Genomic DNA, 279,631 nt, shown 5'->3' with positions numbered 1-279,631 from the left:
CTCAAGTGATGCACAGACACACATGTGCAGGTCAGACACCCATGCACATAAGATTTGAAAATAAAAACAAACAAACTGCTTCCTCGGGCCCCCTCTGGTGTTGGAAGTATGTCCTCTTCTCCTGTTGCTCTGTTGCTGATATTATATCTGTGTTTGGCCTAGGAAGCCAATAACTGACACAGAGACTGACGTAATTCAAAGCTGCAAGCACTACCTCTGTTGCCTGTATCCTCTTTCCAAAGGACCAGGCAACTCCTCCCTGCTGACGTGTCTTCCTTGGCTCCATAGCCTCAACACAAAAGGAACTGTGCTGAGTTAAGCATGCTGTCTCAGGCATCGTGCTGACTGGCTTCTGTCCCTCCAGACAGACCGAGGCTCACTTTGAAGCTTGTTCATATGAACGAGCCCAGGGCTGAGTTGGCAGCCACCAGTCCTGAGTGTGGCTCTGGTCCTGCACTGTGATGGCATGCCATAACCAAGACGTTTTTTGTTTGTTTTTCAATTCTAAGACAAGGTTTCTGGAACTCACTTTATAGACCAGGCTGGCCTCAAACTCCCAAGTGCTGGGATTAAAGGCGTGCACCACCCCCCTGGACCAAGGCATCTTTTAAATGAAGCATTGATTGGGGGGTCGCATATAGTTTCGGAGGGTGTTAGTCTGTGACCATCATGGTGGGGAGTGTAGCCCCCAGGCAGGCATGGCGCTGGAGTAATAGCTGAGAGTTCACGTCTTACCAAAAGCTGCAGGCAGAAAGAGACCCAAAGCCCATCTCCAGTGACTCGCCTCCAATAAGGCCACGCCTCCTAATCGTACCCAAAGAGTTTCACAAATGGGACCAAGCATTCAACAATATGAACCTGTAGTTGTTCTCATTCAAATAACCACACAGGCAGTTTTCTATAGTGTATTGACTCCTTTCTCATCCATATTTGCAGTGGAAAATTCCCTGTGTTACTAACTCTATTTTAATTTTGAGGCAAGGTCTCTCTACATAGCCTTAGCTGTCCTGGAACTTACTATGTAGCCCAGGCTGGCCTCAAAACCCACAGAAATCCACCTGCTTCTATCCCGAGTGCTGGGTTCAGTGGTCTGTGCTACCCCTGGCCATATTGATAACTCTTAGGAAGAAACCTTTTCCTATTTCATAAATAATACTAAAATCCACAGCCCCAGCTGCAATGCCCAGTGCTGGCTGGTGGGAGGATTTCCATGGCTTTTATTGTGGAAGTCTGTAGCTGGTGTTGCAGCCATCTCATTTCACACCACAAAACTAAGGCCCAGTGTGGTGGACTGGAAATGCATGTGTCACCAGGCTTTGGGTGGAGACAAGTGTCCCGCTCTGTTCTACTGATCACTCCGTGAGGGACAGTATTTCAGTGCTGTGTTCCAGGATGCTTTAGCCTGACCTAGAGGAAGAAGGGAGCCCTGTGATCTGCTGGGAGAAGCTTCCAGCCAGTGAGTCTCCGTTCACGATTTGATCACTCAGTCCTTAGCTCGGGGTTCTAGGCCACAGTCCAGAAGCAGCTCTGCCATGAGCCTGTGGGGCCCGGCTAAGGCCTGCTTGTGAGGCAGAGGCACTGCCCTTGGCTGGGGCTACTGTTGGGGGTCCTTTCTCTAGTTGCTTTACTTGCTCCATGTTTGTTTGTTTGTTTGTTTGTTTGTTTTGAGACGGGTTCTCTATAGCCCTGGTGTCCTGGGCTCACTTTGTAGACCAAGCTGGCTTTGAACTCACAGAGATCTGCCTGCCTCTGCCTCTCTACTGCTGGAATTAAAGGCATGCGCCACCACGCCTGGCTGGTTTTGCTTTTTAAACTTAATTGTGTTGTGAGTCCACACATGCCACAAGGATTCAGTGGGTTTTAATATGTTCACAGAGTTTAGAAGTTTTTTGTTTTTTGTGTTTTGTTTTTTAATTTTTTTTTTTTTTCTGAGACAGGGTTTCTCTGTGTATCCTTGGCTGTCCTGGACTTTGTAGATCAGGCTGGCCTCAAACTCAGAGTGATCCACCTGCCTCTGCCTCCCCGAGTGCTGGGATTAAAGGTGTGCGCCACCACCGCCCGGCTTGTTTTTTGTTTTTGAAGCAGGGTCTAAGTGTGTATGTAGACCGGGTTAACCTTGAACTCACAGAGATCCACCTGCCTGGAATTACTGGTTTGCATATTGTTTGAGACAGGACCTCACTGATGAGGTTAGCACCCTTCTGCCTCTGCCTCCTGCTTGATTGAAGGGAGAGGTGTGCACTACCGTCCCTAGCCCCTGACCATTCTTTCAGTAACTGCTTAGTGAGAATACATTGAAATATCTTCTGTTTCCCTGAGATACCAAGAAGGTTCTGGAGACTGGGTAGGCTAGATTTTGTCCTCTACAGCTTCTGAGGACAGCCTAGGGACAGGAAAAAACAGGAGCTGAGAGTGTTTAGAGGGTGTGGCCCACAAGTCCCAGAGTACTGCTCTGCTAGCAGGGTGCAGGGTGAGGGCCAGGGGTTCCAGGACAATAGGTCTTCATGAAGAGATGGGTATCTGTTCCTTCTGAGGCTGCTATTGAGGCGGGGGTGAAGGGGTGTGTGTGTGGGGGCCCACAGTGAGAATGGAACCAGATCTGGGGGGGAGGGTAGCTGCTGGCCTGAGGAAGGGAAGGATGAACTAAGTGGTCTTCACTCATCATCACTCTTGTTCCATCTTTGTGGGGCTTAAGCCAGATGTTTTTCGTCAAACAATTACACAATGAAACTTTACCCAAAACTTGGAGGTATGTCCTCAGAAGACTGGATGACAGAGGCTACAGAGATACATGACAGCACTGTTGAGAGTGCTTACAATGTAGAAACTGCTCTTGAATTGCCAACTGGTGAGTGGACAAGTACAGTGTGGCCAACTCACCCCTAGGAGAAGTATGCAACCCGAAGAGGAATGGAATTGAGGCTGAGCTTGCAGAGCATGCTCAGAGAAAAGAACTGGGTCTGAGAAGACAGATGCTACATGATCCACTGCAGGCACTCCACAGCTGGGGAGAGCACATGAGTCAAGGACCTCATGCCAGCCAGAAGCTGTGTGGCCTGTGTGGTTTTAGTGGCAATGAGTGCCCTAGATCCCATCAGTCTATTCCAGCTCGGGCTGACCAGCTCACCTCCTGATGTCTGAGGGCCTGACCACTTTTGCCTCCTTTCCTCAGCTGAACTTTGACCTGGACCGAGGTGTGTTTCCAGTAGTCATCCAGGCTGTGGTGGACGAAGGAGATGGTGAGCATTGTTGGTCTTTCCTCATCTTCCTTTGCAAATGGGTAAGATCCATGGAGAGGAAGTGCGTCCTTCTTCCTGAGTCATCAGAGCGCCTCTTCTGGAACAGAGGGTGTCTGTCATAGCCCCCCACAGGCTCGTGGCAGTGGCAAGAGGAGGGTGAGATGAGGGCAGTGACAGGAGCGGACTCTGGAATCTACCACTGCTTGTGGCATCTAGAGATCATGCCCACAGGGTAAGGACAAGATTCCCAGCCATGACCTCACTTTGGTCTCTCCTCTCTTGTCTTTCACTGCTTCAGTTGTGGAAGTGACTGGCCATGCTCATGTGCTCTTGGCTGCCTTTGAGAAGGTAAGTGCCATCCTGGCTGTGACCCTGTAACCTGAGAGCTGGATCGGGGTGTGCCCTGAGTATGGGGGTCAGGCCTTGGTACAGGGCCTAAATGACAGAGTCTTAGTTCCCAAGATACTGGTCCTGAGGCTGAGCATCCTCTTGTTGGTGGCGGTGGTGGTGGTGTTTAAAGAGTATTTAGAGTGGTAAGGCAAAATGTTCTAGACTAAGGCCAGCCCCGTAGAACAGTCGAGACCCTGCCATTCCAGGCAAGATGCCACATGGAGACCCCAGCCACAGCCACCACCCTTTCCTCAGGTCACCAGGCACGGGTCACAGCCTTACCTCACTTATGATCTGCTCTTCCCTCTCCCTCCTGCTGGCTGCAGCTTGAAGTCCAGATAGGGCTAAATAGGCTTCCGTCCCCATGGGAGGCCTTTCTTGACCCCTCTGAACAATTGTTTCCCATTATTACTTGTTATTATCTTATCTCAGAGCTGGCTTGACCCCTAGTTTGTTATATAGATACTCGGTAAGTAGTATAACCCCAGGCCTATATGTAATTTTTACATATATATATATCCCCTCGTTTGTCAGAGGTTTGGCTATTATATGCCTGCTTGATAATGCCTTCAGAGACCCCACCCTCCCTCAGACCTGCACCATTCCTCCTCAGCACTGCAGCTAAAGCATAGCACTGGGCTGGAGCCCAGGTGACAAGGACCTCAACAAGAATGGCTGTGATTACTTGGGGTATCCCCACATCTCATTTTCTGTTGAATCATCTTAAGTCATTATGATTTGGGGTTCTTCACCAAGGTATACAGAACCTGTTCCTACTGTGACCTGTGTCTCCAGACCCCTCTGGTGTCTGCACAGCTTTGCCATGCTGCTCTGTAGTAAGCCTAGGCGTGCTCTTTTGGGCCAGGAGTGCAGGTGCCAAGAGTGTGCTAGACAGAGGCCAGCCACCTCTTGAGCACCCTGTGTTTGGGCCTTGTTGGGAGAAGTGCTGGGCAGGATCTGCTGAGGCGAGTGGGCTGTCCCTGGTGGGCTCTCATTCAGTGTGTGCAGTTTATAGCTCAGTAAAAAAACTTTTGTAGCCAGGCACGGTGGCACACACCTGTAATCCCAGCATTTGGAGGCAGAGGCAGGAAGATGTCTGTGAGGCCAGCCTGGTCTACAAAGCGAGTCCAAGACAGCCAAGGCTACACAGAGAAACCCTGTTTAAAAAAAAAAAAAAAAATGTTTTTATGGTACCACACTTTAGGAGTTTCCGTAAGTGCCCACAGACTTTACTAGACAATCTCGAGTGCTGGTCTTGGTTGACTCAGTATAATTGGTGCTATTACAGAAGTCTGAGCTCTAGTACCTTAACCCTTCCCCACTCAGAGCAGCCTGGGCCCCTGGGTATCATTAAAGGCGTTTGCTTTATTCCCTTTTGCTTGTACAGTTTTAGCTCTCTGAGTTTGTGCTTGTGTCATCTTCCTGACTAAGCTATGCCCAAGGACTTTTGTGTGTCCACCTGCAGGTGGTTTGCCAGCATCAGGCTGTGGCTGCGTGGCTTCCATTCATGTGTGCCGGGGGCCCTCAGGGTAGCTGGGTTTGAGAGGAAATGTCTGCAGAAGGCGCTCCAGGTGCTGTAGAAGGGAGGCGTGGGGCCACAGACGGAGACGTCTTCAGCTATGGGTGTAGGTTGGCCTCCGCCTGGCTGGGAGGGGCCAGCTTGGAATTAATGTGTGTCTCTCCTACCTACAGCATGTGGACGGCAGCTTCTCCGTGAAGCCACTAAAGCAGAAACAAATTGTAAGTGCCAGACATCATTGGCCCTTGGGTTGTAAGACGCATGTAATGCAGGTGTAAACACCCACCAGACTCCATGGGGTGTTCTTTCTGGTCCTGAAGGAGGTGCTTGCCTGATTGTGCCCAGTTGTGCCCGGGGATATTGGGGTCTGTGTTCTGTGTGCGTGGGATACACAGCTACTCAGTGCTATAGCAGCCTGTGTAAGTCCCTGAGTCCTCCCCAGTTTGAACCATGATACATGGATTGCAGTTAGTTCTTGCTGAGTATTGGCTAAATGAGTGGGTGGAGAAGGTGAGGAAAGATGTGAAATGGAAATATGTCAGCTGCCTCTTGAGTACAAATTACTGGAAATAAAGCATCACTGCTCAAAGTCTCCTGAACGGGGAGGAGTCCCAGGGCACCAGGGAGACTGGGTCAGCTTTTCTTGGGAATCACACATTTTGTGATTCTACATAGGGCAGTGACTCCTGGTGGCCTACTTGAGCACCCTAAGCATTTAGTAGGCTATCTGACTGGAGCCATTGGAGGCCTTGATTGTGAGATGAGAATGCTTAAGAGGCAGAAGCCTGTATTCCAAGGCTGTGGTGAGCTGTGGTGAGCTGTGGCAGCTACCCAGGTGCTAGAGACCTGCTTAGAATTACACTGTTGGGCAGTTTGTTAGCCTTTAAAAGAAAGGAGCATGAACAGAAGACCCCATTCTTGGGGCTCTTGTCTCCTGAAAGCCAACTAGCAGGGTCCCAGCTCTCTGTGGGGTGCTGTTGTCTGTGGAACTTTGGAACCAGTAATTGAGGGCACTTGGGGAAAGGTCTAAGACCAGACATGGGTTTCATGTCCTGTGGTAACAAGAGTTGTATGGCTTGCTGTCTGCTGCCTATAGACAACAGCTCTGGCCCTCTTATGGGTGACAGAATGGGTCCAAAGTGTTTACTGTCTAGTAATGGGGATGACTGTGGATCGCCTAGAGCCAGGCCTTCTGGGATAGATGGATGGATGGGACCACTGGCCCCATTTCCTACACCTGTGTTGTTGGCTGTACTTGGCACAGGACAGAGTTTCTTGCCTCTTGTTCCTGGCATCTGCCTTTCTTCAGGAGAAGAGCTTCAACAAGTCCCATGGACTTGCAGCCACAGTTTGTTGGGGGCCTGCAGTTCTGGAGGTGGGCTAGGTACAGAGGACCCCACTAGTGGAGACTGGCCAAGCCCCAGCTCATCTTTCTGTTCTCTAGGTGGACCGGGTCAGCTACCTGCTGCAGGAGATCTACGGCATCGAGAACAAGAACAACCAGGAGACTAAGGTGTGTCCTTGTGGGCAGCTGCCTGGCTCCAGGCTGGCCACGTGCCCCAGGTTTCCGGCTGCCTTTTAGGAGCCCACTCCCTGGGTGACTTGCTGAGGTTTTTCAGGCCCAGGACCCACAAGGCCTGATGGGAAGAGGCCTTTCCATGGATGTTCAGGACCCCAGACTCCATCATTTCTCCTTAATTCCTTTTTAGCAGTTAAACCAATGAGACTTTTGTGTCTGTGACTGACTACCTGAAAAATAGCGACTGAAATGGGGACAGTTTATTTCAGATCACAGTTTTACAAGTGTCAGTCAACCATGGCAGGGAAAGTGAGATGGAGCAAAGTAGCTCACATCATGGTAGCCAGGAAACACAAGAGCCAGGAAGGGCTAGACAAAAGCTACCTGGCCCCCCAACACCTGCCTTTAGTGACCTACTTCCTCTAGGTAAGACCCCCTTCCTAGAGTTCCCAAAACCTCCTAACAGATGGGCCTTAGATCCTCCATAAGCCTTTTAGAGGGATACCTCGCACTCCCCCAACCACAACAGAAGACAGCAGTTGGGCATGTTTTAGAGTGTCCTTTCCTCAGCATGTTGTTTAAATCACTAGGTTGTCCTGGCAGCCTGGGTCCAGGGTCTGTCCGTCTCTCTGGTCTGGACAGGGCTGCTTTTGGGCCTTTTCCTCAGTGGTTCAATCCCTGTCTTCTGGTTCCCACCTCTGCACAGGCACTGAGCTCTCTAGAGCAGCAGACAGACATTCCAGACAGTTCTAGCTAATGGAGACATTTAGCACAGGGCCATGGAAGTGCACAGAACATGACATGGGAACCTGTTTGCTGCTTGTGTTATCTTTAAAGATATGCTATTAGTCAATGTGTTGACTGTTTTGTGTGAGAGCTAGGAGTTTTTTTCACATTGCATGTGTGTCAATTTATGGTAGACAGTTCTCTCTTCCACATTGTGAGTCCTGGTGGACTGAGCTCAGGTCATCAGATTGAGTAACAAGCATGTTTACTTTTTGAGCTGTCTTGGTAGTCCAGCTAAAGTATCTGCTTTTAAAGCCTTGGAAAGTCACCTTGGCATGGTAGCACAAGCCTGTAATCTCAGCGCTCAGAAGGCAAAGGCTGGAGGAAAGAATGCTGCAAGTTTGAGGCCAATCTGTTGTACATGGTGAATTCCAGGTCAGCCAGGGCTAATGAGCAAACCAGCCTTGGTGTGGCATCAGGGCAGCTGGAACTGGCCAGGAGCTGGAAGGCAGGGCAGCTTGGCAGGGGCAGCCCACATTGCTCACTTGCATTGACACCGGGCCCAGGTAGCATTTTTGCTTTATGAACCATCTGTGGGTGATTTGTTTGTTTTTCAATATAGGGTGTCAGTATATAGCTCTGGCTCTCCTGGAACTCACTACATAGACCAGGCTGGCCTCAAGCCTCTGCCTCCTGAGTGCTGGCATTAAAGGCGCCCACTGCTATACCAAGTTAACCATCTGGTTTCTATGGCAGCTACTTGGTGCTGCAGCCATAGCTCAGAAGTAGCTCCAGACAGTACAAAGATGGGTAAGTGTGGCAGCGGTCCAATAAACCAGCAGGTTCAGGTACCCAGTTCATGTTTAAAATATCTGCTTACTCCGCCCAGGTCCTAGTGTGGTGTCTAGGAGCTGATACAAGTGAACACATTTCCAAGTTAGATCTGCTCAATGATTCAGGCTGGATAGACAGTCCCATCTGTTGTAAAGACACGTGGTTCAGTGCTGCCCTTCCCCTCTCTGCTTCTTTATAGCATGTCTGGGGTTGAGGAGGCAAGGGTTCTCCCCTCCATGTGAGCCTGGTCCCCCATGGTGCTTGAGGAGCTCTGCTGTGTCCCTGACACCTAGTCCCTCTTCCACATAGTCTCTGGGGATGGTGGCACACATAAACACAGGAGGGCCTGCTCAAGGCAGCACCAGGTCCCCCCTCAGGCCCTTGTGAAGGCACTGATACACAGGCTCTTGTCTCCACAGCCTTCTGATGACGAGAACAGTGACAACAGCAGTGAGTGTGTGGTGTGCCTGTCAGACCTGCGGGACACGCTGATCCTGCCCTGCCGCCACCTGTGCCTCTGCACTTCCTGTGCTGACACCCTGCGGTACCAGGCCAACAACTGCCCCATCTGCCGGCTGCGTGAGCATACCCAGGGCTCTGTGGGAGGGAGGCTGCGTGAGCATACCCAGGGCTCTGTGGGAGGGAGGCTGCGTGAGCATACCCAGGGCTCTGTGGGAGGGAGGCTGCGTGAGCATACCCAGGGCTCTGTGGGAGGGAGGCTGCGTGAGCATACCCAGGGCTCTGTCTGTGGGAGGCTGCGTGAGCATACCCAGGGCTCTGTGGGAGGGAGGCTGCGTGAGCATACCCAGGGCTCTGTGGGAGGGAGGCTGCGTGAGCATACCCAGGGCTCTGTGGGAGGGAGGCTGCGTGAGCATACCCAGGGCTCTGTGGGAGGGAGGCAGCGTGAGCATACCCAGGGCTCTGTCTGTGGGAGGCTGCGTGAGCATACCCAGGGCTCTGTCTGTGGGAGGCAGCGTGAGCATACCCAGGGCTCTGTGGGAGGGAGGCAGCGTGAGCATACCCAGGGCTCTGTGGGAGGGAGGCAGCGTGAGCGTACCCAGGGCTCTGTCTGTGGAGATGCACATGTCCCTGCTCCTGCCCTGCCCTCTGGAGAGCACTGTGGTCTCTACTGTTTCAGCCTACTGCTGACTTGATAGAGGGGTCCGTGGTCTCTTAGCTGCCTACTCTTAGAAGCAGGCCAGTTTGCCGGGCAGCAGTGGCACAATCCTTTAATCCCAGCACTTGGGAGGCTTCTAGAGGGAGGTGGATCTCTGAGTTTGAGGCCAGCGTGGTCTACACAGTGAGTTCCAGAACCGCCAAAGGCTATACAGAGAAACCTTGTCTCAAAAAAACAAAAAATAATAAAGAAAGAAAAGAAAATAAAAAGAAAAAAAAGAAAAAAGAAAGAAACTGGCCAATTCTCCATCCGCTAAGGATCCCCTCTGCTCTGCTTTGGAAACTTGTTCCTGGGCACCGTGAGTGGCATTGTGTCACCAGTGTCCACAGTCTAGAGTGTCTTTCCACGCCTCTAATGATATGTCCTTGTTCATATGTCCCTCTTTCTGTCACAGCATTTCGAGCTCTCCTGCAAATTCGGGCTGTGCGGAAGAAGCCAGGGGCCCTGTCTCCCATCTCCTTCAGCCCCGTCTTGGCCCAAAGTGTGGACCATGACGAGCACTCTGTAAGTGCCTTTCCTCTCCCTTCTCTCCTGTCTCCTGCACAGGCACGGTCCCCACAGCAGCCTGTGAGGTACTACTGAGGGACCAGGCTGTGCTATGCTGACAGGGCGCCTGCTGGGCAAGGGTAGACCCCAGCGTTTGCTACCATCTCCACTGTTGTTTTAGGTAACGCTCTCTGAGGGACAGCTGTGTGTTACTGCCTGTGGGCTACCTTCAGCCTCAGCCTGGAGGCTTCCTGTACAGACTATCTAGGTAGAATTTGCTTCAGGCAGACCAGGAGGTCTTGTCAGTTAAAGGACCTAAAGAGTGAGACATAAATGAAGAGATGAAACTCATATAGACATGCTCCTCTGAGGGAGAGAGGGCCATAAAAACGGGTGAGAGTCCTCAGAAGAAGCTGAGGCAGTTGGGGAGAGGGAGAGCTCAGTCTGGGACAAGGCCTTGTCTTAGGCTGCCATGTACATCTGCCACATTAGGCTGGTGGCTTTTGAAGGGCTTGCGTCCACTTTAACAGGAAAGAGCAATAAGTCCTGTGGTCAGGACATTCTGAAAACCGAGCCAACATTTATGTTTATTTATTTATTTATACAATAGTCTGCCTGCATGTGTACCTGCCCACCACAAGAAGGCACCAGATGGTCATGAGCCACCATGTGGTTGCTGGGAATTGAATACAGAAGAACCTTTGGAAGATCGAATGGTGCTCTTAGCCTCTGAGCCATCTCTCCAGCCACAGGCCAACATTTTTGCTTTGTTTTTTTGAGACAAGGTTTCTCTGTGTAGTCCTGGCTGTCCTGGAACTTATTTGTATGTCAGGTTGGCCTCAAACTCAGAGATCCACCTGCCTCTGCCTCCCTAGTACTGGGATTGAAGGTGTGCACCACTGCACCTGGTCTGTGCCAACATTTAAATGCCTAGAAGTGTCCCATGAAATGCAGGTTTTTGGCCTCTCTTTCAAAAACTGAGGCTTTGTTCAGGCTCCAGGACTAGCAGTGTAGCACATCCCTGCTGCATGTACAAGGCCTGCAACACCTCTTCCCTCTAGCAGACTGTGTGGGCGTTTGTTGAATAACCATAGTCACCACCCATGTGTTTGTTGGTTGCCAGAAAAATGGCTCCAAGGTGGGGCTTCCCCATGAAGGAGAGGTCCTAGTGTTCAGAGGGATCCACAGGTGCTTACTTAGCAGTGATGGGCTTGTGGGTTGGTTTGCTCTGGTGGTTGAGGGTTAGGTGGGTCCCTTCTTCTTTTTATCCTCTTGTCATGAGTGAGCCAGTTGTGTGTGTGTTGGTGGGGGGGGGGGCGTCCCTTGGTTTGTAATTAGCCAGAAGCTCTAATCTGCGCCGGGAACCACCTGCTTTTTGCAGGGTCCCGAGTACCTAAATGGGTGCTTGTTCTCTGCCACCTGCCCTGTGAGAACATTTCTGTGAAGTGCCCAAATGAGGCCTCTGAGAGTCATGAAGGAAATGACGAGGCTGACTGCTCAGACCCTCTCATGTCACCTTGGCTGGGACCTCTTGCTTTGGGGAGACCCAGCCCATGAGTAGGTTAGACTGAGGACATGAAGATGGGTCCATACCTTCCTTTGTGAGTGAGGCCCACTGCTGGGCTCCCAGGAACTGGTTATATGTGCAGGCAGCCTGCGCAGAGCACTGATGCAGAATTTTTATTGAGTGTGGTCTTAAGGACAACCATAGTTTTTGAATTCCTGGGAGTGCAAGGAGGGCAGTAAACCAGAGGCCTGCCTCGCCCCTCCAGACCCCATGCCATGTGGAGGTAGAAGTTGTAAAACATGTGATTTTTATTTTGACAGTGTCCCTTTAAAAAATCAAAGTCGCACCCTGCCTCCCTGGCCAGCAAGAAACCTAAAAGGGAAACAGTAAGTGTGTTTGGTCATATAGCTCCGTTTTTTTTTTTTTTTTTTTTTTTTTTTTGTTTTTTTTTTTGCCCCGCCCCTTATTTTTAAACCAACAAATGTAGGAGGTCGTTTTAACCCCAGGCTAATACGTTTAACACACTTTGTCAAATCCGCTCTCCCTAGTCCCGGCATCCCAAACCAGGAAGGGAGTTTTGTGGAACAAGCAAAGCAGAAGGTCTGTTGGCGCAGAGCCAGTTGTTTGTTGTTGGTGCCAGGTGGTAGCCAGCCCCAGGCACAGCCCTTCGCCAGCTTGGCCCGCTGTAGCTCCCGCGTGTCCTGTTTCCCTTTTTTTTCTTGCTGGCAGAGGAATGGATGTGGAAGGTTGGACTGATAGCCCTGCTCCTTTTTGCACATGGCGTTCCCTGCATGCTCACTCGTCTTGCATCCTGGCTGGCTGTCCTTGACGTTTGGCTCTTTGGGCCGAGGACTCTGGTTTTCTGATGTTTTCCCTGCACCCCAGGGATCAGACAGGAAGAGCAAAAGTCAGGTAGTAGCCAGGCCAGGCCTCTTCCTGGAGTCTCACTGACCTGGCCAGAGCCAGTTGAAAGTTGCTAGTTTAACTGAGGGGAGAAGCTTGGGATGCAGTGAGTCTGTCTTTTGTGGAGGGTGTGGGGCAGGAGGCAGTTCTTCACCTTTAAGTTAAAGTCAGGTGAGCAGAGGTTCGAGTCAGCCGGAAGACCAGCACCAGCCTGGTGCATACCGCATTCCCCAGGGGTGCTGCCCCATCCTGTTATTCACAGGGTCTGGCGTGGGCAGGTCAGAGTTTCCTGTAGGGGACACACTTATGAGCACTGCCCCTCTGCTTGGTTGGTGCAAGCCTGTGGGAGCAGTGCAGCATTCCATGGCCTGACTGCTTTCCCCTGGAAGCTGGGCACGTTCCTTCTCCTTCAACCCTGCCAAATCCATCTACTCCTGATGAGTGGCTGCAGGAGCTAGCACCCACCCACACTCCCGCTGCCACCCTGCTTGGGGTCCCCAGTCAGGGCAGCACTCGCACTGGTTCTCCTGCCTCTGGCACGGCTCTGCTCTGCCTGCTCCTGAGTTCTCTTGCTGTCACTAACCCCTCACACTCTCTACCCTGCAGTGGAGCAGCCATGTAGGGGCGGGGCAATGATGGGGGCAGTGGCTTTGCAGACCTGGATGATCATTCTGGACATCTGGGGGCTGGGGTGTGTGCTGGAGCTGGTGGCCAAGGGAAAGTGAGCAGGATGGCTCCCACTCGGCAGACTTAAGTCCTTGGAAGGTGGCATGCTCAAGACACAGTCAGCAAAGCAGCTCTGTGGCTTCATGGCTGTGGGCAAGGAGCCTGTCTGGTCCCTCCTCACTTGGCTTTGTCCCCACAGAGTTCTGACAGTGTCCCACCTGGCTATGAGCCCATCTCTTTGCTCGAGGCACTGAATGGTCTACGGGCTGTCTCCCCGGCTATCCCATCAGCCCCACTCTATGAGGAAATCACCTACTCAGGCATCTCGGACAGTCTTTCCCAGGCCAGCTGTCCTCTCGCTGGACTCGATCGAATCATAGAAAGTGGCCTACAGAAGGGCAAGCCACAGAGCAAGTCTCCGGACAGGTGAGGCCAGTGTCTAGTCTTCCTCGGTGAGGTGTGTCCACATGGGGAGTGAAAGAGGGCTCAGGTGAGCGGAAGGTGAGCGTGTACATGTGAGACTTGAACGTTTCTGTAGGGTTTTATGAACTTGATGATGCATTTGTTCCTTGATTCTGGGGCTCAGAAGGCCCAGCAGCAGGTTAAAGCCTGCCACAGGAGGTCACAGCCAGCAGCACCGAGCAGAGCAGTACATCAGGGAAGGTGCTGGGCTGCGACTCCCAGTGTTCACAGGCCCCAAGCCACACCAACTTTTTGCTGTCAGTAACTGTACATGCCTGTACTATGTCCCTGCCCAGGGAGATGACTTGAATCTTGGAATTTTTGGCAGCTGGTCACATAAGCATATCTCACCAAAGAGCCATCAGTGACAGCTGGGACTGGGACGCTGAGGCCTGAAGCAGGTATAGCTTGTGTCTTAGTCAGGGTTTCTATTGCTGTGATAAAGCACCATGACCAGAAGTAAGCTGGGGAGGAAAGGGTTCCATATCACGGTTAATCATTGAAAGAAGTCAGGACAGGAATTCAAACAGGCAGGAACCTGGAGGCAGGAGCGGATGCAGAGGCCGAGGAGGGATGCTGCTTACTGGCTTACTCCTTATGGCTTCCTCAGCCTGTTTTTTTTATAGAACCCAGGACCACCAGCCCAGGGATGGCACATCTGTAATGCGCTGGCCCCTCCACATCAATCATTAATTAAGAAAATGCCTTACAGGCTTGCCTACAACCCAATCTTTGTAGTTTTTTGAGACAGGGCATCTCTTTGTAGCCTTGGCTGTCCTGGACTCACTTTGTAGACCATGCTGGCCTCGAACTCATAGCAATCCGCCTGCCTCTGCCTCCCAAGTGCTAGGATTAAAGGCGTGCGCCACCACGCCCGGCGCCTACAGCCCTATCTTAGGGAGGCTTTTTTTTTTTTTTTTTTTGAGACATGGTTTCTTGGGTAGCCCTGGCTCTTCCTGAATTCACTGTGGTAGACCAGGCTGACCTCGAACTTACAGAGAGCCACCTGCCTCTGCCTCTGCTTCTGAGTGCTGGGATTACAGGCGTGTGCTACCATGCCCGGATTTGGTTGGTTGGTTTTTCTTTTCTTTTTTCAGTTTTCTTGAGACAGGGGTTTCTCTGTGTAGCCTTGGCTGTCCTAGACTTGCTTTATAGACTAAGCTGGCCTTGAACTCAGAGATCTGCCTGCCTCTGCCTCTGGAGTGTTGGGATTAAAGGTGTGCGCCACTACCTGGCACTCTTATTCTTTCTGATTCTTCTGAGATGCTCACATACAACCCAGGCTGGCTGACCTAGTTCCCCTGATTCTCCTGCCTTTTCCAAGTGCTGGGATTATAGGCATGTGCCACCACTGACGCTGCATTTCTTGTGTAAACAGCCTTGAATTCATTTAGTGATTGGATGAGTTAGTGTCTAGAACTTTTTGAGGTTCTGTGTGCCCTAGATATTAACCTTCTGTCTGGAATGGGTTTTGTGTGTCTGTGTTTCTGGAGGCCACGTGCATGCTAGGCCAGTGCTCTACCACAGAGCTTCACAGCTTTATCTTCAGCACCACAAGAGGCCTCTCCGGCCCACAGTCCCCAGGATGGCCAGTCTTGCTATGCTGAATTCCTCAAGGAGAAAAATAAGAAAGGTACATCTTCTGCAAGCTGCCCAGGCCCCTGAGCACATGGCAGAAGAACTTGAGACCCACAGTCCCATCTGCTGTTTGCCTGGGGCTCCATGTGTCTCTTCTAGTGTCGGGCTGTCAGGCCTGTGCTCCTGTCCTTTAGGGGCAGGAGGGTGTTGGGCAGGCCCCCCTTTCTGGTTGTTTGGATCTGTGCTATAAAGCACACTTCTCCCAGGGAGTCTCCATTGAGTAGTTTCCCTTGGGAATCTTTGCAGAGGCTGCTCTCGTGTCTCCAGGTGTACATGGGAAGGTTGCTGGCCCCTGTGGCTTTCTGTAGGACTGCGTTCCTTTTCCAGCCATTCTACAACCCTGCTTCCCTCCTCTCCGCAGCACCCTGCGGTCTCCATCTTCCCCCATCCATGAGGAGGATGAGGAGAAGCTCTCGGAAGACTCAGATGCTCCTCTCCCACCAAGCGGTGTGGAGCTGGCACTGCGGGAGAGCAGCTCCCCTGAGGTGAGGTTTGCCTCTGGTGAGGCCCTGGCCAGCCTTCTCAGGGCCTCCCTCACCACTCCGGACCTCTCCCTAGCCCTCTAGGCACTTCTACACTGATGCCACAGCCAGACAAGTCAGTGTCCTTGACTATGGGCTGGAGTGCCCTGTGGTCGAGCCACTTTGAGGGCTCATAAGCAAGGCCACTCACAAAGACAGCCTTCTGGTGACAGCCTGTGTCCTGGGTGGCATCTGCTGCCTAATGCCTTCAACCTAGGCTTAGGAATTTGTCCCTTTGCCTGAGGGTGTTTATACCAGAGGCCTTTTCTCTTTGTCTCCTAGAGTTTCGGGACAGAGGAGGTGGATGAGCCGGCCCTAAAGCAAGGTGAGCTCCTTTTCCCATCAAGGCCTTTGGCATGCTTTGGGTCCTGGCTAGGGACACTCCCTCCTCCATCCCCATCTTGCCTTCAGAAACCTGTTCAGGGGTAGTAAGGGTGGAAGGTGCTGGCCATCGCCCCATGTTTGTTCAGGAAGGGCTACCCATGTGTGATAGTTGTGCTGATGTCTTCTGGAGTTGCCTGGCTGTCTCTCTCCTGATGAATTGAGGAGACCAGCTGATAGCTCTTTACCTCCTTACACTGGAGGGCTTAGTGGGTAGCCTAGGAAGCTTGGGCTCCCCCACCCCTTTCACTGGCCATGTTGGGTCATAAGCAGCCCCTTAAGCCTGCCTCTGCTTAGTCCTTGGCATGTTACTGCTGGACAGAAAAGTAAAGCAAGGTTCAGGGCTGACATCTAAGGGACCCCCCGTGGCCACTTGACCAGCAGTGAGGCCCATAGAATAGTGATGTGCGTCCTGTCCCCCTCCCATGTAATTGCAGCTCTTCTCTTGTGCCCTACACCCTGCTGAGAGGTCCCCCCCATGCGAGGCTGGGGCCCTTGGTGTGAGTGGGGTGGCACCCTCTAGGAGCAGTGTGCTGTCACTCCAGCCTCCCTAGTCTGTCCTGTCTTAGGCAGGGCCTCAGCTTCCCACCTGGGGAGGATTTGTGTGAGAGGGAACTAGCCTTGAGTCTCAGGGCTGCTCCGGAAGGTTTCCCTGCAGTTCACCACTACGCAGGGAAATGGGGCCACTCCTGACCACCCACTCCTGACCACCCAGCAAAAGGAAGAGCAAAGGACAGCTCCCACCTGGCACCACCAGTCTGGCTTTGAAACAAAACAAACAACTTCCACCTCATGCATGTGCCCACCCTAGAGTTCATGGGGTCAGAGCGGAGGGACCACAAGGACCTGTCCCTACCTGTGTGTCCTAACTTTGCTCCTCCCTGCTGCAGGGAGCCGAGCGCCCTCTGTTGATGATGTCCTGCAGGATGGCAGCCCGCAGCACCATGGTTGCAGCCAGCCAGTCCCTCCTGCTGACATCTACTTACCAGGTAATGGCACCAGGTGCTGTGTAGACATTGGTGTAGAGCCTGCCTCTGTCCCCGAGGTGCAGGGGTGAGCCAGGCCTCTTGGTCTGCCTGCTGGCTTCCTGCAGGCCCTAGGCTCTTTACCTCCCTACCTCCCTCGGTGAACCTCGCCTGAGGAAAGCAGGACAAGCTGCTTGTGAAAGGACAAAGTCCCGCCCCTGCTGCTACCTGCTGAGGCGGAGGGAAGCCAGTCTGGCTGTGCTGAGGCTCCAGTCTTCTTTCTCTGTGGCCCGTGCTAGAGAGACATGGGCCTGGGCCTGACCTACGCAGCCTTCCCGGCATACAGCAGCACGTTCTCAATCCGGCCAGAGGGCTGGCTAAGTGTGGGGTGCACCAGTCGGGCCACTAGCAGGGGGCCAGGGGCATGCTATCACTTAGTGCCTCTTCACACGTGGGGCTCAGGCTTACAACATCTCTGGTCTTTGGGAATTCAGATAAATAGTTACTACACCTTCTAAGACTGCTTCTTAGAAGCAGCGCGTTAAGGAGCTGGGCTGCTCCCACATGGCGAGGAAGCTCCTTTGCTCCCACTTGCCACTGAGGCCAGTGTTGCTTACTTTTCCAGGGCTGCTTGCTATTGGGGGATTGTGACATCCTTTGGTGAAGGGCTTCCATCTGCCCCTGGATGTGAAGTGACCCATATAGGCTGATGAGGCACGGGGTCATGAGGGTTAGGAGAGCAGCTGTGGGCTGTCTTACTAGGTCACCATGGCCTATCCAAGACAAACCCACAGATGAAGCTTAGAACCAGCACATCCTAAAAGGACACGACTCTTCTTCATTCTTGGAAGCATCTCAAATGTCCAACCTTATTGTTAATTTGGCTATGTAGGGGTCCAGAGAGGTCCCTGGGCCTCCTGAGTCACCAGTTTGAGCTTTGCTCCCACAGGTATCCCTGGGGACCTGCAACACATCAGGACTAGCCACAGAGACAAGGCAAGGATCTCGGGCTTGTTTAGGTCCACCAAGTGGGTGGGAGACAGTCACCTGTAGAAACTTTGCAGGGGGCACAGTTGAAGAATCAGCCTCGGCCAGCTCTGCCCAGAGATCCTGTCTTCACTCTGAGAACCATACGTCGTACAGGCTTGCTCCATGACAGCATCCCAGATGGCTATCTCTGTACATCCTGTGGGAGTTTCCATTGATGTGCCAGCACTAGAGAGCAGGGGAGGGGTTGTGTGGCAGTGTATACACCTGCATGTGTTTCTCACACGATGGCACTGTCTCTCTTGCTGGTTTTAGTCTAAGAAGGCTGCGTATCTTTTATCTTTGTGAGCGACATACATGCAGCAGCTGGTGTTTTTATGTTCTGACAACTGTACCATTATCCTCTGGATGCAGCTGAAGTCATTAAATCCAGGCCCCCTGGAGATGAAAAAAACAAGGCTGGGGAAAGTCCATGAAACAGTGAAAAAGGAGGTGCCTCTGCCAGGTCCTCTCCATGGACCAATAGCCTGGCTTCCAATAGCCTGTTTCCTTCACACATATACATGTCTCTTCGCCCCCCCCCCCTCTCTTCGAGACAGGGTTTCTCTGTAGCCTTGGCTGTCCTGAACTCACTCTGTAGACCAGGTTGGCCTTGAACGCAGAGATCCCCCTGCCTCTGCCTCCTGAGAGATGTGATTACAGGCATACACCACTGCACCGGGCTACATGTCTCTCTCTTAGAAAGTTGCCCAGGATCTATCCTGGTGGTTCTCCCTTCTTGGTTGCAGCAAGTGATGCATGGGCAGTCTGTTTCTAGATAGTTCCGACCCAACCATAAAGTCCATGTCTTTCTGCTAACTGGCTCCATCTGTCTTTCCCTCCTCTCTGCACAGCCCTGGGTCCTGAGTCGTGCTCTGTTGGTAGAGAGGAATAAGCTGGTACGTGACCTTCCCTCCACACTTCTGGTGGCTTGGTTGGGTATATCTGCAGAGAAGAGCCCAGTCCCCTGGGGGAGTTTTTCTGGATTCAAAGTCCTGAGCCACTGATGGTTGCTGAACCTCCTGGGGTTCCTGGCTTTGGAGCCAGAGGGTCTCCATGTGGACAGGAGCCCATTCAGGCCCTTGTAAAGTGATAATGTAGGGTCCCTTGAACAATGGTGACTCATCCCAGGCTTCTGGAATTACTGTCCCTGGTAGGAGAAAGGAGTTAGAGGACCAGAGAGCCCTAGGAACATGTGCAACAACATCCTGGGGGCTCACACAGTAGACTGACTGTAGCTTTTAAAAACAAAATTCAGTACTGAGGATTGGACCTAGGTAGGCACTCAACTATTGAACTATATCCCCAGACCTCTTTACTTTTTGAGGCAGGGTCTTACTTAGTTCCCCAAGCTGGCCTTGAACTTGTTCTATAGCCCAAACAGGTTTTTAAAATACATTCCTTCTTCATTAGCTGGGGTTGTTGCTTTAAGCATTAGGCCAAATTTGCACCAGCCATGGAAGGCCCTAGATCCACCTATCCCATCAGTGTTCCAGTCTATGGAACATGTATGTCCTCCCAGGTCTGTTGTGTCATATGGGGCTGGAGAGATGGTCAAGTAGTTAAGAGCACTGGCTGCTTTTCCAGAAGACCTTGGTTTGATCCCCAGTACCCACATGGCAGCTGACAACTATCTGTAACTCCAGTTCCAAGGGATTGGACACCCTCTTCTGGCCTTTGTGGGCACCAGACATAAAACTGCTGCACAGAGACAGATGCAGGCAAAACACTCATACATAAAATGAAAATAAAACTAAACATTAAAAAAATATAATGTCAGGCATGATGGCACACACCTTCAATCTTAGCACTGGGGAGGCAGAAGCAGACAGATCTGCTTCTGGTCTATAGAGGGAGTTGCAGGACAGCCAGAGCTACACAGAGAAGCCCTGTATCTGTTTTAAAACAACAAAGCATACCCTCTGGATTCCTGTGCAGGCATTCTCTGTGCTCCCTTTCTCATCACCGTGGCCTGTCTCCTTAACTGACATATGACTTTCCTGCGACTGCTAAGCTTCTCTGTCTTGAGACCATCATTGCCACTGGGAACCTGTCCATTCTGTCTCTGAAATCACACACACACACACACACACACACACACACACACACACACAGTAATAGGGACTAATGGGATGGGTGCCCTGTTGGTGGCCCAGACTGCTGGTTACAGAAGCATCTCTGAAAACTAGGCAGACAAGCAGGGACTCCTTTCTTTGTAATGTTCTTACAAGAGGTCTAATAGCCTTTCATGTCAGGATTCCCTAGAAGGATGGCGCCATGGCAGCCAGCTTCACAAAGCCTTGCAGAAAAGTGCCCAGTTGGTGTCTAGCCCTCTGGGCAGCAGCCCTCACCCACGAGCCAGGGAGCCAGGCCTAGTGCTGCTTCTTTGATTCTGTTGGGTTCATGGTTTCTCAGAACTTGCTTGTCCCCCTTGAGCTGTACTCCTGAAACAACTACACTGTTATTTATAGCTTCTGTAGGAGGAAGGGCAGCTTTGGGGTTTAGATCGGAACTTGGGTCACAGCTAGGAGCTGCACCATAGATTGCCTTTCCTGAAAGCCACAGTTTACCTAAAGAAAAGGGTAGAACTGGGTTGTCTGTGTCACTGATGCTCCTGAAAACAGCCTTTGCCCTGGGATAACACTGCACAGCACCATAGAGCTGGCATCTGGGACCAAGCAGACCGGGCCTCTGTGGAAGACAGACAAGCTCTGGGTCTGCCTCTGCTCCAGTGTAATTGCTTGCTTAGGCTGCCCAGGACCAGCTTTATTCCTGTCTGTTCCTAGCCCTGTGCTAGAGCTGGCTGAACTCCAGCTAACCTAGTTGTAAAGCTCTTAGCTGGACTGTGTTCCTGAGGTCCAGGCAAGGGCAGGAGACCTACAGGCTAGCAGCCCACAGCTACCCTGTGCCTGCTGCTCTACTGCCTAGTGCCAAGGGGTGGTCTGTCCCAGGTAAGGGGACAAATGTAACTTGTTCCTCATGACTGAAGGGTCCTTGGCTTTCTATGAGGTCACATCTACTATTCCTGCCAAATGGCATGTACCTGGGTTAGTGGATGAAGGGTGCTAGGTGAGGCTCTGGGTTGGTTGAACAGATGTATGACCACCAACCCATCACGACCCCTCCTCCCTCTGCTCCCACCTACAGGATGGTCCACCTCCATGGAGACGCCACACAGCCTTGGCACCACCAGCTCCCCCTGGCCTCTGCTGAGTGGCTGTAGTCCCGAGCCTGGAGCCACTGATCTTACCCCACTCTGAGAGCCTGGACTCCAGCAAGACCCTGGCCTCTCCTGTCTGCACGCCTCATGTGGCCACTGGGCTTCGAGGGCCCACAGTGAACCTTGATCAAATTGCACAGTGGGTTGTTCCTCCACTCCTTTTCTATGGTCGATATATTTGTAAATGGTACAAGATGAAGGACAGCGGGCTTCTCCGTGGGCCACAGGCCGTAGAGGGGCTCTCCCCAACTGTCAAGGTTGATACTTTGAGCACTTAGCAAACCAGCAGAAGAGAATCAACCCGTGGAGTGATGTGTCATCTTCACAAACATTCTGGAAGGTGGGCAACCCAGGTTACGGTTGATGAAGGAAACAGTGCCTGTCTGCCTGTCCCATGTGTGTCTCCCAAGGCAGCCACACTGTCACTGCTGCTTTCACCTTATGTTTGTCCTGACCGTAGGTGACCTTTGTTGGCGCCTCCAGGTCCCTTCCTGCTCTGCTCTCTCCTAGTGGCCTCTGGCAGCTGGGGCAGCTGGAGGCAAGGCCTAGGTAGTCAGACTGTGTTAACCACCAGTCATTTGCAGTCGGTATCCAGTACCCCTCACAGGTCCTGCCTCCCCCACTTCCTCACATGCCTCCAAGACAGAGATGTTCCTGCTTGCAGGTCAGTGCCGCCCACCTCCTGCCAGGGAAGAGCCTGAGCAGCCTCCTTAGCAGATCCATTGCCAGTCTTTTTGTGTTTCTTTTGTCAGAGCCCGCCTAGGAGCAGGTTCCTAGTGATACTTTGTTTCTCAGGCAAAGAGGGCCATGGGTGGCCCCAGCACAGAGGTGCCCCCAGACAGTGCAGCTCCCCCTGGGGGTTGAGCTGCCCTGCTGCTCACCCAGGTGACATCCTGTAGCAGTGCATGGAGTGCCCTTTAGGCTCAGGGTTGCTTGAGGCTCTGGCTCTGCCCTTGCTCCTTCCTGGCAGTGGCTGGCCTGGCCTCTGGTAAGCCTGTGAGCAGAGCTCTGTCAGCTGAATGCACACATGTGCACACGTCAGCATGTGCATGCCCGCCCGCCCCTCTTCTCACCTGCGGACACCCTGGCCTCTGGACGTGGTACTGGTGCCAGTACTTTGAAAGATGGGATGCAGACTGTACACTCACCTGTCTCAGATTCACATGCGCTATCATTTGATGTACTCTGATTGGCTAGTTTTTGGTTCATTTTTACTGTATATTTATAGTAATAAAATCATGCAGCAATATTCTGTGTGTGCCTTTGTTCTGGCACAACATTGATGTAGTGACAGGAAACGGAGTGGTTTCTGATAGCTCCCGATAGATTTTGGTGTTACCGTCATTTGCTTGTGTGAGAAGGGCAGTGAGTGCCCCCTCCAAACATAGGCAAAAGGTTATTGCTGTTGGTTGTTGCTTGCTTTGTCTGTAGTGAGGACAGACTTGGAATTTGGCTCACCTCTGCCGTGCAGTTGATGGATTTCAGTCAGCCTGCAGGTGGGCGGGTTGTCCTACTTCTTAACCCACGCCAGCTCTTCTAGCCCTGAGCCAGAGGAGGGCAAGGCTGATAAGGTTTAGGTCCCCAGCACTTGGGTTGGAGTCATTTAGACACTTAAATCTTTAAAGGCGTGGCTTCACAGGGATGAGGTGGATGGCGAGACTTCCTGTTGTCTTTTAAGCGACGTGCAGGACTTGGCACGTCTTGATGCTCAGTGTACCTCCCCCGTGACAACCTGGCCTCCGCGCGATGCGTCTTGGGAGTTGTAGTTTTCTGGTGGAGAGGTCTCCTGTGCTCCTGGGAGGGTGAACTTCATTCCACCCCCTAGCCCCGCCAGAGGCTCCAGTATTCCCCGGGTTTAACCCAGACTCTCAGGACTGGTGGGGGCGGGCCTATGCACGTGGACGCACGTGGATTGGGCCTGTGTGTCGTGGGCGGGGTCGCGCATGCTCACTTGGGCAGTGGGCCTGGAGCACATCAAGATGTCCACCATGACGGTTCCGGAGCTGAAGCAGATCAGCCGGGAGGAAGCAATGCGCTTGGGGCCCGGCTGGAGCCACTCTTGCCACGCTATGCTGTATGCCGCCAACCCCGGGCAGCTCTTCGGCCGTATCCCTATGCGCTTCTCGGTGCTGGTGAGGAGCTGGGCGGGCTAGCAGGGCGGATACAGGTTTGGGGCGCCTTGTGGACCCCACGACCTGATCCAGCTTACCTTGCAGATGCAGATGCGCTTCGATGGGCTGCTGGGCTTCCCAGGGGGGTTCGTGGACCGGCGCTTCTGGTCGCTGGAGGATGGCTTAAACCGGGTGCTGGGCCTGGGCCTGGGCGGCCTGCGCCTTACCGAAGCTGACTACCTGAGCTCACACCTGACTGAAGGTCCACAGCGGGTGGTGGCACACCTGTACGCACGGCAGCTGACACTGGAGCAGCTGCACGCTGTGGAGATCAGCGCCGTGCACTCTCGGGACCACGGCCTGGAGGTGGGACCACTGCCGGGGGCCAACCCCCATTCCTAGTCCTGAGGTTTGGCCCTGGCACCACAGAAGGCACCCATGGCTAACAAGTACACCTCTGGGTCCTGGCTGTTTACATTTGCCTTGCTGCCTGCCATTGTCAATCCTGGGAGTGGGGCATGGGATCACTGGAAAGAAGGGATGATCAGGGCCTGCTTTGGAAATTGAGAACAGACCAAAGAGACAGGGTTGTAGCCTTCGGGACTGCCTCCTGAGAGGTAAAGTGAAAGCTTTTGGGATGTGGATTCCCTGGCCTAAGGAGCTTGGTGAGGGACCAGAGATCATGTGGTGCTGGCAGAAAGTGGCATGAGCATTCTGCTGGCGGAAAAGGTGGGGCGTGCGTAGGATTGGCTTTGAAACTTGCTTGGGGAGAAGGAGCTTTACTGCTAGGAGACCCTGGGTTTCCCTATGTCTTTGGCGAACTGGTGGCCGGCAGGCTTCTCTGCTAGGGTCCTGCCTCTACAAGGAGAGCCCCACCCTGTGTCGTCTGTCCCACAGGTGCTGGGCCTTGTACGTGTGCCGCTGTATACCCAGAAGGATCGAGTAGGAGGCTTTCCTAACTTCCTGAGCAACGCCTTCGTCAGCACCGCCAAGTACCAGCTCCTGTTTGCCCTTAAGGTCCTCAACATGATGCCCTCGGAAAAGCTGGCTGAGGCCTTGGCCTCAGCCACAGAGAAGCAGAAGAAAGCCCTAGAAAAGCTGCTCCCAGCCTCATCCTGAGGAGGTTCCTCTACGGGTTCTTGGCCTCCTTTGCCTGTCCTTGCCCCACAGGCTCCGGAATTCCCGAGAAGCGTGCCTTCTAGTGTTTGGTTTTGCACCCCTTCTGACTGCAAGGGACAAGCAGGCAGCTGTTCATCTTTCCTGTCCCAAGCAGTCCATGGGGCCTAGCTACCCTCTCAGGTTGGTCAATGGTGTGGCCTGGGCCTGGCTTTTCAAGCTGAAGATGCTCTCGCCCATCCCAAGGCTCAAACTGTCCTGTGTGAGTCTGTTCATGACTGGTGGAGTCCCAGCTAGAGCTCACTCTTCCAAGGCAACCAGTTGGTTGGTACATAGCTCCTGGACTGGCCAGGGGTTTGTTAATGGAGGTGACCTGTAATGTTCCATCACTCCTTCCCTTAGCCCAGAACCTGATCCAGCTTGGGGTAGGATGGTCATTTGGGCAGTTGGCTTTCTCTGTTAAGTTTTTCTTTCTTAGTGTGTGAACTGTGGGTTGGTTTCAGAATGGCTGTGCCCCACGTGGCTTTGCTTTCCCATGTGGGCTTTGGCTCAGCTCTTGTGAAAGTGAGGAAGAAAAATAAAGCCATTCCTCTGATGCTCTTTGCTTCTGGGTGGCGTGGCCACATCTTCCTGAGGGTGGGCCCAGGAAATTACCACCACAAGAGTTCAACTCCGGATTGGTCAAGTTGGAAGCACAGACTTCGTGTGCAGAGGGACAACAGGAGTGTCACCATGGGATAGGAACACACCAGCCCTGTAGCCTGGTGCTGGACAATTCCCACAGGTCAAGACTGCCCGGGTAAGAAAGCTGTCTCTGCCAGCTCCTCCACAGCTAGGGGTGGAGATCAGAAGTGACTATAGATGGGCTACTGGTTGGTGTCAGCCAGGAATACTTCATATGATCAGAAATGAGCCCCCGCCAACTTGCATGTAATTTTATTTTCCAACAAACAGCACATTTTCTAGGCACCCCAGACCTCACCTGTAAGATCAAACCTTAGTGGCACCTGCATGTGCGGGACACACACTCGCCACACAGCCCTGCATGGTCTGGGCCAAAGCTGTCTACCAGCACGGGGCCTTTCCACCAGGATCTGGGTGCTAGGCCCTTCATCCTCCCTCAGGGCTGGCCCAAGTTGCCCTAGTGGGGCCCGAAGTCCTGTCCTTCTGTCCACAAGCTGCTTCCTGGGCTGGTCTTGCTGTCCCTGGGCTGCCGCAGCCATCTCCTCACTGCCCTGTCTTGCATGGCACATAACTTCAGGGTGGATCCATCACCCAACGTCAGAATCTGAATAAATTTGTTTTTTAAAAAAAGAAAGAAAGCCTGCTAAGAAGGGGACAGAAAGGGTAAGTGGTCCAGGGCACCCAGGGGCATGTGGTGGATACTCTCACCGTCCCTCCTGGCTACGGTTCCCGCCATTTCTTCCCATTCAGCATCTGTAGTTTCTCCAGGCTCTGTGTTACAGAGCATAATGCCTGCCCTAAGGACAGGGCCAATCAGTGAGTGTTCTGTGGCCAAGTCTCAGGAGCAGGGTAGAAGGGAAACTCGGGGCACCAGGAGGAACAGGTGACCCAGGAGTCTGAGCTGACTAGGTATGGCCAGGTCTGGGGTCAGGTCTCAGCCTCAGTCCTTGGAAGACTTACCCATCTCATGGACACGGTCTTCCAGGGCCCCTGACAACTCAGGGAGGCTCAAGGCCTGCAGGGGAATAGGCCAGCCCTTGGAATCTGTGGTACAGAGGGAGGGTCCTCGCTCACTGCTGATGCATAAGTGAGCACATCAGGGATGCCTCTCATGCTTATGCCTAACTATCACTTAAGGCTCAGCCTAAGTAGAGCTGAGCCCTGGGAGCTGCAGCCACCCAACTCCACTAGTGGTCTTACAGACAAGATAGTAAGCCATGAGACAAAGGTCCTTACACACTTGCCTCCTACCCCCTAAGTGTAATAGTGTATCTCTTGTCACAGTGGGCTTATTCTGGGGACAGGGTTGCCACTGTGACAGACATGCAGAGCCCACTGGTTGGAATTGAGCTTAGAGCTTCTAGCCCACCCTTGCCCTAGTCCAGAGCCAGCCTATTGCTCTTCTTACCTGCTGGGAGAAAGGGTGAGCTTTGGGTAGCTTCACTGGGGGACTGGTCCTGCCTTACTCGAGCTGACAGCTCAGTTTGACAGGCCCTGCAAGTCATATGACCAACTGTTAGTGTGGAAGAGGCCCTGCTGCCAGTCTAAACCATCAGAGTAAGGAAAACCACCTCAGCCCTGTAGCCGCCCAAGAAGCCCCACACTAGCCAGCTGGAAAGATAAACAGATCTACAGCCTGCATTTAGTCAAGCCTAGGTCTGCACTCGGGGACACAACACAGTCCCAATGACTGGTTTCCCCTACTTCCCACCTGCTTAGACGATTAGAAAGAGACAGTGACAAGTATGTGTGGGTATGTAAGCCCACTTACCGCAGCTGGTCCAGGACAAGGGCAGCATCCTGGGCCAGGGTTTGGGCCTCCTGCAGCTGGGCGTGGATGTCCTTTCGGGCACTATCATGCTCCAGGAGGCAGCTCTCTACTACAGCCCGAAGTTCCTGCTCCTGGGACACTTGGCCACGCAGGGCGTCTGCCTCCTCGCAGCACTGCAAACAAATACCAGGCTAGAGGGCCTAAGCCAGGAGGCCAAGGCCCATACTTGCATGGAGTCTGTTAGGCTGCCTGTCTTCCTCTCCCCAGCCTTTTGTAGGAATGACTCCTTTGGCTCTATCCTACAGCTTGCAGGTTCTGTGGAGGGCTCTTCCCACCTATATTCATATGACTTTTGACTGTTCGATGTACCCCTTTAAGTCTCCTGTCTCCTGATGAAACCACCTCCTCTGCTATAAAGGTGTGATTCTAATTTTACTGCCGCCAGGGCCCACAGCCCACCTAGACCTCCCCACTTACTTTGTGCAGCTGGATGGCGAGCTCCTGCATCTCAGCCTCCAGCCGGTCAGCATAGGCCAGCTCCAGGGCATCACTAGGTGGGCGGGCACTGCTGTGCCAGCGGGCAATGGCAGAGGTCATCTTTCTTTTGGGCCCAAACAACCTGAAGGTGAATCAGAGGGTGCATGTTAGCTTCTATGATGTGCATGGCACCTCCACTAAGGCCAGTCTCTAGGGAACACCTAACTGAAGGAAGAGGTACAGAAGATCCTGGGGCAGAGGACAGAAATAAAGAGTGTCCAAAGAGCCTCCACCATCACTGGCTCCAAGCTTGGACAACTGGGTCTATGCTCTCAAGGGAGATCTCCAGAATCTCTCCCCTCCAGACAAGTGCACTGAGAGTCCACCTTGCAGCTTGGAAGTCACTGCAGGCTTTGATAGTAGTGCAGCCAGCTTAGGCTAAGCTCAGCACCACAGAGCAACAGCTACCCAGACCCAACATGCAGGGAGCAGGGTAGGCAAGGCAGACCCTGTCCTGCCAGTACCAAGCACAGAGGTTCTGGTTATTGAGGGCCACTGCTCTAAGTCACTCATTCACTCTCTCCTGAAGAGATGGGGCTAGGAGGATGACCATGGGTCTAAGGGGCAGGACCTCTTCTTTCTTCATTCTCCCCATGTAGGGAGCCAACAATAAAGACTAGTACACTGAAAAGTACCTGCATGCTCAAAGCACTGGTGCACATGGAAAGTGGGCATGAGAGTTCAGGATCATCCTGGACTACATCAATGTGGCTTGTCTCAAAGCAACTACAGATGGGAACAAGTTAGAGTCACTGCATGTGCCTAGGGAAAGGGGCAGGCTCTGTGGAGACCTCCAGGTTCCAGCCTCCAGCTATTCCTCTGCACAGAAGCAGCCAACAGGCTTAAAGTCCAAAAACAGACTGCAGATCCCAGGAAAGGGGGAGATCCTGACTTTGATTGTTACTACTTAATGAGACTTAAATGTCCATTTTCAGCAACAAAACTAAAAGACAAGAAGTAGAGTATAGCTCATTTATGGAAAACCAATCACAGAAGTTCCAAGAAAGCCCTGCATCACACCTGCTAGACAGCCCCCTTAAAGATAATCAGAGAACTAAAAAATGATGTCAAAACACTCAATACAAAATGGAAATACAATGGAGAAAAATGTAAAAACATAAGCAAAGAAGTATGCTAACTGAAGTAAAACCTCCCAAAGCAGGTAGATGCAGCCCTGGGCAGGCAAAACAGGAAACCAGCAAACTGGAACACAATGGAAACTCAGTCTGAGGAAAATAAAAGATTGAAAGTCGCAAGGAGGGGCTGGAGAGATGGGTCAGTGGTTAAGAGCACTGGCAATTCTTCTACAAGACCCAGGTTCAATTCCCAGCACCCATGTGGCAGCTCACAACTGTCTGTAGCTCCAGTTCCAGGGGATCTGACACCCCGGCACAGACACACATGCAGACAAAACACCAGCACACATGAGATAAAATCAAAAGAAAACCACAAGGAGAGCTCAGGGTCACATGGGGCCCAATTCCCTCCCGTGAGTACCTCAGGAAGACAGTAAGGGCAGATGGACAGGGAGAGCTAGCAGCTAGAAATGTCCACACTTGATGAAAGACATGACCATCCATGAAGCCCATGAACTCCACAGATGATGAATGCCAGGACACAAAGCCCAACTAAAGACATACAGAATCCTGGAACAACAGAAGAAAAGCAGCTTGTTCCTGGCAGGGATCTTCAGTCAAAGTACCTGTATATTCTCATTCAAAACTCTGGAAGGCTGAGGCAGCCAAAGTGCCAAAGCAAACAGCTGTCACCGAGAACCCTTTACCTGGCAAAACTGTCCTTCCAAAGTGCAGGAGAGAGTCAGACATTCCCAGATAGGCAAACACTGAGGGAGCCCTGCAGAAAGCAGGACACCTGCCGCACCAGAGCCACCTAGGGGAGAGCACTTCAAGGTGAGAGCCACCCATGAGGAGTTACAGCAAAGGCACAAACTGCAACTTTGTATATGGAATGTTTTAAGACAAAGGCATATTACATAGTTTGGATTTTATGTTAAAAGATTTTGTATCCAAGCTTTTGGGAAATAAGAAATAAGAAACCTGTGCTCTAAAACTGTAACAGTTATCATGAAAAAATAATTAAAAACCACAACAAGTGAACTGACAAAAACAAAGCCCAAAGGTCCAGCATACTGCAGAGCAAAGCCATCTTGGGAGCCATGTGGGCACAAAGGTCAACTTGAAAGAAACCGTCTGTCTAGACAGGCTGCTCATCTGCCCTGCTGGAGTACAAGCTGGAAGGATGGCTGAAATAATGGGGGGAGGGGCAACTAGGGGACTCACGTGATGCCAATTTCCTTCAGGTCACTTTCAGTGAGGGTCAGGAAGATGCGCAGGTCTACATCTTGCTCCTCAAATACTTGCAGGTACTTCAGACACCCAATCTGTTCCAGCAGCGTGGCAAGGTCCTGGGGGGAGGGGGAAGACAACTGGGAGCCCTAGGGGCCAGGAATGGAGAACTGGTGGTCTCCCTATCCTGACCCCAAGCTTGACTACATCACCTATACTTCCCTTTCAGCCCTAGTGTCCCCAGCAGGGAGAATGAGTGCTGATATAGCTACAGACTTGAATTCAGGAGGGCAGCTGGGTAGTGGTGGCGCACGCCTGTAATCCCAGCCCTCAGGAGGCAGAGGCAGGCAGATCTCTGTGAGCCCAAGGCCAGCCTGGTCTACAAAGCAAGTCCAGGACAGCCAAGGCTACACAAAGAAACCTTGTCTAAGGGGTGAGAGGGAGTGGGGAAGAGGGAAGAATTGAGGAGGGGGCTCAGAGCAAGTCCATGTCTGGGGACATTGGTTCCCGCTCAGAAAGGCTCTGCCTATCTCAATATCCTGCTGACCTTGGTACCACTGTCTGTTGCATGGCCATCCTTGGGCTTATCCTGACTCCACCTGATCTCAGTACTATTCCTTCCAAAACACCACTTGAGGGGGTGCCTGGTGATGGCAAACGCCGTGCAGACTAGATGGCTATTGATAGCCCAGGCTGCCTACTGGGCCTGCCAAGTCATCTACTGCTGAGCTCAACTGTTCAACTTTTCAATACTAGAATTTCCAGTTTTCATTTCTGCCCATGCTTGGTGGCGCACGCCTTTAATCCCAGCACTCAGGAGACAAAGGCAGGCGGGTCGCTGTGAGTTTGAGGCCAGCCTAGCCTACAAAGCAAGTCCAGGACACCCAAGGCTAACACAGAGAGACACCCTGTCTTGAAAAACAAAAACAAACAAAAAAAGATGGAGAAAAAAATGTTCTAAGGTTGCTCCTCTACTACTTTCCTCAAGAAACAGCTCTGAGCTGGGCGTGGTGGTGCACGCCTTTAATCCCAGCACTCGGGAGGCAGAGGCAGGCAGATGAGGCAGGCAGGTGAGTTCAAGGCCAGCCTAGTCTACAAAGCTAGCCCAGGACAGCCAAGGCTAACACAGAGAGACTCTGTCTCGGGGTGGGGGGCGGGGAGGCGGGGCGGGGGGAGAAACAGCTCTGAGATCCCAGTACAACTAGTAACCTGCTTGGAGAACTGAGAGGCGCACCTGTGTTCCAGGGCTAGGACCCTGGAAAAGGCTTCAGGCAGTGCCAGCCCAGTTTACAGGCTGTTAGGGAGCAGCAGGGCTGGGACTTCGGCATGTGTGCATCAAACCCTCAGCTGCTGACCTATCACCACCAGAGATGATGCCTCACCAGCATGGCCCACAGTGAGGGTGCGGCTGCATTTTTGCTAAGTGCATACCACATGCCATTACTTTGTCCCCAGCTCATGAGCATCCAGTTACTACCTCCCTAAGCTTGGGAAGGCCCAGAGAGCCAGACAGCAAGGGAACAGATGGCCCCTGACCATGGAAAGAAAAAGATACCAACCCTACAGCTGGCCTGCTTGCTGTTTATCAGGAGTCAATTCCCAGGCCTTGTGAGAGAACCCAGTACCCTTTCTCCTCTCAAAAGTGCCTGGCCTGTATATACAATATGTATATATTGTATATACAATAAATGACCCCAGCACCCCCATCCCAAAGTCACAGAAGTGCCATCTCCGTAAGCATGCAGCCATCAGGTTCTCAAATGGGCTTACCTGGGGTCCTGAGTAGGCGGGCTTCTCAGCTTGGGATTCAGACCCTGGAGTGCAAGCAGACCCTGTGCTAGAAGGCCAGTGACTATCACTGTTGCTGTAACGACACTTATTCTTCAGATAACTCTTGGTTTGTTTGCGAACCGAGCTTTTGCGAGCATGATCAGAATCCTGCAGTGAAAGGGGTGTGTTGGGAGCAGCCCCTGCCTAGCCCTAACCCTCTGGCTCCTTCACCCATGGCAAGGGTGAGACCACATGTGAAATCTACATGACTTACCTGTAGCTTAGGCCCCCCCACTCAAGGTTCTGAGTCCTCCAGGCATGGTGTAGACACACATTAAACATTCACCCTACAGCACCAAAGGAGGAAGGAGGGAGAGGAACTTTTACCTCATTGCTTTCTATGGAGGCTTCACTGCTGAGTCCCTGGGCTCTTAGTAGGCCATCACTGCTGCTGCTCCTCCACACAGGCCCAAGACTGGCACAGAAAGTGGGTTCCTCTGGTAACGGAAAACACCTGATGACAGGTCTCACCAGTTAGGCTGCCTGTGTTGTACTGGCTCATTCTCACTGCCTCTTGCACATCTCGGCACTGCTTGTCTGGCCTGGCTCCATCTCAACCCCACACTGTAGGGTGGGCAGAACGTGTGTGTGAACCATTTCCAGGTCACAGCACATGCCTCTTGCTGGGAAGATTGCCTGGAAACCCTTGGACTGACACTGAGTATGGAATGCCTCCTCAGCCTGTGGGAACCCCGGACTGGGATGCTTGCCCTCACCTGCCCATGGCCAACTCTGGCTTACCTCACAAGAACTGGGGCTTTTTCTACCTCTCCTCTATGGGAACGCAACAGGACAGAGGTGCATACCCCGGCTGCTGCTGCTGCTGCTCTCCACATCCCGCTCATTGATGGGGGAGGTGACATCTCGGTAGCAAAGGCCCTCGCCTTCCAAGATGTTCTCATCACTGCTGGTGAAGGTCACATAGCCCCGAGGAGGAACTTGCTCTGTGTGCAGAATGGGCACGTGAGCCCTCAAAAGTGAATGAAGAAAGCACCACCCCTCTTAGGGCTTTTGGGGTGAGGGAGCCCCACAGCTACCACTTCATCTCCTTGCATAGTAAGTAACTTGACCATGCTCCAAGAAAGATTAGTTTGCATATCACAGAAAATGAGCTTACATGAGCCCAGGACAAGGTCAGTCCCCTTAGCACCTATTTTCTTAGGAACAGAGTGGGCAGTAGCAGGCTGGACCTATAGACCTCAACTGAAAGGTTATCTGGGCACATTTAGTATAAACCCCCAAATTGACATGCATACCCCCATCCACCAGATGTCTATGTAACTATGGAGGATTTTTTGTTTTTTGTTTTGGATGGTGTTAGGGATGGAATCTGAGGCTTTATGTGCTAGGAAAGTACTGTACCAGAGCTCCAACCCCAGCCAAAGAAAAATCTGCCTGAACAGAGAGGGAAACATTTTGACCTAGAAATAGACAGTGCCGTAAAAATTCCTGTAATCCCTGAATGTGTTTGCCCATAGAGAGCAAAGAGCTGGGGTGTGGCTGTGGTGCAGTGCTCCCCTAGTATTCACAGAGCCTTGGGCTCCCATCCAGCACTGTGAACAACAAACTCCAAATCCTCCATGCACCATGGCATACACCTGTAATTCCAGAATTCAGGAGGTAGAAGCAGGAGAACTTTCAAGTCCAGATCAGCCCAGGCTATGGAGTGAAACCCGGAAAGGAAAAGGAAGGAAAGGAAGTAGAAGAATGTGACCCATATTTGCAATCCCAGCTACTCAGAGTCAGACTGTGGGCAGAGCCAGGACAGCAGGACTAAAGTCACAATGTTATGACATCTATCCAGTGAAAAGGAAAATGCAGAGAATGAAACCAATTGTCTTGAGTCAGCAGTGACTCCTGGAGCCGGTCACTAGGGCGATTCTAAGCCTCACTCCTATAGGACCCAATCCTATTGTAGTCTGAGGCCGGAGACCCATGCCCAGGGCAGCCCTGCACCCATCCAGTCAGTCTTGGGAGGGGATACCAAAGAGCTCTGGGAACTGTGCCTCTCACCACAGCTGGTCTGTGTCTTGCCTCCAAGTCCAATAGCTGTGATCCTGGCCAGGGCACGAGGTCCCTCATGGATGCTGAGGCCCTTCTTTCGACAGGGCCTCTGGCGCTGAGGAACAGGCCAGGACTCATCTGAAGAACTCAGATCTTCATATTTTTCTATAAGTCAGACATGAAAATTAATACAGTTGTTCAATGACCGTACTTGCCCACCCTGAACTCTCAGGCGATGTGTCTGTGTGTGCTTCTTGAGACAATGAGACACGATGCAGGCTCTCAGGCTGGCCTCGAGCTTTTAGCAGTCCTCGTGCCTCTACCTCTGTAATGTTGGGGTTATGTGTATATGCCACAATACACAGTTTAATATGCTCTTAAGATTTTATCTTTAGTTGTGTGTGTGTGTGTACGTGGTTAATTTTGTGTGAACGTGTGCACAGGCATGATGGGATCCACAGAGGCCAGGAGGCACTGGGGTCCTCTGGAGTTAAAGAGGTTTCTGAGCCCTGGATTTGCGTGCTGGGAACCAAGTTCCAGTCTTCTATACCTGGGTATATCTCTCTAATGCCTAGGGGTCAATTTGAGTCTCCCAGAAACTACAGCAAATGCAAGGAAAACAGAAATACAATCAACAGATGACAGAACATAATTCATATTCACACAAGTAGAATATTTAAAATCACTGACTAGTAGGTGACAAAGATGGCATCATAAGATGGGAAGATGAAGAATTCTCTGGGCAGATAAGTTAGAATAAACTGATAAAATTAGAATTCAACCAATTTAAAAAGGACTTTTAGCTGGGCACAGTGGCGTTTAGATGCTGATGTAGTGCTCTGGAGGAACAATGCACCAGGGAAAAGGACGAGTAGGGTTCAGGATATACTAAACATTTGCTCAAGAGAATCAAAGAAGGAAAAAAAAAAAAAAAAAAAAAAAGCCAGGAACAGAGTACAGTCAAAAGTGTATCTGTAGGGGTAACAAATGAATGATCACACCTTGAAAAATAAACAAATAAAAGGAATATCAGAATCAATGGAAACTTAGTTTTCAGGGTTTTTTTGTTTGTTTGTTTTTGTTTTTTCTTTTTTTCTAATAGAGGGTTTCTCTATGTAGCCCTGGTTGTCCTGGAACTTGCTCTGTAGACCAGGCTGGCCTCGACCTGACATTTACCTGCCTCTGCCTCCCAGAATGCTGGGATTTAAGGCACGTGCCACCATGCCTCCTGGCTTAACTTTCTTAATATGGTGAAAGGTATAGACACCTTCCCCCAGCCAACCTCAGGCTAGGTTAAGGTCCAAAAGGATGTGCACTAGCTAGAATGTTTAGCACTGTTCTAGAGGCATTGGCAACTGAATAACTCAAGCACGAGAGCTGACAGGCAGAGAGTCTAGACAGGCTGGCAGCATGGTAGCACACCTGGAAACCCCTGAAGAAGCAATAATGAAACTTAGCCAGACAAAATCAGTTGTGGAAATACCAAGAAGATGAAGGAAAATAACTGTAGTGAACCCATCTACAAGAGCAGTGAAGATGATAAATACCTCAAAATAAATTAGCTACAGGGCACTGGGGCAGGGGCCGAGCTTCCGTGTGATGCGGCCCTGTGACCCTGGATGTGCTCTACTTCCTGCTTCCTCATTTGCAAAATGAACAGGTGCAAGAAATATTTTCAGCCAGAATGTATTCAACTAAAACCAGAGCCTTGCTTTAAATGGGGTGTGGGTAAATGGAGGGGTGCAAAGATACTATTAAATCATCCCTTATGTGATTTGCAAAAATAAATAAAAAAATAAATAATTTAGTTACAGACAAAATACATGAGGGAAACTGTAAGCCTTCCTGAAGCCCCAAACAGTACCCTGAAAACACACACATACCCTATGTTCTTAGATGGGACAAGCTGACACCATAAACAGAACATTTATACAGTCCCTGTAGTCCCCTTGACATGTGCTCAGTGGTTTTGAGACTGGGTCTATGTTCCCAACTGGTTTTGAGCTTGCATCCTTATCCTTTGTCTCTCAACCTAAAATTCAGAGATGGCAGCTATACACCATCACATATGCCTTTTCTATCATCCTAATTTAAATATTAACTTTTTAAGGAGCAGGACAGATTGACACTCAAGTTCATATAGAATAGTAAGAAGCAATTACTGAGGAAACACTGACAAGTCCTAATCAACAATAAAACACATTATAGGCTGGGTGTGGTGGCACACGCCTTTAGTCCCAGCACGTGGGAGGCAGATGCAGGCGAGTCTCTGAGTTTCGAGTCCGGCCTGGTCTACAAAGTGAGTCCAGGACAGGCAAGGCTAACGCAGAGAGTCCCTGTCTCAAACAAACAAACAAACAAAAAAACACTATAAAAGCCTCTGCTCACAGGGTGCCTTTAATCCCAACACTCTGAGGGCAGAGGCAGAGAAATCTGTAGGTCCAAGGCCAGCTTGGTCAACAGAATGTATTCCAAGACAGCCAGGCCTACACAATGAAACAACTCCCTGGTCACACTGTGGTTTGGGTATATGGACACACAGACCACCAGAACCTAACTCTAGGAAGAGACCCGAGAAAGATGGAAATTCAGGGGGTGATAAAGCTGCTGCATCTAGCCCCCATGTCAATCAACCTGCATGAAGCTGGCACAGCTGTATGAGCATTTGGAAAAGAGAATCAGCTCCAGGCTTCACACCACACTAAGAGAAACAACGTCATTGGATCAGACATATAAGTGTAAAAAATGAAAACATGCAAATGCTACAAGGGATATGACCACCAGGACTCCGGGAAGAACTGGTTATGACGCAACATCTAGAGCAACAGAGGACAGCTGATTATATAAAGGTAAAAGATAACTAGCACAAGATTGTCAAAGCCAAGAACAAAGGAGTGTGTCTCCTCCCCTCTTCCTTAGGCTCCACAGCCTGTGCTGTGCATGCTATCAGCTGGCAGACACTGCTCTCTGTGGTAAGCTCTGCTTGTCTCTGGCCCTAGCCCTTGGACCCGAGTCTCAGCTCCACAGTGGACCTAGTAAGAAGAGAAGGCCTCCAGGCAAGACTAGTAGAAGCCAACTTGAGCAAAGCAAGGGGGTTTAGGGAGAGCTTTCTTTGTCACCTGGCATCCTTACTGCTGAGGGTTGCCCTGACTCCATCACGACACAGAGTAGATAGGTACCTGGGCTTCGGTAGAGGCTCTTGGGCAATGCAGGCGAGTGACTGTCCATTAAGGCCACAATCTTCATGTGACCATACTGCCTGGCCAACATGCGGGCCGTGGCTCCATTGTGGTCTCTTGTGTCCATTTTGACTCCCTAAAAAGGTTCACAAAAGAAGCGTCAGAAATTGCCCCAGCTCAGTGGACTGCTGGCCCAGAGGGATGAGAAAACAAAGTAGGTTTATGTCGCCTCCCCTGGTTTGAGGTACCAGTGGGGTGAGGTACGGGTGAGGGGGCTAGTGACTTTTTCTGTCTCCTTCACAGCAGGAAAGAGGGCCAGAAAACCCATCACCAAGAACAGCCACCAGCCCATGCAGCTGCAGTCACTCTCCCCTTTTGAGCACTGCCTGTCAGATGGAAGGAGACAGAAAGCAGCTGGGACCTGCAGGCAGAGGTCCACCTTCACCCTCCACACCCACTATGTTTATCTTCTGAAAGGGAACCAGTCATTCAGCCCATCCTCAGAAAGAAGGCTCTATCCTCCAAAGTGAAGGTGACATCTCTTGTCCCCTGATTTTGTGAAGCAGGATGTGGTCAAGAACCTCTTGCCTCTCCCTCCAACTCTTGGTGTTACAGGTGTGTACCACCACAGCTGATTGTTGAAACAGGTTCAGCTGTGTATCCAGGCAGGCCTTGGACTCACAATCTTCCAAGTGCTAGGATAACCTAGCTGAGATTACAATTTAGGTTCGCTGAGGTGGGAAGACCCATACTAAATATGGGAAGCAATACAGTACGGGGTGGAGGCCCAGGCACTAGTGTTCATCTCTCTCTGGGACTCTTGTTCATTTGTGTGTGTGCTCGTTTGTTTGGAAACAAGGTTTCTCTGTGTAGCCCTGGCTACCTAGAACTGCTCTGTAGACCAGGCTGGCTGGCTTGAAACTCACAAAGATCTGCCCGTCTGCATCCTGAGTGCTGGGATCAAAGGCATGCACCACAACCCAACTCTCTTTAGGCTTCTTGACTTTGGACAAAATGTGACCAACTACTTCCAGTTCTTTTTGTTTGGTTGGTTCCCCACTCCCACCCCCCCCTCACCCCCCCCCCCCCCCCCCCCGAGCCAGGGTTTCTCTGTGTAGCCTTGGCTGTCCTGGACTCACTTTGTAGACCAGGCTGGCCTCGAACTCACAGCGATATGCCTGCCTCTGCCTCTCGAGTGCTGGGCTTAAAGGTGTGCACCACCATGCCCGGCACAGAGCCACCTTTTATTTTCTAAATTCCTTCTGATTTGCCCTCTAGAGCCTTGGTGGCCAGCTTCTGCCATGCTATTAGACTGTGTGGCTAAGACTTTAAAAGGAGCAAATTTATTGGGCTTTTATAGTTTCAGAATAAGGTTCCAGTAGAATTAAGAAACTACCCACAGGATGATAGTAGCACATGTCTTTAATCCCAGCACTTGGGAGGCAGAGGCAGGCAGGTTTCTGTGAATTTGAGGCTAGCAAGGTTTATAGAGGAATTCCTCTAGGACAGCCAGGGCTACATCAGATGCTAACTCCACAAACCAAACATCAAGAATAAATGACAATGTGTACTGTTTCCCTTTGGGGCTCTAAGGAAGACTCCTGCTGTGGACACTGTGTACAAGTTCTATGTGGACACAGATTCTCAGTTCTCTTGAATAGACCCTGGGAGGAGAAGTGCTGAATGCTATGGTAATTCTAGATGTACCTATTGGAGGAATTACCAGACTGTGTCCACTTCAAAGTCCATAGAGGTTCACGCTTGACACTGTCACTAACCCTAACCCTCCCTTCCTCCCACCCTGGTCATGCTGCCTGGTGGCACAGCCTGTAACCAGCTACTCAGGAAGCTGAAGCAGGAGGATCAAGGGCCACAGTCCTCCTGGGCTACACAGCAAGTTGGAAGCCAGTTTGGACTACTTAGAAAGAGCCTTTCTCAAAATAAGACATCTTGAAAAGGCTGAGACTGTAACTCAGGGACAGACAGACAGCTTGCACATCACATGCAAGGACTGGAGCTTAATCTCCGGCACTGGAAATAAAAAGTTTCCTATCATTTTAAAGCCTCATGATAGCATGCTCAGGAAGCCAAAGTAGGCAGATCTCTGTGAGTTTGAGGCCAGCCTGGTCTACAAAGTGAGTCTAGGACAGCCAAGGCTACACAGAGAAACCCTGTCTAGAAGAAAAAAAAAAGTTTCCTACAACTTTTAAAGTCATTATAAATAAATAAATGTGGGTCTTTATTTTTACTCATCACTGTACACTCTTCAATGAAAATGGACTACTGCCTACACAGGGTAGCAAGATAGCTCAGTGGGTAAAGGCACCTGCAATTAAAGCCTATGATCTGAGTTCAATTCCTGGAATCTACTTCACGGAAGAAGAAAACAGACTCCCAAAGACCTCTATTCCACACATATACAGGTGCGTACATACAGTGCGCTGACTATATAGGTTCCTATGTAAAAGAAACCCTGGTGAGAGTTTATAGTTTCATCAGTGACTCCCATTTGCTGTGACCAAACTATAAGGCAGTAAATAGCTACTTACATGATTCAAAAAATATTGTACAATTATCTCATGGCCAGAGGCAGCTGCTTCCATCAAAGGAGTGAATCCATATTCAGGCTCCCTGCAAGAGGACATGAGATAGACACTTAGCAGAGAGGAGTTAGACAATAAACAAAAACAAGCCAAGACTCCTACATGCAGAGCAGGGTAAGGCCTGGGCTCTCATGCATATAGAGCTGCTGAGGTACTGGGACCAGGGAGGCAGCTCAGTGAGTAAGGTGCTTGCTGCACAAGCACAAGCACCAGGACCTGAGTTTGACCCCAGCAACAAGTAGAAAGGCAGCTGTGGTTGTGTGTACTTGTGACCACAGGGCTAGAAGGAAGAACAGGTAGGTCCCAGGCCAGTCAACTAGCCCAATGTGTGAACCTAAATCCTAGCAAGAGACCCTGCCTCAATAAAAAATAAAAAGGTGGGTGAGTCTCAAGAAATACCCCCACTTCTAGCTTCTGCACACACATCTACCCATCCGACATTCGCCTCAATTGCACTCAAGGAAACTAATGTGGTGAGATGGGAACAGTCAACAGGGCTGCATGAGCTTTACTAACGCCTCTGGTTCATTACGGTCCCGTAGACCAAGCTCTCTCACCTTCCGTCCCTCAAGGCCATTCCCACCTCATTCTAAATCCCCACTTGAATCATGCTCAAAAAGCAGCTCCTGCTGGCCATGGTGGAGCACGTCCTTCATCGCAGCACCAGAAGGCAAAGGTGATCTCTGTGAGGATAGCCTGGTGTACATGAGTTCCAGGACAGTCAATGCTACCTGAAGAGACCCTGCCTCAAAACACATACTAACTGAGCAAACCAGCACTAAAAGCAGCTGCCTGCTCACAGATGCCGGCGTCCCTTCCCACCTACCACGCAGCCCCAGAACTGTTTCTGATAAGCCCATCTGTGTCACTCTAACACCGCTCTCTAACACCCTTCACTGTTCCTCATTCCCTGCTGGACCAGAAGCCAGGAGCCACACAAATCTGCCTCTCAACCACTCTAAGACACATACTCTTCATATTTTAATGTCTCTCAAGTTAGAATGTATCTTAAAGTCATCAGACAAGCTGAATTTTAATTAGCATTTTTTTCTCCCTTAGAGTCATCCAGAATTACATTATGTCTTCCATTGGGTACCATGAGCCAGAGTTGTCATGCCAACATCAGCTGGGGGCTCAGCTGGTATGTGCTGTCAAGGGGATTCTTATATAACATGCATCTGATCACAGTAACTCCATCTTATGAAAGTCATGATGGAGACTGGGGAGATGGCTTAGTGGGCAGAAGCACCTGCTGTGCAAGCCTAGCATGAAACAGGAAGTGGAAGGGTAGAAATTGAATCTCCAGAAGCTCACAGGCCAGCTAGCCTGGCATTCCCAGCAACTGAAAAACCATGACCCCAAGAAGGTGGGAAGGCAAAGGACTAACACCTGAAAACTGTCTGATCTCCAAGCATGTGCTTCAGCACATATGCATCTGCACCCTGCCACATGACACATGAAAGGTATGCACTCTGTCACACATGATAAAGGCAAGTAAATGGGCTGGTTGGTCATGATGAAACTGGGGTGTGACTCGGTTGACAGGATGCTTGCTTAGCATAAATGAGGCCCAGGGTTTTGTTGCCATTAAACACACACACACACACACACACACACACACACACACACACACACACAGTTTTCAAAGCCTCATCTCCACGATGAAGACCAAAAAAATAAGATAAGAAAGAAAAGGGAATTAGCATTGTTGTATATCACCCAAATACCATTTTTCAATGTCCTGACATGGGCCTTGAGACCTCAGTTTTCAGATAAGTGCTCTGATGCCTGACAGAGATGCACAAAGTCCTATGCACAGGATGATCCTGCCTCCTTGCTTAGTGCTGGAAGAACGGCCCACTCCTGTGACCACTTAGCTGCAACAATCACCTCACGTTGGCATTGGCTCCGCTGTCCAGAAGAAACTTGACCATCTGCTGGTGGCCCGCACTGGTGCAGTGGAAGAGTGCAGTCCAGCCCTGGATGTCCTTCATCTCAAGCTCTGCACCTTGCTTCAAGAGAACAGTGAGGGTTATGCCCCAGGGAAGGGTGCATGGGAAGCACCCACTGGGCCTTCAGCCAAAAGATTCTTAAGTGATTACAGGAGCACATGTGTACACTGTGGCCCACAGCACCTCACATCCTGTCAGAACAACCAGGAGTATCTGGCTTTCTGGGCCTACACCCTTCCCCCGCATAGCTCACCTGGAGCAGAAAATAGGCAATGCTCTCGTTGCCGCAGCTGGAGGCCAGCATCAGCGGTGTCTGCCCTTCTGGGGTCGGCACATTCACACTCACCCCTGCCTCAAGCAGCAGGTGAACGATGGTATCGTGTCCAATGTAGGAGGCGTACATCAGCGGGGTCCAGCCACCACCATTCTTTTTATTCAAATCTAACTCTCTGCTAAAGAAACACAGGCTGTGATGGATATGCCCAGCATCTCACACGTGGGCTTCATCAGAGCCAGGTGCCTGGCTGACCTTCCAGAAAGCGTTAGTCACTTGCCCCAGGAGTCCCCAGGTGCAGAGAAAGCAGGCAGGAGCATTCCCATCCTCTGCCTTAGCCTCTTGTGATGGTTACTCATGGCTGTCAATTTGACAGGATCTGAAACCAACTAAGAGATCTGCATGGGTCTAAGGAATCTTCTAGATTAGGTTAATTGATGTGGGAAGAGCTAACCTAAAAATAAGCACCACCATCCCATGGCTGTGGTTACAGACTAAATAAAAAAAGAGAGCAAAGCACAAACACTCATCTGTCCCTGCTTCCTAATGCAATGTGACCAGCTGCCTCACTCTCATGTCACCAAGCGTCCCCTGCCACAACAGACCATTCTCCTCAACCAAGTTAAAATAAGCTCTACTTTCCTTAAGCTGATTTTGTCAGTATTTGTCATAGCAACAAAAAAAGTGGCTAATGTGGCATGGACTACACACTTTTACTCACAGCACTTAGGCGGCAGAGACAGGTATGTCTCTGTGAGTTCAAGGCCAGCCTGGTCTTCAGAGGAGTTCCAAGCCAGACAGGACTATATAATAAGACTCCCATCTAAAAACAAAACAAGAGGGCTGGAGAGATGGCTCAGAGGTTAAGAGCACTGCTTGCTCTTCCAAAGATCCTGAGTTCAATTCCCAACAACCACATGGTGGCTCACAACCATCTATCATGAGATCTGGTACCCTCTTCGGGTGTATATAATAAATAAATAAATCTTTTAAAAAAATAAAAACAAAACAAGAGGAAAAAAGGGAAAGTGACTAATACAACCATCTCTACTTTAACACTGTCATCTGTCTTACCATCTCCTAGACAAGGCCAACAATTCTTTTTTGTACCTACAGCAATACCCACCATGCTCAAGCAGGGGAGTTAAGCAAGGTCTGGTCATTTCTCCCCAGTTACAACATCCAGGAAGGAGTTAGCTGTTGGCACACAGTAGACTAGGGATAGGTAGCTGGTCAAATACCTTACAGCACAAAGGACCCACCACAGAAAAGACTAACTGGCCTAGTTTATCAGTAGAAGTGAGGCCGAGACACCCTAAGCAGCCAACAAATCAATAACCAATCTGTCTTCAGAACTGTGCAGAGGGGCTAAGGGAAGAGAAAGGAGCTGAGAACAAGAAACATCACTGCCACCAGCTTTTCCTGTCACCTCATCATACAGAAAAACCTGTCACCAGAGTACTCTATTTTCCTAATTATAATTCTGGGAATGTTCTTTCAGTCAGGAAAGCAGAGGGGAGGGGCTCTCAGACGTTAAAGCTCAGGGATGGCTGCCTACTCCAAAGAAGGTACAACTAATGCCCAGGCCTTCCCCTTCACAGTTCTTGCCTCCAGTGATGACTGGCAACAACTGATTCCTCCTGTGGGGTCCACATACCACCAAGAGCTCCTGCCAACTCTGGAATCTGGAATGGCCTAAAGCCCTGCCTGCAGCTACCTCCAGGGTCACTGGAATGACTTGGCAACCAGCACTGCCTCCCTTCTTGAGTGGCAATTCCACAAAGGGAGCAGTGGCAAGTGCCTCCGCAAAGCTAACAACTACCTTCCAGGCCCTGTTCTCTGAGACCAGGCCCAGCCTGGGCCTCCATGAGTAAGTCTGCTTCTCAATTGGGCCCATACTCCAGTGAGAGCACAAAGCTGCCCCTCTTCTCTTTGGGCTGCTCTGGGGCCATGTTTTTAATAGGACACTCAACATGAAAGAACGTGAGAGATGCCCGAGAATTACAGCAGGAGTCTTGGCGACCCTGTGAAGACATGCTGACTATAGACCTAGCCGCCATCCCAGAGGCCAGCAGGTAAAGGAGCCCTACAATCTGCTCTAGATTGAAGAGCTCTCATACTCTACTGGCCAAAGACAACGGATGGCCCTGGTGCTTCATGAGGCTTTGCTCTGGCTCATCAGGAATTGAGAGGGTCCAGGGAGGTCTGCGTCATCATCTCACCAAGCTCCCAAATGAACCCTAGCAAACTTAGGTATAAAGTGTGGCGGAGACCCTTCGGCAACAGAACCTTCAGACCACACGGACTAGGAGATAGGCTGTGCTATTAATACTCATAGGCACATTGTAACGCTGGCAGGTGGGCAGTGAGGACAGGAGGCCAGCCTCTCACCTCTGTGCCAGAGGGGAAAAGAAAGCTGAAGAACCACAATGAAACTACAGTCGAGGGCCGAAGTGCTGGCTTTCTATCCTTAGCATTGTTTTTTCTGGGTTTTTCTAGTCAGAAGAAACCCCCAAATGACTCTGGTTCAAGTAAACTACAAATTAGTTTAGAAACATAGACCACAATGTAAGTTTTAAGCATCTTTCTTCTCAGAATCAAAAGTGCCTTTTTTCTAAGAGTCTAACATGAGCCATCAACAACACCTGAGCCAAACAGGGGAGCCTACTTGATATGTATTAAAGACCTTGAACACCAGCCTGTAGGAACTGAAGCCACTGAGATGCTAATTAGCACGTGAGATGAAGGGATGCTCTCCCAAGGCCTCTTACCGCTGCACACACTCCTTCACCACCTCATACTGGCCAATAGAGGCAGCTGTGTGAAGATCCAAGGGGACATCCAGCTCTTCTCGGCTGACCTGTGCACCAAGCCCATGCCACATGGACAAGCTGCGGTTCAGAAGCTCCGGCTCGCTGGCTTCATCACTGAGCTCAGACATGGCTGCAGAGGGAGGCCCAGGGGTTAGTTCTTCCTCCCTGGCTATTCCAATGATGAAATACTCCTACTGATGGCAAGCCATCATCTCATTCCTAACTGAAGCCACTCAGATGTCTTAGCCTTCTTCAAATAGCAGTGCCATCACACAGCCACTGGTAAGCTTTCGGCCACAGAGAACACGGATCATCTGTGGAACCAGTAACTGATGTACCCGCTGCACGGCACGCCACAGGTTATACCTCAGATTCTCCAGGAGCCTGATGGTCTCTCCACTGCCAATAAACAGTGTCAGTCGGGTTACTTAGCACTACTTGCTGAACTTGGGTGTGCAGCAACTTGTAGCTGTGCCTAGCTTCCCCAGTCCCTAGCACCTCACTAGCAGACATGCAAGACTAAAGGGCTGAGGCTACAAACACATGGAAGCTGGGTGTGCTGGCATGCCTCTGTAATCCCAGCACTGGGAAGGTGGAACAAAGGCAGGAGGATCATGAATTTAAGGGCAGCCTGCAATACATAACAAATTTAGGCCAGCCTAGCTACACAGAGAGATCCGCTCTTAATAAAAGGGAGGGACCCTGAAAGATGGCCCAGGGGTTAAGAACTTGTATAATTGCTCTTAGAGAAGACCCAAGTTCAGCTCCTTGTGCCTATGCTCTTCCAACATCCTGTAACTACAGCTCCAAAGCCACACTCCTTTCTGGCTTTTTTTTTTTTTTTTTTTTTGGAGACAGGGTTTCTCTGTGTAGCCTTAACTGTCCTGGACTCGCATTGTAGACCAGGCTGGCCTCGAACTTACAGTGATCCATCTGCCTTTGCCTCCTGAGTGCTGGGATCAAAGGTGTGCGCCACCACGTCCTTTCTGGCTTCTTGAGGATCTGCATTCATACATGCATACACATAATTTTAAGTCTTTTAAAACAAGCCATGGCAGGAGAGATGGCTTAGCAGTTAACAGTGTGTACTGCAGCCGGGTGTGGTGGTGCATGTCTTTAATCCCAGCAGTGGGGAGGAAGAGGCAGGTGGATTTTTATGAGTACTGGGCCAGCCTGGTCTACAAAGAGAGTCCAGGACAGCCAAGGCTACACAGAAAAACCCTGTCTTGAAAAAAAAAAAAAAAAAAAAAAAGAGTGTGCACTGCTCTTACAGAGAAGCTGAGTTCAATTCCCAGCATCCACAAGGCAGCCCACAACTACCTGTAACTCTAGCTCCAGGGGATCCAACAGACTCACATGCACATGTCCACACACACACAAATACACATATACATAATTTAAAACAAAATTAAAAATTTTAAAGTTTGAAGGGAAAAAAAAACATAAAAGCTAGGAATAGCGTGGCTGAGCACTTGTATATCCACAAACCACACAGGTGGCTACGTGTGGTGATGACTGACTTAATTATGGCACTTAGGGGTGGAAACAGGATTGTGAGTTTAAGATCAACCTGGGAATGTGGGTCAGTGCAGGCCTTTGATCCCAAGGACTCAGGAGGCAGAGGCAGTAGGATCTCTGTGAGTTCAAGGCCAACCTGGTCTACAGAATGACAAAGTGAGTTCCAAGACAGCCATGGCTACACAGTAAAGCCCTATCTCACACACACAAAAATAAAAATAAAAAAATAAATATAAAAATAAAACCAGCCTGGGATACATAGCAAGAACTTGTCTCAAAAAAGAAAAAAGAGGGAGAAAAGGGAAAGGGGAAAAGGAAAAGTAGGACAAGGGGGAAAGAAAACCCTTAGCAGACTACAGAAGCAATCCATGATGTCAAGCCATGTTACCTGAGCAGCAATCCACCTGTGCAGCCTCTAAGTAGGAAAGATGAACGCCACAAGGATGACAAGCGTATGATTGAGACCTTTATTGTGGGCAATCCTACTCAAACCAAAGCCTCGCCATTAACTTCCTAGTAGATTCTGAAGTCTAGGAGCAAGGGAAGCTAGCACAGAACAGGGAGGGTTCTGGGACACAGGTCCGGTGCTAGAGCACTCGCCCCACTGCATAAGGTCTTGAGTCCCATCCCTAGCATGGCAACAAAATGAGGGGTGGTGATGGAGAAGAGATAACGGCAGTTTACAGTCCTCAGTTTTGTGTTCTGCTCTCACCTGTGTAAATGGCCACTGTTTTGTTTTGAGACAAGTTCCCAATGTGAAGCCCTGGGTGGCTTAGAACTCGGTTTGTAGACCAGCCTGGACTTGACCTCAAAGATACATCTGCCTTTGCTGTCATTATGTGCCACAACGGCTAGAGAAATGGCCACTGGCACTGCGCACCTCAAGTGGCAGAACCTCTCCAGGATTGTATCACAGTACCCTGGCCAAATTATTACTCTGAGGCTGGAACTGGTCCCAATCTGACCCAACAGAGCCAAGAGCAGTACAACAGCTGGGTGAAAAGACCTATGCTTTGGCATTGAGCCCACCTGGGATACAGAGTACCAACAACCATACTCAAGAGCTCTGGCAAACCCAGATGGTACTAACTTCCTGCCTCGTAAGCACCCTAGCATTCTTCTGTGTGGTGACTGCCAAAACAGACAAAGTTGGGCCTGGCAGCATAACTTTCAGATGGAGGCAAGAGGGTCAAACCACAAGCCAGCCTGGGCAACTTAGTGAGATCAAAGTTCTTAAAAAGTAGAAAGGTGGTGGGCCGGGCTCAAGAGGCGCACACCTGTAATCCCAGCACTCGGGAGGCAGAGGCAGGTGGATCTCTGTGAGTTTGAGGCCAGCCTTATCCACAAAGGACAGCCAGGACTATTACACAGAGAAACCGTCTCGAAAAACAAACAAAAAAGTAGAAGGATGGTTGAGGATATAGCGCAGTGATAAGCATCATATATAGCTTGCAAGGACGAAAGTTTTATTTTTAAAAGATTAAAAAAAAAAAAAAAAAAATAGGACAACCCCCAAACTACTAATAGGTGGGACAGTCTGCCCTGTAATGAGTGGTATGTGTGCGCTGGTGAGGTGAAAACCAAGGCCTGCGTTCTGGAAGCACCAGCTTCTCACGCTGCAAAGCCTGAGTTCAAGTAGTGTCTGACCTCACAGATGACACCCTATCTCAATCAACAGGGTGGACACATGCTTCCCCCTATGGGGACACATCAGCAGATTAGCAGAACACCGGAAGAATACACACCTGTAATCCCAGCTCTTGTGGGTGGGGGAACAACACAGAGACGGGAGGACTCTGAATTCAAGACCAACCTGGGATACAATAGATGCTTTACTCAAAAAGATACAACCCGCCTGCGTAGTGGCACAAGCCTTTAATCCCAGCTCTTGGGAGGCAGACGTCCGTGAGTTCGAGTCCAGCCTGGTCTACACAGTAAGACCTCCTCATCTCAACTCCTACCAGCCCCCCCCAAAAAAAAACTATTCGAGTAAAATGTTTCTATGTCTTCTGCACCTCGCTTCCAGAATTTCTGTAGCAGCACTGATATGTCATTCTTTTTTATAAAGCTTTTTAAATCTTCTAGAAAAAAAAAAAGTCCATCCTGGTGACAATTGTCACTCCTTCAAGAGCTCCGTCAAGGCCTCGAGGGAGGCCCTGTAACCCAAAAGTGCGACGCGGCTCGGGCCTCAGTGGGTCCCGGCGAGCGTGCACGACCGCAGGCTCCCGTGCGGCTGGACACTGGCAGGGGACACTTCGCCTGACTCCTCAATTTAGCACCAAGGAGCCGGGCCTGCGTCCCCAAACCCTGCGACAGGCAAGCGCCAGGGCTGGCCGCCGGAGCGGACGCAGGACGCCTCAGGCGCCGCCACTCAGAGGGCCCCGCCGCGGCCCGGCCTACCTGCAAGGAAGGCCTCAGGTTCCCGCGCCACCCTCCGGCAGCAGCCTCACGCTCCCACACCGGCCAGCAGCCCCGCGCCCGGCCCACCCCGGAAGTAATTGTAGGACGCGCGGAGCACCCCGGGAAGAGGACGGACGTCCAGGCATTGACCCGCCACAGCAGCCAATGAGATGGCAGATACCCGCCCACTGCTCAGGAACCAATCCTGAGGCAGAGAGGTGGCTGCTCTGCCTAGGTCGCTATGAATGGCCTCCCTTAGCCCCGGGACAGCGCAAGTGGACGAGTGGAGCGGCCCGAGGCGAGCGGGAGACCACGGGAACCCCATGCGACGAGGGCTTGATCCCGGCTGCGGGTGGCAGGCAGTGCGACCCTCCTCTCTGTTTTAGCTCGGGCAGGCGTGTCCCGGCGCCTTCCAGTCCCCATGACAACGACGCCTGGCGCGGGGCGGGACGGGGCGGAGCGAGGCGGGGTCAACGGGCTTCGGGGAGAAACCGAGCCCCTCTGTGCCAGCCGGTGCTCTTTTCCTCTGCAGGTCAAGCCTTCCCTCATCCCTACCGCCTTGCGCACCTAAGGACGTTAACTAAGTCCTGGGTTCCCCCCTCCACTCCCGTCATTTTGTCCCCAACTGCCAAAGCCCCTGTTATGAAACATCCGCTGGTGCGTATACCAAAAGCGTCCCCACCTGCGACTCCCAATTCAGAACCGACAAGTACATGTACTTCTAAAGATTTATTTTATTTTGAAGTGTGTGTGTGTGTGTGTGTGTGTGTACTCGAGTTCAGAAACTAGTGGATACTAGAGACATAGGATCAACCTAAAGTTGAAGTTACAAGTAGTTGTGGGTTTGGGACCCGAATTCCCGTGCTCTACAGGAGCAGTAGAGGACGCTGGTAACTGCTGTGCCATCTCATTCCTTTTCTCAGTGCCGGAGATTAGACTATTGCTCATATATATGCTAGACAAATGCTCTACCAAAGGGGTTCGTCCCTGCCCTTCCCTTAACTTTTTTTTGGGGGGTTTTAGAGACAAAGTTTCTCCGAATAACTTAGCTGTGCTGGACTGTCTTTGCAGACCAGGCTGACCTCGAACTCACAGAGCTCCTCCTGCCTCTGCATCGTGTGTGCTGGGATTAAAGGTGTGAGCCACCATGCCTGGTCCTTCCCTTAACTTTGATTCAACCTCTTTTTTTTTTTTTTTTTTTTTTTTTTTTTTGCTAGTCACCAACGTCTCTAAGCATATAAAATGGAGACAATAGGGTTTATGTTATATAAGATATATAAATAATATCTTCATGTTCTATGTATTGTATGTTGTACATATGTCATTTGTAGCACTATATCCACTTCTACTTTCATGTATATGCGTTATTGAGCACATTGCATATAGATATATGCAGACACCGTGTTCTTGTGCATTCATTATTGCGCACACCCACACGTTTAGTCCTGCTGCCAAGAAGCATAAGCTTGCAGAACCAGAAGGAAATGGGCGGAAAATGGTATTCTGCAGGTGTGTTTCCGCCTTCAGCTGACCAAGGCTTTGGAAGAACTGCCAGTGCTAGCTTGTCCTTGGACACCCAGACACTGCCACCTCACCCTGTGTACTCCACAGGGCTCCTCTGATGATGACAAACAAAGAGAGCATCCTTTGAATCCCGGTCCCCATGGCATCCAAAGACAAAGCTGTGGTGTCCTTGCCAGTTTCTCCCTGGGATGCCATTCTTAAGGCTGCCAAAGACCAACTGCCGTCCTTGGACTCAGACTCCTCCCTGGTGAGCAAGAGCTTTCTCCTGGGTGTTAACTGTCCAGCCTGGACAAGGACAGCTTGGGCACTCCTCTCTTCAGACCCCACTTTGATCTATGGGCTTTGTTTTCACTCATCAGTCCCTGGGATTCTGAGTATCCGCTTCGTCCAGGCTTCTTTCTGGGTTCGCCAGAACTCTTGAGAATGGACATTGGTGCTCTGTATCCTCAAGGCCACCCCTGCAGTGGTCCTGATCCCCAGAGGGGCTCAACGCCCAAACCCTGGGTCTTCCCACTCTGCTTTTGGGTCAGGTCAGGGCCAGCACCAACCTCTGACAGTAATAACCTTGCCAGGGCCACATAATACAGTTTTGGAGGGATTTCGAGGGGGCGGGGTCACTTACGGTACCAGTGGCCATTTACATGGGTGAAAGGGATATGTAATAATGCACTGGTCAGAGGTTCAGCACACGGCTTAGCAGAGGGCATTGAGGAACAGAGGTTTAGAAGCAAGATAGCTGGTTTGTGCGCTACCTGGGCATTTGCAAAACTGAGCACAATGGACCTCAGACTCAGGCATCATCCAGTACACAGTGAGGCAAAAGAGCTAGCCGATGACAGTGCTGCAGTGCCCTGGTGCTGTCATTGCCTTCTGAAGTCCCTGTAAGGTGGCAGGCCAGTGTCAATATCAGCCACTTTCCATTAGACACAGCTAACTAAAGTCCCTGTGTTAAGTGCCAAGTCAGTATGAAAGTGAGCTGGCCTCCACTCTCAGAGACCCCTCCACTACTGTTACTCAGCACTGGCACTAATGCAGTATCTGCTGTGTACAGGCTTGCACATGGCCTGTGAAAAAGGAAGCCCACATCTCACCAACCTGAGGTGCTGCTGAGCCCGTTTTGAATCGGCTGTAGAAAGTAGCACAGGACAAGGCCCTTTTAGAGAACTGACCTTCCCAGATACCCCTGGACAGGGTGGGCAAAGCTTGACTGCCTTTTCCTCTAAAGTGCCCGGTCTGTCTGCAGTCTGACTGTGAGGAAGAAGAGCCCTTCATCTTCCAGCGAAACCAGCCTTTCCTGATTCCAGACCTGGCTGAGGACCTGGATGAAGACCCTGTTGGTGTTGATGAGTTTGGAACCTGGGTTTCTGTAGAGAGGAGTTCTTCATCTGAGGTCTGTGGGACACAGGCTTTGGGGACCTACTAAACCAGGGCCCCCTGGAGGGGAGGTGTCGGTGGTGGTGGCACAAGGATTCTACCAGCAGTATAGGTTCTAAGTGGTTAAAATCACGGTCTTGTCTCTCCCTCCCAGCAGATCAGATGCCCCTCTTTTAGCCTCTATGGGCTCTAGCACACACATGGTGTGTACACACACACACACACACACACACACACACACATACACACACACACACACACTATGGGGAGGTGGTGGTGCACACCTTTAATCCCAGTACTCAGGCAGGAGAGAGGCAGGTGCATCTCTGAGCCAAGGTCAGCGTGGTCTACAAAGTGAGTCCAGGACAGCCAAGGCTACACAGAGAAACATTGTCTCAAAAAGTCAATAAAAAATAAATAAATAGAACCAAACCTCCAAAACATCAGTGGCCTGATGATGAGAATGAATCCTGCCTTAGTAGGATCCCATCTGCAGCTTTTACCCTTGGCAACCCCAGCCTGTCAGACCTGTTAACTCTTGTTGATGTGGCTGTGGTTAAACATACTTTCCAATGAAAACACGGTAGAGGCCAAAACCCATTTTAAAGGCCAGGTTGGGCTTTAGGAGCTGCTCAGCTTTGTGTAACGTTCCTCTGCCCAGTTGTCCCTAGCACCATTGAGGCAAACTAGGTGTGCAAGGGCTGAAGAGGGTCATCTCCACCACATACAGTGCCTGAAGCCCACACCTCAGAGAAACAAGTGGAAAATGGCAGCCCTTGCACTCCCCAGGAGAGTCTGAAAAGCAGCTAGGACTCTGGTCAGTTTAGGTGACTTTCTGTTTGTTTGTTTGTTTGTTTGATTGATTGATTTTTGTTATATGGGGTTTCTCTGTGTACTCCTGTCTGTTCTGCTTGCTCTGTAGACCAGGCTGGCCTTGAACTCAGAGATCCGTCTGCCTCTGTCTCCCCAGTGCTGGGATTAAAGGTGCGAGTCACTATCACCCAGCAACATGATTTTCATGAGCTGTTTTCTTCTTTTCTTTAAGGACTACCAACTCCTCTGGGAGAGGGGCGATGGGGAACAGTTTTGAAAATAGTGGCAATGGCTGTGTGACTGACAAATTGTTGAACTCAAAAGGGTCAAAATGAGACCTAACAGTGGTGGCGCACGCCTTTAATCCCAGCACTTGGGAGACAAAGGAAGGCAGATCTCTGTGAGATAGAGGCCAGCCTGGCCTACAGAGATAGTTCCAGGACAGTTAGATCTATATAGTAAGACCCTGTCGTGAAAAAAAGAAAAAAGGGGTGGGGTCAAAACTGGGTCCATGAGATGACTTGGTGGGAAAAGGCTGCGCAGCCTGAAGCCTTAGCTCCGTACCTGGGACCCACACAGTAGGAGAGAACTGATTCTCAAAGTTATCCTCTGACCTCCACTTAATTGTGTGTGTACACACATACTCTCTCCCTAAAATATGTCTTTGCAGTTTACTCACAGAGTATGCCTTTTTTTCTCTAGCCACTTCTGCTTCCTGGGAGACTAGCCATAGAACCCAGAAGTGAAGAGAGAGTAAAACAGAAGGACTTGGCTCCTCAGGAAAGAAGAGGCCCTGGCTGGTCTTGCCAGAGCTGTGTTGAGAGTAGCCCTATTCTCGTGGATGCTGAGGAGGTACCCCCGAGGCTGGAAGGCAACCTTAGAAGCCCGTCTAACCCCAGCAGATCCCAGAGCCCTCCATGGCACTCCCAGGGAGAAGAAGCCACCTTTCCTCTGGAAGGAGAGCTGAAGATGGAGCCCCCAGACACTGATGTTAGAGACTCTGAGAAGCGCAGAGCCCTCCGCAGGGAGAGGAGGAAGATGATAGAGAGAGAGATCCTTCAGAAAGTGACCCGGGCTACCCAGAGCCCAGCCTGTGGGGACCAACACCAGGCTGCAGAGTCAGGACCCTGGCCAGAAGCAGCCTCAAAGCAGTGTCAGGAAAGATGGCCAGTGCTCTCACTCCAAGTAGGTGTCTCCACAGCCCAGCCTGCCCTCAGGCCAGTCCCCTGCAGCTTGGCCACATTCTTGCTGCTCTTGCTACTGGGACCAGCTCCTCCTCTAGAACCCAAGGCCCAGATCCCAGGTCCAGCAACCAGCAAGAAGCTGCTCCTGTCGCAGTGTGTGGGGAGACTGGCATAGAACTCAGGGAGAATTGGTGACAATAGGAAGAGAAGCCAGCTCCAGCCTTCTTTAGAGAGAACACAGGAATGCCCCCAAGCATGAGTGCTGAGTATCAGGCATGCTAAGACAAGCAGTACTGCAGAAGTGAGGTCCTCGGTGGGCAGGTGTCACATGCCAGGAACAGCTTTCCAGTCACTAAGTATGTTAGTGAGAGCTGGCAGGGAGACAGGCTGGGCTTAGGAGAGGCAAGCCTGGGAGAGGAGTGTGAGGGTGACTGGGAAGCAGATCCCTAAACCACAGCAGTGGCTCAGTGTGCCTCCATGGGGGAGCTGTTGCCCACTATGGTGGGTAGGCAGCCCTTAGGAAGCACACTGCTCAGTGAAGCTGCCCTGCCCACTGGTCAGGAAAGAAGCCTATCCTACTATCCCAGTTTTCAAAGGCTGAGAAGAGTACCCTGGCCAGCTGTGCAGGTAGACATAATGGAAGATGCTCCAGCCTGGCCTGGAAAGCCATGCACCCCTGCATCACATTTCTTTGACATCTTATAGAATATTGCTGGGCGTGGTGGCGCACGCCTGTAATCTCAGCACTCAGGAGGCAGAGGCAGGCAGATCTCTGTGAGTTCAAGGCCAGCCTGGTCTATAAAGTGAGTCCAGAACAGCCAGGACCATTACACACAGAAACCCTGTCTCAAAAAAAAAAACAACAACAACAACAACAACAAAATCTTAGAGAATGTGAGCACACACACACACACACAGAATTCTTGGTTGCTGTTTACATATATCACCAGTTTTGTTCTGTTCACCCTCACAACTTTCGTTTTTCCTCACCTGTGGAGCTGCAGGGATTTGAAAGGCTTCACAGAAGCGTTTGTTGTAGGTTCCTTGCTCCCTCCCTTCATCATACTCAGCCTGTGAAGCTGTCTGCGCCAAGCTCGCCAGCTTAAGTGCCTGCTTGATCCAACAGATTCTTTTTTTTTTTTAAAGATTTATTATTTATTACTATGTACACAATGTTCTGCTTGCATGTACACCTGCATGTCAGAAGAGGGCATCAGATCACAGTATAGATGGTTGTGAGCCACCATGTGGTTGCTGGGAATTGAACTCAGGACCTCTGGAAGAGCAGTCAGTGCCCTTAACCTCTGAGCCATCTCATCTCCCCAGCCCCCGATCCACCAGATTCTTAAAGTTGCAAAACTTTTAAATATCCTAAATTGGTATGAACCTAGAAAGTTTAAAAATTACATAGTGAGCTGGGCTTCGTGGCTCATGCCTCTAATCCCAGTACTCCGGAAGGCAGAGGCAGGCAGATCTCTGAGTTCGAGGCCAGCCTGGCCTACAAAGCGAGTCCAGGACAGCCAAGACTGTTACACAGAGAAACCCTGTCTCAAAAAACCAAAAATAAAATAAAAAAATCACATAGTGATCTGGCTGTAGTCATGCAGTGGTGGTGCACACCTTTAATCCCAGCACTCAGGAGACAGAGGCAGGTGAATCTCTGAGTTCCAGGCCAGCCTAATCTACAGAGTTCCAGGACATCCAGGCCTACACAGAGAAACCCTGTCTCAGAAAACAAAACAAAGAAATTACATGATGGAGAAGGCCAGAGAGCCTTGGTGGTAGAATGCTTACCTTGCATGTATTAAATGGGTGTGGAGGTGTATGCCTGCAATTCTAGAGCTTAAGAGGTAGGAGTATCAGACATTCAAGGTCAGGGCCAGCCTAGGCTATAATGAGATGTGCAAAGGTATCTTTTGAAGCAAGATGACAACAGATTAAAGAGCCATGTACTGTCAAGATTGACAGGGCTTCATTTTATGGCGTCTAAAGGAAGAGAAGGCTAGCTACTACGGGGCGTAATTTGGTTTGTTCTCGATTTTAATTGATTAGGTCATATATTCATTCTTTCAACTGCACATGTTCCTTTCCCATAATTTTTTTATTTTTTTATTTTTTGAGACAGGGTTTCTCTGTATAGCCTTGGCTGTCCTAGACTCGCTTTGTAGACCAGGCAGGCCTGTAACTCACAGCAATCCGCCTGCCTCTACCTCCCGAGTGCTGGAATTAAAGGCCTGTGCCACCACACCTGGCCCTTTCACATAATTTTATTTTATTTTTTGAGACAGGGTTTCTCTGTGTAGCCTTGGCTGTCCTGAACTCACTTTGTAGACCAGGCTGGCCTTGAACTCACAGACATCTGCCTGTCTCTGCCTCCCAAGTGATGGGTTTAAAGGCATTCACCACCAGGCCTGGCCTTTCCCATAATTTTAATTCAGGATTTTAATCACCTGACTGTCTAGTTATGCACAGGCACAGTGTTACAGTGAATAGGAGGTTCTCCCTAAAGATTACTAGAGACGCAGTGTTTCCTTACTGTCTTTACACCCAAAACAAGTTCAGGCAAGATAGTCACTTCTCATCTTCATAAGTGAGTAGACTGGGAATATACTTGAATAGAAACTGTCTAAAGTTGACTGTTGAGGAGTTGAGGGAGAAGATTATATCATAGTCCAGAAAGATGGGCATACATGTAGTTTGATGCAGGTCTGGTGTCAAGGCAATTCTGAGGTCGCTAGGTGTAGTGTTTGAAGAGGGTTTGTCTGTGAAGCAGATGCAGATGAAGGAACCACACTGCCAGATGCATTATTGTAATGACGGTGTAGACAACCCAAAACCTAATGGGGGTGTGTGTGTCCCAAGCTAAACTATTTCCTGCTTGCCTGCATCACTACAGTGGATGGCTTATAACACCCTCCACTTGCTGCGGCTGCAGTCTCAGTGGGGGCTCCTACTGCAGGCCCTTCCTGCAGCCTTGTAATCACCACTTTTATCATTTCAGCATCTTGAAGGCTGGGATTTGGATTACATCCTTCAGAGTCTGCCAGGGCAACAAGACAGCCGGGGTGACAGTGCGTGTAGAACTGCATGGTGGTTAGCTGACCGCTGGCAAAACCAAGGTCTGACCTTCTACCCAGAAGCCCAAGCGAATCCCCACAAGCACCTCCTTCCAAGCCTCTCAGTGGCAAGGCTATGGCACGGGCAGGGCCTGTCAGTCCCTTACTGCCCTCAGCACACACGTTCATCATATATGTGGCTGCCTGCTCTGCCAGGCGGGTTCAGGCCTTCAAAATTGACCTGCCCTGTGACCTACCCTTCTCCTACTCCAGCTTCCTTCCTTTTCCCTTTCCTCCTCTGGGGAAAGCAGAGCCTGCCTTTCCCTCCTTCAGGCAGCTTTCATACTCCTTCATCCCTCATCCCATTTGAAAAGGAAGGCAGAGGATGCCACGCTCTCCCATGCTTGTGGCCTTGCTTGAGCAGTTCTGTAAAGGGAAACGCTCCCCATGTTCTCCCTACCTGCGCAGGCCCCCCAAGAGTAGGTGGGGAGCAAGGACAGGAGCCTGGTATTGGTGTCCATTTCCAGAACAAAGACGCCACTACATTGAGCCTCTGGGCTGTTTGAAGCAAGGCCTTTTTATTAGGTTTATTTTTATTTTTATTTTTATTTTTTGTATCCAGGTATGTATATGCAACATATACATGTCTGAGCACGCACCAGAAGAGGGCAGCAGATCCCCTGGAACTGGAGTTATAGTCAGTTGTGAGCTACTGTGTGGGTGATGGAAATTGAACCCAAGTATTCTGTAAGAGCAGCAAGTGTCCTTAATCACCAAACCATCTCGCCAGCCCTAGCTCTGTTCTGTGTTTGAGACAGGGTCTCGCTGTGTAGCCCTGGCTGATCTGGAACTCAGAGACCTGCCTGCCTCTGCCTCCTGAGTGCTGAGATTAAAGGTGTGCACCGCCACCACAGCTTTTGTTTTTGAGGCAGGATCTCACACTGTAGCCCAGGCTGGAAATTCTTGGCAAAATTCTTTTTGCTTCTGCCTCCCAAGTGGTGAGATTGCCACTTCCACCAGCCAAGCTATTCCATTTGGAAAATCTCTTGTAAACATATATCCCAGGATGTTCACAGCTGTGCTCTGTAAAACTCTGAAAACTTGGAAACTTCCCATATTCAATAGGGGCATCTAGCTAAATCAAGTCCATCAGAAAGTACCCTCAGTTCAATAAACTGTATTCATAGAAGGATGTAGTGTAAGCTGGGCCAGGTAGTACACACCTTTAATCCCAGCAAGCCAAGGCTACACAGAGAAACCTTGTCTCAAACAACCAAAAAGAAAGATGTATTATCTAAGAAGCTGGAGTTGTAACCCAATGGCAGAATGCTTGGTAGCATGCCCAGGCCCTAGGTTCAGTCCCAGCCAAATAACTCCACTCCCAGACACACACACACACACACACACACACACACACACACACACACACACACACACACTCCTATGTAATAAGTCTGTTTGCTACTTTTTGAAAGGTACAAACATCTGTTCACTGTGGTCACCTGTGACCCTATGTGACAAGACTCAAGTGTAGCATCCCCTGTTGAAGATATGAGTACCCCTGACTTTGCCAAGTGGAGCTGGAAGCCTTGGAGCTGGGGTGGGACACATGAGCCTGAATCTCAACAGCCCCTCTCCTGGCAATCCCCAGGGCTCACCACTGGACTTTCCCAGGACACATTGCTGGAGCAGCTGTCCCTCCTGGGTGCCACTCAGTCCAGAGTCTGCAACCCTACCTGGAAGATATCTGCTGACAAGCTCCAATACACAGACGGGCAAGAGGCCAGAAGCAGGTGAGACTGCCCACCAGCCACAGCCACAGCACAGCCATTTCCTTAGAGCCAGCCTGCTCAGGGCAGTGCTAATTGGGCCTATGGGTGGGGCACTTGGCATGGACTTTCTCTTTGACTGAGAAGTCTAACTAGGCAAATGCTGCATTATCTCTGTTTTTCCTGATGGGGGAAACTGAGGTTCAGATTGCCATGCCTCTCCCAGGCCATCAGTGGCAGAGCTGTGTATTGAGCCTCAAAGCCGTATCTCATTCTCTGACGCAAATAATACTTTCTCTTCACTATCCACATGACCAGTGGGAACAGAATGGCCTTGGAGGATGCAAGGACTGGACATGGAGGAAAGCAAGCATGGACAGAGTGAAGCTAGGGGTGGCCGAGGTGGAGATGGAGTCCCCCAAGGCCCCACTGTCCTGCCTTTGCCACATGGCTTCTGATGTTCTCAGGAGTCTGGGGACCTTTTCTCCTTAGTAGTTGTGGGCTCTGCCTGGAGAGCATGAACAGCAGGTATGGCTAGGCCTGTGCTTTCCAGTATGGAATCCAGCAGCTCCACATGGCTAGTAAGCACTGGACGTGGGGCTGACGGGATAAGAACTATTTAATTTTATGGATCTACTTGAAATGAGTAGCTTGAATGTACAGACAGCCACCTGGGCTAAGTAGTTCCCAACTGAATGGAACAGAGTGAAGCTTTACTTACTATTTTTGGTTGTTGGGTTGTTTTTTGTTTTGTTTTGCTGATTTTTCTTTCAAGACAAGGTTTCACTGTGTAGTCTTGGCTATCCTGGACTCACTTTGTAAACGAGGCTGTCTTCAAACTCACAGAGATCCACTTGCCTCTGCCTCCCCTGAGTGCTGGGATTAAAGGTGTGCACCACCATGCCCAGCTGACTGAAGCTTCATTTATGATGTGAGGACTGAACCCAGAGCCTCACACATGCTGGGCACATGCTCCACCACTGCACTGCATCTCAAGTCTTCTTTTTCCTGTTTTTGTTTTTGATTGTTGGGGGGGTGGGGGTGGGGTAAGGGAATGGGCATTCAAAACAGGATTTCTCTGTGTAGCCTTAGCTGTCCTGGAACTCTCTGTAGACCAGGCTGGCCTGGAACTAACAGAGATTCACCTGCCTCTGCCTCCCGAATGTTGGGATTAAAAATGTGTACCACCCCCACCCCTGCCTTCTTTTTACCCAGGGGCTAAGGGCACTGATTGTTCTTCCACAGGACACAGGTTTGATTCCCAGCACCCACATATTGACTGACAACTGTCTGCAACTCCAGTTCCAGGGGATCTGATGCTCTCTCTGGCCTCCATGAGCACCAGGCAGACAAATAGTGCATAAACACACATGCAGACAAAGCACTTACACACACACACACACAATTTTTTTTAAATACATGTATAAACCAGGCAGTGGTGGCACACGCCTTTAATCCCAGCACTCTGAAGGCAGAGGCAGGTGGATTTCTGTGAATTTGAGGTCAGCCTGGTCTTCAGAGTGAGTTCCAAGACAGCCAGGGATGCACAGAGAAACCTTGTCTCAAAAAACAAACAGGGGCTGGAGAGATAGCTCAAAGGTTAAGAGCACTGGCTGTTGTTCCAGAGGTTCTGAGTTCAATTCCCAGCAACCACATGGTAGCTCATAACCATCTATAATGAGATCTGGTGCCTTCTTCTGGCCTGCAGGCATATGAGCAGGCAGAGCACTGTATACATAATAAATAAATCTTTAAAAAAAAAAAAACCAAACAGATACACATGTAAAGTCTTGCTGAGTTGCCTAGGCTGGCCCTGGACTTTCCATCCTCCTCCCTCAGGCTTCAAGGCACTTACAATGACAGGCCTGCCTACTCTCCTACCTGATAGGCAGCGTGTCAGACTTGCCTGTTTCTGTGGGGTAGTGCCAGCCTGTCCTGAAGGTGGCCAGGGGAACACACGGCTTCCAAGTGCCCACCAGCACACAACAGGCACACTGTCAACAGCTGCCCTGAGCACTGTGATTGGAGCAGCCTATCAGGTGGCAGGAATCACACAGAAGGGCCACCCCACCCCCCACCCCATTGCAGAAGTGCTTCAGCAAAGCCCGGCTTCCAAACTGAGCCAGTCCTGAAGCCGAAGACAGAGCCTCCCACCATCTTCATTGACCTGCGCCAGACAGAGCCATCAGAACCACAAGCACGGCAGTCCCAGGAGAGGTACAAAGCAGTGCTAGGCCTTGTGTCTGCAGGTGGGAAGGAGGGACAGCATGCACAGCTTATCTGGCTGGAGCACATTGTACTGTCCCTTTCACACATGACAGGAAGCCCAGTGGCCCCTTAGCTTTGGTTGGCTACCACCCCTCTTGGATTCCCAGAAAGACCCCTGGGTGAGAGGCAGCCCTTGGCTGTCCTGGACTTGCTTTGTAGTCCAGGCTGGCCTTGAACTCACAGAGATCCTGGAGCCTCTGCCTTCCTGAGTACTGGGATTACAGGCATGCCTCACCATGCCCAGCCTGAAAATCCATTTCTTTTACTCCCAGCTCTGAACATAGCTCTTCTGACAGTGAGGAGGAGGAGGAAGAAGAGGAAGAGGAGACAGCAGGCTCAGTGGCATCTTCCAGGGAAAGAAGGTAACCTTAGAGTCTCCTCCTTTGCCTTGAGAAGCTCCCTCCTTGTGTCCTTGGGCCCAGACGACATGAGAATCAGCATCTGGTGCGATGGAATGGGTATCATTGTGTTTTGTAGCCTGCCATAAAGGACACCTGTGTGGCCAGGCCTGTCCTACCCAGGCATCATGAGTGACACAAAGGTACCTTCCCCATAGCAGCATAGCCCAGCCTCTGAAAACAGCTCTCTAACTTGGTATTCCCCCTGCTGTTGGTCTCAGCAGAAGTAAAGAGAATGTGTAGGGCCAGCTGTTAGCCACATGTGAAAAGAGCTGGCAAGTTAGAACACCGTCCAATAAGGAGCATGCCTGAGGCCCAGACTGTGGTGAGTGAGGAATATGGGCCATAGCCTGCAACACTGGGAACAAGCCCAGGCTATAGAGGGGGTGCAGAGCTTCTGTGTAGAATGTGGACATCCCAGGAGAACAGGGTGGGAAGTGCCAGAGCCTGTGCTATAGCAATCAGCCCCGCAGAGCTGCAGCTAAACAGAGTTTGACTTTTCCTTTGAATTCCAATCCAGCCTGGTCTGCAGAGAGAACCCTATCTTGAAAAAACAAAAACAAGGGTGCTGGAGAGATGGCTCAGTGGTTAAGCGCACTGTCTGCTCTTCCAGAGGTCCTGAGTTCAATTCCTAGCAACTACATGGTGACTCACAACCATCTATAATGTGATCTAATGCCCTCCTCTGGCCCACAGGCATACATGCAGACAGAGCATTGTATACATAATAAGTCTCTTAAAAAAAAGAAAGAAAAGAAAACAAAAACAAAAAGCCAGGACAGGAACTCAAGCAGGAGCTGATGCAGAGGCCATGGAGGGGTGCTGCTTACTGGCTTGCTCCTCATGGCTTCTTCAGCCTGCTTGCTTATGAACCCCAGGACCACCAGCCCAGGCATGGCACCACCCACAGCAGGCTGGGCCCTCTGCACCAATCACTAAGACAATGCCTTACAGCTGGATTTTATGGAGGAATTTTTTTCAACTGAGAGTCCCCTCCTTTCAGATAACTCTAACTTGCCTCAAATTGACATAAAACTAGCCAGGACAATGCCCATGACAAAGGGAAAAGGCCACAAGGGTTGTCATCTCACATCCTCCCCACCCGAATCGCAGTGGCTGTCAGACACTGCTAGAAGCATGCCCTTGCTTTGGAATGGGAGCTGAGTCTACATATGAAGCTCCTGTTTCAGTGTTGGAGTTCTGGCCTTCAGATGACAGAGGTTAGGTTGGTTTTCCTGTGCCATAGGGACTGTACTGGGAAGAGCCAGCTTCTCCAGCAGCTGAGGGCATTTCGGAAGGCGACTGTTCCATCCCAGCTGTCTGCCAGTGACAGTCCTGGTGACCAGAAGGCTCCGGCTGCAGGAGATACAGCTGAATCACAAACTGGGAGGAAGAAACCCATAAAACTCTGGGCTGAGGAGCAGAATGCCCTGGATCTAAGGGACCCTCTCAGGACATAGCCAGAGAGAGAGGTGGTGCTACCTGCTGTGGGCCAGCTATAGGCAACTCAGGTAAAGGACCTGAAAAGCAGGTCGGGTGGCAGACTTTCTATCCAGGCAGCCCTGGCGGTCCCTCTACAATCCACCTATTTCTAAAAGCATGGGCGTCCGGGGGCTGGGACCCTCACTCTAGACCCCACCCAGCTAGTTTAAACTCTTTGTTATTGTTGTTGCGGAGTTGGGAACTGCATCCAGAGCCTCGTTGCTCTAGCGCTGAGTTTACATCTCAGTTCCCATATTTAAACATATTTATAGTTTTCTGTAAAAACTCTCCCCATGTTCCTGGATTCCTGGTATTTCATGTATCTAAGTTGACACACATGTCCACACCCATGCAGATCTGATGTACTTTTTGGAAAGGGGGGCAACAACTGAAATTTCCTTTCTCTCTTTAACCAATACACACACAAAAAGCACATTTAAGTGACACTGACCTTTGCTAGTCTGGGTGGAATACCACCACGTTTCCTTGGAGTTCCAACACTCTCCCTCCTTGGTACCCAAATGAAAGCTCTGTGACCAGCCAAGGCCAGGTCCCCAAAGGGGACATCTGAGCTTCCTCCACTTGTTTGCTTTGTAACAACGCCCCCCCAGTAGACTCCATCTTTAGGGTCTTTTGGTGCCTGCTTTCTCAGCCCCTTTGATCTCCTGCTACCTCATCTCCCAGAGTCTGCCCCTGACTGCTCTGTGGAAGAGCAGAGAAACCACTGCTGAGACAGGGCTCAGGTGGCCTGGCAGGGTACTTGGTATCTGACAAATGTTTTAGCGTTCAGTGAGGGGGGGGGGGTTGGAGGGAGGAATTCCCTGGGGAGGGGCAGTGTCACTGCCCTGAGCCACACAAAGGGCAAGTTCTACGTCAGGATCAAAACAACAGCCAGCTTCAAGCCCACAGGATCCTGATCCACAAACCCTGTTTGATATGACCACAGGGGATACCACCATCAGTCCTAACCCCAAGACTTGTCCTTTAGAAGCCATGTGCAAGCCAGGCCTCTACCAAGGCCAAAGGCAGCCTCCCTGTAAGTGGGGGTCCCACTGCCCTGCCCATGCGCAGAGGTCCCTTGCTTGAACTCCAGGGCAGCATGGCTCCACCCTCTGCCCAGCAGCCTCCACTTCAAGTACTTAGCCATCAAGAGCAAAGGTGCCCATCGTTCCTAAACCCACTTTCTCCCAGCTCCACTCCACTCCATGTTAGAAAGCCTGTGGATAATGACTCATAGAGATAGAAAATAAACTCTGCTGCAATTTCAACCGTGCCTGTGAGTCACTGGCTTTCCAGGATAGCTGGAGGGTGGTGGTGGGCAACCAGATGCCTTTAAAGCCAGTTCTACCACCAGGGTAATGTCCATCATGCCTCAGAAGATCAGGCAGGAGGTCAAAGGTGCTGAGAAAGCAAGTACAGAAGGGTTCTAAAGGGAGGTTTGGGGGTTGGTTATAAAACTGAAGGTCCCCTCATAGGACCAAGTGCAGTGCCATCATGGTACACATCTAGCACCCCAAACCCTCAGGTTTCCTCATCAGGAATGAGGTAAAGACCGGATCCCAAACAGGAAGGAAGGGCCCCACTGGGTGTAGGGGGTGAGAAAGAGCTCCACATGAGAAACCCAAGAAATGGCACATGCTCCCTGTGGCACCAGCAGAGACATGAACCTCGGGCTGAGCTGATGTGCTCTGCTGGTTCCTGGCAGAGGGCTTGGGTGCCCCTGTTGTTCCCATGTGCACCCCAACAGCTTTTGTGGCTAGTCCTGGAAGTAAAAGCCATACCAAATGTGGTCAGGACAAGGAATGAAATTTATTATGGGAGTGAAGAGAAAAACCAAATAGCAAGCGGGGTTCTGAGTGATGGAGAAAGAGCAAAGTGGGTAACAGCAGAATGAAACATCAAAACTGACGCCCTAGAAGCCCAGTGGTGGTGATGCATGCCTTTAATCCCAGCACTTGGGAGAGGCAGGCAGAATTCGAAGCCAGCTTGGTCTATCGAGGGAGCTCCAGGACAGCCAGGGCTACAAAAAGAAGCCCTGTCTTGAAAAACAAAAACAGAACAAAACAAAAACCAACAAAATACATTCGGGGGTAGGAGAGAAGGCTCAACAGATTAGCACTAGTTGCTAAGTCTGGTAATCTGTGTTTGTTGCCTGACACCCATAGGGGAATGGAAACAACCAACAAGCCACCCCTAGCCTCCACATATATAGCTAGATGGTGGCACACACCTCCTGCACATATATACACATGACAAATGTTTTTGGTTTTGTTTTTTAAGATTTATTTATTATGTATACAATGTTTTGCCTAAAGAAGGCACCAGATCTCATTATAGATAGTTGTGTATCACTGTGTGGTCTCTGGGACTTGAACTCAGGACCAATGGAAGAACAGCCAGTGCTCTTAACCTCTGAGTCATCTCTCCAGCCCCATGACAAATGTTTTAAACATGTATTCAGTCATGAGGAACAGATGGAACATCCTAGAACTCCACAACTTCAAAAGCTCTCATGATTTGAGTAACTACTACCAAGGTGTCGGCCTCAACGCTTAGCCACTCACCTGATCACAGTTCACCTTACAAGCCAACAAGGCTTGGGGGAGAGGCTAAGGGGCACGGCAACCCTCACTTCCTACCCCAGGGACAGGTGCTCAACCCCCAGGCTTCCTCAGGAGGATGAGATTGTGAGACAGTGTTATTCCCATCTGGCATGCCCCCTTTCTACAGAGCTGCTCTGAATCTGCAATGGGGACCCCAAACTCACCCAAATCTCCCCTGATGCCTGAACAAGCTCCACATTTCCCTTTTATGCCCGGAAGGAGAGGTTCTGACTGGAGAGTGCTGGTCAGATAGCAATCATGGACACAAGCCCCATAGTATAAATACTCACAGCTCTTATATTTGCCATAGAGTGCACTACAGAAGATCCCTCAAACTTCAGAACACAGCTCCCCCACCCCCAGACAGGGTTTCTCTGTGTTACAGCTCTGGCTGTCCTGGATTTGATTTGTAGACCAGGCTGGCCTTGAATTTACAGCGATCTGCCTGCCTCTGCCTCCCGAGTGCTGGGATTAAAGATGTGCACATCATGCCCAGCTTTTAAAGTCAATTCTTAATAAACTCTAACTTTGTTTCATAATGGCTCATTGCTAAAGTGCTGGCATGAAAGCATGAAAACCTGAGTTTGGCTCCCAGATCCATATTAAAAAAGAAAAAGCCAGCCGGGCGTGGTGGCGCACACCTTTAATCCCAGCACTCAGGAGGCAGAGGTAGGCAGATCGCTGTGAGTTCGAGGCCAGCCTGGGCTACAAAGTGAATCCAGGACAGGCAAAGCTACACAGAGAGCCTATATTTGCAATCCCAGCACTAGGCTGACAGAGACAGTTGCATGTCTGGAGCTCTATACCCCGTGTTTCTAGCCTGCTTGACAAGTCCCAGGCCAAAGCATAAAAACAAAAATTCATTCACCTAACTTAGTAAAATCGTGGATCTCTCTCAGATGAAGAACAGCTACAACTCCTGAGTTTTAGGCACTGAAGTTGGGAGGGGCGTATAAGAAATCCAGTGACGGAATGGGAACCTAAACCTTTACTTCCTACACCTTGGCCCCAAGGTTAGTTCTCAGTGTGAAGCCAGGCATTCTAAGACCTGGTTCTATGTCCTTCACTCTGCCTCTGAGGCTCAGCAGTGCCAGCACTCAGTACCCAGGATTCCTGGGACTTGACCTCAGGCAACAGAAGATCTACCCAGGCTCTGTCCCTCCTCCTTCTGTTCCCAGCAGTTTTTAGCTGAAATCTTCCAAACCTGGTTTAAACTGAGCCGGACTAACACACACACACGCACGCACAGGCACACACACACACACACACACACACACACACACACGCGCGCGCGCTGCTGACTGCTGGAGGAAGCTCCTGGAGCTCCTTGCCTTGGGTGGCACTTCTTTGAGCCTTTTCTAAGAAAGAGGTTCTTTCTCCTTTTCGGCTGCTGTGTCCCTGTGGGCCTTTGAGCTTTCAGAGCCTTAATATCCATATTGATGAACCAGGATGTTCACTCTGAAGCCTGTAACTCACAGTCGTCCATTGACCTGTTTAAAAACTTCGTGGTGGTGGACTGGAGAGATGACTCAGAGGTTAAGAGCACTGACTGCTCTTCCAAAGGTCCTGAGTTCAATTCCCAGCAGCCACATGATGGCTCACAACCATCTATAATGAGATCTGGTACCTTCTTCTGGTACACATGCAGGGAAAACACTGTCTATATATATATATGATAAATAAATAAATCTTATAAAAAAATAAAAACTGTGTGGTGGCCGAGTGGTGCTGGTGCAGGCCTTTAATCTCAGCATTCTAAAGGCAGAGGAAGGCAGATCTCTGGATCTACAGAGCCAGTTTTAAGACAGACAGCCAGGTCTACACAGAGTGACCCTGTCTAAAAACAAAAACAAAAAAAAATCCAAAAAAATTGCATACTGGCCAAGCTGAGAGCCTCACACTGGTGATTTGTGTCAGGTTTTCTGCAATTTCAAATCCACCCTGGGTTACATTGTGAGGTTATGTCTCAAAATCCAAAACAACACAAATAAAAGCTGCAGGCTGAGTCCCCCTTCTCCCATGTCCAGCTGAAACCTTAGTTTTGGCCCAGCGACTCCTGAGTTACTTTGCTGACAAACCTCCTCCAGTTGGTGAGAATTTGTCAGAGCAGCCATGGGTTATTAATCTGCATGGCATGGCTGTCCTTGGGCAGACAGGCTGTTTCCCACCCTTATTATGCCCTTTATTATAGTGGGTAATCTTGGGGGATACTCTTAAGGCAATGTCTTAATTAATTTTCAGTTGTCACAATAGGGACTTTAGTGACTTCCAGCAGGTGCCCAACGGGGATGGTGGTAACCGTCCTACAAAAGTACAGGAAAGCTCTCTCCTACCACCAGGACTGACGAGCAGCGCTGGTGCTGTGACCGTTATGTGTAGTACCCATTCCTAGAAATGCAATCGCTGAGCCAAAGGACGGATGCTTTTGACATACTGTGGGGCTTTGCCAAGTTTCCTGAAGCTTATCTGAAGCTTCAGAACCTACTGTTTCGTGAGCCATTGTCTCATCCTGTGTAGCAATATGCCATCTCTGAGATGGTGGTGAGCCATGGGGGTAGGAGTTCCCTCAGCCTGGAGTCAGCCAAGGGAATGGGTAGAGAGGCAGGTGTGTGAATGCACTAAGCAAACAGCTGGGGAAACAGCAGCCCTGCGTCCACTGTTTGCTGAGCACCAGCTGATACAGGAATGAAGCTGAGAGTGTCCGGCCTCCCACAGCTCCCAGGTCCAAGAGACTGTTGGCAAAACAGATCCCAGGCCACCCACAGAGCAAGGAGGGATCCTGGGAATGCACTTCAGCTGGCTGAGTGCTTGCCAAGCGTGCACAAAGCCTTGGGTTTGGTCACCAGGCTTTGTGGTGGGGATCTGGGTGTGGTGGCACATGTTTGTGATTCTAGCATGTGGGAGCGGAGTCAGGAAAATCATAAAGTTCAAGGTCAGCCCAGCATGGTGGCACATGCCTTTAAGCCCAGCACTTGGGAGGCAGAGGCAGGTGGATTGTTGTGAGTTCGAGGCCAGCCTGGTCTACAAAGTGAGTCCAGGATGGCCAAGGCTACACAGAGAAACCCTGTCTCGAAAAACCAAAAAAACAAAACAAAAGAAAACCAAAAAACACAACGTTTGAGGTCATCTTTGGCTACACAGCAAGTTTGAGGTAGCCTGGACTACATGAGACCCTGTCTCAACTTTTTTCTTCTAAAGTTAAGGAGAATTTCCTATCAGGGTTTCTGTTGTGATGATACCCCATGGCCAAAAGCAATTTGAGGAGCAAAGGAAAGGGTTTATTTGGCTTACCTATCCTGAATCACAGTCCACTGAGGCAAGTCAAGGCAGAAACTCAAATAGGACGGGAGCCTGGAGGCAGGAGCTGATGCAGAGGTCATGGAGGGGTGCTGCTTTCTGGCTTGCTCTCTTTGGCTTGCTCAGCCTCTTCTTTATAGCACCCAGGACCATGAACACAGGAATGACTCCACTGTAGACTCCATTTTCTTACCCAATATATTTTATTACAACTTTTTAACCGAGCGTACGTCACCTATAACCCGACTAACCAAAACACTAGGAAAGAGGATTAAGGAATAACAAAAACCGTAAGGATATCAGTTCCGAGGAATGATTCTCCTGGTGTAATCAGCAGGATTTCTTCTGCTGGAACCTGGAGTAATCAGAACCCGGAACCTCAGCAGGAGCCAGAGCCCCGAAGCCTTCCCTCGAGCTGTTCTCTCTAGGAGCGTCTCGAAGTGCAGCGATGAACAGCCAAAACTATCCAAATCTCCAAAAGCCCCACCTCCAGTTCTGGGCTCATTTATATATCGCCTCCTGAGTCTGTTCAACAGGATCGTTTCAGCTGGCAGCAATCAAGCTCCTGCATAAAGTGGTTGCTCTTCTAGTGGATTAACCTCACCTGTTCTCTCACAAGACCATTCCGATCCCACACTTGGGATCATAAAAAACAGGTTTATCTCTCCTTCACCCCACCCACAATGGGCTGTGCCCTCCTCAAACAATTACCAACTAAGAAAATGCCTTAAAGGGTGACAGGTGTGGTGGCAAAGGCAAGCGGATCGCTGTAGTTCGAGGCCAGCCTGGTCTACAAAGCTAGTACAGGACAGCCAAGGCTACACTGAGAAACCCTGTCTCGAAAAACCAAAACAAAAAACAAAAAAAGGAGGGGGCGCTGGAGAGATGGCTCAGTGGTTAAGAGCGCCGCCTGCTCTTCCAGAGGTCCTGAGTTCAATTCCCAGCAACCACATGGTGGCTCACAACCATCTATAATGTAATCTGATACCCTCTTCTGCAGATAAAGCACTCATATGCAATAAATAAATCTTAAAAAAAAAAAAAAAAAAAAAAAAAGAAAGAAAATGCCTTAAGCCAAGCATGGTGTTGCATTGCCTTTAATCCCAGCACTCAGGAGGCAGAGGCAGGCAGATCGCTGTGAGTTCGAGGGCCAGCCTGGTCTACAAATCGAGTCCAGACAGCCACCAGGACTACACAGAGAAACCCTGTCTCAAAACATTTTTTTTAATTTTAAAAAATTAAAAAGAAAATGCCCTCCAAACCTGCCCGCCTACAGCCCAATCTTACAGAGGCATTTTCTAAGTTGATGTTTTCTTCAAGTGGACGTAAAACTGGTCAGCACAGAGGGCTTCATGTAAGCTATTACTTCTTTTATTTTGAGACAAGGTTTCTCTGGGTAGCCTGGCTATCATAGAACTCCCTCTGTAGACCAGACTGCCGCTGAACTCACAGAGATCCACCTGCCTCTGCCTCTTGAGTGCTGGGACCAAAGGTGTGAGCCTGGGGTGGAAGGTATTACTTTTTAAAAGATTTGTTTTTATTTTTTGGATATGGATGTTTTGCTTGCATGTATGTGTGTGCACATATGTACAGGGCTTTCAGAAGCCAGAAGTGGGAGTCAGATCCTCTGAAACTGGAGTTACACACAGTTGTTAGCCACTATGTGGGTGCTGGGAATCAAACCTGGGTCTTCTGTTGGGGGTTGGTCTGATGCTATGTATTCTAATGCTAATTACTGCCCACCCCCCCCCCCCCGCCAGATCTGGTTATGGGCCAGATGAGCACAACCCCATGCTCATATCTGTCCTTGTTGTGTAGACTTTGCTCTACCTTGATTTATTTAGGGTTTTTTTTTTTTTTCAAGACAGGGTTTCTCTATGTAGTCTTGGCTGTCCTGGACTCACTTTGTAGATCAGGCTGGCCTCGAACTCACAGAGATCTGCCTGCCTCTGCCTCCTGAGTTCTGGGATTAAAGGCATGCATCACCATTCCTGGTACTGCTCTACCTAATTTAAAGTTGATTGGCTAATAAAAATAATGCTGGCCTGGCGGGCTTGGGGTTGGGAGACCACGAGGCAGGGGGAGGACGTGGAGGAGCAGAAGGAGATGGAGAAAGAGGACGTGGCCTGATGGAGCAGATCCAGCTCAGAGAGGACCACTTATTGGCAAGAGATCTGGGTTGTGTAGCGGAGAGATAGCTAAATAGCTTAGAGGGTTGATACTGCCCAGTTTCGGTGATTTAAGCTTGTAAATTAAATCATGGTCTTTCTGTGTCAATTATTTTGGAAATTGCTTTATTAGTATTTTATATTCCTTTACAATAATAACAAGTGCTCTTATCAGCTGAACCACCATCTCTCCAACTTGGGAGGTATAGCTTTTGTAGCTGGGATAACACTACTGCTCAGCATGGCCACTGAGCGTCCTCTGACTCCTTGGTGTCCAATGTCATGCCCCACCATGTGGGGTCTGTGTATCTCAGCGTGTTTCTTTGTCTGTGTCTCTATCTTGCTTTTGGCTTTTTATGTGCCTGGGTCTACATGTGTGTGTGTGTGTGTGTGTGTGTGTGTGTGCACGTGTGCACGCACATACACATGGAGGTCAGATGTTGATGTCAGGTGTTTAAGACAGGGTCTCTCACTGATTGGGCTAGAATGGCTGCCAGCGAGCTCTGGGGAGGAAGCTTGGTCTTTGCACCGCTCCCCCAGTGCTGGGGTAGCAGATGCTTTTAAGTGGATGTGGGCAATCCAAACTCAAATCCACCTGACCTCCTGAGGCCTCTCCCCAGCCCAGCCCACCTATTTCTGAGAGTTCCAGAGAGTTCTGTGAGAGTGTCACTCATAGGCTCTGCCACAGGCCCTCAGCCCCAACACCGCATCCTGCTGTGTTGCTCTGTTTTCATCCCACTTCTCCTGGCTGTGGCAGGCATGCTCTAGGACCCACACAGTGCTCAGCTTTGACACTGTATCCCTACTGTGTGGGTTTAGAGACTGAGGCAAAGGAAGAACAAGTGTCCTGTCTCCTGGGGAATTCCCCACTACCCAGAGTGGGGCATCACACTGGGGGCTCGTATCCAGGGAACGGCAATACTTTTTCATAGCTTACCCCTGGGCCAGGAGTGAGAGGTCATGACAGCAGGAAAAGCTTAACTGGTACCTGGCTCCGGGATGAGGGTTTGGGGAGAAAGGAGGTGCAGGATGGAGGGGGCCACTCTTCTTCATACCTTGTGTCTCTGTCTCATACTGTTAAAAGAGAAGCAGGTGTGGTAGCATAGGCTTGAAATCTCAGCAACAGGGACACTAAGGCAGGAGGGCCAGTTATTAAAATATATTTGATGCTGCGCATAGTGGCCTTTAATCCTAGCACTCAGGAGGCAGAAGCAGGTGGATCTCTGTTTCAGGCCATCCTGATCTACAAAGCAAGTTCCAGAACAAAAATGTAAGTATGTATGTATGCATATGTGTGTATGTGTTCAAATTAAATCAATAAATTTAATTTCAATTAAAAATTAAATATAGCCAGGCATGGTGGCTCATGCCTTTAATCTCAGCCCATGGGAGGTAGAGGCAGGCAGATCTCTGTAAGCTCGAGGCCAGCCTGGTCTACAAAGTGAGTCCAGGATAGCCAGGACTACAAGAGAAATCCTGTCTCTCAAAAAAAAAAAAAAAATTAAATATATAAAAGTTTAAACATATATTTAAAATATATGTAGGAGGGCATATGTCTCATCCTCTTAGTAGCAATATATAAATATATATAAACACTGAGCTACATCCTCAGCCCAAGAACACACACACACAAACACACACACACACACGAACACTGCAGTGCAACGCAGGATGACCTCAAATTGGCTATGTAGTTGAGGAACACCTTGAATTTCTTATCCTTCCGTTTCTTCCTCCTGAGTGCACTCTCCCCCTGGCCCTATGTGGTGATGGAGATCAATCCCAGGGTTTGGGGCACATTAGGTGAAGCACTCTGCCAACTGAGCTACCTCCGCACACCCAGAAATCATATTCTTATGTCAGACTGGCTCAGAGGACTCATTTACAAACCCTTTAGTTGTCAAAGCTTTTTGTACAAAGCAGCGCCTGCTTCCCGTAGATGCTCTAGAGTATGTGTTGGGGGGCTGGCTGCTGAGGCGTGGAGGAGCCTCATAGGCCTGGGAGCACTCAGCACTCATCAGCCTTGGAGTCTTTGTTAGCTCGCTTTCGGGCCTTTCCTGGTCCAGGGGATGCCAGCTGCCCTGGGGAGGCTGGAACCAGGTTCACCCAACCTGGCCCCCGGGGCAGCAGGTGGCTCTCGTTGAGCCGCAGGACCCGGTAGTTCTCATAGTGGACGTTGTGGGTGATGTCCTTCAGGTCCTGGAGATGGGAACTGGACCACAGGGGACAAGTCAGGCGGGGCCTCAATAGTCCCAGGCCCCCCTTTTCCAGCCGCCCCATCACAGGGCGCCCCACACCTCACCGGATGAGCAGGTCTCTCAGGAGGAGAAACTCACAGTGCGCCACGTTCTCCACTGTAAGACATGGGGCCCAGCACAGCTCTGCACTCTTGGGGAGCACAGAGTGGACAATGCTGCAGCTTACACGCGCCTCCTGAGACCTGCCATTGCCGTGCCCCTCACATCTTTTCCCACCTCCTCCTCGGTTCATTTATCCATTTGCTCATTCATGCTTTTTTTTTTTTTAAATGCCTGTGTCCTGGTTCCTACCAATAGTTCTTAGACAAGTGAATCCATTCTTCATGACGTATAATACCATGAGCGTTGCACCAAAGACAAAATTCATGATTCTTTTTCTTTTTTTTTGAGGCAGGGTCTCATGTATCCCAGGCTGGTATCAAACTTGCTAAGTAGCCAAGGACGACCCTGGAATTCTGATTCTCCAGCCTCTCTCTCCTATGCTAGGACTATGAATGTGCCACTGTGCTTGGCTCCATATGTTTTTTTTTTTTTTTCTGCTCCATATGTTTTAAATAATTATAATAAATGAGGGAGCACCTGAGAGGTAGAGGTAGGAAAAAAAATCCTATTTGCAGGCACATAGTGGGGCTACATTAAAATTTGGCAGGTCCATGGTTGCCTTCCAGGTTTGGGCTGTGGCAGGGCGGGGGGTGGGGGGGGAATGCAAAGAATGCTATGGATGTGGGTGTGCCCTGATTTCCACCCTCTACCCCTTGCTTGCCGGCCAAGTTCCCAAACTCACCTTCAATGATGCCCCATTTGGTCTTCCGGCCCAGGACACATCTCCCATTCACTAGGTGCTCTCTGTCAGCCCCAACCACAGCAAAAGGGATCTGCTCCTAAGAGAGAGGAGAGGAGAAACTAAGGCAGAAGATGGGCACATAAAACTAGAAAGTCCCAGGGCTGGAGAGATGGCTCAATTCCCAGCACGTACATGGCAGGTCACATCTGTCTGTAACTACAGTTCCAGGGGATCCAACTCTCACAAATGCAGGCAAAATACCAATGTACATAAATAAAAATAAACAAATTATTAAAAAAAAATTTAAAAACTGGGGTTGAAGAAATGGCCCAGTGGTTAAGAGCACATGTAGTTTCTGCAAAGAGGATCCAAGTTCCATTCCCAGCACCCACATCAGGCAGCTCACAACTGCCTGCAACTCCAGCTTCCGGGAGTGGATCTCTCTCACCTTGTTGGGCACATACACAGACACACATACATACAAATAAATAATACAGCTGGATATGGTGGTGCACGCCTTTAATCTCAGCACTGGGGAGGCAGAGGCAGGCAGATCGCTGTGAGTTTAAGGCCAGCCTGGTCTACAAAGAGAGTCCAGGACAGCCAAGGCTAACATGGAGAGACCCTGTCTCAGAAAAACCAAAACCAAACCAAACCAAACCAAACCAGCCCAAAAACCAACCAAAAAAAAATAATAATAATAATAAAAAAAATAAATAAAGATTCAAAAATATTAGTGGGGCAAGGTAGTGCACACCTGTAATCCTAGCACTTGGGAGGCAGAGGCAGCTGGATCTCTGTGAGGTTGAGACCAGCCTGGTCTACAAAGCTAAGTCCAGGACAGCCAGGGCTACACAGAGAAACCCTGTCTCAACAACAACAACAAGATTGAAAAATATTATTTTAAATGATGTATATGTGTGCTCCTATGGGTACCTGTGTAAGTGCATGTGAGGGTACCGGATCCCCTGAGCTGAGCTGCAGTTAATAATAAGCTGCTGCACTTGAGGGCTGGGAACAGCGCCCAACCTTTGAGCTGTTTCTCTGGCGTGTGCCCTCTTCTTCCACCAGGTGGCTCCCAGGAACTGAATTTAAGTTGCTCTGCTTGAAGCAAGCACCACTTAGTGTTGAGTCTTCCTGCCAGCCCCTATTCTTTGAATTTTAAAAATTTGTTTTCTGCGGGGTGTGGTGGCTCAATGCCTTTTATCTCAGCAGAGCTCTGAGTTCGAGGCCAGCCTGGTGGACAGAGCAAGTTCCAGGGTTGCCATGGCTACACAGAGAAACCCTGTCTCAAAACAAAACAAAACAAAGCATGTTTTCTGAGAGAGAATCTCATGTAGCCCAGGCTGGCCTTGAACTCACTATCTCCTAAGTTCTGGGGTTACAGGTGTGCACCGCCATGTCATTCATCAACTTAAAAAATATTTCATTTGTTATTGTTTAGAATGCTGGAGATGAAAATCACGGCTTCCTGCACACTAGGCCAGCGCTCTGCCTCAGAGCTGCTTCCCAGGACCTGGGGTCTATTGTCTCTGTGGTGATGGGGACAAAGCTCAGGGCTTCCACACGCTTGACAGACATGCAGTTTTATTGGCACACAGGGAAGCCCATTTGTTTTCCCTCCTCTGCGGCTGCTCTTGGACCACAACTGCAGGGTTGGGTAATTGCACCAGAGACTGTCTGGCCCACAGAACCTAAAATATTTACTGTCTGCCCATCCACACAGAAGTTTGCCAGGTCCTATACTTGTTTACTCATTGTGGCTAAAAGAAATGCAAACTTGTCAGCTCCCAGGCCCTTGATTGTTTTTTGTTTTGCTTCGAGAAAAGGGATCACTAATGTAACCCAAGCTGGCCTTCTATTCACAATCCAATCCTCCTGCCTCAGCCTCCTCAGTGCTGGGATTATAGACCTATGCCACCAAACCAAGAACTAAGAGATCGTGTGTGTGTGTGTGTGTGTGTGTGTGTGTGTGTGTGTGTGTGTGTGTGTGTAGACATGGCTTCTCTGTGTAGCCTTGCTCTGTAGACCAGGCTGGCCTCAAACTCAAAGACCCACTTGTCTCTGCTTCCTGAGTGCTGGGATTAAAAGGTATGTACCACCACTGCTTGGCACGTTTATATATATTTTTTTAAAGATTTATTTATTGCATATGAGTGCTTTATCTGCAGAAGAGGGTGTTAGATCACATTATAGATGATTGTGAGCCACCATGTGGTTGCTGGGATTGAACTCAGGACCTCTGGAAGAGCAGGTGGCGCTCTTAACCACTGAGCCATCTCTCCAGCTCTCCCACGTTTATATTTTTTGCTTGTTTGTTTGTGTGTGAGTCTGTGTGTGTGGACATTTTAGAGGTGTATTCCACCGTTTCTGGCTTCCCTTATGCATTTTATTTTATTTTATTATTTTTTTTTAAATATTTTATTTAATTTTAATTTATGTCCATTCGTGTGGGAGTGTCAGATCTTGGAGTTACAGACAGTTGTGAGCTGCCATGTGGGTGCTGGGAATTGAACCCGGGTCCTTTTTTGAAAGAGCAGGCAGTGCTCTTAACCACTGAGCCATCTCTCCAGCCTCCCCCTTATGCATTTTAAATTTTGGTTGTCTTTTATATAAAAATGGAAGCTCTAGGTAGGGCCATGCTGCCAAACATTTTTTTTTCCCATTCTATGGTTTGTCTGATAAGAGCCATTTGTTGCCCATCTTGAGTTTGTGGACAGAAGAGGAACCTTTAAATATATACACACATTTCCTGGATCAATTTTCAGATGGAAAGGATGAGTGGAAAGAGGATCAAACGCCATTAGTGTCACTGACCTTCTGCACTTTCTACAGCGTCTTACCCGGATCTTACTGTTGAGGATTCTGTCATTGATGTCCTCATCAAAACATTTCTGTGGATACACATCGATGCAATGAGTTTTCAGGTTCTGCTGGATCTGGGGAGCCAAACATAAGGGACCTCAGGCCACCATCCATTCCGCTCTCTGCACACTGACCCAGCTTTGCCTTGGGCACCCAGATCACCCTGCTCCTGAAGGCGTCTCGTTCTTCAATGGTCAGGCTGTCGGCCCGGGCGATCACCGGCACCACATTCACAGTTCGGCACAGCCGCCGCAGGAACTCAATGTCCAGGGGCCGTAGGCTGCCCGGGACAGGACAGTGACAGCGGGGGTGGGGTGGGGGGGGGGCGGGGGGGGGGCGGGGGCGGTGGATGGATGGGTGAAGGAAGAATGGCCGCCCGAAGCTGCCATCAAGGGTCCTTCTCGCTGTCCCTGCCCCATATTCAAGTGGCCCTCCCACAGCCAGTGGGTCACCTCACCAGTGGCCAGTGGGTGGCACAAAGTACACACAGCAGTGCACGCGGGTGTCGGGGATGTGGCGCTGTCGGGTGATCAGAAGCTCCTCCTGCAGATACTGCTCGTACTGTTGGTTGATGTAGCTCAGGATTGGGTCCCAGCTTGGGGCAAAGATGTCCTCTCAGTGGTGCCACCCCCCCAAGATTCACCACCTCCTCCTGGCCTTTGGGTGGTCTGTCAACATTGTCAGAGACACACAGAGACCTCTGCCTCTCTTCGCATGAGGTCTGAGCATTCCTGTTCATAAGGCGGCAGTTTGTTAATAGCACTTATTGGCTGGGCCTGGTGCAATAGGCCTGTCGGTCCAGCTACTCAAGAAACGGGGCCAGGGGGATTATAAATTCAGAGCCAGCCTGAGTAAATTAGGGAAACCAAGCCTCAGAACAAAAAGTAAAAACTGCCGCTGGGGATATCATTCAATGTTTGCTAACATGTACCACTTCCTCAGCTTATTCTCCATCAGTAGCACATATACACACTAACATATCACACATGTCACATGTAAATAAAATTTGCTTGGTCATTAAATGATAGTTGGTTACCAGGTCCAAGACACTACTGGTTCTCACCTGGTAGCTGTAAGAGTCTGTGTGTGTGTGTGTGTGTGTGTGTGTGTGTGTGTGTGTGTGTGTGTGTGTACATGTGTGTGGAGGTCAGAGGTCAGTCTTGGCTGTCTTCCTTAGTTGCTCTCCAAGAGGTCTCTATGTAGCTCTGCCTGACTTGGAACTCTGTGTAGACACCAGGCTATCTCTGAGCTCAGAGAGGCCTACCTGCCTTCCCTCCAGATCGAGTGATGGGATTAAAGGCAGGTGCCACCTGGGCATGGGGGTGCATGTTTAATCCTATCACTCAGGAGGCAGAGGCAGGTGGATCTCTGTGGGTTTGGGGCTGGCCTGGTCTACATGATGAGACTGACTAGCCAGCAAAGCCCTAAAATGCTCCTGTCTGTCTCCCAGCAGGGGGATTTCAGGAGTGCACCCCTGTGCCTAGCTTCTTTTTTGTCTGGGGATCAAGCTCAATTCCCAGGCTTTCCAGATAAACACTTCACTGACAGAACCATCTCTCCAGTTGCCCTAGAATCTCTTGACTCCTCTGCTGTGGTCTTCCTATGCCGGGCTCCTGTCAGCACAACGCTCCAACAGATACTCATCGCTTGACACTCACTGTGCAAGCATTCTACCGCTGAGCTGTAACACCAAGCTACATGCTCAGCCTTTTTCTTTTGGGATAAGAGTCATCGTATGTGGCCCAGGCTGTCCTTGAACTCATGATCCGTCTGCTTGGGCTGCCTGAGTGCAGGGATTATAGAAGTATGGATTTCTGGGGCTTTCATTGAGCACCAGATGTGCGCTCCCCCCACCCCCACTCCGTTTTGGAGAGTGAGGAGAGTATACTCATTGTAAAGATAAGAAAACGTTCACAGGTGATACACACAGACAGGCCATTCCAGGGTGGGTTTTCACAGGCCTAGCAGGGACAGGGGCTACCCACCCCAGGACCCACCACTTGTCATTGTTGATCTGGTCTCCAAAGCCAGGAGTATCTGTCACTGTCAGCTTCAGCTTCAACCCTTTCTCCTCGATGACTGTAGAGGAGGAGAAATGGAAGACATGGCCCTGGCTGGGCCCATGGGGGAGGGGGAAGGGGAGAGATGGAAGACATGGCCCTGGCTGGGCCCATGGGGGAGGGGGAAGGGGAGAGATGGAAGACATGGCCCTGGCTGGGCCCATGGGGGAGGGCGGACAGGGTCACTTACCATGGGTCACAGAGTGTACCTCCAGTGTTTGTGGCATGGGTGCCTCCACTTTGGGTAGACTTGATTGCCACACTTTGGACTTGAAAAGTGTGTTCACCATGGTGGATTTGCCCAGTCCACTCTGCCCTGAAGATGCAGAACACAGTAGCTTGTATGTTTGCTAGAATTTTCTTTTTTGGTTTTTCAAGACAGGGTTTCTCTGTGTAGCCCTGGCTGTCCTGGACTCACTTCATAGACCAGGCTTGCCTTGAATTTAGAGACCCACCTGCCTCTGCCTCCCGAGTGCTAGGATTAAAGGTGTGTGCCACCACTGCCTGGCTAGGATATATATTTCAAACTACTTGTGTTTTACTACATGGTGGGTTCCAGGACAGCCAGAGCTACATAGTGAGACCGTGTCTCAAAAACAAACAAACAAAAAAACCCCAACCAAAAATCTGCCTTGGTTATGGTATCTCTTCACAGCACTAGAACAGGAAATAAGGCGATATGTGAGGGGACGTGCATGTATGCATTTATGCATGTGGCAGCCAAATTCAACTTTGTGTGTCATTCCTCAGGAGCTGTCCATCTTTTTTTTTTTTTTTTTTTTTTTTTTTGAGACCCGCTCTTACTGGCACCTGGGGCTCATGGACCGACTTCTCCACTCTCTACCTCCCTGTAGCTGGGAATGCAAGCAGGGGCCACAGCACCTGCCTTTCTAGGTTCTGCAAGCTTGGCCTCAGGTCTTCATCGCTTCTGTGGGAGAAGCTTTACTGGGTCATTTCTCCATCTCCCTGACTCCTGGCTTTTAGTGCTGAGATGGAATCCGCTGTGTACAGATGTTAGTATGTGCAGCGCCACAGATCTATAGTCTCTGCTTCTGTTTTTCCCTCTAAAGATGTGCTTATTTTGCCAGATGTGGCGGCGCATGCCTTTAATCCCAGCACTCGGGAGGCAGAGGCAGGTAGATCGCTGTGAGTTTGAGGCCAGACTGGTCTACAAAGTGAGAGTCCAGGTCAGCCAAGGCTACACAGAGAAACCCTGTCTTGAAAAACCAAAAAAAGATGTACTTATTTTTATTTTACATATATGAATGTTTTGCCTGTATGTATGTTTCTGTACTACATGTGTGCACCCCCAGAGGCCAAAAGAGGACATTAAATCCCCTAGAACTGGAATGACAGTTGTGAGCTGCCATGTGGTTGCTGGGAACTGAACCCAGGTCCTCTAAAGAGCAGCTAGTGCTCTTAACCCCTTAGCCATCTCTCCAGCCCCTCAGCTTTTTGTTTGTTTTGTTTTTTGTTTTTTGAGACACAGTTTCTCTGTGTAACAGCTCTGGCTGTCCTGGACTCTCTTTGTAGACCTGGCTGGCCTCGAACTCAAAGCAATCCACTTGTCTCAGCCTCCCGAGTGCTGAGATTAAAGGGGTGCACCATTTTTTTTCCCTTTCCTTTTGAAACAGGGTGTCATGTAGGCCAGGATGGCTTCAAACTGGCCAGGTCCCTCAGGAAGACTTGAATTCTTCCGCCTCCACCGCCCAGTGCTAGGGTTACAGGCATGTCCATGGCCAGTCTCTGCAGGGCTAGTAACCAAACCCAGGGCTACGTGCACGCTGGGCATTCTGCCAACTGAGCTACACCCCCTCCCCAGCTTACTCTCAGTTCCCTCCCTCTCTCACTGAAAACTGTGTGTGTGTGTGTGCGCGCACACACATACAGGGAGATAAGGGGACACCTTTTGGGAATTGGTCCTTCCCTCGTCTCTGTGGGTCCTGAGCTATTTACTGCATCAGTATCAGCATCAGTGTGAGGCTGTGCATGGTCGCTGCCTCTGGAAGGCCCCTTCAGCACGGTTGCCTTGGCTGGGGTAACCCCGTTGTGGACCATTTGTATCTAAAGACTCGGTGTCTCTCACATATTAACGTCAACTCTCTGTGAGCTGTTAGGTCAGACTCCCTCCAGATGGAGTCCAGAACAGGCAAGGGGCCATGCCGCGGAGTCATTTCCCTCCTCCCCTCCATGGCTCTGCCCCTAACTCACCTACTACCATGATGTTGAACTCGAACCCAGTCTTCATGGCCTTGATCCTCAGCTGGTCCAGCACAGCCTCAATGCCCACAGAACCAAACACCTCACAGGGTGGGCTCCTGGGGCTGGAGGGCCTCGAAGAGTATGGAGAAGGCGATCGCCTCTCATCCATGGAGCCAAGGGTGGGTACAGTGATGCCTTTTGCTGGGTGGATATTTGGAGAGAAGTGTTGCGTCGTTAGGGCTGGGGCCCTCGGGGGTTATTCTGAGTAAATCCTTTTAAGAAAAGGTCTTAGAACCTGGCTGTGGTGGTGCAAGGCTGTAATCCCAGTACTTGGGAGGCAGAGGCAGGTGGGTCGCTGTGAGAGGCCAAGCTAGTCTACAGAGTGAGTCCAGGATGGCCAGGGCTACACAGAGAAACCCTGTCTCAAAAAACAAAAAACAAAACAAAACAACAACAACAAATCTTAGGCCAGGCCATGGTGACGCATGCCTTTAATTTTAGCACGCAGGAGGCAGAAGCAGGCAGATCTCTGAGTTTGAGTCCGGGCTGGTCTACAGAGTTCCAGGACAGCCAGGGCTACAGAGAAAACTTGTCTCAAACAAAACAAACAAACAAAAAGGTCTTATGTAGCCCAGGCTAACCCCTATCCACTCTGTAGCTGAAGATGACCTTGAACTCCTAACCCATCTCCAAAGCGCAAGGATTACAGACATGGACCGCCACACCCAGGTTTATGTTACAGGGATTGAACCCAGGGCTGCACAGATTGGACAAACGCTCTACCGACTGCCCCTAGAGCCCCTCAGTTTTATGTAGTTTAGGCCAATCTGGAGCTCCCTCTGAAGCTCGGGCCTTGAGTTTGTGGTGATCCTCTTGCCTCAGTTTCCTAAGTGGTGAGATTATAGGTGTTTACACCATACCTGGCTGGAAGCTCTCACTTCCGAGCCCTGACTAAGTGTGTTGGTCCTGGCTATGCTCCAGAGCCCAGGCAGTGAAGACTGATTCCCCATCCCAAGACAACCCTGGTCTCAGAAGTCCGCCCTTCTCCTAGCCTTATGACAGGCAGGGGACTCCTGTTAATGACCTTCCCACTCAGACCCTAGTGTTTCTGGCTGGACTGGAATCCTCAAAGGGCCACAGTTGGGGGATGGGGTGGGGTGGCTGTTCATGTCCCAAAAGGGAACTTGGGGAAGGGGCCCTCAGGTAGATCCTTCACTTTTCCCAGGGCACAAAGAGCAGAGTTTGAAGGGGTGAAGAGATACAGATCTTGAATGAAGAAAGCAGACACTTACACACACACACACACACACACACACACACACACACACACACACACACACGGGTTGGGGGCAGAGAACAGTGGGCAGCAGCAGAGGACACAGAGAAAGAGAAAGTGGCTCCTGTAGCACCTGGTAATTGAGTCCCTTGGGGGAGCTGGGAGCAGCAAGCAGGCCCTGGGGTGCGCTGAGGGGAGGGGAGGGGGAAGGCTGGCAGTTAGCCACAGAATCTCAGCCTTCTTCCTTCTTCCTGTGACCTACCCCCTCCCCCTCAGGCAGGAGGGGCTTAGGTCAGGGACCTGTTCCTTCTCCCTAGGCCCTTAAACCCTGACACCAGGCAGTGACCCTGATTAACCGCACAGGACTCTCAGCTAGAGAGGGGAGCCCGGGGCCCCTAGTTAGCTCCCTCATCATGACTCCTGCTGATAAAAGCCATTTTCCACTGCCAAGTCCATGCACCTTAGCTCTCTGGCCAGGAAGTGGGAATGGAGACCCACTGTCTAGAAGCTGGCACCCTATGGGTTAACCGGAGGCGCAGTAGTGTCTCTGGGCACCTGCCCGCTGCTGGGGAAGCCTGGGGCACTCACCTGCAGCCTATGAAGTCATGCTTTACATCTCAGCTTAGTGAAGAGAAGTTCAGGCCCACACAGGGAGGAAGTGGCAGAGCGGGAGAAGCAGGCAGGCTGTTTCCTCCAGTTTCCTGCTGGGAACATGTCCTGCACCAGTGTATTTTAGACGACAAGGACATCATGATGGGACACAGCTAAAATTCTAGCACTTAAGAGGCTGAGGCAGGAGAATTGTGAACTTGAAGCAATCTTCAGCAACACAGCTAGATCTTTTTGTTTTGTTTTTGGTTTTTCGAGACAGGGTTTCTCTGTGTAGCCTTGGCTGTCCTGGACTCACTTTGTAGACCAGGCTGGCCTGGAACTCACAGCAATCTGCCTGCCTCTGCCTCCCAAGTGCTGGAATTAAAGGCGTGCGCCACCACCACCAGGCCTAGATCCTGTCTTTAAAAGAAAAGAATAGTTCTCTTTTATCTCTCTTTCTCTGCTTCTGGTTGGGGTATCCCCTTCCCCCTTTCCTTCTCTTTCCATGCTTATTTAATAAACTTCTCCATCTAATAAAAAAAGAAAAAAGAAAAGAAAAAAGCGAAAGATACTAGGGGGGAACTGCAGAGAAAGCTCAGCAGTTAGAGACTGGCTGCTCTTGTGGAAGACACAAGTTGAATCCCCAGCACCTATACATGGTGGCTCCCAACCATAACACCAGTGCCAAGGAATCTGAACACCTCTTTTGGCCTTCTAGGGCATTGTACATACATGGTGCACAGGCATGCGTACAAACAAAATATCCATACACATTAATAATAATAATAATATCTTTAGGGGATCCAGCATTCCCTTCCAGCCTGGGAAGACACCTTCTACACACACACACACACACACACACACACACAGTAAATCTTTAAAGGTGGTTGGGAAGCCAGGCATGGTGGCACACACCTTTTATCTTGGCACTTGAGAGGCAGAGGCAGGATGATTGCTCAGACCAGGTGATTGGAGGTGGACAGACATGGCAGTGCAGACCAAAGCACACTCACTCTTCTTGGTGACTATGCTGTAAGATTCATCCTTACAGACCTAACCCCCAAGCACGCACCTCACCCACCCTAGCTCCAGCCCTCTCTGTCCTCTTCTGTCCACTTCCTTCCAAGCTCTTCCTCCTTGTCTTCAAGACACAGCACTGTGCTGGCCGGTTTCATGTTAACTTGACTCAGGCTGGAGTCATTTGAGAGAAAGTAACCTCAACTGAGAAAATGCCTCTATAAGACTGGGCTGTAGGCAGGCATGTAGGACATTTTTTCCCTTCTTTTTGAGACTGGCTTTCTCTGTGTAGCCTTGGCTGGCCTGGAACTCACTCTAGACCAGACTGGCCTCGAACTCAGAGATGCCCTGCCTCTGCCTCCAGAGTGCTTAAAGGGGTTAAAGGCATGGCTCACCACCACTACCTGGCAGGCATTTTTTAGTGATTGATGGGGGAGGCCTCAGTGCATTGTGGGTAGTGCTATCCCTACTGGTGTTCCTGGGGGTCTACAAGAAAGCAGGCTGAACAAGTCATGGGGAACAAGCCAGTAAACAGCACCCCTTCATGACCTCTACATGAGCTCCTGCCTCTGGGCTCCATCTGTTTGAGTTTCTGCTTTGACTTCCCTCAGTGGACTATGATTCAGGATATTTAAGCCAAATAAACCATTTCCTCCTCAAGTTGTTTTTAGTCATAGCGTTTCATCACAGCTACAGTAACTCACACTAGGACAGAAATTGGTTTCATGGACTGAAAAAAAAAAAAAAAAAAAAAAAAGCCAAAGTCAACCTTGCCTTCCTTGTCTTTTCTTAGCTGTTTGGTCACAATGAAATACAAGCAACTAGCTGGGCATGGTGGTACACGCCTTTAATCTCAGGGAGGCAGAGGCAGGTGGATGGCTGTGAGTGGTCTACAAAGCAAGTCCAGGACAGCCAAGGCTACACAGAGAAACCCTGTCTCAAAAAAACAAAAACAAGAAATACAAGCAATTGACACAGCATCCCATTATTCTGAGAAAATTCCAGAGGATTATTAAGGCATGGAATTCCTACATCCCTAGGTGGTGGGGTGTGGTCACACACATACCTCTGATTCCAGAGGTGGATTTCTTATCCACTGAGCCATCTCTCCAGCCCTGGGGTGGATTTCTATAGTTCAAGGACAGCCTGGTCTACATAGTGAGTTCTAGGATGGCCAGGGCTCTGTAGAGAGACCCTCTCTCCAAAATAAAAGCAAGCAAGCAAACAAACACCCAGGAAGCAGACACTGTCCATGCTTTATTTTACAGACAGGACTACTGAAACAGAAGCATCAGAGGATGTGCCTAAGCTCACACTTTGGCAAGGTCTTGCAGGCTAGAAAAATCAAGAGATATCCATCTCTTCCACAGCCTGGTCCCTCCCCACTGCCACCTGACCTGTATAGCTGAATCTGCATGCTCTCTTTGGAGCCACTGAGCTTGAGGTATGTCACAGCCACAATGGAAAATTAGTCCGCTAGGTGAATGTGTGACTTTCATTAGTGGCTTAATGTTAACAATGACCCAGATTTTATTTTATTTTATTTATTTATTTATTTATTTATTTATTTTGGTTTTTCAAGACAGGGTTTCTCTGTGTTAGCTTTCACTGTCCTGGAGTTGCTTTGTAGACCAACCAGGCTGGCCTCGAACTCACAGAGATCCGCCTGCCTCTGCCTCCTGAGTGCTGGGATCAAAGGGTGTGTGCCACCATTGCCTGTCATCTCTTTGTCAATCATTCTGTGGTCATTCTGTAATTACTCTGTGAGCAAGTCAGGGAAGGTGTGTGCTGTGTCTGGTGAGGGGCCTAACCCTGGACACTCCCCTTTCCAAACCAGTAAGAACCACACGAATAAGAAAATGTACAACGACGTGTGTCTCTAAGCTCAACACAGCATCTAGCCCTCAGGTGCCAAGAATACAGGGACAGTGAGACTACCTTTACTGGGGAAGGTCAGAGGTTCCCAGGGTAAGGGTCCCAGGCCCTTATGGACTCTAACCTCTGGAATTCTGAGTCTCTATTAAATTTTTTTTTTTTAATAAATTGCCTTGGTCAGTGTTTTGTCACAGTAGTAGAAAAGTAACTAAGACATCTGAAATATTAAGAATAGGTGAAAAAAAAAATCTGGGCAATGGACAGCTTGTGGCTTTCCTCTCTAGGCCTCAGCAGCCAGCTAGGCCCTGGCCTTTGCCTGTTCCACAGCTACAGCAGGCCCCAGGAGGGGAGGCGGGGCTGGTTGCTAAGGTTTCAGGTGTTGGTGATCCGGAAGCAGGAAGCAGTGTGAGTTCCCAGGACCCTGGGACCTACCTGGCTTCGGGGAGAGGGCACCATTAGAGGCAGGTGTGGCACTGTAAACAGCCTTGCTAGGGAGAGAGAAGGTAAGGGGACGTTGAGTGGGTTGGGGTTGCCTGGGTCAGGGTTAATGTACCCCCCACCGCCCCAAAAAGCTAGAGAAGGGAAGCTAGACAGGCAGGTCTGGGGAGGATGTGGAGGAGGAAGGTGAGATAGGGAAGGGAGAGGTTGGTGGCTCATGGTGCAGAAGGCAGGGGAAAACAGGACTCGGCTCATTGCGGGATAGGGTCCGACTGTAGATGGCCTAAGAGGCCTGGATTGAGGTAGTCCTTTGGGGGTGCCGGGGCAGGTGGCCGAGATGGGACTGTCTGCTGATGAGCTGAAACAGGGGCTGCAGGCCACGGCAGAGGCAGTCCTGGGAAGGCTGCGGAGCCACCAACTGTTCCAGTCTGAATGGGATGTCGCCGCCTTTGTGGTCTTTCTCACATTTGTGGGTGAGTGTGGCTCCTGATCCCAGGCCCTATCCTGGTGTTGGGGCAGGGGCCACATCTGCATGCCTGTCTGTCTGGTCCTCAGGCACAGTGGTGTTGTTGCTGTTGCTGGTCATTGTCCACTGCTGCTGCTGTTGCTGCTGCAGCACCTCCCCCAGGCCCCGGAAGGTGAGCCCGGGAAGGTGAACCTAGGAAGGGGTGGGTGCAACTCCAGAAAGAAGAGCCCCCATAGCAGCCTCACCCCTGTACTGGGACAGGCCGGATCAGGGTCTTCTTCAGGGGGTCCAGGCAGAGCTCCGGAATATTACCCACAAGACCCCTCTGTTTCTCCTACAGGAAAAACTCAAGGGCGTGGACAACTTGGCTCTGGAACCTTAACGCTAGCCCTTGGCATGGGTCCTGCTGGAAGACAGTAATAGAGCCAGTGTTTGCCAAAGCCTGAGTCTGGACTGTTTTAAACCATCCCGGGCAGTGTGGTAGCTCACCATGATGCACACGTGGTTCCCCGTACACTCAGGGCCTGAACGCCCATACCATAGGGCCACTCTGCAGCTGGGGGTCTCTTTCTCAAAGGAATGTTCTGCCTGGGCACAGGCACTCAAGAGGCTGAGGCAGGGGGATTGTGAACTCCAGGCCAGACTCCACCTTGAAGGGCTTGACATGGTGTTAAGTAAGGCCTTAGGAACATGAGAGGTCATTGATCACCAGGGACCTCCAACCTAGTCCCTAATAAGCAGGGAGACACACAGAAAACAGGGCTCCAGTCAAAATCTGATCTTTATTTCCTCGAGGTGGCTGAGGTCGTAGACGTATTTACAGGTCATCTTCCCCCTGCCCAGGTCCCTCTTCCTTCCCCAAACTTCACAGCTTAGCACCAACCCCCATTTCTCACTGTCTGATGGGAGCTGAGAGGGTGGGAGAGAGGAGAGACCTGGGCTTGGTCCCACCCTCAGTCCAAAGGTTCCCGCAGTGTCCAGGAAGTCAGGTAGGAGCATGGGCACACTCCAGCTCACCTTCTTGACTGCCCTGTCCCCCCCCCCCAAACAACCACAACACCACCTCCTTTCTCCAGGTGCTTCTTATGGTCACTTCCAGCAGGGCAGATGTGTCACAGGCTGGTGAGGAGGCAGACAAATAACTCAGGGGTGGGGGTGGGGTGCCTGGCAGTGACACAGGCACTACAGGGGGTATGTGTTGGGGAGAGGGACTAAAAGGCAGGGCTACCCTCCTGGGAGAAGGATTCTGGCAGGCACATGCTCAGAAGGGCCGGGAGCTCCAGTAGCTGGAAAACACAGAGATCTGCAGAGGGTGGGGGGTGTGGTCAGCAACAGGTTTGGGAGGGTGTCCACTGGCTTGGGGCGTGGGAGGGGAAGGGGACAGTGCCCACGAAGGTGCAACAGGTGAGTGGTCACTGGGGTTCTATACCCCCTAAAACCCAGGTGAGACGTCAAGGTTACAGAAGGGGAGCGTGCGTATCAGAGAACAGTTGCCAGATGACTGGTGTGTATGGCACCGTGGGCTTTACAACTTGGGGGCGCTCAGGAACTTGGAGGAGGCCCCCCCCAACAGCCCTGCGCCCATCCCTCAGGCCCTGGACACACCTTATCCTTGAGCTGCTGGCACAGCTGCAGGGAGACGGTGAAGTACACCAGGGCATCGTTAAGCCAGGGGATCACGCATTCCACCTTGTGTACATGGCTCACCTCCAGGCGCTGTGAGCCCCACTCACTGAGGAAGGATAAGTGGATCCGTGAGGGTAGGCCCGGACCCAGACCCCAAGAGCAGAAGGGGCAGGATGGGAGGGGCTCTAGGACCCCTTACTGTATACTTACAACATGGCCCCGGGGCTGTGGAGCACTGCGCCTCCAGCGGGGCGGAAGTGCTAGATAGAAGCAGAAGAGTCACCCATGAAGTCTGGGTGGAGGGTCCTCAGCAGCGCTGCTGCCTGGGGGGTTGGTGGGGGGGGCACTGGGAGGTGGGCGGGCAGGGCTTTACCTTGGTGGAGGTGGGCTGCAGGGTGTGCAGCTGGTATACTGTGAGGCACAGCTTGTTGAGGTTGATGTAGACGTTGACCAGCAGGTCAGAAGGTAGAGTGGGGGCGAACATCCGCTGGGGGAGGCAGGAGGGGTGAGGCCCCTCCCACTTTAGGCTGTACTGCTACAGGGTATGGAACCCAGCTCCGCCCTCCCCCCCAGGCACTTCTCCATAGGCTGGGGCACCAGAGGCTCCCCATAATGTTCATGTGCTGGCTGTTGGGATGGAAGTCACTGGCAGTAAACTGGGTTAACGTGTGGGGGTGGGGGCGGGGGGGGGCAGGATGCAGGCTGGAGGTCAAGAACCCAACTCAGAAAACTGCCCAGGCACACAACTCCCACTGGCCAGGCCTCTGAGTAGACTTAAGTCTTAGGGTAGTGACTGGACTGTCTAAGGTACTGACCGTGAGGCCGCTGGCAGCAATCTCGGGCAGGGTGAGGGTGGCTGGGGTAGTGAGCCGGTTTCTGGCTCTGGTCAGTTGCAGCATCACAGCGTCCATGAGCTGGGAAGGGGCAGTAGCAGCTGGGGTCCCGTGTGTCTCAGCCCCCCCCAGCATCAGCAAGCAACGTCTGTGGTTTCTGCTCTTGCCAGCTTACCATGGTTCCCAGGCCTAAACTCTGCGACCCTAGTAGGGGTGCTTTGCCATTCTGAGGGCCTATTACTTGGGGTCTTAAGAGAGAAAGCCAGAGCCCCAGGCACCTGAGTCACCTGTCCCCACATACCGCGCAGCCTTGTTCTGTTATTGCCACCACCGCAACGACCACTGTCACAGCTAGATCTCGGGGCCCAGGACCAGGGCACTTTACAGGAATTACTGCCAGCAATTCTCTTTTAAACGTGTGTGCAAATGGAGGCTCAGAGTAGCAAAGAACTTAAGGTCGCGCACATCTCACTACAAGTCCCAGGGACTGGAACACGGCCTGCTGCCGTAATCCAGGTTGTAAGCCAAGGTATGTGGCCAGACCCATGAGCACTAACGAGGCCTGGGGACATCGGGCTGGCACTGTTCAGGGTAAGGGGCCAGGGAAGGAGGAGTCACCTTGAGAACCTCAGCTCCTGTCTTAAACTGGTAGCTCTCATCCCGGTTTGTCAGGAGGTAAATAGCTTGGCTCACATGGTTCCTAGCATCCTGGATCTGGAAAACAGCCCCAGCCACCCACACAACCAAACTCTAATCAGTTTCAGGAAAGCCATGTATCTGGGTCCTCAGCCTAATCCCATAGCACAGGACCCCCCACTTGAGAGGCTGACATCTCAGGAGAAGGTGGTGCCACCCATGGTCTGGATACCCTCTAGAGATGTGGTATTTGAACCTGGATGGCCAGGTCCTGCACAATCCCGGCAGCCAAGGCATGACGGTTCTTGGCCCTAGTACAGCCACGAGGAAATATGCATTCAGGGCACAAGGGAGGAAACTAGGATGCCCAAGGGGAAGCAAGGAGGGAAAGACCTGTGAACTAAGAAAGGTTGCACGAGTCGGACAGGGTAGGGCTCCAGACAGCAGAACGCAGGCAAAGGCCCTGGGGGATGGGGGATGGACCAGCTTCAGATCAGGTGTGTGTGTGTGTGTGTGTGTGTGTGTACACGTACGTACGTACATGCCCATCTGTGTCCCATGGCCTAAGGCTAGGCAGGAGGCCTGTGCATGATCCCAGGTGCATGGGAAGCCCCTGCAGAGTAAGTGACATCCAAAGGGACCTTCAGCTGGCCTCACATGGCCAAAGTCACAAAAGTAAGGTTGGTTTCACATCCCTCACGTGGAGCAGGCTCTGAGGTTCCCAAGACACTCCCTTTCCCCTCATGTCTGCTGGGAAACGGTCTCCTATATTTGCTGTGGTGGCAAAGTCCCCGCTGCCAGACTTCCCTGTGGAGGGCAAGCCCAGGGAGGTCTTGGCATGGGCCTGCCCTGGGCCTGCCCCTGGGTGGGGAGTGGACCTCACCTGCTGTAGCTTCCACTGCTTGTCCTCCCTGAAGGCGAAGTGCAACAACTGGTTGTTTCGAGGCATCTTCAAGTTTACATCCTATGGGCCAGAGTGTGATGAGCAGGCAGAGGTATACCTGTCCTTCCTGACCCCGCCCCAGCCAGCCAGGCAATAAATGGTGGCTGAGGCCTCACGTACCTCGGCCATTTGGCAAGTGAACAGGGATGTCAAGAAAAGAGGAACTCAGACCCGGGAAGAACCACAAAGCAGTGAAAGGGGAAAGAAGCGGAGAAAGGGGAAAGGCTGTAAAACCCCCATGCCTTGCGGGGGCGGGGGCGGTGGTGGCGCACGCCTTTAATCCCAGCACTTGGGGAGGTAGAGGCAGGTGGATTGCTGTGAGCTTGAGGTCAGCCTGGTCTACAAAGCGGGTCCAGGACAGCCAAGGCTACACAGAGAGACCCTGTCTTGAAAAACCAAAACAAAAAACAAGCAAACAAACCCCATGCCTTAAGGCCTTGCGCAGACCATAATGCAGAGGCTGGCTGATTGACTTGGACCTGGGGCTAGCCTGCCTAGGCTTCCGATGCTCAAATCACACAGGGTCCGGATGCCGGGCTGAGCGAAGTGTAAAGCCACCCGTTTCTTTTCTCTCACTGAATCTATATGTCTATCTCATGAGTAGTGTAAGGGTTGTCTTTCAAGTTGTGGACATTCAGGGAAAGAGGTCAGAGAAGACAAGGCCCAGGGTCACATGGCTAGCTGGTAGCAGAGCTAAGCTATGCTTGTCACAGCCATACTTGTCACCAGCAGGAGTATTAGGGGATAGGGCCCCCGGGGACTCACCGCCTGGCTGAGGGCGTCCCCTTGTAGAGTCAGCACACCCTTCACCTGGTCTGTGCTGTAACACACGGGAGTCAGAGGTGTGCCTGCTACTGCCCCCCGCCCCCTCGCCCTCCGCAGGCCGCCTCACACACAGTACCATGGCATTTCCTCCCCCAGGTACCCAAGGAGTACACCCCTCACAAAGCCCCAACCCAGCCTACCCACAGCTGCCCAGGATAAAGTTCTCCTGCTTGGCAGGTCCCTCTGTGCTGGGGCCTGGGAGAGTGAAGCGCAGAGAGGCCTCCTGTGGAAGGAAGACAGGACGGTCCCAACACCTCACCTCAGAGTCTGGCCAGTCCTCTATTCCAAGGACCTAGATACCTTGTCAGAGTAGCCAGGGAAGGAACCAGGCGAGCAGGCCTACACCCTGGCTCCCCTGCCTTTGCCCCCGTGATTCTGTGAGCTCAGACCTGTTCATCCCTCAGTCCTGAGTGTCTATCATGAGCATTCAGGTGGGAGGACAGAACACAGGCACAGCTCCTAGCTAACTGCAGTGCTGTGCTGTGGTGGTGGGAGCAGAGCCACGGAATCATGCAGTCAGTCATAGTAACATGTCTTGCTAGGTTACTGTCCTAGGCATTTTGTGAGATAGTTTATTCATCTTCACAATACTTTGGGAGCCTAGTTTGGGTACGGGAACAGGCTCAGAGATGTGGGTAACTTGGTTGAGATCACTGCAGGGTGGGGGAATCCTTCAGAACTCTGATTATCAGTTTTTGTTTTGAGGCAGTGTTTTATTATGTAGCCCACGGCTGGCTTCTAACTCGTGATCCATTGGCCTCACCCTTCCGAGAGCTGGGATTACAAACTTTCACCACCACCCTGCTCATAGATGAAATGTCAGTTTCAGTGCTATTCCTCACTTAAGCCCTGGTGCTAACGTTAGGGTCTAAGACCTCGGGGCGCACACATACACACACACATCGTTTGTGTATTTGCTCGCGTCTGGACTGTACTCTTAGAAGTGGGTATCTGAACGCCACCACGCTCAGCAGCCGTCGCTCCGCGATTCGCGGGACCCGGTGGAAAGGAGAGAGGATGGCAGGCCGGAGAGGACCGACGGGAGCGTTACCTTGAGGATGTCCTGCAGCTGTTTGAGCACGGCGTGCACCTCAGCGTGCAGCAACCAGCGGAACTCCTCCTCCTGCGGACAGCTGCGTCAGACCCATCCCGTGCCCGCCGCCCGCCGCCGCCCGCCGCCCGCCTCACCAGTACTGCCCGCTCCGCAGCGTTCGCAGCCATCGCGGTCGCCATCATCTTGTCCGCGCGCCGTCTCTGATGTCTGTAGTCTGTAGTGCCAAGCCCGCCCCTTCCCCTCCTCGTGACCGATAGGTATATCAGACGCAAGCCACGCCCCCAGTCGGCTACGCCTTAAGCGACGTGCTACCGCTCCAGTCCTGGCTGGTGGGTGGAGGTGGACTAGCCAACCCCTGTTCTTCAGCAGGGCGGGGCGCCCTGGCCGAGCCCCACTGCTCACTGATTGGCCGGCGGGGCCGTCCCCCAGTTGTTCCCGCACCGTTCCACCAGGTGGCGCCCGCCTAGCAAGACCGCAAAGGGGAGAACTCAGCAGAGCAGAGATTCAAAGGAGTGCTGTGCAGTGGATGCTATCTTGCTCCCATCCTAGGTCCCCAAAGCGCTAGGGCACAAGTGGCAAAGCTGTGGTACCAAGAAATGTTTTATTTATTTTTTTCTTGCAGTAGCTTTGTTAATTGCACAAAATCATGTTTTGTTTTTGCCATTTAAACATTATCACACAATCCTATTCTGAAAGACAAATGTTCATTAAAAACAAAGCGAAAATAAAAATTCACAACCTTAATCACCTAAATTTGTCATTTAAAGGAAAAGAGGGAGGAGGGGCTTTCTTACAAGCATGTTCACAATGTCACATTTTCTCCATAAAAGGAAAGGATTTCAAAACAAAAGGTGAAATAGCTTAAACAGAAACAGTCATAAAAAGGAACTTTACAGAATTGTCAACAATATTAAGACAACATTGACTAACCAGTTTCCTTACAGCATCTTCCCCACCCCTAACGCCCAGGACCAAGACAGGCTGTGTCCAGACAGAATCTGCTCAGCATCCCAGTGAATGCGCAATTGTGCTGAACCCCACAAGCACTCCCTGCTCCACGCTCTTGTCCCGAGATCCTTATCCCAGGCTCTCCCAGTGGAAAAGTCAAATTGTGGCTTTGGAAATCCAAACTCATGAGGAGGAAGGCTGACACCTCTCGGGTGATTCCTCTCATGTGACATTTTAAGCCTCTCTGGTCCCCTCTCCAAGGAGAAATGCTAGGGCAGGCGATGATCAGCTCCACCTCTGAGGAGCAGTTAGGTTAGAACAAGGCCCAGCTCAAGCCTGTCCCAACAAACCCAGGACTTGGAATCACTGCTACTAGCAGAAGTGAGGTTCCTCATCCGAAGCCCAGCCTATGAAATGCTCATTACTGGTGTTGGTCAGGCTGGTCTGGGTCAAAAGAGGATGGAACAGAAATATCTCCATGGAGAGAAAAAGGAAAGAGGAACATGCAGGGGACCCGTGGAGAGCAGGCTGAACAGGTAGCCTAGCTGATGAAACTGCTGTAACGGAAACAGGAAGGCGCCACCCCCACACTCCACTGCTCCCTATGTCCTTAAGACCCCTTCCCATGGGCTGGAATGCAAATCCAAACAAAACTTCCTGGGAGGAGCAGGCTCAGCCACAGCCAGCAGCTAGGGAGCCTGAGCCTGTGGAATCTGTTCTCCCTGAAGAGGTGTCTACATGGCCAGGCGGGTCTCTCTTCAGTTCACAAAGACATTCTGGGCGCTGCTGCATAAGGTAGTGTCTACAGGAAAAGCCTCCTCAGCTGGAGGTCCAGAGAGCCTCCTCTGGGAATCTGCTGGTTCATGATGGCTGAGGGGCCTCTCCTTCCAGGGGTTCAATGGGGCCATGGACCCTCTGCCAGCCTCTGTCCTGGGGAAGCTGAGAGAAGGCTTCCTGTGCTCCCTGCCAGTTTTAGTCCCCCTAGTCCCTTGACCAGAAGGGGGCTGAGATAAGACAAGCTTGGAACAACAGCCAGGCAGCAGTTTCTGGGCAGCTTCTATCCTGGGTGTATGTGTCTGTGTGTGTGACAGAGACAGAGAACACAAGAGAAACAGAATACACAGTCTCTTGCTCCAGGGCCAGTCAGTGCCCAGCTCAAGAGCTTCTTCACAGCCACCTGTAGAGACAGATCCTCTTATCTCTGCCCAGGGCCTCCGGGAGGGAAGGTGCTGCTGTGTACTGTGCTGATGCAAGTCTCAAAGTCTGTATAAAAGGAAGTGGAGGCAGGTGACTGGTCCAGAGCTAAGTCCCAGAACCCTGACCCCACACTGGGAAGAGAGGTCAGAGGGAAGATGGAGGGTAGATGGACAGGCAAGGCTTAGTGTATGTAGGCTCGGTACACAGCAGACATATCATTGTCAGACTGGTCCAGTGCCTTGGCTCTTTTGTACACCTGCAAAAAGAAAGAGGTAGAGGTTGGTCTCTAGGCACAGAGCTTCTATGTGGAGACCCAGCCCAGATTCCTGGAGGCATTTCCAGATGGTTCTTGCCTATTGCTTAGCAGGCAGGATATGGAGCTTGGGATGTCTGGGTATCCTGGCTTGATGTAAGACAAATGCCCTAGCTTCTGTGGGCTTCTGCCATGGCCTAATCTGAAGAAGGAAGTCACAACCCTCATGACTTTACTGAGAGGACTACAGGTACTTAGAGATGTGAAAAGCTCACTGCTGTTAGGGGTTACAATGGCAGCCCTCAATGCAGATAGCTTTCCAAGGGGCTTTATTATTCCCAGGGCCACTGTGCCCTACTGTCTTTAACATGGCTGGCACCCCCTAACCAACTTTCCAAAGGCTCCTTTGAGCTTCCCATCAACACAGCAGATGTGCCCTTTGATTGACCTGCTACTTGCTTTTTTATTTTAATTCAAATTAAAAGTTTTATTTTATTATTTCACATGTCTGTCTGTCTGCATGTATGTCTGTGCACCATCTGTGTGCCTGGTGTTCTCAGAGACCAAAAGAAGGTTTTGGAACTCTTGGAACTAGAGTTACAGATGGCTATGACCTACATATAGGGTATTGAGACTTGAAACTGAGTCTTTTGAAAAAGCAGCTGGTTCTCCTATCTCCTGAGCTGCTGTCAGCCCCAGTGTTTGGGTTTTGTTGTTGTTTGAAACAGGGCTTTCTTGTAGAGCCTACAATAATCTCATATTTTTTCTTTTTTTAAATATTTGTTTGTTTTCTCACTATATATAGCCCTGGCTGTCCTGGAACTCACTATGTAGACTAGGTGGCCTTGACTTCAGAGATCTGTCTCTGCTTCTACAGAGCAGGGATTAAGGGTGTCATTGACTTTTACGTGTATTGGGTGTTTCGCCTGTATCTGTGCATACTCCTAACTGCTGAGCTTTATTTCCAGCACGGCCTACCTCCCCCAAACTATATTTCTTTCTTTCTTATTTTATTTATTTATTTATTTTTCTTTTTCGAGATAGGGTTTCTCTGTATAACAGCCCTGGCTGTCCTGGAGTCACTTTGTAGACCAGGCTGGCCTTGAACTCAGAGATCAGCCTGCCTCTGCCTCCCAAGTGCTGGGATTAAAAGTGTGCGCCACCACTCCTGGCTTTTTTTTTTTTCTTTTTCAAGACAGGGTTTCTCTGTGTAGCCTTGGCTGTCCTGAACTTGCTTTGTAGACCAGGCTGGCCTTGAACTCATAGAGTCTGCCTCTGCTGACTATGTGCTGGGATTAAAAGCATGTGCCACCATGTTCAGTCACCCAAATTATATTTCTTACACTCTGAAGTCGTTACTTATTTAAAAGCTTCAAGGGGCTGGAGAGATGGTTCAGTGGTTAAGAGCACTGTCTGCTCTTCCAGAGGTCATGAGTTCAATTCCCAGCAACCACATGGTGGCTCACAACCATCTATAATGTGATCTGATGTCCTCCTCTGCCTGCAGATGTACATGCAGGCAGAGCACTGTATACATAATAATAATAAATAAATAAATCTTAAAAGCTTCAAGCTTATTTTGTGTTTCCTTCCGTTAAAATTTAAGTGATATGAAGAAGGGAGAAGCTGTGGGTATTCTAGCATGTTTCCAGCAGGGTCTGTCAATGGTAGCCATCCAAGACTCTAGTCACTGCATGAAAGCTTAAAAATAATCAAAGCCACTATGTGAAAGGCAACAGGGCACCTAGTTTTGCTGAGGTGATATGCTTGACTATATACAGGGCAGCTGAACAGTCTAAGCAGAGCCACTATAAGAAAGAATACACACAACTCTGGTATAACTGTTAACGCAGAATGAAGGCCAGGTAGCTTTCTAGACTGAATGCCAAGAATACCATCACGGCAGGAATGTGTTAAGAATTTATTTTATTTTATTTAAGATAGGGTTTCTCTGTGTAGCCTTGGCTGTCCTGTAACACACTCTGTAGACTAGGCTGGCCTTGAACTCACACACATCTGCTTGCTTCTAAGTGCTGGATACCAAACTCAGATGAAAGGAATAATGCCAGAGAAACCTAATTTTTAACAAGAAACAGAAAGATGGAAAGAACTATCTAGAGGAACTAGTTGAGAAACTATGGTTAGAAATGAATTTGTGGGGAAGTGGAACAAGGGGGTCGTGTTTTTGTTTCATGCAAATTGGCACAGGATGGATTCTGAGGAGGCCATCAGAGGGGTTATCTACTGAATACTGACAACAACCATTATAGAAAAGCAAGTACAGTCAAAATGCCAAGATATAAATAAAAAGGAAATCCTACCGCACACACAGATGTCCTCACAGAAGATGAGAAGGAAGGAACAGATAAAGACAGAGACTGACAGAAACAAATGCTAGAAGGGCAGCTCCACATCCAACCACTCAAGACAGGGTAACAGGCTGATGAGCAGCTAGCCTTGGGAGTCTGCCCTCAGGGTCTTGGAGAGTGCAGAGACTGAACTCACATGAACACAGGTGCTACTGTGAAATGAACCAAAACTCTGCTTCCAATGAACTCTGCAGAGTCAGAGCAGATGCAACCTGGACCCATCACAAAGCTCTCCCAGCACAAGTCCTACAAAGAACTCTTTCTAACTACATCTAGGATGAGTTTTATGAAGACTCTGCAAAGACAAAAGGAATTCCCTGCCAAGAGTCATGGTTAGAAATTAAATGGGGTGGGGTGGGGGTGCTAGAGAGATGGCTCAGAGGTTAAGAGTGCTGCCTGCTCTTCTAGAGGTCCTGAGTTCAATACCCAGCAACCATATGGTGGCTCAAAACCATTTATAATGTGATCTGAGGCCCTCTTCTGCAGATAAAGCACTCATATACAATAAATAAATTTTAAAAATTAAATGGGGGATGCAGAGATGGTTCAGAACTTGCTGCTCTTGTAGAGGACCCTGCATCAAGTAGCTCACACTGCCTGCATTTCCAGGGGGAATCCCACATCTTTGGTTTCTATGGTCACCAGCACTCAAGTGCACACACTCATACAGACATACATATAATTAAAAATAAATCTTTCTTTTAAATGTGTTTTTAAAAAAGAAGAAATTAGCTGGGCATGGTGATGTATGCCTGTAATCCCAGCACTCTGGGAGACAGAGACAGGTGGATCTTTGTGAGTGCGAGGCCAGCCTGATCCAGGACAGCCAGGGCTATTATTATTATTATTATTTTTTTTAAAGATTTATTTATTTATTATCATGTATACAGTGCTCTGCTTGCATGTACTCCCGCAAGGCAGAAGAGGGTGCCATATCACATTACAGATGGTTATGAGCCACCATGTGGTTGCTTTGGAAGAGCAGGCGGCGCTCTCAACCACTGAGCCATCTCTCCAGCCCCCAAGCCAGGGCTATTATACAGAGAAACCCTGTCTCAAAAAACCAACCAACCAACCAATCAACCAACCAAACCCCAGCCCCCAACCCCCCAAAGAAAGAAGTAATTGGAAGTTAAAATTCTAGCTACTTAGGAGACTGACGGGAGAGAATATGTGAGCCCTGGCATAAAGCAGCAGCCAGGATGTAGGGAGGACTCCTTTTCCAAAAGAAACTTCTCACAAGTGTCCATGTGATGTCACACAATACATCACGTGAAAAGATGCAAATGGACTAAGCTGTAATTGGGAAGTGGATATTGAAGATGGGTGAAAGCGCAAGCCCCAACCATAGGCTGTGTATGTAAACACGGCACAATTCAGCCAGGTACATTGAAATACACCTGTAATACAAGCGTGTGGAGTAGTTGGGGCTAGTTGGGGCTACCTAACGAGATCCAAGATAGCCTCAACTATGAAATGAACTCTATATGAGAAGGGCAGAAATAATGGAAAGTAAGAGAAATCCCAGCCACAGCTGACATACGAACAGTGGATAGTCAATCACTTTGCTCAATAAGTGAGCAACCCAAACCAGTCACCACATAAACTCACATCCTGTTGTCAATGTTTTTGAGGCATTAGGGGTTGAACCCAGGGTCTGTGCATGCTAAGCAAGTACTCTACCAAGAAATGATAACTTAGGTGGTGGGAGTGCACACCTTTAAGCCAACACTCAGGCAGACCTCTGAGTTTGAGGCCAGTCTAGTCTACAGAGTACGTTCTAGGACAGCGAGGGCTAGAGAAACCCTGTCTGGGGAGTGGGGTGGGGTATGGAGGGCAGGGGTGGGGCGTGGGGAAGAAATGGTATCTCCAGCCCCTCCTTTTTAAAGATTTATTTATTTATTACATATACAGTATTTTGCCTGAAGAGGGCACCAGATCTCATCATAGATAGCCATAAGCCACCATGCAGTCACTGGGAATTGAACTCAGGACCTTTGGAAGAGCAGCCAGTGCTCTTAACCTCTGAGCCATCTCTCCAGCCCCGAGCCTCTCCTTTTTAAACTTTGTTCTGAGATAGACTCTCACTAAGTTGTATAAGCAGGCCTTGAACCTGCTTTAGTCTCCTAAGTAGCTAAGGCTACAGGTATGTACCACCATACTTGGCTAGATAAGCTTTAGAGTAATCCAGAGATCAAAGAAGAAATCACAAAGGAAATAATAACAAATTCCTGTGGTTCAGAAGGAAATGAGCTCTCATGCGCATGTCATAGGTACATCTAGAACTGTTGTCTAGCATTCCTCCTTCAGGGACTAGATGGAGAAAACGAATTCGGATCCTACTTTAAAGGCAGAAATAGTGTAATTCTACACATTATGTTCCCTTCCTTTCTTGGCTCAATGTAGTGAGAATCAAATATGAAAATTTAAGAGTTAGGTGTGGGGCACACACCTGTAACCCCAGCACTCAGGAGGCTGAGCAGAGGGTCTATAAGACCTGTTCTCCACAGCATGGGAAGAACATCTAAGCCAGCAGGACAGAAATAACAATGAGCTCAAGGGTCTAGGAACTGGGCCACTTGATGTTGTTACCTCATTGGCGGCAGCTGCCATGGGAGTTGGGTGGTTGACTGCATCACCCAGTGCAATGGCCAGGCGGAGATCCTTCTGAATGTATTTCAGGTAGAAGTCAGGTTTAAAGTTTCCTTGTAGGATATCTGAGGAGGGAAAGCTGTTCATCAGAAGTCTAAAGACCTACATGAAAACTGGCTGCAGAGTAACAGGCCCATCTTCAGCATTTCCAAAGGGCGGAGCCCTGTCCTTCCCCATCTCCAGAAGACTGAGGCCCCACTCTGGGCCTCAAGTACCATTTTTACTATGTCTCTGAGCCCCCTCTGACGGGGGCAAGTGCTGACTGGGAAGTGAGCTGCTCTTTCAAAACAATGGGCCATGAAAGGACTCTCTCTCTCCTGGGTGGTCTCTGATGTAGCTGCTCAGCTCTACTGAAAACAAAATTGCAAAAAGGGAGATCAAAGGTGACTTACTTTGGCACTTCTGGTCCAGGAAGATGCTGGCCAATTGTCCCTGATTGAGGATGTCCAAGAGTGTCTGCTGTGACTGGCCTGTTACCTGGGCCAGCGTCAGCCCCTCAGCAATGGTGGCCATGAAGCTCCCTTGGACCATGTTCACAATCAGCATCATTTTGGCTGCATTGCCAACTTCACCTGCTCAGGACAAAGGTCATGTCCCCAGAATCCTATAGGCAGGTAATCTCTACTTCCCCCCCTCACGCAGGCACCCTGAAAAGCTCTTTCATCTGTCCTAGACAGGACTCATTCTTTTTCCTTTCAGGTACTAACTGTGCCTGGCAAAAGAAACCTTCTTTCAGGGAGCCTGGTGGGAAGGCCAAGTGGGACAGACACTGTCACCGATGTAGCTCCCCTGCCCCCAAGCCTTCAGGTCCAACGTGGCCATACAGGTGGGCAGGTATAGTACCTAAAAAGAAGGAGGTCTTCCCCATTGCCTGGAAGCAGCTGCTGCAGTCTTCGTATAATCCCCTGTCTCCGGCTGCTAAGATCACCAACATCCCATCATTGGACAGTTGCTGATTCCCTGAGACGGGGGCTTCCAGAAAGCGTCCCCCTCTGGATACAATCACCTGTGAGGAAAGCCACAGTCTCTGATGGGTCTTGCTTCTCCATGCATGGAGGAAGGAACATCTTTGGGGGTCATGGTGTCTCATCGTAGCGTATGTTAGCATGTTGCTATCAATACTAAGCCCCAAAGCCAATTACCAAAGCCTACTACTGTAGTGGGTCAGATAGGCTACCCTTTTAAACAGAAGTGAGTCACAGAAAGTAAGAAAGGCGGTGGGGTCTGCATCTTGTTTCTCAGTGCACTGGTTCTCAGAGACCAAGAGGCAAACATGGCCATACAGATACCTGGGCTGAACTCCTGCTCTCTGGACCCTGCCCATCCCTGAACTCAGCCCACCCTCAGAACACAAGTGGGCCCAGAAGATTGGGAGGATGACACTATGCTACACTCAACTGTAGACAGCTCCATAAGCCAAAAAGGCCACACTGGCAGTCTGGAGGCTTCTTACTGTAGAGGGACCTCCTGTCTACTAGCCTGCAGTGACCTTCCATGGCCGTTCCAACCAGCTGAGGTTCTGAAGGGGGATAGTCAAAAGGCTAGTCCCAAGGCTCCCGACGGTCCACTCTGGTTTTGACTCTAGTGTAACCAAACTGCCCATCCTTGGGTGTGGTCAGCCCGGGTCTTGGGTTCCCACTCAAAAGATGATCCAGAGCCAGCCTACATAAGGCCGCTACCTGGGCCAGCTCGGTGACTGTATCCGCATCCACCGTTGACATGTCCACATAGCACTTCCCGGGGCGGATCCCTTGTAGCACACCACTGGGGCCCAGCACCAGCTGTGGGGACACAATGGAGAAGCAATAGCCCAGGCTTGAAGTTAAGTGCTCTCGAGTCCCTGCAGAACACAGTCTGTTGGTTTTTTTGGGTTCACTGCCCAATCAGAAGTTAACTATTAAAAATAAAAAGGAAAGAGACACTAAATATATATGGGATAGAAAAGTAATTCCAGGCAAAGAGATCTCTGTGAGTTCCAGGCCAGTGAGGACCATATAATGACATTTTGTTTAAAAAAAAAAAAAAAAAAAAAAAAAAAAAACCAAACAACAACAAAAAAACCAAAAGTAATGTTAGGCTGTGGTGGAGCACACCTTTAAGCCCAGAGGCAGTCAGATCTCTTGAGTTTAAGGTCACCCTGGTCTACAGAGCAAGCTCCAGGACAGCCAGGGCTATACAGAGAAACCCTGCAGTGAAAAACTGAAAACCAAAAAAACTAAAAACAAAAAGTTATTCCAGAATGTTCTTCCCTATTACCTTTGTGTTCTCTTTCTATGGTTTGAAAGACATTACCTCATTACTTATTTTGGGGGCTTCTTTGGACTAGATCACTCAGTTTAGTAGGGTCACTAGTGCACATACAAGCTCGGCAATAGCTAAAATAGGAGTTGGCCCTTGGACCAAAGAAGGGTAGACTCAGACACAAACAGTACAGCTCAATAGAATACCTGGAGCCAGTTCAGGAAAATGTTTAAGCAGACTTCAAAGACCCTTAGAAGCTCTTTGTTTGGAATTAAAGGAAGTCTGTATTCAACTTTGACAACGTCTTTCCCAATAGGAGATGGCCCCCAGAAGGAATATCCCCCCACATGCAGACACTCACTCGGTGTGCAGGGGAGGAGGGGAGGAGGCCAGCCAGCTCTCTTGGCTACGCCCTGAGATGCAGAGGGAAGGGGGATCCTTACGTCCTTGGCTGCTTTTGGATCCGACACACAGGCAAAAGTGATGTCACAAGTTGAAACGACTTCAGCGGGGGTTCTTCCTAGGCGGGCCCCCTCCTGGATGAACAAATCACACTGCAAAAGTCACAGATCCTAACGTGAGCTGCATGCAATGCACAACAAACATGCCGGACAGGCCAGAGGTGTGTAGCCCCTGGCTGCTCTCCCAAGGCAGGAGGCTAGGGCTGAAGCCCTGACCCTTGAGCATAAGAGGACAGAGACATGACAGACTCCCTACTCATGTAGGTGGACATGCTGTCTAGAAGGATATGCTGTTGCCAACACAAAGCTGGTGGCTGTTGAAGGCTGGCAGTCTGAAGAGCAGGAGAGGAACAGTGCCCATGCCCAGCTCCTCTGTGCTGGTAGAACTGTGGCAAAACCAGCCCAGTGCCCTCACCACTAGTACATGGAGAGGGAGCAGGGGTGGGCTGTGTGGTCCCTTTCTTTTTACCATCATTCCCTCTTGGGATAATTTCAAATCCTGTAGTCAGGTTAAGAATTATTTATGCAGGGTCTCAAAGACCTAACTTCTTTTTTTATAAAATTAAAATCATTCAGAATATCCTATAAAACAGGATATTTTGGTGTATTTCCCCTACAGGATATTGGAAGAGATAATCAGAATAATTTGGGCACACTACTTATAAGTAGTTTTTTGCCCCACCCCCCCTTTTGGTGGTTATGCATGCCTTTAATCCCAGCACTCGGGAGGCAGAGACAGGCAAATCTCCAAGTTTGAAGCCAGCCTGGTCTACAGAGGGAGCCCAGGATACCCAGGGCCAAACAGAGAAACCCTGTCTTAAAAAACCAAACCAAACCAAACAACAACAAAATAACAACAACAAAAATTAAGTTTATTTTAAAAAATGTTTTCTATGTATGAGGGTTTTGCCTACATATATTTATTTCTACCACATGTGTGCCTGGTGCCCTTAGTGCTCAGAAGAAGGTGTCAGATTCCCTGGAACTGGAGCTATGGATGTTTGTAAGCCACCAGAGGGGTTCTGGAACTGAAACTGGATCCTCTGCAAGACCACTGAGCCATTTCTCCAGAACTCGTAAAAAAAATGACAGCCAGGAGTATAAGAGAAACTCTGTCTTGAAAAAAACAAAACAAAACTTGAATTAATTTTGTGTGCATGTGTGTACACATGTAAAGGTCACAGAATAATGCTGGAGCACAGTTCTCCTGTACGTGGGTTGTGAGACTGACGCAGTTGTCAGCCTTCCCTTTTCTTATTGTCCCGCCACAAGTCTCACCAGTTGGTGGACACTCAATACTGTCCAATTTTTGTTATGGGAAGAGCTATTATTCAATAACTATGAATCTAGACCTGTAGAGGTGGATCAGTGGTTATGAACATTTGCTGTTTTTCCAAAGGACTTGGATTTGATTCCCAGCACCCACATGGCAGCTCACAACCTCTGTTAACTCCAGTTCCAGAGGTTCCAACACTCTCTTCTGAACTCCACGGACACCAGGCATGCCTGTAGTATACATATATACATGCAGACAAAACATTCATACACATAAAATAAAAATAAAATCTTAAGGCCAGTTGTAGTGGTGCACAGCTTTAATCCTAGCACTCAGGAGGCAGAAGGTGGATCTCTGTGAGCTCAAGGTCAGTACCATCTACAGAGTTTTAGGCAAAGCCAGGGCTACCCAGAGAAACCCTGCCTCAAAAAACAAAACTTAAGAAACAAAAAACTAATCGTTTTCTTTAAAAAAAAAAAAAATTCATGTTTTTATGTATATGAGTGCTGTCTTCATCCACACCAGAAGAGGGAATCAAATTCCACTAGAGATGGTGTGAGCCACCCCATGGTTGTTGGACACTCAACTCTTTGAGAGTCCTGGAAGAGTTACCTAAGTGCTCCTAACCACTGAGCTCTCTCTCCAGCCCCCATATTTACCTTTTTCTTCAGTGAGTTTTGATTGCTTATAGATGGTCTTTACAAATGTCCTGAAGATGCTTCTTTGGTCAGTCTGTGCCACTCCTCCCTGACTTGTAAAGCTGCCTTTGCTGGAGTCACTGTTGTCTAGTCTACTTCTGGGCCTTAGAGTTCTATGGCAGCCAGCTGGGAATGAGGCTGTAGGTTTTGTTTCTAGGCTAAGTAAGAGAGTTCTCCCTGAGTGCCCACTCTTTTGAATTTTAAAATAATTTTTGTTACTTGTGTGTGTGTGCTTATTGGTACACACATGTGTGAACTCACGTGTATATGCATGCAGAGGCCAGAGATCAACATCTAGTGTCTTCCTAAACTGGCCCCAATTTTAATTAAAAAATAATTGTAAATGCCCAGCTTTTATGTGAGTATCAGGTGATTTGAACTTAGACTTTCATTGCACAGCAAGCAAGTTAGTAAGACTAGCCCAACCCCAACTGTATTTTAGAGAGAAAACAGCTCTACTTCGTATATTTACTGCAAAGAACAGTGGACATGACAACAACAGGAGAACCATTTGTCCCCTTGCCTGAATATATGTCTGTATACCATATGTGTGCCTGGTGTCATCAAAGGCCAGAAGAGGGTGTCTCTCAGTCAGATGCCTTAACATAGACATAGACAGCTGTGAGTCACCATAAGGGCACTGAGAACTGAATGCTGGTCCTTTGCAAGAACTATTAACTGTTGAGTCATTTCTCTAGCCCACCATGTACCCTTAACAATTTTTGTTTGGACAATGTCTGATTCTGTAGCTCAGGTTGGTTTTCTTTCTTCTTCTCTCTTTTTTTTTCCCCGAGACAGGGGTTCCTCTATGTTATCTTGACTGTCCTGGACTCGCTTTGTAGACCAGGCGTGCACCACCATGCCTGGCACCAGGTTGGTTTTCAATTTGCTAGGTGGCCCAGGCTGGTGATCCTTCTGCCTAATGCACGATTCATTATAACTCAATTTTACTCTTTCTTTTCTGAAAATTAAAACCATGGTTCCTTTTTATTATTTCATAAGCACTGGAAGATCACTCTATTTTGTTGTCATTTTGATAGACTCACTGTGTTATACAGTCAGTCTGGCCTTGAGAGATCCTCTTACCTCAGCCTCCTGAGCACCTGGGACTACAGGCATGTGCCACTGTACCTGGCCAGAGGACTATTCAAAAACTTTATTCTTGCTTTTACAATTATTTACTTAGTGATGTGTGTAGGTGAATATGTAGGTCACAGTTAGAGGACACCATGAAAGAGGCCCTCCTTCTACAACATGGGGCCTGGTGATCAAATTCAGGACAGGTGTTCAGAATTGGTGGCAAGCACCTTCCTTCACTACTGAGCCATCGCCCCAGTACCAAAAGACTTTCCCCCCCCCCCAAGGCAGGGTTTCTCTGTGTAGCCTTGGCTGTCCTGGAACTCACTTTGTAGACCAGGCTTCAGGATGGCCTCAAACTCACAGTAATCTGCCTATCTCTGTCTCCCAGTGCTGGGATCAAAGGTGCACACCACCATGCCTGGCCTAAAAGACTTTAAAAAAAGTGTGCGTGCATATATGTGTAAGACAGCAACTCACTATGTAGCCCTGGTTGGCTTATAACTTTCTATTTAGACCAGGCTGGCCTCTGTTGACAGAAATCTCCCTGTCTCTGCCTTCCAAATGCTGGGCTTGAAAGCAAGGAACACTATGCCCAGCCAAAAGATAGTTACTATCAATAGCCTTCAAAGAAATTCCAAGGGGATCACTACAGGACTAAATGACTCTTTTTTGTTTTTGTGACATGGTTTCTCTGTGTAGCCTTGGCTGTCCTGGACTCACTTTGTAGACCAGGCTGGCCTCAAACTCACAACAACCTGTCTGCCTCTGCCTCCCAAGTGCTGGGATTAAAGGTGTGTGCCACCACCGCTCGGTCTAAATGACTTTTCACTGTAGTCTCTTGCCAGGTCTTGTGCTGAGTACTTCAAAGCTGACAACTGTCGATTTCTAGCCTCTATGAAGCAGGTGCTCCCACTCTGCTATGGGGGGAGGGGGGATGGGGGGAAGACAGGCAGTGTCTCTTGCCAAGGAAGATAAACAGCACATCTGTGACTTGAATTTGGGCCCACCTGACTCAATTCTTAGATGCTTCAATCTCTTGTCCATTATTTCCCATTTAAAAAAAAAAAAAAAAAAAAAAGGCAGTCAGAGGCACTTCTATTAAAGGGAAGTGTCCCTGCTACCACACATGCCCAGACACTCTGCTTTCCCTCACCTGCAGCAACTGCAATCTTGAGGAAAATGCTGGAACCAACAGACTGCAGTACATCTACCCAATGCTCAACACCTATGTCTAACAAGAGGGCACGGCCTTTGGAGCCCACTGCCCGAGGCTCCCCACAAAACCCCAATCATTTTTACATTCTGAGAAGCACCTCATACAGCAAAATCAATTTAGGGAGTAGAGAGAGGTACTGGGGAGAGAACCAGGGCCTTGCTCTAAAACTGAGCCACACTTCAGATCGTAAAATATTTTGTTTTGAGACAAGTTTTTATTATGTAGCCCTGGCTGGCCAGACTTGCCTACAGTTCAAGAGTTGCTTTCTTTCTTTTGTGTGTGTGTGTGTGTGTGTGTGTATCTGTCAGGATCAAAGGCATATACCACCACACCTAGCCCTTATGATATTTTTTGTTAACCTTCATTTTTGTTAATATTTTGCCAACATTCAGCTCCAATGTCTCCTTCAGCAATCAGCCCTGAAGTTATTTATTATTCACAAGGCTCAAGCATATCATGTGTCTCAAGAGGGAGTACTTTTCTGGTCCTTCACTCCATGCAGAAACAATGTTCTTGTTTCCTGCAGCAGTTTTTAGTGCAGAATGCCGGGCTGCTCAACCTGCTCAGCATGGGCCATATCACAGATATGGTGTGATGGTTACAAAGGACGAAAGTGGTCTGCCCACATGCTCCATGTAATGGAGTACACTTCATTTTATAGCAATGGGCATTTCTGTTGCTATTGCTATTTGCATTTTTAAAAAAAGATTTTATTTTTTTATGTATATGTGTTTATGGACACATGAGCACGGATGGCCAGAAGCCAGTAGGAGGTATTGGATCTGCTGGAGTTACAGGTGGTTGTGAGCCACCTAATGTATATATATCCTGGTAACTAAACTCTAGACCTCTGGAAGAGCAGTATCTACTCTTTAACTGCTGAGCTGTCTTTCCAGACTTTTTTGTTGTTGTTGTTGCTTTGAGACAACCTCTCTCTACACAGTCCTGGCTATCCTATAACTTGCGGGCCTCAAACTCCCACAGACCCACCTGCCTCTGCCTCCCGAGTACTGGGATTAAAGATGTGCACGTGTCACCAAGGCAGGCTTATTTGTATTTTTGAGAAAAGGTCTCACTGTGGCCTGGGACGTCCTGTATAATGCAGGCTAGCCTAGAATGAATGCATGGCAATCCTTATGCCTCAACTTCCTAAGTGCTGTAATTGCAGACATGTGTCATCATGTCTGGCTACACCTTGAGTAGCTTTAAATAGTTAAAATTTTATAATACCATCCTATATCTACTTCTGCCTGGACTAAGCTCAGCACTTGACTTACTGGGTGAAGAACCCCGAGTAGAGACAGAGATGTCTACCCTCGGTTACCCCGCCTCCCAAGGCCTGACAAACCTTATCCTTAATACTTACTTTCTCTGCAGTCCGGTTCCAGACAGTAACTGTGTGACCCATTTTTAGCAAGTTGGAGACGATGCCACTTCCCATTAAGCCAAGGCCCAGAAATCCTATCCTGCAAGAGACAGATTGATCGGTTCAGGCAAAGGCATATCCATCATGCAGAACAAGAGGCAACGTTCCTTTTTCTTTTATGTCACTGGTTTTCAAACCAAGGGGAGTTTTATGTTAGGCAAACGCTTTCCCACTGAGCTACAACCTTAGCCCAGCACTGTCCCTCTTCCTCTCCTAGATGGTCGGTAAGGGTCCCTAAATGCACATGGCCACGACTAAATCTTTAACCACAAGAGACCAAAGAACGACTTTCATGGCTCATGGCAAGTCTTCCAATTGGGGCCCTCCTTTATGCTCTGATAGTGTGTCTGAGCTTCTACCTCCACTCGACTAACAAAGCATAGCACTATCTTCAGCTCTTGAATGGCTACCTGATCAGCAACCCTGAGCACTGGACTTTCAGACCACTATAATGTGTCAAAATGCACAAACCACAGACATAGTGTTGAGAGCCAGGCAATCTCGACAATGCAGGTGCTAGGACTGGTATGTACCCATGCCTCCCTGACATCTGTTTTCCCAGGCTCCCACGCTTGGCCTACCTACCTACATTCTCCAAAGCCTTGTTCCCAGTGCTTTCTTCTCAACCCATCATGATTCTCTGTGACTGAACGGCAGACAGCCAATTCTGTCTACCTTTACCTTCCTCTATGTACTCCTTCCTGCCACTGGAGAGCTCAGTGGGGCTGCTTGCTATTCCTGCTACCTTTACATACGTGTACAGAGAGCTTCGTCTTGCCTAAATGTCTTTTCTGGTTCTTGTATTTTATGAGTGTATAGGGCAGAAGATAATGCTGAGTGTCATTCCTCAGACATCACCGCCTGTTTTTGGAGACAAGGTTCTCACTGGCCTGAAACTTGCTAAGCAGGTGAAGGTGGCTGGTCAGTGAGCCCCAGTGACCTACCTGTTTGTCCCTAGCACTGAGACTAGAGATATGTACCACCATGCCTGACATTTTCTTTTTAAAATATTTATTATGTATACATGTTCTGCTTTCATGTGTGCCTTCATGCTAGAAGAGGGCATCAGATCTCATTATAGATGGTTGTGAGTCACCATGTGAGTGCTGGGAATTGAACTCAGGACCTTTCGAAGAACAGACAGTGCTCTTAACCTCTGAGCCATTCCTGACATTTTCATGTAGGTACTAGGAACTGAATTTAGGTCAGGAGAAACAGAGCCATCTCCTCAGAGCTCCCCGCCCCCTTTTTAAAAATTGAGATATGGTCTCGCTTTGCAGCCCAGCCTGGCCAGGTATGTAGCTCAGTAGCCTCAACTTAACAGCAATGTCCCTGTGTCAGCCTCCCAAGTGCCAGGACCCAGTTGGTTTTTACACACTTCCAGCTTTTCTTCCAAGGTGCAATTGTTAAATAATGCCTTTTTTCTTTCAGAAATTCCACTATTTTCTTGTTTTCTATTTTGTTTTTCTCTCAGCTCTCAACACTCTGCAGATTCCATATCAAAATGCCGTGCAGCTTCTCCATACTTTTGGTTTTTCTGTAATCTCGCCTGCAGGCACCCTTGGAAAAATGATTTATTTGGAGGCTCCCCTTACTATTGCAGAAATACCCAGCACTCAACATTCTCTGTCCTAGCACATACAACATAATCTGAATCAAAGCCATCACCTTCCTCAACAAAACAGGGTTCTCTGAGCACTAGGTTTTATGCTGAGGCTTCTGACACTCACAGCTCTCTTGTGTGGTGCAATTTCCCCTATGAATGCCCATCAAGACAGGGTAATTATTTTTCCCTCTGTTTTAGAAAACCCCATAGACCTATGAATGAAGTACTGGATCTCCAACATGGCTCAAGTGACAGTCCAATAGTCTCTATGTCTATGGGTTCATATGGATCAGTTGCTTTGTGGCTGACTTCAAACTCAGGTTAAGAAAGAGTTGCCTTGAGAGGCAGTCAAGGTCTTGGGTAAGAATATGAGGACTTAACTCCTTAGCACTATGCTGGTCTTAATCCTTCTCTGCCCCAGAGTCCTAAGTGCTGGGATCGCCAGGTATGCACAGCTACCTCTGGGCTGTAGCTCCCCTTTGATTAGCTTCTATTGTTTGCACACTGCAGAGGGGAGTACAATAGTTTGAAGCGTCAAAAGATATACTAAGTTTAGTCTGTATATTCATTCTTGTTATATTGCTCACAACATACTCTATTAGTAAAGAAACCCTTGCCACCAAATGACCGCAGGCTCACCTGACTCACAATGAAGTAGCAAGGCAAGTCTGTGGAAGGGTTGGGGCCCACAGTCTAGGCACGGCGGAAAGCGGCTGGCAAGTGCACAGAAGGATTAAGGGGTGACAACAGGGAGAAATGGGTAAGGCAAGACAAAAGGCTTTATTCCAAAAACCTTCATGTCTCTCTCCACGACTAATATAAGAGCTCCCATCATGGGTCTACTGAGCCAAATTTTCAAGAGTGGTTCCAGACTAGCAGTGGCATCAAGGGATCCTAGGCCTGCACCTTCTAGCAAGTGAGAAGCCCTATCCAGGATGGATACCTGAGACAATGCTTTACAAGCTATCCTCAGGAGGCTCAGAGAACCTCTGAAGCAGCTGCTCAGACACTGACAATTGGGGAACCGAGCCCTGAGCCTATTCCCGAGGGAGGACTCCATGGGGAGGCTGTTGGGGGATGACAACTTTCACCTTGGAGAGGTGAACTGTTCCTAAATTAGTATTAGTGGTTTGGACACAGCCCTTCAGGGCTCCCTTGGTGCCACCTCCCCAGCTCTAACAGAATCCAGAGCCTCCACGAGGCCTCCTCTTTCAAAGCCTTACTTTTTGTCTGTGGGTGTGATGCTGCCATTCACTGCTGTGCTGTCTGCTGCCTGGATAGAGGTGGAACCAGTTTCCTAGGGAGACAGAGCACAATAATCATCCAGCCGTTCGCCCGCAGGGAGAGCACGGTGAGGTGCAAGTCTGAAGGCAGGGAGCCTACACACCTCTTCACAGATTTTCAGCTTCTTTGTGATGGCCTGGTAACAGACAGCTGGCTGGTAAAGAGGGAGAAACAGAGACCACCTATTAACACACAACATTTCTTTGTTGTGTAACTCTATCAAATTCAGAGGAAATACTCATTACCTCAGTATTGCATGTAGCTCTTCGCATGTCTTTGTCTAACTCTGAGCATCAGAGGGGTCAACTTATTTTCCTTATTTTGGAATTGGTCAGTAGAGCTGGGCTGGAAAGCCAATCTGCCCACCTCTAAAACCACCCACGGCTTTAGGGTGTTTGCAAAGTTTGGCTCAGCCCCTGGCCTCACAACATTAGTTAAACTTCCTGCTATAGCAACAGGGATGGGAAGTCATTCTGACCACAGACACAGGATGTAGCATCAGGGAGCCTGCGCAATCTCTTGGACATGGACAGCCTGCATGTCCAGCCCCTCCTGCCTGAGACTCTGAAGACAACTGCTGACACCTTAGCAGCACAAGTGGCTGCGTTGTAAAGCTTTCTTGTTTATCTTTAAATTTTTATTTATTTTATTTTATTTTGAGATAGAGTTCCTCTTGTAGCCCTGGCTGTCCTGGACTCACTTTGTAGACCAGGCTGGCCCCAAACTCAAAAAGATCCACCTACCTCTGCCTCCCCAGTGCTGGGATTAAAGGCGTGTGCCGCCAAGTCCGGCTCTTTTTTTGTTTGTTTGTTTATTTTTAATTTCACTGTCACCTGATTTCCTCATGGGCCCACACTGTCACTTAGCTTGTTGTATGGCATTCATAAACAAGTCTGCCCCAAGTGAGCACTCACCTTTTCTGTTTGGCTCAGCAGAAAATGATGGAAATGAGGATCTGCATCTTTGACTGGCTGAAATTGGAAGACAAGGAGATCAGCCCAGCTGCTTTCTACCATTACTTCCTCTCGCCTAGAAAAGGACTCGTCTGATGCATGGCTTTCCAACCAAGTCTCCTTCACAGATGTCGGGAAACTTCTATTTCTAAAATGTCTTTTTTTTTTTTTTGAGACAGGGCCTGGGACTTGCTCTGTAGACCAGGCTGGCTTCAAACTCATAGATATCCTCCTGCCTCTTCATCCTGAGTGCTGGGCTTAAAGGTGTACTACTACCACCCATCATTTTTTATTTCCTGCACTAGGGACTAAATCTAGGCCCTGGCCCATGCTGGCAAGTATTCTACCACCTAGTCCCACCTCTAAGCCTTCTTTCTCAGGCTTTTTGTTTTTTGTTTTAAAGATGCTCTCACTTTATAGCTCTGGTTGGGCTCAAACACACAGAGAGCCACCTGCCTTTTGCTTCTTGAAAGCTGCCATTTTTTACTTTTTGAGATAGTATCTAAGTTATTCAGGTTGGCATTCAACTTACTTGGCCATTCAGATGGGACATGAATTGTGACCCTCCTGCTTCAGCCTCTGCTGGCTCTGGCCTTCCATAACAACTGCCACTCTAGCTAAGAAAAACTGGATTCAAGTACAGAAAGATGCTTCTGCAGGTTAAGCTCAATCGCTCTAGTAACTCTGGAATAATCTTATAAAGCTCTCCAGCATTTTAGTGCTAAGCATTCACCAGCCATGCAGTTGGCCTGGCTGCATAAGCCACAACAATTCCAGGACTCTTCTAGTTTCAGAGCACTGTTCTCCTGAGTCTGAGGCCAGATCCTTGTCGGGCTCGGCTTGCTGGGGTCAATTCTGATTACAGTGGCTATGACCATAGCTATCCACAGCTGTTCACAAGTACGCTAGCACCAGATGAAGGCAAAGTGGAGCCAGTGCGACCTCAGGCTACTGAACATCAGCTGCATTAGCTGAGCTTGATTACATGTTTGTAATCCCAGCACCCGGGTATCCGAGGTGGAAGGATCTTCAGTTTGAGGCCGGCATGGACTACCTAGAGAAATGCTGTCACAAGACAAAATAACCTCTTTTTTAACCCTCCCAAGAAAAAACACCTCCCCAAGAAGGGGTAGTGCAACCCCCCCAAAAAAAGGGGGGGGGGAGAAGTATTTATGGAAGAGAGAGTATTTACAATAAACACAAAAGCAATCTTACCCCAGACAATGAGAATGACTGTGGGTCTATAATCCCACAGATGATGCTCAGCAGGCAGACTGCTTGGAAGCATAACCTAAAACACTGAGCACCCTGAGGATAGAAGCTTTCATTTTTTTTTACCTCCTAGACTTTTGTACTGTTTTCCAATAAAACAAAACCAAACAACCAGAAAGGGGGAAAAGAGGAAAGAGGATTACACAGCATGGCCACAAAAATCTGCTGCGTACTTGTTCTGACATTGTGCCCAGTCCTACCAGTAGGAAAAGTTCTTTACCTCACTCGCAGTTGGCTGCCATTTAAATGCGGCCATTGGTCCAGCCATCATCCCCTTTACAGTGCTAGACTCAGGGATGGTGAGGTCCTACAGGAGAAAGGCAGAGAGAGCATCAGGATACTTTGCTTCCCTATTGGCCACACTCAGTCCTGAACTAAGCTGCTGGCAAGTGTCTCGATCTAAATGTAAGTTCAAGCCAATACCCTGGGCAAGGCTCTAAGTGGGAGAAAATGGGCAACTGCTTCCTGCCAACACAGTAAGCTGTCTTTTCCAATCTTGTAATAACAAAGCCTGCTCATGCAGTCATGTCACAAAGATGAAGGTTAATTAGGAAGCTGCTAGCAAGTCACAGGAAAATTTTTTATGGCAAGTAGTAATCACTACCAGTGGCCTCAAATGGAATCTACCTTGTCTTCAGAAAACAAAAACAACTGCATGGTACTGTTGAGGAGACCTACCCAGATTTAAAAGTTATGATGCATGGTCTGTGCACCATTCCCTTGTACAAATGCAGCCTGGCTCCTCCTACCACTGTGATAATACCTGATACTTCACCTACTGTAGCGGGGTAGCAGAGTGAATGTTCCCGTGCCTGCAAACACTCCACCACTGCTGTGACACTGTTCTACCCACTGACGCCAGGCCTCCTCCTCTGCTACTTTCATTTCCCCTTGACTCAAAGGGCAGTGGTCACTGCTTTGCCATTATAAAGCCACCTTTCCCCTCGTCACTTAGACCCAACTGGCCACCACACCATCATCACAGTTAGCAGGCAGCTGTAAACTGCATCTCCTGCCCCCTCTCTGGGCCCATGCAGTCGAATCAGCTCCAGTCAGACTTTAGCATATCTTTCCAAAGGCAGCTCCCTACTTCTCACAGCTAAAGTTTGCTGTGTAAACTTTAGAGAGCACTCTACAGTCAGACACTTTACTCTACACACATCACTGGCCAAGTCCTAATTCCCTTCCCTTTCCCTTCTTTAGCTTATCAGTACTTCATCCCCCATCCCAGATACCCCAAAGATGAGCCTCCTCAGGACTTCTGTATTACTGGGGATGCTCTTCCATCATGTCTACTTGACTCACAGGCTCACTCTAGGGCATTATGGAAAGATCTCCTCATCAAAGTAGCTTTATTTGACTTCTCTGTACCTTTCCCCATTTGAAGGTAATGTTGATTACAATGACAGCAAAGGTTTCAATAATTGCCTTAGTACCAATTTACATATATGGTCTCATGTAACCCCTATTACAGTGAAGAACTAATATTGCCTTCCTTTTACAAACAAAACAAAACAAAACAAAAAACAACAAAAAACCAAAAAACTGAGGTACAGAGAGCTTTATTGGGAGACAGATTAAAAACTCAAACTTGCAGGGTGTGGTGGCCTGCACCTGTAATCCCAGCACTCAGGGAGGCAGAGGCAGGTGGATCTCTGTGAGCTTGAGACCATCATGACCTACAGAATGAGTCCCCGGACAGCCAGGGCTACATTGAAAAACACTGTCTTGATAAATAAAACAAACAAACAAACAAAAAATTCAAACTTCCAGGAATGGTGACACACACACACACCCCTACCCCGAGACAGAGTTTCTCTGTGAGTCTGTCCTGGACTCACTTTGTATACCAGGCTGGTCTCAAACTCACAGTGATCCACCTGCCTCTGCCTTGGGAGTGCTAGGGTTAAAGGCGTGTGCCACCATGCCCAGTGAAAGATTTACTTATTACATATATAGTGTTTTTGCATGCAGGAAGAGGGCACCAGTTCTCACATTATAGATGGTTGTGAGCCACTATATGGTTGCTGGGAATTGAACTCAGGACCTTTAGAAGAGCAGGCAGTACTCTTAACCTCTGAGACATCTCTCTAGCCCTGACAAACACTTTTGTTTTTGTTGGTTTTTTTTTTTTTTTTTTTTTTTTCTTCCCAAGACAGAGTTTTTCTGTGTAGCCTTGGCTGTCCTGGACTTGCTTTGTAGACCAGACTGGCCTTGAACCCACATCTATCTACCTGCCTCTGCCTCCTGAGTGCTGACACATATACTTTTGATCCTAACCTCCTGTGAGGCAGACACAGACATATCTCTTTGAGTTTGAGGGCAGCCTGGTCTACACAGTTCAAGGCCAACCAAGGCTACATAGTGAGACCCTGTCTCAAAATATACACCAAAACCAAACCAAACCACACACCAAAAAACAACCAATCAAAAGAAAAAATAGCCGGGCAGTGGTGGTACACGCCTTTAATCCCAGCACTTGGGAGGCAGAGGCAGGTGGATCACTGTGAGTTCGAGGCCAGCCTGGTCTACAAAGTGAGTTCAGGACAGCCAGGGCTACACAGAGAAACTCTGTCTCAGGAAAAAAGAAAAAAAGAAAAAATATTATACAAAACAACTTAAATTTCAGCATTTTGGACCCAGGATTGGTGCTATTACAAGTGTGTTCTCCTTGGCTGTTCTGTCCACTTACTCAACACTGGGATTCATGTTGGTATGCAGATGAAGCTGAGTATGTATTTAAAAAGTGGCTATCTCTCTTCCTGAGAGTGGCCATGTCTTTCTCTTGGGCTTTCTCTCTGGACATGTAGTCTGTGGTGAAGCTACCTAATAAGCATCTGTCTAATAGAGAGGCTAGTGCCGGGTGTGGTAGGACATTCCTTTAATCCCAGCACTCAGGAAGCAGACACAGGTGGATCTCTATCTCTTTGAGTCCAAGGCCAAAGAGAGTTCCAGGACAACCAGGGCCATTACACAGAGAAACCCTGTCTCAAACAAAACAAAACAAAACAAAAAATAAAAGATGAGGCTAGTGTAGTATTGCCCCAAAGACTGCTCTGCAATGGCAGCTACACTCTCTTATCTGTGCTAACATAGAAGCTTCCAATCATGTTACTACACAGCACCTGACACCACGCTGGTGCATTTTAAGCTGAAGTTGCAAGAGTGGCACTCCAGGGATGACAGAATGGGTCTGTGCCACAGGCCTGAATACACCTCTGTAGGGGTGGTCTGAGGTTGAACCTGTAGTTATCAGCTTAAAAGTAAAGAAAGACTCCAGCCAACACATGGGAACAGGCCTCCAGGCAAGCTCTCAAATAGAAGTCTAGACATAAACCGAGCCTTGTCTGTAGGCAAGCATTTGACACCTCTGCAACCACGGCCAGCCTTTTCAGTTATCCTTAGGGGCAGAATATTAAACCACAACGCAATGGCACTCACCTGGGACTCTGCAGCTAGGAGCCCGTGCTTTACTGCTTACTGCCAGCCAAATGACAATTGCTCTGTGAACTACGGGATTATCACTCACTCTAGTGCCAGGACACTCTACCAGAAGCACTGAACACATATTTAGCCCAAAAACATCTAGAAAGGACCCTGCTAGGGGTGGCTAAAAGTAGGCTGTTCTCCTAGACTGAATCCTGGTTAAAAGTTCCCATGCCCCACATACATCACCCTGTTATAGGGTGGACATCTTCTCATTACCAGCTTGAGGGAAGCCTTGAGATTGGAGAAGCCAGCTTGGGTAGGGTCTTGGGAGGGCTAGCTAAAGTTGACTTTCTCCCTCAGTTCTCACTGCACACCTGGCTCGTATCCTGGAAATAGCCCACATAGGGTTTGGATCTGATGCCCATTTTCTTCAGGGATTATTCTCAACACTACTTATAGACTCACTCAATTCTCAAAGTAAACATATGAGTGCTCCAAAAACAGGACTAGGAAACCAAGGGAAAGGAACTTGGCCGTGGTCAATCAGTTGCAGCAAGCCATAGGTTATAATCCAAACACAGGGCCTTTGTCCTAATCTCTCCAGTACTTCTCTTTATCCAAAAGAAGCTGTTTCTGTCCAGGAGTCTGTGGGAAACTTGCATGAAGACAGTATGAATTTGGAAGACAGTAAAATACCTGATGGCTCCAATTCCGTTTCTATAAAAAAATACATCTTTTGGGACTTGTATCAGACCACACATCCCTTGCAAAGTCCCCTACTCACTGAGGCTGGCAGTTGTCTGAAGCTCCCTACACCCTGAGCATGGTCACAGGGGTCCTTACTCTCTTCCTTCTGCTTTCTTAGTCTTGAGACAGCGTAAAGGACCTTCTCCAATCAAAGGGCACATAGGCAGACCAGGCTGAGCTTAGCCAAAGATATTCTTTTGGAACCATAAGGTGTTTCAAAAATGTGAGTCAGATTCAAACATTTAAACTTAGGGTGTTTCACTTACAATTCTGAATTTCCAGCTTCTCTCAAGGAAAATCAGACAATCTGGCAGCAGTTGGCCAGGCAGCCTGTCAATGGAATGTAACTAGGCCAGTCCCAAGATGCAGTGAGCTCTCCTGCTCTTTCTGCAAACTCAAGGCAGCTTCAGTTGTTCAGCGCCTTATTTCACTGGTGTTTGATTGAACCCGCCAGTCTTGCTCAGCTGTCTAGTGTCTTATCAAAGTATTATCACCACTGTTTGTCAGCCACCTGGCTTCTGCTCTTTTTATCCTGGGTGCACATCTCCCAGTGTGCTCTCACAAGTCACAGGCCACCACTTCCTGAAAATCAAGACTTGTTAGCCAGAAGGTGAGAAATGTGCCATTTCCTCCTGGTTTCATTTGGCCACACTTCCAACTTTATAACCCTGACCACATATTCTTTTCGTAGTGCAGTCTCTGAGCCGGAGTACCCCTCCTGACATCCTCAAGACAAGTTCAACTAGTCTTATGGATTAGACTGTTTTTTTCTCTAAGATGGTTTCCAAAGTCTACAGCTCTAGTATTGTCTGGGCTGTGCTTCAAATGCATCACGCTCAAAAAAGAACTGAAGGCTAGTAGATTGCCTGCCTAACATAGATGAAGCTCTAGGTTCTACCCTTAGTTCCATAAACAATAACAGCAAGCCCCAAATCTCTCCAAAAAAACAAAAAAAACAAAACACAGAACCAGCTCTCTCTCCTTTGATTATGTGAGAAAGCAATGATACTATCTCCTAGGAGTGACGCTTGAAGCCACCTTCTTTACTCTTCCCATCTTCACCTCTCCATATAACCAAGTTGCCAACTCATAAGGAGCGCTTCCTCCGACATGTCTCTCCCTATTCTTTTCAGGAAATGCTACTACCTCTCGTGGGTATACCTGTGACTCTGGGTTCCTGTTTGACACCAAGACACTTTCCCTGCCCTCGCAATTACTAACGCCCAGCTTGGCACACAATACCATCTCCGCAACGATCTTAAGCAGCTTTCTAAGTGCTTCCACTATCTTGAATGTACTGCCTTGTTCTCTGTGAACCAGTGTCAACCTGCCTGTACCAACCTGCTGGCCCCTCTATCTCCACAGGGACACTGGTGCCACAATCTGTCTCACATGGCTGCACGCTCACCTCTACAGTGTTTTCCCTTCCTTCTTGCTCGCCTTCTCCCAGCCAGGCCTGTGGACCTGAGCAACTCAGGGAACCACTTTTGCTCCTGCTCTATCTATAGAACACGGCAAGGACTTCCCAGCTACTAGATAAGCAAGGTCATACTTAAGAGCATGGCTATACTTTACACAAAAAAGGCACTAATCCCGATCGCTACAGTGGTAAGACAAACCTTCTCATCCTTTGGGGGGCGACCCCGCTTCCGGGGACTTTGCTCTTGGGCTCTTTTAAGGCATTTGGAGCCTCTCTCTGCAGAGCCTGAAGTCACCCTCTTCTTTCCTTCTCCCATGTTCTTCTTCACCTTCCCTTCAGACAGGCTAAGCTTGCGCTTCTCATCACCTGAGTTTGGCCTACTTCTCTCCTCACTGGAATTACGCCGATTCTTGTCATCAGCAGAAGTGTGGGATGATGTCTGAAAGTTCAACAATAATAATGATAACCACTACAACAGCCACTGCCACCAATGCCACCAACATTGGCCATGTAAAGCTCCCAGCACTTTTGTGAACTGTTTTCACAGCCACCCTGAGAAACAGGATCCTTGTTCACCTGTTTACACTGGAAAGGCAGCTTAAAAAAAGAACTGAAGGCTAGTCATGTCACTTATCTACAGCCCCAAAGCTAGGTGGTGGCTGTGTTCCTAAGCTCTTTGCGGGACTCTGAAGCTGAGCTACTCCTCCTAAAAACAACACGTCTCAGAAAAAAGTGAGCCTCAAAAAGGTGAGCCATAGGCGTAGAGTGCAGGGGCTGCAGTTGCTCTCTTGCTAGCATCTCATGGGAAAGGAATGAGCCCGTGACACTTCACCTGCTAGTAACCATGCCCTGCCTGATGCTGGAGGGAAGAAGTGCTGTGTCTTTCTTCTCTTACCTGGTCTTTCCCTTTGGCTCTCCTTAGGAACTCTTCAACAGCATCCACAGCTTGCTGGAACCGTTTGCCCTTGTTGATCTTTATCATCTCCTCTTTATGAGCATGATAAGGCTTCAGCTGTTCCACTTTGATCCATGCACTAGTGGAAAACAAACACAGAAAGGGCTTCATCCATACTGCACATGCCAACGCATTCCTGAGGTCTCACTGGGTAGGATTTAAAAATCCATTTGTGTTAGCTGGATACTGAAAGAGGTATACACCTCACCAACCGTCCATCTCAGACTCTTGATACAGAAGTACATTTTCTTGAAACAGACAGAGGTACAACAGGTCAGAACTTTTCTCAAGTGAAACCACCATGTCAGATACTGTGTCTTCACTCTCACTCACCAGATTTCCATACTCAGCCACACACACCTGCCACTTGCTCAGTGCAGGCGAAGCCTGTAGATAGTGTGCTGTTCCCAGTGTGTAGCACGGAGGCCCAGGATATCTGCAAGCACTGTAAACCATGGCAACACTTTCACACCAGGAGATAATGACTGCTGGTCAACTGCTTTTGTTTTTTTGAGACAAGCTTTTAATAGTACCTCCCTCTGACCTATAACTCACTATGTAGACCTGGCACCCGCCCCCCATCTTTGCCTCAGGTGCTAGAATTACAGGTGTGAACTACATCTGACTTAGTCAAATATTTGAACCAGATTTACAAAAATTGTCCATCAGCCCTGAGTCAGAATATACTCATACTAAGGAAATGTATTTTTTTTTTTCAAGACAGGGTTTCTCTGTGCAGCCTTGGCTGTTCTGAAACTTACTCCATAGACCAGGCTGGCCTCAAACTCACAGAGATCCACCTGCCTCTGCCTCCCAAGTACTGAGATTAAAGGCATGTGCCACAACAGCTGCCTTAAAACAAAACAAAACCCAAACAGCAACAACAAAGCCCCATAGACAGGGTCTCAGTATGCAGAACAGCCAGGTTGGTTGCTTCTGTCTCCTGAGTAATGGGATGGCATGTGTGTCACCATACCTGGCAAGGACTCAGTACATATTAAACTGGCTCAAGCTCTTACTATGTGGCTGAGGATGACCTTCACCTCCTGATTCTTTTGCCTCCACCTCACAAATGCTGGGATCACAAGTGTGCACCACCCCTCCTGCTTATGTTGTGCTAGGGATTGACCTACCTGCCACCTGCGCACTCTACCCCAAATGCAGTATCTAGTTTGCTGCTCTTATTTGTTCTTAAGTTATTATAACCACGGCTACTAAACCATACACACACGGTTAGGAAGGAGGGTAGCAGTCTCAAAAGGGAGGCTTTAAATGGCTTTCTTCTTGAAAGGAGAAACACACTCCTCTAATTGTTAAATTTTAACTGTTAATGTATAACACACTAAAGTTAAAAAAATAAAAAGCAGTCAATTGCTAGTTCTCGAATATCTGGCCTGCCATGGATCCTGAGCAAATCTGCTACAGTGGGCTTTCTGTGCTTTCCAAAAGGATGTTCTAGAATCCAAGGGTAGATGAGAACATATTACAGGCTTGGCAGGGTGTCCACTACTTACATATGTTCTCACCTGTAATAACCTTCAGAAAAGTGGGCCAGGCTAAGGACATAGAAATTGGGTTACATCAGTAACTGTGAAGTTTCTTTCCTTAGAGAAGCCAGAGACTCTTCACTCATAATGGCCACAGTGTTCTTACCCACATCTAGCTTTCACACTGAGTGTTGAAGGAGCAGTTGGGAAGATGGGTGAAGAACAAATCTGTCAGCGCTGGAACCTCAACCTACAACTTGGAGATAGCACACCAGGGTAGACAGGATATATATGGCTAAGACAAACACCACACAGAGACAGACACTGGTCTCTGGCGCACAGGGCTAAGCATAGCAGTAGAGTGGGATGTTTCCCAGTGGCCAGCTCAACTAGAGTCTGCAGCCTGAGAAGAGAGCCATGAAGCCAATCCACAGGGAGGAAACATGGAATACGGTATTGATCCCCCAATATTGGCCAGTATGTCCCTAGGCACCCCAACCACTGATTCTCTCTCTATTTACAGCATTCTAAGGACAGAGGTAAAGGCAGTTTAGAGCTGCAGTACTAACTGGTGGCTCAGCTCTGAGACCACACTGGTGTCAGGGACGAAGCCTAAAGCATCATGGTTTTCAAGACCCACACTGTCTATCCTTCAAAACTAGGATAGGTGCTCCACGGGCAATAATCCTATCCACTCTCTTCTGTCACTGCCATGCCTGTCGCCTCCTACCAACCTCTGACTGAGGGAAAAAGCAAAGGTGAGGACTTCTGTGGAGGGAATGCCAATAAATCAGGCCCAATTTTTTTTGGGGGGGGGGGGGCGGTCAAAGTACTTTAAACAGATTTCTCCAAGAAGGAAGCACACATACAAAATCCCACTCACCTTCCAGATAGGACATTGAGAAACTGTAATGAAATTTTCCTCAAATGAATTCACAATACAAATATGACTTTGAGGGGATAAAAGCAAGAAATGTTAATCTACTCAGGAAATTAACCCAGTGCTAGAGGCATCCTGCCTCACCAGAAATACAGTCAATATGCCAGCTCACCAGAGCCCAGAAGGATAGGCTCTAGAAAGCAAACCACACTTGAATCACTTCAGCTACCAGAGCAAACTGTGTTCTGTGGTCATCAAGCACAAAGCCCTGTCTGCTTAATGACTTGGTGCCTTTTAGCTGGACCCTAGGAACAGCTCTAACCCTGGAGGCAGAGCCACTCCTGCTGGCATGAAACTGGTGCTCTCTAGTTATGGGCAAATGATGCCTTCCAGCCATTTTTAGGGACTAGAAGGTCTGTGAGCCAGTGGGTGAAAAGGTGCTATAAATTGCTCAGCTGAATAACTATTTTGTCTTATTTTAGTTCACAGGTATGGATGTTTTGTCTACAGATACGTCAGTATACCCTCTGTGCTTCTGGTACTACTCTTGGACGCCAGAAGGTGGTGTCAGATTCCCCTAGAACTGGAGTTACATAAGGTTTTGAGCTGCCATATGGGTTCTGGGAATCAAACCAGGTCCTCTGGAAGAGCAGCCAGCACATGCAACACTCACTGACCATCTCCTGGGTGGGTAGCATTTTTAAAAGAGAAATTGTAGAGCTAGGTACAGTGGTGCACACCTGTAACCCCAGCATTCGGGAGGCAGAGACAGGCCTAATCTACAAAGGGGGTCCAGGAAGCACAGAGAAACCCTGTCTTGAAAAGAATAAAAAAAGTAAGTAAATAAATGGGTGGGTGGGAAGGTCTAGCTTGGTCTGCAATTCACTATGTAGACCAGGCTAGCTTCAAATACATAGAGATCTGCTGTCTCTGCCTCTCAAATGCTGCAATTAAAGGTGCGCAAACTACCACAGCTGGCCTTAATTTAATTAAAACTCTCTCTCTTTTTTTTAAAGGACAGTCTCTCTACATAGGTCTGGCTTTTCTGGAACTTGGTCAATAGATCACGATGGCCTTGAATTCAGAGATCTGCCTGCCTCTGCATTCTAAGTCCTGGGATTAAAGGTGTGTGATGCTATACTAATTTTAATATGTGGAAGCATGAGTCTCAGGTAGCCCAGGTTGGCTTCAAACTCTGTATGTAACCAAGGATGACCTTCAGCCTTTGATCCTTTTATTTTCACCTCCCAAATGCTAGGATTATATGTGTGTATCACCACACCTGACTAATGTAGTGACGGGAATAAAATCCAGAGCATTGTGCATGTTGAGCCAACTCTGCTGAGTTATCCCTAGCTCTTATAATGCCTTAAAAAAAAAAAAAAAAAAAAGATGTATTGTTTATTACATATAGTATTTTTACCTGCCTGTTCCCCTGCACGCCAGAAGAGGGCAGCAAACCTCACTTTAGATGGCTGTGAGCCACCACGTGGTTGCTGGGAATTGAACTCAGGACCTCTGGAAGCGCAGACAGTGCTCTTAACCCCTGAGCCACCTCCCCAGCCCCTTATAATGCCTTTTTAAAGACTATCCTCCTCCTGTTTTGGGTGGTGGTAGTGCCAGGGTCTGTACACGCTAGTCACAGGCTCTAGTAATAAGTTGAAGACTCAGCCTTACACAGCTGTTTTGTTTCTTTACCTGTGAAAAGCTGTAACCTATAACTTGCCTCACAACCTTTTCCTAGGACCTTGAGGAAGCTGTACCCGTTTAGCACTTTATCGTGGATTGGGAATTCAAAAAAGTCAAGCTCATCCAGTCTGTTTCTAAAGTATGAAGCTTTGCTTTTATGTACAGGGGAGTTAGTTACACAGTGTGGTAGAAAATGCTGGAAAACAAGCTAACTGGCAACCTGTGAGGCTACTATGTGCTATTACCTACACAAAAGGAATATAAATTTCTTGATTCTGCACAGTATTTCTGGGGTGGCACAGGCCAAGAAACGAGTCTACCTGTGCTGGGTGCGTTGGAACATACCTTTACTTCCACCAATTGAGAAGCAGTTGCTGGCAGATCTCTGAGTTCTAGGCCAGCCAGGGCTACATAGTGAGAGCTTGTTTCAAAAAACAAAAGAAAAACAAAAACAAAAAACTTGCCCCAAAACTAAAACTAACCAACCAACAAACAAACAAAAAACAAACCAACCAAACAAACAAAAAAAGACAAAGCAAAACAAAACAAAAGACAAAAAAACAAACCAAACTAAAAAAACCAACAAAAAGAAACTAGTCAGCCAGGCAGGTAGCACACACCTTTAATCCCAGCACTTAGGAGGTAGAAGCAGGTGGATTTCTGTGAGTTCAAGGACAGTCAAAGCTACACAGAGAAGCCCTGTCCTGAAACACTAACTCCTGGCCTCCAAAACTAGAGATTAGTCTATCTGAATGACTGAAGGGAAAAAAAATGGAATCACTTTTCAGATTCTTTAAAAAACAAACAAACCTAAATAAAACAAACAAACAAACCCTAAGATCTCTATCAAGAGTCCAAAAACCAATACTAAAGGCCTTAATGCCAACCATTCCACCTGCTCAGCAGGTGCTGCCCCAGAGCTTAAGAGTGGGAAACGGCCGGCTGCTGCTATGAGTGTATCTGACGTGGCCCACAGCATGTTCCTCAGTATCTTGTCATATTTTCTACAAACTCTCAAATGGAAGACAGACCTGCCATGAAGCTAGTCTCAGATTACTCCACTTAAATAAAAATTTCTGAAATTTAGAGCTGCTTTCTCTTTAAGCAAAAAACCATATGACAACCTCACACCCACGTGTCTTGTTTGGCCTCTGCTTAGCTACAAGGACCTGGGCTGAAATGGAGGCACACAGCAACAGGACCGGATGGGGATGACATACAATGACACAGGGCAGAAAGCCCATGTCAGACTGTGGGTTCCCTTCTCCATCGGGATGTGTGAGTAGTACTTAGAAAGCAATTTCTATACTTGTCTTAAAAAAAAAAAAAAAAAAAAAAAAAAAAAAAAATCACTGAAAGAGGCTGAAGAGGACAGGTCCAATTTTAAGCTATTCAGAAATGAAGGTACCAGGAAACAGACACACATACACACACACACACACACACACACACACACACACACACACACACACACACTCACACAAAGGCAATATGGACATGTTTCAGTTCATTTCAAGCAAAGTTTACATTTTAGACATCAACAAAGCCAAGTGTGGCTGCACACTCCTATAAACCAGCACTAGGGGGCTGGGGGAGGGATGATCAGGAGCTCTGAGCCATTGTGGACTGAAAGAGCTCCTGTTTCAAAACCACAAGAGCAACAAAACAAAATACTACCACCACCAATAATAACAAAAGAAACAGCAGACTATTTGCAAGTAAGGAGAGATGGCTCAGTGGGCTGCTCTCCCAGAGGAGCTGGTTCAATTCCCAGCACCCACATGGCAGTTCACAACTGTCTGTAACTCCAAGATCCGACACCTTCACACAGACATACATGCAGGCAAACACCAATAAACATTAAATAAATAATTTTTAAAAAGATAGATTGAGAAAACTTTGATTGTAGAACTTGGTGTTTTTGTCAACTTAATACAACCAAGCATTAGCTCCTCCTCCTCCTGAGAAGAGGGAGTCTCAAGTGAGGGAGAAGCCAGATCAAATTGGCTTGTAGCCATGTCCATGGAGAAATGTCTTGATTGTGACTGTTGATATGGGAGGACTCAGCTGTGAGCAGTACCACCACTGGGAAGCTGGTCTTGAACTAAGAAAACTGGCTGGCCATAAGCACAAGCTAGCAAGCAGGATTCCTCTATGGTTCTTGCTTGACTTCCCTCAAAGACGGACTATACCTTGGATGCATAAGATTGAAAGAACCCTTCCCCCGAAATGGCTTGGTTATGGGGTTTATCACAGCAATTGAAAACCAAGTAGGACACTTGGCAACATTCTAAGTGTTTAGTTGAGGTTTTCTAGCTATGTTGCCCACATCAAGCAATGGTTACCACTCCTCTGTGGGCCAGTTTCTATAACTCTAGTACAGGACCCTCCTGCTCACTGTGCACTGTCATTAGCCATGAAGATGGTCACTATTGGGACATGAGCTGTTCCTGTTACTGGGAAAATGAGTCTAATCCATCCTGTTCAGGACAGCTACCATGTAGCCCTGGCACAGGGACAGGTTGTGCCAGCCAAATATCCAGAATACTGGTCCTCATGTGAAGAGAGTCAGAGCACTGACCCTCTGCACTTCATGAAAGCAGAGGGTAAGAGCTGGTCATAAAGACTGCCACAGAGACTAAGGTCTCTAGTCACAAGCTGCCCAGTTTGCCACAGAAGTTCTTCAGCTTATCCTTGACTTATTACCATCATTCAAAAAGATTTATTTATTTTAATTTACTTCCATTTTATTCTTTGCACATGCATGCCTAGTGTTCATGAAGACTAGAAGAGGGCCTGGGATTAGGTAGAACTGGAGTTACAGACAATTGTGTCTGGAGAGCTGAATCCATCTCTTATGTCCTGTCCTCAACACAGACTCCTGATGAAGCAGGGTTTGGCCTTCGGTTCCTGACTGTGGGATACCAACATAATTCGTTAGATGTTTGGTAAGAAAGGAAAGGAAAATCCAGATGTCTAAAACTTTAAGACCATTTTATTTACACACACTCTTAAAATTTTTTCCATTTATGTGCATATGTGTGCGCCATGTGAATTAATATGTACCATGTGCATACAGGCACCCTTGGAAACCAGAGGGTCACTTGATTGGGTGCTGAGAACCAAATCCAGGCCCTCTGCAAGAGCAAGTGGATAAATGTTTCTAACCGCTGAGCCATCTCTCCAGGACCATCATATACTAAACTGTTACTCATTTGCACTCTGTAATAAAGGTCCTTGCTAATATAAAAATAACTATATGTATTTTTTCCATTAATTCATGTGACAAAAAATTTTTTTTCTGAGACAGGGCTTCGCTGCGTAGCCTTGGCTATCCTAGAACTTGCTCTGTAGACCAGGCCATCCTCAAACTCACTGAGATCTGCCTGCCGCTGCCAAGAGCTGGGATTAAAGACATGCACTACTACTGCTCGGCTCAGGTGTCAAATTTTAAACTGAGTATATCTAACTCAATGTTATGTTTCTGAAGAATATAAGAATACTGTGGGTTGGGCCCCATCCGCTGGGCCAGGGTCCAGTCATCAATGGAGCCTTCAACACAGGATGGGCCATCTCACATTTACCCTCATCTCTAAGGGCAGTTGTAAAGGTTCCACCACAGCTACAGACATATTTGCCTTTTAGAAGCTGGTTCTTATCTCTAAAAGAGATTCAATTATCATTTGTCTATATCACCTCCAAAGTGGCTACTTCACATAGGAGTCATTGTGCCGTTCTTGAAGTTATACAACAGTCTATTTGAGGTGCACCTTGTAGACCTCTTCAAGGCCACTAGCTGGCTCCTAACTCCTGATCATGCGCTTTTCAGGCTTTGGTTTCACACACTAATGAGCCCCCCTCTGCTGTCTGACATGTCCCTTCTCTGGATCTTGACTGTCTCTATCTGGTCTTGAGGGAAACATAACTAAACTACACATCGGTATTTCAAGTACAAAGGTCATGTTAAAAGTGATGCTGCTTTTCCTCACAAAGCATTCCCATAAGAAGATGAAGGCTTAGAAAGGTAAAATGGCTCGCTTAGATAAGAGAGCAGGTAGAACCAGTCATCTGATACATGTTAGGCAGACAACACATATAAAGCTATTTCCCCAAGTACTCTGCTGCCACCAGCTGATCTGGAGAGCTCACCTCCAAAGATTGTACACTGACCCTAAATGAACCAGCCTTAACACTGAGCACCGAAGAAGCAGTCCTCAGGAATAGCAGCACTGCAAATCCTTATATCTTGTTCACTGCCCACCAAAAAATAAACAAACTTCCCAAACATTTGAGTCCCACATGGGTCTTTTGGGAAGTACTGGGCATTGAATCCAGGGCTTCACCCTGAGCCTTTCTAAATTTTTTTCATGTAAAACTCCCAAGGAGCTGAGACTTATGGTCATTTATAGCTACTAGCTGCCTTGCATCCACTTGCTGTGGACCTACTTGAGAGCTTACTGTGTAGAAGTCACAAGATCACTACCAGCAGCAGTAATTATGTGTTCAGCCCTTTATCACTGGGTGCTCAGTTTACGCAACTCTAATTTCCTGGGTCTTATTTCTAGTATTTTGTGTACATAGGGAAACCACTTTACCCTTCTAGGATTTTAGCATTAAAAAAAAAAAAAAAAAAAAAATCAACTAATGGCTTTCAGATCCCAAATCTGAATGAGTTCCCATACTTTCCGCCATGTCAGTTCTTCTTTTAGCTACCCTTAGAGCGTGGCCAATATCACTGCCTGTTACTCCCTAGCTGCGCCAGGCAAGGAGCCTCTTCTTACCCATGACACCTAGTCTAACGACCTATTATCCCCACCATCCAAATCTAATTATGCTTTGGAACTGGATTTCCATCAGCTTTCCTAGGCCTTGCTGCTCTCCACCGACCTTGCTCTCTTCCAACATAGTTTCCTAGTTGCCCAGGAACTATTCGTTCTACACACAATCCCAGCTAAACTATTCATCCCATTGCCTTACTGAGCCTCCAGAAGGTGGGGACTACAATATTCACCATTGCAGGAATTCCTTCAGTGTGTAGCACCGTGGACGCACACAAAATAACCAACACCTTTCTTTAAAATAGAATTAAAAAAAATAATGTATGTATGTATGTGTGTGTATATTTTTATATATACACACACATACATACTTATTTTACGTATATGAGTGCTCTGTTTTCATGCACACCAGAAAAGGGAATCAGATTCCATTATAGATGGTTGCAAGCCACCACGTGGTTGCTGGGAACTGAGCTCAGGACCTCTGGAAGAACAGTCAGCACTCTTAACCGCTGAGCCATCTCTCCAGATCCTACACCTGCTTTTCTTATCAGGAGTCTTCTTTAAGTAGTCTACGGCAATAACACCTTCCTTCCTTCCTGAGGTAAGTGGGGCAGGTGTGGTAATGGGGACTGAACCCAAGGCTTTGCACATGCTAGACAAGGGCGCCACCACTGAGCTTTAGTCCAGTCTCAATCCATGGCACTGGACAGCACTCCCTATTCACAGGCTCTGCTCTCACAACTCACAGCAGTCTTCCTTGAAACACTGCCACCATGAAGCTGCTAAGCTGGCTTATGAAAAGAAAATGGGGGCAGGGCATATCTGTACTGGGAAGGTCAACATACTATGTAAACTGAAACTCGGAAGAGCACTCTGACACATAAAGTCCAGAATGTGTGAAACAATTTGTAAGTGACTTTCATACAGAATATTACATGTTGCTTTTATAGAATTAATATTTTGGTCATCAGTGTCAGATTTAAAAGGAAAATCATTAAAAAAAAACCACAAAGTAACACTATTCTTTAAACAGTAATAAATACAAAAAACAAGCCAGGTGTGGTGGCGCACGCCTGTAATCCTAGCACTTGGGATGCAGAGGCAGGTGGATCGCTGGGAGTTAGAGGCCAGCCTGGTCTACAAAGCGACTCCAGGACAGCCAAGGCTACACAGAGAGACCCTGTCTCAAAAAACAAACAAACAACAAAACAAACAAACAAACAAACAAAAACCCAAAGCAAAACAAAACCAAAAAACAACTGCTTAAAGAAACCAAGTTACCTAGCCAGAATCAAGCAATCGGTATTGAGGAGAAACAAATCATTGTAAATTCAAGTCACTACACATTCTTCTCTGTTTAACTTTTAAAACTGCTTTCTGTAAAGTCAGACTATTAATGATTCTCCATTCTTCCAGTTCAGTACACACTGGGAAATAAAGCTTTGTAATTACAGTTAAGTTAGTTTTATAAACGAGAACAGGGTTAAATAAGTACTTTTATCAAATAATATCTTAGCTTTCAGTGTTCCTTAGAAACAGACCAACTACACGGTCATTAAAACAAAATCAGCTGGCCATGTAGCCCAGGAGTCTAGCATGGACAAGGTTCTTTGTTCCATCCCCAAGGCCGCAAAACCTTTTAAAAAATTGACAAGGGGGGGGGTAGGGCATACCAGGAACTGTTGATAAAGTGAAGACATGAAAAACTTCAGTGAGCCTATAATATGCAGAAAGTATGAACCCTGGTTCTTACCTGAAGGGCATTACCATTAGCCTCAGAATAATTTTTGCCAACTAAGAATACCTCCTTTTATTTAGGCGTAAAGCAAGAACGAGGTATCACTTTTCACTGGGAGAAGGATTGTAAACTTTGTTCCCGGGTGAAAGCACTCTTGGCGGGCTTTGCCCCTTGGAAACACCACAAATACATTGTGATAGACTGGATGGAGCCATCCTGGGTCTGAAATTCAGGAAGCAGATGGGGGACTCTGGCTGGATTATTGTGTTTCTAATCGAACATCCATGGGGGCAGGGATCCTGACCCAGACCGGCCATTGCACGCCAAGAGAGACACAGACGGAGGAGAGAAGAGAAGGCTGCATCTTTTAGAACAGGATCACACATAGATTTGGGGAGAGACCAGCGTACAGGCCAGAGACACCTGGGGATCCGTCCCGTAGAACAGATACCGGAAGGTTTACTCTTGTTTCCCTTTAACCCTTTTTCCTTCTTGTATAGGATTGTTAGATTGTATAATAAAGTCTAATTGTTAAAAAAAGAGCCAACATCACACAAAGCAGTAAGCCTGAACTAAGGAGCCTTAGACCAGTCACAGAGCAGCTCAGACCCAGGGGAACACCTAAAGGCAACATGAACTCTTAGGGAACTACTCACTGATCTTCTGTACCAAAAAACTTCACAAAGAAGCATTTCTTTCCACGTGGTTTCTTCAAGTCCTTGGGTGGATTAACAATCTGAAGAATAAAAGGGGGGAAAGTTACGATGAGAACACAGCAGTCTACTAGGAAAGTAATTTGTCAGAGCTCTAACTAGGCTGGAAAAAACCCAAAGACTTAAAAAATGTCAATGTCCAAAAAGGAAGCAAGGCTTTATATTTCTCCCATATCTGGCAGTTTTCTATTGTGTTGTGAAGAAATGTGCAAATATTCTTTAAATTCTCCATAGCTAACAAGTGTACTGTTTGGTAGACACAGTTTTTATTGCAACGGCTCCTGGTACCACAAGCAGCTAAAACTAACAGCAATGTCATCCCCCGCCCCCATATGATCTGATCACTTTAGAAACAAAAGACATTCTTCAAAATGCTTTTGGTATAGCAAGAGTTAGGATAGGAAACAGTGGAAATAAAGGACCACTGAGGCATAGGAAACACCATATTGCAGAGCGTCTTTAGACATTTCCTGGATTCTTAGCAAGAGTGAAAAACCAGAACATTTGGAGAGCTATGATGGATCACCTCTTGAAAAAAATGTGGAATGCCAACTTCTGCAGAGAGGCACTGGAACAGCACATATGGTAACAGGGGAAGAAGATTTAAACTTAGTTGGAACAAAAATACTTTGGCTTTTCACTAACCTACATTTAGACTTCCCTCTTCCTAGAGAATCTGTTTCTTCTTCCTTAGACTTAAGCACAATGCTACATTCTGATTAGAATTGATTTCCAAGATACAACAACAACAACAACAACCTCCACAAATCATCTCTGACTGCAGAAAGAAGTGATTGCTGCGTGTTAGATACTCTGGTTTATTATATAACTTTCAAAACTGACTGATAACTGGAGGTGAAATACTGAGTTCTATCCGAATGAGCCCACTTTGAGTCAGCGTTAGAGAAGGAGGGCAACTTGGAAGAGTACGCCACATCTTTTAACTTCCAACTTCAGCTGTCTTCCTTAATAGTAGCAAAACACTCACCTTTCCCGGCCAGGGAGGATACCGGCCCAGCTTCCCCCTAGAGAAAAGAATACAGAGAGTCAGAACTTGCCCTGGAAAAGCCAGACCATCTCCTTCAGCTCACTCAACAAGCACTCTCAAGGGCCACAACAAAAGCAGGCAAGCCAGAGTTCTTCATGGGCCTTCCACAGATGGGTTCGGGACCCTCACACGTGAATACAGAACTGTACAGATGTATGTGCTTGCGGTCTGTGCACTCCTCCATTGAGAAGGACTATAGAATAACAAAACCATTAAGTCACTGGTCTGGGGCCTCGCAGCGACAGGGTTGATAACAGTTCTCTCTATAAACACAGACTTTCCCTAAGGCTGGATTAATTTACCCCAAGATCAATCTCCCTTTGACAAATGATCATGGAAACCTTCCCCTAGGTCGGGAAAACTACGCAGTTCCAAAAAGGAGACAATGGTCAGTCCAGGTTCTGGCTGTTGTCGGGGACACAAGGAACAGAACGCGAGGCACCGGTCACCGCCTAGCCATCATTTTGCAAAGGAGAAGTTTCCCCCCTTCCCTCGGTTTCTTCATTGGGGCAGCGCCGGGCAGTCGGATTTCGCCACCTGGAGCCGAGCCTCGAGCGCACGTCTGTCCCATCGGTTTGGACAGCTGTCTCTGCTGCGAGCAGCCTCTCCTGCTTTGAGAGGAGCCCCAGAGAGATCCCCGGGACTCCGCGCCACTCCAAAGCTCTCTGCGGTGGCAGCCGGCGCCCGGGTTCCAGAGCCTTAACCCTCCCCTGGGATGGCCTCGGGGTTCAGTGCGAGCACCGCCGCGGCCCCCCTCGGCCTCGGTTCCCCGAGGACCGGACAGCCCCTTCCGCCCAAGCGTCGTTCGCAGCGCGGCGACATCGCCTCTCCCCGACTCTTCGCCGCCAGGAGCGCATAATAAAACAACTCCTGGGGCCAGCTGCCAACCCTGCGACGAGGAGAAGCAGCTCCGCGCCGTCTTTCGCTCAGCCCGGGTCGACGGGACTCACCACACCAAGTCGCCGAGCCGCAGACTCACAGCCGCCATCTTACCACCCAACCACCGCCGCCGCACGGGCAGCCGGGAACTTCAGGTCGCCGCGGAACCGCCCATTGGAGTGGGCCTGACCACGTGACGGGGGCTCGCTGTCATCCGCCGAGCGGATGCGCTGACGTCACCGAGGCGCAGCCGTTCACTGGACGGCTCGGGGACACGTGACTCGAGCGCCGCGCTCTCGGAGCGTCGAAGCCCGGGGACTACAGGCTCCTGGCCCCCTCCTCCTGCCTCCGGCTCGTGACAACGAAGCGTCCGCGGTCCAGAGCAGCCGCGGCGGAGGCGGCGCGGCCGGACTAGCGCGAAAGGGAGCCGACTGAGCAACCCGCCCGCTTCCGGGGCTCTGAACTCATCTCCAGTCTTTCTCGCCGCTTCCGTTACGGCCGTTAGCCGGACGCGGGCCCCGGGCCGTCCCTGAGCCTGAGGTGCCGGGCGGATGCGTCTCGGAGCCCCGGTGCTACCCTGCCTGACCCCCGGCGCGGCCTGGAAGCCAGTCTCGGTCCAAGCCCGGCACTGAAAAGGCCCCGTCTGCCCGCGACCCCGCGCTCGGCGCGGGAGCTCCAGCCTGCCGAGGAGCGCCCAGCTAGCTCGACGGTCGGCTTCCGGAGCGGCGTCCCCCGCCAAGCGTCCTCGGCGTCGCCCGACTTGTTTTCTTGGACGTGGACTTGGCACATCTCGGCTCCCCCCGCTGGCTGCTGAGAGAAAGCGGCGGTTTGTGGAGAGGCTCCCTTCCCGCGGGGCTGGGGACCCGGCCATGGGCCGCGGTGCCGGCTCTCCGCGCGCCCGCGTGCAGCGCTCCTCCGGAGCGGGCCGCTGAGCCGCGCCGCGCCGCAGCCCTGGGGTCCCGGGCCGGCATGAGGACCGCTACGGGGGGACGTCTGCGGCCCGCGTCGGCTCTGGGGACAACGGTGTGTGCCGCGGTCCGATCCAGCTTCCAGCGTTAGCCTTCGTAAGTTAGTGTGACACTTTGCAAGAAGTTGTGACAGCTGGAAGACAGATGACAGCGTAGTGGGGACTGTAACCTGCCCGGGGGCTGGGCGGCTGCCCTAACTAACTCAGACCCCCCCGTTGAAGCTTGACTTTGCACAGCAAGATATTCTCACTCCTAGAACAGACGGATAAGCAGTCAAGGGTGGACTTAACTTAAAGCTGTACTTTCGGAAGTCAACGCCTGCGCGCTCGGAAGGTGATGGGTTCATGCCCCTTTCCCCAAGGCAGTGTCCTCCGTGGAGGCTTTGGTTGTAAATTGTTCTGGGGGCGGTGGGGTGGAGAAACTGGATTGCTTACCTCGGGTTGACCCCAGCAATGTTTTTTCTTTGGAAACAAGTTTCCCAGAAGTACCACAGATTAGTTGCAAGTACTGTCATTTACGCTGTGTGTTATTTTAAACACAAGCTGACCATTTAAAGTGTATTTAAGATTTCATAAAATTACGTAATAAAATTCAACACATGTTCTTAATTTAGGAATTAGAGTTTTTGAGGAGTTAAAGACTGTTGTAACGGCTTTCTTTAAATGTGGGTCTTTACAACTAGATTTAGAAGTAATCACATTAAAGTCAGGAATAAAACAAAGGATACATTGTGTACTGTCTTGGAAATTCTAGCTAATGAAATAAGACAGGAAACAAAAATAAATGTAAAAGAAAAATTGTCATTTCTGTAGATAATAAAAAGAAAAGCCATTAAATAGGGAAAGAAATTAATGATAAAATCAGCATACACGTTTTTCTGTTTTATTGATAGTTCAAAAAGTGAAATGGTTAAAAAGAATGTATTTATGATAACAAAAACATAAATAGTCCGTGGGAATACCTGGAGATAGGAATCCAGTGGCTTTTGCATAATCTGTTTTTTTGTTGTTTTAGTTCTGGGCTGGGTGTGGTGGCCCACGCCTTTAATCCCAGCACTCGGGAGACCGGCGGATCGCTGTGAGTTCGAGGCCAGCCTGGTCTATACAAAGTGAGTCCAGGATGGCCAAGGCTACACAGAGAAACCCTGTCTCGAAAAAAACCAAAAAAAAAAAAAAAAAAAAAAAAAAGGGAGGGTTTCTCCTTGTAGCTCTGGCTGTCCTCAAACTGAGAGATCTGCCTGCCTCTGCCTCCCGAGTGCTGGAATTCAAGATAGGTGCCATCACCGCCTCGCCCATAACCTGATTTTTTAAAAGAAGCAATTTTGCCTGTATGGTATATTAATATTCAACTCATTCAGAATATTTAAAATGTATTCTATGGTGATTTCCCTTTTTATCGATTTATTTGGAGACAGAGTCTCATGTACTCCAAGCTGACCTCCAACTCTTTATGTAGCCAAGAGTGATTTTAACCTTCTGATCCTCCTGCCTCTGACTCCATAGTGCTGGTATCACAGATGTGGATTACCATTCCCATTTTGATTCAGGGTGTGGACTGAACCCACAGTGTGCTAGGAAGGCACTTTACTGAGCTACCTCCCCAGCCCATTCTTAGCTATTTTTGAGACTTGTAAAATTTCGTTATTGTTTTATTTAAAAATTTATATGACAAAAAAATTACTTGAGGGTCTGCAAGGTGGCTTAACAGGTAAGGGTGTACACTTACAATCCTGAAGACCTATGTTCAATCTCTGGAACCCACATGATGAAAGAACCAGCACACACACACACCACATTCATGAATACGTGCAAAAATAAAACTTGCTAGGCGTGGTAGCTCACATCTATGATCCCAGCACTCAGGAAGAGGAGGCAGGAAGATCTCTGAGTTCAAGGCCAGCCTGGTCTAGAAAATGAGTCCAGGACAGTCAGGGCTACACAGAGAAACCTTGTCTCTTGAAACTGAAAAAGAAAAAATTACTTAAACTTGCAGAAATGTTTGAGATAGCACCAGATTAAACAGATTAATTTTTCTTAAACAACTCTTAGACTAAGTTAATTAAATTCTTTTAAGGGTTTTAAACTGCGTTTAGTTTTTTCTTAATTCTCTCAGGTACTTCATATTTCTTTTGTTTGTTTTTCTGAGACAGAGTTGTTTCTCTGTATAGCCATGGCTGTCATGGAACTCATGAAGATCTGACTGCCTCTGCCTCCTGAGTGCTGTGTGGGCCACCAACTCCCAGCTACTTCATAGCTTTAATTAGGTAAACTTGTAAACCTTATAGTAAGCTCTTTCCAAGATCATAAACAACTCACAAATTTAATTGTATAAATACAATTTTATCCTTTTATGGATTTTAAAACTTACATTTTCTTAAGCATTCGGAGTTAAGTGTGTAAGTTAAACATGTCCTTTAACATGTCTGATTGTCTTAAATGTTTCAAATGGCCTAGCCCAAGAACAAAACAGTATGTTGTGATGATCAAAAAACTTCACCAAGATCTGACTTTTAAGAGTTAATAGGTTGATTTATTTACTTTGTCTCTTTGTTGGCTAAGGCTTGCATAGATTTTTGTAGCTGACAGGAGTATTGTTATTGGCTATGTGTCCTCTAAAAATTTGGACTGAGATGAGGCTACATTTAAAAATTTTAGCTAGGCAGAAAGATATTTGGATCTGGTTGCCACTTCCTTCATCCAATTGAGTAACCTATTGATCCATTTCTTACAGTAAGATTGTACTTCCTCTTTCATCAGAGAACCTATGAGACTTTTAACTTTCCATTTTCAGGTTTATTTTCACAGCCAGGTGAATTTCCAGCTATGTCTATAGTCCCTTAAAGTTTCATTTAGGGTACTTTTCAGGATATCCTAGTGTATATTGGTAAATTTTGCACAGGGCATCTATTTTACTGCTTATGTCTTTGCTGCTTTTTTTTTTTTTTTTTAATTGGTTTTTCAAGATGGATTTTCACTGTGTAGCCCTGGCTGTCCTGGAACTCTTTAGACCAGGCTGGTCTCACAGAGATCCACCTGCCTCTGTCTCCCAAGTGCTGGATTAAAGGTGTGAGCCACCACTGCCCAGCTAGAATGATTTAAAAAAAAAAAAAGATTTATTTATTTATTTATTATGTATACAGTGTTCAGCCTGCATGTGAGCCAGTAGGCCATAAGAGGGCACCATATGTCATTACAGATGGTTAGGAGCCCCCATGTGGTTGCTGGGAATTGAACTCAGGACCTTTGGAAGAACAGCCAGTGCTCTTAACCTCTGAGTCATCTCTCCAGCCCTAGAATGATTTTTTTTAAAAACTCATTTGTATATTTTTTTTTACTTCCCTATGTGGTCTTGCATCACTTTTTTTTAAATGACAATAATGAAATGAATGGATATTGAATATCCATTCAATATATGTAGATGGACTATATGTAATTGAATATATATGGGTGCTAGTATATGTACATATATGTGAAGATAGGCAAACCATCCTGAATTAATTCATATTAATGATTCATTTTACAAAGTACATTTCCATTTTGAGGGGACTTACAATTATTCTAAAATTGATCTGAAGTAGGCTAAAACCCAATTATTATTTTTTGCAATTATTATTTTTAAAAGGATAATAGAAATGAACTTTTAATTCAAGATACTAAAGGTATTATAAGAGTTCACAGCTTTTAGACACGGGACAATAAGTATATGAGGTCTGCTTTGTAATTAGTACTGGGGAAAAACCTAGTTAGAGCCTGTTCTCACACTATAGAGCATAGTAAGTTCAACATGGATAGAGTTAAAAGAGAAAACTCTACCTATTAAAGACTGAGTCAGTGGATTCTTTTTGACAATGAAAAAACATTTTTTAAATCTCTATAATTGATAAGAAAAAGCCCATTTTTGTTATTTTTAAAATGTCTTGTCTTTGTTATTTTGGTTTGACCTGGCTCTTTTTTTCAATGTTAACAGAAACCATGCAGTGACACCTGCTGAGACTTGTTGGTAGCCATGTCGGAGCCCCACAGGGTCCAGTTCACCTCTCTCCCAGGTTCTTTGAATCCTGCATTTTTGAAGAAATCCAGGAAAGAGGAGGTTGGAGGAACAGAACAGCATCAAGACTGTGATCCGGCTGCAGCAGCCGTTCGGATTACACTCACTCTCTTTGAACCAGATCACAAACGCTGCCCAGAGTTCTTCTACCCAGAGCTGGTGAAGAGCATCCGAGGGAAGGTGAAAGGCCTTCATCCAGGAGACAAGGTACATTCCTGTTGCTCTGCAGACCTAACATGAAGATACCAGTGTGTTTACATGGCCCTTATGTCAGGGAAGTAGGGATGGAGAGGCCTGGCTGCCCCAAGATCATTTCACTGGGCGGGAAGGAAGAAAATTCTTTTAAGAATCCTCCTGACTTATGCTCGAGAAAAATATATGGCATATCCAAGGCTAGTTTGAATTATGGCTAACTATATAAGTAAAAAAAGCAACACCTTTTTTATGCTAACACTTACATGACACATGTGAGACCATTCTTTTGATGGTTGCAGTGTTATGTGCTTCCCTTTGCCCACTCTGGTGGAAGGACAGACAAGAATACCCATACTGCTCATCATTTCTGAATAGGATTGTCTTGAGTAGTTTCTGTTTCTAGATGTGTAGAAATCTTCTGCTTATTTACTTACTTACTTACTTACTTGCTTGCTTTTGCCAGAATTGGCTTTGTTAGCTTCAAGCTGTTTGAAAATCAGTTTGGTTTCTTAAGTGATTTTTAACTGATCTGTTTTTTTCTTTTCTATCTTTTAAAATATTTTTATTAATTTTTGTATTCACTTTACATCCTGGTCATGCCGTCTCCCTTCTCTCCTTCTAGTCCCACCCTCCTTCCTCTGGCCCCCTTCCCTGTTCCTCAGAAAATGGGAGCCCTGCCCACCCACCCTAGCTCATCAAGTTGCATCAGGACTGAACACTTCCTTTTCCCCGGTGGCTTGGCGAGGCAGTCCTGCCAGGGGGGAAGTGATCAGAAAGCAGGCAACAGAGTCCTTAAATTTTTTTTTTTAAAGATTTATTATGTATACAATGTTCTGCCTGCATGTGTGCCTCCTAGAAGAAGGAACTAGATCTCATTATAGATGGTTACGAGCCCCCGTGTGGTTGCTGGGAATTGAACTCAGGACCCCTGGAAGAGTAGACAGTGCTCTTAACTGCTGAGCCATCTCTCTAGGCCCTTATTTATTTATTTATTTATTTATTTATTATTAACATGTATTTATTTACTATGGAGAAAGGACATATATATGTGAGAGAGAATAGCTTGTGGGAGTCAGAGCTCTTCTTCCATCATGTAGGACTTGGGAATGGAACTTGGTATCAGGCTTGGTAGCAAGTGTTGTCCATGCTGACCTCTTACCACTAACCTTGATGTATTTCTTTTCTTGGCACATTTGTTTTACTTTTTTAGTATGGAACTTTCAAACATGTATACTTTCAAATATACAAAGAAATAGAGAGCATGGTATAAGTAACACCTGTGGACTAGTAGCCATCTTCAACTGCTACGATGTTTACCACTCATTAACACTTTTAAAAAGTGTGTGTGTTTTTAATAGATTTTTGAGACAGTGTCTTTCTTTGTTTGCTTTCTATTGCTATAATAAGCATAGAGATCAAAAGCAACTTGGGGGGATCAAAGGGTTATTTCAGCTGACAGCCTATAGTCCATCATGAAGGGAAGTTAAGGCAGTAACAGAAGCAAGAGCTTGAAAGAGTATTGCTTATTGGCTTGCTCCTTTTGACTTGCTTAGTCGCTGCCTTATATAACCCAGGGCAACCTGTTGAGGGGTGTCACCATTTAGGGCAGACTGTTCCTACATCAATTATTAGTCAAGAAAATATTCCCACAGACTTGCTTCCTGGCCAATCTGATGGTCACATTTTCTCTGTTGAGGTCCCTCTTCCAAGATGACTGTATGTATTTAGAATCGTGATTCTATGTGATCATTAGTATGAGCTAAATAGAGAGTATCTAGTTACAGATAGATGATGGTGAACCATCATGTGGCTGCTAGGAAGTGAATTCTGGTCCTCTGCAAAAGCGGTCAGGACTCCCAACTACTGAGCCATCTGTCCAGTTCCATGTGTCTGTACCACATGTGTTAACCTGTAAAAACTAAAAGAGGGAGTCAGCTCCTCTGGCACTGGATTTACTGAGGGTTGTGAGCTGCTATGTGGGTGCTGGGAAGAGAACTCCAGATCCTCTGCAAATACTCTTTAGCTGCTGCGCCATCTCCCCAACTCAGACTGTTTGCTGTCTTGATTAATAATCTTACTGGCAGAATGAAATCAATGCATCTATACCAAGGGTCATCATGTTAAATATTTATTTATGGGCTCAAACCAAATAGGTAGAAAATTGAAATTAGAACTTCAGTGCTCTGACTTACCTCGTTTTATTTTTGGCAGTTGGGGTAGAGAACTTCCATATTCCTTTCAATGTTGCAGAAGAATGCATGGAATGTACACAGAAATTTGGGTCAAGTTTCAAGGGAACCAATCGTACGCTTGAATTTTATAACTCCTGAGTCATTTTACAAGTCCTGAGTGGATCTGTCTTGTAGTGTTAAGAGTGTAGTAACGCATGAGGTCCTAGGCACCCACTCCAACTCCCAGGATACACATTGGGTACATATTCTTTACAACGTGAAGTGCTGCTGCACAGTGAAGACCATCTAAAAGTGGGGAAAACTGTCCCTGTCTCATGAGAATTTACAGTCGTAGAGACATATCAAGAAAATCCTAGGTGCACAGGAGACAGAGGTTAAAATATGTTGAGGTTTAAGCCCCAGAGGTCTTTGGCTGAACTCAGTAACGGCTAGGATGCTATGTTTGAACAGAGCTGAATCTTTGGTTCAAAAATAGTAATTGAAAGATGTTTGGCTTCACTTTGAGGAGTTCATGTTGAATTGAGGAGTGCTCAAAAATGGAATTTTTTGTTTTGTTTTGTTTTTTGTGACAAGGTTTCTTTTTGTAACTGCCCTGGCTGTCCTAGAACTCACTCTTTGAACCGGGCTAGTCTTGAACTCACAAGATCTGCCTAACTCTGCCTCCTTGAGTCCTGAGATTAAAGGTGTGTGCTGCCACTGCCTGTCCAAAAATGGAATTTCTAAAAGTTTATCCATTTGAGTTGTATGTTATCATTGTAGAAATATTAGAAGATACAAATAAACAGTATATGTTTTTTAAAAACAGCCCATGTAGCTTTTGGAAAGTTGGCTCAGTAGTTAAAAGCACTGCTGTTCTTCTACAGGACCAGCATTCCATTTCCAGCACCCACGTGGTGGCTCACAATCATTTGTAACTCTAGTTCCAGGGGATCTGATGTCTTCTTTTGACCTCTGTGGGCACCAGGCATGCCCACAGAGGCATGTATGTATGTATGTATGTATGTGTGTCTATATATGTGTGTACATATACATATATGTACATATGTATATATAAAACCACACATTTATTATCATAAATGATTGTATTTTGTATGCATCACAGTATTCCAGTATGTATATACATTATAAATCATGTAACATCTTTTTGAGTGGGTGGGTTTTAGTAGACTAGAAAGTAGAAGCCGGGAAAGTAGAAGCACACAACGAGTTGCAGACAGTTGTGAGTTTCCATGTGGGTGACAGGAATTGACCCTGACCCTCTGGAAGAACATTGTTTCTGTTTTCCAACTGCTGAGATTATAGGCATGTACCTCCATTCCTGGCCTAGAGACATTTATTTTGAAGCAAACATCTATTTTTCAGTATTTTATATGTACTCTGAAGTCTTCACATACTTAGTATAATCTCTGTTAATACCCAGGTTCCTACTTAATAATGAAACAAAACATATGCTATCACAATAGGAAGATCTAGCTGGGCATGGTGGCACACGCCTTTAATCCCAGCACTCCGGAGGCAGAGGCAGGTGGATTGCTATGAGTTCGAGGCCAGCCTGGTCTACAAAGTGAGTCCAGGACAGCCAAGGCTACACAGAGAAACCCTGTGTCGAAAAACAAACAAACAAACAAAAAGAAAATGTATGAGTAAGCTTCTGGAATAAATTAAACTTTAGAAGACTACATGAAAATATTTGGAATGATTATTGAGGTTGGCAGACAAAAGGCACTTGACAGTGGATCCTAAGGTATGTTTCTGAGGGAGGGACTCCTTCGATCAGTGTTTGACCTGAGGAGTACTATTCAGACTACCTTTTGAGTTCCCTTAAATCTTTGGTTTTAGTTATTATTATCATCATATTATTTTGTGGGTTTGGTTCCTGTTTCCTTTTCCTCAATTTCTGCGCTTACTGGGCAAGCACTCTACCAGTGGGCTAAGTTCTCAAATTCCTCACACCACTTTTCTAAAGCTAGAATGGCTGTCAATAACTTGTACTGCATTTAGTGGATTTTTAGCTTTTTTTTCTTTAAATATGGAATGCCTCATGAATTTGTATGTCATTCTTGGAACAGGGGCCATGCTAATCTCTGTATTATTCCAATTTTAATATATATGTTGCCAAAGAAAGCACTGTTTGCTTATCAAGACTGGTTTTCTCTGTGTATCCCTGGCTGTCCTAAACTCACTCTGTAGACCAGGGTGGCCTCAAATTTGCAGAGATCTGCCTGCCTCTGCCTCTGCCTCTGGAGTTCTGGGATTAAAGGCGTGCACCACCACCACCTGGTGAGAGCATAGTTTTTAACCTTTTAAATTTTCTTTCTTGCACTCAGGAGGCAGAGGCAGGCGGATTGCTGTGAGTTCGAGGCCAGCCTGGTCTACAAAGTGATTCTAGGACAGCCAAGGCTAACACAGAGACCTTGTCTCGAAAAACAAAAAGATAAAGAAAAATTTCTTTGTTTGCTTATTTATTTAATGTTTATTGGTGTTTTGCCTGCATATGTGTCTAGGCACCACATGCATATAGTGCTATCAGAGACCAGAAGAAGGTCTCAGATTTCCTGAGACTGGAGATAGACATGGCTATGAGCTGCCATGTGCATGCTGGGAATTGAATCAGAGTCCTTTAAATAGCAATTGGTGTTCTTAAGCCCTGAGCTATCTCTCTGACTTCATTTTAACCTTTTTGAACCTTGACTATTTTAGAAGTTTCTTGAAGCCTATGCACCCTTCTTAAAATGTTTTCAAGTGCCTGAAATAAGTGTTACAAAAAGAATTAACTGTATTGAGCACAGTTCTCTAGACATTGAACGTCTCTAGTAAAGGCCCTTTGTTCTATTTGAAACCCCAGGGTTAGGTCATTGTAAACATTTGATCAGGTTTTCTTGAATTACATTTCCCCCTTTTCTCTCTTTCCTTCAATCTATGGATCTGGGGTTCAGCCTAAGATCTTTTTTTTTTTTTTTTTTTTCAGCCTAAGATCTTGATCAATCCTTTTCTCTCTCTTTTTTTTAATATTAGCATTGTCTAGGCTAGCCTTGACCTTACTCTGTAGTCAGGGCTGGCTTTAAAATTGAGATCCTTATGCCTCAGCTTTTCTAGTAGCTAGGATTGCAATGAACTGATACACTTGCTGAATTCTGTTTTTTAAACAACAAAACATGGTGCGATAGTAGCATCTTGGTATTTCTGAATAATAGTTTTTATTATATAGTTAATAAGTGTTGAGTAGTCATTGAAGGTTCTTTAGCCAGGACTAAGGTTTTTTTTGTGTGTGTATGTGTTTCATTTTTTGTGGAATGATCTCTTTCCAGAAAAAAGATGTTTTGGATCCTTTCAATGATGAAGAAAAAGAAAGGCATAAGGTGGAGGCCCTTGCACGGAAATTTGAAGAAAAATATGTAAGATTTCTGTGTTGGGCATTAGTGAGAGTGGTCTCCAGGCATTTGCATGTTCATTTAGTGGATAGTCAGAAGTGATTGGAAATAGAATACAGCTATTAAACACATATGTTAAGCTACAGAACTCTTATGTGGTAGGAGCAATGTGTGAGTTAAGTGGGCAAATAAATAAGGCCATAGAAGATGTGTTTTGTTACAGAGCAGAAGAATCCGTTTATTTTATTCTTCTGTCTTATGCCATTTTTGCAGATATAAATCTGCCCTATTTTCAGAAGTCTTTAGGGGAGGGGATTGGCGGGGGGAGGGAGTAATATGTGTTTTCAGTGCCTTACAACTTTTAATCACTGGGTAATGAAACTCAAGGAAACATTTAATTCATTGTACTTATCAAAAAACATGTGATACCTAACTTTTAAATTTCAGGGTGGGAAGAAACGCAGGAAAGACCGAATACAGGACTTGATTGACATGGGGTATGGCTACGATGAGTCGGACTCTTTCATTGATAACTCTGAAGCGGTGAGCAGTTAGTCACATGGTACTGTGTGATGCTGGCAGTGGGGCGTGGGGTTGTGGCATCTCAGTGTGTTCTCTTAGCACAAGCAGCGCTGAGCTTAAGAGAAAGTGACCTCTGGAATCCAGGGTTAGTGATTGAGGACAGGATGTTTTAGCATGGTGTCTGAAGAGTGACAGAAAATTTTAGTAGCATCTCTCTCTCTCTCTTTTTTTCCCCCAAGACAGGGTTTCTCTGTGTAGCCTTGGCTGTCCTGGACTCACTCTGTAGACCAGGCTGGCCTCGAACTCACAGAGATCCACCTGCCTCTGCCTCCCAAGTGCTGGGATTAAAGGTGTGCACCACCACGCCTGGCTTCCTAGTTGCATCTCTTAAGATCTGCTTTGTATCTTGGAATATACAACCAGAAGTGAGAGCTGATGATATTTTTTTCCCCTTTAGTATGATGAACTTGTTCCTGCTTCTTTGACCACAAAGTATGGAGGATTTTACATTAACTCGGGAACCTTGCAGTTTAGACAAGCTTCAGAATCTGAAGATGACTTCATTAAAGAAAAGAAGAAAAAATCTCCAAAGGTTAGAATATTCTTCCTTTTAGATTTCAGAAATAATTTTTGATGTGACTGTGAGATCAGTAGGCTACTCTAAAATATGCAGTCTCAGAGTAGCTCTGGAGACTGTTGGACAGGTACATGATGTGAACATGGGAATGGGTCCTGGTCAGGTCTTAGTCATTTCATCCCTGTCTCAAGATGCTACAGTAGGATCAGGGTCATGTTTCTAGATAAGTCACAGGGTTGGGAGAGCCATAGGGATATGGACCCACTCTTGCCGGCTTCTCTACGGTGGACTTGGAGAGGGCTTTAGTTCTAGGGCTGTCACCCACTGAAAACTGGTCAGCCTTAGGTTGAGCATATTTTAGGGCCTGCCTACCACTGCCCAGTATTTAAAATGAGTCCATTTAAAGCCCATTCCAAATCTGCCGTCAGAACAGCCACCATGGTCTCTACTTGGATGTTGACATCAAACACTGTTGTTGGGATGCTGTGGGTGGGTTAGTGACCCAGGGACTGCTTCGAGAGAGAGAGGTGTGTGTGTGTGTGTGTGTAGGAAATGATTGAGTCTGAAGATGCACCTAGCACAGAGCAAGGCCAGTGCTGCCCAGTGTGCTTGCTCTGTGACTCAGGGTGTTGTGTGATTGTGCCTTGTCTTTAATTCTCAGAAGCGGAAGTTGAAGGAAGGTGGTGAAAAGATAAAGAAGAAGAAAAAAGATGACACTTACGACAAGGAGAAGAAATCGAAAAAGTCCAAGTTTTCCAAAGCCGGGTGAGAGGCAGCAGCTTTTTGCTAGGAAAAAAATCTGGCCTGTGAAGGCACCTGAGGGCATGATAACCTGGGAGCTCACTTCCCACCCTCCTCCCCAGCTTCAGGAAAGGCTATAGGGTCTGACTTTCCTCTCCCCTCTCCTCCCACAGGCTGTTCTGGGCAAGTCAGCCACTCTCATCTCTGTGTGTCAGGTATCCTGTGTGCCTGTGCTCCCCTGTCAGTGTCGGCAGGTATTTCTGTCACCATGTGATTGCTGATGCTCCCTGTCCTTTTGGCACTCCTCTCTGCCCCAGTTCTTTTGTCTCTGTTACTCTTGTCTTCTATGGTCGTGATTCCTCCATACTCAGTCAGCCCAGTTGCCTTCAAGTTGCTGCTGTTCTCTGCTTCTCATGCTTTCTTCCTTGAAATACTTTTTTTGCCCTCCCATTTTTTGCAAACTTTTATTTCAGCCTGGCAATGATTCTTAAAAGAACCATTGGATATTTAGCATCCTATGACACTGTGTTGCTAATCTGTGTTCACCCTCAAGCTTTGGTCCAGCAAGAGCAAGTTCTTTATGCCAAGAGGATGGAGGCATGATATGAGAGTGGACTGACAGAACAAAGGCTTTCATGGAAACCCTTCCCTGGGTGCAGGGATGAAGCCTGCTGAGTTTCTCATGGAGAGTCCTACAACCTGAGTAACCAGTTTCCCTCTTGCTTGCAGCTTCACAGCCCTCAATGCCAGTAAGGAGAAAAAGAAGAAGAAGTACTCTGGGTCTTTAAGTGTTAGAGAGATGCTCAAGAAGTTTCAGAAGGAGAAAGAGGCTCAGAAAAAGAGGGAGGAGGAGCATAAGCCTGTAACTGTGACATCAGTGGAAGCTCAGGGCCTGAGGGAACTGGAGGGCACTTCTGACCCCTTGCTCTCACTCTTTGGCTCCACTTCTGACAATGACTTGCTCCAAGCTGCCACTGCCATGGACTCCCTGACGGACTTGGACTTGGAGCAGCTGCTCAGTGAGTCTCCAGAAGGAAGCCCTTTCCGAGATATGGATGACGGAAGCGATTCCCTTGGGGTGGGATTGGATCAGGAATTCAGGCAGCCCTCTTCCTTCCCTGAAGGCCTGCCAACACCCCTGGAGAAGCGTGTTAAGGAGCTGGCTCAGGTATGGTGACATAATGTGGCTGGGCTTTCCTGGAAGCCATTTGGGTAGATTGGCATTATCTCTGCACCTCGTGAAGCTTGATGCCCAAGAAATCCTTAGTAAAAGTGTAAGTGTAAGCTTTCCCCAAGTCCTCATTTCATCCCTAGGAGGAAATAGGGGAAGCTTTGCCCACCAGGCATTTTTCGCCTTTTTTGATTCCTCTACTTCTGGGAATTTTACTTTGGGGAAATTTTTATCTTGTTCTCTTTTGCCTATTTATTTCTTACAACTCACCTTTGCTTTTCTGATTGATCAGCTGCTGTTGGCAGCAGGCAGCTGAGGTAGAATGTCATCTTTGAATTCTATCAAAGATTTTCTGAATTCACTGGTTTGTAAACACATACATAAACACAGAGTGCATGCTTAGCTTAGCCATTACTGGGTTTTACTTGCTCCCTTGTGTAGAGTATCATCATTAGTGTTCAGGTGTACCTGATTGGTGACTAGTCAGAGCTTAATTTGAGTGCCTTTTCCTGTCCCAAACCACAGCAAACAGTCTTTAGCATGGAAAAGCCGTGCTGTTTTCCTCCAGTGTTTGGAATTGATCCTTAAGTGCTAAGAACTGTCAATTCAGTGATTTACAGCTAACTTACTACTTAATCTAACTGTGGGTTTTGATACCATTGCTTCTGGTTAAAATAACATTTCACTGTAAGCACTGTGATTTGGATTGTAGCTCCAGAGTATTTGTGCTCAGCAGCTGCATGTTTTGAACTAGTGATTCTTACAATATTTTTAGAATCACTATTGTGAATTTCTCATATTTTAGGGCAGTGTAAAACATCTGCTTGAGTATAAAAATTATTTTTTCACTTAGAAAAGAAATTTAAACACAATATACAAAGCAAACAGAGCACCTTATTCACATCTATGGTCCTCCTTATTAGCCCATGTGTGGCATGTCTAAGTGTTCTTCGTGAGTGTAACACTTTAATTGCGCCATGTCAGGGACTCAGAGTTATCTTAATACAAAATTGAAGGGAGAGGAGTTAAATTTGTACTTGGCATCTTTCAGCATACTGTTCCATTGCTCAGAGTTCATGTTTAAAAAATCTACTTACTGTTCTTTTCAATGCTTTGTTTTGTAAGCACATTGTTTTGTAGTCTCTCAAAAGCTTGTTAACTAACTTAGGTGATAGTAAACCATTGTTTATTTTACAGAAAAGTCAAAATAAAATTCTTGGATATGCCCTCACTCCCACAGTAGATTGTGATCAGAGTAGTAACCTATTATTTCACTTTTTTGGGAGAAGATTTAGAGAGAATGAAGTGCCACAGCCCGAAACAGTGTTGGACTGCAATACAAGAAAGCCTCTCTGGTTAGACATGCTATTTAGCAATTTGGCTCTTTTGAATAATGACTCCTAGACATTACAGATGTTGATGTACCTGGAGCCTTTTATATGTGTGCATGGGTGTCTGGATGCCTGGACCCTTTTGACTATTTGCTAAGAAAGGCAGTCTTTCAGAGAAGAATGTATTTAGTCACAAAACATTACATAGAATTCCAAAAGCCATAATAAAGAGTTCTGTGCAAGATCTTGAAATGAACGCAGCATTTTAAAATTTTTTTATTTTATTAATTTATTCTTATTACATCTCAATGGTTATCCCATCCCTTGTATCCTCCCATTCCTCCCTCCCTCCCAAAACGCAGCATTTTAAAGATTAAATTTGGCTGGGCAGTGGTGGTACGTGTCTTTAATCCCAGCACTCAGGAGGCAGAGGCAGGTGGATTTATGTGAGTTTGAAGCCAGCCTGGTCTACAGAGCAAGTTCTGAGATAGCCAGAGCTACATAGAAAAACCCCATCTTGAAAAACAAAACAAGACAATACAAATCTAAAATTGATTGCTGGGCATTGTAGCACGTATTTATAATCTCAATAGTTGGGAGGTGGTGGCAAGAGACTGTGTTGTTCAAGATAATCCTTGGCAACAAAGGAAGTTTAAAATTAGCCTGAGGTACATGAGACCTTGTCTCAACCCAAAAATTAAGCTTGATGTGCATTGTTGCTGGTAATAGTTTAAGTATTTCTTCCTTTATATTTTACTTCCCTAATTTTATTTTCCTCTCTTCTTCTTTTGTTTTGTTTGTTTATTTTTCAAGACATGGTCTCTGTGTGTTAGCTTGGCTGTCCTGGACTCGCTTTATAGACAAGGCTGGCCTTGAACTCACAGCGCTCAGCCTGCCTCTCTCTACCTCCCGTGCTGGGATTAAAGGTGTGCACCAACACACCTGGCTTTGTTTGTTTGTTTTTGAGACAAAGTTTCTCTGTGTAGCCTTGGCTGTTCTGGAACTCATTCTGTAGACCAAGCTGTCCTTGAACTTCATCTGCCTGTGTCTCTGCCTCCTGAATGCTAGGTAGCTGGGTGGTGGCAGCACACACCTTTAATCCTAGCACTTGGGAGGCAGAGGCAGGTGGATCGCTGTGAGTTTGAGGCTAGCCTGGTCTACAAAGCGAGTCCAGGATAGTCAAGGCTACACAGAGAAACCCTGTCTCAAGAAACCAAAAAAAAAAAAAAAAAAAAAAAAAAGTGTATACTACCACCACCTGGTTCCCCCCCCCCCCAAAACAAAACAAAACAAAAAACAGGGCCTCTATGTAGCCCTGGCTGTCCTGAACTCACTTTGTAGACCAGGCTGGCCTCCATCTCACTGAGATCCCTTGCCTCTGCCTATGGCTTCTTGTTCTTTTAAAAATAAGATTACATTTTAAATCTTGACTTTAGGTGAGATACATGTCTATTTCTATTGCTTAAGTTTGAATGCTAAAACTTGGGCTTAGCTACATATTATACCTGCCTAGGCTGGTTAAGTGGCTCTTTTCTGGTCTTGCCTGAGCTCATACTTTTGTGATTGCATTCAGCCAGCACAGTAGCCTTATGCTGGCCGGACCTCGCAATCTAGGCTTTCTGCAAATCATGGTAGTCTCACTGAGTTACTCACCCTTACTTTAATTTTAGAATCCTGTTTCAGTCTCAAGAGTAACTGGGTTTATAGATGTGTGCCAACAAGCCAAACCAGTTGGTCTTTAATTTGTATTTATTTAAAAACGTAGCACCTGCCTGGCATGGTAGCACACGCCTTTAATCCCAGCATTTGGGAGGCAGATGCAGGCAGATCTCTCTGAGTTTGAGGCCAGTCTGGTCTACAGAGTGGGTTCTAGGATACCCAAGGATATACAGAGAAACCCTGCCTCAAAAACAAGAACAAAAAGTAGCACCCATTCACTATAAAAACCAGATCCTCCAAGATGCACTTTAAAAGGCTCTAGAAAGAAACTTTTTTTTTCTAGACAGGGTTTCTCTGTTCAGCCTTGCCTGTCCTGCACTTACTTTGTAGGCCAAACTGGTCTTGAACTCATAGCTATCCGTCTGCCTTTGCCTCCCTGAGTGCTGGCATTACATGTGTATGCCACCACACCCGGCTGAAAGAAACTTTTTTAAAGGTTACACAGGCAGAAAGCTTTTGAGGTACTGGAGAAATAGCTTAATATCTAAAAATAAAATGTGTAACCTGGTGTGATAGTGCAGGTCATGTAATTGCAGCTCTCAGGAAGTAGAGGCTGGAGAACCAAGAGTTCAAGGTTAGGGGCTGGAGCGATGGCTCAGTGGGTAAGAGCACTGGCTGCTCTTCCAGAGGTCCTGAGTTCAATTCTAGCAATCACATGGTGGCTCACAATCATCTATGATGTGATCTGATGCCCTCTTCTGGCCTGCAGGTGAACATGGAGGCTGAGTACTATATACATCATAAATAAATAAATCTAAAAAAAACAAAGTTCAAGGTTAGGAGTCAGAAGGTTGGCTCAGAGGCTAAGAGTGCTAGTTACACAACCATGAGGACCTGAATTTTGGGTCCTAGCACTTACACAACAAAGAAAGTGTGGTTTAGCATGTGCCTATTACCTGAGTGCTCTTAGGTTGGGGTGGAACAGAAGGATCAGTGGGCTTGCTGGCTAAAAGTCTAGCCAAAAATATTGAATTCCAGGTTCAGGGATAGACCTTGCCTCACAGGAATAAAGCAGAGAGTGAGAAGGACAATTGATAGGCTTCTCTGCTGTGTCTGTGTGCACACATACCACACACATAAGTGTATATAAATACAGAGTTCAAGTTCATCCTTGGCTTAATAAAATCCTGTCTTAGAAAAGGAATATTTATTTGCAAACTTAAATTGTTGATGGTCTGATGAACAGTTTGAATATCTTTTTAAGGAATTAGTATGAATTCATTAAGGTACTTCTGGCTCTTAGAACTAGTAGTATAGGTGTAAGCAAAAGAGTAACATGGCTCAGGAGATAGTAAAGTGCTTGCCACACAAGCGTGAGGACACAAGTTTTGATTCCCCAGAAATCTTTCAGAGTACGCCATGGCTCCTAAGAAACTCAATCCATACATACTGCAGCAGCTGAGGATGACCTTCATCTGGGGCTGAGGATGACCTTCATCTGGGGCTGATGCACAGTTAGGAAGATGGCAGGGTTTTGTTGGCAGGTGCTCTTTGGCAGCAGTGATTCTGTGCCTTCTGCTGCGTATGAGTGGTACATAGGGAAAATGCACTAATACCTGTTACTGTCTCCTGTGAATCAGGCTGCCAGAGCTGCTGAGGGGGAGAGCAAACAGAAGTTCTTCACTCAAGATATTAATGGAATCCTGCTAGAGTGAGTATCATCTGTTTGTTTGTCTCTCCTCTCCTGTTTAGTGTGGAAAGGGAGATTACGTCCCTGTCTCTGTAAATGATAAACCTTAAAATCTTTAGCCACAGACACTATTAAAATGCTATAATGATGTATTGTCATGGCCTGTTGGAAGAAGATTTCTTGGCAAGTATGAGATGAAAAGAGAGAATCCAGAAGAATGAGTGACAATGAGAGACCTGGTGACCAGGTCTGTTCTGCATTGGGGTGCCTCTCAGGGTCCCTCCTTGTTTTCACTTGCGATCCTAGTACACTTCATCCTGTCATGCATCACCCAGAGCCCCAAACATCTGAGGTACTTTGTTGGTTGTATGAACTAGATTAAAAAAGGTTACAGCAAGCGTACAAACCTAAGCCAAATTTGTATGTCAGGCCACAGCTTTGCATCTTTTCTCTTGGTTGTATTACATAGCACGAGAAGTCTGTTGCTCAACAACAGAGGATTTTGCTCACATAATAATGGTTGTGCGTGGTGGCGCACACCTTTAATCCCAGCACTTGAGAGGTAGAGGCAAGCAGATCACTGTGAGTTCGAGGCCAGCCTGGTCTACAAAGTGAGTCCAAGATAGCCAAGGCTACACAGTGAAACCTTGTCTTGAAAAACAAAACAAGGGCTGGAGAGGTTAAGAGCACTGACTGCTCTTCTAAAAGTCCTGAGTTCAATTCCCAGCAACCACATGGTGGCTCACAACCATCTGTAATGAGATCTCGTGCCCTCTTCTGGTGTCCAGAAATACATGCAGGCAGAATACTGTATATATAATAAATAAATAAATCTTAAAAAAAAGAAAAGAAAAACAAAACAAACAAACAAAAAAGGAATGGTTGTTAAGACTTGAATATTCCCATGAATGGCTTCACTGAGTAGGCTGTGGAGGGACCTTTTGGCTTAGGAAGCACGGGACCTCAAAGAGCATTTGATGATCAGGTGAGGAGGGTTTTATGTTAACCAAAAACATACTTGACTGTGCCACATACAGAGAGCTCAGGCCTTTCTGTGTGTTTGGCTGGAGAAACTAGAGAGGTGAGGATTATCATGATCATGGGTAGAATTAGTAACTGAAAATTCAAAACATGGTAGAGAGATGCTTTAGTGGCTAGTAGAACTTGCCATTGCTCTCACAGAGGAACCTGGGTTTGGTTCCTTGTACCCACACAGTGGCTCACAACTATCCTTAACAATTGGCTCCTCAACTCCTGGTTCAGGGGATCCAGTGCCGTCTTCTGACTTACATGGGCACCAGGCATGTACATAGGACACACATATACATACAAGCAAAACACTGCATAAAAAAAAGTGCTGGAAAATATTTCTTGCTGGCCCCAAGCAATTCATTACTTTCACTTTTATTTATTTATTTATCTATTTTAATTTTTTTCTTTTATTTATTTTTTTTCTTTTTCTTTTTTTATTAATTTATTTATCCATATTACGTCTCAATGGTTGTCCCATCCCTTGTATCCTCCCTCCCTCCCATTTTCCCCTTGTTCCCCTCCCCTATGACTGTGACTGAGGGGGACTTCCTCCCCCTGTATATGCTCATAGGGTATCAAGTCTCTTCTTGGTACTTTCACTTTTAAAGCTTTTATATTTTCTTTATAATTTTCTGTTGCTTTTTTTGTTTGTTTTGTTTCTTTTTGGTTTTTTGAGACAGGGTTTCTCTTAAGTTATCTTGGCTGTCCTAGACTCGCTTTGTAGACCAGGCTGGCCTCGAACTCAGAGTAATCCACCTGCCTCTGCCTCCTGAGTGGTGAGATTAAAGGCGTGTGCCACCGTGCCCAGCCTTTATTTATGAAATTTAATGCTCATATATTTTTGTCTTGGTTTTGTTCTCTTGACTACCTTTGACTTGGTCTCATCCTTTACCTAAGAGCCTTAACCTTCTTCTCTAGCCAAATTCATCAAGCTTGAGAGTTTTTCTTGATTATTGCTGCTGTAAATTTTGTTGCTGTAGCCACTTGGTTATGTTGTGTGACCAATCATCAAGATAAGATTCAGCCTACTTTTGGTACCTAGCTTTCTTCTCCAGTCTGCAACCTAAGGCACAGGAAACCTTGCAGTGAGCTGCAGGCCACTGATAACTGTGTTGTGTCCTTCAGCATAGAGGTGCAAACCCGGGAACTGACGAGCCAAATCCGTTCTGGGGTGTTTGCTTATCTGGCTTCATTCCTGCCCTGCAGCAAGGATGCTCTGGTCAAGCGTGCTCGGAAACTTCACCTTTATGAGCAGGTGGGTGGCAGGAGTCTGCATAAGGATCCCATCTGCTGCACTGTCTCCTTTTGATTGCCCATATGGGTCTTCAGTGTGAGAGTAGTGCATGAGCCAACCTGTACTGTGTCTTTTTTTGCAGGGTGGGCGCCTCAAAGAGCCACTCCAGAAGCTTAAGGATGCCATTGGTAGGGCAATGCCTGAGCAGGTGGCCAAGTACCAGGATGAATGCCAAGCACACACACAAGCAAAAGTTGCTAAGTAAGTATGTCCCGTCTCACTTGGGTGTCATTATCTTCCTGTATCTTTTTCTATCCCCTCTTAAATGTGAGTCTGTCTGTGGGAATGTGCATGCACTTCCAGAATCCATGAGGGAGAGTCAGATGCCCTGGAACCATAGTTACAGGTGGGTGTGAGCTGGGCCTGGGAACTGAATCTGGATCCTCTGGAAGAGTAGTATATGCTCTTAGCCACTGAGCTGTCTCTCCAGCGCTCTGTCTCTTCTTTTTATATTTCTCAATATCTGCTTACATTTCCAACACAATTTTAGGCTATTCCAAACTTCCTGATCGTAAATCAAGGATAGTGTTGTAGAAGGGAGGAGGGAGAAGCTGGTGAGCAGGAGGACCTCATGGTTCCTTCTGTTCCCTCTTAGGATGTTGGAGGAAGAAAAAGACAAGGAGCAGAGAGAACGGGTTTGTTCTGATGAAGAAGAAGATGAAGAAAAGGGGGGCCGGAGAATTATGGGACCCCGGAAGAAATTCCAGTGGAATGATGAAATCAGGTGTGCACAAACTGGGACCTTGCATCATTGGAGGGTTTGTGAGACCAGTGTCTGAGCCTGTCCCCATATTGCTAATGAAGGTTAGGATTAATTACTTTCACTGGTTGCTGAAAGCACACAGTGGTAACTGTGAAACAGCATCTGGGGTGGTGGGAAGTTTCTGATCTCTGTCTGCTCCTCAGGGAGCTTCTGTGCCAGGTGGTGAAGATCAAACTGGAGAGCCGTGATCTGGAAAGGAACAGCAAGGCCCAGGCCTGGGAGGACTGTGTGAAAGCTTTTCTGGATGCTGAGGTTAAGCCCCTCTGGCCCAAAGGCTGGATGCAGGCCAGGTGAGGCTCTTGTGCTGAGACAGAGTGGTCTGGGCTGACAGTGATCTCTGCCCTCAGAAGCTGCAGTCTCATTAATGCAATTCTTATGTCACTGGGATCTCTAAAAGAGTCTTCTTAATCTAGAAGAGGGATCTTACTTGTCGAGTTCAGTCCTTGTAAATTCTTGTCTCACTTTAGTTGGAGGATTGTCTGCGTTCTCTTTTCCTCACAGTGTGAACTTTGTTGTTTTGATGCAATGGTTATACCAGAGGCTGAGAGGTGGAAGTCGTCTTAGGGACTCCTTCATGGTTCCAAAAAGTTTCCCTCATAAGAAACATGGTGATTCTATGCTGGAGCCTAGTGTTGTCCTGGAAGCTCTGTCACATTGTCACCCATGAATGGCACAGGGGGTTAGATAAAGACAGTGGTAGGCATTGGTTTGGTTCATCAGTGCTTTGGACAGATGAAAGAACCTTGAGAATTATTATTCTTTCCTTACAGGTTAGGTTATATGAAGATAATTTTTGTTGCATTTCTCTGAGGAAAAAAAAAAGACACGCTATGTGTGCGTTTTCTTCGTGGGTAGATTTAGAATACCAGTAAGAAAAATACCACCGCTTAGGGAGCTTAGGGCTAGGAGAGGTTGCTGCAAAGCCATTGACTTTCTTGGTAAAGCCTAGACTTTTGGCTTTAGGTAAGTTGGTGAGGCCATATTAGACCCCTCAGCTAGATTAAGTGCCACTGAGTACCAGGGCCTTCAGGAAAGCTCTAGAAACAGAGTTGTGGTATACTGGGGCAGATATGATACCCCAGAACTTTTTCTTCTAGGACTCTATTTAAGGAGAGCCGACGAGGCCATGGGCACCTGACCTCACTTCTGTAAGTACCTCCGAATTATTTCTTGGGACACTGCTATTTTATTCTTCTCTTGTGGTTCTCTTCTGAACCAATTCTGTGCTCGTTTCTTTGAACAGGGCCAAGAAGAAAGTAATAGCTTCCTCAAAAATCAAGGTGAAGGTGAGTCAGCCTGCTCAGTCCATGTGCCATGTGACCATGGCAGCTTGGTAAGCGTCACTGAAAATAATTACTGAGATAGCACTCTTGAACAAAGCAGACATCTGAGCTGGGCCATGTAACTCTCACTAGCCTCAGTTTTTTACAACCGTACTCAGCTAGCCTAGTTTTTATGGCTGTGGGACTCAATAGAGTCTGAAGCGGCCCTGGAGGAGTGCAGTGCAGGGCCACTATAAATGAAATCTCAGGTGTATGGTGGGTCTCTTAGGAAGTGTACTTCTGCTTGGGACAAGTCAGTTTGTAGCAGTATCAGGAAAGAGAAGCTGGAGGAACCACAGGGCAGTACTGTGGATGGAGCGCAGAAATGTGAAAACTATTTTAGACAGCACAGAAACCTTTCAGTGGGGAATGTTGATACTTGCCAAACTTTTGCCAAATGATGCTTGGGATTCCCTTAGCCCTGCTTAAAAATTGTGAGAACAGATGTTTAAATTGAATATTCCTGAGTATCTGGAAGGTTCCTACAATTTGTGAGAACATATTGTGTTAAGTACTAGGAATGCAGGAGCAATGGGATAGATCCAATTTCTGTTCCCATTAGAATGGTTGGGAAGACAGGTATTGAGAAAAAAAACAGAGGAACAGGAAGTTAATTGAAAGTAATTCTCATCAGTCTAATTTCAGCCAGGAGCATTCAAGATAGTATAAGTGCCAACAGGCTCTGTCTTACTTTTGTATTGCTGTGATAAATATTGTTATGATGAAAAACAAAAAAAAACCCCAAACATGACTAAGCTAGGCAGTGGTGGCACACGCTTTTAATCCTTGCACTTGGAGGCAAAGGCAGGAGAATCTCTTTGAGTTCTAGGACAGCCAGGGCTACACAGAGAAATCCTGTCTGAGAAAGGAGTTTTAAAAAAAGACCAAAAGCAACCTGGGGAAGGAAGGGCTTAAGGGCTTATTTTGTCTTGCAGCTTATAGTCCATCCTCCAGGGAAGTCAGGGCTGGAACTCAAGCATGGCAGGAGCCTGGAGACAAGAACTGAGACAAAGGCCATAGAGGAGTGCTGATTAATTGACTTGTTCCTCATGGTGTATTCAGCCTGCTTTCTTTTTTCAATTGATAAACTAACTAATTAATTAATTTTACATCCTCCTCTCCTCCCTGCTGCCCTAGCACCCATTCATTTCTCTATTGTTTCTCTTCAGAAAAGGGGAAGTCTCTCACGGATATCAAGCGGCCCTTTCATATCAAGTTGCCACAAGACTAGGTGCATCTTCTCCTGTTGAGGCTAGATGAGATAGCCAGTAGGAGGCAGGGGTCCCAAAGGCAGGCAACAGAGTCAGAGATAGCCCCTGCTCCCCCTGGTATGAGTCCCACATGAAAATCAAGCTACACAACTGTAACTTATATGCGGAGGGCCTAGATTAGTCCCACGCAAGCTCTCTGGTTTCCGATTCAGTCTCTATGAGCCTTTATGGACCTAGGTTATTTGATTCTGTGGTTTTTCTTCTGGTGTCCTTGATCCCTTGGGCTCCTATAACCCTTCTTCCCTCCCTTCTACAGGAATCCCTAAGCTCCACCTAATGTTTGGCTGTGGGTCACCACATCTGTTTCCATCAGTTGCTAGGTGAAACCTCTCTGATGATGATTATGCTAGGCTCCTGTCTGCAAATATAGCAGAATATCTTTAGAAATGTCAGGGGTGGGTTCCCTTTCATGGCATGGGTTTCAAGCCAGACCAGTCATTGATTGGCTACTCCCTTAATTTCTGCGCCACCTTTACCCCAGCACATCTTGTAGGCAGAACAAATTGTAGGTTGAAGGTTTTATGGCTGGGATGGTATCTCAGTCTCTCCATTGAAGTCTTGCCTGGTTACCGGAGATGGCCAGTTTATCAGCCTCCTTTCTTATAGCACTCAGGACCACCAGCTCTGGAGTGGAGCCGGGCCTTCCTACATCAGTTATCTATCAAGAAAATGCACTACGGGCTTGCCCACAGGCCAGTCTTCTGTGGCATTGTCCTCAATTGAGATTACCTCTCCCAAAATGGCTCTCACTTGTATTAGACAGTTGATATAAAACTAGCCAACACACTATCTGAGCAAATCTTGTACTCTTTCAGAAACTGAAAGAGGAAAGTTTTGCTGTGGACATTTGTGAACTTAGCAACAAAGTATGCTGTCTTAAAACAGCCTCCATCAGCTAGACACATAACCAATAGTGCTACAAGGCAAGGCAGACATGGTACCTACTCTCATCCGTCACTTGTAATTACCCAGTAAGCTTGAATTCACTTGACATCCTCACAACAGGCCACTATTGGCATCTTTGAAATTTCTAACTATGAGCATTTCCACTTTCCTTTAGGAATCATCTGCTAAGCCTGACAAAAAAGTTTCCATCCCATCAGGACAGCTTGGTGGTCCCACTACTTTGCTCTCAGAACATCAGGGTGGAAGTTTGAGCACTGGGGCAACCAGCAGAGAGCATCCATCCCAGGTGACTTGTGGCCTCACTGACCCTGTTCCTGTAACCCTGGAGGACTCACTGGATGAAGACCTGGTTCAGAATCCAGCCTCCTCTGTGGAAGCTGTGTCTAAGGAGCTGGCTGTATCAAACAGTAGAGCAGCCAACAGTTCCGAATTCACACTGCCTGTACCCTCTAAAGCACCAACAGAAAAAGTTGCTGGTGTTTTGTGTTCAGAAGAGAAACGGAACTTTGCAAAGCCCAGCTCTTCTGCACCACCACCCACTAATGCTCTTCAGTCACCTCTCAATTTTCTGGCTGAACAGGCTCTAGCACTGGGGCAGTCCTCTCAGGAGAAAAAGCCAGAGAGTTCTGGCTATAAAGAGCAATCCTGCCAGGCTCCCCTTAGCAAGGGTATGCCTGAATTGCACCAGTCCAAAGCAAAGCACCATAGTTTGCCACGGACGTCTCATGGACCCCAGGCATCAGCTCCCATGCCTGGCCCCCAAGTCAAAGTGTTTCATGCAGGCAGTCAACAGCAGAAAAGCTTCACACCCCCATCCCCCTTTGTCAACAAGCTGCAAGGCCCAAAGGCCACCTCTCCACAGTGTCATCGGTCCCTCTTACAGCTGGTAAAGTCAGCAAACAAAGGCCAGGCCTTCCATGCCACTATGCCAGCCTCTGGAAGTTCACCAACCTCCAGCAGCAGCTCCCATAAGACAACAGCCTCATCCTCTACTGCCCTGAGCCATCCATCAAAGCAGCATCCAACCAGCTCTGTGGGACCATCTTACAAGAATAACCCATTTGCTGGCTCAGTCTCTAAACATGGGGCTGCTTCTAGTAGCCCATCTTCTGGAGGAGCCCAAGTGCAGAGCTCTGTTTCTGGGACCTTGCTACCTGGCGTGCAGCAGCCTCCCTCTACAGGGCAGCCTGCTAACCGAACTGCCCCAAGTTCTGCTGTGAAAAAAACACCTGTTTCTCAGAAATTGACTCTTGTGGCTCCACCTGGAGGTCCAAATGGAGATTCTGGTGGTGGGACCCAGGGAGTGGCAAAGTTACTGACCTCCTCCCTGAAGCCTGCTGCAGTTAGTAGTGTGACATCTTCTACCTCCTTGCCAGTGAGTATCCCAGTATTGCAACCTGCCCCAGCTACAAGGGATTTGAGGACAAGGCTGCTTGCCTTTCCCAGGTCTGCAAATGTGGTCTGAAACAAAGTTGGGTGGGGACGGTAAGTGAGGTTAGGTACTGGAGGGAGTACTGGATTTCCTGTTTAGTCTCACTTTTACCACTGATTGGAGGACTGGTATAGCCTGAATGTCTTAACAGGGGAACTGGGAGGGAGAAAGGAAGGGACGTCTGTTGGCTCTTGGGTCTCTGGAGAGATTAAGCCTGTGCAGGGTAGAGTGAGCCCTAGAACCTGCCTCTGCACTGTGACTCAAACGGAAGCACCTTCAGCTATTAGGTGATAGTCAGGATGTGTTTATGCCTTAGTACAAACTGGTAGTACCTTCTGGTTGCAGTTCTCTGATTAACATGAAAGAACTCTATAGGTCAAAGGTGACTTGACACCTTTGCAGGGAAGGTAGTATGTAAAATTAGAAGTCTGGCCAGGGATGGTATTGCATGTCTATAAACCCAGAGACAGAAGCAAAATCAGGAGTTAAAAGCCAGATGTGGCTACCTATCTACTTTGAGACCAGCCAGGATACATGAGACCCTGTCTTAAATTGAAAAGAGGTCTGGAGAGCTAATTAAAAAAGAACAACACATAAGCCAGGCAGCATTGATGGCACACACCTTTAATCCCAGCACTTAGGAGGTAGAGGCTGGCAGATCTGTGAGTTCCAGGACATCTGGGGCTACACAGAGAAACCCTGTTGGGTGGAGGTGGGGGGTACACATTACTACTCTTGAAGAGGAGCTCAGTTTGGCTTCCACCACCTACATCAGGTGGCTCACAACTGCCTATAACTCCAGTTTGAGGGAGATCTGAAGCCTCTGGCCTCCTTTGGCATATAAACACATGTATATAGTCCTCCACATGCACATAACTAAAGATAATTATTGAAAAATGAAAAAAGCTTAGACACAGGATGGGGACTTAGAAACTTTTATATATATATATGAATGATTGTAGATCAGGTGGTCAAGCATGGTCCTGTTTCTCCCTACCACCCTGTATAGGGACTGTGCACATTAGTTGCCAGTGTGGCCCTATTATGAGACCCTGTCTCAAAAATAGAACAAGAACTTCCTGTTTCTAATGAGCCCTTGAATTGAGGTTTGCAGCCATGGTGAAAATCTCTTACCAGGTTAGGTAGCCTTATGCTTTTTGTCACAGTCTGTGGTCTACCTGAGGTATGTATAACCTGTCAAAGTGAAACCAGGGCCTATAGTGGGTAACCTGCAACTCAGCCCAATAAACATCTTTCCCTCTCTCTCCCCTCATACACACTCTCACAAAACCTACCTGCCTTTGGTTCCTGGGTATAGAGATTAAAGGTGTGTGTGCCACTATGCCTAGCTGAACAGGACTTTTTTTTTTTTTTTTTTTTTTTTTTAAAGTTCCTTTAAGTTCTAACTTGCTGTGGCATCTAGGTTCATGAATACATACTAGCTAGTCTAATTGGAAGGTCTAGTATGATCTCGTACAGTTAGATTTTACTAGCTACAGTGAAGCTTTCTAATTAACTTTAGAAGTCCAGTGATGAGACTTTTGTGTGAACATGAATATGTAGGAAACTAGTTAGACTATTACCTAGGGACACCTCATCCTGGTTGACCCATAGAAGTCTTTTTATTTTTTCAGTGAAGAAATTAAGTTATATATTTTGGATGGGGCAGTGACCTAATAACCTCCATGCGCTGCCTGTGGGAGGACCTCACTGTCTCTCATGAGAGAAGGATGAAGGACTGCTGTTGCCATCATGTTTTACCATTTTCAGTTGGATCTTTTAAAATTAGAAACTTGCCATACTGTCTATATTTATGAAGGCTTTGGGAGGTCAAGGGCTCCTCTAGATTTAAAATTTGTCATGGAGGTAACTTCTGTTTTTATTTTTTTCATGTCTATGAGTGTTGTGACTGTATGTGTGCATGTGAACCATGTGCGTGCCTGGTGCCCATAGAGGCCAGAAGAGGGGCTGTTGACCTCTGTGAGCCACCAAGATAGGTGCTGGGAACCAAACCCAGGTCCCTAGAAGGACAGCGTTGTTCTTAGCCATTGCACCGCCCCTCACTGAGCCATCCCTGCCCATGTGTGTGTGACATAGATTTATATGTTTAAAATGTGAGCATATAAATTTGTTTATATTTATATAATCATGAGTTTGTATGTACATTATGGATATCCATGTGTGGTGTACTACCTCTCGCTGCTTTGTAGAAGAAGCCCCTAGATGCTGGCTCATAGAGACTTTCTCGTGCCTTTTTTGGGTGCTGAATAGTAGGTACTTTCACAGGGTAGGTTCTGATTTGAGTTTGTGTTTCTTCCACAGAAAGGAACTGGCGGGGCAGTGCTGCTGTCCAACACCTCTCCCTTAAGCCTGCTGCCTTCATCCTATAAGACCAACGGCCCCAAGCTTCCAGGAGCTATGAACTCAAACTCACTGGGAATCTTAACCCCTGTCCCATTTCCACTTCATGTGCTCTCCTTCAGTGCAGACTCCTCTGCCAAAGCAGGAGTCTCTAAGGATGCCATTGTCACAGGTCCTGCCCCTGGGACCTTCCACCATGGCCTCAGCCACAGTAAGTTCTTGTCTCCTGTCTCTGTTCCTATGTTGTGTGCCATGTTGGGTCCTGTATGTGTTTGGTGTGACTATGGGAACACCCCGTGCCCCTGGAAGCTGCTTAGTGCCTGGGATAGCTATTTTGTTCCAAACTGGCCCCTTGGTTGCCTGGGGCTCTAGATCTCCCACGGTGCTTTCTGTTCAGTCTTCAATGTGTATGTTTTGTTCTCTCCCCTCCTCTTTCTCTCAGGTCTTCTGGCTGGCTTGCATTCCAGCCCACCACACACAGCGCCTCTCCCACATGCTGCTGTGTCCACCCATGTCCCACAGAGTCTGCCAGGTAAATGCCAGATGGGCAGCGTGCCATGCGCTCTGTGCACCATACCCTTCCACCCTTAGGTGCTTTGCTGCTGGCTTTTTTAACCATCTCTGCCTCATCTTTACTGTTTTGTATTTTTCTTTGTCTTTTGAGGCTCTGGCTTTTTGTGTTCCAGAATAATAAAAGCCTGTACTACTAGAGGCTTTTCCTGGTCTATTGGAGTGGCCATCGGGTCAGACTTGGCCTGTGTGACAACAGTATGTGTGGTAGAGTCTGAGCATGAAACACAGGTGCTCCAACTCTTAATATACATTTAAAGAAAAGAAAGGTAATGGTGTCTGTTGTCCAGAGGTTAACCAAGCACCTCAGGGCCTTCATGGTGAAATGGTACAGATCTGCCAGGCATTGTCGGGTGGCAGAGACTCTTTAAAAGGGAATAAATATCCACAGAACAGCGAGAGACCACAGCACATGATTGCCAGGGAAGGACCTTTTATCTTCGAAGTTAGCATAGATCTGAAAGAGTAACAGCTTTCGATCCACCCTGGTGTAAGCCTATTTTGAAACAGACTTTGGAGGCAGAGGCAGGTGGATCTCTGTGAATACGAGGCCAGCCTGGTCTACAAAAAGAGTTCCAGGATAGCCAGGGCTATTACACAGAGAAACCTGTCTGGAAAAGAAAAGAAACAGACCTGGAAGCACCCTGGAATGGGGCCGGTGTCTCCTAACAGAATCGTGCTTCTGGAAGTAGGCAGCTCCAAGGGTGCATGCATTGTCAGCTTGAGAGCATGAGTGGGGGAAAGTTGCCACAGGCAGTAGTAAGTGGACTGTCCTCACCCTGTCCTGATTCCTGGATTCCTGCTAAGGTAGACACCTCATGGAATTTTGGCTTAATAGCCCAGTGAGAACCTGATTTTGACCTAGTGTTCTTAGCACTGTGTGGACCAGGACCAGGGCTATCCTGGGGAGTGGAAGGCTGGCCTTAGGAAACATGGATTTGTATAGGGCAGGAATCAGATGCAGACTCTAGGGCTATGTGTGCCTTTGACCTGCCCATGACAGTGTGGACCCACAGCTCATTGTCTGCTCTGGGATCTGCTTTGTGGGTTCCTTGTCTTAAAGCTGAGAACTCTGTAGTGAATGTCAGAGGCCTTATTAGGATGAAGGTGAGTTTGTACATTTCCACAAAGGGAAGCCATTGAGCCTTCTTTGAGGAGCAAAGCCAGTGGCAGTAATCATTCTTTTCCTCTGAAGAAGCAGTAATGTCTGAAGACTTTGTCTACACTGGCGGCTGCCCTTTGAGTTAAATGCAGTGTGGGTGCTGCCCCAGCTACAGAGAGCCTGTGTGGTGTGAAAATGAGATGGTGCCAGCTCCACTTGCTTTCGAAATGGCCCTCTTTGAGAGAAACAAAGTAATTAAAGAGTCACTGGAAATAGACTCTGGGTCTGTAGAATTTTCAGCCAACAAAGGGGAAAGGGAGGCTGATAGAAATGGAAAGAAAAACATTTCTTATACCATTTTAATGCTTTCCTCCTAGTCTTCCAAAGCTATCTGAAGGGTTGGGTTTGTTTGGTGGTTGAGCACTTGCCTAGCGTATCCAAAGCCCTGGGTCCATTACCAGTACCACGAAGAGGGAAAGGAAAAACACTGGGGGCAATCAGAAGAGCAGCCACACAAAATGGGTTAGCAGAGTGCGCTTCATTCTGAGCTGTACTACATGTGGGGTTCTGTGGGGCTGGCAGGGAAGACCCTGTGTTTAGCAGTGAGCTGAGATTTGTTTCTGTTCTGCTTTCCCTTCCTCCCTGTGGATTTGATGCTGTTGCCTTTGCCTTTGTCACTCTGGTACCTGAGTGCATTTTGATGACAAGAGAATGAACATTGTCTGGATTCTGTTTGGTCATCAGGCCTTGCAGTAGCCCTTGTCTTGTTGCAGAGTGCCTGCTCTGTAGACAGTGCTCGTGGTCCCCTGCCTGAACCATGCTCGTGTTCGTGCATGATGCAGGATGCTGCGAGTAGCAATGCACACAGCCACTATTTGGGCACATTTGCTTTTTATGTTCCCTGTGAAGTTTGTTTATGCTGTCCTAAAGGAGTTAGAACACTTAAAGAATGTTCTGTTTCTGCTTATTCTCTTCCAGATGCTTCACAGCTTCATGGAAAAGGGCCTGTTGTACCAAGGAAATTGTGACCACTGTGGAGGATGGAATCAAATGATGTAGGTCTAGGAGAAAGCCCAACACGTAGGTCTCAGATAACGGACATCTGCTGTGCTCTTCCTGCCCACTGCTTTTCTTCTGGAGTAGGCATGAGTTTGAACTGGAGCACTTCTTAGCACTTCTGATGGGCCTCCAACCAAGGGGCAGCTTCTGCTGCTCACAAAGCACTTACTGACTTGGTGCTCTGGGCCTCGTGGCTTTTGTCGCTGGACGACATCAAGGGGCAGCTCGGGGCTGGGGAGTGTGCCTAGACTGTTGGAAAGCACAGTGTGCATGAGCTCCTGTGCAAGTCTGTTGGCTACTGGGATCTAGATCTACCTAACTCCTGGCATTTGGTTTGAGTATCTCAGAGCTCCCTACTGGTCAGGGATTCCTTCTGGCCACAGTAGAATCCCTGGATGGTTGTGATTCCGTCCCGCCCTCAGGCTGTGTGCTCAAGAGGACAAGACCCAGGCCAGAGCCACATGTGGGAGACCTTGCAAAATACTAAGAACACTTAATGTGTGCTCATTGTAGGGGCCAGTTTCTCCTCCGAACATGACAATGAAGCTCTTATAGAGAAAAAGATCTTTATAGATTCAGCAATCGTGGTAGGTTTTTAAAGACACCTATCTTGGGCTGTTGTTGTGATTACCATTGAATGCATTGGATAGAATGAGACTGCTCTTCACACATCACATTATAGGAAGACTTAATTCCAGTGCCTTTTTGGTGGAGCAGACTTTGACAACTTGCATCTATCCATTCAGCCCACTGAGTGGATCTGAGATGAAGATCTTTTTTAAAGCTAGTCTGTATTTAAGACAGTTTTATTTAATTGGGTTTTTTATGACTGCACATCATAACCTGTGCTGTCCTGACTTGAAAGTCATCTGAGCCCCCACACCCCAGGTTCCCATGGAGCTACAGCTCTGTTTTGTTTTTCTCAAGTTGATGCAGGTGGACTGCAGGGGAGCTCCTTCACCCTCTGTGTCTGAGGGCCCAGGGGTTCCAAGCCACAGGTAGACATTCCACTTTGTCTTATTCTTAGAAATCTCTCTTTCTGGCAGAGCCGCAGGACAGGCCTCTCTGAAGCAACAGCCACAGAGAACAGGTCTGGGGTGCTGGTGCTCTCTGGACAGAGAGCTTCTGTGTGGGCTTAGGGGTGATATGCAGAGGGGCTAGAGAGTGGACAAAGATAGTGACTGCAGAGCTTCCAGCACTAGGCTGTCATACTCACCCAGTGGCTATTTCATATGGACTTGGAGGGCCTATCCTATAAATGTGCCACACAGTGGGTCTGGCTGACTGCTTTTGGTTCCTGCCTCAGGATATGGAGCTTAGTAGGTCTCCATTCCTGTGGAGGTGGCCTACCTTTCTACCTTACTGGGAGGAAGACCTTTGTCAGCTCTTTGGTCCAGCCTCTGCTCTGACTCCTTTTGTATGGAAGAACCAGTTGTTTTCACATTGGGCCATGTGGATTCCTTATCCTTTTATTACATATATTTTTTGCAACTTGGATTTCCAGTTTGTTTACAGAATAGTCTTAGGTAGTAGCAAAAAGAGCCAAAGAAGAGATTTGTATAGCTGAGCTCTAAGCCAAGCTGAGGCCGCCAGCAAAGCTGAGCAGTGGGAACTCTCCAGGCTCCTCTGCCCGTCAAACCACGGGCCCCAGCACCCCACCCCTTTGGTGCTCCCTCCTCCCCATGTGCCACTGCGTGTGCAGCTAGAGCAGGATGCCCTCATCTTTAGGAATCTAGCGATGCCTCTTGCCTCAGGGAAATGTTTCTTTGGTGGGGAGTTTGAGATTTCTTTTCCTTGTTTATGCTTTATTTGTGGTAATGAAAGAGTGAATGACTAAAACAGCCATGGTCAGGGAGACCTGTGGCCAGGCTGCAGCAGAGGGTGGGGGTAGAGTGAGCTCAGTGGGATGCAAGGGTTTCTTTGGTGGGTGCAAGGCTCTGAGCACTTAACCAGGCGTGGCCGTTTCTTAGGTGTGAGAGAGGCTGTGGCTTTTGTGCCACAACTATGTTGGTGTTAGGGGGTGGTATGGAAATTGTTAATCTTGTATAAAGCAACTCAATAAATTGTTTTGAGGTTTCCAAAATGTCTTTCCTCTCTCTCTCTCTCTTTTTTTTTTTTTTGCTATTGTATTTGCAAGTGATTCTTCAGTGCATAGGAGCCCTGGTGTTAATGGAATGCTCATTGTGACTGAGAACCAAGGATCAGCCTCATGTGTAAAGGAATCATACTTGGTATAAGTTAGAATCAAGCCACCAGATTTTTATTTTCATGCCATAAATAAAGTTCCCTATCACTTCCCATTTTCTTACATAGTACATGAAATACAGAGAAGCAGAAATTCATTTGGTGAGTAATCAACTTTCGTATATCTAAATGCCAGTCAGACAATGAGGAAGACTTGTAAGGCACTGAAAGTAGAGCTAACACACCATCCATTACTAAGATCTTTTCATTTCAGAACTAGGAAACAGTCATTGGTGCCTGTTTTTTGGTTTTTTGTCACATCCTGGCTAGCTACTGTAGCACCAACAGCCAGGCATTGTGGATTCTGGACACCTATTCTAGTGTAGAGCCCAGTTTGTCTCATGGGAAGAATCACTGTTGAGCAGGCACTGCAGATAGTTCCATCCCAGTCAGAAAACTGGAATGGCGAGAAGGAAGGTCAGCAGCCCCAAGTGCCCAGTCTTGAGTGGAAAGAGGCAGGAAGGAGGGTTCTGCCTTCAGTGTCACCATGCGATATGCTAAAGCCCATGCTGTCTCTGTGAGTATGTCTGCAGTATTTTCTTGTGGTATAGTTTCCAGTTGTCACACTGATGATGGGAACATGTAGGAAAGGGAGAGAAGATACCAAGGTTGTTAAATCATCAGAAGTGGGAGCAGATCACTCATCCAGACTGAATGAGGCTGAGTTTAGAGATGCCTACCCAGCTGGTGTCTGTACTGGCACTATAATAGCGAGACTGTAAGCAGCCTGATGCAGTGTGGATAAAACACTTAGCTCAGAAGCCTGCACGAGGGCTAGGGAACCGAAGACACCCAAGAGGTTGCTGAGAAGGAGTAAGCCAGCCATCTACCTCCAAGAAAAGCCAGGCAGAAGGGCCGGGCCTACTTCTGCCCAGATACCAAGACTGCCAGCTCCTGAATGGACATATCCTTGTTGACGTAGCGGTCATACTGAGCAGGGGTTAGCCGGCCATTGCGAAGAGCATCCTCAATAGAGAATTTCTTGCCAGACTTCCTGTCATGGATCACTGATGACTCCCCATTAGGACCTTTCACTGATATCTCCTCCCAGTCACACTCCTGGCTTCTGAGCTTCACAAACATGTTCCAGTCGATGAGCCCAGCCCGGTGGGCCTCCTCTGGGGACAGCTCACGACCTGTGTCAGGGTCAATGACCACTATGGAGCGCCTCAGGTGGTTCTCCCTCTGCTCCCTCTTGACGGCCACAGAGCCCAGGCGCCTCTGCAGTTCATCGATCTCCAGATCCTTGTCCTTGGACATCTTCTTGAGGTCATCCAGTTCCTTCTCTAGGGACCACAGCCTAGAGTTGAGGTGGGTTCCGGAGTCCACTGTGGTAATGTTCCTCAGATCTCGCGTTTCTGTTGCTGCCATCTCAATCTCTGATTGGAGTCTCCGGGTCTCTAGCTGCAGGTTTTGCCGCTCTAGCTGTAGCTTGTGGTTTTCTTCTCTCAAGAAATCCAGTTCCTTGGATGATTTGGAATTGTAGAATTCTAGCTCAGATAACTTGGCTTCCAGCCTTGTCACCTCTGCATCCAGCTCCCTCTTGCTCTGGGTCTCCTCTTCCAGGCTCTTCTTGAGCCTCTGGATCTCTTGCTCAGTGTCACCCTTTTCCACCTGGACACTCTCAGAGAAGACCACCTTTTCTTTGATCTCGGTCTTCTCCAGGGCAGCCAGCTTTCTACGCAGGGGCTCAAGCTCGCCCTCCAGTAGCTGCCTCCGGTGCCGCTCTTCCTCCAGCTGGGCTCGAAGGAGGGCATGCTCCCTGGTCTGCTGTGGGTCCTGCTGCCGCACCACCTTCTGTGTGTGGGTCACCTTCTCACCAGCCTTGGCCTCCTCCCGCTCCAGGGCAGCCAGCTGCTGCTGCAGCCTCTGCACCTCCAGCTCAGCCGCCCTACGCGCCTGTCGCTCGCGCTCCAGCTCCTCCAGCTGCCTCTCCAGCTCTGCTCGGCGGCGCTGTAGCCTCCGCAGCTCCACACGCAGCTTGTCGATCTGCCGCAGCTCAGCGTCAATGCTGTCCGTGAAGGCAGTCACCTCAGCTCGCAATTCTGGCTCAGCTTCATACTGCACCACCTCCTGGCGTACAACCCTTTCCTTGCCCTGTGCCAGCTCCTCCTCCTTACGTCGGATCTTCTCTTCCTGGGATGCCCGCTCCGCTTCCAGGTCCACCTGTTTCTTGTGTTCTTCTGACAGCTGTATGCGCAGAGACTCTACTTCCTTCTTGGTTTGGGGGTCTTCCTGGAACTGCAGGATCTCCTGGACCACTTCTCTCGTCTGCACCTGGGGCTTGGTGTCCTTCAGGGCCTGGATCTCCTGCTTCAGCTGGTAGATCTCCAGGTCACACCTTTCTATTAGCCTGGTCTTGTCCATGATCTCCTCCCTAAGTCGCTGCAGCTCCTGCTCGATCTCCGGGTCAGTTGTATATTTAATGACCTCTTTGGTCACCTCTTTGACTTCTACCTGTGGCCCACGCTTCCGTAGGGCCTCCAGCTCACTCTGGTAGCTCTTCAGCTGTTCCTCGGCACCCCTGAATTTGCGCTCCTGCTCCACCAGCTCCAGGCGGAGGTTGGCCACCTCACTCTCTGCCTTGGGATCTGGCCGCACAATCTCCCGGACCTTCTCCTGTACCACCACCTTGGCATTTTCTTCTTCCAGGGCCCATATCTTTCTGAGAAGCTCTGTCTTCTCCCTCTGGCCAGTGCGGGCCTTAGCAGCCTCATCCTCATATTGGCGGGTGAGGTCACTGACTTCCCTCTCCGTGGCTGCATCCTTCTCGACCTTGAGCACCTCCTTGACAGTGATCTTGCCTTCCGCCATGGCCCGTTCTTTCTCCAGTCTCCTGAGCTTGGCCTGCAGGAAACTCAGCTCCTCTTCCTGCTTCTCCCTGAGTGTGTCCTCCCGCTGGTGCTCCTCCTGCAGCCTCCGGTACTCTGCCTCCAGCTGGGGGTCATTCTGCAGCTTTACCACCTCCCTCTCGGTGACCTTCTCTTGCACTCTGCTCTTCTCAGCAGCCAGGGCTGCCACACGCTGCTGTAGGAGGAGCACTTCAGCCTCTCGGGCACCTTTCTGCCGCCGCAGTGCCTCCAGCTCCTCCCGAAGCTGCAGGACCTCATCCTCCTGCGCTCTGTCTGGTTCAATGCGCAAGACCTCCTTGACCACATACTCCTGTCCCCCATCCCTGGTCTCCTGCTCTAGGGCCTGCAGCCTGAGCTGCAGTGCTCCCAACTCCTCCTGCAGCAGCTGGTTCTTGTGCTGTTCCTCAGCCAGGGTCTGCTGCAGCTGCTGGAAGCTCTCCTCCAGGGTAGGGTCTGGCACCCTCTTGAGCACCTCCTTCCTCACCAGTGCCTCCTGAGGCCCCTGATCCTTCAGGGTCTGAATTTCCTCCTGGGCACTCTTAACCTCATTTTCCAGCTGCTGCCTTCGTTCCATCTCTTCCTCCAGCTCCTTCTTAATCTTCCATGTTTCCTCCTTGCTGGAGCCCAGCTTTCCCGCTTGCAGGGCCTCACGGGTCACTCCTGCTTCTGGCTGCTGTGGCCGAGAAGGTAATGAAAGCACAGTTAGATACAGACGGGTCAGCTCACCTAGAACAGGTTGGGCTAGTTGTCCTGTGAGCTTCTGGGGTCTCCACTAATGTTTGAGGGTTATTCTTAAGCTTTTAGAAATTGAATAAGGCAAAATGTTTTGCAGGCACAGAGGGATCTGAGGTTGACACCAGCCTCCCATCCCGGCCCTGTGCCTAGGGGATGTCTGTTGTCCTTGGAGACATTTTCTATGTGTATTTTTAGTGAGCCTCACATGTTTACCTTTTCTGTGCAAACAGTAGTCTGTTCTGCAGCTACTGTACTGCAGCTACCATCTTGGCTCAGAAGGGGTCACATCATTGCTTAACAGCAGTGTATCTACTGTGTAGAACAGTTTAAGCCAGCATATTGCTGAGGAGTATTAGTTGCTCCCAGCTCTTTGATATGTCAGATAATTCATAATAATAAATGTCATCAAGTTATAAAAAGTAACTTTTGGGGCTGGGAAAATCCCTTGCAAGCATAAGGACTTGAGTTCTGTCCCCAGCACTGACTTGAAAATGCTGGATTTGGTGCTCTAGGGTGTGTGTACCTGTAATCCCAGCACCAATGAGGTGCAAACCAGAAGCTTCCTGGAGCTCGCTAGCCAGCTAGCCTAGCCTAATTGGTAAACTCCAGGCCAATAGAGACAGATGGCATTTCTCAGGATGACACTTTGGTTGTCCTTTGCCCTCCACACACATGAACATGTACATGCACCTGCATGTGAATCCACATATACAAACATAAACGTGCCATTCAAAAATAACTCTGGAGCTAGGCAGTGGTCATGCATGCCTTTAATCCCACCGCTGGGGAGGCAGAGGCAGGCAGATAATCTGTGAGGTCAGCCTGGCCAACAGAGTGAGTTCCAAGACAGAGCTACAAACAGAAACTTTGTCTCGACAAACCAAACCAAAAAATATCCCCCAAACTCTGGAGGCTAGAGAGATAGCTCAGCAGTAAAGAGCACTCGTTGCTCTTTCAGAGGGCCCAGGTTCAATTTCCACAACTGCATGGTGGCTCGTGACCATCTGAAACTCCAGTTTTAGGGGATGGGATATCTTCTTCTGACATCCTTGAGCACCAGGCATACATGTGGTATACATATAGACATGCAGGCAAGACACTCATAAAAAACAAAAAGGGGTCGGGGTTTAGCTCAGTGGTAGAGCGCTTGCCTAGCAAGCGCAAGGCCCTGGGTTCGGTCCTCAGCTCTGAAAAACAAACAAATAAAAATCTTTGATAGGTTATCAGTGAATCTCTTTTGAATTGGTATCAAAGTTATCCATGCCAGTGGAGAAGGTTGGCCCAGGCTAGCATTTGCACTGGTCCTCAGAGGTGTCAACGAGGACACACTCCTTTCATTCACAGGCTGTGTCTCTGTGCCAGAGGAGTCTTTGATTTCTCATCTTGTAGGACAGTTTGAAGTAGTATTTCTAAGATGGACTACCTGTCTCAGGAAATTCAGTGCAAACTCCAAGTTCTGCAGCCTCTGTCTGTTGATGGCATTAATCTCTGTGAACTTGGCAGCAAGAGCAGCTTCCTACAGAGAAATGTTAGGAGAGCAGTTAGCAGACAAGCCAGCAGGCTGGGAGAAAGATAGTGAGAGCTCTTGGACCGAGTCTGGCAAGGGCCCGGCAGGTGAGGAAAGGTAAACTTCTTGCCCAACCCATCCATTGGTGGAAAGGTAGACTCAGATGGCCCAGGTTGAGTCTTGGCCCTTGAGCAAGTCTTTGCAAATACTCTTTTCACATGTGTTGCAGGCTGTACTGCCCTCCACTACAGATTCGCACAGAGGAGCAAGGTGGAAGCTTCCCGTGCGTGCGTCTGGCACTGGGCCGGAACCCCTGCGAGCCTCCCTCTTAGGCAAGTTCTTCCTCCTCTTCCCAGTGTATCGCAGAGGCCTGCATCTGGAGAGCCCTTGGCAGTCCGCACTTACTGCTCACCTCTTCCTTCACTTTGGCGGCAGGAGATTGCAGCCTGGCTCTCTTGTTCACATGGCTGTTATGGCCATTCTCCAGGTCCAACAGGGACCTCAGCTTCTCTGCTTCAAGCTCATAGTCCTGGGTAAAAGGAAGACAGTACAGTAGTCAGCTAAGGGCAGCCAAGAAGAAGCTGACCTGCTCTTGGTCAGGAGCTGGTTTCACAGTCTTACACATCTTCCTCATCTCTGGACTGGAACTGCCTGCCAGGGGAGCCCAAGAGCTACTAAGACAGTGACAGGAAGTTGCTACTTCACTCTGCAATTCCCCACTACTTCAGAGTCGCAAACCAAATGGCTCTTCAGGCCTTCCGACGGGCCCAGTGGCCAGATGCTGTTTCTTTTTTTTTTTTTTTTTTTTTCGAGACAGAGTTTCTCTATGTAGCCTTGGCTGTCCTGGACTCGCTCTGTAGACCAGGCTGGCCTCGAACTCACAGCGATCCGCCTGCCTCTGCCTCCCGAGTGCTGGGATTAAAGGCGTGTGCCACCACGCCCGGCTCAGATGCTGTTTCTTTAGTGACTACTGCATCTTAAGCTTTTCCCCCTTCGTCCACCAGACCCTTGCCATTTCCCATCAAGTAGATGTTTGATCATTGACACAGACACTCCTGCATACGGCTCTGCTCGCTTGTTTCTTGTTGTAAGTAGAGCTGTCACACAATTTTGATTGGCGTACATTATTCTTTCACTTTGTTCTGTTTTCCTTTAGGGGAAATACTTCCAAAGAGTTGACTGTTTTAAAGAGTGTAATTCTCTGATGATCCTGGGTGACTGGGATCGTCAAAGGGCTGGGCCTACACAAAGCTCCTGCCCAGAGTCCTCGGCAGCTCTGACTGCAAAGGCCCTCCTGTGTGCTCTGACAGGGTTCATGGCTCACCTTCGCTGCTTGCTGGTACCGCTGGGAATCTGCACATACCCTCTGCACCTCTTCTTCCCTGCTTGCTAGCTCACCAAGCAAGTTCTGTGAAACAAGAGATGCTGGAAACCAAGACTGAACTGCACACACAAACCCACCAAAAGTCGGAGTCTTTACACTGTAAAGTCAGCATGCTGTAGTTCGAAGTGTCATGGGTGGCTTTCCTGTATACATTTGTTCGCTACAAAGGGCAAGGCCAAGGCCTGAAGCAAGGGCCATGACGATGGTTATCTGTGCCAGGAAACAGGTGTTTATTGTGTGCTCTGAAATGCCAGGCTCTGCTCTGGCAGAGCATGTAATCCTCCAGTGGGCTTGTGAGCCAAGTCTGAGGAACTTGTTCGAGAACAAGGAAACAGAAGCCCAGGAAAGGCAGCAAGTTGAATGTCAGCCACTGGATGTTGGTCTGTCTGTTTATCTCTGTGTGCGCACATGTGGGGGCTGGTGGTCTACAGCATATATCTTCCTCTATTGAGGTCCACTTTTTTTTCTTTTGAGACATGATCTCTAACTGAACCTGGAATTTGATCAAGTTGGCTATGCTTGCCAGTGAATGAATTTCATGGATGCATTTGTCTCTCTTTCCTCCTTGCTTAGTGCTAGGATTATAGACATGTTTAGTCATGCCTGGCCTTTTAGGTAGGCTCTGGGGATCAAACTCAGGTCCTCATGTTTGGATAACAAGCACTTTTCTGCCTAAGTCACTTCCTTAGTTCCAGCCACTGGATTTCTGAGGTCCTTGTGGCACTGAGGAAGCAGGGAGCCCAACTTTGATAATAGGATCTTTCCCACAGGGTTCCCCATGTTTTGGTCACTGGGCACCATGTAGCCAAGCCACGTGAGTATCTGTTGGGTCAGGCCCTGTGAAGGGCACTGAGAGAAACGGGGTGAGTGAGGCATGCAGTTGTGAGGTGATATTGAAAGCTCTGGCCCCACCCTCTGTCTTACTCCACTGGCCTTGAGGCCTTCTAATAATCCCAGACATAGACTACAAAGTAGAAGCAGCCATCTTACCTTCTGGTTCTTCAGCTTGGTCTCCATCTGGCTGAGGCTGTCTGTCTCCTGGGGCTCATAGCTGGGAGTGTTGGCCAGGAACCGGAGCACATGGTCATAACCACAGCGGTACTCACTGTAGGCAGCCCTGGCACTCTGCAGGCTCTGGACCCTGCAGGGGACGAAGCCAATCAGGTCTCTGGACAGCTGGCAGGAGCCACACTGATGGCTCACTTTTGGGAGGTTCTCTTGTGGTTTGCGGTGGGAGGGTGGGATAAGTAGGTCAGATTAGCTGGCCAGTGAGCTCCACAGGGCCTACCTATTTCTGCCTTCCCTTCTCTAGGATTATAAATCTGTGCCACCATGCCTACTCTTTTCCTGTGTGCTGAGATAAAACTTGGGTCCCCATGCTTGTATGACAAGGACTATTCTGACTGGAGCCATCTGCCTTGCCACACTGAGTCTTAAGAGACAGTAGAAAAGCCAAATGTAACTGAACTGGACAAGTTCTAAACAGTCACCAGAAAGAGAATGGTTAGCCAAGTGGTAGTGGCGCACACCTTTAATCCCAGCACTCGGGAGGCAGAGGCAGGCAGATCGCTGTGAGTTCGAGGCCAGCCTGGCCTACAAAGTGAGTCCAGGACAGCCAAGGCTACACAGAGAAACCCTGTCTCGAACAAACAAACAAACAAACAAACAAAAAAAAGAAAGAAAGAAAGAAAGAAAGAAAGAAAGAAAGAAAAAGAGAATGGTTAAGCATGTGTTATTAATGGGAAGGTTAAGCGCTTCATCATGACAGGTTCGGGGGGCCCATTGTGTATCACTTGAGCAAAGGAGGGCCACTATGGAGCCTGGAAAATCCAGTTCCCTCAAGAAGAGAATTTCAGCATTGCTGGGGTGCGGCAAAGGCGGTACTAAAAGCATAGTGTTAAATGTGACAGGAGGAGAGGGAAACTACCTTGACGCAACAACAATCTACGCTCCCATGTTAAGAAAACGAAAAGACATACACATTAAACCCGATGTTGTGGAAAAGACTGTAAACTTTGTCACAGGAAAAAAACAGTCTTGGGTACCCCATGGATAAACCCTTGTGATAGACTGAGTGGAGCCATCCTGGGCCTGAAATTCAGGAAGCAGACTTGGGAACTCCACCTGGACTATTGTTTTTCTAATCGACCCTCAATGGGAGAAGGAGACTGCCCTTCGCAGGTGACACAGGCAGGCGGGGAGGAGAGAACAACAGGTTGAGACTGGGCTTGAGCGCATGTGGATCAGCGAACAGGCTGGACCAACATGCAGGCCAGAGACACCTAAGAACCCGTCCCGTGGAATGGATACCGGAAGGTTCACGCTTTTTTTCCCTTTAAGCTTTTTTCCCTCTTGTGTAGGCTAGTTGGGTTGTATAATAAAGTTTAATTGTTTTTTTTTTTTTTTTTTTTTTTTTTTTTTTTTTTGGTTTTTTGAGACAGGGTTTCTCTGTGTAGCCATGGCCATCCTGGACTCACTTTGTGGACCAGGCTGGCCTCGAACTCACAGCGATCCGCCTGCCTCTGCCTCCCGAGTGCTGGGATTAAAGGCATGCGCCACCACGCCCGGCTTAAAGTTTAATTGTTAAGAAACAGAGCCTACACAATATAGCCCACATAAAGGAAGTGAAGGAAAAGGAACACAGGAGAGAAAGCTCTGGAACATAAAGCTGTTCTTTGAAATAAACCCATCAACCTCAGACAGACTTACTAGTAATATCTACTCCAGGACATGAGCGGAAGTGGAGGAGACAACACTGAGAGAGCACAGGAAGATGGACAAGCAACAGGCCCAGGACTTGGGAAGATGGCTGGTGCTAGGGAGGTGGGGTGAGACTGCGGAGGCACCTCAGTGGGTAAAAGCACTTGTTGGTGCAAGCCTGATCACCTGGGCTCAGCTCTCCAGGCCCTATATAATAAGCCAGACATAGGTGTTTGTAATTCGAAAGTTCCTACCGGAATATGGGAGGAGATGAGAGAAGCCCAGGAATCCCCCCAGCCAGCTTGCCTGACAGCCTGACATATGCAATGGTGAACTGAGACCCCTTTAAAAAGTAGCCAGGTGCAGTGGTGCATGCCTGCAATTGCAGCACTCTGGGAGGCAGAGGCAGGTGGATCTCTGTGAGTTCCAGGCCAGCATGGTCTACAGAGTGAGTCCAGGACAGCCAGGGCTACACAGAGAAACCCTGCTTGAAAAACAACAAAACAAAAGAAAACAAAACAACAAAAAGAGGAAACTAGGGCGGGGGAGATGGCTCAGCAGTTAAAAGCTAAATACTGTGCATGCATGAGGACTGGAGTGTGGATTCTTAGGACCCATGGAAAGTCTGGCTGGGCATATGGCTCAACTGTTATTTCAACCTTAGGAAGTAGACTCAGGATCCTCAGAACAATCTGGCCAGTGAGTCTGGCTATACTGGTAAGTTCTGGGCTTGACTGAGAAAACCTACCTTAGTGAATAAAGGAGAAGAATGAGCGAGGATGATTCCTGACACCAACAGAGAGAGAGAGAGAGAGAGAGAGAGAGAGAGAGAGAGAGAATCCCCGGCCTAGCGTTTCACAGCAGGCTGCGTCACCCCTCACCTGCGCTCCACCTGCTGCCTGAGGTTGCTGAGACGTTGGTTGAGCTTGTATACCTCAGCCTCCTGGCGCTCCAGGTCAGGGCAGTGCTCCTGGAAGCGGCTGGCCAGTGAGTTGGAGCACTGCTTGGCTACCTGCAGGTTCTGTTCCACCTCACCCAGGAGGGACTTCTGGGCCTGCAGCTCAGAAGCCAGGGTCTGCAAGATGGGCAAGGAGACAGCAGTATTGTGGCCAGAGCTCCTAGGACTCTGGCAGCATCACTAGGGTATGGGGGCTTCCTGCTTTGGGAGGAGGTTCAGGCCTAGGAGCAGGAAGGATGGCTCAGCCTCCACAGTTACCCAATCTGGGCCACTTTTGCGATGTTCATTACAATAAACAAATCTCTGAAAAGTCACCTCTGGCAGACTGTGTGCCTGCCATCCTCCAGGCCTTGCTGAGCCCAATCCCGCTGCTCCACGGCTGGTCATGAAAAGGAGATACAGACTGCTGCCTAAGTCTGTAACACCCAGATTGACACACTGGGTACTGTGAACCTTCAGAGCCCTCACATCCTCATCTGGTGGTGGAGGCAGATGTACTAAGCCCTGAGAAAAGACCCCATGGCTCCCAGATCCTAGGCTTACCTCTAACTCCTGCCTCTTGCTATCCAACATGTGGCCACTCTCAGGCATTGTGTCATCCTGGGTCAGCCTGTTCTCGTGTGAGGCCAGCAGCTCCCTGGCCTCCTGCAGACTCTTCTCCAGGCGGTTGGCCACATCCACCCTAAGGACACAGGTCAACAAATGTATAGGGGTCAGGTGGCCCCTTGACCCCACCATGTCCACCCTATGGTGCACCTGCCACCTACTTCTCCAGGGCTGCATCTAGCAGCTGTACCAGTCGCTCATATTTCTGGTTGGTGTCTTCTACCCGGGTCCTCAGCAAGGGTGTGGTGCCACTGCCCGGGAGGGCCTGCACAAAAGCCTCACACTCGGCTGTGCACCGTGTCTTCTCTGGTTCAATCTGTAGCAGCTCATTTCTAATGTTCTGTGGGGATCAAGACTGCCCAGGTCAACCACAACCCAGCAGCTCTCTTCCCTCAACGATGTGCCCTGGGACAGTAAGAATGACTGAAAAGGCCCACCTCCTTGGGGTGCATCTGGGGCCCGATCACCACCAGCTTGACAGTCTGTTTTTTGTTTGTTTGTTTTTGTGTGTATATGTGCATGTATGGGAAACCAGAAGTCACCTTCAGGTGTTCCTTGGGAGCTATCTATCTTAGAGAGAGAGAGAGAGAGAGAGAGAGAGAGAGAGAGAGAGAGAGAGAGAGAGAGGTGGGATGGAGTGGGTTGATATGAGGAGGCCAGAAGTCAATGTCAGTTCTTTCTATATCTCTCTCTCTCTTTCTCTCTCTATTTATTAGTTTTTTGAGAAAGAGTTTCTCTGTGTTATCTTGGCTGTCCTGCACTCACTATGTACACCAGGCTGGCCTCAAACTCACAGCAATCCTCTGCCTCTACCTCCGGAGTGCTGGGATTAAAGGCGTGCACCACCACGCCAGGCAAAGATATATTTTTTTAATTTTATGTGAGTGCTCTATCTGCATGTACACCTGCAGGCCAGAAGAGGGCATCAGATCATATTACAGATGGTTGTGAGCCACCGTGTGGTTGCTGAGAATTGAACTCAGGACCTCTGGAAGAGCAGCCAGTGCTTTTAACCACTGAGCCATCTCTCCAACCCTCTATCTCATCTTCTAAGACTTCTCCCACTGAGAGCAGTGCTTACTGATTGGCTGGACTTACTGGCCAGTAAGCTTCACCCAAAGTCAGATTTACAGACAAGTGCAACCATGCTGAGTTTTGTTTTTTGTTTGTTTGTTTTTCGAGACACGGTTTCCCTGTGTAGCCTTGGCTATCCTAGACAAGACTGGCCTCGAACTCACAGCGATCCGCCTGCCTCTGCCTCCCGAGTGCTGGGATTAAAGGCGTGCTCCACCATGCCCGGCCAGGGTTTTTTTTTTTAAACATGGATTCTGGGGACTTGAACTCAGGTCCTCATGCTTGTGTACAGGCCCTTTACGAATGGAGCCTCTCTTGAGCCCTTACCTTGTTTGTTTGTCTGATTTTGAGACAGGGTCTCTTACTAGGAATTGGGGCTTGCCAACTAGGCTGGCCATGCAGCAAACCTCACAGACCCTCCTGATCCTGCCTGCTCAGTAGTGGAATTACAAGGCTATCCCACCAAGACCAGTTTTTAATGTGAGCACTAGGGACTGAATCCCAGCCCTTGTTCTTGTGTGTGAGTGAGCCATCTTCTCAGCCCCGGGGTCTGTTTCCAATGGACAGCGGTTGTCACTGGACACTCTATACATCCCCCATGGAATCTTGGGCAACCTGCCAAGTAGATACTGTGATGTACCCGTCCCATGACTCCACAGAGCTTGGGAAGGGATTCTGTGGGCCTCTGCCCCTCACTCCTGTGCCAGGCACCAGAGACCACTGAATTTTTCTGAACTCCTAACTTTTCTCTAAAACAGGGGTGAAGAAGACCTTACCACAAAGGATTGTCAGGCAGAAGGACCTGAGAGTAGGTGGTAATGAATGGAGACATATGCCTGGCAGTTCCAGCAGGGGCAGGCAGATCTCTGTGAGTTGGAGGCCAGCCTGGTCTACAGAATGAGTTACAGGACAGCCAAGGCTACACAGAGAAGCCCTGTCTTGAAAACTAAGAAGGAGGAGGAGGAGGGAAGAGAGGGAGGGGAAGGGAGAGAGAGGAAGAGGAGGAGGGAGGAGGAGAGAAGAGAGGGAGGAGGAAGAAAGGAGGAGAGGAGGAGAAGAAAGGAAGAAGTGACATCAGGTTGAAAATCTACCCAGAAGCAGTGCCAGATCACATGTGCCTGAGTACCAGGACAGGCATCTATTTGGGGCTTGATCCTTGGGACAGCCCCCACCCTGCTACCTCCATAATTATCCAGCACCTGCTTTGAATGTCTCAAGACCCCAGAGAGGTAGCACCTTGAGCCGGAGCCCCAGCCAAACTATACCTTGAGGTCCTTGGCCCGCTCAGCACTATCCTCTATTGCCCGTCCCTGCTCAAGTGGTGGCCGTAGGATCCCTGTGATAGCCTTTTCCTGTCGGTCTAGGTCACTGGCCACTTTGTCCAAGCCAGCCAGCAGCTGTCGCCCCTGCAGATCAGAGGCATCTGTCATAGGGAAGACAAATCAAAGGTGACGGTGAGGAGCGCGAGGCCCGGTGAGGAGCGCGAGGCCCGGAAAGCCAGCTGCGACCTTGGGCTGGCCTGGCCTCCCTCTCTCAGCCCTCTAGCAGAGACTTGTCACCATCTCCCCTGGTACCCACCTCCAGGGTTCTCTGTCCTTAGCATCTCATGCCGTTGCTGGAGTGTGTGTTTGCTCCCAGCTGCCTTCTGCCGCACACTCCGGTACTGGCTGCCCAGGCTGTGAAAGCAAGAATCTACTGGGGACCCAGGTCTCATACCACCCTCCTTCCAGGTCTACAGCCTCTGTTGGGTAACAGCCCATGGGAGCTAAGCAGCTCCTTGGAGGGTTTTGAAAAAGTCAAAAGTACTAGGTGGGGCTGACGAGATGGCTCAGTGGGTAAAGATGCTTGGCGCTAAGCTGATGACCTGAGTTTGACCCCCAGAGCCCACATGGTGGAGAGAGAGAACCTGTCCTCTAATTTCCACACATACATGCTGTCACATGCACACGTACCCTCTGTACTAAAAGCACCATGTGGGCTGCTGTAACAAGGTTTGGGAGCAATCTCTTTTGCCTTTGTCCTTTCTCCTCGCCTTTACCTTGCACGAGTGTTCTCTAACATGTGACCTCTAAGGGCACAGTGCACAGTAGGTGCTTGATGAGTGTCTGGGGGATCCCTTGAGTCTGTTCATTGAGCAAAGAATCCTCAAGTGACTTGCCACCTCATAATGACACCAAGGGGCCCAGGGCCCAGCAAGGCCAACACACAGATCTCAGCAAAATGGAGTGTCGAGAGGGTGTCAAAACAGAGCAGAAGGGTGGGGAAACAGGTGAGTCCGCAAAAGGAGAACCAGAATCCATGAAGCTGTACATCGGTGCTGCAGGTGGGGTGTCTAAGACTTGCAAAGGCCCAGAGGCGCTAACAGAAAATGCTTGCTGCACTGGCCATCAGACAGACATCCAGCTGGGCAAGCCAACCTAACCTGCCACTCTTGCCGGAGCCTTTAAGGGAGGCAAGAATGACAGGTGTATGCCACAGCTTACTGTTGTGCACGGGAGGCCGCAGAGCCCAAGTGTGGATCCAGCCTCCTTCCCTCCTTTGTGCCTGTACCTGTCAGCGAGAGCCAAGGCCTCAGGGTCGGTGGGGGGAATGATGAAACAGACAGCGGGAGCAATCAGCTTCTTCCCAGTGCTGTCCGTCAGCTCCCAGCTCTCCCCACTGTTCTTCTGCAGTGTGTAGCTATAACCTCGAGAGATCAGGCCCTGGTGGGGACAGACCTGACAGCTAAGATTCACCTCAGGCCTGGAAGCCCAATCGCCCTCTCCCCGCATCACCCTGTAAACTCTTAGACACCGCGAGTCTACTTACTCAGGCCCACAGAGCTAGCCGGAGCCAGCTCCGATCTCTACTTGACATTGATTTTTGGTTTTGTGACAAGGTCTTCCGTCACCCTGACTAGCTTCAAGTTTACTATGTGTCGGAGGACACCTTGAACTTCAGACCCTCCTGCCTCCACTCCCAGAGTGCTGAGCTCCCAAGCGTGCGCCATCATCCATGCATTATGCAGTGCAGGGCCCCGTGCGTGCTAAACCAGGGCTCTACCTACCAACTGAGGAGCTACATCTCCAGCCCCCCAGTTTCACTTAGAGGACCATCCCTGCACACCCCTAGTCCAAGTGGCACACCTCTTCTGTATTCCAGCCTCCAGATGGACATATGACTGAGGCCTGGCCAGTGAGAAGCTGGCATTCCCCAGCCACAGGGGACTGGTTACAGGTGGCCTTAAACATTACAAAGTGGGTCAATGAGAGGCTTCCTCAGGACTCTGGCTAGAATGGCTGGGGTGGTTGAAACTGGTAAGATGAAGACAGGGCAGTGGGGAGAGAAGGAAAGGGGTACAGAGGGTCATATATCCCCCCAGGAGAAAGGGTGGACCCCTAAGAAATGATTGCTTGAGGACCCATGTCTACCTGTGCCACCCCCAAGATGACTGTGCTATAGGTCCAGGCTGCCTAGGATTCCAGGTAGTGACTGACCTGGTCACCCTCAAAGTCGCAGAGGGCCTCCACAGGGATGGGCTTGAGCGGTGTCTCACGGCGGTACTTGAGTGGCACCACTTGCTGGCCTCGCCTCTGCAGCCCCCGCACCACATCCTCATATTTGTCCATAGCCTTCTCCTGGTCCTGTAAGAGCAGCCCAGGGGCCAGGTAAGGCCAGTTTTCGGGCCCCGGGAGGAGGGCCGGGTAGGCACCGGATGGGGTCACTCACATCCAGCTCCCTCAGCAGCAGCTCTATCTGATACCGATCCTTGAAGTCAGGGCTGTACTTCTGGTTCAAGTCTGAGTCCACCTTCCGTAGCAGCTCCTGAGCGTCTTTCATGTCTTTGTGAAACTGAGAGAGACCCGAGGACTCCATCACAGATGGAAAGCAACCACAGGCACCCTGACTTCTGCCTATGGCTTCCTGCTTGTCCTCTAGGTGGTGGGCCTGGGCCTCCCACTCACCCTAAATCTATGATGTGACCTGTTTGAGCCTGTTCTGCTCCCTTTTCCGCCTGGCTCCTCAGGGCCTCCCACTTCTGTATTGTGTTCCTTTAGATGCCACTAAGTTCAAGATTTTTCTCTGAGTGCCAGGAATGTCCTAGCAACACAGTCACGTGCTCACCATCAGCTGCAGCCCCTCCATAAGATAGTCCCTTACAAACATCTCACCCAGTGAAACCCGCCCGCTCTAAGTGGACCTCATGGGTTCACACAACAACAAAATCACCCAACAATGCGTTTCTTTCTTTCTTTTTTCTTTTTTTTCTTTTTCTTTTTTTTTTTTTTTGTTTTTTTTGTTTTTTGGTTTTTCAAGACAGGGTTTCTCTTGTAGCCTTGGCTGTCTTGGACTCACTTTGTAGACCAGGCTGGCCTCGAACTCACAGCGATCCGCCTGCCTCTGCCTCCCGAGTGCTGGGATTAAAGGCATGCGCCACCGCGCCCGGCTAACAATGCATTTCTTAGAAGTACTGTTTAGCAGCACCTAACTGTACTTTAATTCTAAGCCTTGCCAGCTACCTCCTCTTCTTGCCTCCTCCTCTTGTTCTAGAGCGTTCCCTTGCCCACTTTTTGGCCCATTAACTCTGGACTCATTTATTTTCAATTGCCCCCTGGGCTGAACTGCTGCCTTGAGTAGGTAGGACCTTTGTGAAACCTCCTGTGGCTCAGAGACTCCAGCGAGAGTCATGGGGTGTCCCCTGAGTTCAAGTTTCATTCTGAAGGAGCCCAGATCAAACAGGAGTGGCGGCACTGTCATCACAGCCACTCCGGAGGCTGAGGCAGGAGGATTACAAGTTCAAGTTTGCCACTTAGTAAGATGGCCTCCAAAGAGAAGGTAAAAAGAAGGCTGAGGGTACAGTTCAGAGGCGGGGGCCCTTGCCTGGCATGTGTGAGGCTCTGCGTTCGGTCCTTAGTACTGAGGAAGTGTGAGGAAGACTCTGTGTTTTGACAATTACATACAGTTCTTACTGGAAACATATACTCCCATGAAAACACCCAGCGTCTGTGAACAGATGGGTATGTGGACAGGTGTCCACCTGGACAACAGGCAGCTGCTTGGCCATAAGAATAAAAAGTGAAGAAGCACTGCACTGTGCACCGTGCCAGGACAACACGCTCAGCGAGAAAAGCCAGGCAAGAGGCATGATCCTGTATCCCTTATGCTCGCTCTGGCGTACACCAATCTAACCCAGAGACAGGGAGTGGGTCAGAGGTCATCAGGCTGGGGTGCGTGCGTGCGTGCATGTGTGCATGCATGCCTCTGTGTGTGTGTGTGCACGCGCACATGCGTGCATGTGCATGTGTGTGCGTGTGTGCATGTGTATGTGCATGCACGTGTATGGTGTATGTGTGTGTGCGTGCATGCGTGTGTGTGTGTGTGTGTGTGTGTGTGTGTGTGTGAAAAACTCAATGTCTATTTGGCTGATGAGAAAGTTCAGAAGACAGAGGGTGGGGTTGTCCTGTTATTGTCCTGAGTTCAAGGACAGTCTGACCTGTATATTGAGAACCTGTCTCAAAAGGGGGCTAGGGAATGTTGGTTTTCTTGAAAGAGGATAAAGTAGCAAGGCTTATGTTTTGTATAACTCAGCAAAATTAAACCCAACAGGTAGAGCAGAGGCAGGAGGACCGGGAGTCACTCCCATCCTCTATTACACAGAGAGTGGCTAGCCTGGGCTACATGAGAGCCTACGTCAGAAAATCAAAACCTCGGGCTTGTGAGATCACTCGTTAGCCTGATGACCTGAGTTCAGTCCCCTGATCCCCCATGGTGGAGGGACAAGGGCCCACTCACGCAAAGTTGTCCCCTGGCCTCCACGCACATACGAGAGGCTCTGTGCGCACCCAAGAAACCCTCTCGCGTGCTGCGCCAGGGGGGGCGGGGGAGGGAGGGGTGTCGGGTACCTGGTGGTAGTCCTCCATGTACTTCAGGTGGCTCTCCTCACAGATGAGGAGGTTCAGGTACTCCTTCCACTCCGCGTGCACAGCCTCCATGTGTGCCTGCCGGGGGGAGGAGAGACCCATCACTGCAGCCCAGCTGCCTGGGAGGCCGCGAGAGAGACTGGTGGGAAGCCAGGCAGGGAGGGGCAGACAAATGTTGGTGTCTCGCTCTAACAGGGGCACACGTACCTCAATGGAGTTCCTCCCTGGGTGCTCGGCCGCCAGCAGCTGGTCGCCCTCGGTGTGCAGTTTGTTGATTCTTTCTTCTTTGGCCTCCAGGTTCCGGTTGATAAAATTCTGCCAGGGAGCAGACAGGGTCAGCGCCTGACTTGGCAGCCCTGTGCCCAACTCCAGAACCACACCTGGCCCCGTGCCCACCTCGTACTGGCGTCGGCGACTGGGGTAGTCGAGGTTGCGGTCACTCCAGTCATACTGCATGCGGCCCTTGGCCTGCTGGTCCAGCCAGTACAGCTCATTGGTGCAGCGCTGCATGTAGTCCTGCAGTGAGGTCAGATGCTGCTGCCGGGCCTGCGATTCTGCCTGTGGGATGAGAGCGAGTGAGGCCATGACAGCAACGGGCCCTGTCTTGGCTTCCCTGCCTACCTCTTATGGGACTCAGTCTGCTACTTCCCAGCCAGTGGTCGCTTTGGAAAAGCCACCTGACGCTCTGAAACATTCCCTCGCAGGTGTTTATTGAATGCAGCATGGCTTTAGGCACAGGCCATATCCCAGTGAACAAAGGAAAGAGACCTTTGTCTCCTTGAAGCTTCAGTTTGCCATATGTAAGGCCTCACCCACGGGGCACAGACTACACACAGCTGGCACTCAATGTGGCAGCCATATCTTCATATTTGCTTTTTATCGTCATTACATTTTTAAACATTTTTTTAAAATTACCTTTATTTTATGTGCATTGGTGTTTGGCCTGTATGTATGTCTATGTAAGAGTGTCAGATCTTGGAGTTACAGGCAGTTGTGAGCTACCATGTGGATGCTGGGATTTGAACCCGTGTCCTCTGGAAGAGCAGTCAGTGCCCTTAACCGCTGAGCCATCTCTCCAGACCCTATCATTATTGTTTGTTTGTTTGTTTTTGCTCTTTCTGGACAGGGTTTCTCTGTGTAGCCCTGGCTGTCCTGGACTCACTTTGTAGACCAGGCTGGCCTCGAACTCACAGCGATCCACCTGCCTCTGCCTCCTGAGTGCTGGGATTAAAGGCGTGCGCCACCACCGCTTGGCTCCTATCATTATTAATGTATGTATTCACTCGAGGTAGGCTCTTATATAGCTCAAGATGGCCTCAAACTTGTTGTCTGAGAAGGATGCTAAACTCCTGATCCTCTTGAGTTTTCTCTCGAGTGCTAGGATGACAGGTGTGCACCACCGTGCCTGGGTTTATTCGGTGCTAGGGCTTCATGCCTGCTGGGCAAACACTCTACAAAACAAACTACATCTCAGCCCCTTATGGTTATGTTCATAGGAGCATCCAGAGCCACTGAGGGCTAAGATGGGAGGTCTGCAATTTGTTCTGTAGAATAAGAAGAATGAGTGGGGGTGGGGGTGGCGCATGCCTTTAATCCCAGTTGGGAGGCAGAGGTAGGTGGATCGCTGTGTGTTCGAGGCCAGCCTGGTCTACAAAGCGAGTCCAGCACAGTCAAGGCTAACATAGAGAGAACCTGTTGCAAAAAAAAAAAAAAAAAAAAAAAAAGAAAGAAAAGAAAAAAAATTCATACATGCAGGTACTTGTGCACATGCATGCCTGGACCATGCTCCAGAAAGCACATGGTGTCTACTGGCACGCAGCAATGCGACATAAAGAATTGAGTAGGCCTTTAATCCCAGCACTTGGGAGGCAGAGGCAGGTGAATCACTGTGAGTTCCAGGTCAGCCTGGTTTACAAAGTGAGTCCAGGACAGCCAAGGCTAACACAGAGAAACCCTGTCTCAAAAATAAAAAAAATAAAAGAAAGAAAGAAAGAAAAGAATTGAGTAGGGCTTCGTGTAGCTCGGTTGGTAGAATGATCACCTGGACAGGCTGCATGAAACCCTGAGTTCCATCCCTAGCATCTCACAAACTGCTAAGGTGACACTGGAGCACACTGTCACTTTTAGAGGGGCATGGTGTCCCCAGCCCATAAGCCTCCCATCCTCTCCCCAACCCCTCTACCCCCGCCCCGGGCTTCTCACCAGCAACTTCTGATACTTGGCTTGGAGTTCACTGTTCTGTTCCTGTGGGCAAAACCAAGGGCTGAGGTTAGACCAAGTGTGCTCCCTCTCTGCCTCACCCCTCCAAGAAGACTCCACCACATACACACCTTGTCCTTGGCCAGGTGGGGCCCGATGGCTTTGACTTCATTGTGGAAAATGTTGTGTTGCTCCACCTGGCTGTCCACCAGAGGGAGGTCAGTTCCAAAGCCCTGACTGCTCAGCTTGTCCTGGCGGGTAGGTGAAGAGACACCAGGAAGATGTGGTGGGTTGGAAGCCGACCTGGCCTAACGCACAGGGGCCTGGGCTGTTGGCCCCAGTGCAGGAGTGCTTTTCCCCTCTGGAGTGGGTGGTGGCAGGTATGTATCTGTACCACCTTTGATGCTCCTGCTTTAGAAATGCCATCCATCCCTCGATCTCATAGTGACCTGTGGGCCCCTGGTCACTGTTTTCATTTTACAGGTAGACACGAGAAGGGAAGTCCCTTCCCCAGCATCACACCGCCAACGGTTGCTGAGATGGCACGTCGAAAAGACACCCAGCTGGGATGGCCGCAAGCTTTGCCTTGGGGGGTGGGGGGGGGGCGGGGCAAGCTTTTCCAATCTACCCACACAGCCCTGCTAGGACACCAGCAAAGTCCATATGAAGGGAAATGGCATAGCTGGTGGCAAATGAGGTCAGACTGTGTGACTCCAGGCTTGCTACTGTCTTCCTATGAGCCCCACTGCTCTCGGTTAGACTTCATAATGGTGTCCCCTACTTAGCAGGCGGAAATGCTGTGAGATGACCCTGTTCCAGGCCAGGCCATACCAGCTTTTCGTCCACCAATGCAGCCCAGTTGACCTTCGGGTCAGCCTCCTTCACTGCCAGGCTGTACATCTGCTTGTGTTTCCCCCGCAGGTTGGCCACACGCTCTTTCAGCTGGCGGATGCTGGGTGGGGATAAGGTACCATGTCAGTGGGACTCGCCTGAATGGTCACCATGTAGGCCTCCAGTGGGGCCTTGGGGCTCAGCATGGGCAGCAGACTAACTCTGAATCCTGTTGTTCCTCCTACCCATGTTCCCCAACTACCCTTCTCTGCTATTTTCTGAAGGGCTACTATGGAAGATTTCGGAAGAAATGGGCCAGACCACTGCTTCCTGGAGAACACGCCCAGCATGGGCACAGGCAGGGCTGTGTCACATAGGGACAAGCACAGGGCACATGGGACATGGAAAGACCCTCGACCCCATGAGGTGGGGTGCTGGTTCACCCGTGTTGAGCTGCAGTGTGGGCCATAAGCTCACTAGGCACAAGGGGCACGGAGCCATGAAGCAGTGGGCTCATTAAGTCCCAAAGCCTCAGTCCCCAACTATGGCCTTGTCATTAAGTATAACTTAATGCCTCTGGTGCACTTGCTTGGTGTCTACCTGCCCTGTGTCTACCCTGCAGGGGAGAAGGGTTCTGAGAGCTGGAGAGCCCCAGACTTGCTGCCTGGACTCCAGCCTAGCACAATCGGGGGAAGAAGGGAGACACACACAGAAGGGACTCACTCCTCAGCAATCATGTCCCCCTGGGGGTGCTTCATGTGTTTGGCGATGGCCGAATCTGCCTCTAGCACATACAGCAGCTTCTCTGAGTCAGACACATTCTGCAGGGTCGTGTCCCGGTGCTCAGGGAGCTGCCCCTCTTGCAGCCGGGCCAAGTCCTGAGAAGGAAAAGAAAGGATAACAGTAGAGGCTCAGAGTCTACAGCGAGGGACTCACAGGACCTGAGGGGCAGGGACAGCTGGGAGCTCCTCTGGCTTTGTCCAGACTGTCTCTCATCAAACAGGCGGGCCCTGAGAAACAAGGGTGAATGGTCCCACCAGTGCCTAGGTGTGGTGGCTCTGCCTGCCTGGTGTTCATAGCCCAAGCGGGGGACAGGTGCGGGGGGGGGGGACACCCTCAAGGCAAGCTGACTTCACAGGCACCCACTTTAGCTCCAGTGCTCAGGGAGGTCCCTCTGAGGTGCTGACGTAAGCTAGGATGAAGGACAGAAGGGCAGTGTGTTCTAGGCAAAGGGCATACAGCCTGTGCAAGGGCCTCGAGGACAGACAGAGCATGCCACGATGGAGGGGACCAGTAAGAGACTACTGGAGGCAGGAGTGGGAGGGAAACCAGAGCACAGTGAGGGCTGCCCACATGACTCCAGGGAAGGAGCCCATTGCATGGTTCCTTGCATGGTAGCTTGAGGCGTCCAGGAGCTGTGCAGCAGGCCATCAGTATTAGAGTGTGAGCTGGGAAAGCTGGTGGGGTATGCTGGCACCTAGGTGAGCTGGGCCATTCTGTGCTGGGCTGGCCTCAGTGGTGATAGCAGGAAGAGTGGCAGATACTTAAGAGTCGATAGGTTCCCCATGAGTCTAGAATCTGTGTAGAAAGAACAGCTAGTTGACAGGATGGGGGTTTCTGCCTTTTAAAAGGAATTATTTTATATTTATTATGTGTGTGCGTGCACAGGCACTTTGGGGTACCTACAGAGGCCAGGAGAAGGCATCAGATCCCCTGGAGCTAGATTTACTAGCAGTTGTAAACTGCCCAGGATGGGTGCTGGGAACCAAACTCTGGTCTTCTGAATGAGCAGCAAGTGCCATTAACCCCTGAGCCACCCCTCCAGCCCCAGGATGTTTCTAAGTACAGTCTGTCTACTCCAGCAGCCACAAAACCTGCCTGTGTTTTTAGCACCGGCATTCAGGGATTAACCCCTAAGGGTCTCGGAGTTCAGCACAGGAAGTGAGGGTGTCAGTGAGTGGGCTGAAGGCAGGACAGGCAACACTGGGGCACCCGCAGCAGCATGGCCACCTGGTGTCCCTGTCACCACCTGTCTTCAGAAGAGGAAAGTGGAGGCTGGGAAGCAGCTCATTGTGTAGGTGTTTGCCTGGCAGGTGCAAGGACCTGGATTCTGTCTGAGCAGCACAAAAACCAGGGAGAGAGGAAGTGGGCCGGAGTGCATCTCAGTGGTGGAAGTAATCCCATCAGGAAAATGAGATTAGAGAGAAACCTACACAGTTGACAGGGGTGACACAGTGACCAGGGGGTGACACAGTGACCAGAGGTGACACAGTGGCCAGGGATGACACAGTGACCAGGGGGGTGACACAATGACCAGGGGTGACACAGTGACCAGAGATGGCACAGTGACCAGAGGTGACACAGTGACCAGGGGGTGACACAGTGACCATAGGTGACACAGTGACCAGGGGTTGACACAGTGACCAGAGATGGCACAGTGACCAGGGGTGACAGAGTGACAAGAGGTGAAACAGTGACCAGGGGGGTAACACAGTGACCATAGGTGACACACTGACCAGGGGTGATACAGTGACCAGAGATGGCACAGTGACCAGGGGTGACACAGTGACCAGGGGGTGACACAGTGACCAGGGACGACACAGTGACCAGAGGTGACACAGTGACCAGGGGGTGACACAGTGACCAGAGGTGACACAGTGACCAAGGGTGTGGGATTCCATTAAGGTGAAAACTCCCTGACGGGCAGCCCCCAAGGGCAGGAAGTAGCAGAGCAGCTGCCTGACATGCGGCCAAGGGAGGGCATGAATAGAAATGGCAGAAAGAGCCCACTGACACTGATCTGTGAGAACATCACACTGCTCCAAGTGTGAGTGCGAGTGGCTGGCATACTCAGACCACAAGCACCTTTTAAGGTGTCAAGCAGGCACCACTTTTCGAAGAGGGAAGAAAGGGTGTGGCGGTGTACTGGGGAGGAGAATCAAATTCAAGGTCAGCCACCAGTGTACAGCAAGACCTTACTGCAAAAGACAAAGGGAGATGGGGCTGGAGAGATGGCTCAGTGGTCGAGACCGCTGGCTGCTCTCACAGAGATCCTGAGTTCTGTTCCCAGCAACCACGTGGCAGCTCACAACCATCTGTAACTCCAGTCCCAGGGGATCCAAAGCCCTCTTTTGGCCTCCACAGGTGCCAGGTATACATGTGATGCACAGACAATAGATTTAAGCCAAACACCCAGACACACACAACAAAAACAAATACATCTTTAAAAACAAAAACAAAACTAAGGACGGGAGCTGATACAGGATTGCCAAGGGTGAAACATCTGCCACCACTCCTGATGACATGGCATCCAGGCTTCCCAGTGCCAGGACCTGCATGGTACACAGAGAGCCAACTCCTACAGCTTGTCATGTGCTCCTCATACCTGTGCCATAGTGGGAGCACACCTGATAAACAAACAAACAAACAAAGGGAGGATGGAAAAGGAGCAAGAGCCAGACTCAGCTATGAGGTCAGTTCAAAGCCAGCCTGGACTTCTTCATGAGACTCTGCCTAAAAGAAGGAGGAGAACACAGCTGAGGGCGTGGAGGTGCAGCTCAGCGGTGCAGTGTGTGCTGAGCAGGCGAGCCCTTTGGTCCCATCCCGAGGACTGGAAAAGGAAAAATAAAACAGAAAAAGAAATGACGGAAGGAACAAAGGAGAAGGGTGCAGAGCCAGCAGTGTCAGGTATGGAAGGACTCTGCTCCCTGTGGACGAGGAGTGAGTATCCGGCCTTCCTGGCTCCGGTGGAGTCAGCCAGTCACTGGCTGACCCAAGGCCACCCTGGGCCCCACAGTGTCAAAGATTAATTTTTCAGAAGCCAAGCCTGTTAATCATTACTGAGTCCTACAGGCAAATCTTAGATGGGAACACATCTGGCTGAGAGGGGGGAACCTACTAGGGGGACCATTGGGTGGGTAACTGAGGGTTCAAGCCAGCCAAACTAATGGACAGTGAGAGGGGCTAGAGAGGGGGCAATAAAGGCTTTCTAGAAAATTCCTCACTAGGCATTCTATCTTGCCTAGGTGACTATCTACCAAAGCACAGATCCACAAGGGGGGGGGGCGTAAATTCATAAATGGGGTCACTTCTGGACTCTTTCTGTGAGTTACACCCTGATAAAACCGGTCCTTCAGACCAGAGGGACTGACAAGGGCTGACGCACAACAGGCACATTGTTAGGTGGGAGAGCAAGGTGGTCCAGAGTGGACACTGGACAGTGTTGGTGGAGAAGCTACGAAGGGACACTACTCCATCAGGCCTATCTGTAGCTTCAGGCATCTGCGCGCAGGACACTTCACTGGATATCTGTTCATAGGGCTATGCCCATCATGCAACACAGAGACAAAGCAGGGGAGCCGCTGGGCAGGGGCTAGGGAAGAGAGAGAAGGGGCAACTGCCTAAGGGTGAGGGGGGCTCCCTGGACATGGGAATGACTCCAACGTTGTCTTGTTGCCTTATAAGGGGTTAAATTTATGTGACTCAAGTAACTCTCACCAATTAAAAAAAAAAAAACAAAACGGAAAGTTCAGGAAAACATTTGGGCAAACAAGGTGGTGGTGGGGGAGAAAGGGATAAAAGGAGCAGGAGGGAGAGACAGAGAAAAGGACAAAAGAAGGAAATGATTTGGCCCAATAATCTTCAAAAAAGTGGCTGCTTTTTTTTTTTTTTTTTAACTTTGTTCTGTTGAAATTAAGCAGCTCTGTAGAAGGATCCAGAGGATCTTAGAAACCTACAAGAAGAACATCGTAACGGGTGGATCAGGGCCCAGGGGTGTCTGCTCAAACTGTTGCACTAACCAAGGACAATATAAGTAGGAAACATCGAACTCCTATTCTGATCTAGCCATTGGACAGGACATTCTCCACAGTTATGTGGAGAGCAGGGACTAACTCTGACATGAACTCTGGTGCCCCATATTTGACGACCTCCCCTTGGTGGGGAGGCCTGGTGGCACTCAAAGAAAGAATAGGCAGGCTACCAAGATAAGACTTGATAGCCTGTGACCATAAAGTGAGGGAGGAGATTCCCCCTCGGTCATGGACCTAGGGAAGGGGAATAGGGTAAGTGTGGGAGGGAGGGAGGAATGGGAGGATACAAGTGATGGGATAACAATTTAGTTGTAATCTGAATAAATTATATATGAAATTGAGCAGCTCAGAGCCTGGTGGTGGCAGCAGCACGTCTCTGGAGGCAGAGGCAGGTGAATCTGAGTTTGAGGCCAGCCTGGTCTACAGAGTGAGTTCCAGGACAGGCAGGGCTACACAGAGAAACCCTGTTTCAACAAATAAACAAAGAAGGAAAAAAAAAAGAAAGAAAGAAAGAAAGAAAAACAGAAACAAAAAAACAAAGAACAGCTCAGGGCTGGTGCGTTGCTCACTGGTGTGCCCAGTGTGCACACAGTACTGAGCTCTATCCCGGGCACTACATGTACATATGCACACATGCATGGGCAGACTGAGTCTTTCCTCAGGCAAACACAAAAGGAAGCCTGAACCTTCTCTCTCTCTCTCTCTCTCTCTCTCTCTCTCTCTCTCTCTCTCTCTCTCTCTCTCTCTCACACACACACACACACACACACACACACACACACACACACACACGCGCACAGACACACACAAGAGAAGGTTAAACATAGCACATTGAAGGCTCAGGGCTGGAAGACGCCTCTGAGGATGGATTCTATGGGATTTTAATTTCCCTTATCATACTGTTTATCTGTCCTAAAATTCTAATAATGAGCACGCACTATTCAGGTTGTGAGAGAAAAACAGACACATCCAACAAGACAATTTTCATTTAGGCAAGAAAACAAACAAAACACCATTGCAGGATGTCAGGAAAGAGGAGAGCAGGAAAAAAAAAAAATCACAGAGGCATGTTGGGAGGGACAAGTATTCTGAGCAGTGAGGGACATAGTCTGGGAATCCTGAGTCCCTGCAGGCCTGGGCCAGGCCTGACCCCCTGGCTTGCTGACCCCAGTGAACCTACTTGCCACCTGCCACCCCCACCCTGTCTTCTGAGTGCTCTGTGTTGTCTGTAGTCAGGCTCTGGGATCACAAACCCAGTCTGTCAGAGGAGACTGTGGAGGCAGGAGCAGCCACAACAGGCTAAACAACAGTGGGGCCCGGTGGACTATGACTTCCCCATCTTTGGTCCTCCCCCCTCCTCTGTCAGCGCTGGCTCTTAACCATCTGGTCACTAAGATGCCAGATGAAGCATAAGCTCCTGGCTACACCTGAATTTCAGATGACCAACAATCCACACTAGAATATAGGTGAGGCCCGAACGTACCAGGCATACCAGGTCCCGATGACACCCAGGGAAACTGTGCTCTGAAACTCAAATGCCATCTGGCTTTCTAGCTTACTTCTTAGCAGTCCCATTGCAGTTACCCTGGGGCCCTCTGCCACTGACTAAAATCCAGTTCTTTTAGCATCTCAGCCAGAAGGGGATCTGAGGGGATGGTGATATGTATTCCCCTGCAAAGGAGGCTGCGAGTCGGTGGAGGTGCCCTTTGTGTTGGTGGCATGGAGCTCCAGGCTGTACCTGCTGGGTTTCGGTTTCCTGGAACCTGCAACACCCTGACCAGGTGAGTGTTCCTACCCTCTGAGAGGGATTCATACAGTAGAGGGAACACTTAGTGAGTACAAATGCACATCCTACCCCAGGTTAGACCCCGAAAAGTTCTCCTCCACACCTGGAGGCTCCCAGGGGAAGCTCTGCCCACAAGGAAAGTGCACTCTGAGAAAGGCACTGCCCAGAAAAAGCTCCACCCAGGAGGTGCTTTTCTCCTCCTTGAGGACAGTAGAAGCAGGAACCCCACACTGTTACCCCCTCATTTTTCCTCCCAGCACAGGACTCAGCATCCCAGAAGTACTGGACTGGGTGGGCCCATAGCTACGGCAAGTACTTCAGGTCTCTGGTCCTCAGTCTCTAGATGCCAAGATCTGTGCTCCTTGGAGCAACCACAGAGACTTCTGGATGCGAGTGACCCTGGGGATGGTGTAACTGCGTGAAGAAGGTCCCAGTAGGGGAGCTGGGGACTCACGCTATGCATCTTGGCCTCGGTGTCCACAATGTTCCTCTCCACCTGGTCCGCATTCTTCTGCAGCTGCTCAATCAGCTCTGAGAGTTCTTTGCTGGAGATGCTGTGGATGGAAAAGAGTTGGGAAGCGGGACTCAGTGCAAGCCCCTGGCCTCCAACCTCCCAGGCTGGCCCCACCCTTGGCCCCAAGCCGGACCTGCCAACCCTGCCAGACATCCAGGAGCTAGGCTGTCCCCACAGGATGAAGCCACTAACACCCAAAAAGAGCCTGGGGCAAGGGTACCAGCCCTCACTTTGTCCATTGGATTTAAAGCTCCTGTTCTGCCCTGTTGTCAAAGCATGAGATGTTTGCTTATGTGTTTCCCCACTTGGGGTTGGGTTGGCCTCTCGGTGTTGGGCGGCTCCAACTCCTAACTCAAGCCATCCATGTTGGAACTGAGACAGATGAGGGGGACCAGGCTCTTTCTGGGTGCGAGTTGAAGCACTTAACTCTTAAAGCACCGCTGACGTCTGTAAAAATCACTATGAGTATTAATGATAGTCCTCTGGGTTCTTTTGTTTTGTTTCAGTTTGGATTTTGTTTTTTTGAGACAGGGTTTCTCTGTGTAGCCTTGACTGTCCTGGACTTGATTTGTAGACCAGGCTGGCCTTGAACTCAACAGTGATCCCACCTCCCTCTGCCTCCTGAGTGCTGGGATTAAAGGCGTGGGCCACTATCACCCGGCCTTTGGTGTCTTATTGCAAATGCTGCCAATATACATGGTCCAGTAAATTAGTAAAGACACTGAGGATGAACTCCCTCTTGATATCCTGGCTGCCTCACGCAAAAAGACTGTCAGTCAGACAGATAGCAGGGTTGCCCTTATGCCAGCTCTGTTTCCTACACTCCACGGATACCTTGAACAACCACAGCTGGTTGTCATGGCTCCTAAAGGCAGCTGGAGTCAGAACTGCTTGAAACAGTTTTTGCATTAGGCTTTTTGATATCACAAACCTTGGTGAATGCAAGATAACCCTGCAACTATTCCTACCCAAGCCAGAAGAGGAGCATTTCCCCTGACAGTCTATCAGAAGGACTGCTGTGATTGGTGCAAACAGAAGCCTTCATTTGCATGCAGGTGTGCTGTGACTGGTGCCAATGCCTTTTTTTTTTTTTTCCATCTATAAGCAAGTGTTACCTTATGGAGGAGTTGGCTGAAAGGTTCCCTTCTGTGCTTCCTTCCCTGAAATTGTCAGGTTGGGCATCATTGCAAAAGTGAGGAGCCCTGGACCCCAGCATACCTGACAGCAGAAGGGGTTAAGCCACAGAACAGTGTGGTCCACAGTGACAGCAGAAAAAATGGTAGCTGTGATGTGAGGCCACAGAGACCCGAGGCTGTCAGGGGGCCAGGGAATTCTGGGTTCCTACACCTGCCTAAGAATCACAGTGGCCCAGGCCTGCCTGAGTTGGAACACGGCACATCCTGGTGATACAGACTTGTCATCCCATCTACTTGGGAGGCTGAGGCAGGAGGATCACACACATTCAAAGCCTGACAGGGTCACACAGCGAGTTCAAGGCTGGCTTGAGCAACTTAGTGAGTCCCTGCCTCAAATTAAAAAGCAAAGGCTGCTGGGGGCTCAGACCAGAGGTAGAGTGCCTGCCCTAGCATTAACATGGCTTTACGTTATATCTCCATAATAGCTAAAGCCAAAAATGAAAAAGGAGCTATAGCACTTGCAGGGCTAAATTGTCCTGGTACCTGAGCCCTGCACCGGCACAAGGCTGGGGATTAGAGCTGGCTGCCTTGCTGCTGCTCCTACCTGTTATCACAGCTATCTACTGTCAGTCACCCAGGGGTAGCACCCAGAGCCAAGTTAACACTGAAGCCCCACCCTTGCACGGCTCCTCCCCCATCCCTGCACAATTTCAATGGAGCAGAAGGACCCAGCTGGCTGATAACAATATAACAGGTGCAGGCCACTGGACCAAGTTCAGAGTATGCTTGGAGACATATTTCACACCACATTAGTTCACCCATCGAAAATATACACACAGTGAGTTTTAGTCTGTTTAGATGTTCACAGTCATGGCCCCTATCTAACTGAAGACTGTGTCAGTCATCCCCTAAACTTCGCCCCCCACCCTGTTAGCAACTGCCTCCCACCTCTCTCTCCTCTCCCCTCCTTGCAACCACTACTCTACCTGTGTGCATTTTATGCTTGACATTTTATCTGTAGCCCTTCATGTGTGGCTTCTCGTAGTATCCTGGAGGCCCACCCCAGTCACAATCTTTGCGACAACTCTATTCCTTTCCCCAGCAGAATATCCCATTGTATAGATGGGTTTTGAAAAATGTGGATGAGTTTGGGGTCTTGGCCACAATGTCCAGTAAAGACAAAAAAAGGTAGGTCCTGGGTGCATCCTTTGGTCTGGGGGCAGGCGGGGATGGCAGTGGGGGGATGGGTGGGGGGTCGCTAGATCCTCAAAGTGATCCTCCCAGTTTAGGAGAGACTGAGGCTCCTGGACACTGCTGCAAACCCTGGAGTCCAGGTTGCCAGAACCTAGGGCACTGTATACTATCTCTGTTTGCTTTCTTGGGGGCCTTGAATACCCACCAGTGATTGAGGGCCAGCATGGCAGTTACTAATGAAGTGAGCAAAGCAGGGGGGCAGAAATGACAGTGGCAAAGGAAGCTATGAGTGCACCCGCCCACCTCCTCACCTTTGCCTAAGGACCTGCCCTGTGTCAGGGCAGTGGGCTGGAAGCTCACAGAGAACACAACCTGGGCTGCCTCTTCTACAGAAGCAACCACCAAAGCATCTTTTTTCCAAAGAGAGGCCCTGGAGCCCTCGTTCTGTAAGTCACTCAAGGAAGCCCTCTCCCACCTGGATGAAGTCACAAGCCTATAAGGCTCCGGGAAGCTCTGTAGTAGAGAATATTGATGTCTGAGGGATGAGCCAACAGAGATCAAATGGGGGTATTCATGCAAAAGCCAGGCCAGGGGGGATAAGCTGATTCCAGGGAGACTAAGTGAGGGGCCCGCCCTGCCCTCTGGTCCCTCAGCTAGGCAGACTGTAGGAGAATGAGTCCCCTGTCCCTCGCCCTCCTGCCAGTAACCAGCAGCCCAGTTGTAGCATCTGGAGATGGAGAAGCTTTCCTCAACGTTCTCCTGCCTGCACGAGCCACTGTTAGGACCCCATGGGAAAAGAGGAGCCTTCCAGCCTCCCGTCAGGGAATGTGTCTAGGTCCCCAGCCAGCCTCTCCACAGCTTGGTCACTCGTGGAACTCCATCACTGTGCCCCCCCAGAAGGGGACTCAGAGCTGTGGACAACCAAGAGGGGCCAGCTGGAGCTTGGACAGTTCCAGGCAGGAATTATGCTTTAATCCCATGAAGCCCCAGTTTCTCCACCTGTTGGCTGAGGATGAGCACAAAGGTATCCCGCTTATCTGGCACCGGCTGAGTGACAGCCAGGCGTCAACACCACCTCTGTGTCATCCTCACACCGAGACTTAGGGAGGCTTGTGTGGTCCATTGTGAATGAGACAAACAAGGCTCAGAGATGTCAAAACACTCTCCAGGAGTCACACAGCCTGTGAACAGAGAGCGCTGACTGCTACCCAGATGGATGGTGCTAAAGCCACATGACCCAACACAGGACAACAGCATGCGTCATGGTAACAACAGGCGCCAAGACTGACTTTCTGCATGACAGGTTCCTATTCCCTTCTGACTTTATCTTCTGAGAACCCTGTGATTAGCACCATGGACAACCAGATTATTATCCCAACTTTACAGATGTGGAAAATGAGGACTGGAAGGTTAGGAAACCTTCCCCAAGTCACATAGCAATTACACGACAGAGCCAGGATTCCGATCAAGGCGGTCCCCAGAGTCCACGCCCTTAGCATCTTCATTTGACCAGTTTGCAGGCCTTGTAAGACACAGTACATATTTAATAGATCGGTTTAAGATGCCATGTGCTCAAACTTGCCACATTTCACAATGGTTATAATAATAATAAAGAATGAAAAATAGTATTAACACTGACAAAGACATGAAGAAACCACCCTTCCTCATGGGCTGCTAGTGAGAATGTGAAATGGTGCAGAGATGTGGGGGGAAAGTTAATGCATAAACCAGGTGTGGTGCACATACTGCCAGCCTTTGGGAGGTAGGGCTAGAGCATCAGGATTTTAAGTCTACATAATGAATTTGGGGCCAGCCTGGGGTATCTGAGACCCTGTCTCCAAAGGGGAAGGGGGTGGGGGGAAGCTAGACTGGAGAGATGGCTCAGGAAGGATCTCAGTTCAGATCTCAGTAAAAGTTGGCATGGTACCCACACCTCTGTAACTCCAGCCCTGAGGAAGGTAGAGACAGGGGGAGGATTGCTGGCATTTACTGGCAGCTTAGGAGAGAGAGAGAGAGAGAGAGAGAGAGAGAGAGAGAGAGAGAGAGAGAGAGAGAGAGAGAGAGACAGACAGAGATGGACAGAGACAGAGCGAGACAGAGACATAGAGACACAGATAGAGATAGACATATACTCAGGTTCAGTAGAGGCAGCTCAATGAAACTAGGCAGAGAGTGATAGAGGATTCCAGGTGACCTTCTGTGGCCACCAGCACACACACACACCACAGAATAAAGTCGTGTGGTGGTAGCTCACACCTGTGATCCCAACACTCAGGCGGTTAGAGGCAGGAGGATCAGGAGTGCAAGGTCCTCCTCCATCATGTAGAAAATTGGAGACATGAAACCCTGTCTCATAACAAACAAGCGCACACCTTTAATCCTAGCACTCTGGAGGCAGAGGCAGGTGGATCTCTGAGTTTGAGGCCAGCCTGGTCTATAGAGTAAGTTTCAGGACAGCCAAGGCTACACAGAGAAACCTTGTCTTGAAAAACCAAAACCAACCAAACAAATAAGCAGGGTGTGGTGGTGCACGCCTTTAATCCCAACAATTGGAAGGCAGAGCCAAGTAGATTTCTGTGAGTTCAAAACTAGCCTGTTCTGCATAGCAAGTTCCAGAACAGCCAGGGTTACACAGTGAGACCTTATCTCAAAATGAAGAAATAAGTGAATAACCAACAACTGAATGAAGACTTGCCATTCAATCCAATGAGTCCTTGCTCTTGGGTCTAAGCCAAGAGAGGGTTACTGTATTTTTCAGACCATAAGTGTACTTTCTCCCCTGAAAGTGGGGTGGGAAATTAGGGTGCGACTTATGATCCGATTGCTGTTTTTCCTGTTTTTCTTGTTTTACTGCTCTAAAAACTGAGTGTGTCTTATGGTCCAAAAAAGTATGGTAATGTGGCTTCTGTCTGCTCAGTGTTATTCATAACAGATGAGAATTCGAAACAACTCAAATGTCTACCAACCAACCAGTAGATTAAGTAAAATGTGGCCCATCTGTTATGGCTCAGCCAAAGCCCGGGGTGGGGGTGGTCTCAGACACCTGCTGTAGCAAGGATGACCCTTACAAGCAGGACTCAGGGAAAGATGCCGGACATGAAGGACCAGAGAGTGCAGTGGGCATACTGACGTGAAATGTCAGAGTGGAGGAATTCTCCAGGAGTAGAGAGTTGATTGGATGAGGCTGGGACTAAACTAGCAGTGGGTTTAGGAGTGCTAAGGACAATGTGGGCAGGGGGTAAGTGGTGGGGAGTTGGGGTGATATAATGTTCTGGAATTCCTTGTGCCGTTGACTTTATCCCTCTGCAGACATACTAACCCTTGTGAGTTGCACGCGGTAAGTGAATGAATTGCAGAGTTGGTGCATTTTGTCTCATAAGATCTCTTTCTAGCAGGGCATGGTGGCGCACACCTTTAATCCCAGCACTCCGGAGGCAGCGGCAGGCGGATCGCTGTGAGTTCAAGGCCAGCCTGGTCTACAAAGTGAGTCTAGTACAGCCAAGGCTACACAGAGAAACCCTGTCTCGAAAAACTAACTAACTAACTAACTAACTAACTAACTAACTAACTAAAGAGGCTGGCCAGCTGGAATAGGTGGCACACATCAGTTCCCAGAAGCAAGTTTAAGGCCAGCCTGGATCAGAATTCCCTGGCTACATAAGGAATTCTACAGTGTGAGACTATGTTTTATGGGGGGTGGAGGGGGGAGAATCAACAACAGATCAATAATGACAAGGATCACTAGAGGGAGTGTGGGGTGTAGCTCAGTGCATGAGGTGCTGGGCTTTACCCCTGACTATAAATAAAGGTCTATTTACAGTGGTTATGAACATGAGGGAGAGGTGTGAGACAGGGTCTCTCTGTTGTTCAGGTTGTTCGGGCTCAAGGGATCCTTTCTCTTGAGGGCTGGCGCTGAGACATATGAATGCACCCACTTCTGCCAGAGGCCCCAGGCAGGGGTTAGGCACTGTCCAAATCTCTTCAAGCCACTCTTAGTGGTATGCTGAGTTTAGATTGTAAGCATGGCTGCTATTTATTTTCCCTGTAAATAAGCAAAGGTTGGTGGGATGGGGCAATGTGACTCCCTAATGACAGCTGTTTGACTCTGGCTTGCTGCCCTGGTTGCCCTGAGCAAAAATACTGTCAAACAGCCAGAGGAATTGCCCTCCTGCCAGCAGCAGCCAACTAGAACACTCTGTAGACACCTTTAGAAAAGCACTCATTGGTCAAAGCCCTGAAGGTTTGCGTGGCATCTTATGCTATCTCGAGCTTCAGTGAACCGGAGCTGGCCTGAAACCTGTCCACCCAGGTAGAGGGGAAGCCCCTTTTTTTTTTCTTTTGGTTTTTCAAGATGGGGTTTCTCTGTGTAGCCCTGGCTGTCCTGGGCTTGTTTTGTAGACCAGGCTGGCCTCAAACTCACAGAGATAAGCTGGGTATGGTGGCGCACGCCTTTAATCTCAGCACTTGGGAGGCAGAGGTGGGTAGATTGCTGTGAGTTCGAGCCCAGCCTGGTCTACAAGGCAAGTCCAGGACAGCCAAGGTTACACAGAGAAACCCTGTCTTGAGAAACCAAAAACCAGCCAGGTGTGGTGACGCACGCCTTTAATCCCAGCACTTGGGAGGCAGAGGCAGGCAGATTGCTATGAGTTTGAGGCCAGCGTGGTCTACAAAGTGAGTCTAGGACAGCCAAGGCTACACAGAGAAACCTTGTCTTGGAAAAAAAACCCACAGAGATTCGCCTGCCTCCGCCTCCTTGTGTGTGTCACTGCTTAAAGGGAAGCACTTTCTGATGGCCTAGCAGAAGGACTGCTGTGATTGGTGCAAACACCACCTTTATTTGCCTGAGAGAAGCTGGGATTGGTGCAAACACTCCTCCTCCAGCCATGTAAGCAGGCTCACTTAGGCATGCCTGACAGACCCCCCCCCCCCCCCCCCCCCGCCGCCCCCGTGCTGCCTCCTGCTCCTGTGGCCTTTCCCCTGTGGAGCTGAGAGGTGAGGCCATGCTGAGCAGCAAAAGCCAGAAGCCAAAGGAGCCCCCAGATAACTCTCAGAGGCAGAACCACCAGGGCAGTGGCCAGCAGTGGCAGTAGCCACGTGTGTACAGTGCCCATGGAGGCCAGGAGATGGCGTCGGATCCTCTGGACCTGGAGCTATAGACTGTTGTGAGCCTCCGCAATGTCCTGGGAATCCAAGCCAGGAGAACAGTCAGTGCTCTCAACTGCTGTGCCATCTCGCCAGGCCAGCATTATTTATCCTGCTTTACAGAAAAGTGGTGAGATTGAGCCTGGGACATTCTGTGCTGTAGCTCCTCAGGCTTGGGGTCTGTGTGTTCCTGTGGGAGCTGCAGAGTTCCATGCCAGCAGCACAGGAATGTGGGGTTGAGCGGAACCAACAGGGAGGGGCGTGGGAACAGGCTGGGCAGGTTGGGCTTTTCATCTCACCGATGAACCATACTGGGCCATCCACTCTTGGTGGCCTTGATGGAGGCCGAGATACAGCTCTTCCCGCCACCCTCATCCTACTCCTGTCCCACCCACAGTTGGCAAACACCTGATTGGACCAGGGAAACCCAAGTACTCCCAGCTACCCACCCCGAAATAGGGCAGGGTTAGTAAGGGCACCACTGAAGGGGCATGCACAGCCTTCACTTCCATGCCCAGAAGTTGGTAGGGGTGTGAGTGGTCGGGGCAGTCAGTGGACATTGTCATTTGAAGGTGTCCTCAGATCCATCAACCCCATCTGCCCATTACCTGGGTCACTTCAGAAGTGAAGGCACCACCCAGGGTCACATGGGGGACAGCTGTGGATGGGGAAAGATCTGAGTCTGGAACCAGACCTGGCTACACCAACAGTTGTACCGAGAATTGAAGCCAGGACCTTAAACATTCTAGGCTGTGCCCTGAGCTACAGCCACAGCCTTCTTCTTAGTTATTTGGAATTGCACAGGCTAGCCTTGAACTCACTCTGCTCTCAGACAAGGCCTGAACTTTTGATCCGCCTGCTTCGGCTTCCCTACACGCTGTGGTGACAGACCCGTACAACTACGCCCAGTGGATTGTCCGTCTTCTGATCCCCAGTCTTATCATCCCTACAACGGGGCCAACACAGTCTGCTGCTTAGTCACGGCTTGCATCAGACATCGGCATGGTGTCTCAATGACATTTATGGGGCTCAAGGATTGAGGTGGGGTTTCAGAGCAGCATCTAACAGCAGATCTGTGGTTACTTATGCTCCTCAAGTGGGGTACTACTGTCTGACCACACAGGGAGCACCCAACATGTTCCTGGTGGCTTGCGGGTAGCTTGGTAACCTCAGTAGGGCACCCAACATGCTCCTGGTGGTTTGTGGGTAGCTTGGTACCTCAGTAGTGTTCAGCAGTAATAATGTCCCTGGGGTCACTGGTTCTCTGCACCGTCCCTCCCTCTAGAGTTATCAAAAAATGGAACTGAGGCTAACACTGTCCTCACACTGTGTGTGGCTTCTGCAGGGGGTTTCTGTGGGAGGGAGAGCTTGATTGCTGCCATGCGGGCCTTGTATGCCAGGTTCACAGGCCAAGGTAGGACTCAGGAGGGTGTCCCGATACCCATTACTTGTCACCAAAGACAATACCATGCCACTTCTGGGACTCCTGCCCAGTGACCCCATGATCTCCATCCCACTGTGCCCCAGCTAACACACATGCATAGGCGGAACTTCCTTGACAGCAGATGGAAGGGAGCAAGGGACTCTGGGAGTTCAATGTCACCAGGGACCAGGGAAGACAGTAACACCAAGGAGGAAGCTGGAGAAGTTAGAACAAAGCTCCATTTCACGTAAAGGGTCATGGTTCCTTTTATATTTCTGGGATTTTCAGCAAACTGAGACAGGCTAAGTGAGGCCCATAGACACCCACCCATGGCAGAGAAGGAGGGAGTCATGCTGAGGTCTGAGAAACGCTACCTCAAAGTCTTTGTTCAGACTCCACAGCATGTAAAGGAACAGGACTGGGAGGGCCCAGGACTCTGATGTCCCCAGAAACAGCCCTTTCAGCCCAGGCCTGGACATAGGTTGGGATTGCCCACCAAGAGCATCTTGCAAGCCCAGTGGGGTCCTCTTGTGCCCCTCTTCCTTCTCCTAGCTTGGGGAAGTGAGGCCAGGCTGGCTGGGAGGCTGCTGGGTGCCTTCTTGGAGCCTGTGCGGGCTAGTGGTCTGAGAGGAGGGACCCTCAATTAGAAAATGCCTCCCTCTGTGAGATCAGGCTGTAGGCAAGTCTGTAGGGCATTTCGTCAGTGAGTGTTCAATGGGGAAGGGCCCATCCCACTGTGAGTGGTGCCACCCCTGGGCTGGTGGTCTTGGATTGAGCAAGCCATGGAGAGCAAGCCAGTAAGCAGCACTCCTCCATGGCCTCTGCATCAGCTCCTGCCTCCAGGTTCCTGCCCTGTTTGAGTTCCTGTCCTGACTTCCTTCATGAAGGAGTAAGATGTGGAAGTGTAAGGCAAACAAATCCTTTCCTCTGCAAGTCGCTTTGGTCAAGGTGTTTCATCACAGCAATGGTCACCCTGACAGAGCTCTAGGGCTGTGACGAAGAACATGAGGCCCTGACAAGAGCTTTCTGGGGACAGGAACAGGTATCTCTTTGTGTCCCTAGGATGTATCTGGAGCAGAGCAACCTCGGGGGCAGGGCAGGGAACCACAGAGTCCTAGCTCTGTTGCTGGCAGTTAGTGGTTCAGTAGTTACAGCTTTGCCTGCTCTGTGCTGGGGACTCTGTGGCTCTGATGTGACTTACAAAGTGGGAAACTGGAGTTTGAGCCCTGTGCTACGTGACTTCACAGCACGGCCAGGACAGCCCATAATCTTGTCAGTACCAGCAAAGATACCATCAAGGAGCCAAGAACAGGACATCCACTGGGCACACTCAAACACAAACACTCTGCTTGCGTAAGGAGGAACACAGGGGTCTCGACAGACCCTGACTCCTGTCCTGCTTGCCTGCTGAACAATTGTAATTTCATGCAGGGGCCACTGGTCCTTTTCCACAGCATGGGTGGGTGAGGCAGGGAGGTGGAAAGATGCCTCCATAAGATCAGGGCAGCAGAGCTTTTCCTTAAGCACACAGCCCAGTCAGATGCCTGGGTTCCTCCCTTTCTTATTGCATTGCCAGTGTCATGGCTTCTCTGAGTCGCAGTTGTCCCATCTGTAGCGTGGGAATAGCTAGGATAGGATGCCTGCACCATGGTCTACAGAGTGATTTCAGGACAGCCAGGGCTGCACACAGAGAAACCTGTCTTTAAAAACTTAAAAAAAGAAAAAAGAATGCCTGCATACCAGGGAACGCTCACACTCCTTCGTATGAAGACTCCCAAGCCAGACCTGGAAGTCACATGGTCTAGGGGGCAGGTCCTGGGGCCTGTGCAGCAAAGGGATGAGGCACCCATTGCATGCCTGCCTTGCTCAGAGTTTGGTACCTATGGCTACTTGATAAAGTCAGTTATTTGCTCCCTGGAATCCCACCCACCCCAACACACACACACACACACACACACACACACACACACACACACACACACACACGCTAGGCATTTCCACACACACACACACACACACACACACGCTAGGCATTTGCACACACACACACACACACACACACACGCTAGGCATTTACACACACACACACACACACACACACACACACACACACACACACACACACACACTAGCTAGGCGTTTGCCACCTGCTCTTTGACAGACTGACTCCCAAAGGATGCAGGGCTTCAGCCTTGCCTAGCCGAGCCCAGGTTGGAGTATAGGGGGTTCAGTGCATGAAGACATAGCTGGACCCCCAGGACGCAGGACAGAGGTGGAGACTTGGCTTGTTCCCAGGCTAGGAGAGCAGCTTTTCCCCAGAGCAGACACTCTGAGAGCCACTTGCTGCCCAGTGGTCCTAGAGAGGCCCGCTCTCTGCCACCACCTCCACCTCAGCTGTCGCTGCCTGCCCAGAGTGTCCCTGTCACTCTGCCTCTCCTTTTGTAGAGGTGAGGCCTGAAGGGGAGGTGGCGACTCCATTCTCACCACAGCCACCTGACTCTCCAGGCCTGAGTCAGTCCCCATGCACCAGCCCTTGGTCCTGCCTCAGTTCCTCCCTTTTGAGGTTAATTCTGTCTCGGTGAGTGTGGGGCGTGTGCAGGTGGGGAAACACCTGAGCAGGAATGCCTGGAACGTGGGAGTGCACACTTGTTCTCAGGAACCACTTGCCTTCCCAGAGCTTCCTGCAGCCACAGCCGTCCTAGATCTCACCTGCCTCTGGAGCCAGGGGTGGGCTCAGTGGCTCTGAGGGGCGTTGAGTGTGATAGAGGCTGACTTGGGTGTGGTGGGTCCCCCAGCCCAGTGTCCTCTAAAGAGAGACTCAGAACGTGACTGGAATGTCAGGGGTTAGACACAGACTTAGACGCAGAGCATCCACTAGGTAGGTGCCCACTGACTGCTCAGCTTTTCATGTGTTGTTCTTTAAGGAGCCAGGAAGGGCAGTGCTACAGTTCTGGGGCTTTTAATTTTTTTTATTATGTTTTAGTTATTTTGTGCATATGTGTATAGATATGGGCATGTGTGTGTGGAGGTCAGAGGAAAACTTGAAGGAACTGGTTCTCTTTCCATCATGTATGCCCTGAAGAACAAATTTTAGGTTATCAGACTTGGTGGCAAGTGCCTTTATCATTGAGCCATATAGCCAACTCCCACCTTTGCACACTGTGTTTTAGTGTGTGTGTGTGTTGTTGGGGAAGAGTATACATGCATGTGGTGTGTGAGTACGCCCATCTGTCCACGTAGAGGTCAGAGGACAACCTCAGCTGTCATTTCTTAGCTGCCTTCCAGTTGTTATTTGAAACAGGGTCATTCATATGTAGCCTGGGACTTTACTAAGTAATCCAGGTTAGCTGTCCAGCACACTTCCTGGAATCCATTGTCTCCACCTTACACCCCCTATTCTTGGGACTACCGATGTGAGACACCACACCCAGCTTTTAACATGTGGTCCCTGGACTTGAACTCAGTTCCTCACCCTTGGGAGACAAATGCTGATGGAGCCACCTCTTCAACACTCTTTTGAGTTTTATCTTATTGTGTGATCCTCCTGCCTCAGCCTCTCTATTGCTGCAGAGTTACAGGGCTGTGCTGGCACACACTAGTCTTCTATGACCCTTAATTCCAGGCCTTGCATGTGTTTGGGGCTCCAGCAACAGGCGTTGAAATGAGCAGACACTTTAGAGCGCATCAGCAACTTCTAACCTCTCTTCCAGATGACGTCATCTGAGGTAAAGTGCATTTAAGAAACCTGCCCAGGGTCACACAGCTATGAAACGGTAGCATCAGATTAGATTTGACTCTAAGCAGCCAGGCTCCAAAGCAACCTCCCCAGTCCCAGACAAAGTGACAAAAGACACCAGGAACAGAAGGGCGAGGCACTCACTACCAGGAGTGACAAGGTAATTGACATCTTGTTGGCATTATGGTCAGTACAATTAATCTCAGGTAACAGGCAAGGTGACAATCAGAAGTGGTAAACTGAGGCTGAGTCATTCTTTCAGATGTGACCACAAGAATTCCCCACCTGTCCCTCTGAACAGGACTTTCAAGTGCAAGGAACCAACATGGTAAGAACCTGTGCCACACACTCCATCCAGTGACACACAGGCTCCTTCTCTGACCCTCTGGCCACCTGCCAGGATGGATGCTTTTGGCTTACACTGAGGTGGGATGCTGAGCTTCAGAGCAGGCTGGTGTGGTGGGGGTCTCATTGAATCTCAACACATCTGCACATGTATAGCCAAGAAGGACCAATAGAATTGCTTTGTGGTAGTTTTTTTTTTAATGCAGTTGTTATTGTTATTATTAACTTTTTTTTTTTTTAAGACAGAGTCTTCCTATGCACCCAAAAACTGCAGCAGCCCAGCAGGTACTCTTTAAACACACATTTCACTCCTGCACACAAATGCCTTGCCATCTTCCTTCCTCTGGCACAGACCCTGGGGACAGGATTTTGAGCATAATCCCCTGGAGATATGAGCTGTAGACAGACCATAAAATGCCTGCTCCATTTAATTCCTATACTCTGAGCCCCAAGCTTATGCAAGCCCTGGAATTAAGGGTTACAGAAGGGCCCACCCTAGACATGAGTAAATCTTTATTGTCTTAAACTTTATAGGTTAATAGGGAGGGTTAAGAAAACACCCCAGTGATTATAATTAGGAAATTACTTAGGCCAGGGTATTTTCAGCCTCATTAGTCCTATTCAGGCCTCATAATCCAGTTTGTTTTTGTTTGTTTGTTGGAGAAACAGAGTCTTACTATTGTAGACCAGGCTGATCTTGAATTTGCAATCCTCCTGTTTCAGCCTTTTGAGTGCTAGGATTACAGGTACTCTTATGATCTAAATTTAATTCTGGAAAATATAACTCAATCCAGTGAACAGGTGAGAAAGAACTAAGAAATGAAAAAGAGAAGCACTATAAATGTCAGTGCATCAGAGTCGGTCCAAACACATTGGTCACTGCAATAAACATAAATGAGTTAAACTCTCCAATTAAGGGACTTGGGATCTAGTTCAAGTTGGCAGAGTGCTTGCCTAGCACGCACGAAGCTTGGTTTCAATTCTCAGCACCCCATAACTTGGGTATGATGGCTTATGTTTGTAATCTCAGGATTTGGGAGATGGAGGAAGGATGATCAGGAGTCCAAAGGGATCTTTACTTACATAGCAAGTGTAAGGCCAGCCTTGGCTATATGGGGCCATGTCTGTTCAAAGATATTTGTCCCAGACTTGCCTGGAACTCAGAGAATTCCATTTACCTCTGCTTTTCAAGTATTGGGATTAAAGGTGTGCAGCACCACACCTGGACTGTATGACATCTTAAGACATACCTGAAACTAAGTGATACAGGAAAGAACTGAAAGGTGTAAAGGAACAGAAGGTGACATTCCAGGAAACTGCCACTGAAAGGGGAAATATAATATACACACCCCTAAGGACAGGACAGAGCATGACATCAACATCACTATTGTGGTTACTCCTGACTGCACAGCTCAAGAACAGAGGCCAATTGCCTCTAAAGGCTCTGATTTAATTACTCTGAGATAAGACATATCCTGGTAGACCTCCTCAGGTTATTTTGAAATACAGCCAGGGCTGAGAACGAGGAACTGAAGCACAGAAAACTCTTAAAACTAAGCAACAGGGATGAGAAAAAATTCCAAGTCTCCACCAGAAGGAAATCTTAAGAAAAAGCTACATTCAGGTGGTATTCAATAAATACCAGATTGATTAGCCAATTGACTGATATTTTCCCTACTAGAAACTTCTGTGGTAATTAGACAGTCAATATCCCCCCCCCCAACACCCAGTTATTAATCCTGAGGAAGTAAATCCTACACTGAGTGGGTTGCTGGGGTCGTAATTCCTGCTCTATTTTTAAGGCCTGAACTATTTCTGCCTAGGGAAGGCCACCCACCTCCTGGCTTCCAGGCCTCCAGCTCTCGTTACAGACACACAAAGGTCAAGTCAAGAATCTGGTCTTGAAGGTTCCTATGGTACTGACAGGGCTCAAGCTAACCATGGTGCCTCTGGACATTAGAGTGTCACTCTGAAGTAGAGATAAGTCATCGTGACCCTGTAGAGCTTGCAGAATAGTACCAAAGAGAAGTGGTCACCCCTGTGCCTGTTACTAGGACTTAGTGGATGTCCTTTCATAGCCATATTCACTTCAGGCTTTCTTTAAAAATAAATAAAAGGAGAGAGTGCAATGGCGCACACCTGTAATCCCAGCACTCTGTGAGTTCGAGGCCAGCCTGGTCTACAAAGTGAGTCCAGGACAACCAAGGCTACACAAAGAAACCCTGTCTCGAAACAAACAAACAATAAATAAAAGGTCTTTTATATTGATCACCCTTCAAGCCCCCCTCACAGGAGTACATAATTATATTTATATTTACATTTTTATTGTGTGTGTGTGTTTGTGTGTGTGTGTGTGTTGGTGTTTTGCCTGCATGTACATCTGTACATCACAAGTGTACCTGGTGCTTGAGGAAGTCAGAAATGGACACTGGAATTCCTGGTTATGAACCACCATGTGGTACTGAGAACTGAACCCAAGTCTTCTGAAGAGCAACACATGTCCTTAACTGCTGAGCCATCTCTCCAGCCCTCCATTTATGCTTTTAGTACATCTATCAACATCCAAAAGTTATTGATAACATTGCTTTTTTTTTCATTTTGTTGCTGTTGGTAGTAGCTTTTTGTTTGTTTGTTTTGTTTTGAGATAGGTCTCACCATGTGGCCTAGCTTGGCCCTGAACTCACAATCTTCCCGCCTTAGCCTCCCCAGCGCTGGGAGTACAGACCTGCTTCGGCACACCTGGCTGCTCTTTGTACTTTTTGTTTGTCTGTTTGTTTCAAAACAAGGTTTCTCTGTGTAGCCTTGGCTGTCCTGGACTCACTTTGTAGACCAGGCTGGCCTCGAACTCACAGCAATCCATCTGCCTCTGCCTCCCGAGTGCTGGGATTAAAAGCGTGCGCCACAATGCTCGGCTTTCTTTGTACATTTTAAAACCTACTTTCGTCCTCTCTCACCTTTCATCCACTTGCTCTGCCTGCTCAGCGTGGCCTTGTGAGGATACTATTGTCTTGTCAAATCTTTATTGTCATCTCCTGCCTGCCCTTGGCACAGCTTAGATGCTCCCATTTCCCCTTTCTCTCCTATATTTCAGTACCTATTGCTCGTCACTGTTACCTGCTGTTTACTCTGCCCGCTCGTTAGTCCAGGACAGAGACTGGATGGGGGTGGGGCCACACTGCTCAGGCTCCAGAGAGAACTCTACCCAGCTTCTACTTACTTTGCCCATTCCCGAGCCTCTGGTCTGATGGCTGACCCCACTCTTTCATTCGTGGTCTAGTGGGCTAGCACACGAACCCAAAAGACCCTGAGATAAGACTGACTTAGGTGAGACAATGGGCTGGATGGATGGGTGTTGTCTCAGTAGGAGGCTTGGGAGGGCTCCTGGGAACCCACGTAAATGAGCAAGAAGAAGTAAGGCACTTCAAGGAGGAGGCACAGCCTGGGCAAAGGCCTCGGCTGCCCAGGAACAGCATGGAGACAGGATAGGCACTCACACTATACGGGGCAGCATTTGCCAGTGTCCCAGAAAAGTCAAACAGGCAGGGACACTGCTGTCACATGCAGCAGTGGCTATGCCTGCATCAGGAAGATGGGCTGTCTACTGGGTTAAAACAGGAACGGCAAAGGGCCAGCTAAGAAGCCCTTTGGGCTGTGAGTTCTGGAGGCAGCAGGAGTGGGGACCCATTTAAGAGAGACCGCAGAAGGCCTTCTCAGGCTTAGGAGGCTGAGACTACAAAAGCAGAAAGAATGAAGCCCTCAGGCCAGTTCCCTCTTCCGATGCCTGGACAGGCTGAGGCAGGCAGGAGGGCACAGATGGTGCCAGCGAGGTCCCACATTGCCTACAGGGGGTTGCTGTTCCCTGGGAGTGCCTGACTCCTATCCCATCAGCTTTGGGTGGTAAACTAATACTTATAGGGTATTAACTAAGCCATGCTTCCCCAAAACTCCCTCTCCCCCAAGGCTGGCCACTGACTGTGCCTGAGGACCATTGTCACTAACAGTCCTTACCATAGGCTGAGCCCAGCTCTGTCCTGGATCTCTGTCAACATCTTCTGCACACAGAGCTGGCCAGACCAGGGCGTGGTGGCCCATAAAGGCAGTCCCAACACATGGGAAGCTTAGGCAGGAGAACAGCCACGGGTTTAAAGCTAATCTGGGCTACATAGTTCATTGGGGGAGGGCAGGGGTGTGTGTGTCAGGCTACAGAATGAGTGAGAAGCCAGCCTGGGATGTGTAGTGAGTTCAAGGCTACTTAGGCTACATAGTACGTTAAGACCCTGCCTAAATGCTCTCCCTTCCTCACCCCACAACGCCAGCCCTAACCCTTAAAAGGTGTGGGGGGCATAGTAACAAAGGCTGCAGAGCTGTATTCAACATTCTGCCCTCTGGCTGGAGAGTCCTTGGACTGGGCTGCCACTAGCTTCAGCCATGGGGGCGGGATTCCTCCTCCTCAGGAACCCCTGTGCCACATGCCCCATAGGCCTCTTGTGAGCCCAGGGTGGTATCTTTCTATTTCAGTTTTAGTGTTCACCTGAGAAGTGGGAGCCAGCCCATCTGTTGGGCATGTGGTAAGAATGACACATTACCATGTCCCACAGCCCTCGACAGGTGTAGGGGAGTAATGGGCAGTTCCTTCTGCCCAAGACACCTAGGTAGCGGGTGGGTAGCATGCTTTGCTGACCAGGCATCCTGACATTCTCCTTCCAGCTGTCACTCATCAGTGGGGGCACGCAGAAGCTACATGAATCCACTGCCAGGCAGGCTTCTAGACTTAGAACCTTGTCCTCGTAGCAGTGTGTGGCGGGTCCTTCTTCTAAGAATGCTCCAGAGCTGATCCAGGTGAGGATTATGACACTACACCCATCGCTCAGATGATGAAAGCGAGGTTCAGAGACATGAGGCAATCTCCTCAAGGTCATACAGTGCAGAAGAGGCACAGCTGGGGCTTGAACTCATGCATGCTGAACATCAAATGCTACTTTTAGCCACCAGGATTGTCAGGGTGGCCCCAACACGTGCTTCTTGCCAGCCCCCTTTCTACACGCAGGATCCTCCCGCTGGCGCAGGGCCATTGAGGCTGGTTACTCTGGATTGCCAGCCTGATACGATCTCGAATCATTCTGGAGAGCAATTTCTGGACACGCCCACCAGGGAGTCTCTAGGCTACATTAGCTGAGGTGGGAGACCCACCCAAAATACAGGCAGTACCATCCCCAGGGCCGGGGGCCCAGCCTGAAGAAAAAGGAAAATGTGAACATCCGTCCCTCTGGCACACTGAGGTGCAGGAGGCCAGCTGCCTCACACTCCTGTCACCATTGCTGCCCTACTATGACAGAACGTGAGCCACGCCCTCCCTCGCTTAGGTAGCCTTCTTGCTGGAAGACTGGATGGGGCTGGGAGAGACTGTGGGGCGCTGGGGCCACAATGGAGGTGGATGTGTGAGATCAGTTCTATTTAATTTTTAAGACAAGGTCTCTCTATGTAGCCCTGGTTGGCCTGGAACTCACTATGTGGACTGGGCTGGCCTGGAAGTCACGGAGATCACTCATCGAGGTCAAGGTTTTGTCTTTGGATTGGAGTCTGACCCTAAAGCCGGATCTTAAGTGCTCCACTCACACACCTTTCCCAGGAGGTCGTCCCTGACCTGGAAGCACTCTGACCTGACAGACTCATGTACACCATTCCAGAAAGCAGAACGGGTGGGCTGGAGACCCGTCCTCATCCGTCACGTGATTATACCTGTGTATAACCTCTTCTTATCTCCCCTGTGTGACACCAGCAACAGAGCGCAGGGAGTGGTCAAGGTCTCCCTCAGCTTTGCTCCGCCCACGGGAATATCATGCTTGTTCCTGGGTTTCTAGGATGTTTCATGCTTGTTTTCACACAGGGTCTCATGCAGCTTAGGCTGGCTTCAAATCCTCTCTGTCAACAGGGATAACCAAGAACTTCTGACCCTCCTGCCTCCACATCCCAAGTGCTGGGATGACAGGCATGTGCCACCGTGCCTGTTTTTATACAGTTCTGGGAATCAAGCCTAGGGCTTCATGCATGGTAGTAGATAAGCACTCTGTCAACTTATCCACGGCCCCAGTCACACAGCATATGTTCCTTCTTCTTCTTCTCTTCCTCCTCCTCCTCCTCCTCCTCCTTCTTCTTCTCCTCCTCCTCCTCCTTCTCCTTCTTCTTCTCCTTCTTCTCTTCCTCCTCCTCCTTCTCCTCCTCCTTCTTCTTCTCTTCCTCCTCCTCCTCCTCCTCTTCCTCCTCCTCCTTCTTCTTCTCCTTCATCGTCATCATCACCACCACCACCTTATGTTGATGGTCCCTATGGTTCTCACCCTTTTCTTTGGATTCCTTCATTTAATCCTTAGCCAATACTCACAGGCTGACACTCTTATGCCCATTCCAGGCGAGAAAGTGACTGGGAGAGGTCAAGAACCCCCACTAAAGTTGCACAGCCACGGGGGGTGGGGGTGGGAACCCTTCAGCACCTCCTTGTTGGTCTAGATGCTATCCTCAGGACCTGCACCTCGAACCTGACCCTGTCATTAGCTCAGGTGTGAACACCAACTTCCACACCTGTCATTAGGAACCAGGGTGACTGGAGCATCGGGGTTCACACCCTGCCCAGAATCCCTTAACCCATGTCACCGGCTAAAAGGCAGACAAACAGGGAGGGTGCCTCTCTGTTCCTTGATGGGGATTTGTGCTGTCCAAGCTCTTGGCTGCCTGTGTGTAAAAGTCCTGACTCAGGATTTCTGGGTCCCCTGAGCTTGGGAAGGCATTGATAACCCTCCTGTGGGTTGCGTGGGTACTCCTGGTGCGCTGGGCACCTTTGTTTTTCCAGCCCTCTACTGGTGAAATGCTGACCATCCCATCTTCAGCAGACAGGGAAACTGAGGCTCAGAGCTCCTACCCACCTTCCTCTGGGCCTGCATTCTCCCTCAGACAGCAACAGAGGAGGAACCACAGAGAACTCAGAATGCAGGAATGGCTCTGCAGGGGGTACTCCCTATGGCCAGCAACCACAGCTTAGAACATTAGGTACCACCACCACCACCTCCATCACTGTGCTTGCTACAGGGCTGGCTGGGCACCAGCCAGTGCTTTAGAAATTGTTGTACTCAGTTCTAGGGAGGCTGAGGCAGGAGGATGGAGTTCAAGGCCAGGCTGAGCTGCGCAGTGGATTCCAGGCAAGCCTGGGCTACACAGCAAGAACCTGTCTCAAAAAAATAAAGGGGAGAGAGTGGGGGGGGGATGAATAGGTAGAAGTTTGGTCAGGGGCTAGTTCTCCAGCAAGGAGGTGGGGACAGAGGGCACCCTGGGCCAGGAGACCATGAAGAGAAGTATCTGGTCCCTACTCAGGCTTAGATGATCATAAGTCTATGAGAGCCCAAAGGAGGCTTCATCCTGTCCTAGAGCAAGAGACTTCTAAGCTGAGGTCCATGGCCAAGGCTGCCAGCCAAGGACAAAGTGGGGCTGCCTAGACCAGGAGGAAGGCAGGACTCCTGTACTGTAACAGCCAGGTGCTATCTCCCCTCCCCCATACCCCTCCCCCCCCCCCCCCTACCAGCCCCCCCCCCCCCCAGCTGGAAAAGATGGAGATGCTTCTAACTCCCTTCCCTGCTCTCTTCCCTTTGCTGTTAGATCCAAGCCCTGGCCTTCAAGGCTGGAGGGCTGGGAGTGTGGGGGTGGGACCTGGCCCAGCTCCTGGGATGTGTGACTCTCCTCCTGTTGAGGACCACAGGGGCCTGACCCCTTGTGGGACTGGCACAAAGTGTCCAATTGTGCAATACTCAAGAGAGCAGCACAAGGACTGGATGGGACCCCAACTGGGTCTGACAGCCAGCTGGACCAGTCACAGAGAAACAGTATGAAGGGCCCTGCCCAGTCTCTGGAGTTGTGAAAGACAGGGCTGATGAGGAGAACAAAAGAAAAAACTCCCAAACTTCAAAAAGCCCTGTCAGCGGGGCCACAGGGCAGTCACAGAGTTTCTGAAAGCATACAAACATGTCCGCCACACTCCAGGCTGCAGTGCCCAGGGCACCTGTCTCAACAGGTGGGTCTGGGTTGAACAGGCAGAGACTGCCAGCGGGAAAACTCTGGGCCCAGAGTCTCCCCTCTTGTCTCCATCTGGAGTCTGGGGAGCAGGGAGGAACTGTTTATGGACCAGTGGAGAAGGACAGCTTGGTGTAAACCTCTCAGGCAGGTGAGCTGTGACGTTTGTCACTTCTCAGCTGCCTTAAGTTCTTTGGAGAGACACCCCTCTCCCCCTGCCCCCCCCCCCCCCGCCATTTCCTCTAGTGGAGTGTCAAGGCAGAGGCACGAGTTCCACCCCCTCCCTCAATCTCAGCCACTTCATCAGTCTCCCCCAAACCGGTTATTAAGCGAATGAATACATTAGGCTTATCAAAACCGACGTGGGCTGTCTCTCCATCCAGACACATCAAGACATGTCATTCGCTTCTCCGGGAGGCCCTGGGATAGACGCGGCCGGTTTCGGGACTAAGGGGGTGGGGAAGCGCCGGGAGCCACACCCCTGAGAAATCACGCAGTGAGAAATTAGTCTGTCCCCACCCAGCCGGGCTGAACGGGAGTCTAGAGAGCCGGTGAATGCCTTAGCGTGGGCCCCCGCGGCCCCTGCGCTCATCGCGGCCTCTGAGTGCGCCAGCGCAGGCAGGCAGGTGCAAATTGAGATAGTTAGGACAGGTGGGCCGCCCTTGGAGCCACGATCTCCTGCATGCAGCCCAACTCCAGCAGCACCTGCTCGGTCTACAAGTACCACAGGGGAGCACTCTACACCCAACTTATTTCCCGAGAGACCCAGGGTGCCCATACAATGCTTCACAACTGAGATTCCAGGTTCAGGGTAATCCCACAGCTTGGGGGTACAGTCAGTGTCTTGTACTCCTTACTCGAATCCTCACCATCTAGGCCCCCAAAGTAACGCATCATGGGTCTCTAGAGTCCCTCGTATTACTCTTGGTGCCCATCACCGGTCCCATCCCACAAGGGCAGAACTTTTTAGTTCCAGAGGGACCTCCGCCCATAGTTCCCACGCATCACCGACTCCTGGCTCAGCTCCAGGTCTCCCTCATCCCAGCCCAGGACGCCCCCTCACCTCCGCGCTTGCACCGTTGGACTGTATTTGCCTTTGTTTTTCTTCCTGAAGAGCGAGTGCATGGTGGCGCTTGGGACGGAGGGACTTGGGATGCGGCGACTGGCCCGGCGCGCACCGAAAGCGGGCGACGGGCGCAGGTGAAAAGCGGCGGTGGCGGCGGCGCGCGGAGCCCCGAGTGCGGAGGGCCGAGGTTTTCGGTCACTACAGGAACAGGGCGGGGCAATCGCCCGCCCCTCGCTCGCCTGCCGCTCCCGGGGAAGGTGGCGCTTACCTTGAGGGCGGGGCTTCTGGAACTCTCCCTGGGTCCTCGCTGGACACCGCCCCTGATCCTTGGTACTGCAGAGGCTGCGCGGCTTGTAGCCGGAACCAGGCCGCCCAGGCCACCTGCGCCGGGACGCGAAGCCGCGCCCATCCAGCACGTCGGGCCTGACCCGCCCCCTGGCTGAAGGGTTTACCTGGGCAATCCCAAGACACCAAGACACTCCTCTTTTGATGACTCGCAGGTGGAACCTTAGACAGGTTGTGGGAGACCCGGGGTAGTGGTGGGATCTCTGCACCCTGCAAGTCAACAAATCACACTCAAGATGGGGGCAACAGGGTTGGCAATGGTCCCAGCCACAGCCACAGCCACAGCCACAGCCACAGCCACAGCCACAGCCACAGCGTGGGATTGAATTCTGATCCTGCGGTCACCTATGGTCAATCAAGACTTCTCTGAGAGGTGTTTTATTTATTGTCCTCTGCCTCAGTTTCCTCCTTTGCCAAAGAATGATAACGACCCACATCCAAAAGGGCTATAGGAGATTCCTGTAGCTATCCTCACCAAAGAGCTTGGCACACAGTGGCAACTAAACAATCAGGAAGCTTGGCCACTACTGCCACCCAGGCCCGCTGGGGAGGACATAAATATCCCTTGAAACATTCATAACCCCGGGCCCTGGCAGGATAGATAGAGACTTCATGGTGGATCATAAAAGCTGCTTAGCCCTGCCTGAGAATAGCAACGTTGCATAACCCTGCCAGCATGTCCTGGAGCGAGACAGGGCTGGGGGCAGAAGGCTGCTGAAAACGTGGAATTTTATCCCATTCAGAGCTGTACCTGCATCCCATTAGCTCACGGCCTGCAGCAAGGAACATATTTCTGTTTACGTTGGCTAATGGGAAACAGAGTCTGAGTAGGAGTTAGGAAGAGACAGCTGAGAGAACTCAGCGCCACCCTGGGGTGGGAGGTGGGGGGTGGAAGGGGTGGGAAGTGGGGGCGTGGGAGGTGGGGCATGGGAGGTGGGGCGTGGGAGGTGGGGTTGGGGTGGGAGGTGGGGGGGTGAGGGTGGGAGGTATGAGAGCTCATCTGGGAAGAGGCAGGCTGGAGAGATTCTAGAGACAGCCAAAGGGCTTAGAGTTCAAGTGGGGAGATGAGATCTTGAGAGTGGGAAAGGGGCAGACAGCTGTGGGCCTTCCTCACGCTATCAAGAGACTTGCATTCAAATTCAGAAGTCTGTCTCAGGTCTCTGTCCCCCAGGTTTAAAATAAGGAGGTGGGTGCTCAGAGGGTGTGGCTCAGCAGCTAAGAGAATACAATTCTCTTGCAGAGGACCCTGTTCGCTTCCAGAACTCATGTCAGGTAGCTCCAGTACCAGAGGAATCTGATGCCATCTTCTGGACTCCACAGGCACTTGCCCTCATGTGCACATACCTGTGCACATACCCACACACGCACCCACATGTGTGCATACACACAATTTAAAAAGCAAATATGTTTTCTTTTCTTTCTTCTTCCCCGCCCCCCCCCAAGACAGGGTGTCTCTGTGTAGCCTTGACTGTCCTGGACTCGCTTTGTAAGCCAGGTTGGCCACCGACTCACAAAAATCCACTTGCCTCTGCCTCCCAAGTGCTGGGATTAAAGGCGTGTGCCACCACTGCCCGGCACAAATATGCTTTCTAAACTATGGCAGATCAGGCAGGGAGTGCAGCTCCTGAGAGTTAGTAGGCAGGAATACCTGTACAATATGCTTTGTATACATGGAAAGATACGTGAGAAACAGTTAGCCTTTGCTGACTCCTTTGAGGACGAACAAGCGACTCCTCTGGGGAGGAGGGGAGGCAGCCAGGCTAGACTGGTGTTTGAGTTGTTACTTGGTCTCTCTTTAACTGTGGGGAACAGTGGGCAAGCCCTTTTGCCTCTCTGGCCTCAGTTTTCTCCATCTGTGAAGTGGGTAAAGGCACAGTCACCTCAGGATGAGAACCTTCATAGTGAGCCCCTGGTATAGACTGATTATAGTTAGATGGGGCTCCAAAAAAGACAGGGATGCTTCCTTTGCTGCAGGCCACCAGCTCATTGGATGCTGGGCCCAGCTCCAAAAAGACCTCCAGATTTCTCCGAACACTCAAATCAACAGTTTCTCAACAGTTCCTGCGTGGGTGGGCGGGCAGTGGTTTGCAGGAGGCTTATGGGACCGGGAGCTCCAGGCCAGCAGGCTTGGAACACTGAGGAGTCACAACAACAAGGAGAGTATCTTACTCAGAGTTTCAGCTCTGATGATCTGTTCTTCTGAGTGCCCTCTGCGAGGCGAAGCCCCTAGGACACCCTGCTCAAGAGGGACCTGGTATCTTGGCTTTTTCTCTTGGGAACGGGAGCCATATTTTGAGAGTCACAGTGCCTGACTGTTCTGCGGCCACATCCAGCAGTTTCGAGTACCCATACTCTGGACACCCCTCTTTCTACCCACCGTAGCTCTCACTCCCAGGCACAGGGCAGCTGGGCCTGGTGCCCACTGACTCAGCGGGGCCGGGCCCAGGGGTGTTGGAGGGAGTTAACAGATTAAGGGAGGAATTCCACTTGGCCCTCACCCATTTTCTCGTTCCACACTCAAAATTAGCCAGCCTGGGGTGGTGCAGCTGTGTGTGTATGCATGGCTGTGTGTGCACGTGGGTATGTACATGTGCTCCACACACATCTGCAGGCGGGCAGGATGGGGTCGGGGATCTGCCCTCACCCGTACATCCTCTGGGGGCCAGATGGGGTTAGTTCGGCCTTGCCAAGCTGTCTTCTGCCAAGCGACTGACTCATTCTCTCTGCTGTGGCGGGGGCGAGGAGGCCGGGCCTGGGCTGGGCGGGCACTTGTTCCAGGATGGTCAGGCCTCATCACGGAGGCACCTGCAAGGTGCCCAGCAACCAGTGACCCTTGGCCCCTTTCCAAAGCTGGAAGGAAGGCTCCGTCTTTATCGTTGCAAGGGCCATCCACACCCTCTCTATGCTCAACATTTCCCCAGAAGTTGGAGAAGAATGCACACTCCACGTTCGCTCACTTTGAACCTGTTTGAAACAGGAAGAACAGCATTCTCTCAGCCAGGGAACAGAGGGCCATGCTTACAGGACCAGGATGGAGCCTTCCCCTCCCACGGTGGAGGTCCAGCTCTATCCTCTCCTGGACACTCTCTCTCTCTCTCTCTCTCTCTCTCTCTCTCTCTCTCTCTCTCTCTCTCTCTCTCATTTCCTATATGGCCCCACCTTCACCCAGGAACACTTACATACAGATTCCATCCAGACATGGTGGCATAGACCTGTCATTTCAGCAGAGGCTGAGGGCAGGAGGATTAAAAGTTGAAGGCCTGCCTCAGCTCCAGAGTAAGTTCAAGGCTAGCCCAAGTGACTTAGTAGGAGCCTGTCACCAAAGAAAAAGTAAAAAGGGCTGGAGTGGAGCTCAGTGTCATATAGCTCGCCTGGCATGTGTGAGACTCTACTTTCAATTTCAGGTTTCTTTTTTCTGGCATTGTGGCTGAGTGGGTCTTTAGAGGCCCAAGAAGCTGCATTTTATCAGCATCATGCTCTACCTGCTGTGGTAACTGACCCGATGGAAACTGCTCTGCAGTGAGTGGCTATCCTCTGGAACACCGACAAGCAGTTTGGGGGCTAGGTGAAAAACATAAGCCAAAGCCAGCCTGGGTTTGAATCCTGGCTGTGTGACCTCAGCAGATGCCTCAATTGCTCTGGACTGTTCTACCTAATACGTGGGAGCCAGCCAGTGCACAGGGATGTGTTCAGAGCTCTGGGTATAGAGGCCTCGCTCCTCCCCACACTCTCAGAGCGCAGAGGGGGCTGGCCCAGCTTTCCCCTGCATTGTGTAACACATATTTACTTTTCTTGTGGGACAGTTCTTAGGATGGAAAGTCAAGCTGGCCTTCCAGCTCCCATGGGCTGACTCATAGCTAACCCCAAGCTGGGGGCCCTCGGAGCTCTCATTGTTCAACCTTGCCAAGAGGGGAAGCTGAGCCCTGGAAGCAGGCACAGAAGAGGGTCCAAGGTGACTCATTGAGTCTTCTTGGCCCCTGAGTCACCCTGAAGCATTCACCTCAGGCCCTCACCCATTGGGGCCTCCGGCAGCCTCCCCTGCCTGATGGGTAGCCCCACCCTGTGGTCAGTCCAGGAAGACAGGCTCCCATGACTCCCTGGTACCCTCCCTAGACTCAGGTATGTACCTGCACAGTTGTGTATGTTGCCAACTCCCACTAAGGTTGAATGGTGATTGCTCTGAACCCCAGGGCTCTGGCCTTCTCCCTATATGGCCTAGCCACAGTGGGGTGAATATGAAGTTTGGGAGCCTCATTGTAGGACCATCCCTGGTCCTTTCACACTCGCCATGAGGGCTTCTCTGCGAGGAAGTCACCCCGTCAGGGCAGAGTGGTTCTAGGTGGGGCTGAACAGGCTCCGCCAGGCACAGCATCCCCGCAGGACAGACTGCCCAGCCTCCTGTCCACGCCCAGCTGCTTCTTCCTGCCTGCTGGACACTCCTCCCCATTGGGGGGCCCCTGCCCGACTCATGCAGACCAGACCAGTGCAGCTGCATTCTTGGGCAAGTGTCTAGGGTGTGAATGACCCTGGGACTAGTCAGGTCAAAAGGTCAGAGCCTTGTTCCCTCCGGTGCCTAGAAGAAACTCAAGGGATAGATGAGTCAGGCTACAATGGGCAGAACAAGAAACGAAATCGGAGCTTAGCTCGAAGCCCATCTGGGTTCAAAAGGCAGCTTAGCAATGCCCCGAGCTGTGTGACTTTGGGGAGGCGGTTTGCTCTCTCTGCTAAATGAGAAGAACATGGGAGCTGAGATGTCCAGTCTGAGTTTTCATTTCCTTGTGGTGTGACCCTGAGCAAGTGTCTTCAACTCTCTGAACCCCGTTTTCACAGCCGCAAGATGGGAGAGCACCCTGGTAAATCTCCATGCACCCGGGGGAAAAACACAAGACAATGGCAGATAACGAAAAGTGCGTTCTCACGGCGGCTCATCTACGAGCCTTGATTGGAGACCCCAGCTGCCAGGCCCTGACGGAAATGATGTCATAGCTGCACGGTCATGGCACGCCTCTCAAGTCCCTGGAGACTCAGGTCTATGTGCCGGCCCATCTCCTCATTCCCACTGCCGCCAGCATTAACCACTTGCCGGACAAAGACTGTGTGATTAGTATTTTTCACTGAGTGAATGAATGCTTAGGTGAACGAGTGAATGAATGAATGAATGAATGAATGAATGAGTGAGTGTGGTCCCAGGGAAGATTCCTGGAGCACCAGATAGTCAGTGGTCCTGAGTCAGAATTATGGTAGAAGAGAAGAGGTTTCTTTCTTCGTTCATTCATCTGCCCGCCCACCCAATAATTACTTATTTATTTATAGTCAGGTTCTCACACAGTCCAACTGGACTCAAGCTCCCTTGTAGGCCAGGCTAGTCTCAAGCTTACTATACAGCCGAGGATGACCTTGAATTTCCAATCCTCCTGCCTCTACCTGGTAAGTACTGGAATTACAAGCTTGCCTGGTTTGTCTGGCACTAGGGATGGCACCTTGGGATTTGGTCGTCAACTGAGCCACATCCCTAGCCCATCACATCATCCAATATTTATTGCGCAGATATTGTTTGACAAGTCAAGTCCTCAGAGCGTGATGTTGGGGTGGAGCCCTCAGAGGGCTTGCTGTGGAGAGGCAGGGCAGGGATAGGAGATGGGGTAATTTCAAGGTCCTCAAACAGAGCAGCCAGACAGACAAAGGGCTCACAAAGAAACCACTGCGTGGGGGTCTGGGAACACTGTGGGGAAAGAGGTCAGACTTGAGGCTGAGGGTGGAGAGGAAGAAGACCCTCAGTTATAGGCACCCCAAGGTCCCTCATGTCCTCACACACTACTGGCATTTCCATGGCAACCAGGCTTTTCTCACCTGTTGCCAGGGAAGGAAGTGGACCTAAGACCCCTAGCGCCTCCCTCGTGTGCAATTGTCCATTTATGTAGCACCTGCTGTATGTCCGGCCCAGGAGTTAGGACAGCAAGAGAGGCACATCCCATGTGCAGGGCCCTTCCCATTGGGAAGATGGTTTTTCTCTGTGTGTTTATGCATTTGCATATTCAGGTATGTTTGAGTGCATAAGTAGGCATAGGTGTGTGTGCATGTGGAGGCAACCTCGCGTGTTCCTCACGCATTGTGTTCCTTGGTTGTTTCTTTTTTTGTTGTTTTGTTGTTTTGATTTTTGTTTTGTTTTGTTTTGTTTGATTTGAGACAGGGTTTTGGTTGTCGGGGAACTTACTCTGTCAACCAGGCTGGCCTCAAACTCACAGAGATCTGCCTGCCTCTGCCTTCCAAGCTTTTTGTTTGTTTGTTTGTGTTGAGATAGGGCCTCTCACTCTGACCTGGGCCTTGCTGATCCAGCGAGGCTAGCTAGTGATAGAGCTCCCAGGGATCAGTTTGTCTTTGCCTCCCAGCAGTTCCACCAGCCCTGTGAAGAAAAGGTATTGTATTTATTTTTAGTTTACGTGAACAAGTGTTTGGCTGCCTGTGTTTACATGTACCACATGTGTGCCTGCTGCAAAACAGGGCATCTGATCTCTAGAACAGGCCTTCCAGGTACCTTCCCGGGTACTGGGAAATGAACCTGGCTCCTCTGTAAGAACAGCAAATTGCTCTTAACTGCTAAGCCATCTCTAGCCCCAGACCCAATTTTTGTGTAGGTGCCCAATTTTTAAATCAAGTTCTCTGCTGGGTGTGGTGGCGCACGCCTTTGATCCCAGCACTCGGGAGGCAGAAGCAGGCAGATCTCTGTGAGTTTGAGGCCAGCCTGGTCTACAAATCGAGTCCTGGATAGCCAGGGCTACACAGAGAAACCCTGTCTTGAAACACCCCTACTGGGAAAAAAAAAATCAGGTCCTTATGTTTACATGGCAGATATTTTACAGACTGACAGGGTACCCAGCTCACAGAGAGAGAGAGAGAGAGAGAGAGAGAAGACTCAAATGCCAGCCAGTCAAGGAGTGCCAATAAGTGAGCAACCTCTGCTGCTGGCCGGTGCGCAGGCGGGCGGTATGTGCGGAATGTGGTATCACAAGGAAGGAAGCCTGTGGTGTGGTGAGAACGGATGTGATTAAAACACGTCTGTGTCTCTGTGGCCATCCTGCCATGATCTGCCCATTAGGTCTACCTTGACCTTTGTCCTTGCTCTGCTGAGCTCAAACATTCCAGCCTAGGACCCAGTGGCCAAGCTCCTATCTGCAGCTCCCATCACAGATCCAAACTTAATCCCTGATGGATCAACCTGGCCTCTGGACAGAGCTCCGCCTCGCTGCTTTGAGTCCCCGCCCCATCCTTTCCTATGGGCTGGCCAGCCTGCTCCTCACCCACGGGCCCAGCTCCTGCTGCCTGTGGGAGGTTCCCTATCCGGGAGCTTCCCCTGCTGGGGAGATGCTGGGCTGAGCCTGGAGCTGCCAGCCACCCTCTGCTGGGGCCTTTCTTCCCAGTTCTGGGGACTGAGCACAGGACTGCATATGAATGCAAACATCCTTCTGAGCTGCATCCTCAACCTTTTAAAGTATTTATTTATTTATAGCCAGGCATAGTGGCCCATTCCTTAAACCCAGCATTTAGGGAGGCAGAAGGAGGTGGATCTCTGTGAGTTCAAGGCCAGTTTGGTTTATAGAGTGAGTTCCAAGACACCCAGAACCATATAGTGAGACCTTGTCTGTAGATAAGATAGATAGATATTAAAAATAAATTACATTTAAAATATTTACTTACTTATTTATGTTTTAAGATAGGGTCTCACTAAGTTGCCCAGGCTGGATTTGAACTCACTCCATAGCCCATATGGGGCCTTGGATTTTGATCCTACTGCTTCAGCCTCCAGAGTGGCTACTATTACAGGCCTGTGCTACCAGGCCTAACTAGCTGGCTGACACTCTGGCCATTTATTTTGATTATGTGGAAGTGTCAAAGGCTTCTATTTGTGTAAACTTGACCAGCTGTGTGTTGGACGCTGCCATACTGAGCTGCTCCAGAGCGTCAGCGGGTTGGTGGGGCTGCGGACAGAGGACCCTGGAGTCCACGCATAGGACGAGCGAGACTCTGCGCTTCCAGGCTCCTCCTCCTAGTTCCCAGCCCCTCCTCCTCTCTCCCTCCCCTCCCCAGATCCCTCCTCCCAGACTCCCGCCCTTTTCTCAGGCTCCTCCTCCTAGTTCCCAGTCCCTCCTCCTCTCTCCCTCTTCCCAAGACCTCTTTCTTCTCAGGTTCCACTCCTCTCTCCCTCCTCCCAACCCCCTTCTCCCAGACGCCCCATCCCTTTTCTCAGGCTCCTCCTCCTTCTTGTTTTAGGCCCCTCCTCCCTCCTCCCTTGTTCTCAGGCTCTTCCTTGTCTGTTCATCTTCCCTGTTCTCAGGTCTCCCTCTCTCCTCCCTCCCTCCTTCTTTCTCGACTTCCTTTTCCCCCCTCCTCTTCTTCTTCTTCCCTCCTCACCTGTGCAAATAATCTAGCCGACACGCAGCAGCCAGAGGCTGAACAGACAACCCCGCCTCCCTCCATGCCCAGATCTGTGCTCTTACACTTAAACCCTATCTTCCTTTGCTGCCTCCTAGGCTGATGGCCTCCCATTGAGCATGCTCCTGCCTCAGGGCCTTTGCACCTCCTCAGTCTGTGCTGGCTCGGCACACTCAGGTCTACCTTTAGCGCGCTTTTTGCTGCCCCATTCAAGTGCTTGGTGAAGTCCCATGCGCCACGGAACTGGCTCCTTGTCTCTCCCTGAACCCAGTGCCCAGCTGTGCTGCGTTTGTTTCCCCAGCAGCTACCTGATTGGTGCCCAGCCCCTTCCTGGCTCTCCCTCAGCGCTTAACAACGCATTTTGCCCAGTAATCAGGGACACTGAAGCAAAAGCCGGGTGCCCAGACCCCTTTCCCGCTGATCTTGAGAGGGGAGTTAATTGTCTCCCCCCCAGCCCCCTTCCTGGAGAGCTCAGGGTACAGCCGGGGAGGTTCCTCTCCCTTCACCATGCCCTCTCCTCAGGCTCCATGCTTTCTCCTCAGGCTCCATGCCCCGTTGTAGAATCATGGAGGGAGGGGGCCCGAGGGCAGGCCGAGCCTTGTGTCTATGTTTTGGGGTACAGTGACACATGCCCAGCTTTCCCTTTTGCCTCAGCATGGCCACACTATGTAGGCCTCCGTCTACTTTCTCCCCACATGAGGCCTCTCTGCAGATGGCCGGGAGACCCAGTGAAAGCAGAAATCCACTCCCTTCAGAGCCTGCAGAAGGGTGGGCTGGCTGACATCTACCTCTAGCCCAGTGGGCCCATTTCAGCTTCCAGGCCTCTCAGGTTGTGAGATGTTTCCAGCCACAAGTTTGCTGCCTGGCAGCAGGCCAGGAACCAGCAGGGAGGAGTCTTCTGTAGTCTGCAGGGGTCCTGGACCTGGACCAGCAGGACCTGTGGAGGCAGGTGGAGAAATGGCCTTAGTGAAGGCAGGGAGTAAGGACCAAAGGAGGTCCCACTATAGAGACCCTCCAAACACATTCACCCAAAGGGTAGGCAGGCAACCAGTGACCACCCAGGGCCCTCAGTGGACACTGATCAGACCCACCCTGCCTCTGTCCTTTTGAGGTGTTTTCAAAACCCAAGTGCTGGCCATGATGGTGCATGCCTCTTTGTTGGAGTCTCAGGAGGCTGAGGCTGAGGCTGAGGGGTGTGAAATGAGGGCTAGCTTGGGCTACATGGCGAGTGTCACTAACGAGCAACAACAGCAAAGTAGAGAGCTGTGGTTCCTGTCAGAGATCCCAGCACGCAAGAGGTTAATGCAGGAGGGTCATTGCAGGCTTGAGGCAGCCTGGGTGACCTTGTGAGTTCCAGGACATCCTGGGCTACAGTGTAAGACCCTGTCTCAAAAACTACCAATCAACCAAGAGAATTGGAGAGAGTGTGCCCAGGTTCAGAACTCATGAAGGCTCCTGTGGAGATGTGGCCACGAGAACAAGCTCTTCGCCTCATTGTCCAAGCTTGACTCGTCCTGGCAGTCTGTCTGTCTGAATTATCTCACCATTATTTACATTATCCACCTTCGAAAGCCACATTGTCAGCCCAGTTGCTTGTCCACAGAGGAGTGGAATGTGACCTGTCCACAGAGGGGGGGAAATGTGGCCTGTCCATGAGGAGGGAAATGTGTCTTGCCCACAGAGGGGGGAATGTGGCCTGACCACAGAGGGGGTTAATATGGCCTGTCCACAGGGGAGGGAAACGTGGCCTGTCCACAGAGGAGGGAAATATGGCCTGTCCACAGAGGGGGTTAATGTGGCCTGTCCACAGAGGGGGGAAACATTGCTTGTCCACAGAGGGGGAAAATGTGGCCTGTCCACAGAGGAATATGACTCAGTCACAGAAAGGAAGGAAAGGCGGGTGGGGACATTGCACTTGCCCAACAGCCTGGAGGGAGGGCCTAGGGTTCATCTCCAGCTATGGATAAAACAAAACAAACAAAATTCTTTTTTTTTTTTTTTCTTTTTCTTTTTTTGAGACAGGGCTCCAGGGGATCCAGGGTTTCTGACCCTGTCAGCACCTGCCCTCACGCTCATAAACATGTGCATACACATAATTTAGAATATAAATAAATTTTGAAGTGAAATAAAGTGAAAGTTGGGGGAGTATGGCTGCACATTTGTGAGCCACGCTCAGCTAGGTCTCTTTTGAGTGCCTCTACCTTATATTTTGAGGTCGGTCTCTCACTTGAATTCTAAACTCACTAATTCTGATACTGAGCTTGCTCAGGGGATCTCCCCAATGGTTAATGATTTACTATTTTATCTATTTATTTATTACATTTATTTTTATTTTATTTTTATGTGCATCGGTGGTTTACCTGCATGTATGTCTCTGAAGGTCCCAGACCCCGTGGAATTGGAGTCACAGACAGTTGTCAGCTGCCGTATGGGTGCTGGGGACCGAACCAAGGTCCTCTGGCAGAGCAGCCAGTGCTTTTAAAACACTGACCCACCTCTCCAGCCCCGATGAATTTCTTTTTCTAAGGCAGGGCCCACGCTGGCCTCAAACGTGCTATGCAGCAAGGATGGAGAACCTTGGCCTTCTGATGGTCCTGTGTCCACCTCCGAGTGCTGATGCTACAGATGGGGCACACGTGTGCTGATGCTACAGATGGGGCACACGTGTGCTGATGCTACAGATGGGGCACACGTGTGCTGAGCATGGGACCCAGACCATCCTGGGAGCCAGGCAAACACTTCCGGCTCTTTAGTTTTCATTTTACTTGAGGAGAACTTTGTAGAACTTTCAACCAGCCACCTTACTGCGGACCATTTGGTGCGGTTTAATGCACCCACAGTGTTCTCCCTGCACCAGTTTCTTCAAATCCCAAACCCTTTCTTCAATACAGCAGCTGTTTCGGGGGTATGTACACTCATTTGAAAGTCTTTAGAAGGGTGTCTGGAACGGTATGTACAAGTGAAACGATGGGGTTCGTTAGCAGAGCTGTGCGTACATTGTGTGTGGGCAGAGGTGGTGATATTATTAATTTATGTCGCTTGCACTGGAGCAGGAGGGAGCTTGTGTGTGTACACACACACACACACACACACACACACACACACACACACACACACACTTTGTTCAGACTTCCTTGTACCCAACTTGCCACCCACTCTTTCTGCTAGTGTGGCCACATCTCCCATCCAGATTTGAAGCCGATGAAGTTGTGTCCTCTCAAGGAGACAAGATAGGATTAAAAACACCTGGGACAAACTGGGCAGGGTGGCTCATGCTCACAGGTGGATCACTGTGAGTTCAAGGCCAGCCTGATTTACAAAGCTAGTCCAAGACTGCCACGGCTACACAAAGAAACCCTGTCTCGAAGAACCAAACCAAAACCAAAAAACCAACAAACTAAACCAACCAACAAACCAAACACAAACACCTGGACACAGGACCTGCAGCTACTTGGGTTGTCTTTTGCTGCCACCTTGTGGTAAGAATTGGAATTTCGACTCCCATTTCTGTAGTCTTTCACCTAGATAGGGCTTAGCACGTGCTGTCTGCCAGGTCCAGGTAAGGTCTAGCCGCTACCTGGGCAGCCATGACGAATGGATGGCAACGATACCGGGGTCATTTCCTTTGCTCTTGCAGGGTGAAGTGATAAGTAGGCAAAGGAGAGGGCGGATGGGAGTGATTTATTTTTATTATTCCAAATTATGCGTATGCATATATCTATGTGTAGGTATGTGCACGTGAGTGCAGGTGTCTGCAGAGGTCAGAGGAGCTGAATGCCCCTGGAGCTGGGGTTACAGGACGTTGTAAACCGCTTGACTTGGGTGATGGGACTCGAACTCCGCTCTTCTGGAAGAGCAGGACACGCTTTTAACTGCTGAGGGGGTCTCTCCAGCTTGCCTAGTTTATTTAACGTCCGAGGACCTGACACTTAGTGAACGATATAGGTCTGAATAGTGAATAAACAATGCATGCGGAAGGGTTTGGCCAGATCACCGCAGCCTTTGAGGCTAGACCACGAGGAGAAGCTAAGCTCAAGGCCAGGTATCAGCCAGGAGTGGTGGCGCACATCTGTAATCCCAGCACTCTGGAGGCTGAGGCAATACTGCCGCGACTGGTCACAGTGTGAATTCCGCCTCAAAACAAGCCGAACAACAACAACAAAAAGTTTAGGTGTAGTGGGTTGAAGAGATTACACAGAGCAAGGCTGTTGTAAACCAGGGAAGCACCGTTGTACCTCTGGGCAGGGTCAGGTGGACAGGGGGCGGGGCCTGAGGGTTGGGTCCTCATGGGGGTGGAGATTGGTGTAGGGAGTAGCCTTTGCAGAGTCTGGGTGACAGTGGACCCGGTCAGTGTGGGCGGAGCATTCTAGAACCATGGCCAATAGGGAGCAAGGGTGGGGTTAAAGGCGTGACCAAGCGAGGGACCAGTAAAAACGTGGGGCTGGGCTTAAGACAGGGGGCAGAGTCTGGCCGGGGCGTGTTGGGATCAGACCAATCAAGGAACAAGATAAGCCTGTGGGGGTGGTGCCAGGCCAGGCCAGGCTCTCACTCCCGCTGTCCCGGGTCCTGGAGCTCTCCAGGCCGGGCACATCTGTCACCGCTCTGGTCCCTCTTTAGCCTGCGGGCTAGAGTGTGTGTAGGATTGACAGGGAGCTGGAGCCAGACTGAGATTGCTGAGCTCCAAGGTTCTGCGCTTCGGGCAAGGCCCCTACTGGGGCTCTGGCGAGCTCAGCTCCCAGGTCAAGCAGGTGCCAGAACACCGTGCTGTGTCTCCAACAGCTCTGAGGGTAAGCGGGGTTGCGGGGCCTGTGCGTGCATGCATGTTTGAATAGCTTTGTGTGGGTGCGCAACCGTGTGCACCTGGGGAATAGTGTGCGTGCGTGGAGTTGCTGCGGGGAGCTTGAGTGCCCGTGCAAAGTTCTGGGCTGCGTGAACAAGGGCTGCCCTGTGTGGGAGTGGGGGTGCGGGTGAAATGTACAGAAGAAGGGTGCATATGTCTGGGTATCATGGAGAAAAATAAAAAGGCAGGTTACAAAGAGACCGAGGGGCGGGCTTAGGGCAGGATTTGCACTGCAAGTCATGGGGGGAGAATATGTGAGGACACTCGTGGTAATGTTAGAATTGCAAATGTGTGTGCCTGCTTGAGTAGGTGGCACTGAGGGTGCCTCTGAGGGAGTGGGGATAGAGAGAAAGCAGGAAGTGTTGCTTGCTTTTAGAGGCATGAGTGTGGCTCGGGGTGGTCCTGGTCTGGATTAGCTGGCAGCCATATCAGTTTCTTACTTTGAGGGCTCGGAGAAGAGCACACCTGGTCAGTGAGGGCTGGGGTCGCTTGACAACCCAGCAGGCGATTGCTCATGCTTCGTGTGAAGGGAGCTATCACCTCACTAGCAAACTCCTCATTCCCAGACTCCGTGCTCACCCTGCCCTGGCGGCATCCGAGTTTGAACATGGTGCAAAAATACCAGTCTCCTGTCCGAGTTTACAAGTATCCATTCGAGCTGGTCATGGCGGTGAGTGATCGCTGGTGGCGGTGAGTGGGGGCCCTCTTGTGACTGGAGGTCAGCTGCGGTGGGGAGGAAAGAGGACATTTTCAGACCATGAAGTGGGAAGGAATTGCTGGGCTGCTCAGCTGCCCTGACTTGTCTGCCTGGCCACCCCCTTCCACCTGTCATGACTCTTGGAAGCCAGCCTAGCGGATAAAATACAAGACCTAGGGTGGTGGTTTGTGCCTTTAACCCCAGCATTCAAGTGGCCAAAGCAGGGGGCTCAGGAGCTCAAAGTCATCCTGGGCTACATAGAAACAAGAACAGGGGGTGGAGGGGGAGCCTTCCGGTGTGCCTGTGTGCGTGTGTGTACGTGTCGTGCAGTGAGGCAGCTGGGTGCCCAGGGCTGACCTCAGTCAGCCCTCTGGATCAGGTCCCTGCACTGAGACCAGAGCTAGGGCGTGCTTGGATTCCTTCTCTGGGTTCTATCACTCTGTCTCTTGGAGCTTCAGTCTCTCCTCGGAGAAATGGGGACAGTGCTGCGGGCTTGTGGGGGAGAGTAGTGGAAGGGACTGGTGTCCCAGAAGCCCCATGGTTGTCACATACTAGGCACCGGCAACATATGGTCTAGAGCTGGAGATGAAAGACCACAATGAATGCTTGCCTGGCATGCAGAAGGCTCAGTTTCATGCCTAATGCGCGTGCGCACACACACACACACACACACACACACACACACACAGAGGAGCGGTGGGGGAGAGAGAGAGGACAAGGTTTTATAAATGATTATATTAAAATATCTTGAGCCGGGTGTGGTGGCGCACGCCTTTAATCCTAGCACTTGGGAGGTAGAGACAGAGGCAGGCAGATCGCTGTGAGTTCGAGGCCAGCCTGGTCTTCAAAGTGAGTCCAGGATAGCCAAGGCTACACAGAGAGACCCTGTCTCAAACAACAACAAACAACAACAACAAAATAAATACCTTTCAAGTATGTCCAATCTGTGGCCTATAGGGTACATGTGTCCCAGGATAGCCATGTATGTGGCCCAATATAGTTATAGACTGCAACATTATATCAGTGTCAAAAGGTTGGACACCCCAAAATGCCAGTGTCTCCCCATTCTGCTGCACCCCAGCTCAACTGCTAACCTCAGCCTTCTTTTTAAGAACGTGCCTCTGCTGGTGTGTCTGTGCATGTGTCCTGTGTGGTTCAATTCTAGGAGCACACATGCTCATATTTGTCTAGTCAGCTAGAAGACAGAAGCCCACAGGAGGCATCACTACACATGGCTGGTCCCCAGGATGGCGAGGTCGACAAGCTGGGTAGCCTTGAAGTAGGTGACTTCACTCCTGCTTTCCTGATCCTGGTGATGGCTGGTGGTTGAGTGAACCGCTGTCTGCAAAGCTCCCACAGCAGGCTCTAGTAAGAAGGAAATGAGCCATGAACTCTGGCTCTTGCTGGGAGTCCTGTTCAGACAGGCTTCAGAGCTCCCCTTCCCTGCCATGGGGCTGTGACTCCAGAGGGTGATGCTAAAACTCAGCCATATTGGTCAGAAGGAAGGACGGGGTCCATGCTGCTTCATGTCACACTTTGGCATAAGGTTGTCATGGTGATTAACGTGTGTGTGTGTGTGTGTGTGTGTGTGTGTGTGTGTGTGTGTGTGTTCCCAGTACATTGCTCACTTCATACCAAGCAGATAGGAAACAAGGGAGGAAGGATTGTTTCTCAGTCAGTCGGTGCCGTGTTCTCTCAGTACAAACAAAGCCCTGGGCTCAGGATTTCATCATTCCATACGGCGTGCTCAGCCATCATCCCCGCACAGAAGTTTGGAGGTAGGTTATCCTCAGTTTGCCATGAGTTCGAGGCTAGCCTTAGTTACCTGAGGGGCTGTGTGAAAGAGAAAGGCTGTCGAGCTGGCTCTTTGGATAAAGGTGGGTGCCTTCCAGCATGAAGACCCAAGTTCCATCCCTGACACCAAATGGAGGAAGAGAATAGGCTCTCACAGGATGTTCTCTGGTCTCCACATGCACAGCCTCCTGAAAAATGTGGATATTGTAGTTTAAACATGTGAAGAGTGCTCTCCTGGTCCTGGCTACTCACACTTTCTAAGCTTCCAAGCCCACTCATTCATTGTCTTCTCCATCTGGAATTGTTTCAAAACCCAGGTGTAAAGTGAGAATTTTGAAATTTTGATTTCTTAAAAAAAAAAAAAAAGAAAAACAAAAAACCCCAAAACACACAGAGGGCTGGAGAGGAGAGATGGCTCCGCTGTTAAAGGCTAGGCTCGCAACCAAAACCAAACCAAACAAGCACAAAACCCACAGAGATATAGTAAGAATATGTTTCTGAGTTGAGCGTGGTGGTGCGCATCTTTAATCCTAGCACTCAGGAGGCAGAGGCAGGCAGATCTCTGTGAGTTCGAGGCCAACCTGGTCTATAAAGTGAGCCCAGGACAGGCAAGGCTACACAGAGAAACCCTGTCTCGGAAAACCAAAAACCAAACCAAACCAAACCAAAGTAAAAAAACCACAAAAGAATATGTTTTTGTTTTAATCTCAGGTGTGAGGCTCCAGGGCTTAGTTCACAGCAGCTGACTACGATTTGCCTCGTGCTCTAGAGGAGGTGTGATTTTGCCATCCGTGGATAGTTTTTGTGGCTGTGTAACATCTGGCATTCTGAGGATTTTTCGGAGGGCACGCAAAGAGTTTTGCTGTTGCCTGTGGTTTGTTACGTAGTCATTCGCAAAGAAGGATGAAGAAGAGGAGGAGGAGAAAGAAGAGGAAGAGGGGAGGAAATTAGATACCCCCAAGGAGCTCTGCACCCCCTAATCAGCAGGAAGCAGTCTAATGATACCATCACCCCCTTTCCGACCCCTGACTTTGTTCAGGCATCTCTTTCCTTTCCTTTCTATCCCTTTTTCCTTTTATATCCAGTGTTAGAGGGTTGAGGGGGTGGAAGAAAAGGGGTGGATAAGAGTGGAAGAAAAAAGAACCCACAAAGTAGCAAACATCAGATACACCCAGGGCTTTCAGACGCCGTCTGTAGGGTGCGTAGCAAACATCAGATACACCCAGGGCTTTCAGACGCTGTCTGTAGGGTGGAAAATGATCTGCTGGGTGAGCTTAATACATGTGAATTCAGCAAGGGGTGGGTGGTGGTAGTGGTGGCAGTGGCGGTGCACGCCTTTAATCGCAAGACTCGAAAGGCAGAGCCAAGTGGATCTCTGAGTTTGAAGCCAGCCTAGCCTCCAGAGTGAGTTCCGGGACAGCCAAGGCTACACAGAGAGACCCTCTCTCAAAAAACAAACAAAAAATGTAAATGTATCATATATAGGTTATATGAAATATTCACAATCAGGTGTGATAGTTCGCGCCCGGAGTCCTAGCAGTAGGTGGGAACATGGTAGAGGCAAAGCCATTGTGAGCTGCAAGGCTAGCCAAAGTTCAGGAGACACTCTCAAGTTCCCCATTAAAAAAAGAAAGAAAGAAAAGAAGAAGAAGAAGAAGAAGAAGAAGAAGAAGAAGAAGAAGAAGAAGAAGAAGAAGAAGAAGAAAGAAAAGGGAAAGTTTTCCAATAGTGAATTTCAAGCACTTGAGAGACTGAGGCAAGAGGATCTCTGTGAGTTCCAGGCTAGCCAGGAACTCAAAATCCAAACCAAACCAACAAATTAAATAGTAAATTGTGTTGAGTCATCTTCAAAGTGTTCTCTAGAGGGCAGGCCACAGCCTCCTCTCTCTCCTCTTCCTCCTCTCTCTCCTCTTCCTCTTCTCTCTCCTCTTCCTCCTCTCTCTCCTCTTCCGGTCCTGTCCTGTGTCCAGATCCTGCAGCTTCACCACAGACAAAGACATTTTGCTAACTGTTGACAAAAGGCTACTGTCCCTCAAATAGCTACATAACTTCACAGAACTTGTGGCTCTGGCGGCACAAAGGGGTTTTTCTGCCCTTAATGCCCCCTTTGTTCCTCAGCTGCTGCTTGCCCTCAGCGTGGGTTCCAGGCTGGACCCCTGGGGATGAACTTAGCTGACTCCAGGCATCCGAGCACCCGCCTTTTGCTTTCTGTTCCACAGAGGTGTGTGGAGAATCCAATCACCCCTTCATGTTTCAAAAGCCCACGAGCGGAAACTGAGAAGCTTGCCAGAACATCTATTCATTTACTGATTGACTTCTAAAACTTAAAAAAAAAAACTTATTTATATGTGTGTGTATGTATGTATGTATGTATGTATGTATGTATGTATGTATGTGTGTGTATGTGTGTATGAGTTTATGTGCATCTTGTGCAGGCACCCACCAAGGCCAGAGCATATTGGAACTGGAGTCAGGTGGTTGTGATGCAGGTGCTGGGAGCCAAACCCTTGTCCTCTGGAAGAGCAGTAAGTGCTTTTAGCCATTGAGAAATCTCTCTAGCAAGAGTTCCAAAATGTTTATTACACTATTTTAGAGAGAGACATAAATAGATAGATAGATAGATAGAATGTATATGGAGGTCAGAGGATAACTGTATGGATTCAGTTTTCTTTTACAATGTGAATCCTGGGAATTGAACAGGTCTTTAGTCTTACTACAGACACCTTTACCCACTGAGCCATCCCACTAGCCCAATGGACTGATTTTCAGTTCCAGACATGACCTGATTCTGTACCTCAGGCTGGCCTGGAACTCACTGCAACCTTCCTGCATCGGCCTCCCAAGTGTGGAAACTATTTTAAAAGAACAGAGCCAGGGAGATGGCTCAGTGGCTAAAGGGCTTCATGTGCAACCATGAAGACCTGAGTCAGGATGTCCCAGCACCCATATAAAAGCTGAGTGCGGTAGTGTGAGCCTTTAAATCCTCAGGAGGGGGGTGCAGAGACAGGGAGATCTCCAAGGCTCACTGCCAGTCACCTAGTAGAAACATGCTGACCTCTAGGCTTAGTGAACAATTGTACATCAAAAATAAGATGGAGAGTGACGGAGGGGGATATCTGACATCAACTTCTGGTGTCCATACTCGAATATTAGGATGCAGCTACCTATGCGTGCGCGCGCGCGCACACACACACACAGAGTTTTGATTTTTTTGTTTTTGTTTTCCAGACAAGGTTTCTCTGTGTGGCCCTAGCTATCCTAGAACTCACTCTGTAGACCTGGTCGGCCTTGAACTCAGAGAAAAAGATTTATTTTATTTTAAATTATATGTATGTGTGTGTGTCCATGTGTCAGCATGTGCACATGAGTGTGGGTATCCCTAGAGCCCAGAGACACTAACCTCTCTGGATTAGTAGTTACACATGGCTGTAAACCTTCTGACACGGGTGCTGGGAACAGAACTAGGGTCTCCAGGAAGAACAGCCAGCACATGCTTTTAACTGCTAAGCTATCTCTCTAGCCCCTTAAGGTCTTTAAGCCATATTTTATTTTATAAATAGCAATGCAATTTACACAATGAATAATAGAATGCTCCAATATAGCTTTATGAGTGTGCGTGTTTTGCCTGCATGCAGATATGTGTGCACCACATGCATGCCTGGTACCACAGATCCCCTGGAACTGTAGTCACAGACAATTGTATGCTATCATATGGGTGCTGGGAACTGAACCTGGGTCCTCTGGAAGAGCAGCAGTGCTCTTTATACTGAGCCATCTCTCTAGCTTATAACAGCTCTCACATAGGTTTTTGTAGTTGTTGTTTTTGTTTGTTTATTTGTTTTCAAGACAGGTTTTCTCTGTGTAGCCTTGGTTGTCCTGGACTCACTTTGTAGACCAGGCTGGCCTTGAACTCACAGAGATTCACCTATCTCTGCCTCCCTGAGTGCTGGGACTACAGCTGTGTGCCACTGTGCCTGGGTACCCTCATATAGTTTTAAACAGGAGAAAAAAAAGGAGGAAAAATTGAGACAGCCTAGCTTCTGCTTCAGGTGAGTAAGCAGAGAGTGACAGAGCAAGGCACCTTTCTTTATTTGAGATAGAGTCTCTCAGTGAAACTAAAGTCATTGTTTTTAAACGTGGTGCTGGTACCCACACTGTAACTGAGCCACATCCCTAACCATAGCTTTTTGCTTTTTAACATTCTCACTTGAAATGTCTTTAGAAAGACAAAAACTCTCTGATTGAGATTTTGGCTTTATTAAGTGCGCTGAAGTTTCTTGACCCAGCCACCAGGAAACAAATATCAGACTCCCCGGAGTGAGAGATGTCTCCCCCTTCCTATGTGTGAGAACATAGTGTTAGAATCCTGCTACCACCAGCCGAGGCCTTCTCTCTCAGGCACCCTACAGGGGACATGTCTATGACTTCACCTGGGAAGTGCATCTACACTGAAGGGCGCATATCCTGTTCCCCATTCCTTTTCCTGTCTCCTGTCTAGGAATCAGAGAGCCTGCAGGCTTGCCCTGAGCCTCTCCCCTTCTCAAAAGGTACAGGAAGATGCTCCTTCCTTTGCCGTGTTGAGTTCCAGTTCTCTTCAGAGACTTGGCCATGCTGCCTGTCTCTGGAGCTAGAGCCTCAGCTCTCCACAGAGCTTCCATCATAATGTGGCTGCTCTGGCTGTCCACTGAGCTAATAACTCTTGTAGTGGATTCCTTATTCTTCAGGAATCCATCTGTGTCCTTTTGAGCCCCCTCCTCCACCCCCATACAAACAAACCCAACACTATGTTCCTTTAAGTTTTGCTGCCATTTTGTCTTGTGTCAGTAACACCCAGCATGCAGCAGAGCAGGGGCAGGAGTTTAGAGACTCTCATACCATAGAGTTGGCTTACACCGAAACACGTAGTGAAACCCCTGGGGCAAAACCTTGGAGGTGAAGCTTCTTTCTTTCTTTCCTTCTTCTCCTCTTCCTCCTCCCCCTCCTCCTCCTAATACAATTGCTTTTTGACATCTTTTTTTTTTTTTTCAAGAGCTGAGGACCAAACCCAGGGCCTTCTAGGCAAGTGCTCTACCACTGAGCTAAATCCCCAACCCCTTAACATCTTTTTTTTTTTGGTTTTTCAAGACAGGGTTTCTCTGTGTAGCCTTGGCCATCCTGGACTCACTTTGTAGACCAGGCTGGCCTTGAACTCACAGCAGTCCGCCTGCCTCTGCCTCCCGAGTGCTGGGATTAAAGGCGTGCACCATCACGCCCGGCCTTAACATCTTTTTTAATAATTTATTTTATTTTATTTTATGTGCATTGGTGTGAGGGTGTCAGATTCCTTGGAATTGGAGCTACAGATAGTAGTGAGCTGCTGTGTAGGTTCTGGGATTTGAACCCTGGTCCTTTGGAAGAGCAGACAGTGCTTTTAACCACTGAGCCTTCTCTCCAGCCCCTCCTCTCCCTGCCTTTTGGTTTTTTGAGACAAGGTTTCTCTGTGTAGCCTTGGCTGTCCTGGACTCGCTTTATAGACCAGGCTGGCCTTGAACTCACAGTGACCCACCTGGCCTCTGCCACACCCGGCTTTTCTCTTCCTTTCTTGTCTAGCCACTGTCCCAGGGTGTCTTGGGCCCCAAATCCCCTTTGGTCTTACAAGCATAAGGAGGAAAAGGGGGTTAAATAGGAAGTTTGTAAGCCGTAGGTTTTCCGAGGGTTGTGGAGACGTGGTTCCACCCTCCTGCAATTTGCTGTTAAAATATTTAAAGCCCTGGCCGTGCTGTATTGATACGCAGTGTGTAATTGAGCAAATGGATCTTTAATAAGGAGCCGGATACTCTTGCAGCCCGAGCCAAAGCAGTTCCAACAGAATGGTTGCTGTGGACATCTTTTAATAAAGCATCTGGGGCCTTATTTAAGTGAGGTTGAATGAGATCCCAGGGGCATCATTTGATCTGGTTGCTAACTGATGTAAGGGAGCAATTCCGCCTTGGTGATGGGCTCTGATTTGGGCTATTCCTATCCACTGCCCGTCAAAGAGTCTTCGGGTGTCAGCGGCCTTGAGGTGGACAGGAGGAGGTCCCCAGCCGCCGCCATGCGTGAGCTGCTGCCGGAACTAGATCACTTTCTGCTTTTGTAACGGGAGTGCATTATTCTTCTGTTGACTTGTTTACCTGTCTTTAAGCGTCTTTTTTTCTTTTCTTTTTCTTTTTCTTTTTTTTTTTTTAAAGATTTATTTATTATTTACACAGTATTCTGTCCACATGTGTGCCTGCCCACCACAAGAAGGCACCAGAACTCATTACAGGTGGTTGTAAGCCACCATATGGTTGCTGGGAATTGAACTCAGGACCTTCGGAAGAGCAGACGGTGCTCTTAACCTCTGAGCTATCTCTCCAGCCTGGGTCTTTTTTTCATTAAAGAAGGTTCTGGAAGGTGGCACTGTGTCTGTCTAGTGATCGGGTTTTCTTTATTTCTCTGTGTGAGGATGTGGTGTCTCCACCTTACTCCCTTGAGACAGAGTCTCTCACTGAATCTAGAGCTAGCAAGTCCCAGCGACCCTCCTTTCTCTGGTATTGACAGTGCTGGATATCGGGGGTCCCAGCTCGGATCCTCATGCCTGTACGTCCCTACCACTGAGCCATCTCCCCAATCCTACTTATTTATCTATCAGTATTGTTTATTTATTCCAGACAGGGTTTCTCTAAGTAGCCCTGGCTGGCTTGGAACTCTCCACGTAGACCAGGCTGGCCTCACACTCACAGAGATCCACCTGCCTCTGCCTCCTGAGTCCTGGGACTAAAGGTGTGCGTCACCGTGCTCAGTTTATTTATCTCTTGAGATATCTCTGTAGCTCTTGGCTGTCCTGGAACCCCCATGAATACCATGATACCAGGATGGCCTTGAACTTGTATCTATCCTCCTGCCTCTGTTTACTGAACACTGAGATTACAGTCCTGTGCTACCATGTCAGGCAGTAAAAAAAAAAAAAAACCAAACAATTTTTTTTAGATTAAAAAAAAACTATTATATATATATATATGAGTGTTGTATACTACATGCATGCCTGGTGCCCACAAAGGTCAGAAGAGCCAAATCATCTTTCCAGCCTCCTACCTGGCACTTTTAAGGTATTTTTGTGTCCCCACCACCACCCTGCAGGATCTCATGTATCCAAGGCTCAAATGCAATCCATAGCTAAGACTGGCCTTGGATTCCTGACCCACCTTCTAAGTGTTGGGATGAAAGCTGTGTGCTACTAGGCCTGCTTAGATAGCTGTTGTGGTGAGCAACACAGTAGAGACCGTAGTGCAGAAAGCAAAACAAACAGACTTAAGGTCTGGTTCTCCATGCTGAGGAGCGCTGTCAGGAACGTGTCCTAGTCTCCCACAGTGAACACACTGCTTCCGGTTAGGCTGCTGCGTGCAGTGGCGGGGCTCTTGCTGAGCGCACAGGAGGCTCTGGGTTCCAACTTCAGCCCCATCAAACAAACAACAGCAACAAAGAGCCAAAACAAAGCCCTGCCATGGCAACTATTTTAAGTCTGCTGTCAGTGACATTGGGGACAGATGCATTGCTGGGCAACTGGCACCCCCCAGAGGCCTCCACTGCCCAGCTGAGACTACCTGCAAAACAGCTCTTGCTCTACCGCTGCCCTCGACTCTGGAGACCCTCCAGCCTGCTCTGTCTACAAACTGAACCATCGTAGGGAGTTTTCCCTTTAGTGCCCTTTATTTCCCTTTATTTCACTCAGCACCATCCAAGTGCTAATATGTGTTTGCGCTTTGTTTGTTTGGGTTATGTGTGTGTGTGTGTGTGTGTGTGTGTGTGTGTGTGTGTGTGTGTGTGCGCGCGCGCGCGCGTGCGCGTGTGCTAGCACTCATACCAGGAAAGACAGAAGACTACCTTTGAGTGAATTCTCTTCTTCTCTTGTGGGTACTGGGACTGAGTCTTAGGTCACTAGGCTTAGCAACAAGCACCTTTGTCTACTGAGCCATCTCACTGACCCTGAACTCCATTTGTTGTAATGACTGAGTGGTATTTCATTGTGTACAGTGGCCACACTAGTAGCAACTTTGCCTGTCTTTTGGCTACTGGCAGCAGTTCCACTCTGAACATCCAAGTCCACACGTTACCAAGTCCCCATGGAGCTGTGGGACAGCTACCCATTCAGTTAGCTTTCTTTTCTTTTTCTTTTTTAAGACAGGGTTTCTCTACGTAGCCCTGCCTGTCCTGGGACTTGCCATATAGACCAGGCTGGCTTTGAACTCATAGAGATCCTCCTGTCTCTGCTTCCCAAATGCTGGGATCAAAGCCATGCCCAACCACAACCACACCCCCCCCCCACTGTCATTTTTGGGATTGAGTTTCATATAGTCTAGGCCCTCTGTCCTTGAACTCACTATGCTACTGAGCTGCGCATCCTTCTGCCTCCGCTGTCTCGGGGTTGTTATTACTGGTGTGTCTCATTGCACATGTTTTCATGCAATGCTTGGGACGGAACCCAGGGCTTTGTGTGTGCTAAGCAAGCCCTCTACCTACTGAACTATACCCTTAGCCCATACCCACCCCTGTGTGTGTGTGTGTGTGTGTGTGTGTGTGTGTACACATACGTGTGAGTGCCCATGGGTGCAGAGGCATTGGATCCCCCAGAACTAGAGTTACAGGCAGTTGTGAGCCACCCACCATGAGTGTTGGGAACCGAACTGAGCTCCTCTGGAAGATCAGTAGGCACTGTTACCTGCTGAGCTGTCTTTGCTGCCCCCTGCACCATCATCACCTTTTACAGACTCCATAGCCTCTCAGTAGTGTCACACTGGGGACCAAGGGAAACTCAACACATGTCCTTCGTGGAAGAGGAGGATATCAAAGAGTCAAGCTGTAGTTGGGGGAATTCTGCTGCCTGGAGGTGGGCGGGTCGGGCTGGGAATGCAGGGCTGCCAGACTCCAGCCATCCTGCTTTACCCACTAAGCCTCCTTCTGCAAAATCGAGGCCCCATAAGATGTGGCCTCTCAGGGACAGGCTCTGGGCTTTTGGCCTGTTCTCTTTCTGAGTAGGTAAGTCTGGTTATCCACTCTCACCCAGCCCTGCCCCCTGCTACCTGGCAAAGGGACTGTAACTTGATTCTTCTGTGGCCCAGTGACCCCAGAAGGCCACACCACATGCCTATTTGGTCTGGACAGGTGGACAGGCTCTGGCTTCCTTAGTGGGTGGCCAGGCGGAGTATGGGGACATGAGCTGGTAGTGGAGGCCCCTTGACAGGGACAGAGTTGGCTGAGCAGATTCACGACACAGGCAGGTCCTGTGAACCACTTCTTTTGCGGAGACCCTGTTACGAAAAGGGCTCTTTAGTCTCAGAATCTAGGCTGGTGTTTCCCAGTGCAGGACACCAGCGCCTAAGAGGTTCTCAAGGTTCAGTCACGCCTGGCCTGGGAAGAGGAGCAGTATAGCGAGTCTAGAACACAAACTCGCAGCTTGAAAAGGGATGTTTGGGCTGGGGAAATGATAGCTCAGTTGGTAGAGTGCTGGCCTCACATGCAGAACCCAGAACCCAGTACTGCATAGATAGGAGTTGGTGGTGCACACCTGTGATCCCAGGATGTGGGAGGCAGAGACAGAAGATCAGAAGTTCAAGGTCATCCTTGGCTACACAACGGCTATGTACATACGTCCTTAGGTCATGTAGTCTGGCTACTCGAGACCTTGTCGGCGTCGTCGGCGTCTTCTTCTTCTTCTTCCTCCTCTTCCTCTTCCTCTTTCTCTTCCTCCTCCTCCTCCTCCTCCTTTGATACAGTGTTTCTCTGTGTAGCCCTGGCTGTCCTGGACTCACTTTGTAGACCAGACTGGCCTTGAACTCACAGCGATCCTCCTGCCTCTGCCTCCCTGAGTTCTGGGATTGAAGGTGTGTGCCACTGTGCCCAGCTAAGGCTTTGTCTTAAAACAAACAAAACGTGTCAAAAGAATAAAGAAAGAAAAGAAAACAATAACAACACCAGAGACAAAACAAAAAAGTTAAAGAAAGAAGAAAAACAGAAGAAGTCCTTTGAAAGCTGTATAACAAATGCTGCCCCCTTCAGGCTCACCTCAGCACTCCCACCCCAATACAGGGCATGAGTTTACCTTGTGGGGCTGGGATCACCTGTGTGTAACATGATGCGAGCACTCTGGGTATGTTGTGGATGCCAGGTCCTTGGGAAGACCTGACCATGCTGGGAAGTGTGCTCAACCACCCTGTTACCTTCAAGGTGGAGTCGCCATGCATTGGTCAGGCTTCTGAGCTTCAGTGAGCCGTAGTTTCTTCCTGTTTCTTCTTTCAGCCTAGCATAGGATGGGGAAACAGCTAGCTCAGTGGACCCTCAGGGAGGCTCACGGCTGGGGTGGAGTTGTGGAGACAGACATACTCCCGAGGAACTGAGGGACTATCAGGAAGCCGCAGGAGGGCTAAATTGAACATGGTTAGAATATTTGAGCTGAACCTGTGTGTTTGTGTGTGTGTGTGTCTGTGTGTGTTTGCCCATTTAGCTTGAGGGAGGGGTAACACAGAACCAAGAACCCATACGCTGGCTACCAGAGGGTCAAATGCTGGCTTCTCTCCTCACAAGCCGTGTGATTGTGGGCACATGGCTCAGTCTCTCTGAACTTTGGTTTCTCCATAGCTACACGACTACTGCCTAGTTTCTTGAATTGTTGGAACAGGTAGTGTGAAACGCCTGGGATGTCCCATGCTGACTCATTGACTGGCCCTTAGTGCTCACTGTCCATGTGGCTACAGTGACAGCCAGGTTCACTTGGGACTCAGCACTAGGAGCTCAAACTAGCTTCCCTGGGAAGTGACCACATCCTAGAACATTCTCCAGTGAGAAGCAAGGGCATTCTTTCTGCAATGGGAGCAGGAAGCCCGTTCTCCTGGCTTTAGGATGTGAGCAGAATCTCCTCCCACCAGGCCAGTCCCCTGCCTGCTTCTGCCCTTTCCTGCCTCCACTTACACATCCACAAAGGGGGAACATCATGGAGATGTGATGGGGACACTCAGCTTCCATACTATTATGCCTTGTGGTTAGCACTCTGTAAGAGGAACAGCGGTGCCCAGGGTTCCTTGGTGGCCACTGTCTTCACCGCTGGCAAGTATCTCCGGGTCATCTACCTTCCCTACTGCACTGGAGCTCTAGGGCCTCTGGGTGAAGATGGAACCTTCTCTTTTATGGTTGTAGAAAGCCACCCAGTGTCAGCCAGCATCCCCCGAGCCTGTTATCTGGGGTCATCGGATGACGTCCTCCAATGGAAAGCAGGCTATCTGTAGGCTATGGCACTGTGCCTGTGCCCTGTCCTCTCTCTCTCTCTCTGAATGCCATTGAGGTGGTTTTAGGACCATGGCACGGTGATACGAGTTCCCTGACCATGCTCTGTCATTTCTGCATCAAAGGTGGAACCAGGAATCAGGCTGAGGACTTCTGTGGGAAGCCAGCTGTGATAAGACATGCCACACGCTTGTCTATCATTGGGAGTGTTGATTAGAGGTGTCAAGAAAATGAATGGGCCAAAGAGATGGAGAGGAGGCAGCTGTGCAGGGGAGGTGCCCGGATGAATCCCTGGAGGAAGGGTAGCTCCTTCCAGAAAGTTCCAGTGACTCATGCCTCCTGCTCTTCCAGTCACTGATGGATGAGCTTTTAAAGCATGGAATAGCAGGTGCAATGTCCTATGGCAGGGCAAGCTGGGCACATTCCAGAGCTGGCAAGGCTAGTGCGACTGGAACAGGGGTTGGGGGCCAGAGGGGAGGGTGGGTTGATGGAGGCCAAAGTAAAGAGTGTGAAGTTTGGATACGTGTGTGTGTGTGTGTGTGTGTGTGTGTTAGTTTGGGCTTTGTTGCTGTGAAGAGACACCATGATCATGGCAATTCTTATAAAGGAAGCCATTTCATTGGGGCGATCAGTCCATTATTATCATGGTATGAAGCATGGCAGTGTCCAGGCAGATGTGGCGCTAGAGAGGAGCCTGAGAGCTCTACATCTTGCTCCACAGGCAGCATCAGGAGACTGGATTCCTCGCTGGGCATGGCTTGAGCATATAGGAGACCTCAACGCCTACTTCCACAATGGCACCCTTCCTCCAACAAGGCCACACCTAGTGCTACTCCCTAAGGGTCAAGCATTCATAGCCATTCAAACCACTTCAGTGTGTATGAGACAGAGATATACACAGGGCAGGGGTGGGGAGGGAGGGAGGGAAGGAGGGAAGGAGAGAGACAGAGAGAGAGAGAGAGAGAGAGAGAGACAGAGAGAGACAGAGAGAGACAGAGAGAGACAGAGAGAGAGAGAGTCTTTGTGTGTGTGCAGTTACAAATGTAGAGCCCAGAGGCCAACCTTAGGTCTTGTTCCTCAGGTAATGTTCTCTTCATTTTTGAGGCAGGGTCTCTCACTGGCCTGGGACTTACCGAATAGGCTAGGCTGGTTGGCCAGTGAGCTCCAGAGACCCACCTGTCTCCACCTCCCATGTCTCCATTGCTGGCATTACAAGCACGTGCCATCTTGCCCAGCTTCTTTTACGTGGGTTCCCAGGAATTAAAGTCACTTCTTGTGCAGACAAGGCAAGTGCTTTACTCGCTGAGCCGCCCCCAGCTCAGGGCTTGCTGCCTGCTCCATTCATTTCACTAGGCCGATGGGGACTTGACAGTAGTCCGAGGCAGAGGGTGGTGCAGCCTCGCCCTGGCAGGAATTGAAAGGCTTAGGGCAGAGAAGGGAAAGATGTGGCTGGATAGGCCCTGGGCACAGTGCCCAGCTCTGTTTCTGAGGCTCCCATAGGAACAAACGCTGAGCAAGGAGTTCCTGGAGGCGAGTGGGGGCTGGGCACACGGGATTCAAGTCCAAATTTATCATCTCACTCTGGGTGACCTGGGGTGAATCACTGAGTCGGTTGGTGAGCTCCGGCTTCCTATTTAGTCAAGAGAGGACATCATCCAAGTATGACACACGAGAGACCTTGCAGCTGGAAGAACACAGCCCAGACTTACTGTGGTGACGACATGGCTTGGTGTGACATCAGCGACATCCTTGACAATCTCTGGTGATTCAGGAACTTAACCACCTCGTTCCAGAGATGGACATAGAGGCTCCGAGAGGACCCGTGCTTATCCAACGTCCCCTAGTTAGGAGGCAGCAGAAACCGGCTCTGCCTGACCAGTTCACGCACGGCTCACTCTCAAATGTCACATTTGTTACTGTGGAGAGAATTCCTTCCCTGGGGAGATATAAATAACGTCTACCTACCCCCTGCCCTGTGTACTCAGAAAGAAGCACCCCCAGTCCAGGATCTGAAGTAGCTTTACAGACAGCGGCCTCAGGAACACTCCTGGAGGGCCCACTGTTGTGGAGGTTAATGACATTAATACACCGTCATGAAGGGACCCCGACAGCTTCTCTTTAGCACACTTCACTCAGTTGCAATGAGCACAGAGAGGCTAAGTGCCCTGCCTGAAGTCACACAGCTTATACATGGTAGAATTAACACCTAGGTAGGGAGGACTCACTCATGATTCACACAAGTATAACACACACACACACACACACACACACACACACACACACACACAGAGAGAGAGAGAGAGAGAGAGAGAGAGAGAGAGAGGGAGGAGAGAGGAGAGAGAGAGAGAGAGAGAGAGAGAGAGAGAGAGAGGGAGGATGTGTGTGAAATACCGTACTAGCCAGGTGGTACACACCTATCATCCCAGCAGCTTCATCAGAAGTTTAAGGTCATCCTCCATAGACAATGAGTTCAAAGCCAGCCTGGGCTACATGAGACTCTCCCTCAAAACCAAACAAAAACCAGTAAAGCCCCTGACAGCAAGGCTGAGAGCATAGACAGCTGGTAGAATGCATGCTTAGCAGCATGAGGCAATGGGTTCCATGTCCCCAAACTATCCATATGTATATACTATGGTAAATATGCTCACATATAAAAATGAGCGCCACATTTAAACTGCTTACACGTTTGTATGTAGAATATCATATGTATCTCTACACACACTTACACAATATCGACACATATCATAGAGACATAAATTTTCTACATATACTATAAATACGTGCTAGCAATATTCATAATTAAATTTCTATGTTTCTATTCACACACTTTTTTAATCAGATATTTATTTGTCTTTTATTAATTAGTTAACTGAATAATTTTTGAAACTGGGTCTCAGGTGTCTCAGGCTGGCCTTGAACTTGCTAGAAAGGTGACTCTCCTGCCTCTACGTTCTTTCTTTCTTTCTTTTCTTTTTTCTTTTAGACAGGGTTTCTCTGTGTAGCCCTGGCTGCCCTGGACTCACTTTGTAGACCAGGCTGGCTCATAGGGATCCACCTGCCTCTGTCTCCTGAGTGCTGGCATTAAAGGCGTGAGCCAACATGCCCGACTTGGTTTTTTTTTTTTTTTTTTTTCGAGACAGGGTTTCTCTGTGTAGCCTTGGCGGTCCTGGACTAACTTTGTAGACCAGGCTGTCCTCAAACTCACAGCGCTCCACCTGCCTCTGCTTCCGGAGTGCTGGATTAAAGGCATGTGACACTACTGCCTGTCTCTGCCTCCACTTTCTAAGTGCAGGGATTAGCTGCGTGCACTTAAGGTTTTTGTTTTTGTTTTTATTTTTTTCTGAGACAAAAATGTTATGTGTAGCCTGGAACTCACGATGTGGAACAGGCAGGTTTCTGGGGTGCTTGATGTGAAATTCCCAGAGAATCAATATAAATGTAATGTGTGGAAGGGAGAGGGGAGAAAAAGAAGAAAATAAAAAGGGTCTGGGAAGGTTGCCCAGTGGGTAAAGGGGCCGGCTGCCAAGTGTGGTGACCTAAGTTTGACCAATGGGACTTCTGTGATGGAAAGAGAGATCCAACTTCCCAAAAGTTGTCCTCTGACCTCCACATGTGTGTGGTGGTGCGTGCCCCTCTCCTCAAACAAACAAATAAGTGTATAAAGTAAAAACAAACAAAAACCAGGCAGCCGTCCAACTTCTGTTGATCCTCTTGGCTCTGCCTACTGAGCGCTGGGGTTACAGTTGTGTGCGAGCATGCCTGGGTCATTTGAACCTTGTTTGTTTTTTGTTTTTTTTGTTTTCTCCTTTCATTCACTCTTTATTTAAACTTTCCCCATGTATGGTGTGTATGTATGTGGTTTGTCTGTGGGAGCTGAGTCTTCCCTCCATGTAGGTTTTGGGGATTGGACTCAGGCCTGTTGGGAGATGCCTTTACTTGCTGGGCCATGCTCTCCTTCTTTAAGAAGAGATAGCGTTAAAGGCAATTGTGAGCTGCCTGCCTTCCCGCCTTCCCCGCTGTGTGTGCTGGGAATCTGGTTTAGGATTCAGGTCCTCTGTGAAAGCAATGTGTGATCTTACCTCTGAGCCATTTTCCCAAAGCCTTCCATTTTTTGCTTCTTTCTTTCCTTCCTTCCTTCCTTTTCTTTTTTCTTTTTCTTTTTCTTTTTTTCTTTTTTTTTTTTTTTTTTTTTTTTTTTTTGTGTCTGTTTTTCAAGACAGGATTTTTCTATGTTATCTTGGCTGTCCTGGACTCACTTTGTAGACCAGGCTGGCCTCAAACTCACAGCGATCTGCCTGCCTCTGCCTCCCGAGTGCTGGGTTTAGAGGTGTGCGCCACCACGCCCAGCTCTTCCTTCCTTCCTTTTGTTTGTTGTTGTTTTGCTTTTTGAGACAGGGTTTCTTTGTGTATCCCTGACTGTCCTGGAACTCAATCTGTAGACCAGGCTGGCCTCGGACTCACAGAGATCCACCTGCTTATGCCTCCCGAGTGCTGGGATTAAAGGTGTACACCATCACTAGCAGGCTCCTGTTTTTGCTTAAATTTTCTTTAGGGGCTGCAGAGATGGCTCAGCGGTTAAGAGCACTGACTGCTTTTCCAGGGGTCCTGGGTTCAATTCCCAGCAACCACATTGGTAGTTCACAACCATCTATAATGTGATTTAATGTGTACTGTATACATAATAAATAAATAGATCTTAAAATTTTTTAGATATTTATTTTATTTTATGTGTATGACTATTTTGTCTGCATGAATATTTATGAACCTCAGACCAACAGGCCAAAGAGGGCATCAGATCCCCTGGAACTAGAGCTACAGATGGTTGTATGCTAGCATGTGGATGCTGGGAACCAAACCAGGCTCCCCTGTAAAAGCAACAAGTGTTCCCAATTGCTGAGTCATCTCTGCAGCCCTCTTTTCACTTCCTCGGTGGTGTCTATGAAAGCCACATGGCCTCAAATAATGCCCAGTTCATTTCCTTTTAGTGTCACAACTAGGGAAGCATTATTATTATTATTTTTTTTGGGGGGGGGAAGCATTATGTAGTTCAAGGTCATAGGATTTATTCCTGTGGGAGCAGAGCCCAGAGCCACCCACATGCCCTCTTTCCATCAGTGACCTAAGTCCCCAGCCTGAATTTGTATTAATATATGGATCTTTTATCTTGTGACCTCACTGAACTTATTAGTGCTAATTGTGTGTGTGTGTGTGTGAGAGAGAGAGAGAGAGAGAGCAGACAGACAGACAGACAGACAGACAGACAGACAGACAGACAGAGATCTCAGGGTTTCTTTATATAAGATCATGTACTCTATGAACAGAAATAGTTTTACTTCCTTTCAAACTGGATGCCCAGCCTGAGCCTGAACTTCAGTTTTAAATAGAAGCGAGGAGAACTCACACCAGAGTCTTATTTCTGACTTGAGGGGCAAATTATTCAGTCTTTTACCCTTGAGTATGAAGTTAACTATGGGTTTTCCTATGTGGCTGCCAGTTTATTGGTATTTTTCTTTAATCAGGAAAGTGGTATTGTATTTTTTATTAGTCTCTCTCTCTCTCTCTCTCTCTCTCTCTCTCTCTCTCTCTCTCTCTCTCTCTGTGTGTGTGTGTGTCTTTGACTCTGTCTCTGTGTCTCTGACCCTTGGGGCAGTGATGTAACTTTGATCCCTGAGGTTCATGCTTCTGGAAGCCACTCTATGGATGCTCATATTGGTGTCAGTGGTGTATTTCCGATTATACCTTGTGGATGGCAGAACAGTCCTTATTTCTCTGGAAACCCTTCTTTGTGGGACCCATTCTGCCTGGCCCAGGTTGGAAAGCCTCTGGTGCTTTACTGAGAAAAACAACAATGACAATTTTTTTTTCCTTTTAGTGTTGAGGCTAGAAACTGGGCCTAATGGCCAAGGCTGTGTCATCCCTGCCACTGAGGAGGCTGCAAGGCTGCTTTGGTCTGTAGAGTGGTTTCAAGGCCAAGCTGGTCAATTTAGGGAGATACGGAGAGCCTGTCTGAAAATAAAAAATAATGCGGTCTGAAGATGTAGCTCAGTGTTAGAGTGCTTGTCTGGTTGGGTTCAATCCACAATACCACCAAAATAAATAAGTAACTCTTTAAAAGTCCTGATGGGGTCTCGTGAGCTGCTCTGAAAAGGGGCCATGATGTGCAGAGTGTCATTGTGGCTGGGTGCTTCTGTCTGGGGACACTCCCTCTTAGGAAAGAGATCTGGCACTCACTGTCTCTCTGTCCCCAGGCCTATGAGAAGCGCTTCCCCACTTGCCCGCTCATCCCAGTCTTCCTGGGTAGTGAAATCCTGGGCGAGTGGCGAAGTGCAGATGGGGCGGTGCACACGGTGGAGAGGAGCTGCCGGCTGCGTGTGGACGCCCCACGGCTGCTGCGGAAGGTGGGCACGGGCCTGGGGGTCTCAGTGTGTGGGATGTGAACAGGTCCAATTGTGGTGGAATGAAGATTCCAGAGCTTTGAGATCTGGTATGGCTAGCAGCCAGAGAGCCCAGCACAGGGTCTGGGAACCAGAGCTAGGCATGAAGCCAGGAATGTAGAGTGGTGTACAGGTCTCAGGGTTTGAGCCATGGCTGGGTGGTGGACGTGGCTGGGTGGTAGACGTGGCCATGTGGTGGATATGGCTGGGTGGTGGACGTGGCTGGGTGGTAGATGTGACTATGTGGCAGACGTGGCTGTGTGGCAGTACTGGCTTGGGGACTGGGTGAGGGCCAGGACAGCATGTCTGATGGCAGACCAAAGGACCCCCATGGCTTCAAGCAAGTGTGTGGGAGAACTCTTGGCTTGATGATGGTGGCAGTATAAAACACTGAGAGTCCTCAGGGTGGGGACAAGGCTCAGTTTCAGCCAAGGCACCTGGATCCTGTGCTGGGTGTGACCTGAGCCAGTGCGGAGGGTGGTAGGGGCAGGTGTTGCCTCACTCAGGCCCCGTGTCTCTTGTTGGGCTGGGTGGCAGAGGGAGCAGGGTCTCTTCCTAGATTTGGGGTGACACAGGCCAGACCAGGGAGTGAGTGACAGGAGATTCAATGTGAAGTCCCAGCTAACGGGTGACCCAGGCTGGGTGGGAGCAACAGCAGGAACCAGGGTTCGGGCTAGGTGACCTCACAGGCTAGTTCTTCTCCCTTGGGCTCCTCCTTCGCAGCTCGCTGGTGTGGAGCACGTGGTCTTCATTCAGAGAAATGTCCTGAACTGGAGAGAGAGGACGCTGCTGATAGAAGCACACAACGAGACCTTCGCAAGCCGAGTGGTGGTGAAGGAGAACTGCCGCTACACAGTGAGCCTGCCTGGCCTCCCTGTGGCCTGTGGCCCTGATGCTGTCCCAGGGCTGGGACCTGTATGTCCCTCCAGTCTCCCCCACCCAAGCCCTCCTGACTCCTTATGAGTGGGGTTTTTATTCCCTTCTTTTTTAGAACAAGTGCTACTATATAGCTCAGGCTGGTCTGGAACTTTCCATCCTCCTGCCTCAGCCTCCTGAGCGCTGGGATTATAGGTGTGTGTTATCATATCCAGTTAAGGTTTTTTTTTATTGGTGACATATATAAATATATGTATTGACATATAAAGACATGTAATGTCTTTGTATATATAACATAATAACTATTGAAATATATCCAAACACATATTATTATATTATAAATAATCTGAGCATTATGTATATAATTCTCTCTCTCTCTCTCTCTCTCTCTCTCTCTCTCTCTCTCTCTCTCTTTCTTTGTTGTGATTTTTCATGGTCTTTATACATAGCCCTGGCTATCCTGGAACTCACTATGTAGACCAGGCTGGCCTCAGCCTCTCAGTGTACACCACCAAGCCCAGTTTGAGAAAGGTCCCTTTGTTCCCCTCACTTAGACTTTGCACCATTGTCTGGGTGTGGAGTGCTGTCCATGGCAGGCTCTGGTGGCTGGAAGAGCCCCTGAAGAGGGCAGAGCATCCTCCACACTGGAGCCCTGCTATGGCCTCTTCCCATCTTGCAGGTCCATCCTGAGAATGAAGACTGGACTTGCTTTGAACAGTCTGCCTCCCTGGATGTCCGCTCCTTCTTTGGCTTTGAGAGCACCTTGGAGAAGATCGCCATGAAGCAGTACACTGCCAACGTCAAGAGGGTGAGGGAGACTGTGCTAGCCACAGCAGTCAGGTTCACAGGCTCACTCTGCCACCAATAGCCCGTGACACTGGGCACCAGCCCCGAGGTCACCAGTGGGAGGAACTGGCCTGTAGTGGGGGCATCCTGACCATGTCCAAGCACTCCAAGATGCTGTAGCAAGTTCAAGTCTGGGTAACAGAGCAAGTTCAAGGCCAGCCTAGGCAACTTAGTGAGACAAACAGCTAGAGGCCAAGCTCCGTAGTGGTGCTCTTGCCTAGCCCATGTGAGGCCCTGACTTCAACCCCCAGTACCAGATCAGAAAAGTGTGGCCAGGCCCATGACTTAGTGGTAGAACACCTGCCTAGAATCCCCCAGTGAGGGGCTGAGGGTGTGACTCCCTGGTAGAGCATCTGCCTAGCATGTGGGAGAGACTGGGTTCCAGTTCCAACTCCACAAAGTCACCACTTGGTTAAATGACCTTAGACTCCAGGTCAGAGAGTGGCTTGTTTACCAGGCAAATAGTTCGCTTTGTGATGCACTTTACCTGGTACATAACTATAAAACTGGGATATTTGCATTTGTTCTGTGTTTTGCTCATCTCCACTCCTCCCAACCATGTTTTAGCTGTGCAACAGCCATCTGTCAGGGCCGGCATCGCTCATGTGTGGTTCCTCAGGGCTGGTGTGGTGACATCTTTTGGATCTGTTGCTTCCAGGGGAAGGAAGTGATCGAACACTACCTGAGTGAACTCATTTCCCAGGGGACGTCCCACATTCCCCGCTGGACACCAGCCGCACTCCGGGAGGAGGATGCCTGCAGCCAGGCTGTGCTCTGGGGCCCTGGCTCCCTGGAGACAGATGGCCCCAGCGATGCCCCAGGCCCTGTTCCTGAGACGGCCACAGCTGATGGTAGGTGGCTGCAGAGAGCCAGTTCCCAAGCTGTGCCCTCACCTCTGGCTCTAGGAAGCCTGCCATGCTGCCAGAGAGGAGGGAGAGGTGCTGTAAGTTGCCAGAGCTGGGGACAGTCTGGCACTCACTCAGCCTCCTCCCTCTCCTTCTCAGAGATGGTCTATTTCTAGACCAGGCAGTGACCTCTGGTGGTTTTAGGATATTTTTAATTGCATGAGTAATGCACGATCATGGTAGAAAACTATCTAAATGAATTGGAAGACGAAAAGTGAGATGTAAGGGCTGGAGAGGTGGTCCAGTCAATCGATTGCCTGTCTTGCACGAATGAGTTGCGTCTTCAGAGCTCACACAAGGAGCCAGCAGACGTGGTGGTGGCACTCACTCGTAAGCGGGAGAGGTGCCAGCTGACCTAATTGATCCTCACTGGAGAACCCTAGGTCAGCAAGAGAATCTGCCTCAACAAAACCGAGGTAGATGGTGCCTGAGGAGCCACACTTGAAGTTGGCCTCCACATATATGTGGCATATACACATTCATATGTTACACACACACACACACACACACACACACACACACACACACACACACACGAAGATTTCTTCCCTGTCCCTAAGATCTTCAATAGTTTGTGTTTCATGAAGGGCATATGGCACAAGAGGGACACACACACACACACACACACACACACACACACGTGCACATGCATACTCACACTTAGACACTATGGAACAGTTGGGAGCGTGTCTTGCATCCTGTTTGTATTTTACTATTTCCTGCTAACTTTGCAAGAATAGAGTACACATAGCCTTGCACTTCAAAAACAGTGTGAATACTTTAAGCCTCATTAATATCGGTTCATCACCATTCTTGTTGTTGTTGTTTGAGACAGAGGCTGGCCCTGAATTTGATATACAGCTGAGTTTGACCTTGAACTTGCAATCTTCCTATTTCCCACCTCCTCAATGCTGGGATTACAGGCATGTGACGCCATGATGCTGGCAATTTCAGCCTAATTTAGAACTTCATGCAAATCATATAGTATGTGGAATCATGTGTGTGTGTGCACACATGTGTGTGTGCCACAGCTCAGTGTAGAAGCCAGAGGATCTGTTGTTTGACACAGGGCCTCTCTATGTTAGCCCAGAATAGCCTTGAACTTGAGGGCCTCTTGATTTCTGGGATGACTAAATGCTACCATGCTCGGATCCTTAGCACATGGTACTTAACAATTTTATAAAATATCATTTAGTGTGTGTGTGTGTGTGTGTGTGTGTGTGTGTGTGTGTGTGTGTGTGATGTGACGGTTTATGTGTAGAGTCCAGAGGACACCTTGTGAGAGTCAGTTTTTCCTTCCACCTCGTGAGTTTTTGGGACTGAGCTCAGGTCATCAGGTTTAGCAAATGCCTTATGCCCACATATCCTTGCACTTCCTAGTGTGGTGTGAATGCTTTAGGCCTCGCTTACTAATGCTGGCTCATTATTACAGATAATGAGTCAGAGGTGGCCCTGAATTTGATATGCTCCTGAGGATGCATACTAATGAACCATCTTACCAAACCCTCTAGCTGGCCTTGAATTTGCTGTGGTGCTAAGGATGACCATCTCTCCTGCCTTCTCTTCCCTGGTGTTGGGATTACATGTGTGCATCACCATGCCTGTCTTAGGTGTACGTGTGTGTGTGTGTGCGTGCATATTTGTAATTATTATTATTATTATTATTATTATTATTATTGTTTTGAGACAGGGTTTTTCTGGGTAGCCTTGGCTGTCCTGGACTCGCTTTGTAGACCAGGCTGGCCTCGAACTCACAGCAATCTGCCTGCCTCTGCCTCCCAAGTGCTATTTTTATGTTTTAACGACAAATAATGTATTACATATTTTCACTCAAGGAATGAAAAATGGTTTCACTATTAAATAGAGTACAGCATCATTTTATTTTATTTTATTTTGGTACAGGGCCTTACCATGCAACTCTGGCTGACCTAAAACTTGTTTGTAGACCAGGCTGGCCTCAAACTCACAGAGATCAGCCTGCCTCTGCTTCCTGAGTGCAGACTTGGGACTATGCGTGGCCTTCTTTATTTATTTTTGAGATAATTTATTTTTCTGGAGATAGGTTTTTTTTTTTTTTCTTCTGTGTAGTTTTGGCTGCCCTGGACTTGCTTTGTAGACCAAGCTGACCTCGAACTCACAGAGATCCACCTACGTCTGCCTCCCTGAGTGCTTGGATTACAGGCAGGCTATTTTTGAGATAAATTTATTTTGAGATTATTTTCTCATGAAGCCCAGACTTACTTTAACTCTTAACACTCCCGTATCTACCTCCCAAGTGCTGCATTGATATGCATGCACCTGGGTACAGTCAGTCAGTCTATTGCTATAGAAAGTGCTTACAATATGATGCGAAAACAAAAAACAAAGGCTGGAGAGTTAGCCATCTTCAGAACCTCAGCACAGAGCGAGGGTCATCTCCACACCTGAGACTTGGAGAGACGCCACCGCCAGGGCTGATGCCCAGGTTTGCCCAGAATACATTTTCAAAACCATTCAGAAGAATGACTTTGGAGCTCTTGTGGCTGTTTCCACATCCTGGCTAGGAACCGCATTCCAGCACTCAGACAGTTGGCAAGCAGAGAACGAATGCCACAGAGAGTGTAGGCCGTGTGCTAAAGACCCATGTCACCAGATGTGCTGGCTAGTTCTGTGTCAACTTGATACAAGTTCGAGCCGTCTGAAAGGAGGGAACCTCCATTGAGAAAATGCCTCCATAAGATCTGGCTGCTGGTCATTCTCTTAAATTAGTGACCGTGAGGAGGGTCCAGCCCATTGTGGGTGGTGCCACCCGTGGTGGGCTGAACCAGTAAGCAGCTCTCCTCCGTGGCCTCTGCGTCAGCTCCTGCCTCCAGGTTCCTGGCCTGTTTGAGTTCCTGAACAGTACTGTGGAAGTTTAAGGCAAAGAAACCCTTTCCTCCAACAGCTTGCTTTTGGTCATGGTGCTTTACCACAGCAATAGTGACCCCTAAGTAAGACACTAGATACGGGAGGGTAGCATACGCCTGTACCCCGGCACTCAGGGGGTGTAGGCAGGAAGATGGGGAGCTCAAGGGTAGCCTCTGCTGCATAGTGCATTTGATTCTATTTTGGGGTACACGAGACCCTGCCTCAAACAAAAACACAAAACAAACAAACAACAACAACAACAAAACCCCAAAAAAACAAAAAAGAGAGGGAGTCCGAGGATGGCTCTGTCTCTTCCTCTACACTGAAATGCCTATTTTTCTCTCTCAAGGGGACAAGCTGGATGCAGACTACATTGAGAGGTGCCTGGGCCATCTCACTCCCATGCAGGAGAGTTGCCTGGTCCAGCTTCGGCACTGGTTACAGGAGACCCACAAAGGCAAGGTGGGTGTGGGGCACGCACTTTAATGACAGGAATCAGCTTAGGGCAGTGGGGAGGGAGAATAAGCCAGCTTGTGCTATCAGTAACACTAAAGCCTTAGATTTTGCTCCATTTATATTACATCTGTCCTGTCTGTCCCTTACACATACTGAGGCCACCACCCTCCTGCTAGTGATGTTTGGGGCCCCGGAAGTTCTTGGAGCAGGTGTTTATTCTGTTATGCCTGGTAGCATCCCTGATCTCCAATCAGGAGGTGAAAGTGGCTTGCCCCATCCAGATATGACAACTCAAACTGGCCCTTAGCATGTACACGTGTGTGTGTGTGTGTGTGTGTGTGTGTGTTGATTGCCCATAGATTTAGTCTTTAAGCTCTAGCCCTGGTAACATGGATATGCACTGCATACCTCAGCCCCAAGCAGGACTCTGTTGTCAGAACTTCCTGCTTAGCATGGGTTGTTAACCTTGGCCTCCCCAGCCCAGAGGCCAGCCAAGAGCATTGCTCAGTGTTGGCCTATGCTTGGAGCTGTCTACTTCCATTCCTGCAAATGTAAAATTGGAATACTGCTCCTATAGTGCAGGTCACAAACAATGATCCACATCAGATGCTTAGGGTGTAGTCGGACTCAAAGGAAGAACCCCAGAAAAGGCAGCTTGTATGTACTAGGACTGATTTTGCGCCAATACTGGGAAATGAGCAGGAGACAAGGAGGAGGGAGTGGGGAGGGGAGGAGGAGTTGCCCTAAGGAAAGATGCTATTTCTAGGACAAACAGGGAAGGATGCTAGGCAGCCACAGTGTACAGCTGCTCACCCCAGCCCTCCCCTTGGCCTCCCTTTGCTTTGGGCTAACTCTCTCCAGCTGTTTGGCAGATGAGGTAAGAGGCTCATTTCTGTCCCTTTATCTGAAGGGTTGGATGTATCATTCTGTGGTTTCACTGTCTCTCAGATCCCCAAGGATGAGCACATCCTGCGCTTCCTGAGGGCACGAGACTTCCACCTGGACAAGGCCCGGGACATGTTGTGCCAGTCCCTGAGCTGGCGGAAGCAGCACCAGGTGGATCTCCTTCTGCAGACCTGGCGGCCCCCCGCGCCCCTGCAGGAGTTCTATGCTGGAGGCTGGCACTACCAGGACATAGGTGTGTCCCACACCTGAGCCGCGTGTGAATGCCAAGGGCGCCCTTAGTGATACACCCCGGGCTCGCACCTCAGATTCTCAGATGCCAGCCCTGGAGGCTGGAAGTCTGAGACTCAGGAGGCAGCAGGACTTGAGATGTGGTTCAGTTGGTAGAGTGCAGTCTAGCTTTCACAAAGCCTTAGGTCCGATCCTCAGCACTTCACAGATCTGGGTTTGGTGGTACAGGTCTGAAATCCCAACACCTGGGAGGTAGAGGCAGGGGCATCAGAAGTTCAAGGTTAATCTCAGCTAAATAATGAATTCAAAGCCGTAATGGGCTAGAGATCCTGTCATTCATGAACAAAAATAATAAAATAAATAAATAAATAAATGACTCAGGAAGCTCTATAGGAGAGCCCTACACCGCTTCTTCCAGCATTTGATGGCCTCTGAGTTTGTGGCTGAATCATTCTCAATTCTGCCCCCACTTGACTTGACGTGGCCTCCTCTGTGGGTATCTCTCTGTGTCCTTTCTACCTCTCAGGGTCCCTGGGTCATTTAGAACCCACCCGACATCCATCCTGATGTTGCTTTGAGACCCTTAGTTGACATCTGCAGCTTTACAACTTAGGTCCCATCTGAAGGGTCTGGTAAACACAAATTTTGGGGGGACATACTCTTCCCACTGCAGGTATCCTTCACAGACTTAAAGAGTATAGAGCCACGAAGCCAAATGACTCTTGTGTGTGCTCTTTAAGGTCTGTTTTTGAAAAACGTGGCCCTCTGAAAGAACACTATGTTCTCTTAACTGCTTGCACCATGTCTCTAGCTCCCAAGTTTTGAACTTTTGCTGGTTATTTTCCTGTTTAAAATGGCGACTAGTGTGGTGCCCAGCAGCTCAGGCCTAATATCCCAGCTCCTTAAGAGGCTGAGGCAGGAGGATGGCAAGTTTAAAGCTTATGCTGGCTACAGAATGTATTCAAGGCTGGCCTGGGAACTTAGTGAGACATAAAGTGAGAAGAGAGCAGGAGAGATGGTTCAACAGTAGGTCACCACGCCTGTGTGAGTCCCTGAGTCCCAACCTTAGTACCCTGAGATGGGGCAGACAAACAGCTCATGTGTGCGGGGCCTTCCGTAGAAGACACATGTGCCCAGTAAGTTTTGTCTTCTGAATTACGGTGCATCTGGCTTTGAGGTCAATCTTGGTGAATCCATGGTCTATATTGTAGTGTCCTTAGGTAGAAATACAACAAGCAAGGCTGTGTGATGATAATGATGCAAAATGTGACCACAAACACTCCAAAGGACCCAACTCCATGTCCCTAGAAGCCATGGCTAAGTGTTCACCAATACAAGGTTCAGTCAGGATTGCAGAACACAGGTCTCAAGAATAAAGACAGCTGACTGTGTTAGCAGTCCTTAAAGACAGCTGACCATGTTGACAATCCTTCGCAGTCCTTTAATGCTCTGCTTGGAGGAAAGCCAAAGGCTGAATGTCCACCCTCTGATTTTCTTCCTGTCATGGCTCATATAATCTTTGGAAAACTTTTTTTTTTTGAGACAGAGTTTCTCTGTGTATCCTTGAGTGTCCTGGACTCACTCTGTAGACCAGGATGGCCTCGAACTCACAGCGATCTGACTGCCTCTGCCTCCGAGGGCTTGGATTAAAGGCGTGCGCCACCACCGTCCGGCTTTGGAAAATGTTTTTAAGGAAAAGGTGTTGAGTGCATGTGTGAGCATGGAGACAAGACAACCTTGTTTGATGGCTGTCTCATTGGATCCGGAGCTCAATGATAAGACGAGACTAGCCGGATGCCCAGAAGCCCCAGGGACTCTCCTGTCTCTGACTCCCCAGGATTGGTATTACAATTACATGCCACCATGCTGGACTCGAACTTACAGAGAGCCACCTGCCTCTGCCTTTGCCTCCTGCTGGGACTAAAGGTGTGCACCACTGCTCAAATGCACCACTATGCATGGCTTAAAAACAAACAAACAAATAACCATGGGATCTAGGATCACACTCACAAAGCAATTGCTTTGGTCATTGCTCAAGGCAATCTCCCCAACCCTAAAAAAAAAAAAAAGGTGAACTACTGATTTCAGTTTTAGGTGCTTTCAGAAGCAGGCACAGTAAGCGTACTTATCCCTCCCTCCGTGAACCTCTAGTATGACTTCTGCTCCTAGGAGAGCTTTGCCTGTTGTCAACACCCCACTAAAAGATGTCTTTTCTCTTTTCTGGGCTCCGCCCACCTGTAAAGATGGTCGCCCCCTCTATATCCTGCGCCTGGGCCAGATGGACACCAAAGGCCTCATGAAGGCAGTAGGCGAGGAGGCGCTGCTGCAGCACGTGAGTCAGGGGCAGAGTCTGCATCCCACCCCACCCCACCCCATGCCCGCCTGTGCCTCCCAGTAGTGTTGGTATGTGGGTGGAGCAGCATAGCCAGCTGTTGTTGGTACCATGCCTGCCTTCTAGGTTCTTTCTGTCAACGAGGAAGGACAGAAGAGATGCGAAGGAAACACCAGACAGTTTGGCCGTCCCATCAGGCAAGAACCCGAGTTGGGGGCAAGTCACGCTTACTGCGCATGTGCGTGGCCAGGTGGCTAGCTGGGCGCTGGTGTAGCGGCAGGGCCCCTTTCTTTCTTTTTTTCTTTTTCCTTTTCCCCCTTGGTGGAGAAACTGGGACTCCGGCTGAGCTAATTTGAGCTGTTCCTGAAATGTTCCCCCAGTTCCATAGGCTCCTCCCCTTTGCTCCCTCAGGCTTGCCTCCCTCCTAAGCTCTGATATGATCTGTTTTCTCTAGTGACCCACTGTTTTCCTCTTCTTCCTTCACATATCCGTTCCTGGGCTGAGTGACCCACAGAGACTGTGAAAATGTCCTATGTCCCCCTTCTCCCAGCCCTGCCTTCCTGAGCCCTTTGCTCTGTCCCAGGTGCCTGGGAGGGGGCTGGAGGCCGTGGGAGGTGGCAGAGGCAGGCAGGGCCCAAGGTCTTGTGTCTGTCGCAGCTCCTGGACCTGCTTGCTGGACCTGGAGGGCCTCAATATGCGGCATCTGTGGCGGCCTGGGGTGAAAGCCCTGTTGCGCATGATCGAGGTGGTGGAAGACAATTACCCGGAGACTCTGGGCAGGCTGCTCATCGTGCGTGCGCCCCGCGTCTTCCCGGTGTTATGGACTCTGGTGAGAGCAAGAGCCAGAGAGGGCCACACAAGGGTGACTCTTTACCTGAATGTTCCTGAATGCGCAGATCGGTGGAGACGATGCAGATGCAAGGATGTCAGGGTCTCCTTTCCAGGAGATGGGAATGCAACTGGAATATGGAATATGATCTTATGACATGATTAATGTACCAAAGCCTGTGAATCCTGCACTTTTAGTCTTGTGGGTTTGTGCACAGGTGTCTATTCACGTGGTGCACAAGCGTGTCAGGTGCATGTGCACATATGACCTTCATGTGGAAGTCAGAGGTCAACCTTAGGTACACTTCCTTTTTGAGATAGGGTCTCAGTGAGCCTGGAGCTCACTCATTAGCTAGGTTAGCTGGCCAGAGGGCCCCAGAGACTCACCTTCTGCTCCTGTTGCCCCGGCACTGGGGTTACAAATGGGTGCCAACAAACGCAGCCTCTCTGTCTTCTTTGAGTGTATGTTTCTGGAGATCCAAACGTAGCCCCTTATGCTTATGTGGCAAGTACTTTATGACTGAGCCATGTGGCCAGCCCAAATCATTCACCTTAGAAAGATCAAGTTATCCCAGCACCTGGGAGGCAGAGGCGGGCGGAGCGCTGGGAGTTCGAGGCCAGCCTGGTCTGCAAAACGAGTCTAGGACAGCCAAGGAATTGTCCAAGGGTTTGTCCAGGACAAACTCTGTCTCAAAAAACAAACAGAAACAAAAGCAAAACAAAACAAAACTCAACTGGATGTAGTGGTGTACACCTTTAAATCCCAGCCTGTAGGAGGCAGAAGCAGAAGGATTGCTATGAGTTCTAGGCCAGCCAGGAGGCTGTCGTAAAATAAAGCAGCCAAGATTGACTGATGATTTCAATCCTAGATTAATATACTTATCATCAGGATGTCTTTTTCCTTTAAAAGCACTTTCTTGACATAAAATAGCTGTATTTTAAATTGATATGATGTCCCTTAAGTTTTCTATTTTGTTCAGCTCTAAAAGAGTTGTACAGACACACACACAAGCTCAACTTCTGGGCTTTTGGTATTTCCTTTCTTTCTTTCTTCTTCTCCCCCCCGCCTTCAAGACAGGGTTTCTCTGTGTAGCCTTGGCTGTCCTAGACTCACTTTGTAGACCAGGCTGGCCTTGAACTCAGAGAGATCCACCTGCCTCTGCCTCCCAAGTGCTGTGATTAAAGGTGTGCACCACTGCGCACAACTGAGAAACTCTGTCTTTAAAAACCTAAATAAAATGAAATAAAATAAATTCTGAGGTCTGATGGTACATGCCTATAGTCCCAGCACTCAAGAGCTGAGGAAGAAGCTGGGCGTGGTGGCACACACCTTTTATCCCAGCACTTGGGGAGGTAGAGGCAGGCAGATTGTTGTGGGTTCAAGGCCAGCCTGGTCTACAAAGTGAGTCCAGGACAGACAAGGCTACACAGAGAAACCCTGTCTCGAAAAAACAAAACCAAACAACCAAACAAAAGAGCTGAGGAAGAGCCACAGAGCAAAACCCTTTTCAAAACATAAATAAATAAACCAAATCAGAAATAAAATGAAACAAAGCTAACCAATAAAGCGACCAATTCTCTGCTCTATTAAACCCACTGAGTAAACACAAACTCTGCCTCGTCCCTGCCCGCCCCCCCCCCCAGGTCAGCCCCTTCATTAATGAGAACACGAGGCGGAAATTCCTCATCTACAGTGGCAGCAATTACCAGGGCCCTGGTGGCCTGGTGGACTACCTGGACAAGGATGTGATCCCGGACTTCCTAGGAGGAGAGAGTGTGGTAAGGTCCTGGGTCCCAGAAAGGGGGGGGGGGGGGCGGGCGGGAGCCTGAGAACCCAGACTCCTGGGGTCAGGAAGCTAATGAACAGTGCCTTAGGTGGTCCCCAATTACCCTCACCATGGGGAGATGTTGCTTTAAACAGGGACAGAGCAGGCTGTAGAAGCTTCCCCAGAGAGGTGACATCTCTCAAGGTGGAGCCTTCCTTTGGTTCTTTCAAAGACAGTGAGGGCTAAAGGTGGCACAGCATTTAAGTGGTACCTGCTGGGGCTGCAGAACTGGTTCAGCAGCTAAGGGCACTGGCTGCTTTTCCAGAGGACCTGAGTTTGATTCCGAGCCCCTACATGGTGGCTCACAACCAGGTGTAACTCCAGTCCCTGGGGATCCAGTGCCCTCTCCTGGTTTCCAGAGGTACTGCATGCATGTGGGACATAAACCTAAATGCAGGCAAAACACCCATACACACAAAGTTTTCAAAAAAGAGTACTTGCTGTGTACACCCCTCCAGTACAGACACCAGACGGCAGGTGTGAGCCACTTGTTGGTAAAGTGGTTTTCTTTTCTTTTCTTTTCTTTCTTTCTTTCTTTCTTTGTTTTTGTTTTTTGAGACAGGGTTTCTCAGTGTAGCAACTCTGCCCTGCTTAACTGTGCTCTGCTCTTGTGGGCAGCAGCTCTCTCTATGATTTCCTGAAGGACAACGGGCAAGGACCCAGCTCTGTTATCCCCCCTCCCCTTTTGTTTTTAAAGTCAAGCTGGGAAATCCGCTGTGTGTTGATGCCTGGGGTCTGAGACTTGGAGACGTCTACAGAACTAGATAGGCCCTCCACTGGCCAGTTTCCCCAAGGAAGGAAAGATGCTGCCCCAACTTTGTATCACAGAAGAGGGAACCACAACTAGACACACACACACACACACACACACACACACACACACACACACACACGCTCGCGCGCATATACCCCACATGTACACATTTGCACATGCACCCACACACTTACTTTGTGTGTGTATGTGTGTGTGTGTGTGTGTGTGTGTGTGTGTGTGTGTGTGTGTGTGTGTGTAGGTGCATACATACCACAACACACATGTGGAGGTTGGAGAAAAGCCTGCAGGCGTCAGTCTCTCCCTCTGACGTGGGCTCTGTGGATGGAACTCAGGCCCTCAGACTTGATGGCAAGTGCCCTTACTCCTTACTGAAGCATCTCACCAGACTCTGTTTGCTTTGTGTTTGAGAAGGGTCTCACTGTTTAGCCCAGGCTGCCCTAGAACTTGTCCTGCTTCCTAAGTCTCCTGAATGCTGGGATTATGGGCATGTACCATCACACTTGATCCATGGTTTTGTGCCCTGATTAGCCACTTCTTCTGTGTGATCTTGGGAAAGTAGCCTGGCCTCTCTAAGCCTCCATCCCTCTTTCATTAAATGAGAAATGTATCCTACCCTGCTATTGGTTCAGTGGACTTGAGAGGGTGATGCCAGAGGAGGCATGGCCCAGCTCAACAGGGGTCACTATTCTAAGCAGTTTGAGGGCTCACAAGACCCTTAATGTGAGGCCAGCTGGGCTTCAGCAACCCTGACCTGCCAACCTTTTTAGTCTTTGAAACCTCTCCTCAGTGTAATGTTCCCGACGGAGGGTTGGTTCCCAAGTCGCTGTACCTGACGGAGGAGGAGCAGGAGCAGGCTGACCAGCTACGGCAGTGGAGTGAGACCTACCATTCAGCCAGCGTGCTTCGAGGGAGCCCCCATGAGGTGCCACCTGGTGCCACCTGACCTGGGTGGGGTGGTACCATGCTCCTTCTGATTGGGTGTGAGGTGATTCCAGTCACTCAATTTCAACTCTATCCAGGAAGCTCTGGGATGTGGGATGGTTGCAGAGTCCCCAGGTGCCCTCACTTCACCCCAGGCATCTGCAGTTCACCCCAGTTGACCAGACCTTTCAGAGAGAGTGGTGGGGTCTGGGAGGAAGCAATACTGGGGGAGTCTTAGCAGCTTATCCTGACCGCAGGGGGACCGAAAGCTGGTCAGGGAGGAGTGCCCTGACCCTGGGACTCTTCCACCTCTGCTTATGCAGGTTGCCATGGAGATTCCAGAAGGGGAGTCCGTCATCACCTGGGACTTCGACATCCTCCGAGGGGATGTGGTGTTCAGTCTGTACCATGCAAAGCAGGCACCCAAGCTTGGTCCCCAGGAACCTGGTGGTAGAGCCAGCGGGCAGCTGATCGACAAGAGCTGGGTCCTGGGGGTGGATTACAGCCGTGTAGAGGTGCCCCTCATCTGCCGGGAAGGGCAGAGCATTCAGGTGTGTAGGTGTGGGCTTTTGCTACTAACTTAGCATGGGGTATCAAGCCTCCCTCCCAGACCAGGCCTCTGGGGAGACAGCTGCAGACAAAGTGGATGTGCTCCCAGCCTCTGGGACCCAGCGGGGCAACTGGGGACCACTAACAACCCCAGAAGCGCATATGGAGGGAGCCTGGGGCACTAAGCTAAGAGGCAGTTGGAGCCCTGGGGGAGGTCCTGGAGCCTCAGTTTCTCCATGGGGAAAAGAAATCATTAAAGGGTCTGAATAACCTAAATGAGGCCGATAGCTCAGTCAGTATTTTGTCATATAAACACAAGGACCTGGGTTTGCTCCACAGAGCCCATGAGGGTGGGGGGAAAGCCATGTTTTCCCAATACACACACACACACACACACACACACACACACACACACACACACACACACACACACACACGTGGAGGCCCCAAATGATTACCACCAGTGCCATTTAAATCAAACAAAAATTTCTTGGGGCTGGAGAGATGGCTCATAGGTTAAGGGCACTGTCTGCTCTTCCAAAGGTCCTGAGTTTAGTTCCCAGCAACCACATGGTGGCTCACAAGCATCCATAGAGGGATCTGATGCCCTCTTCTGGCCTGCAGGTAGACAAAGCATTCCTACATTAAAAACAACAACAACATAATTTTTTTTAATCCTCTAATTCCAGGGGGCTATTGGTCCAAAGTCAGGGTGCCAGCTGGGGTTCCCTAAAGGCTCCAGGGATATTCGTTCTTGTCCTTTTGGTGGACGCATTAAGTGCAGTCCCCACCCTGACCTTATATATGGCTCTGTCCTCCTTGTCTCTGTTTTGTACCTCAAGGTCCCCTTCCCTCTCTCCTATAAGGATAGTGGTAGTTGTGTTTAGGATTGACCCTAAATTCTTAGCTGAAAAATGGGAGAAATATCCAAATGAGTCATCTTCTGCAGTCCTGGGTGGATTTGGATTTGGGGGTCACTGTTTAGCCCATGTCATCACCTCATGGTGGATGGAGGATGGGGTTTGGGGACCCAAAGTTCCACTTCTCCATATGAGTTCATTACGGAAGAGGGCCTTGAGGGACGCTGGGCTAGGAGAGTGGAGGAAGAGATGTTCCAGGTGGAAGGAAAGGAGAGAACTGAGCAAGGGATGCCACAGAGCTGGGGAGAGTTGCGGAGCAGGAGGGCAAGCTGTAAGGATCTTGGGTCAGCAGCCAGATCCAGCACCCCAAGATCCTGGTCTCAGAATCTCCTGGACACCTCCACTATGAAGTTCTGTGAATGTAGGGCTTGGAATTCACATCTCCTGCCTCCTGTGACTCTGACATGACGGTTTCCCAGGCAGCTGAGAAACTATGGGTCTAGGACCAGAACTTGGGTGTATAACCGGTTTCTCACCCCCACCATCTCCTCATGAGGCCAGTGTTAGAGGTGGAATGTTATGCCCCTGCACACATGCACACACGCACACACACACACACACACACACATATACACACTCAGACATACACATATACAAATGCACACATGCACATATATGCATACACAGAGACACCCCCCAAAACACACATATACACTTACACAGACACACAGACACACTCTCAGACATACACACATATATGCACATATACATACACACATTTACACATACACACATACACATAAATGCACACACGCACATATATGCATACAAAGACACGTGCCCACCAACACACACATATACATTCACACATACATACAAACACATACAAATACACATATCAACACACTTGACAGACCTCTGGCTTCATGAACATCATGGACCATACTGACGGTTCTGTGGAACAAATGACTTTTTCAGGCCACAGCCAGCTCCGGACACCCCCACAATGTTCCCTCAGAGCTGCCCTACCTCTAACCTTCCCAGTGCCCCTCCCCCACACATCCTCACATTCTCCCTAACACCCTCCTAGCTGCTCCTCGGAAGCCCATGGATTGCAGACCTCACTTCATTAGCATGGGCAGCATCCTACAGACCCATCTGCTGTCCTGCACCCCCACACTCTGGTGTCACTCCATCACATAAACGGGAAGCTCCAGTCCCTGGGAAATGGCAGTCACCACAGAGACGCTTTGGAAGGCACTTATAAAGGGTTTCCCGAAATATTGGAAAGGACCAAATAGAAAGCCTGATTTCAGAAAATCCGTAAGGGCTCAACTTCCCATCCCATCTCCTTGTCCTTGGGATACTCAGTGCTCCGTCCTGTCTCCATAGGACCCAGCACTCCATCCTGTCCCCATAAGACCCATGCCCCATCCTGTCCCTGTAGGACCTGGCGCCCCATCCTGTCCCCATAGGACCTGGCTCGCCATCCTGTCCCCACAGTACTGAGTCCCCCATCCTGTCCCGAGGGGGACTCAGTTTCCTATCTTGTTTCCAGGGGAACCCATCTCTTCATCCCTTACCCTGGAAGGCCTGGTCTTACTGTGGGTTTTGTTTCAGGGTTCCCATGTGACTCAGTGGCCAGGCATTTACCTGCTCCAGTGGCAGATTCACAGTCCCCCTGAGAGTGTGGCCTGCAGTCTCCCTGGCATGGATGATGTCCTGACTGCCCTGCACAGCCCTGGCACCAAGTGCAAGCTGCTGTACTACTGTGAGGTGCTGGCGTCTGAAGACTTTAGGTAGGGGAGGCCTCCCATCAGCACTGGAGGGGGAGTGTCTGCTTCTGTGTCTGTTGGTTGTTTATGCAGTGGCCTGGGTCACCTTCTTCTGAGATGGGCATCAGTAACCCTCTATAAGAACACAGAGGGCTCCTTTGCATTAGAAAGCTGCTCAAGCTTTCTTGAAAGCCGGGCTGGTGGTGGTGCACACTTTTAATCTTAGCACCCAGGAGGCAGAGGCGGGTGGATCTCTGTGAGTTCGAGGCCAGTCTGACAAGGGAAGAGAAGGGACTCTTATCACTTGGGCCACCTTTCAGTCCCAAGTCCCGTCACCTCCCTGAGATTTAGGAAGTCCAACTGTTGAGTGGAACCACTGCGGATACGGTTCACTGAGCAACACAGTAGGCTCTCAGAAGGGAAGCAGGCAGCCTGGAGGTGGAGCAGGCAAGGTCTTAAATTTCTCCCCGCCCCTAGCCGCCCTTGTATTTCATTTTAATTTTATATTTGTTTCGAGTCAGGGTCTCATGAAACATAGGTTGACTTTGAACTCACTATGTGGCTGAGGAAGCTCTTGACGCCCTGTTGCCTCTACCTCCCAAGCGCCGGGGTCACGCGTGTGCATCACCACACCCAGCTTCGTGTGGTGCAGGGATGAAACCCAGGCTTCCACACCTGCCAGGCAAGCACTTTACCAACAGAACTATGCCCAGTCCCTTCCGTTTTACTCGTAAAAAATGACTGTAGCTACACATGGCAGCCTGTAATCCTAGCACTCAAGAACTGAGACAGGAGGGTCCCAAACTAGAGGCTAGCCTGGGCTACATAGTAAGACGCTATCCCACAAAACCAAAGGAAGCTAGAAAGTTCTTTCAGGCCAGCTCTGATCAGACATCTGCAGTGGGATTAATTAGACAGAAGGTGCACCCTGGTAGCTCAGGCTGACCCGGAACTCATGACCCACCTGCTTCTGCCTCTTGAGTGCTGGGCTTGAAGACTTGTGGCTCTATGCTTTATTTTGACCAGAGTGAAAGAGCCCGGAGTTGAGCTGAGACATGTGTTTTCTGCTCCATGCTACCCAGGGCAGCTCCTCACAGCGGGACTGGGCTTTGAAAACTAGGTGCAGGGGGCTGGTAGTTCGTCTTTGCTCGTTAGGACGTCACTGGTTTCCCCCTCTGCTTTGGTTAGCCCCTTGTGGAGGTTAGCAGTCTTGAGGAAGGAGCCTTGGGGCCTCATTTGCAGTTATAACACATTTGTTTGTTTGTTTGTTTTTTCGAGACAGGGTTTTTCTGTGTTAGCCTTGACTGTCCTGGACTCGCTTTGTAGACCAGGCTGGCCTCGAACTCAGTGTTCCGCCTGCTTCTGCCTTCCGAGTGCTGGGATTAAAGGCGTGCGCCACCACGCCCGGCCAGTATTAACACCTTTGGCCGGGGAGATAACTTAGGCCGTACACGTTTCCTCCTCCAGGGGCTCCATGTCCAGCCTGGAATCCTGTGCCAGCCGCTTCTCTCAGCTCAGCGCCACCACCTCTTCCTCGTCCTCTGGCCAGTCCCACAGTGGCTCAATGGTGTCCAGATAGCTGGCGGGAGACCTGCTAGCAGCCCACGTGCTTCTGGCATCAGGCAGCGTTGAAGATGAGAAGGAAGCGGGGCCAGTCATCTGGGACCATGCTGGGTGCAGACGATGCCACAGCTGAGGTTTGGGGACCCCGCAGCGGGGATCCAGCTTTCTACCTGTGTGCTGAGGGAGCCTCATTTCATGACCCTTGAGGGGACAAAGACAGTCTCTCTACTTTTGACTTTCTTTTAAAAGCCGAGACCTCAAGGATTATTCCACTTCCTGGCTCCTGGCTCTGGAATTTAGGAAGGACCAGGGCTGGGCCCTTCTCACCACTTGCTCTGCTTCTCACAGGTTGGCTGCCTCCTCAGGGAAGCCTTTTCTACCACAGGATCGTCACCCCTCAGTGCCCTCCCCCAACTCCCAGGAGAGTATACAAGGGAACTTCTCTTCCCCAAAGTTCTAGGCCACTTCTAAGAAACTCTCCTTAGCCTGCGGGGGCTGGGTCCATTCTGAACCAATCACAGTTGCAGGACACTTGATTGACAGCAGGGGCATATTAATCTGGACCAATCACTGTGAGTTGGTGGTGCAGGGGGTAGAATGCAGTGTAGTGACTGGCTAGTCTGAATTACAGGAACATTTCTGGGGCCAATCACGTGCTTTGAGAAGGGCAAGATACTGAAGGAGTACTGGGGGAGGGGGGAAGGGCGCGCGGGGGGGTGCCGGGGGCGGGCGGTGAAGACGGCGGGGAGTAGGGGGCAATGGATGACAGGGTAGATGGTCGCCTTAGCGTTTATCATTTAACTGTGACTGAGCGCTGTCCAAGTAGCTGTGATGGGAGAGTCAGGGCTCTGCTTTCTGCAGGAAACAACCCACGTGGACTGGGCGATGGGCTGACTCCAGCTAGTCTTGTTTCCCTCCAGAGGTGTCTTTTCTTCCCAAGGCACTGTTCCCTTGTGATTTTTTTTTTTTTTTTTTTGAGACTTGGCTGTCCTGGACTCACTTTGTAGACCAAGCTGACCTCAAACACGTCGATCCACCTGCCTCTGCCTCCCGAGTGCTGAGATTAAAGGTGTGCGCCACCACGCCCAGCTATGAATTCTTTTTAACAAAATCTAACTAAACCCCATTATCTCTGAGTGACAAGGACACTCGCTGTCAGTCCAGGAGAACTTAGTTCAAGTGTGGTTGGATCCAGATTGCAACATGGTGCCGGGAATCCCCTAGGGGTGGAAGTGGTTGTCTCTGTCTCTGTCTAGTTGCTCTGACTCAGAGACTGTCTCCAAGATTGACACGACTTTTTCAGTCACTCCATGGAAAGTAGTGGGTCTTCATGGAGACCAAGGACTTATCTCTTCATTTCCTGGATACCCAGAAGGGGAGAGGTCATGGTTTGGTGACTTCCGGCCAGTGGCTGCCTTCCTTTGGTGTTTTTGTGTTTTGCCTAGAGAGTGGCTTAAAGCTTGAGGCACAGCACATAGAAATCAGGATTTCTGGTTTTCCTTAGCCCACACCGGTTTTCACCCCTACCAACCAGCGCTGACCACCCCTCTGCCCCAACTGCCCTGTTTTTCTGCCTAACTGAAGCTCCGTCTACAGCCTCAGCTCCAGCCTAGCCCAGAAGTTCCTTACTGCTCTTCTCTGTCAGCCTCCCTTAGAGTTCGGATCATTTCTGCAGGTCACCAGGCTGAGGGGTGGTAGCTGACTATGGGGCCAGAGGAGCAAGCATGGACTTCATGCTGGTGCAGCCCCAAATCCAGAGTGGTCTGGAGGGAAGGGGCTTTGAAGGGAGAGCTTTCCTTCCATTGGGGGAAATCCAGTTCTTCCCGGTTTACTCTTCAGGAATGGCAACAAAACACAGGACTGCAGCTGTGTGTGTGTGTGTGTGCGCGCGCGCGCACGCACGCATCCGTCCTCCTGACACACTGAAAACCAGTTGTCTCCAAGTCACCAAGAGCAATTGGTGATATTTTTCAATGATCCTTATTATTTTGATTATTGTTGTTGTTGTTTTTTAATTTTTTTTACTTAGTTTTATTTTACATGCATTGGTATGTAGGTGTCAGATGCCTTGGAACTGGAGTTACAGACAGTCGTGAGCTGCCATGTGGGTGCTGGGAATTGAACCCAGGTCCTTTGGAAGAGCAGGCAGTGCTCTTAACCACTGCGCCATCTCTCCAACTATTGTTGTTAATTATTTTAATTATTTGCTGCTGTTGCAGCACCGAGGCTCAAACCCAGACCTTGTTCGTGCTAGGCAATCACTACTACCGAGCCACATGTAAGGCCCACTTCTGTGGTGGTTGTTTTTTTTTTTTAATTCTTTTGAGACAGGGTTTCTCTGTGTAGCCTTGGCTGGATGCGCTTTGTAGACCAGGCTGGCCTCGAACTCACAGAGATCCACCTGTCTCTGCCTCCCTAGTGCTGGGATTTGGTTGTTTTGTTTTTGTTTTTTGACGTGGGTTTCATGTATCTCGGCCTTGCACTCTACTGTAAGGTTAAGAACGACTCTGAAATCCTGATGCTTCTGCTTTTAAAATGTTGGCATTGCTGGTGGGTGCCATTGCACCCACTACATGCAGTGCTGGGCTTCATACGTGCCGGGCAAGCATTCTGCCACCATGCCTCCACTTCCTTCCCATCCCATCTCAGTGATCTTTTTTGTTTGTTTGTTTTTAAGATTTATTTATTATTATATATACAGTGCTCTGCCTGCATGTAGACCTGCAGGCCAGAGAGGGCATCAGATCACATTACAGATGGTTGTGAGCCACTATGTGGTTGCTGGGAATTGAACTCAGGACCTTTGGAAGAACAGGCAGCGCTCTTAACCACTGAGCCATCTCTCCAGCCCTGTTTGTTTTCAAGACAGGGTTTCTCTGTGTAGCCTGGCTGCCCTGGACTCACTTTGTAGAACAGGTTGGCCTCGAAGTCATGAAGATCTGCCTGTCTCTGTCTCCCGAGCACTGGAATTAAAGGCCTGGCTCATCTCAGTGATCTTTAAATGAGCTTCTAACTTGACTCTCAGTCCAAAACTTTAAATGTAGAAGTGCTTTGGGAGAAAGCTGTCTGGAGGCCTTGGCGCATTTACCCTTCAGACACAGGGAAGAACAGAGAGCAGCGGGGTCTTGGGGGGCTTCTCCTCTCTCCCTACCCCCAACCCATGAACAATGGGAATTCCTTGGTTCTTTATTTGGGGTAACGGAAAGGGGTCTTATTGCAGGTATGGCTGGGTATAGTAGTGGCACCCACTGCGTCCTCCTATACCGGCACTTGGGAAAGCCAGCAATTAAATGTAGTGCAAGGGTTCTGGGGAGATGTCTCAGCTGGTCAGTGGCTGTTGCAAGCATGAAGACTTGAGTTCGAATCCCCACAACCCATACAAAAAGCCAGCTGCACACTGGTGATCCAAGCGCTGGGTGGACACAGGAGGATGCCTGGAATGCAGTGAAAAGTCTGTGTAGCTGAACTGCTGAGCTCCAGGTTCAATGAGAGACCCTGACTCAAAAAAACTAAGGTGGAGAGCAAATGAAGACTCCTGACACCAATCCACACAGGCGCACACATGTACCTCATGCACAGGCACAGGCACACACATGTACCACACACACATGCACAGGCACACACATGTACCACACACACATGCACAGGCACACACATGTACCACACACACATGCACAGGCAATGCACAGGCACACACATGTACCACACACACATGCACAAAATAACCCACAGAAGGGCCCGCCAAGCTTCTGGTCTTTACATTACTCACACCCCAGGGCAGACATCTGCGTGGTGTGGGGGTTTTTTTTTCCTCCACTTTGTTCATTAGTTCACTGTGGCCAGATCAGAGCATCCTACAGCAATACGACTCTAGTCTTGAGACCCCAGCCTTTCTTTCACTAGCTGTGAAACCTTGTTCAGGTGACTCGACTTCTCTGTGCCTCAATGTCCCCATCTGTAAAATGGGGACAGCAGTGCCTACCTCACCAGGTGACCGTGGGACAAACAAGAACGTGGCTGGAGAGGCCTCCAGGTAGGGAACGCACTGAGTGTTGGTGCACTCAGGGGAGCTGTTGGAATCGGGGGAGTTTGAGGTGATAGACGGCTTTCTACCGGAGAACCCCCAGCCATTCCCTGTGATTCTGAAAAACTAATCGTTCAGCAAGAACCATCTCCTCCTTTTCAATGAGCTTGAGAAACAGGATGATCGCCTGATCCTGTGATCTGACAGACACATTAAACACTTTATATCGAATATCTGTCTGCTGTCCACTTCCTAGACCCCTGATGCCTGTCCTGGCCTAGTTCCAGAATTCCTCAGTTGTAGTCAGGTGTGATGGGGGCACACCGGTAATCCCAGCTCTTGCATGTAGGGGTCTTCAAACGTTGGCTCAAGACACCCCAAGACCAAATTTTCACCACAAAGGCAATTTGTTTGCCCCAGAGGCACAGAGGGCATGGATAAGGTACAAAGGCAGGAGACCAAGGATGAGGAGAATGAAACAAAGGAGGGTGGGGGAGGAAGAGGGGAATGGAGAGGGGGAAGGGAGGGGGGACAACAAAGGACTGTCTCTGAATAGAGAGGAGACAGATGTGGCCCATAAGCAAATATCAGTTTATAATGGTAAAAGGGGAAACCCCAGGTTAGGATGAGGTACTTAATTAGTGAGCCAAAGGGTGCTTTGGTTGCTGGGCTTCAATACTTTGATAGCTGGACCTTGGTAGTCAGCCTGAGGAGGAGGAAGTGGCCAAATAAGGGAATAGACCTTGGTGGCTGGCTTTAGGAGTGCAATCTGATGGTTTTTAGCAAGGCAGAGGGAATATGGGAGAAGGGCCAGGCCTGCTGGAGCCATGGTCACCACACTCAAGCTGGCCAGAGTCCCTTCACTGGGACCTGGAGCTAGGCGGATCTCTACGAATTTGAGGACATTCTGGTCTGTGTAATGAGTTCCAGGCCAGTTTGGGCTGCAAAGTGAGACCCTGTTTCAAACACACAAATATAAATAAACAAACAAACAAAAATAAAACAAAACAAAAAACCCAAACCTGAGAAAATTTCAGCTGATATTTCTGAGGGTCGAGCTACCGCTTAGCTTTCTGCCTCAGAGAGAACCCAAGGAGCCAGGTGGTGGTACCTGTGATACATGTGAATCTCTGTGAGTTCGAGGCCAGCCTGGTCTACAGAGCAAGTCCAGCGCATGCCAGGCTACACAGAGAAACCCTGTCTTGAAAGAAAGAAAGAAAGAAAGAAAGAAAGAAAGAAAGAAAGAAAGAAAGGGCCCAAGGCTCGGCCTTTCCCCCTCAGGGCTAAGCAGGAGGTGCTGGTTACTGGTGGAATTCATCCTATGCTGGGACTGCCACGTGGAAGAGTGAGGGAGGAAGGTTGGTTCCTTTGTGCGATCACCTGAAGGTCACTTATCTAGAACTCAGCCGTCAGCACCTAAAGAAGGTGGACAGTTCCCACCTGCTGCCAGTGCAAGCATTTACTCACACGTTCATTTATTACTTACTATTCACTCAGTCACTCATCCATCCATCCATCCATCCATCCATCCATCCATCCACCCATCCACCCACACATCCATCCACCCATCCATCCACTTGTTCGCTCCTTCATTCACTGCTGTTCGCCCATGAATTCCTCTGCAGCCAGGGAGAAAGATGTACTAGAGGAAGACAAATCCCAGGAGGGCAATGGGCTGTGCTCAGGGCTGAGTTGCTGGCCCTGCTGACGTCTTTCTCGGTCCTCAGCCCTCCCCTGAGAGGCCTCCTCTGGGGTCCTGGGGGCCAGAGAGAGTGAAACCTGTTCCAGTCTCCCTGTGGCCCAGAGCTGCTCTGGGAGTGCTACGTCGGGGACATCAGGGGACTGTCCTGGGAGAAGCAGCTGCTGTGCGCTGTGTGAGTTTGGGCAGCCACAGCTGCCTGGAGGCGAGGGTGGTTGCCAGGGAGACAGAGTTGACTGGGGTTGACTACTCCCCAGCTGTTCCAGATCTTGCTGGGACTACCAAGATGGTTCACAGGAAACACAATATGAAACTCTCCAGCTGTTTTCTGGATTCCATTACCTTCCCCCTTAACGCCCCCCCCCCCCGACTGCCCCAAGACATAAACTCCTTTGAGAGTCTATATAAGCCATGGACACACACACACACACACACACATAGGCCTAATTTCCATATCAGACTTTTACATATGGCAATTGGCCTTGGGCAGTGACGGTGGCCTCTTGTGACAGAATGCCTTTTCCCTTTCATTCTCTTCTAGCACTTTTTGGGGCCACCTCCTTCCGAAACCACCCATCTGGGTTCTGCTGGGGTGGACCAGCTACTCACAGGACCATAATGAGAAGAAATGGGACCGAGCCAGGCATGGTGGCACACACTTGTAATCCTAGCATTGGAAAGCTGGGGCAAGAACATCATGAGTTAGAAGGCAGTCTGGGCTACCTATCAGGATACTATCTCAACAACAAAAATAAACAAACAAAAACAAAAAGCCAGCCACAGTGGTTCGCCAGCCTGGGATACATTGCAATTAAAAGGAGGACTAGGTGTTGGGGAGGCAAAGACAGAATTCTTTTTTTCATTTAAGATTTATTTATTATATACAGTGTTCTGCCTGCATGTATGCCTGTGGGCCAGAAGAGGGCACCAGATCTCATTATAGATGGTTGTGAGCCACCATGTGGTTTGCTGGGAATTGGAACTCAGGACCTCTGGAAGAGCAGATAGTGCTCTTAACCTCTGAGCCATCTCTCCAGCCCCCAAAGACAGAATTCTTTGGCACATTCAAAAGTATCCTGCAGACCCACAGAGAGGTTCATATGGCTTAGCTTACCCAGGTCATTTAGCCAGGATCCTAGAACATGCCATGACAGACCCTCTTCACACCCTCCTATGTTTCTCTGGGTCTGTCTACCAAGCTGGCACACAGTCCTGCCACTCTCTCAGCTCAGCTGCCAGAACACGGGAGACCAAAAAGACATGTTGTTTTCAGGTCAAGCGTACTGCAGGTCAGCTGCCGCCATGACACCCCTCATACCTCCACCAGGGATTCTTTCTTTAGCCTAAGGGTCCTCTTCTCGTACCTGTGAGATTACACTTGGGATAAGTTAGAAAGCTGTAACTGTGGAGCACTCTAGTGCAAGATACTCTGACCTGTAGCCAGGCCTGAGGGCTGTTCTTAGGAGTAGGCCAGGGTGGAGCCCAGGTACCCAACCTAGCATCTCTGGTGCCTCTGCCTGCATCTCCTCTCTTCAGCTTAGACTGGCCTGGTGATCGGTTTTATCTGCTGGAGGGCAGCAGCATGAGGTTCTGAGTGGGAGTGCTATGCTCTCTCGCCCTCCTTCCCTCCCTTTCTCAGATCCATGCCCACCTTGAGCACAAGCCTGAGCTAGGCTCCTGGAGCATGAGGCACTATGTGAAGCCAGCCCACACTGACAACCACTACCGCAGGCCACGCAGCCCCAGCCTGCTCTCAGCTGATGTGGGATACAGGTCGTCCCAGCTCAAGGCACCCATTTCAAGGACCGGGGCTGTGTCTCACTGGGAAATCTCTTGCCCAGAGTGCACAGACAGGCCACAGGGCCCATTCTTAGTGCACTCAGAAAACATGTGTTGAAACTTGTTTAAAGTCACCAACCCTAGCCCAGATTTGGCAAAGTCTGCACGATGCTTGAATCATTGAGAAACCGTAGTTTTAAAAATAAACAACAATTGTTTAGGCTGGTGGGTTTTTGGAGTGGAGTGTTACAACTGTATTGTGTAGCGACTTTAGCAGACCCAGGAAGTAAATGCAGATGACAGGATTCACAGTGTCTGGTCCACCGAGCTGTCTGCAGGTTGAGCAGGGAACTTGATCCCTGCATGTTGGTGACTGCTTGCCACTCCTGGGGCAGCAATTCTGTTCACTCAGCTTGGGTGGAGTCATTCCCTTTGTCTGTTAGTGTTGGCCTGCCTGGCATAAATGCCGGTTCGCATCTTCCCAGGAAGTCACACAGTGAAAGCATGTTTGGAAAGCCCCGCTCCACTCACAGACGCCAAGTATGCAGCATCACATACTGTGCCACAGGGAACCTTTGGGGCCCTTCCTGGAATCCCTTGGTGGCCCAGAAGTGATAAGCTCTGATGCACACTAGGTAGGGGCAGGTCACAGACAGGGGAAGCTGGTGCTGGGCTAGGAGGTTGAGGAAGGCATGCAGATCAAAGGGAAGGGAAGAATGTCACTACCTGGTCACATCAAGTCACTGCCCCGAGTGACAGCAAATGTGTCTGTGTGCTCTTTTCTAAAGAGAAACCAAGAATTTGGAGTGCTGACTTTAAACATGAACAACTGACTTAAATTGTATGGGTGTGGGTGTGGCTCTGTTGACGGAGTGCTTGCCTACCACACACAGAACACTGGGTTTAATTCTTAGCACTACATAAACTGGCTGTGGTGGTTCATGCCTGCCCTCCTGGAACTCAGGGGGCGGAGGTAGAAGGATTAGGAGTTTAAGATCATTGTCAACTGGGGCTGGAGAGATGGCTCAGCGGTTAAAAGCACTGACTGCTCTTCCAAAGGACCCGGGTTCAATTCCCAGCACCCACATGGCAGCTCACAACTGTCTGTAACTCCAAGATCTGACACCTCCACAAAGACATACATGAAGGCAAAACACTGGTGCACATAAAATAAAAAATAAATTAAAAAAATATCATCCTCAACTATATAGCAAAATTGAGGCCAGTTTAGGCTTCATGAAGTCCGGTCTTGACCAAACCAAACCAAACCACTCCCACCAATATGAAATGTCCCCCATTGGCTCATATTTTAATAGCTGGTTCCTAGTTGATGGAACCTTGGGAAGGTTTTGGAGGTCTGTCATTGCAATGATGCAATTCCCAGCGCACACATGCCCCCTCTCTGCTTGGTGGTTGTGGATAAAAATGTGATCTCTCGACTGTTCCTCCTTCACTCTGACATCATGGGCTCTAGCCCTCTGAAATCATAAGCCAAATTAAACAAGTTCTCTTTGTAAGTTGCCTGAGTCACAGTGTTTTATTACAGCAACAGACCAGTAACTAAGACAAAAGTAGGTACCAGGAAATAGGCTATTTTTGTGATAGGTCTGACTGTGCTATTTTCGGAGGAATGTCGAAAACTCTGGGACTGTGGACTAGGAAAGCAGTTGAACGCTATAAGTAGGACTCAATGGGCCATCTTATTTGGAGCTTGGAGGACAGCAATGCCTAAAGCAATGTGGACTATGAAGGCTTAGATCAGGAGGCTCCAGAAAAAAGAGATACTAGCAAGTGGGCTAGAGGCCACACGTGTAATATTTTAGCAAAGACTCGCTGTGTCCTAAGAATTTTCCTGAGAATGAATTGAAAAATAATGGAGTGATTTCTTTGGTAGAGGAGATATCTTTCTTTCTATATATTTTGGTTTTTTTCTCTGTTTTTGTTTGTTTGTTTTTTGACACAGGGTTTCTCTGTGTATCTCCGGCCATCTTGAACTTGTTTTGTAGACCAGGCTGGCCTCGAACTCAGAGATCTGTCTGCCTCTGCCTTCCAAATGCTGGGATTACAGGCGTGCACCTTCCTTCCTTCTTTTTTTTCTTTTTGAGTCAGGCTTTCTCTGGGTAGCTCTGGCTGTCCTGGAATTCTCTCTGTAGACCAGACTGGCCTCAAACTCAGAGATTTGCCTGCCTGTGCCTCTAGTGCTGGAATTAAAGGCATACACCAACCACCCCCGTTCTGCTTGTTGATTTCAATACAGCCTAATATCAACTCCGTTGTGTGCTTGATTAGCAATGACTCTTATACAGGTCTAGAGTGAAAAAGGGCAATGGGGTGGGGTGGGCGAGGGGAAGAAATACAAAATGTATGGTTTGAGGAGAAAAGCAGCATTAGGAGACAATGTTGGGGCCGAGGCTTGTTCGGAGAGATACAAGGAGAGGCGTGATGAGAAATGGAACAAAGGGCGGGGGGGGGGCTCTCAGGGCAGGGCCCCACCTAGCTACGCTTCCGACTTTGTAAAAAAAGAAAGGGCGGAGGAATCTTCTGCTAAAAAGCATCAACAAAGGAAAGTATCTGCAAATGTGACGTAAGGGGACCAGGTTCTGTCCCAAGTGGGCAATCAAACTCAGCAGTGTGGTCCACGCGCTTCTGGCTTCAGAGGCACGAAGGATACACGAAGGAGCTTGGGAAGCTTCCTCCGTGGTCAAGGGGAGCCACGAAGGCCAGGCGTGTGGAAGGGGTGGGGGTCCCTGCATGGAAGGCTCTGCCAGGCCATTGCATGAAGCTATGACTGTGAAGTCTGGATTTGCACCAGAGCCTACAAGGTATTAGAGGTGCCAAAGGCATAAGGTACCTGCCAAGGACAGCTGCACACAGGGACCCAGGCCAAGAAAGAGAAGTCTGTTGCAGGCAGACAAGCTAGAAGAACACGGAGATCTGAAGAGCCCTCAGACAGCAGACACCGAGCTGCAGGATTTGGCGTTTGCCACACCAGGGTGCCGTCTTGCTTTGGCTCAGCGGTTCCTCACAATGTGCCTATTCCTGACTTTTGGAATGGCAAAATATATATATATATATATATATATATATATATATATATATATATATATATATATGCGCCATTGCATGGTGGACCCACATCATTTGCCTTTTTATTTTACATGTGGTTAAAATTAAGAGAGTGCCTTGAGCCTCGGATAAGACTTTGGACTTTGAAACAGTGTTGAGTCTATGATACAATATGGGACTTTTGAAGTTGGAATAAGTGCATTTTGTATTGATACAGCCACAAGCCTATGGAGACCAGGGGTTGGAATGTGGTGGTTTCAGGGAGATTAGCTTTTACAGA

General features: G+C 49.2%; 11 protein-coding genes and 1 non-coding gene across 34 annotated transcripts in view; 6 read left to right on the top strand and 6 right to left on the bottom strand.

Annotated features, from left to right (window-relative positions):
* The window catches only part of Mgrn1 (mahogunin ring finger 1), a 51,074-nt gene extending 29,155 nt beyond the window's left edge, over positions 1–21,919 (top strand). For 2 of the 8 annotated variants that reach the window (XM_051168439.1, XM_051168438.1), the window contains exons 6-18: positions 3,173–3,239; positions 3,538–3,587; positions 5,322–5,369; positions 6,593–6,661; positions 8,647–8,806; positions 9,799–9,908; positions 11,718–11,783; positions 13,166–13,392; positions 15,428–15,551; positions 15,870–15,912; positions 16,859–16,957; positions 18,814–18,858; positions 21,107–21,919. In XM_051168439.1, the coding sequence (XP_051024396.1) occupies positions 3,173–3,239; positions 3,538–3,587; positions 5,322–5,369; positions 6,593–6,661; positions 8,647–8,806; positions 9,799–9,908; positions 11,718–11,783; positions 13,166–13,392; positions 15,428–15,551; positions 15,870–15,912; positions 16,859–16,957; positions 18,814–18,854 (1,104 nt within the window). In that variant the 3' untranslated portion in view covers positions 18,855–18,858; positions 21,107–21,919. The remainder of the gene's footprint in view (positions 1–3,172; positions 3,240–3,537; positions 3,588–5,321; positions 5,370–6,592; positions 6,662–8,646; positions 8,807–9,798; positions 9,909–11,717; positions 11,784–13,165; positions 13,393–15,427; positions 15,552–15,869; positions 15,913–16,858; positions 16,958–18,813; positions 18,859–21,106) is intronic. The other 6 variants (XM_051168441.1, XM_051168440.1, XM_051168435.1 and 3 more) reach the window with 3 other exon arrangements.
* Positions 21,920–23,101: 1,182 nt separating this feature from the next.
* Nudt16l1 (nudix hydrolase 16 like 1) lies at positions 23,102–24,977 on the top strand. The gene is made up of 3 exons (XM_051168462.1): positions 23,102–23,311; positions 23,396–23,656; positions 24,188–24,977. Exons 1-3 carry the CDS (start codon positions 23,123–23,125, stop codon positions 24,407–24,409), a joined length of 672 nt encoding a protein of 223 aa, XP_051024419.1. The 5' UTR covers positions 23,102–23,122; the 3' UTR covers positions 24,410–24,977.
* A 184-nt stretch (positions 24,978–25,161) lies between these two features.
* On the bottom strand, positions 25,162–48,378 carry Anks3 (ankyrin repeat and sterile alpha motif domain containing 3). 10 transcript variants are annotated; one of them, XR_007833115.1, is made up of 17 exons: positions 48,278–48,378; positions 44,318–44,489; positions 41,526–41,724; positions 41,211–41,332; positions 39,267–39,348; positions 36,718–36,853; positions 33,548–33,703; positions 32,341–32,478; positions 31,862–31,971; positions 31,475–31,642; positions 29,699–29,823; positions 27,339–27,480; positions 26,862–27,034; positions 26,499–26,584; positions 26,051–26,105; positions 25,799–25,887; positions 25,162–25,694 (listed from the first exon to the last, which is right to left on the bottom strand). XR_007833115.1 is itself a non-coding variant. In XM_051168455.1 (17 exons), the coding sequence occupies exons 2-16, from the start codon at positions 44,485–44,487 to the stop codon at positions 25,811–25,813; spliced, it is 1,968 nt and encodes a 655-aa protein (XP_051024412.1). In that variant the 5' UTR covers positions 44,488–44,489; positions 48,278–48,378; the 3' UTR covers positions 25,162–25,694; positions 25,799–25,810. The 10 variants fall into 10 exon arrangements, 8 of the variants coding, with proteins under 8 accessions (XP_051024412.1, XP_051024410.1, XP_051024411.1 ...); XR_007833116.1 differs by having other exon boundaries at positions 25,799–25,882; XM_051168455.1 differs by having other exon boundaries at positions 26,051–26,134.
* Positions 48,379–49,793: 1,415 nt separating this feature from the next.
* On the top strand, positions 49,794–62,123 carry Dnaaf8 (dynein axonemal assembly factor 8). Its single transcript, XM_051168104.1, has 8 exons — positions 49,794–50,048; positions 51,045–51,191; positions 52,691–53,173; positions 56,174–56,291; positions 57,880–58,021; positions 60,086–60,214; positions 60,538–60,627; positions 61,910–62,123. The coding sequence occupies exons 1-8, from the start codon at positions 49,941–49,943 to the stop codon at positions 62,121–62,123; spliced, it is 1,431 nt and encodes a 476-aa protein (XP_051024061.1). The 5' UTR covers positions 49,794–49,940.
* Positions 62,124–72,220: 10,097 nt separating this feature from the next.
* On the bottom strand, positions 72,221–81,832 carry Septin12 (septin 12). Its single transcript, XM_051167691.1, has 10 exons — positions 81,792–81,832; positions 80,392–80,583; positions 78,371–78,496; positions 78,118–78,199; positions 76,578–76,715; positions 76,283–76,400; positions 76,099–76,194; positions 73,256–73,352; positions 72,516–72,567; positions 72,221–72,425 (listed from the first exon to the last, which is right to left on the bottom strand). Exons 2-10 carry the CDS (start codon positions 80,549–80,551, stop codon positions 72,221–72,223), a joined length of 1,074 nt encoding a protein of 357 aa, XP_051023648.1. The 5' UTR covers positions 80,552–80,583; positions 81,792–81,832.
* A 3,736-nt stretch (positions 81,833–85,568) lies between these two features.
* Positions 85,569–86,904, top strand: Smim22 (small integral membrane protein 22). Its single transcript, XM_051167690.1, has 4 exons — positions 85,569–85,644; positions 85,908–86,052; positions 86,135–86,217; positions 86,386–86,904. The coding sequence occupies exons 2-4, from the start codon at positions 85,917–85,919 to the stop codon at positions 86,425–86,427; spliced, it is 261 nt and encodes an 86-aa protein (XP_051023647.1). The 5' UTR covers positions 85,569–85,644; positions 85,908–85,916; the 3' UTR covers positions 86,428–86,904.
* A 207-nt stretch (positions 86,905–87,111) lies between these two features.
* On the bottom strand, positions 87,112–92,261 carry Rogdi (rogdi atypical leucine zipper). The gene is made up of 11 exons (XM_051168246.1): positions 92,097–92,261; positions 91,960–92,031; positions 91,049–91,131; positions 90,849–90,903; positions 90,024–90,104; positions 89,123–89,218; positions 88,487–88,585; positions 88,045–88,158; positions 87,882–87,931; positions 87,651–87,777; positions 87,112–87,348 (listed from the first exon to the last, which is right to left on the bottom strand). Exons 1-11 carry the CDS (start codon positions 92,142–92,144, stop codon positions 87,307–87,309), a joined length of 867 nt encoding a protein of 288 aa, XP_051024203.1. The 5' UTR covers positions 92,145–92,261; the 3' UTR covers positions 87,112–87,306.
* Positions 92,262–92,544: 283 nt separating this feature from the next.
* Positions 92,545–132,858, bottom strand: Glyr1 (glyoxylate reductase 1 homolog). 6 transcript variants are annotated; one of them, XM_051168239.1, is made up of 16 exons: positions 132,732–132,858; positions 131,722–131,758; positions 130,677–130,756; positions 119,386–119,524; positions 118,690–118,929; positions 113,115–113,201; positions 111,584–111,640; positions 110,773–110,823; positions 110,609–110,682; positions 107,720–107,819; positions 102,066–102,176; positions 101,061–101,162; positions 100,225–100,387; positions 99,774–99,953; positions 99,322–99,446; positions 92,545–94,363 (listed from the first exon to the last, which is right to left on the bottom strand). In XM_051168239.1, exons 1-16 carry the CDS (start codon positions 132,767–132,769, stop codon positions 94,289–94,291), a joined length of 1,659 nt encoding a protein of 552 aa, XP_051024196.1. In that variant the 5' UTR covers positions 132,770–132,858; the 3' UTR covers positions 92,545–94,288. The 6 variants fall into 6 exon arrangements, with proteins under 6 accessions (XP_051024196.1, XP_051024197.1, XP_051024198.1 ...); XM_051168240.1 differs by having other exon boundaries at positions 102,066–102,158; XM_051168241.1 differs by lacking the exon at positions 111,584–111,640.
* A 3,999-nt stretch (positions 132,859–136,857) lies between these two features.
* On the top strand, positions 136,858–165,426 carry Ubn1 (ubinuclein 1). Of its 2 annotated transcripts, XM_051167196.1 has the most exons (17): positions 136,859–137,882; positions 143,371–143,457; positions 143,881–143,976; positions 144,413–144,547; positions 145,194–145,297; positions 146,003–146,441; positions 151,075–151,145; positions 153,282–153,411; positions 153,533–153,651; positions 154,046–154,174; positions 154,357–154,503; positions 155,311–155,361; positions 155,457–155,499; positions 157,867–159,087; positions 161,467–161,716; positions 161,948–162,037; positions 164,156–165,426. In XM_051167196.1, exons 1-17 carry the CDS (start codon positions 137,634–137,636, stop codon positions 164,203–164,205), a joined length of 3,411 nt encoding a protein of 1,136 aa, XP_051023153.1. In that variant the 5' UTR covers positions 136,859–137,633; the 3' UTR covers positions 164,206–165,426. The 2 variants fall into 2 exon arrangements, with proteins under 2 accessions (XP_051023154.1, XP_051023153.1); XM_051167197.1 differs by lacking the exon at positions 161,948–162,037 and having other exon boundaries at positions 136,858–137,882.
* Positions 142,086–142,190, bottom strand: LOC127208903 (U6 spliceosomal RNA). Its single transcript, XR_007833161.1, has one exon. It is a non-coding gene; the product is annotated as a U6 spliceosomal RNA (small nuclear RNA).
* Positions 165,427–166,408: 982 nt separating the features above from the next.
* Ppl (periplakin) lies at positions 166,409–216,981 on the bottom strand. Its single transcript, XM_051167235.1, has 22 exons — positions 216,432–216,981; positions 194,278–194,377; positions 187,950–188,104; positions 187,227–187,347; positions 186,527–186,646; positions 186,399–186,440; positions 184,593–184,754; positions 184,404–184,511; positions 184,179–184,274; positions 182,005–182,127; positions 181,773–181,919; positions 180,847–180,998; positions 179,875–179,972; positions 179,562–179,719; positions 177,384–177,562; positions 177,160–177,298; positions 176,540–176,733; positions 173,949–174,099; positions 172,899–172,982; positions 171,987–172,103; positions 171,491–171,583; positions 166,409–170,005 (listed from the first exon to the last, which is right to left on the bottom strand). Exons 1-22 carry the CDS (start codon positions 216,491–216,493, stop codon positions 167,342–167,344), a joined length of 5,265 nt encoding a protein of 1,754 aa, XP_051023192.1. The 5' UTR covers positions 216,494–216,981; the 3' UTR covers positions 166,409–167,341.
* A 12,750-nt stretch (positions 216,982–229,731) lies between these two features.
* On the top strand, positions 229,732–269,229 carry Sec14l5 (SEC14 like lipid binding 5). The gene is made up of 16 exons (XM_051168070.1): positions 229,732–229,996; positions 230,616–230,719; positions 250,066–250,215; positions 250,975–251,106; positions 251,807–251,935; positions 252,632–252,824; positions 256,114–256,226; positions 257,169–257,358; positions 259,598–259,686; positions 259,813–259,883; positions 260,344–260,515; positions 262,159–262,293; positions 263,903–264,037; positions 264,360–264,587; positions 267,066–267,244; positions 268,688–269,229. The coding sequence occupies exons 2-16, from the start codon at positions 230,657–230,659 to the stop codon at positions 268,797–268,799; spliced, it is 2,091 nt and encodes a 696-aa protein (XP_051024027.1). The 5' UTR covers positions 229,732–229,996; positions 230,616–230,656; the 3' UTR covers positions 268,800–269,229.
* Positions 269,230–279,631: the final 10,402 nt, after the last annotated feature.

This window comes from Acomys russatus, chromosome 25, assembly GCF_903995435.1.
Source record: "Acomys russatus chromosome 25, mAcoRus1.1, whole genome shotgun sequence".
Lineage (NCBI taxonomy): Eukaryota > Metazoa > Chordata > Mammalia > Rodentia > Muridae > Acomys > Acomys russatus.
Note: the sequence above shows the minus strand (reverse complement) of the source record. Positions and strands in the feature narration are given on the sequence as shown.

Bases quoted from the DNA above. Each gene is read 5' to 3' on its own strand.
- Nudt16l1 (XM_051168462.1), top strand. From the start codon at position 23,123: ATGCTCACTTGGGCAGTGGGCCTGGAGCACATCAAGATGTCCACCATG. The intron at 23,312-23,395 runs GTGAGGAGCTGG...CTTACCTTGCAG, and splicing joins CTATGCGCTTCTCGGTGCTG to ATGCAGATGCGCTTCGATGG. The intron at 23,657-24,187 runs GTGGGACCACTG...TCTGTCCCACAG, and splicing joins CTCGGGACCACGGCCTGGAG to GTGCTGGGCCTTGTACGTGT.
- Anks3 (XM_051168453.1), bottom strand. From the start codon at position 44,487: ATGTCTGAGCTCAGTGATGAAGCCAGCGAGCCGGAGCTTCTGAACCGC. The intron at 31,643-31,861 runs GTAAAAGTTCCT...CTTTCACTGCAG, and splicing joins CCTCCATAGAAAGCAATGAG to GATTCTGATCATGCTCGCAA. The intron at 27,481-29,698 runs GTGAGTCCCCTA...ATTCACCTTCAG, and splicing joins CTGAAGGAAATTGGCATCAC to GTTGTTTGGGCCCAAAAGAA.
- Dnaaf8 (XM_051168104.1), top strand. From the start codon at position 49,941: ATGGCATCCAAAGACAAAGCTGTGGTGTCCTTGCCAGTTTCTCCCTGG. The intron at 50,049-51,044 runs GTGAGCAAGAGC...GTCTGTCTGCAG, and splicing joins TGGACTCAGACTCCTCCCTG to TCTGACTGTGAGGAAGAAGA. The intron at 60,628-61,909 runs GTAACCTTAGAG...CCTGTGCCATAG, and splicing joins GCATCTTCCAGGGAAAGAAG to GGACTGTACTGGGAAGAGCC.
- Septin12 (XM_051167691.1), bottom strand. From the start codon at position 80,551: ATGGATGAGAGGCGATCGCCTTCTCCATACTCTTCGAGGCCCTCCAGC. The intron at 78,497-80,391 runs GTGAGTTAGGGG...CTGCATCTTCAG, and splicing joins GTTCAACATCATGGTAGTAG to GGCAGAGTGGACTGGGCAAA. The intron at 76,716-78,117 runs GTGGGTCCTGGG...CTTTGCCCCAAG, and splicing joins CAGATCAACAATGACAAGTG to CTGGGACCCAATCCTGAGCT.
- Smim22 (XM_051167690.1), top strand. From the start codon at position 85,917: ATGGGACTGTCTGCTGATGAGCTGAAACAGGGGCTGCAGGCCACGGCA. The intron at 86,053-86,134 runs GTGAGTGTGGCT...TCTGGTCCTCAG, and splicing joins GGTCTTTCTCACATTTGTGG to GCACAGTGGTGTTGTTGCTG. The intron at 86,218-86,385 runs GTGAGCCCGGGA...TTTCTCCTACAG, and splicing joins CCTCCCCCAGGCCCCGGAAG to GAAAAACTCAAGGGCGTGGA.
- Rogdi (XM_051168246.1), bottom strand. From the start codon at position 92,144: ATGATGGCGACCGCGATGGCTGCGAACGCTGCGGAGCGGGCAGTACTG. The intron at 88,159-88,486 runs GTCAGTACCTTA...TGCCTCCCCCAG, and splicing joins TTGCTGCCAGCGGCCTCACG to CGGATGTTCGCCCCCACTCT. The intron at 87,349-87,650 runs GTGTGTCCAGGG...CACCCTCTGCAG, and splicing joins GCCAGCAGCTCAAGGATAAG to ATCTCTGTGTTTTCCAGCTA.
- Glyr1 (XM_051168239.1), bottom strand. From the start codon at position 132,769: ATGGCGGCTGTGAGTCTGCGGCTCGGCGACTTGGTGTG. The intron at 113,202-118,689 runs GTTTGTCTTACC...TTTCTCCTGTAG, and splicing joins GCCCCCCAAAGGATGAGAAG to GACCTCACCATCCCTGAGTC. The intron at 100,388-101,060 runs GTAGCGGCCTTA...CTTTCCTCACAG, and splicing joins CAGTCACCGAGCTGGCCCAG to GTGATTGTATCCAGAGGGGG.
- Ubn1 (XM_051167196.1), top strand. From the start codon at position 137,634: ATGTCGGAGCCCCACAGGGTCCAGTTCACCTCTCTCCCAGGTTCTTTG. The intron at 154,175-154,356 runs GTGTGCACAAAC...TCTGCTCCTCAG, and splicing joins CAGTGGAATGATGAAATCAG to GGAGCTTCTGTGCCAGGTGG. The intron at 155,500-157,866 runs GTGAGTCAGCCT...ACTTTCCTTTAG, and splicing joins CCTCAAAAATCAAGGTGAAG to GAATCATCTGCTAAGCCTGA.
- Ppl (XM_051167235.1), bottom strand. From the start codon at position 216,493: ATGCACTCGCTCTTCAGGAAGAAAAACAAAGGCAAATACAGTCCAACG. The intron at 194,378-216,431 runs GTGAGGGGGCGT...TTCCATCCACAG, and splicing joins CCAACGGTGCAAGCGCGGAG to CATCTCCAGCAAAGAACTCT. The intron at 180,999-181,772 runs GTCAGTCACTAC...TGTCCCCACCAG, and splicing joins GCGACTTTGAGGGTGACCAG to GGCCTGATCTCTCGAGGTTA.
- Sec14l5 (XM_051168070.1), top strand. From the start codon at position 230,657: ATGGTGCAAAAATACCAGTCTCCTGTCCGAGTTTACAAGTATCCATTC. The intron at 251,107-251,806 runs GTGAGCCTGCCT...CCCATCTTGCAG, and splicing joins AGGAGAACTGCCGCTACACA to GTCCATCCTGAGAATGAAGA. The intron at 267,245-268,687 runs GTAGGGGAGGCC...TTCCTCCTCCAG, and splicing joins CTGGCGTCTGAAGACTTTAG to GGGCTCCATGTCCAGCCTGG.